Below are 288,358 nucleotides of genomic sequence, written 5' to 3'. Positions count from 1 at the left end.
CATTCCAAATTCATGGGCATTAATATGGAGTTGGTCCCCCGTTTGCTGCTATAACAGCCTTTACTCTTCTGGGAAGGCTTTCCACTAGATGTTGGAAAATTGCTGCAGGGACTTCAGGCACGTGCAGAATCTTCTGGAATGTCATTGTACGCTGTGCATTAAGATATTCCTTCACTGGAACTAAGGGACCTAGCCCGAACCATGAAAAACTGCCCCAAACCATTACTCCTCCTCCACCAAACTTTACAATTGTCATTATGCATTGGGGCAGGTAGCGTTCTCCTGGAATCTGCCAAAACCAGATTCGTCCGTCGGACTGCCAGATGGTGAAGCATGATTCAATACTCCAGAGAATGCGTTTCCACTGGCGGCGAGCCCAATGGCGGCGAGCTATACACCACTCCAGCCGACGCTTGGCATTACCCATGGTGGTCTTAGGCTTGTGTGCGGCTGCTTGTCCATGGAAACCTATTTCATGAAGCTCCCGACGAACAGTTCTTGTGCTGACGTTGCTTCCAGAGGCAGTTTGGTTATCGGTAGTGAGCGTTGCAACAGAGGACAGACGATTTTTACGCGCTTCAGCACTCGGCAGTCCCGTTCTGTGAGCTTGTGTGGCCTACCACTTCGCGGCTTAGCCGTTGTTGCTCCTAGATGTTTCCACTTCACAATAACATCACTTACATTTGACCGGGGCAGCTCTAACAGAACAGAAGTTTGACGAACTGACTTGTTGGAAAGGTTGCATCCTATTAAAGGTGCCATGTTGAAAGTAACTGATCTCTGTTCAGAAAAAAAAATACCTTATTTACAACACCACAAACTACAGCGCTTGTAAAACTGCTTGTGTTTTGCCAACAACCGCCCTACTCCCATTGAAGTCTGAGACCTTCGCCGCTTACCATCTGTAATAGACTTCAAGTAGCAAACGGAGTAAACTATAACAACAGACATTACACGTGCCAGAGCTGCGTATCACAATTGACAAACTCAACATTGGAATACCGTTATAGAAGGTAAAGCAGGAACCCAAACCAGTATGTGCATCAATACAGGTATATTGTAAAATACGGTATAATGCCCGGCCCTAACTTCATTTAATATAACAGGCTTTTAAAATTAAATATTGGTCCACAGTTTCTACTTAAAATATCACTTGATTCCGTGTATCATGCAGCTCTTAGATTTATTACCAACAAAAAGTGTCTGACACACCACTATCATCTCTATATTGCTGTTGGCTGGTCTTTGTCGACTCTACGTAGGCTTAAACATTGGTATACTATGATCTTTAAGGCCACTTTGGGAAAACTGCCACTTCATCTCTGTTCATCTTTGATAAGGTCCGCAAATAAATCAAAGTTACGGCCTCACTCCTATTTAGATCATTTTGGCACCCAGAACCAAATCCTGTGTGCTTGCTGGCTAGCGCCTGTCACAAGAAACTACAAACAGCACAGTATACTTGGGCCTACAATATGCTTTGCTTGCACCAACCTTGAAAGGGGTTTGCATTCTGGTGGAAGTCTAGTCATTTCAAATGGCTGAATCCGAGAGGTTGGGCTGCGTTACTTTGCACTGGTTCTCACATGTATGCATCCTTTCGAATTATTGAACTTTGCCATGCAGGAAGTTGATTTCAATGCTACTTTTGTGACTTAACAGTCACTGCCAACTTGACATTGCCAATAACACTGGAAGTCTCACAATAATCTTTGCTCTCATTCAAACTGTGCTTGGGGCTTTCAGATATGACTAAGTGTTTGTTTAAATAAGGAAGTGCTGTAAACCGGCATGGGTCCACAAAGCATTAGAGCGAAACACTGCAATATAAATAAGGATATCACAGTATTATGGATAATCCAATATGGCACTTGCACTGTTTTTTTTGTCTTTACATTTTTGGCCTTTCAGTTACTGTGTCACAGGAGAAGGGACTCTAAAGGCGGAAGATAGCCTGGCGGGTAGGAGCGTTAGGCCAGTAACCGGATCGAATCCCCGAGCTGACAAGGTAAACATCTGTCGTTCTGCCCTGAGCAAGGCATTTAACCCACTGTTCCCCGGGGCGCCGATGACGTGGATGTCGATTAAGGCAGCCCCCCGTACCCCTCTGATTTAGAGGATTTCAGTTGAATCCTTTGTTGTACAACTGACTGAGTATCCCCCCCTTTCTAGTTCCAGTGCATTTCCAGTCCTGCTTTAAAAGTGAGTGGGCTAAGATACAGTACTCAGTATTCACCAAGGTTCCAGCATTATAATTAGTAACTCTAACTGATTCGGATGACACCCACTCAATGAATCTCTAACATATTCAGGTTCCTTCATATTAAAAGAGTGAAGCTAGCCTAGCTACCACCCACTACCATCACTGTGTTGCCCACTACAACTTCAGATCCTAACGTGATCAGAGGGAGGTTTTGTTCTTCAGCATAACTTTAATGAGCGAGGGCTGTACAGAGAGTTGGAGGGGTGGAATTTAAAAAGCATCATGCAGGAGCAAGACAGCCATTTTTCAGCAGACACACTTACTGACCTCTGGTCTAAGGGGAGGAGGGATGTATGGGGGATGGGTAGTTGTGTGTTTGTGTGCGTGCGCATGTACAGTATGCATGCTCGCAAACGTGCACACCCGTTCGTGAATGTGGATGCAGGAAGTTGATTTGTACCTCACAACTCCCTAGGGAAAGAAAACCCTCCCACTTGATTCCCCTTTACTCCTCCCCCTCTTCCCTCTTATCACCCAAGGATCTGGCGGCCTGGGTATCTGGGAATGACCCAGGGGATTATGGGAAAATGTGCTCGCCCTGGCCAGCTGAGCCCCGATGCCACAGGCAGTGGCAAAGATGACGATGGCAACAGCCAGGGGATGGAGAGGGGCTGTTTTGAGCCTCTGTGGGGCCTGTCCTAATGTAAGCAGAATGTCAGTAATTACCCAGTATGCCGTTGTGTAATAGCCTCTCCGCCTCTATACGGCTCTCACCCCCGCCAACCCCCCCACTGTGTAGATGGAGAGTGAAAGGTACGTGGGCCGCGACTGGATCATTACCGGGTTCGTTTTAGCCTCTAGTCACCCCGGGCGGAATGCACTCAGAATGACAAGTGTCAGATGGGGGTTTGGATATAGCCACCTCTCCAGATAAGAATGTGCTTTGGAAAGCATTAAGGAGTCCAAATGCCTAAGGTCTAATTTTGCCAGTATGGCTTGCGTACACTATCCTCCTCACTTCACTATTGTGGGCTTATAGGGTTTGTGTAGATATAGGAGATATACTTGTCGGTGTCTGTGTACAACTCCATTTTTGACCCCCCCTCAGCCTAACCCATATCAAATGCCAAACCCGGGAATAGACATCATTTACTCATCTGGAAAGAGGGGTTTTCAATGGCTATAGTTTTTTTTCAGGAAAGGGACACTGAACTGCTTCGCACGCTTAAAAAAAATTATTGCAGTCAGAGTGTAGTATAAATGCAGTACACTGCAGTATGTTGCAAATACTGCCTCCAAAATAACACCTTTTATTTTCGACAGTAATTTTGCGGTGTAACTGCAGTCACAGTGCAGTTGTTCTGCAATTACTGCGTCCAATGCAATTACTGCGTCCAATGCACAGTCAACTGCAGTTAATGCACTTTTACTGCAGTTTCGAAACTGCAATCTTTTTTGTCAGGGCAGAAGCGTTCACTAATCCATGGAGTAACAGAACAAAAGTGAGGAGCTTCTTGATGCCACATCACACGGTGCAATTAGTGGGCTTGAGTCTACACCAAAATTGGACTCGCTTTCCTCGAGAAACAGGGATATGATTTGCTTGCCCCTTTTTGTCATATTTCCATTTTCCACATTCTTTTGATCTATATTAGCTGTTCTCTCTATGTTTAGTTCCCTTTTTTCATATTTTGAAGAAAAAAAAATCCCCAGGGAGTGGCAGCAATTTTCTTTTGTATAATGTATTAGTACAACGAGGCAAGCTTGTCTCATTACTTATGCTGTGGCATTAAACTTTGATACGACCCACAGCTTTTAGCGTTTTAACGGCCGCCGTGCGACGCTGTTCATTTCAAGCAAATTTCCTCTGCCTTCATTCCAACAAGCGCACGTGGCTTTTAACAAGATACACGGCCTGGTTCGCTCCGCTTTTTCCTTGTTTATAAAATCATAAATTCAGGATACTGTTTGGTTGTAAGGTCTTGTCTAGACTTCCTCACACTCCCATCAACACCCACCGGTGTAGCCTAGTCCCTCTCTCTGTACTCTCAACAATAATTCCTCACTCGAGACAAAGACTTTGTGATACATCTATGTATAGTACATTAATTTCATAGTTTTTCATCACAGCATCTTGCACATTTACCTATAATTATATGGTATATTACAAGGTGTACCCTTAGGCTCAGTTTTTTTTTAAATTACAGGTATGTCTCATTGCCTCCCTTAACTGTAGATATATGCAATCTGACTATATCTAAATATTTGAAAACATGTCAATTGTGATAGCTCCCCCACCCCACCACGTGTTACCAATGTAACCATCTGTAGGGTAATGAAATGCAGGACAACGTTGCCCTCCAGTGGTTTAGAGTGTATCCGACACTGGCTGGAAGTTATGGCTGTGATCTGATCTCTCACTCATTCTTGTTCTCTCCTGTCTCTCTTTACTCCTCTCTCTCTCTCTATGTACCATCCTCTCCCTCTCTCTCCATGTACCATCTCTTCTCACGTCTGCCATACACAAATACAGACTCGCCCACCCACCCACACACACACACTCCCTCTCCAAATGTCCTACCTCCGTCTGTGTTGATGAGTGGTAGCTCTTTAATATATAAAACATTTATCCAGTGGCTTTATGCAACGAGCCACGTGTGGCACACAACGTTTCACATCAATTTTTTTTATCCTGCATGAGTCAGTATCGAAATGTGATCATTTTCAAACGGAATGTTATTCATTTCCTGACTGAATCAACAAATTGGTGTCATAATGACATCATGGAGAGGAAAACATCTGATAGAAGTTAGACACCTGTTATTTTATTTAAGACAGCCACTTTCCCGCATACAATGAGAAAAAGCGACTGCTCATATCTGTGATTTTCAAAGCTTTTTGTGTCACATTCAATATTTCAAAAAGAGAGAGCAAATGGCTTTTCCCCCCTATGTCACAATGGTAAGGAGGCAATGTTATGTCTACATGGATGGAATCAATTCCTGAACCACTCAACATCCTCAGCCTTCAGCTGTATTCGGAGCATGCAAATGGAACATGATATCACGCAGTTGCACATGGCGTTTTGGAACCGTGGGAGTAAACAATCTCAGCTTGACATGTCCTTGATGGATGTATGTTCCTTACCTCGAATCCTGGGGCTAAGCTATGCTGACTGTCACGTTCAATACATGAACCACAGAACACCACATTGTTGTGACAAGTTTTTTTTCTCCTCTATCGGAGAGCCGGATGTTATTATTCTCTGCTTTCCCCGAGGTGGGAGAAGGCTTCACACCTGCCTTTGTCCTGTCCAAATGTTATTTCAGCTCATTCATCAGACTCTGGCCACTTGCCTCAAAGGAAGGTACCAAGGGAAACAGGTTGACTGGGTTCAGAGGGGAGAGGGTAGGGGGGCTTTGACAGACAAGGTAATACATTTCTAAAAGATGTCTGGAACATTGTGTTCAAGTTTGGCCCTCAATAGGTGATTTTCCTGTTCATTTCTCCAGACACTTGAGGTAACTGACACATACATTTGTCCATCAAGATTCTGACTTGTTACGAGGCGATAAGTTCCTAACAAGCACCGATATTAGCCGAGATGACGCTAAGCTACCCACAGTGTAGAGTAGTACTTTAGAAAACCCAACTTGGGAAATTGTTTTATCACTTCCGCATCATCAATCAATACAATTCCAAAGGCATGACCCGTATCAGTGGCAAACACATGATGAAACATGTAGTAAGACACAGACCCCTGCACGTTAACAGCCATAAAAATATAAGAAATGAAGTTGTCTATCCTCCTGGGAAACAGCAGCATCAACTCATTAAAAAGGCATAATAAATATTAATTTACACTCATTCAAAAGCCTCATGGCTGTGGGTAAAAATTACCTTCCTAACCTCTCTGTGGAGGTTTTGGGCAGGACGAACCTGCTACTGAAGCTGCTTCTGTATTGCATTAAAGCCCTGTGGAGTGGGTGTGTGGCATTGCCCGGGATTACGTGTGTTTTACCCGGCAGCCTTTTTATGAACATGTCCTGCATTGATTCCAGACTGCATCTGATTGTAGCACTTGCTTTCTTTATGATTTAGTCCAGTTTATTTATTTTCTACTTTGCTTTTCTAAGTCTCCTTTCCAGCACACAATAGCATAATACAACACACAAGCCACTACACTGCTGTCAAACATGCACCACATTTTGTCACACACATTAAAAGATCCTTAAAAAGTAGAGTCTGGATTGTGATTGATTTATGTTGATATTCTGGGAATTCTCCTTCCAGTTCAGCTTATTGTCCACTTTAACTCCAAATTATTTATTGGAGCCAATCTCCTCCCAAGCAATTCATACAATTCTCACCTGGCATTGTAATACTCTAATACATGAAAATGACCAAATATGGCTGAAATCTGACAGTAACGATTGAGCTGGCTTGAATGTCCAATCTCATTATTTCAGTTCTTGTCACAATACGGACGCACTGTCCAAGGCAGCCGACTGAAACTATAAGGTCATTCACTCAAAGCCAAGTTTTGCATAAATTTTACTGAGTAAAACAGTAACTACATAACATTTCAACCACTATGTGTCACGCCATGTTACCATCAAAGACTATGGTATTTTGTCATTTCTACTGAGAAAAGATTAAGGAATATGAAGCTACGCTATCAAATATTGCCTTTAATTTAAAAAAATCATGACAGAAGTGCTATGTTGGAGTCTGAAACAAACACTTGAAAACCTATTGAGAAAAAAATATGCGGCTCTGATACACACACTATCGTAATGTACCTGTAGTGAACTGAACACAGCATCTTAAACTGCTAGACCATCCCAGGCCACTTGAACTAAACACTGATGGAAAAGTTGAGGAATAACCTTTTTAGATTTGATATTTCTTTATGGTCTAATTTTCACAGATATTTGCTATACATACAAGAAAACACACTGCGATAGGACATGGCATAGGCCAGACATAACAGCTTAAGGACTCTTACCCTTCTTCTCCATAACATAACTGTGCCCCCCCCCCCCCCTCATAATTCTCAATGTTACACATCCCCTTAATGTCCAATGTCCCTGAGCATTAAACAATGCTATTGCACAACCTTATAATTTCAATATCCATGATTCCTTATTGCACAACACTTTTTTCTTTACACGGTTAGTTACATTTTACTTTTCGCTGTTGCACATTCCTGAATGAGTGAGTCCATCCACATGGGTATTTAAGCAAAGGAGATGAAGAAGCACCGGCTGGAAACATTTTTCTCCCCCCGTTCTACAGAGAGAGAAGGAATAGCTCAGAGATTGAGGTCTAGAAACGTGAATCGGAGCATTATGTTTTGTCAGTTTGTCACTGTCAGCTTATGGCACCAAAGGAGTCAGTCCTGGAAAATGGGAGAGTCTGGCATGTGGAGGTCACCCTCAGTCCCTCACCTCCCGATAAGGAAAGAGGATATCTAGTCAGTTGCACAACTGAACGCATTTAACCAATATTTGTCCCTCAATCAGAGCAGTGCATTAATCGACGTCCACTGTCATCGACACCTAGAGAGCAGTTGTTATGGGGTTTAACTGCTTTGCTCAAGGGCAGAACAGAATATTTTTCCATCTTGCCAGCTCCGGGATTCAAACAAGCAACCCTCCAGTTACTGTCACAACGCTCTAACTGCTAGGCTACCTGCCACTCAACAGGCTAGCAACCATGAGGTGCCACAAAATTGCATACAGTATAGGGGTAGGCAACTCCTGTAGGTTTTTGTCAGAGCGAATGGTCGGAGGGGCCGGAAAAAAATCATAAAAATTTGTACAGTGCAAATTGACCACAACTAAGGCCAAAAATAGATTGTGTCTCAATGTAATTACGGTATGAAATGTGTGTCCCTTTCAAATACAATCATGTCTATTTTCTTTGTTGGAATACTTGGGAAGAGTATTTAAAAAAAAAAAAAAATAAATACTGGTGATTTTAGTCTTTTTTTAAACTAAAATGACCCCAAAATACTTTGGGGTGCCTGTTGCCGACCCCTGCAGTATAGGATGGAAATGTATTGATTTCAGCCATTCATTGAATGCGTGTCCGTTGTTTTGTGCTTTACATAGATTAGTCATATTTAAATATCACACATATTCAGTTGGGATGGAGATTTTTTAAATATATATTTTAAAAAATCAGTACGGTACTGTGAGGTCCCTGGCAATACCCAGCCCTAATATTCAGTAGGTCTCTGTTTCTCATATTTCTAACTACAAATTAGCCTAGTTTTTCTTAGAGGGTGAATTCAACTCAATATTAGGAAGGTGTTCTTAATGTTTTGTACACTGTATTTTCTTGTATGCTTAGTTTCAACATATTCTATCTGGATTTATGGTGAGTGTTAATCTCTATGCTGGAAAAGTGTTGACTGTGTGAGTGTTCGGATCGAGGCACAATTTCCCACATCAAGGAGGTTGCCATGGAAACAATCCCACAAGTGCAAAATTCTCCATCACTAAGAAGATTTAGACTTGATAGTAGTTGCTAGATGAAAAATAAGCCCCCTCCAGTTTATTCAATGTGAAATCCACTGTCTCTTTTCATACAGCTGTCCTTGGATTATTCTCTGGGCATAATATTCTGTTGTTGGGTAATGCTGACAATGTTAAATTATTTCCTACATGATTTTGTATCAGAATATTTGTGTGTGCTTTCCTGTCTTGGGGTAATATTTATTGCCAAGAGCCCACCAAGAACACATCAAATTAATAATATCTTTCAATCCAAGTAAGTAAAGAGTGTATCAATGTTTCTGCAGTGGTAGGTAACCAAGATGGCGGACTGAACAAAGCAATGTAAATCACCTCAAGATAAAAAAGTAACATTCAATATCGGTAAGTTAGACTAAATATTAGCACTTTACAAGCTGGTGGGTAATAACCTTCAATCTGGATAACACCACGACACAAATCATAAGACAAGAGAAATGTATCAAAGAGAGTAAGACAGGGGAACCTATTTCAAAACAAAGATGTGACTCTTCTACAGACAGATGATTTAATCTTTTCACTACCGGGAATGGTAAAGGTCGAAACCGATCTGTTAAAATCAATAAATAACAAACTGGGCATACTTGAACTAGTCAGTAAGGATATAAAAGAGTTGAAGGCAAGCCTCGAGATGAGTGACGAAAAGGCTGCGACATGCTGGCACCTAAATAGGCATGAATGATCAGTTCCCAAAGGAAATTGCAGAACGGCGTAAAGTTTTGTAACCAATTTTCAAGGAAAATAGAAGGCCAGCATCCCGGAGTCGCCTCTTCACTGTTGACTTGAGACTGGTGTTTTGCAGGTACTATTTGATGAAGCTGCCAGTTGAGGACTTGAGGCGTCTGTTTCTCAAACTAGACACTCTAATGTACTTGTCCTCTTGCTCATTTGCGCCCTCTTTCTTTTCTGGTTAGAGCCAGTTTGCACTGTTCTGTGAAGGAAGTAGTACACAGCGTTTTACCAGAGAGAATGACATAAGAAAGACGACTAGCTTGATTAAGCCTCTGCCATGTATATCTCACTAGGTTAGGGTATTTAAGCCACCATATATCCACTAATTCCAATATATCCATGACATTCATGATTTCCTTTAGTGCCCGAGGGTGAAAGTTTGTAGTGTGATTTCCTTTACAGTCAATAGAGGTATTTAAAACTGTATTAAAATCTCCCACCATAATAATAGAGTCTAGTGCTATCGTTAAAAAGTTTTGGTCACTTAGAAATGTCCTTGTTTTTGAAAGAAAAGCAAATTTTTTGTCCATTAAAATACCATCAAATTGATCATAAATACAGTGTAGACATTGTTAATGTCGTAAATGACTATTGTAGTTGGAAACAGCTGATTGTTAATGGAATATCTACTTGGGCCCATTATCAGCAACCATCACTCCTATCTTGCAATGGCACATTGTGTTAGCTAAGCCAAGTAAAAGGCTAATTGATCATTAGAAAACCCTTTCGCAATTATGTTAGCACAGCTGAAAACTGTTGTTCTGATTAAAGAAGCAATACAACGGGCCTTCTTTAGACTAGTTGAGTATCTGGAGCATCAGCATTTGTGGGTTCGATTACAGGCTCCAAATGGCCAGAAACAAATAACTTTCTTCTGAAAGTCCATTCTTGTTCTGAGAAATGAAGGCTATTCCATGCGAGAAGTTGCCAAGAAACAGAAGATCTCATACAGCGCTGTGTGGTACTCCCTTCACAGAACAGCGCAAACTGTCTCTAACCAGAATAGAAAGATGAGTGGGAGGCCCTGGTGCACAACTGAGCAAAAGGACAAGTACATTAGAGTGTCTAGTTTGAGAAACAGACATCTCACTGGTCCTCAACTGGCAACTTCATTAAATAGTACCCACAAAACACCAGTCTCAACACCGGGATGCTGGCCTTCTCAAGGATGAACCAGACTTGTGGAGGTCTACAATTCTTTTTCTGAGGTCTTGGCTGATTTCTTTTGATTTTCCCATGATATCAAGTAAAGAGGCACTGAGTTTGAAGGTAGACCTAGAAATACATCCACAGTTACACCTCCAATTGACTCAAAGTATGTCAATTAGCCTATCAGAAGCTTCTAAAGCCATGACATCGTTTTCTGGAATTTTCCAAGCTGTTTAAAGGCACAGTCAACTTATTGTATGTAAACTTCTGACCCACTGGAATTGTGATACAGTGAATGATAAGTGAATTAATCTGTCTGTAAACAATTGTTGGAAAAATTACTTGTCATGCACAAAGTAGATGTCCTAACCGACTGGCCAAAACTATAGTTTGTTAACAAGAAATTTGTTGAGTGGTTGAAAAACGAGTTTTAATGACTCCAACCTAAGTGTATGTAAACTTCACGACTTCTACTGTATATATATTTACCCCAAAAATATATGGCGGATTGGAAATAATGCCGACAAGTACATAGATGGAAGGAACAATCTACGATATTAAAGGTGAACCACCCCGAAAATGTTTTTTTTAAATAATAAAATAAAAATAAATGAAAAAATACTTCTTCTTCTCTCCATCTGAATTCATGTGAAGACACAGGATAGTTTAAAGCAATGTAGTAGACATCTACTGGGCATTTGACAATTCTTTTTGCATCAGTGCAGGAAAGAGGAGGAGAGACAGACACTTTTGAGATGCAGCCGAAGTCTTGCCGAGGACATAGTCAAGACTAAATGTGACATGACATGTCCTCCAGCGGAACACTAGAGGGCAGCAGAGTTCTCCCTTACCATCATGTCATCTCTCTCTCTGTCTCTCTCGCTCGCTGGGGTGAAACAGGAACTAATACGTGGCTAAACTGTTCAAAATCAAACCAATACCAATGGATATATGGTAGCCTTCTGCTTACTGCTAAGAATAATACAGTTTGACAAAATGTCTAATGGTGTATAGTAAGTGTTCGCTCAACTTTTTTCAATAAATTTTTCACCCCAAACGCTTTACCTGCATATTGTTCTGCAGGACCCACACCAGCCGAAAAAGCAAAGTAGGAACATTAACACTATGCCATCTAATTACAGTCGCTGTACTCATAATATACAGGAGAACTGTCGCCTTATGGTGAGGATAGCCGTGTTGCAAGCCCAGCTTCAGATGCAATCGTTAGGCAAGGGCGATTTAAGTGTAGGAAATGATGAAACAGCGTCTCTGCCACCAGTAATTACAGATAGCAGTATAAATCCCCCCCCCCCACACCTTCCCTGCAGCCTGACAATTTTCTCAAGGCTTCTGGAAATATATGCTGTTGGAATGCTCAACTGGTGTCGCTCATTCAGCCGACAGAAACTTTCAACCGGTTCTCCCCATTAAGCAATGAGTCTGAGTCAGAGGCTGAGTCTTCTCAGGTCTCTTCTCCCGCCCATTACGGGGTCTGAGCCGCTGAAGCCTCCCACCATTAGCTCTGACAAATTTAAAACCTTAGTCATTGGCGACTCCATTATTGAAAAATTGTGATATCTCACATCTCAAAATAGGGCTGCTTAATGTTAGATCCCTCACTTCCAAGGCAGTCATAGTCAATGAACTAATCACTGTTCATAATATTGATGTGAATGGCCTGACTGAAACATGGCTCAAGCCTGATGAATTTACTGTAATTTACTTACAATGTTCACATGGAAAAGTCCACAGACCCACTCCAAAAGGCTTTCAGGAGCCATCATCGACTCAGTGAGTTTTGTCCAACATGTCTCCGGACCTACTCAATACCACAGTCATACCCTGGATCTAGTTTTGTCCCGTGCAATAAATATTGTGGATCTAAATGTTTTTCCTCATAATCTTGGACTATCAGACCACTATCTTATTACTTTTGCAATCACAATAAATAATCTGCTCAGACCCCGACTAAGGATCATCAAAAGCCATGCTATAAATTCTCTGACAATATTCCTAGATGCCCTTCCAGACTCCCTCCACCTACCCAAGGACGTCGGAGTACAAACATCGGTTAACCACCTAACTGAGGATCTAAATGTAACCTAGCGTAACACCCTAGATGCAGTTGCATCCCAAAAACATTTGTCGCAAGAAAGTAGCTCCCTGGTATACAGAAAATACCCGAGCCCTGAAACAAGATTCCCGAATATTGGAATGGAAATGGCGCTCCCCCTAAACTAGAAATCTTCAGACTAGCTTGGAAAGACAGTTCCATGCAATATTGAAGAACCCTCACTGCTGCTCGATCATCCAATTTTTCCAACCTAATTGAGGAGAACAATCCAAAATAAATGGTTGATACTGTCACAAAGCAAACTAAAAAGCAGCATTCCCCAAGAGAGGATGATGTTTACTTCAGCAGTGATGAATTCGTGAATTTTGACAAAAATATTTTTTAACCCTGTATCGCATTCATGAAAATAGTCATGGCCTCTAAACCTTCAAGCTGCAAACTGGAACCTATTCCAACTAAACTACTGAAAGAGCTACTTCCTGTGCTTGACCGTCCTATGTTGAACATAATACATGTCTCCCTATCCTCTGGATGTATAACAAACTCACTAAAAGTGGCAGTAATAAAGCCTCTCTTGAAAAAGCCAAACCTTGACCCAGAAAATGTAAACAAAACTATCGGCCATTCCTCTCAAAATGTTTTGAAAAAGCTGTTGTGCAGCAGCTCACTGCCTTCCTGAAGACAAATAATGTATACAAAACACTTCAGTCTGATTTTAGACCCCATCATTGCACTGAGACTGCACACGTGAAGATGGTAAATTGCCTTTTAATGGTGTCAGTCCAAGGCTCTGCATCTGTCCTCGTGCTCCTAGACCTTAGTGCTGCATTTGACACCATATTATTTTGGAGAGATTTGAAACCCTAAATGGTCTACATAGACAAGTGCTTGCCTGGTTTAGATCTTGATCTGTCGGAAAGATATCAGTTTGTCTCTGTGGATGGTTTGTCCTCTGACGAATCAATTGTACGTTTCGGTGTTCCTCAAGGTGAATTTAAGTATGCCTCAGGACTACCTGGCCTGATGACTCCTGGCTGTCCCCAATCCACCTGGTCATGCTGCTGCTCCAGTTTTAACTGTTCTGGAACCCTGACCTGTTCACCAGACGTGCTAACTTGTGTGTTGTGCTCTCTCACTCTGGGCCTAAAACGCCCCATAATTCAATTTGCGATGATTGTACATCCACTAAGAAAAGTCAGCCAAAACTTAAAACTAACATCAATATGGAGAAGTCAACATACAAGTGTAAGTAGAAACGAATGTAAATCACTTAGAAATTGTGCAACTAATGCAAAATGGTACAAACACGTATCGTAAAAGTAATGATGTTTTTGTTTGGTTAGCTTTTTGAAACGTTATGTGGAAAATTATGTGGATATATTGAAGCAACATCTCAAGACATCAGTTAGGAAGTTAAAGCTTGTTCGCAAATAGGCCTTCCAAATGGACAATGACCCCAAGCATACTTCCAAAGTTGTGGCAAAATGGCTTAAGGACAACAAAGTCAAGGTATTGGAGTGGCCATCACAAAGCCCTGACCTCAATCCTATAGAAAATGTGTGGGCAGAACTGAAAAAGCGTGTGCGAGCAAGGAGGCCTACAAACCTGACTCAGTTACACCAGCATTGTCAGGAAGAATGGGACAAAATTCACCGAACTTATTGTGCGAAGCTTGTGGAAGGCTACCCAAAACATTTGACACTAGTTAAACAATTTAAAGTCAATGCTACCAAATACTAATTGAGTGTATGTAAACTTCTGACCCACTGGGAATGTGATGAAAGAAATAAAAGCTGAAATAAATCATTCTCTCTACTATTATTCGAACATTTCACATTCTTAAAAAAAAGTAGTGATCCTAACTGACCTAAGATAGGGAATTTTTACTCTGATTAAATGTCAGGGATTGTGAAAAAGTTTAAATGTATTTAGCTAAGGTGCATGTAAACCTCCGACTTCAACTGTATAAGAAAGATCAGGAAACATATGTTTTTTTTTACATGTATTTAACCTCTCATTTTTGGCACTAAACTGTGTCTATTTAAACAGTACTTCCATTAATTATTTCAACTGGTACCGGGGGATCTTCAGACGAGTCTTGTGAGGCCCGTGGGCATCCTAGAGAAAAACAACTGACATGTGAGTGGGTCATATTACTGTATAGCCCAAACTGTAGCCCAACAGTATTTTTGTATTATGATAATTAGATTTCCAAGGGGGCACGGACATCGACTTTAGGGGATTAAATCCATTTTAATCCCAAGTTTGAAACAATTAAATGTGGAAAAAGTCAAGGGGTGTGAAAGCACTGTATAAAATTGCCTACAAGCAGTGAGAAAGGTGAGCTATACCAATCCCCTAAAAAGTGAATATGTGTAGCTACGGCAGTAAACACTGTTTAGATATTATCAAATAGACCAGCTAAAGTAATCCTACCATTACAAAACTGTACACTGTGTGAGTAGCAACCATGTGTTACATTAGCTGTGCAATGTACAGTACCAGTCAAAAGTTTGGACACACCTACTCATTCAAGGGTTTTTCTTTATTTCCTACATTGTAGAATAATGGTGAAGACATCAAAACTATTAAATAACACATATGGAATCATGTAGTAACCAAACAAGTGTTAAACAAATCAAAATATATTTTATATTTGAGATTCTTCAAAGTTGCCACCCTTTGCCTTCATGACAGCATTGCACACTCTTGGCATTCTCTCAACCAGCTTCATGAGGTAGTCACCTGTAAGGCATTTCAATTAACAGGTGTGCCTTGTTAATTTGTGGAATTGCTTTCCTTCTTAATGCGTTTGAGCCAATCAGTTCTGTTGTGACATGGTCCTAATTTTTTTGGTTCCAATCACAAAGTGTCTTGTGAGATGCTGAGTAGGTGAACACATGATCTCTACATGTGTGGTTCCCACTGTGAAGCATAGAAGAGGTGTGATGGTGTGGGGGTGCTTTCCTGGTGACACTGTCAGTGATTTAGTGGGACTATCATTTGTGTTTCAGCAGGACAATGACCCAACACACCTCCAGGCTGTTTAAGGGCTATTTGAACAAGACGGATAGTGGTGGAGTGCTGCATCAGATGACCTGGCCTCCACAATCACCCGAGCTCAACCCAATTGAGATGGTTTGGGATGAGTTGGACCGCAGAGTGAAGGAAAAACAGCCAACAAGTGCTCAGCATATGTGGGAACTCCTTCAAGACTAAAGCTTTCCAGGTGAAGCTAGTTCAGAGAATGCCCGAGAGTGTACAAAGCTGTCATCAAGGCAAAGGGTAGCTACTTTGAAATATATATATTTTTTTATTTGTTTAACACTTTTTTGGGTTACTGCATAATTCCATATGTGTTATTTCATAGTTTTGATGTCTTCAATATTATTCCACAATATAGAAAATAGCAAAAATAAAGAAACCCTTGAATGAGTAGTTGTGTCCAAACTTTTGTCTGGTACTGTATGTCTTATGTTTCTCATATGACGCACCTCCAGGCACCCTTGCTTGAGGCAAGATGAGCTGTCATCTCGGATATGGGAATGTTCTACTGAACTAGCAACCGTGAACAGTAAGAACCCATCAGCCCTGGAGACGCACCGCTGGGAGCTCTCACTGAAACTAAATGAGTAATCATCTGATGGATCTACATAAAATATCTCCTTATCTAACAAGCAACCTTAAGCAATATGACCGAGCCAACCACCAGCTTTATGCAATATACTTTATATCAATTTGCCAGCAAAGATGGCAACATATAGGCTATTGGCAATGGTTGACGCCATCATAGCAAACTTAATGAGGCATGGGACTGGCAGAGCTCTCAATAGACCAGCGAATGTCATTCTACCATTAAATGACTGTCTACTAAGGCTGTGTGTGAATACTAACTATGTATACCATGAGCTAGTAAAGTTTGTCTATTTTTGTCATATGATGCACTACTGGGTACCCTCGATGAGGCAAGATGAGCTGTCATTTTGGTACATGGGAAATACTATACCCATCTAACTAGTCAACTGTAAGTAGTATGAACTCACTTGCCATGAACCTAGCCAACTGACTGAAATATAGATGCACCGCCGGGTGGCTTCACTGAGGCAGGATGAGATATCTTTGTTGTGTGTGTATATGGGTGAGAGAACTAAAGTTGAATCAATTTTGAATTCAGGCTGTAACACAACACAATCTGGAATAGTCAAGTGGTATTAATAATTTCCGAAGGCACTGTACATGGTTATATAAACGGAAGACATTAAATGGGGAGAATAGCAGAGAGTACACTGTTGCAGAGCAGCACAGCTCAGCCATGAAATACACAGCATAACACAACATACAGTAAACTAACAACCCCCCCAATACCACAACTAAACGTTTGTACAGGTGGTTACGTAGCTACCTATATTGCCGTATAGTCCTACTGATACTTCTCAGCAGTAGCTGATGCATCTGCAGCATGCACAGCATGCACATTGAGAATGACATGATCATCTAAAACCTAGACATACGATATAGTCTGCCTGGGTGGAAGGCTTACGTCTAACGGTATATGCGAGTGAGACATGGGAAGAATGGGAAGAATAGATGACCTGATAACGAGAGAAATAGACCACATAGATTTCTAGAATAAGCCTGCATATAAGAGTGTTTGAAATAACGCTCTTAGCAGACGTTTCCATTGAATGCTTGATCGCCAACAGCTGATCGCAATGTGGTGTTTTGCAAGCCCACCGCATGCAAGGTAACGCTAGTATCAACAGCCCATCCAGCACAGCTGAAAGCTATAGCGGGCCTTGATTGGTCATCCTACAACTATACAGTGTCAGCTTTCCCACTAAGGTCCAAGGTGAAGAAAGGCTAGGGTTAGGGAAAGTATCAGTTTAAAATGAGGCTGTACTTCTATAAATATATGCTTAGTGATGGAAAGATCAAGTAATGTTTAGCAAACACTAGACTAATGCCATCTGAGTAGCACAAGATATCACGCTGCTCGACTGCTGAACAGCACCTGTAGCGGGCCACAGCATTTGGGCCAGCACAATGGGGGTAGATATGAGGCACACTCAGCTAAAATGACAGTAGAAGAGTGAGCTGCATCAGGGTATAAGGTGCCTTGCAGACCCATTATGCACAAGCATGCATGATAACATGCGTAAACTTGCTGCTACTACCCTAAAATATAGTATACTCCAAAGATATTGCCTAACCTTATGATATGACCACAGCAAGCATGAAAGATGACAGAACTAAGTAATAATGCATGTTTTATCCTATAAGGGCCAATAACACCACTATTAGATAAGTAGCTGGGAAGAGAAAGTGGCAATTTAATGTAAAAGACAGCTATGGATGAAAGTAAAACCTGGTAATGCATTAGTTGGCCAAATGTGACTAGTTTCAGGAAACTAGGCATATGTCACATGTCACTACTTCACAGGAGTGCCATTTGAACATAAATTGTATATTTTTATCAAAATGCGTTTTTTGGTTGAAAATGAGTGGGCTGGACATGCCGAGGGATGATTTCGGGTTGGTCTGCCATGTAGCGAACTTCTGTCTATAACTAAGGGCAACCATGGCATCCGTGACAGAGAGGGAGAGGTGTCCATTCATGTATACGGGTAAGAGTCTAGCTAGCTACATTTTCAGATATTAAACATTTCTAATTTTGTCAGAAGGTAATTTCAAGTTAAAGTATACTGTTAGCTAGCTAACATTAGCTGGCTGGCTAGCTAGCTAACATTACGTGTATGTTTAGTAATATTATTCGTATCTCAGAGCCATTTGCATTGCCATATTTAGCCTAATGTTAGCTAGCTAACATTGTACCTGGTTGGTTAGCTACCTAATTCATGCAGGGTAATAATGTTATGAGTTGGGATTATGGTTCATTGTTTAGCTAGCTAGCTGCATGTCTCCACTATGCAAGTAACTATTTCAATAGAATGTTTATGATGTCACTGCAACAACTGTCAACAGACGTAGCTACTAAATTCGCTCTGACTATCTACTCTGATTTCAGAGCACTAGCGTCTGAGTGTGCAAGAGCACAGAATAACTGATGCATTTATGAACGCTCAACACCAGTTGAATATGGCCAGTGTCTGAAAACGTTGGCAATAAAAATCGTAATTAAATTGTTCCCAGCAGCACAGATGCAGTCACCAATGCTCTGGATAACATAAAAACAGCCTAATCATCTCTGCTAAAGTGAGTATAATGGTCAGAGTGAGCTATTCTCTCATTTGTGTCTGGAACGTTAGCCAGTTAGCTTGGGTGCTTGACTGCTGTTGCTTGGTCAGAACGCTCAGATCAACCTTACTTTCGGCCAGACCGTCCAGTCTGCTCTCCAAGAGCGAAACGCTCTGAATTTACGAACGGCCAATCTGACAACGCTCTGAGTTTACAAACGTCCAGAGCACACTCTGGCACTCCAGATTAAATTTACGAACACACCCGTAGTATAAACCAGCCTTTAGTCTTGAAATCTTTAGTTGTTTAGTACATAGCCTCACATGTGAATCCTTAAAGACATGGGTGGGGCTAAAGCTTAAGAAGGTGTGAACGATTCTGAATGGGTGTAGACAGACAAAGAAGAGCTCTCCAGTAGGTATCAAAAATATTCAAGGGCCATTTCCTCAAAAGTGAGTTTACAAGTTTATCAACTTTCAAAGCAGAATTACTTTCCCATTGTTCCTCAACTGTGTATTATATACAATTGTCTAGCTCTGAGTTTCTACTTTCATCTAATGTAAAAGAAAACTATTTCAAATCGAAAAGAGCTAGTCGGTCACAAATAATATAAGATAGTACTAATTAACCCCCAAAAAGGAAATGATTGCACCAGACAATACATGCATCACAATAAATGCACAATACAAACACACAAGGACACAAATATATTAAAAGTAGCACATCGTCAGTTAATGTAAAATCAAAGTGTTCGTGTTAAATACCTCATAGTATGTGGGTAAGGATCTACGAAAACATTAGTTTTGCACCTGGGCAAAATTGTGTTTGCCATCGTACTGCGATGCTTCAAGCAGATGCTGTGGAAGGGGTGGCTAGTGTTGGCCTCTGTCACCACAATCTCCGTGTGTGCTCTTGGCAATAGCAGTAATAGCAGCCATGCCATAACTACTATTTGCAGATGATACAGGACATAACAGCCAATGCATGAATTAGAAGAAACAGTCGCCTCGGCAGCGTGATGGATACGGAGCCTAACCATGCACGTGCTCCGCACGAATGCAATATCGGCAGCCATGCCATTATGCAATACTGCGTGTAGATAATGAAGCAAATAATATCAGCTAATACCTGAATGTGTGAGCATTCACCACAGCATTAAGAGTTGCAGCCTAAAAGATATGATAGAACTAGTATGCAGGACATGAAGATAACAAAATGAAAGCAGCAGATTCATTAATAACAGTGGCTAATATATGATGACTAGAATTTACCGATGACTAAAATTAGCATACAATATAATAGCATATGTGACTGACCACCTCGATTTGATCTTCTGTAGCAACATTTGAAATAGTGTTTTTTACATTGGAATAAAAGTAGAGACTCAGAGCTACGACATGGTATATCATAAACTGCAGTTGAGGAACAATGGGAAAGTAATTCTGCTTTTAGTTGATAATCTTGTATCCCCACTTTTGAGAAAATGTATGTTTTGGTACACCTACTGGACAGCTCTGTCTACACCCATTCAGCATCGTTCACACCCTCTTAAGCCTTAGCCCCAACCATATCTTTAAGGATTCACATGTGAGGACATGTGCTAAATAGAGTGAGAATTGTCGTAAACAACCAAAGATTAAGACTAAAAGTAGTACTCTCCAACAAGGAAAAACTCCAGGTAAAAATACACTTGATCTTTAAGGATCACCGCTGGTAGAGGCGAAAAGCGGGTACAGGAAAGTGAACGTTTAATTGCATCGGACATGGAACAGGACAGCGTCTGGACATGAACACTTAATGACAATAATGAAGACACAGGGAACAAACGGGGAGCAGACAGTTATAGATGGAGCAATCAACAAAGGGATGGAGTCCAGGTGAGTCCATTGAGCGCTGATGCGTGTAATGATGGGGACAGGTGTGCGTAATGGGAGAGTAGGAGCAGGCGTGACAGATCTAGGGCTTGGCCTATATCCTAATAGGACTTTAGTGCAGGTGTTCTTTACATTACCGTTTCTGGTAAACACACACTACATCAAATAAAATCAACGTTTATTTGTCACATGCACAGGATACAGAAGGTGTAAACAGTACAGTTGAATGGTTACTTGCATAGTAACAATATCAAAAACAGAGTGTCCAGATAAAAATATTAGATGACACTTACCCAGACACACTTGTGTAAATTGATGGGTCAAGTGAAAGAAATGCTAAAACTGCCAGCCACATCTTGCTAAGTGAATGGGTCTCTACAGAAGGTGTAAATGTTACATTAAAATAGAAAGTGTCAATATATATATATATTTTTATGTTAATGCCAGTAGAGAAAGAACAAAATAATACACAGTATGTACAATAACAATATCAATAACAGTATCAGTGATACTGGTGATGGACAAGGTAGTTATATGCATAAAATAAGGGGTAAAGTGGCTGAGCAGCAGGATTTAAAAAATACATCGTAACAGCAACGTATGACGTTTGTGTATGTGTTTGGAGAGAGTCATGTGAATGTTCATAGAGGCACTGCATATAGTCCGGATGACTGGAAACTCGCCCCCAGGTATGAACTGGTCTGTCTGCACAACGCTGGAACAAGGGAATCTATATTCAGAGAGCCTGTTACTGTCCTGCAGGGCATGTGATATCCATGGACTCCTTGTCGCAAAACTCCCTGATCTTCTCAAAAAGAGTCTGTTTCTGACCGTTTGAGCAGACACATGCACATTTGTGGCCTGCTGGAGGTCATTTTGCAGGGCTCTGGCAGTGCTCCTCCTTGCACAAAGGCGGAGGTAGCGGTCCTGCTGCTGGGTTGTTGCCCTCCTACGGCCTCCTCCACGTCTCCTGATGTACTGGCCTGTCTCCTGGTAGCGCCTCCATGCTCTGGATACTACGCTGACAGACACAGCAAACCTTCTTGCCACAGCTCGCATTGATGTGCCATCCTGGATGAGCTGCACTACCTGAGCCACTTGTGTGGGATGTAGACTCCGTCTCATGCTACCACTAGAGTGAAAGCACCGCCAGCATTCAAAAGTGACCAAAACATCAGCCAGGAAGCATAGGAACTGAGAAGTGGACTGTGGTCACCACCTGCAGAACCACTCCTTTGTTGGGGGTGTCTTGCTAATTGCCTATAATTTCCACCTGTTGTCTATTCCATTTGCACAACAGCATGTGAAATTTATTGTCAATCAGTGTTGCTTCCTAAGTGGACAGTTTGATTTCACAGAAGTGTGATTGACTTGGAGTTACATTGTGTTGTTTAAGTGTTCCCTTTATTCTTTTGAGCAGTGTATAAAGGTTCAATTTAAAAAATGAAATAACCTTTTCACACACCTGTATGTCATTATCACACACTATTTAGTTCAATTCTTTGCACCCCATCACTGTGAGGTATTGTTTGTTTTGTGCCACACGTCTTTCAGAGCTCAGTTTTTACTTATTTTGCCTATTCCCTGCCTGTACTTTAGCCTATCGGATTTCCTGTTATCTACCTATTGCCTGATCTCCCGGATTATGTTACTAGCCTTTTCCCTGCCTGTACTGTTGCCCTTTTGGACCCCCTGTGTATGACATTCTGCTTGCCCCTGCAATAAACACCTGCGCGCTGCGCTTGAAACCAGCTCTCTGTTTCCCCTCGTGTTCATTACACTGGCACTGACACACTCCAGGCATTCCCATGATTGGAGACAGCAGTGGGACTGGCATGCTAGACCCCACAAAACCCAAAGCAAACAACAGAACATCAGAACACAGGCACATAACTTTACAAGCGGGTTGCCACTATATCCTAATAGTTGCGACAGTATGCACTAATGAGCTAGTGTAGCTTTACAAGTGCACTAATTCTGACCAGCCTGCAAGTTAAATGTAATGTGTTTCAAGCTTTAACTGTGTAAGGGAATAGGGTTCCAAAGAATAATAAGCATAGTCAGAAATAATTTGTACAACATTTAAAGTGTGACTGCAGCGCAATAGAGAGAGATGGGCAAATGATTTGTGACCCGATTCAGGAAACTGGACGTATGTCGCAAGTCACGACTTCACAGGAGAACCGGTTGAACGTAAAAAATGAATTTGGATTGGTCTGCCATATTGAAGGCTTCTGTCTATTTGTGCTCGTCAGTCTGTGTTGGTAATCCTGTCGAACGCGTCTTTTTTTAAATTGTATTGTATTGTGTAGTGGAGCTGCATAAGTGTTTCTCTCCACTTTCTGGAGGATCAAGTTTAGAAATCAGTGGAATTAGAGTATGATAGCTAACGAGATGGAGAAAACACCTGTCTCAGGATTACATCTTCAAACTAAACAACCATGGTATAGCATTCCTGACAGGGAGACACGTCCATCATGCATGATGATGTATACGGGTAAGATAGTCGAGCGTTAGCTAGCTACATTTTCAGATATTACACATTTTGACAAAGTTGTTTCATTTCAAGCTAAAGTGAACTGTTAGCTAGCTAGCTAACGTTAGCTGGCTGGCTCCCTAGCTGACGTTATTATTTGTTTCCCAGGGTTGTTTGCTTTTCTAGTTAGAGCCTAATGTTAGCTAGCTAACATTGACCTGGTTGGTTTGCTCCCAGCACTGTGGCATTGTTGGCACTGTGTTCATTGTTGTTTAACTAGCTAACGTTAGCTGGCTGGCTCATTAGCTAACGTTACGTGACGTGTGTACAACAACCGTTGAATATGGTCGGTGTTAGTAAACATCTGCAAAAAAGCATAATGAAATTGTTACCAGCAGCGCTGGTTAAGCTGTTTTCATGTAATCCATAGGTAAACCTTTCGTTAAAGCTGACCACGACTCCATTTTGTTGCTTCCAGCCTACAAACAGAAACTAAAACAACAAGCTCCCGCGCTCAGGTCTGTTCAACGCTGGTCCGACCAATCTGATTCCACGCTTCAAGACTGCTTCGATCACGCGGATTGGAATATGTTCCGCATTGCGTCCAACAACAACATTGACGAATATGCTGATTCGGTGAGCGAGTTCATTAGAAAGTGCATTGACGATGTCGTACCCACAGCAACGATTAAAACATTCCCAAACCAGAAACCGTGGATTGACGGCAGCATTCGCGTGAAACTGAAAGCGCGAACCACTGCTTTTAACCAGGGCAAGGTGACCGGAAACATGACCGAATACAAACAGTGTAGCTATTCTCTCCGCAAGGCAATCAAACAAGCTAAGTCCCAGTACAGAGACAAAATAGAGTCGCAATTCAACAGCTCAGACACAAGAGGTATGTGGCAGGGTCTACAGTCAATCACGGATTACAAAACGAAAAGCAGCCCCGTCGCGGACCAGGATGTCTTGCTCCCAGACAGGCTAAATAACTTTTTTGCTCGCTTTGAGGACAATACAGTGCCACTGACACGGCCCGCTACCAAAACCTGCGGGCTCTCCTTCACTGCAGCCGAGGTGAGTAAAACATTTAAACGTGTTAACCCTCGCAAGGCTGCAGGCCCAGACGGCATTCCCAGCCGGGTCCTCAGAGCATGTGCAGACCAGCTGGCTGGTGTGTTTACGGACATATTCAATCAATCCTTATCCCAGTCTGCTGTTCCCACATGCTTCTAGAGGGCCACCATTGTTCCTGTTCCCAAGAAAGCTAAGGTAACTGAGCTAAACGACTACCGCCCCGTAGCACTCACTTCCGTCATCATGAAGTGCTTTGAGAGACTAGTCAAGGACCATATCACCTCCACCCTACCGGACACCCTAGACCCACTCCAATTTGCTTACCGACCCAATAGGTCCACAGACGACGCAATTGCAACCACACTGCACACTGCCCTGACCCATCTGGACAAGAGGAATACCTATGTGAGAATGCTGTTCATCGACTACAGCTCAGCATTTAACACCATAGTACCCTCCAAACTCGTCATCAAGCTCGAGACCCTGGGTCTCGACCCCGCCCTGTGCAACTGGGTCCTGGACTTCCTGACGGGCCGCCCCCAGGTGGTGAGGGTAGGTAACAACATCTCCACCCCGCTGATCCTCAACACTGGGGCCCCACAAGGGTGCGTTCTGAGCCCTCTCCTGTACTCCCTGTTCACCCACGACTGCATGGCCATGCACGCCTCCAACTCAATCATCAAGTTTGCGGATGACACTACAGTGGTAGGCTTGATTACCAACAACGACGAGACGGCCTACAGGGAGGAGGTGAGGGCCCTCGGAGTGTGGTGTCAGGGAAATAACCTCACACTCAACGTCAACAAAACAAAGGAGATGATTGTGGACTTCAGGAAACAGCTGAGGGAGCACCCCCCTATCCACATCGACGGGTCAGTAGTGGAGAAGGTGGAAAGTTTTAAGTTCCTCAGTGTACACATCACGGACAAACTGAATTGGTCCACCCACACAGACAGCGTTGTGAAGAAGGCGCAGCAGCGCCTCTTCAACCTCAGGAGGCTGAAGAAATTCGGCTTGTCACCAAAAGCACTCACAAACTTCTACAGATGCACAATCGAGAGCATCCTGTCGGGCTGTATCACCGCCTGGTACGGCAACTGTAAGGCTCTTCAGAGGGTAGTGAGGTCTGCACAACGCATCACCGGGGGCAAACTACCTGCCCTCCAGGACACCTACACCACCCGATGTCACAGGAAGGCCATAAAGATCATCAAGGACAACAACCACCCAAGCCACTGCCTGGTCACCCCGCTATCATCCAGAAGGCGAGGTCAGTACAGGTGCATCAAAGCAGGGACCGAGAGACTGAAAAACAGCTTCTATCTCAAGGCCATCAGACTGTTAAACAGCCACCACTAACATTTAGCGGCCGCTGCCAACATACTGACTCAACTCCAGCCACTTTAATAATGGGAATTGATGGAATTATGTAAAAATGTACCACTAGCCACTTTAAACAATGCCACTTAATATAATGTTTACATACCCTACATTACTCATCTCATATGTATATACTGTACTCTATACCATCTACTGCATCTTGCCTATGCCGTTCTGTACCATCACTCATTCATATATCTTTATGTACATATTCTTTATCCCTTTACACTTGTGTGTATAAGGTAGTAGTTGTGGAATTGTTAGGTTAGATTACTTGTTGGTTATTACTGCATTGCCGGAACTAGAAGCACAAGCATTTCGCTACACTCGCATTAACATCTGCTAACCATGTGTATGTGACAAATAAAATTTGATTTGATTTGATTAACCAAATCATCGGCCAGAGCGTCAAGTGTGCCCTCCGAGAGCGAAACGAAATGGGTGGTGCTAAAGCTTAAGAGGGTGTGAACGATGCTGAATGGGTGTAGACAAAGAAGAGCTCTTCACTAGATACCAAAACATTCAAAGGCAATTTTTCTCAAAAGTGAGTTTACAAGTTAATCAACTTTCAAAGCAGAATTACTTTCCCATTGTTCCTCAAATGCAGTGTATGGTACACCATTTTGTAGCTCTGAGTCTATACTCTTATCCAATGTAAAAAACATAATTTCTACATTGCTACATAAGACCGAATCCAGGCGGTGAGTCACATTTGGCAAGCATATTCAGTATATCTGAGTGTGAACTTGAGGCAAGGAGGATAGAGAGATTCAGAAAGACAGACCGGCAGGCAGGCCATTAGTTACTTACTTGAAGGGTCATGTTGCAGAGTATAAACATATGGCAGTGACAAAATGAGGAATAAATATATTAATCAGATTTTACATTTAGTCACATTACCCTCCATATGTATTTGGACAGTGAAACTATATGTTTTAATTTCGCTCTATACTCCAGCATTTTAGATTTGAGATGTTTCATATTAGGCGACAGTACAGAATGGGAGCTTTTAGTTTAGGGTATTTTCATACATATCTGTTTTACCGTTTTAGAAATAAAAGCACTTCATGTACCTGGTCCCCCATTTTTAAAGAAGTCATCAGTAATTAGACAAATTCACTTATAATGTATTAAACTTGTCAAAAGTGTAGTATAAAATCCTATATTCCTTGCATGCAATGACTACATCAAGCTTGTGACTACAAACTTGTTTCATGCATTTGCAGTTTGTTTTGGATTATGTTTTGACCAATAGGAACTGAATGGTGAATAATGTATTATGCATGCCATTTTGGAGTAACTTTTATGATAAGTAAGAATAGAAGATTGGGCCTAGATACATAAAGTGCTTTCATTTGTTAAAGGAAAAATAAAGGTGACATTCTGTTTTGTCGCCTCTAAAATGCTGGAGAATAGAGACAAAATTTAAAATGTAGCTTCACTGTCCAAATGCATATGTTCAGGAGCGTATTTCCTCCTCCCTGTACTGACTTGAATCGATGGCTCCTGTGGAAAGTTGTACAGTACCTCTAAAGTGAACCGCACATACGATCCATTCACTAGACCACTTGCGCTTAAAATGGGTCCGTTGTTGGCATGGGAAACCCATCAATAGTGGTATAGATACAGTGCATTCGGAAAATATTCAGACCCCTTTAATTTTCCACATTTTGTTACATTACAGCCTTAGTCTTTTTCATCAATCTACTCACAATACTCCATAATGACAAAGCGAAAACAGGTTTTTAAAAATGTTAGCAAATTTATTCCAAATAAAAAACATATACCTTAAGTATTCAGACCCTTTGCTATGAGACTCGAAATTGAGATCACGTGCATCCTGTTTCCATTGATCATCCTTGAGATGTTTCTGCAAAAACCAAGCCACGAGGTCGAAGGAATTGTCAGTAGAGCTCCGAGACAGGATTGTGTCGAGGCACAGATCTTGGAAAGGGTACAAAAACATTTCTGCAGCATTGAAGGTCCCTCTCCATCATTCTTAAATGGAATAATATTTTAACCACCAAGACTCCATTTTTACTATTTTCTACATTGTATAATAATGGTGAAGACATCAAAACTATGAAATAACACATATTGAATCATGTAGCAACCAAACAAGTTTTAAACAAATAAAAATATATTTGAGATTTGAGATTCTTCAAAGTAGCCACCATTTGCCTTGATGACAGCTTTGCACACTATTGGCATTCTCTCAACCAGCTTCATGAGGTAGTCACCTGGAATGCATTTCAATTGACAGGTGTTCCTTGTTAATTTGTGGAATCTCTTTCCTTAATGCTTTTGAGCCAATCAGTTGTGTACGGGTGGTATACAGATAGATTTGACATAGCCTACATGCTATAAAAAATGTCACCTTAACATTGAAGTGTAAATCAATCTAGTAGTAGCACAGAGTATTGCTTTGTTCAAAAAGTTAAGTAATACCGCAAGATATATGAAATGACTGAAAATATATTCATGAATTGCAATGCTTTATTAATTGATGCCTTATAAGACTATAAAAGGCTCCCATAAGTATTCTGCAAAGGTGAGGGCCAACTTCTACAAGGAAAGTTGGAACCCAAGCAAAATGTTATGACCTGACTCTTTGCCAGTATAATATAACAATGGTTTATTATCTTCCAATTTTTCATGTCAAGTGCCTATTATGCCTAATAGCCTACATAGTAATTATTCCAAAGGTTACCCAATGATTGCATTTTGACAAAGGCTAGAGGCCAATATGTTGTGATACGAATGCAGGACACTCAGTCAGTGGAAAATGGGCCTACAGTACCTACAAACGAAAACTTCCTGCTGACAGAGGTTCAGTCCCAGGATCATATCTAAATGGAAAGCGAAAACCTCGCTTGTGTCTACGGGACTTTTGATAACTCCACAACTTGCTCGACACAATTGATGGTCATTCACATCATTATGTTTGTTAGAATGAATCAAGAATTTGATGTGGTTTCAAACAGCAAGAGGGGGATAGATTCCTTATGGGACACCTCATGAATGAGTGTAACTATACCATCAGCAAGAAAGCATATTTTTACATTTACATTTAAGTCATTTAGCAGACGCTCTTATCCAGAGCGACTTACAAATTGGTGCATTCACCTTATGATATCCAGTGGAACAACCACTTTACAATAGTGCATCTAACTCTTTTAAGGGGGGGGGGGGGGGGTTAGAAGGATTACTTTATCCTATCCTAGGTATTCCTTAAAGAGGTGGGGTTTCAGGTGTCTCCGGAAGGTGGTGATTGACTCCGCTGACCTGGCGTCGTGAGGGAGTTTGTTCCACCATTGGGGTGCCAGAGCAGCGAACAGTTTTGACTGGGCTGAGCGGGAACTGTACTTCCTCAGAGGTAGGGAGGCGAGCAGGCCAGAGGTGGATGAACGCAGTGCCCTTGTTTGGGTGTAGGGCCTGATCAGAGCCTGAAGGTACGGAGGTGCCGTTCCCCTCACAGCTCCGTAGGCAAGCACCATGGTCTTGTAGCGGATGCGAGCTTCAACTGGAAGCCAGTGGAGAGAGCGGAGGAGCGGGGTGACGTGAGAGAACTTGGGAAAGTTGAACACCAGACGGGCTGCGGCGTTCTGGATGAGTTGTAGGGGTTTAATGGCACAGGCAGGGAGCCCAGCCAACAGCGAGTTGCAGTAATCCAGACGGGAGATGACAAGTGCCTGGATTAGGACCTGCGCCGCTTCCTGCGTGAGGCAGGGTCGTACTCTGCGAATGTTGTAGAGCATGAACCTACAGGAACGGGTCACCGCCTTGATGTTAGTTGAGAACGACAGGGTGTTGTCCAGGATCACGCCAAGGTTCTTAGCACTCTGGGAGGAGGACACAATGGAGTTGTCAACCGTGATGGTGAGATCATGGAACGGGCAGTCCTTCCCCGGGAGGAAGAGCAGCTCCGTCTTGCCGAGGTTCAGCTTGAGGTGGTGATCCGTCATCCACACTGATATGTCTGCCAGACATGCAGAGATGCGATTCACCACCTGGTTATCAGAGGGGGGAAAGGAGAAGATTAATTGTGTGTCGTCTGCATAGCAATGATAGGAGAGACCATGTGAGGATATGACAGAGCCAAGTGACTTGGTGTATAGCGAGAATAGGAGAGGGCCTAGAACAGAGCCCTGGGGGACACCAGTGGTGAGAGCACGTGGTGCGGAGACAGATTCTCGCCACGCCACCTGGTAGGAGCGACCTGTCAGGTAGGACGCAATCCAAGCGTGGGCCGCGCCGGAGATGCCCAGCTCGGAGAGGGTGGAGAGGAGGATCTGATGGTTCACAGTATCAAAGGCAGCCGATAGGTCTAGAAGGATGAGAGCAGAGGAGAGATAGTTAGCTTTAGCAGTGCGGAGCGCCTCCGTGACACAGAGAAGAGCAGTCTCAGTTGAATGACTAGTCTTGAAACCTGACTGATTTGGATCAAGAAGGTCATTCTGAGAGAGATAGCAGGAGAGCTGGCCAAGGACGGCACGTTCAAGAGTTTTGGAGAGAAAAGAAAGAAGGGATACTGGTCTGTAGTTGTTGACATCGGAGGGATCGAGTGTAGGTTTTTTCAGAAGGGGTGCAACTCTCGCTCTCTTGAAGACGGAAGGGACGTAGCCAGCGGTCAAGGATGAGTTGATGAGCGAGGTGAGGTAAGGGAGAAGGTCTCCGGAAATGGTCTGGAGAAGAGAGGAGGGGATAGGGTCAAGCGGGCAGGTTGTTGGGCGGCCGGCCGTCACAAGACGCGAGATTTCATCTGGAGAGAGAGGGGAGAAAGAGGTCAAAGCACAGGGTAGGGCAGTGTGAGCAGAACCAGCGGTGTCGTTTGACTTAGCAAACGAGGATCGGATGTCGTCGACCTTCTTTTCAAAATGGTTGACGAAGTCATCAGCAGAGAGGGAGGAGGGGGGAGGAGGGGGAGGAGGATTCAGGAGGGAGGAGAAGGTGGCAAAGAGCTTCCTAGGGTTAGAGGCAGATGCTTGGAATTTAGAGTGGTAGAAATTGGCTTTAGCAGCAGAGACAGAAGAGGAGAATGTAGAGAGGAGGGAGTGAAAGGATGCCAGGTCCGCAGGGAGGCGAGTTTTCCTCCATTTCCGCTCGGCTGCCCGGAGCCCTGTTCTGTGAGCTCGCAATGAGTCGTCGAGCCACGGAGCAGGAGGGGAGGACCGAGCCGGCCTGGAGGATAGGGGACATAGAGAGTCAAAGGATGCAGAAAGGGAGGAGAGGAGGGTTGAGGAGGCAGAATCAGGAGATAGGTTGGAGAAGGTTTGAGCAGAGGGAAGAGATGATAGGATGGAAGAGGAGAGAGTAGCGGGGGAGAGAGAGCGAAGGTTGGGACGGCGCGATACCATCCGAGTAGGGGCAGTGTGGGAAGTGTTGGATGAGAGCGAGAGGGAAAAGGATACAAGGTAGTGGTCGGAGACTTGGAGGGGATTTGCAATGAGATTAGTGGAAGAACAGCATCTAGTGAAGATGAGGTCAAGCGTATTGCCTGCCTTGTGAGTAGGGGGGGAAGGTGAGAGGGTGAGGTCAAAAGAGGAGAGGAGTGGAAAGAAGGAGGCAGAGAGGAATGAGTCAAAGGTAGACGTGGGGAGGTTAAAGTCACCCAGAACTGTGAGAGGTGAGCCATCCTCAGGAAAGGAACTTATCAGGGCGTCAAGCTCATTGATGAACTCTCCAAGGGAACCTGGAGGGCGATAAATGATAAGGATGTTAAGCTTGAAAGGGCTGGTAACTGTGACAGCATGGAATTCAAAGGAGGCGATAGACAGATGGGTCAGGGGAGAAAGAGAGAATGTCCACTTGGGAGAGATGAGGATCCCAGTGCCACCACCCCGCTGACCAGAAGCTCTCGGGGTGTGTGAGAACACGTGGGCAGACGAGGAGAGAGCAGTAGGAGTAGCAGTGTTATCAGTGGTAATCCATGTTTCCGTCAGTGCCAAGAAGTCGAGGCAATAATGTCTTATTTGCTGAACCGCGGCGGTGCCCTCTCACTGTATATTTGGATAGAATTGACGTGAGGATCTGAATACATCTTTACATTCAAGGTCACATCCCGTGTTGCATTACTTGTGGTGTTAATTTGTTACCAAGATATTTCAATTCCTTTAGTGCCCTTTTGTCTCCATTTCTCCCTTTCCAAAGTGGGATACTTCCGAACGTAGTTGGGTATCCTCAGAAAATAATAGCATGACCACAGAATGAGAGACTTTTGAATGTTTCCAGGACGTATACATTTCTCCATTAGAACGTATGATCCGCCATGGTTATCTGTTTGTCTTTGCATTGAGCTCAGGTAACGATAAGGACAGTGGTGACGCATAGGCTAAATTTCCAAAACTCATTTTCAACAGGAAGAAAGTGTGGTCCAAAATCAGAACGCAATATAGAGAGGCTGTGGTTATACCTTATGTCAGTGTGTCATCGCAAGAGAGGAAGGGGTGTCTTTGTTGCCATAGAGCATGAACAGGGACACCTGGCAAAACAGATGAATCAGATAAGATAACAGACTTATAACCCGACATGCAAGAATTGATACATGTATACATTTGTGCATGTAATATACACTGTCATACATGTAGGCCCAAAGATACATCATTTTTTTGTCACAATAATAGCCTAAACAAACATATGTTTATATTTAGCAGATGTTATTGCAGGTGTAGCGAAATGCTTGTGTTCCTAGCTCCAACAGTGCAGTAGTATCTAACAGTTCACAACAATACACACACATTTAAAAGTAAAATAATGGAATTAAGAAATATTTAAATATTAAGACAAATAATGTCGGAGTGGCATTGACTAGAATACGGTAAAATACAGTATATACATATGAAATTAGAAAAACAGTATGTAAACATTATTAAAGTGACCAGTGTTCTATTATTAAAGTGACCAGTGATTCCATGTCTATTTACATAGGGCAGCAGCCTCTAAGGTGCAGGGTTGAGTAACTGGGTGGTAGCCGGCTAGTGACAATGACTAAGTTCAGGCAGGGTACTGGGTGGAGGCCGGCTAGTGATGGCTATTGAACAGACAGCTTCCCTCCTATTCTGGAGTGAAGTGAGTTTTGTAAAAACTGAAAGTATGCATCTTAGAAATAGTTTTCACATACAAACTTTATATGCAAAAATAACATGGTCACTGTCGTAGAACGTTTATTTTGATTGCCGATATCCTGCATATTTTTTAAGTCGTATTACTAGGGAAGTCGTTGTTCTTGCAAAGCATGTAATCGTTTGAAAAAAAACAATGATATTAATCTGACTATCCACAATAATCGTATTACTGTGTGCAAGTAACCGTGCTCATTGATTATTTGTAGTCACAGATGGTTTGTTTATGTTTATATTAGTGCTAGAAGCGTCACTACAGACACCCTGGTCCGAATCTAGGCTGTATCACAAACGGCCGTGATTGGGAGTCCCATAGGGCTGCGCACAATTGGCCCAGCGTCGTCCGGGTTTGGCCGGTGTAGGCCGTCAATGTAAATAAGGATTTGTTCTTAACTGACTTGCCTAGTTAAATAAATGATAAATAAAAATTTATAAATACCATTTTGGCTAGATTTAATTTAAAAAATTACAACGTTTTTAAATGTAACCTTAATTTAAGTAGGCAAGTTAGTTAAGATCAAATTATTATTTAGATGGAGTAGGCCAACTAGTGTTGGGGACAATTGTAGCATTGTCGCTGAGCCTACATTAACTCTTTTCCTGACCTTAACCTCATTCACCTAACCTGCTGCGTTAGTTCTTCTAACCTGCCACGTTAATTATCCTAACCTGCCACGTTATTTTCCTAACCTGCCACGTTAATTATCCTAACCTGCCACGTTAATTGTCCAAACCTGCAATGTAAACAAGCCACCTGTGCCGAAAAATCATCAGTACTTGGGAACACACTCAAAGTTAAGCCCAGCAGCCTAATTGATTGCCTATCTTAATTAGTGTCAGCTGTTGCAGCATTATTCCTTGTTGTGTTACGGCAAGTATTGTCCGTAACACATGGCCGATCATCTGTGCAAGTTTTGAAACCGGTTATCGTTGATGGTGGCAGAAATGCTAGATGTATACATGTTTAAACTATTCCTCCTAATTGCTGTCATGGCGTGGTCTCTGGGGAATTTCTCAGAAGCAGAGAAAGTTGAACAAGGTATGTAGCCTACTCACCATACACCTATGTGCTAGCAAACAGACGCTTGAGTTGGTAAAAATAAACAATGCATGCTGCCTTGAAATGGTCATTATCTGCAGTGCATGTTGAAGACACTGTAGGGCTGGCTGCTTGAACGCTCTTCCAGACAACACTAGTTTAATCCTGTTATTTCATATTGCTGTATGTAGCTAAAGGTTCACATTAATTTCAAAATGTTATATTTATTATAGCAGTATATGAACTGACTTAAAGTAACGTTTTCAAAACCAGCCTACAATGGTGAAACTTAATTTATCTGAAGTAGTTCGTTTCTCTAACTTTTGTCAATGGGTATTATTGGAGTACTTGATGCTGATAAAATGGCCCTTGACTAAATTCAGTAACGTTCTTCAGGTGTGCATGTTGATGAAAAAGCTACAATGAACATTGAAGTAAGAAGATTACCTTTACTCTGTTCATCAAACACGACTGAAATGGCTTATGGCTTTGTTGCAAACACTATTGCTGTGATCTTGTATGGCAGCAACTTTGTTCCTGTCAAAAGGATAGAAACTGGTGATGGTAAGAGATCCATAAAAAATCATAATGCATGTTTTTAAACTTCTCGTTTGACCATCTTGTAATATTTTAACATAAATAAAAAATATCTTCAGGGATGTTTTTCCAGTGGGTGAGCTGTGCATCCATATTGGTAGTTTCGATGATTGGGGACTTGATACTCGAGTCTCCCAAATTCTATCCGTTGGCAATGCTGGGAGGAGCAGTCTGGGCCACAGGTATGACTCCAACTTTCAAGCTGTACTGTAACCTTCACACATACATAAATTGGGCCTACACTCTGAACTACTGAAATGTTTTCCTCAATGTTTACAGGCAGTTTAACAGTTGTCCCCATAGTAAAAGCCATTGGCCTTGGACTTGGAGTTTGTATTTGGGGATCCAGCAGTTTGCTGATGGGCTGGATAAGTTCAAGGTAAGTTCTTTTGTTGTGTGTGTGTATATATATATTTTTTTTTTTGCACAGTAAGTCCTCATATTACATTTTGAAAGGGCAATTCATATTTAGTCTCAAAAGAAATACAATTTCCATAGGGAATATGTTCTTAGACCAGCAATTGAGTCAGAGGTAATTTAAATATTTTTTTCAACAGGTTTGGATGGTTTGGTATTGAAGCACAGGATGTTGCCAGACCAGTATTGAACTACTGTGGTGTTGGTTTGTGCTTGTTGAGGTAATGAGTCATGAAAGCACCTAATCCAATACCTCAGAATAATACTCTTGTCACTGGTCAATGTGTTAATAATTTTATATAGTCCATTTGAAACTCCCATGACAATCGTATGGTATTTACAATTTATTTTCGTTTCCAGTGGACTCATCCTTTTCTTTGTGAAGACTAATGTTAGAGAACTTCCACGTTCAGACTCCACCCCCTTACTGATTAACAGGGTAATTATGCTTGATGTTTGGAAGTCTAAACGCTTTTGCTCAATAGCCATGCAGTATCAATTCAGTTCAATTAAAAAAATTATCTGAGGGGGAATCATTTTTGGATACATGTGAGACAGCAGCAACGATGACATGAAAGCGTACCACAACACATACCACACAGCAACTTCACAGCAAGACAAGACCTAACACCCAAGACATTACCACACATCAGCTAATGACTGGTTTGTCTAAAAAAAAAAAAGTATTGTCATTCATGACACTTATTGTAACAGCTCTCTAGAAAAATCAGTGGTGAAAAGTTGATTGATCAATTCTTCTGCCACCACAGGACAGACTAGTCACAACTGCAGAAATGTCTTTTTGAGTTTGCATCGAGATGCCCATGGGAAACTGCTGTGCTGACTTATCGTGTACGCTACTGACTTGACTATTTTGTCTACTTAAGACTGTGAATTCTGGTGTCTATGCGCCTTCGGAGTCCTGGGTGGATGTAATGGGAGCAAAGAGGAAACGCTGTGTGTGAGTACACCCCTTAATCAATCATGCTCTTTGCTTTCACAATTGAGTAGTTGGAGCTGGGCTGAAGTCAATTGATTTTTGTTCTAGTTACATGTTGGGACATGACTTACTCAACTGAACATTTATTTTCTTTTGACTTTTGGTCATGGGGCTACCTCAACATGGAAAATTACAGCTCATTTAGTTAGTTGTCTTGTAATTTTCGATGCAGTCATGAACTCTCTCACCACCCTTTTGACTTTAGAGGCTGCTTGTTGGCTGTTGTAGCAGGCCTGTTGTATGGGGCCTCCTTTGTTCCAATCCTCTACATAAAAAGCCATGCGGCGGTCCACGACAGCATCTTCTATGGAGCCAGTCTATACGGTGAGGTGGAAGGATCCTAGAGACTGTAGCCAATCACACATTAAACTCAGTAGTCTATATGTAATGCTGAAGAGGGTTGAGTCTCAACAACGTGCTTAGTTTACATATTCTCTGTCAACCTAACATTCCCCCCATTTCCTAGATCTTGACTATGTGTTTGCCTTTTGCTGTGGCATCTACCTCACCAGCACGGTGTATTTCTCCATCTACTGTGCAGCCATGAGGAACAGACCCAGGGTGTTCTCCAGAGCCATCCTGCCAGGTGCTCACTCTCCATTCAAATTCTCTCCACTTCCTCAACTGTGCCCTAAATTTCTACCCCGCCCCCCCTTAAAGTATGTGCTTGATGCAATCATGGGGGTTTCTATCCTCATCCATGAGGGCAGATTGAGTCCAGGGCTGGCTTAGAGAAGTGTTTCCCAACTCCAGTCCTTGACAACCCCCAACAGCACATTTTTGTTGTAGCCCCAGACAAAAACTCCTAATTCAACTTGTCAACTAATCATCAAGCCCTTGACACATTGAATCAAGAGTTTTTGTCCAGTGTCACAACAAATATGTACTATTGGGGGTACTTGAGAAACACTTGGTTAAAGAATTGGGCCAGGATTGATAATGCCATGTACAATATGATATTATTTTGTAAAGAATGTTAAGTAGGGTGTCACTAAATCTCATTCTCTTATGTTCAGGCTTTTTGTCAGGTCTGATGTGGACATTGGCCACTTATTGCTGGTTTCTGGCTAACAACTACCTTTGTGCCGTGGTCACCTTTCCCATAGTCTGTGCAGTAAGTACACCTCTGGGATGCCCTCTGACATACTTTTGTGTGGACACCCCTTCAAATTATTGGATTTGGCTGTTTCAGTGATACCAATTGCTGACAGGTGTATAAAATTGAGTGCACAGCCATGCAATCTCCATAGACAAACATTGGCAGTAGACTGGCCTAAAGGGCTTTGACTTTCAGTGTGGCACCGTCATAGGATGCCACCTTTGCAAAAAGTCGGTCAAATTTCAGCCCTGCTTGAGCTGCCCCGGTCAACTGTAAATGCTGTTATTGTGAAGTGGAAACATCTAGTAGCAGTAACAGCTCAGCCGCGAAGTGGTAGGCCACACAGAATGGGACCGCTGATGCACGTTGGGTAAAAAGTCTCTTCAGTTGCAACACACTACCGAGTTCCAAACGGCCTCTGGAAGCAATGTCGGCGCACTACTTGTTTGTCGGGGGTTTCAAGAAATGGGTTTCCATGGCCGAGCAGCCACACACAAGCCTAAGATCACCATGCGCAATGCCAAGTGTCGGCTAGAGTGGTGTAAAGCTTTCCGCCATTGAACTCTGGAGCAGTGGAAGCGCTTTCTCTGGAGTGAAGAATCACGCTTCAACATCTGGCAGCCTGACGTGCGAATGACAGGAAACGCCGACTGAGCCAGGCCTAATCGCCCAACATTAGTGACTGACCTTGTGCTCTTGTGGCTGAATAGAAGCAAGTCCCCATAGCAATGTTCCAACATCTAGTGGAAACCCTTCCCAGAAGAGGGGAGGCTGTTATAGCAGCAAAGAGGGGATTATCTCCATATTAATGCCCATGATTTTGGAGTGAGATGTTTGACGAGCAGGTATACATACTTTAGGTAATGTAGTGTGTTATTGCTAGATGACTCATACTTTGTATAACTTGTGCTTATGTCTGTGTATAGGTTATGACATTGAGATATGGTGATGTCGTCTTACAGAATATAGTTGGCGCCATTGTCAGTTTGAGAATGTGCCACCGTTCCTGTTATTGCTAAATGGAGAGAACCTGACAATGGTGCTTTGTAAACATGAAGGTGTAAGTGATCCAATAATTTCAATTAACAGAATTCCTCTTTCTAGGGTAATTGTCTAGTTGCAGGTCTGTGGGGAAGTCTGGTTTTCAAAGAAGTCAAAGTAAGTAACCCGGAGTAAGCGAATGTAGTGGATTTATTAGGGGAAGGAACTGCCTCAGCTTCTGGGAACAAGGCACACTTGACAATTGCGGAAATTGAAGTATAAACTCTCAGCCATTTATGTAATTTTGCGCAGAGTTAAAATCAAGTTCCACGTTAATTTTCTAAATTATTTATTTTCCCCTAGAATTTCCAAATGTACAACAAACCTTGCTGTGCTGATTTTGAAATAGCTGGTCATCATCCCTTTTTGACCCCAGCTGATTCAGAGTATCATTTAGTTCTGACTAGCTTGCCCAATGTCGGATATTTTACATTCTGTTGCTCTTATGCATGCCCCCTTTCTCAACACCATTCCGCTCACATTTTGGTTAGCCTCTGCCAATCCAATTTGACAGTGTGACATGCCATCAGATATTTGTTGTATTAACTAATGCTTGTCTTTTTTTCAGGGCTTGGTAAACTGTTCAATCTTCCTAGTAGCCTCCTGTGTTGTCCTGACTGGATCAATATTGACGGCCTTCTCCAATGTGTAAAAGAGAATCAATATACCCCCTAGGTGGCAGTGTTTATACATCCTAAAGTAGTCCTGAGGTGTATTCAGTGAGGTGATATGTTCTGAATGTTGCTGATGGAAAGGTAATGGACAGAGCTGATTCACGATCCCCTATTCTGTCTCAGACAATCATATCTGTTCTGGACAATACATTCCGATCTGAATGTTCTGTAATGTTACACCCTATCTCTGATCGTCCTTCAGATTTGTCTGTACATCTAATGGAGCACTTTATCACCTGGTTAATGAGGGTTCAGCTGTTGCTGTTACTTCTGTTGTCACGTATTCAATAGTTTGAATTCAAGGGCATTCCGAATGTTAAGAGTGACGATGTATTAGTAATTTCAAATGTTCATACTCTACTGAAAATATTTATGCTGTGTTGTCTGTGGCATTTTGCTATGAATGTGAGTTAGTCAAATCTTTGTACGATCTTAATGTTAATCTTTATATATGGGACATGTTTGAATAAAATAGCTGACAATCACACGTTTTTGAGCATTGAACTTTGAAGGGAAACTAGTGGGGAAAGCAGGAACCCTAAATAGTGTGCTAATCTACTCCATAAATTGACGGAAAAACCATGCAGACTGAAAGGCAGCAGTTATCTGAAAATCAAATGGAGAATCTCTCTTCCCAGATTACCTATACTGAACAAAAATACAGTAACTTCGGGAAGTGTTCATACCGCTTGACTTTTTCCACATTTTTGTTACGTTACAGCCTTATTCTAAAATGGATTAAAATAAAATCCTCAGCAATCTACACACAGCCCCATAATGAAAGCTAAAACATTTTTCCAATTTTAGCAAAAGTATTAACAGATACCTTATTTACATAAGTATTCAGACTCTTGGCTATGAGACTTGAAATTGAGCTCAGGTGCATCCTGTTTCCATTGCTCATCCTTGAGATGTTTCTACAACTTGATTGGAGACCACCTGGGGTTAATTTATTGGACATGATTTGGAAAGGCATATATATACACCTGTCTATAAGGTCCTACAATTGACAGTGCATATCAGAGCAAAATCCAAGCCCTGAAGTCAAAGGAATTGTCCGTTGAGCTCAGAGACATGATTGTGTCGCGGTACAGATCTGGGAAAGGATACTAAAAAATGTCTGCAGCATTGAATGTCCCCAAGAACTGGGTCGGGGGAGAATGGCCTTGGTCAGAGAGCTGACCAATAATCTGATGGTCACTCTGACAGTGCTCTGAAGTTCCTCTGTGGAGATGGGAGAAACTTCCAGAAAGACAACCGTCTCTGCAGTACCAATCAGGCCTTTATGGTAGATTGGCCAGATGGAAGCGTCTCCTCAGTAAAAGGCACATGACACCCCGCTTGGAGTTTTACCAAAATGCACCTAAACACTCTGACCATGAGAAACAAGATTCTCTGGTCTGATGAAACCAAGATTGAACTCTGACCTGAATGCCAAGCGTCACATCTGGAGGAAACCTGGCACTATCCCTACGGTGAAGCGTGGTGGCAGGATCAAGCTGTGGGGATGTTTTTCAGCAGCAGGGCCTGGGAGACTGATCAGGTTTGAGGCAAAGATGAATGAGGCGAAATACAGAGATCCTTGATGAAAACCTGCTCTAGAGCGCTCAGGACCTCAGACTGGGACGAAGGTTTACCTTCCAACAGGACAACGACCCTAAGTACACAGCCAAGACAATGCAGGAGTGGCTCAGCCCAGGTCTCTGTCCTTGAGTGGCCCAGCCAGAGCCCAGACTTAAACCCAATCAAACATGTATAGAGAGACATAAAAATCGCTGTGCACCAACGCTCCACATACAAACTGGCAGAGCTTGAGAGGATCTGCAGAGAAGAATTGGAGAAACTCCCCAAATACAGGTGTTCAAAGCTTGTAGCGTCATACCAAAGAATAGTTGTTGCTGTGATCGCTGCCAAAATGTGCTTTAAAGTACTGAGTAAATAGTTTGAATACTTAAGTAATTGTGATATTTCTGTTTGTTTTTTTAGAAAGTTTCTAAAAACCTATTTTTGCGTTGTCATTATGGGGTATTGTGTGTAAATTGAATGGGGGGAAAAATAAGCTTTTTTCTTTCAAATTTGGGGCACACATTTGCCAAGATAATCCATCCACCTGACAGGTGTGACAAATCAAGAAGCTGATTAAATGCATTATCATAACACAGGTGCACCTTGTGTGGGGACAATAAACGGCCACTAAAATCTGACTGCAGGAATGCCCACCAGAGCTTTTGCCAGATAACTGAATGTTAATTTCTCTACCATAAGCCACCTTTCACCACATTTTAGAGAATTTAGCAGTATGTCCAACTGGCCTCACAAATGCAGGCCACATGTAACCACACCAGTCCAAAACCTCCACATCCGGCTTCTTCACCTGCGGGATCGTCTGAGACCAGCCACACGGACAGCTGATGAAACAGGAGTATTTCTGTCTGTAATAAAGCACTTTTGTGGGGGGGGGAAACAAATTCTGATTCGGTGGGCCTGGGCCTGGCTCCCATGTGGCTGGGCCTATGCACTATTAGGCATGATTAGGGCCTAATTCATTTATTTAAATTGACTGATTTGCTTATATGAATTGTAACTCAAATCATTAAATGTTGTGTGTAGGGTTGCACATTTTGGGGAATATTCAGAGGTGGAAACTTTCCGTGGGAATTAACAACAACAACAATATATGGGAATTAATGGAAATATATGCAAATTAATATTAATGCAATTTAAATAGATGTTTTTTGCATTGGATATATTAACCATATATGGAGACAGAAACATAAACCATTTACCTTATAAGAAGTAGACATAATTGCAAATAGAATTCCAATCGAAAAAATAAATAATAATTTAGTTACGAATTGAACTTTAATTAAATTAGTTGACTCTTCACATGGGATTATTTCACTGACTCTTCACATGGGATTATTTCACTGAACAACAAAAGAAAGGGAATTTTGAATAATCCCCAATGATCCATCGCATCTCCAAAAAACGTTTTCAACATCTGTAAAATGATAGTTTCTAGACTAAAGCTTTGGTTGCCTTCCTCTCAGGCTTCCATGTCTTCTCCCTGGACCTCCTCAATGTCCACCTCTTGAACATCAGACTCTGAGGCCTCATCTTCACTGTCACTTTCCAACCTTGTTAAGGATAGCTCGTTGTCAGGCTCAAAAAGCCTCAAATTTGCACAGATGGCCACCAATTTTTCAAGCCTTTTATTGGTCAGCCTGTTGCGTGCTTTGGTGTGTGTATTCCAAAACAAGGACCAGTTGCGCTCTGAGGCAGTTGATGTTGGTGCGATTTGGAGAGTGATGGAGGCAACAGGGGAAAGAGTCTCAGATCCACAAAGTCCCTTCCACCAAGTGGCTGATGAGATATGTTGGCACGACTGCCATATTGCATCTCCATCCCAAAGTCCTTGCTTGGAAGTGTACTTCGCCAGACTGCCTAGAACCTTGCCCTCATCCAGGCCAAGGTGGCGAGACACAGTAGTGATGACACCATAGGCCTTATTGATCTCTGCACCAGACAGGATGCTCTTGCCAGAATACTTGGGGTCCAACATGTACGCTGCGGTGTGTATGGGCTTCAGGCAGAAGTCTTCATGCTTTTTGATGTATTTCAGAACTGCAGTTTCTTCTGCTTGGAGCAACAGGTAAGTGGGCAGGGCAGTATGGATTTCTTCTCTTACATCTGCAAGCAGAGTCTGAACATCAGTCAGGATTGCATTGTCTCCCTCAATCCGTGTAATGGCTACTGCTATAGGTTTCAGGAGTTTCAGGCTGCTTACCACTCTCTCCCAAAATACATAATCCAGGAGGATCCTCTTGATGGGGCTGTTCATATCGGCAGACTGCGGTATGGCCATTTCTTGTAGAGAATCCTTCCCGTCCAGGAGACTGACAAACATGACACTACCACCCCAATGTGTGTTGCTAGGCAGCTTCAATGTGGTGCTCTTATTCTTCTCACTTTGCTTGGTGAGGTAGATTGCTGCTATAACTTGATAAACATTCACATACCTAACCATTTCCTTGGCTTTCTTGTAGAGTGTATCCATTGTTTTCAGTGCCATGATGTCCTTGAGGAGCAGATTCAATGCATGAGCAGCACAGCCAATGGGTGTGATGTGAGGGTAGGACTCCTCCACTTTAGACCAAGCAGCCTTCATGTTTGCAGCATAGGCTGTCAACAGTGCAAATACTTTCTGTGGTCCAAGGTCATTGATGACTGCCTTCAGCTCATCTGCAATGTTGAAACCAGTGTGTATGTTGTCCCTTGTGTCTGTGCTCTTGTAGAATACTGGTTGAGGGGTGGAGATGATGTAGTTAATTATTCCCTGCACACGGACATTCGACCACCCATGGGAGATGATTGCAATACAGTCTGTTTTCTCTATGATTTGCTTGACCTTCACTTGAACTCTGTTGAACTCTGCATCCAGCAATTGAGTAGATAAAGCATGTCTGGTTGGAGGGGTGTATGTTGGGCAAAGAACATTCAGAAATCTCTTCCAATACACAGCCTGTGAGCATCAGAGGTGAGCCAGTTGCATACACAGCTCGAGCAAAAGATTCATCAGCATTTCTCTACGTTCCTCCATTGAGTCAAAAAAACTTCTGATTCCAGGAGGACTGTGAGCTGTTGCTATCGATAAGGTGTCTGATTCATAATTTTCACCTAGAATAGAAGTAGAGGGACTTTTGTCAAAGGTTACTTGTTGTGAGCGCTGAGGGAACTTTATGCACTTGGCCAGATGATTCTGCATCTTTGTTGCATTCTTCACATATGATTAGCTGCAGCGAAATGTTAGCTGCAGTGAAATGTCCCCACACATGATATTTTCTTGTAAATTTTTTTTTTTTTTTTTTAACAATTCCAATTCCATGTACAGATAAATAGTTAAGCAGTTAGATTAAACACCTCCTTTGTAAGATAAATGTTTTAGAATGAAACATGTATGGAAACAGGTGATTTAACACTCCTGAGTTAGCAGCCTCAAGCAAGCTAAAACCCACATGGTAGCAAAAACTAACTAGCAGACATGGTTAATAACAAGTTATAAATGATTTAAACACACTTTGCTGTAGGCTACTATTTACTAGTTAACAAAAATCATGTATGTCATATAAAATATATTCACCCCACCCAGAATTGTCATTAAAACTTACCAGAAAAACATATATTCCTTGGCTCAGACAGTGTAGTAGTGTGGGCTCAATAGCTTTTCATTCGTGTGCAAGATCTTGAGAAACAGCTGTACGTGTGATGGAAGAGTGCAACTCGGGAGAGTGAACCTGATTATTTCTCCCATGGCAATATGCAATAGTTGTTAATGCTTAATGAAAGGTGAATTGTGCAATTTTTGCTCTTTGCTTCTGAATCCACACAATTGGATTTTTATTAACATGCCAACTCGGGAGAGTGCACCTGATTATTTCTCCCATGGCAATATGCAATAGTTGTTAATGCTTAATGAAAGGTGAATTGTGCAATTTTCGCTCTTTGCTTCTGAATCCACACAATTGGATTTTTATTAACATGTAAAAGAATAGGAAATTAGTACTAATATGAGAACTTCAGTCATTTGTTTGATGGGATATGGCAATGGGTATTTTTTTGCGCTTCTTTAGGCTGACAAATCGGGGGATAACTCACTTCAGAATCTGTGTAGCTATAGCAGCTATCTCGTCTAGGCTACTTTTGAATAGGAGGACCACAGAGACAAACTATTGTTCCTCGGGTTCAATCCTAGGATTTAAGTCCCTTCCTTTTCTATTAATTATGTATAGTTTGAGAAGTACTTGCATGACCCTGCACTTTCAAAACCTCCCGGCTAATCATGATAGGTTGTGTATGTCAGGACAGCAGACATTGTTGATGCTTTACCTCTGGAAGTAAGGTGTACTTTCAGTTGTCATAAGTTTCCTAGATGGGGAACCGTAATTGTTCTACTGTTCTGTGTTGTCCTGAAAAGGGGTGGATGTTATTACTGGTGTCCTAAAATAACCTGTGGCTATAGTGGAGTGGAAACGGAAGTGTCCAGATATACAATAGAATTAGCGCACATAGTGGCCATGTACTTAGTGGAGTCCAAACGGAAGTGTTAAAACGCAGAATTAATTAACCTATTTACAGATATTCTCACACTCTGCATAGAGGGCTTTTGCTATTGACTATCATAAAAATAATGTGAAAGGGAAGGACACAATGTTGGCTCAAGTTCTTTGGGACATTCTAATTGCTCCGAATTTGCAGAAGGTGTCCCTGCACATTTGGTCCCAACTGATTGTCTAACTTTATATCCGTTTGAAATTCATGTCCGTGATCTGTAATGCTGTAAATCAACAAATCCATATGCTGATTAAAACAGAGCCTGCACACTTGTTATAGCGTAGCGTGCAATGAGATCTCCCAATAACTGATTGGATAAAAACCCAACTTGAATAATTGTTAAATGCATTACTGTTTTTAATTTCAATCTGAATAACAATGCTATTAGCTCAGGTCTCTTGTGCTTTTTGGGATGTGATGATACTACTGTAGGATTGGACAATGCAAGCAAAATCCTGTTGAGTTGTACCAATAAATCCATCTAAAGTTTCTAAAGTTTTAATTTTGGTCAACTGGCATGTTGACCACAATTAATGGACATTACATAATGCTGATGAAATGCTTCGGCGGAACGCTTTTCTTGTCGAACTTGTAAAGGCAATGTTTCTATATTTCATATGCGCATTCAGCTTTTAATTTCTTACTGTCTGTTGAGCATGAGACATGAAATTGGAAAGAAGACTGTACTTAAATAGAATAACCGCACTCGCTATGCTCCCCCGCACCTTAACCAAGAAGTTTACGTTTAAAAATGAATTCCTGTCAAAATAGAGTTATGCCTTTAAAAAAGGATTAACTCAAACTATGGGACAATGAAGTTAAAATGGAGCTACACTTCATTTAATGTTTAATGTTTGTTTTAAAGCAGCAATTTTAGGGCAGGTCAGCGTGTTTGCTAAATGAGTGCTTCGGCAGTATGCAAGCAGCATGACCACTCATAAGTAAAGTGCACTCGACGATGCCGGCCCACATTCACAAAGCCTCAGAGTAGGAGTGCTGATCTAGGAGTGCTGATCTACACCCAATTTGTAATGTTTATTACGATCCCCATTAGCTAACGCCGTAACACTAGCTAATCTTCCTGGGGTCCAAAACCAATTACCAAGACATTACAAACAACCACAAATCAAGACTTCACAAACATTCATCAAGGATACTTTTTTTAGTTTAGTTTAGTTTATTAATTCGACCATTAAAAAAAAAAACAAGCACACATAAAACTTAAAAGCCATACATGCACATGAATAAAATCATCGAGGATAACACACAATAAAGTCTGGGACTTATTTCCATTGTGGTCCTCTTGAGACAAGATGGCAAGACAAGATCAAAAACAGTATGGCAGTGAAATAATAAAACAAAAACATAGAAGAGGAACATCTATCTCATCATTCCAGTTACATCATAAGGGTTATTCATATGGGTAGAGAAGACAAACATATTTTTACTTTATTTTAAAGCTGTCCAGAGAGGACGTTGTTTTTATAGGCAGAGGCAACTCATTCCATTCTGAGGCTCCAGTATACAAGAAAGTACCTTACCCAGCATTACTCCTGAACCTGTATAAGCACACATCAGCAACACCTGATCTGGTGCTGTGATTGTGTGCATCCCTAACACGAGGAAAGTAATCACTTAGATATCTGGGCGCAGGACCATAAATACTCCTGTAAACCAAACCTAGTCTAATCTGGGACACCCTAGCCTCAACAGGCAGCCAGTTTAGTTCCTGAAATCAGCTCCTGCCTATGTGAGCACGTGGACTCACCTTCAATACTACCCTGATCAGCTTATTCTGGGCTATCTGGAGCTTCCCCTTCATACGTTTAGATAAACCCCCAAACCAGGAAGTACTAGCATAGTCAAAATGGCATTGAATGAGGGCAGTGGCGAGCACTTTCATGGAGTCCTTATCAAGCAGCTTGGACTTTCTTGCCAAAAACTTAGTCCTGGCATTAACCTTCCCTAGCAGTTTATTGGCCATGCTCACACCTCCCAAGCTTCCATCAAGGATACATCCCAAGTAGCTAACAGAGGTTTTAGTAGTCAGCACCTCACCCCCTAACTCCACTCTGATTTCAGACGACCTACACAATTTAGGTCTGGATCCAAAAATAGTTGCTTCAGTTTTCCCTAAGTGCAGAGATAGCTTATTATATCCAAGCCATTTGCTAATGTTAGTAAACTCTCTGCTAAGTATGCTCCCCAACATAGTTTTACTTTTGTGTGACACCAGAAGTGTAGAGTCATCCGCATAAAGAAAAAGACGGCAAGAACAAGCATCTTTCATATCGTTAATATACAATAAAAACAGCAGAGGCCCAAGCACGCTCCCCTGTGGAACGTGACAACTCATTGGTTTTGCCTGAGACAGTGAACCATTAACCTCTACTACTTGCTCCCTTCCTGATAAATTGGACTTTACCCAGCCTAGAGGGATACTGCTTAACCCCAGTGCCTCCAGTTTGGAGATTAGGAGACAGTGGTTAACTGTATCTAAGGCCTTCTGTAGCTCAAGCAGTACCATTCCACACAGATTTCCCTCATCAATCTCTTTCCCGATGAAGTCAGTCAAGTAAAGTAGACATGAATCAGTGGAGTATGTTTTTCTAAAACCCGACTGAAAATCATACATTAGACCCTGTTTGTTAACATTCATACATTTGCTCATGTACAACTCTCTCCAGGATCTTTGATATTACAGAGGATAGATACAGGCCTATAATTCCCAGGGTCAGACTTAATCCCCTTCTTATACAGAGGTATAACCTTAGCTTGTTTCATGTCCCTGGGAAAGGTGCCTTGTTCAAGAGAGAGATTAACGATATGCGTAATACAAGGGCCAATTTGCTCAGCAGAATCTATTAGAAACCTTGCAGGAATATTATCCAGGCCTGTGGCTTTGGAGCATTTAAGCTCTGCCAGCATACTGACTAGTTTGGCTGTTGCTACCTATGCAAAAGAAAAAGAGTTTGGCTGAACCCCTATCTCTACATGATACTTTGACTTGGTTGCTACATTGACTTGGTTGCTTCCATACAAACCAGAACTGGTGGGCAGCTTGCTAACCAGCTTGCTGGCAACAGAAGTTTAAAAAAGTTGAATTCATTGGCAACCTCTGCTTTTTCATATACCATCTCCCCTTTGATGTTCATTCCAATACTGTTTAGTTTGTTTTTGGTAGGACTACTACAGCCTAGTTCCTTAAATGATTTCCAAAGCTTTTTACGGTCATTTTTGTTTTCAATTATTTTCTCAACAAAGTAACCCCTCTTAGCTTCATCTATCCTGCTCTGTGCTTCATTTCTGTGACGTTTATATAGTACAAAATCATGCTGCTCTTGAGAGTTCTTACATTTTTTAAAGGCCTTATTCCTTGCTTGGATAGATTCTAGAATCTCATGATTAAACCAAGGGCTAGACCTCTGCTTTACCCTGACCTGTCTAATGGTAGCCATCACATTCACCACATCAAGGAATCTACATTTAAAGACTTCCCAGGCACTGTCTACCCCTACACTATCTAGCACAGGTGACCAGTCAATTTTACCCACTTCCTCCCTAAACTTTTCTACACAGTATTTTTTGAGTCCTCTGATTCTAACGGTTTTGTGACACTTAACTATATCTTTAAAATCCTCCTTGTGCAAAATGTATTAAAATGATCACTGATTCCATAGACTATTACTCCACTCTGCAATATTTTAGATTTATCAGACACCAATATTAAGTCAATTGTACTTTGCACTGCTTCACATATCCTGGTTGGATCTTTAATCATTTGGGTCAGAACAAGTGATCTACAAAAGTGCATAAATACATTGTGGGTTGGGCTATTCTTTTTGCAGACATCAGTATTGAAATCCCCGAACCAAATTATTTCCTTCAACAGCGAATCATTACAGTTTGACAACACAATTTCAAGACCTTCATAGAATGCATTCTGCTTGGGCGGCCTATAACAGACCCCCAACAAAATTGTCTTGGTTTGGGGAAGGCAGATATCCAGCCAGACAATCTCCAGATCAGCGCTTAAATCCGATCTGACGTTAAAAGCAATGTCTGATCTTACAAACGCACATATCCCCCCACCGTTCCGATTACGATCCTTTTTTTTAAATAAAAAATAAAAAATAAAAAGAATTTATCCCCTTTTCTCCCCAATTTTCGTGGTATCCAATCGCTAGTAATTACTATCTTGTCTCATCGCTACAACTCCCGTACGGGCTCGGGAGAGACGAAGGTCGAAAGCCACGCGTCCTCCGAAGCACAACCCAACCAAGCCGCACTGCTTCTTAACACAGCGCGCCTCCAACCCGGAAGCCAGCTGCACCAATGTGTCAGAGGAAACACCGTGCACCTGGCCCCCTTGGTTAGCGCGCACTGCGCCCGGCCCGCCACAGGAGTCGCTGGAGCGCGATGAGACAAGGATATCCCTACCGGCCAAACCCTCCCTAACCCGGACGACGCTAGCCCAATTGTGCGTCGCCCCACGGACCTCCCGGTCGCGGCCGGCTGCGACAGAGCCTGGGCGCGAACCCAGAGACTCTGGTGGCGCAGCTAGCACTGCGATGCAGTGCCCTAGACCACTGCGCCACCCGGGAGGCCCCCTGATTCCGATCCTTTCTGACAACAGAGTAATTACCTATCTCAATTTCTGAGTCACAAACAGATGAATCCAACCATGTCTCAGTAAAACATAAGACACCCACCTCTGATTTGCAAACCAACAGGCGTATCTCATCGATCTTCGGTAGTAGGCTTCGGACGTTTAAGTGCACAAAATGTAAGCCCTTCTTCCCAAAGGCCTCATTGAATTCCCGATCCATTTGTAACTCACCTCCCACTGCGCTGCCATGTTCCCACTGCCCTGCCTCCGGTGGCCTCTCTGTCGCCATGGAGCATCCCTCCCCAGGTGCTACTCCATCGTCCTCACCACCGTGTCCCCCGTCACTCACCTCTGGTTGCCTCCGCTCCGCTGTGGACCCCCCCTCCTCCAGTGCACTCTCCACCCTCGGTAAGTCCTCTGGTCCCACTCCCCCTTCAATGCTCACACACCCCGCGGGTACAGCACACTGACAGCAACGGTAAGCTTCATTGACCCTTGCCCAAAGCTAGAATTGCTGCATTTGAAATGAATCCACTGCGCGCATTCCAAACATACGAAAGCTTTGCTGTTACTCTTTGTCCACCGTTCGCAAGAGGAGCATGGGTGCATAGGCCGTTTGATGGGGTTGGTGATAAAGTGAGGTACAGGGCATTGATGGATATCACCCGATAAGAGAAGGCATAGAGTTATTATAAGATCTCCACCATTAATTTGCGATTTCAGACTGGATTTCGATGATCGTTTTGGTTTGTGCCAAGGTGCTATGAAAGTTTGGTATATAACATTCCTTCCAGATCCGAAGTGCTGGATAACATCAAAAGTGTTTGCATGACTGAGAAGTTGCTGAGAATTTACTATTCTTTCATCAAAATAGCAGATGCAATTATTTCCAGTAACATTTAAAACAAACACATAAAGTAAAAGTGCTGCCACCATGCCGAACTTGCCGGTCACCATCTTGTCTACAATGCTGTGTCTGTGGGAGCAGCTCAGGATTAGTTCCCCTGGTGTGTCCCAATACAGACAATTAAAATACCTGACTCCATTTGGTCAGTGCGTTATTCTGTGAGGCTGTTGGTGAATGGAAAAATGCAGAGTCAGGCGCAGGACACAGATATGAGCAATAGTCCAAAAGTTTACTCAAAAATAAAGATAATGTTCCATCAAGGAAAACCCAAAATAATCCAGAGCACAAGAACACGAACCCACATGACAAACAATAACGCACAAAACAGAGAGGGAGGCCAGAGGGTTAAATAAGGAACATAATAAATGGAATGGAAATCAGGTGTGTATGATGAAGACAAAACAAAACGAAAATGAAACATGGATCGGTGGCGACTAGAAAGCCGGTGACGTCGACCGCTGAATGCCGCCCGGACAAGAAGAGGGACCAACTTCGGCAGAAGTCGTGACAACTGGATAGTAATTTGTTTTCAACTTGAAGCCATGAGAGATTCTGATGCATTTGGATAATATTCATTCATGTGTTCCGACCATGATGAAGCTGCTTCCAACATAACGCCTAGTAGTTGCATTTTTTTCCACTTTTCTCTTGCTCTACATGCGTTCTATTCATCAGCAAGCATACAGTTGAAGTCGGAAGTTTACATACACCTTAGCCAAATACATTAAAACTCAGTTTTCACAGTTCCTGACATTTAATTGTAGTAAAAATTTCCTGTCTTAGCTCAGTTAGGATCACCACTTTATTTTAAGAATGTAAAATGTCAGAATAATAGTAGAGAATGATTTATTTCAGCTTTTATTTCTTTCATCACATTCCCAGTGGGTCAGAAGTTTACATACACTCAATTAATATATGGTAGCATTGCCTTTAAATTGTTTAACTTGGGTCAAACGTTTCGGGTAGCCTTCCACAAGCTTCCCACATAAGGTGGGTGAATTTTGGCCCATTCCTCCTGACAGAGCTGGTGTAACTGAGTCAGGTTTGCAGACTTCCTTGCTCGCACATGCTTTTTCAGTTCTGCCCACAAATTTTCTATAGGATTGAGGTCAGGGCTTTGTGATGGCCAATTCAATACCATTTTGCCACAACATTGGAAGTATGCTTGGGGTCATTGTCCATTTGGAAGACCCATTTGTGACCAAGCTATAACTTCCTGACTGATGTCTTGAGATGTTGCTTCAATATATCCACATAATTTTCCTCCCTCGTGATACCATCTATTTTGTGAAGTGCACCAGACCCTCCTGCAGCAAAGCACCCCCACAACATGATGCTGCCACCCCATGCTTCACGGTTGGAATGGTGTTCTTCGGCTTGCAAGCCTCCCCCTTTTTCCTCCAAACATAACGATGGTCATTATAGCCAAACAGTTCTATTTTTGATTCATCAGACCAGAGGACATTTCTCCAAAAAGTACGATCTTTGTCCCCATGTGCAGTTGCAAACTGTAGTCTGGTTTTTTTTTATGGCGGTTTTGGAGCAGTGGCTTCCTCCTTGCTGAGCGGCCTTTCAGGTTATGTCAATTATAAGACATGTAGATATAGATATGTTTGTACCTTTCCTTCAGCATCTTCACAAGGTCCTTTGCTGTTGTTCTGGGATTGATTTGCACTTTTCGCACCAAAGTACGTTCATCTCTAGGAGACAGAACGCGTCTCCTTCCTGAGCGGTATGACGGCTGCGTGGTTCCATGGTGATTATCCTGTTACGGCTAGACGTTCCGCTAGCGGAACACCTCGACAACATCCGGTGAAATTGCAGAGCGCGAAATTCAAATTAAATTACTAGAAATATTTAACTTTCATAGAATTACAAGTGCAATACATCAAAATAAAGCTTAACTTCTTGTTAATCCAGCCACCATGTCAGATTTCAAAAAGGCTTTACGGCGAAAGCAAACCATGCGATTATCTGAAGACAGCGCCCCATCATACAAATGCATGACAAACATATTTCAACCAGGGAGGTGCGACACGAAAGTCAGAAATAGCGATATAAAAAATGCCTTACCTTTGATGATCTTCTTCTGTTGGCACTCCAAAAGGTCCCAGTTACATCACAAATGGTCCTTTTGTTCGATAATGTTCTTCTTTATATCCATAAAAACTCAGTTTAGCTGGTGCGCTTCAGTCAATAATCCACCCAGTTTCCCTCCGTCAAAATGCATACAAAATGAATCCCAAACGTTAGTAATAAACTTTTCCAAACAAGTCAAACAACGTTTATAATCAAACCTTAGGTATCCTAATACGCAAATAAACGATCAAATTTAAGACGGAGAATCGTTATTGTCTTTACCGGAGATAAACAAGAAAGAATGCGCTTTCCTCCACGCGCTTGGAAACAGTACAGCCAAAATGGGATCCACCTAGATAAACTACAATTTCTGGGTCATTTTTTCCAAAAACTAGCCTGAAACTCTTTCTAAAGACTGTTGACATCTAGTGGAAGCCCTAGGAACTGCAATTTGGGAGGACTTTGGCTTATAATTATAGTACTAGCCATTGAAAATAGTGGTAAGCTGAATTTGTTTAGGGGGGGGATGGTTTGTCCTCGGGGTTTCGCCTGCCATATCAGTTCTGTTATACTCACAGACAGAATTCTAACAGTTTTAGAAACTTTAGAGTGTTTTCTATCCAAATCTACAAATATACTATTATGTGCATATCCTAGCATCAGGGCCTGAGTAACAGGCAGTTTACTTTGGGCACACTTTTCATCCAGACGTGAAAATACTGCCCCCTAGCCCAAAGAGGATATTATACTTGCGTACTATTGTCTGTAGAGATGAATGTGGTACCTTCAGCCGTTTGGAAATTTCTCCCAAGGATGAACCAGACTTGTGGAGGTCTACAATTTTTTTCTGAGGTCTTGGCTGATTTCTTTTGATTTTTCCATGATGTCAAGCAAAGAGGCACTGAGTTTGAAGGTAGGCCTTGAAATACATCCACAGGTACACCTCCAATTGACTCAATTGATGTCAATTAGCCTATCAGAAGCTTCTAAAGCCATGACATAATTTTCTGGAATTTTCCAAGCTGTTTAAAGACACAGTCAACTTAGTGGATGTAAACTTATGACCCACTGGAATTGTGATACAGTGAATTATAAGTGAAATAATATGTCTGTTAACAATGGTTGGGAAAATTACTTGTGTCATGCACAAAGTACAGTCGTAGCCAAAAGTTTTGAGAATGACACAAATATTAATTTCCACAAAGTTTCAGTGTCTTCAGTGTCTTTAGATATTTTTGTCAGATGTTACTATGGAATACTGAAGTATAATTACAAGCATTTCATAAGTGTCAAAGGCTTTTATTGACAATTACATGAAGTTGATGCAAAGAGTCAATATTTGCAGTGTTGACCCTTCTTTTTCTAGACCGCTGCAATCCACCCTGGCATGCTGTCAATTAACTTCTGGGCCACATTCTGACTGATGGCAGCCCATTCTTGCATAATCAATGCTTGGAGTTTGTCAGAATTTGTGGGTTTTTGTTTGTCCACCCACCTCTTGATGATTGACCACAAGTTCTCAATTGGATTAAGGTCTGGGGAGTTTCCTGGCCATGGACCCAAAATATTGATGTTTTGTTCCCCGAGCCACTTAGTTATCACTTTTGCCTTATGGCAAGGTGCTCCATCATGCTGGAAAAGACATTGTTCATCACCAAACTGTTCCTGGATGGTTGGGAGAAGTTGCTCTTGGAGGATGTGTTTGTACCATTCTTTATTCATGGCTGTGTTCTTAGGCAAAATTGTGAGCGAGCCTACTCCCTTGGCTGAGAAGCAACCCCACACATGAATGGTCTCAGGATGCTTTACTGTTGGCATGACACAGGACTGATGGTAGCTCTCACCTTGTCTTCTCTGGACAAGCTTTTTCCCGGATGCCCCAAACAATCGGAAAGGGGATTCATCAGAGAAAATGACTTTACCCCAGTCCTCAGCAGTCCAATGCCTGTACCTTTTGCAGAATATCAGTCTGGCCCTGAAGTTTTTCCTGGAGAGAAGTGGCTTCTTTGCTGCCCTTCTTGACACCAGGCTATCCTCCAAAACTCTTCGACCTCACTGTGCGTGCAGATGCACTCACATCTGCCTGCTGCCATTCCTGAGCAAGCTCTGTACTGGTGGTTCCCCGGTTCCGCAGCTGAATCAACTTTAGGAGATGGTCCTGGCGCTTGCTGGACTTTCTTGGGCGCCCTGAATCCTTCTTCACAACAATTGAACTGCTCTCCGTGAAGTTCTTGATGATCCGATAAATGGTTGATTTAGCAACCTTACTGGCAGCAATATCCTTGCCTGTGAAACCCTTTTTGTGCAAAGCAATGATGACGGCACGTGTTTCCTTGCAGGTAACCATGATTGACAGAGGAAGAACAAGGATTCCAAGCACCACCCTCCTTTTGAAGCTTCCAGTCTGTTATTCGAACTCAATCAGCATGACAGAGTGATCTCCAGCCTTGTCCTCGTCAACACTCACACCTGTGTTAACGAGAGAATCACTGACATGATGTCAGCTGGTCCTTTTGTGGCAGGGCTGAAATGCCGTGGAAATGTTTTGGGGGGATTCAGTTTATTTGCATGGCAAAGAGGGACTTTGCAATTAATTGCAATTCATCTGATCACTCTTCATAACATTCTGGAGAATATGCAAATTGCCATCATACAAACTGAGGCAGCAGATGTAATATTTGTGTCATTCTCAAAACTTGTGGCCACTAATGTAGATGTCTGAACCGACTTTCCAAAACTATAGTTTGTTAACAAGACATTTGTGGAGTGGTTGAAAAAACGTGTTTTAATGACTCCAACCTAAGTGTATGTAAGCTTTTAACTTCAACTGTATGTCTTGAACCAAATTCAATACATTTCGTTTTAGAAATGTTCAACTCAAATTTATTCAAATCAACCCACTCAGACACCATTCTTAGTTCACTGCTCAGTACATCTGTTAGCTCATTACATTCTGATGTTGTGCTATACATTGTAGAATCATACATGACCACTCTTGATTTGTTCATTACTGAAGTTAAATCATTAGTAAAGATAGAGTAGAGAAGTGGGCATAGGCAACTTCCTTGAGGAACACCACAGTGTATATCTTTACTGTTTGAAAAGCTACCATTAAAGAACCCTTTTTGCCTTCTCCTGGATAGATAGCTTTCCATCCAGGATAGAGCTACAGAAACCATAACATTTGAGTTTACCTAGTAACAGTTCATGATCAATTACATCAAAAGCAGCACTGAAATCTAGCAACACTGCACCAACTAACATCCTGTCATCCATACTTTTTAACCAATCATCTGTCATTTGTGCTAAGGGCTTACTCGTCGAATGCTCTTCTTTGTATGCATGCTGGAAACCCGTTATCAGATCATTACATGAGAAATAATCCTTGATTTGTACAGATCCAATTTTTTCCAATAATTCACTTAACACAGGCAGCAAGTATATAGGATGACTATTAGGACCAGTGAATGCATATATTTTTATCCTTAGGTAGTGGAATAACCTTTGACTCTTTCCAGACTTCTGGGTACAGCGCATACATCAAGCACTTATTAAAAATATGAGAGATTGGGGTAGATATTTGGTTAGCTGCAACTCTAGGCAATTTGACTTCAAGATTATCTGTACCAGGTGACTTGTCATCCGAATGAGACAACAGCATCCTTTCTACATCTTCCCTTTCTACTTGATGAAATTGGAACCTGCATTGCCTCTCCTTCATGATACAATCTTTTATAAGGGTATATGGTCTATCAGGAGCCATCAGTTGGAATCATAGCATTCCTCAACATGTCCACTTTGCCTGTAAAATATTCAATAAAGTAGTTTGCGATGTCATGCGGTTTTGTAATAAATATACCCTCTGATAGAACAATAGAGGCAGACGTTCGAATTGCTACCCATAATAGCGTTCAACCTTCTCCACAGTTTTTTCCCGGCATTCTTTACTTCACTTTTGTGCTGATAGAATCCCTTCTTCTTTACTTTGTTTAGCTTGGTCACAAGATTTCTTAATTTTCTAGAACTTTGCTTATCAAACACAGTGCCAGATTTATCTGCTACTTTTGTGGCATCATAACGTTGAATCATTACATTTCTCAGCCCAATCCATGGGGCACCGTTTGACCTCACAGTTCATTTTTTTTAAGGGGCATGCTTATCAGCTATACTCCGGATTAATTTCATAAACAAACTTAGTGACATTTCAGGATCATCCTTACTACACACTTCTAACTATTGCACATTCTTAATCTCATCCACAAATGAGTCCTGATTGAACCCTCTGTAGGACCTTCGGTAGAGTGCAACGAAGTTGTGATCACTGCAACCTAGTGCCATTGATACAGCTTTAGAATAATGTTCAGTCATGTTGGTAAAAATGTGATCAATAGAAGTTGATGATGTGATACCAGACCTATTAGTGAACGTTCTGGTTGGTTATGTCATAACTGTAACGGCTTTCTTCCATAGGTGAAGGAGAGGACCAAAGTGCAGCGCGGCTAGTGTTCAACATGTTTAATAAAAGAACAAGTGAAACACTACAAACAACATACAAAGTAACAAAATGTGCAAAAACCGAGACAGACCTATCTGGTGCAGACAACCACAGAGACAGGAAACAAACACCCACAAAATCCCAACACAAAACAAGCCTCCTATATATATGATTCTCAATCAGGGACAACGATTACCATCTGCCTCTGATTGAGAACCATATTAGGCTGGACATAGAAACAGACAAACTAGACACACAACATAGAATTCCCACCCAGCTCACGTCCTGACCAACACTAAACAAGCAAAACACATAATAACTCTGGTCAGGACATTACAATAACTCGGGTCAGGTTACATACATTGGCAACAGAAATACGTTTCTTTCTCATTGGAAAGTTGGTGTTAAAAAATCAGTATTCATATCTCCCCAAAAATATATTTCCCTATTTTCATCAGATACCTTATCCAACATTTCACATATTACATCAAGATATGTAACATAAGCACTAGGTGGCCTATAGCAGCAACCAACTAGTATAGGTTTCAAATTTGGTAAATGCACCTGTACCCATAGTGCCTCTAATCCATTCAACATTAAGTCCTTACGTTGTTTTGCTGGAATATGATTTTGGATGTAAACTGCAACTACACCCCCATATCTATTTCTGTCCCTCCTGAACAAGTTGTATCCATGTATAGAGATCTCAGCATCCTCAAAAGAAGAGTCCAAGTGAGTCTCTGATATTGCCAATGCATGAATATTTTTGACAGCATATTTCATGAATTTTGTTCCTTAAGGATAGGGGGCAGTACTCGGAAGTTCGGATGACTGACGTGCCCAAAGTAAACTGCCTGTTACTCAGGCCCAGAAGCTAGGATATGCATATAATTGGTAGTATTGGATAGAAAACGCTCTTGTTAAATGGGCCATTGTTATTGCTTATTTACAAACTCATTCACTCATTTACAAACTCATTGTTTTAACATAGGATTTTTTTTTTTTATCTCAATGGGATCACTTGGATAAATTATAAATAAATGCCTTTATATGTAATTCAAAGGACTTCGTAAGCTTTTTGACAGTGACAGAGATTAAACGAAACAGACTAGACCTGGTGAGCGTCATCTCCAATGAGTCGAGCTAGAAGCATTATTTTCTTGGGACGACAGCGCAACCAATTTGTTTTATTGGAAATTGACAAAACTGATGTGTTTTGGGGGTGGTCAGTGCTGAAACAGGAAATTGAAGTGCCATGTATTTATTTAATGAGGCGATGGCCTGATAAGTGTCGATCAGATAAGATGTCCTTTATTTTCCCCTAAGGGGAAGTTGCCTTCAGGCGTCCGCATGCTTCCCATACGAAACAGTTCGGAACAGTTCATGCATATATTATGATGACATTTTGTGACGTTTTGGTCATTTGGCAAGGGTTTTTTCAGCTCTTCGTGCACACCTTTTTTCTCGAGGCCAGCCGAAGTTGGTAGCTGAATTCTACGCCCCTTCGTCTGTGATTGGTCAACAGTAGGGATTCTTCAATTAATTGTTTGTTGTCATTCACTGAGAGATGCAAATTTCTTCATTTGAGAAATACTGCACAAAACATCTTAGTTGTAAAATTGCACGACTAAACAAAAATGTAAAAATGAATGACAGATTTCTTGAGTTATCTAGTTATATATTTTGCTACGGCGTCTCAAGATGGACAAACAGTACTATAGCCCCCTTTTCTTCTTGTTTTTCAAGTGAAGGTCTTTTAAGGGAGTATGTGACCACACTCGATCAGTTCGCCTAGCCGAGTTCTGCTTGGCGCCAGCTAACCAAAGCATGCTGACGCCTTTAGAGACACACGATTGCCTTTGTTTATCTAAGCTAAGACTTTCATGCAATAGTAAGACAATAACAGACTGTACACCTCCAGTGAGTGGTGTGACATCAATAGTAAGTGTTTCCTCCTCACCATAGGTAATGGCTTACAAAGTGGAGAATAATGCTTTTCCCCATGAAATCGTAGTAGGAATGTGTTTTGCCTCAGTCCCCTGTAGCTTCCACCGATTAATCTTCACAGCGGGAAAATCACGATTTTTTTGAAGGTCGTTTGTGGAGAATCTTCCCATTATACAGAGCTTAACATATAAGATGAGACTGGGCGAAGATTTACATGTACAGATAAATCGATCCTATAGTCTATATGTACAGTATTTCTATTAAACATATTCAACAGCATGCTTTGCTTTAAGATACACATTAAATGCAACAAATTGCATATCAAACTACATCATTTCTCTTGAACTCATTAATCTTGAAAAGAATACCCCTCTCCTGCCCTTCCGACACCATGAGCACGGCAGTGTGTTGCTGCGCTGGTCATTGTGGCATGCATGAGCTTGTAATGAATACTGCCAGTAGGTTACTTTTGAATTTCTAGAATGTGTTTTATAATGGTCAGGGACAGGTAAGGGGCAACTGCAGTTTGCCTCTGTCAGTAGCAGAACAAATTCAAATCAAGTGAAGACTAGTTAGCTTGTTTTGATAGCACAGCCTAGCTACAGTGCTTTAAGAAGGTATTTACACCCCTTGACTTTTTCCACATGTTGTTGTGTTACAAATGGATTCAATTGGGATGTTTGGTCACTGGCCTACACACAATAATCCATAATGTCATAGTGGAATTATGTTGTTTTTTTATGTTATGACTATTGTACATCATCTCTGTACCCCACACATACAATTATCAGTAAGTTCCTTCAGTCAAGCAGTGAAACACAGATTCAACCAAAGACCAGGGAGGTTTTCCATTGTCTCGCAAAGAAGGGCACCCATTGGTAGGTGGTAAAAAAAGAAGAAGTTGACATTGAATATCCCTTTGAGCATGGTGAAGTTATTATTTACACTCTGATGGTGTATCAATACACCCAGTCACTACAAAGATACAGGCGTCCTTCCTAACTCAGTTACTGGAGAGGAATGAACCCGCTCAGGGTCAATGGTGACTTTGAAACAGTTCGAGTTTAATGGCTGTGATAGGAGAAAATTGAGGATGGATCAAAAACATTGTAGTTACCCCACAATACTAACCTAATTGACAGAGTGAAAAGAATGAAGCCTGTACTGAATAAAACTATTCCAAATCATACATCCTGGGAGTTCTTCAGGAACAAAATAAATGGAATGGAGCTAAGCTCAGGCAAAATCCTAGAGGAAAACCTGGTTCATTTTGCTTTCCACCAGACACTGGGAGATGAATTCACATTTCAGCTGGATAATAAACTAAAGCACAAGGCCAAATCTACACTGGAGTTGCTTACCAAGAAGACAGTGAATGTTCCTGAGTGGCTGAGTTACACTTTTGACTTAAATCTGCTTGCAAATCTATAGCAAGACCTTGAAAATGTTTGTCTAGCGAAGATCAACAACCAATTTGACAGATCTTCAATCATTTTCTTTACAATAATGGTCAAATGTTCCACAATCCAGGTGTGGAAAGCTTTTAAAGACTTACCCAGAAAGACAGCTGTAATACTGCCAGACTTACCCAGAAAGACAGCTGTAATACTGCCAAAGGTGATTCTAACATGTATTGACTCATGGGGTTGAATACTTATCTAATCAAGATATATTAGTGTTTTGTTTTTCATAGATGTTTTACAAAATGTTAAAACTTTAATTGCACTTTGACATGACAGTATTTTGTGTAGATCGTTGACAAAAAAAAAGACAATTTAATCAATTTTAATCCTACTTTGTAACACAACAAAATGTGGAAAAAGTCAAGGGGTGTGAATACTTTCTGAAGGCACTGTAACTAGCTGATTCTATCTAGCCTACGTTAGTGACGGTCAGCTGATTTAGCCTACCCACCCCAGGAATGGTTCAAGCAAATAAGTAGTGGTTATTTCTAACTAAGGAGTTTTTTTGCTGAAAGAAAGGACTATGTTAAATAATGTATGAATGTGTGTGTGTGTGTGTGTGTGTGTGTGTGTGTGTGGGGGGGGGGGGGGGGCTTTTCTTCTTTGAACACTTGCCCCAACAAAGGTATGTGCATGGCCCTGCCAACTACTATACAGTAATCTCTCTCTTTGTATGAGAAGTCATGTATTCTGTGTAAGGGTCTGAACCATTCCATTGGCAACTCATTAGAATGCTGTCTGGTGAGCCAGCCTCACTGGAGCCATGCTCATCTAGGATTGCATCAAGGCTGGTCTGCTTTGTTGTCAGATCTCTCTCTCTCTCTCTCTTCATATTCCATCTCAAAACCTCATCCAATGCCAGCTGGGCTGCAGTTGATCGTTTGGCTGATAACTTTGAAATACATTCACAAATCATGCATTAAAGTCACGAGGGGATATTTGCGTGAATTAGGAGTTCGGGATACTGAACAAAAATACAAAGTGTAAAGTGTTGGTCCCATGTTTCATGAGCTGAAATAAAAGATACGAGAAATTATCCATGTGCACAAAAAGCTTATGTTTCTAAAATGTTGTGTACAAATGTGTTTACATCCCTGTTAGTAAGCATTTCTCCTTTGCCAAGATAATCCATCCAAAGTGTGACAAGTGTGGCATATCAAGAAGCTGTTTAAACAACCTTGTGTCTGGGGACAATAAAAGGTCACTCTAAAATGTGCAGTTTTGTCACACAGCACAATGCCACAGATGTGCAAATGGAATGCTGACTGCAGGAATGTCCACCAAAGCTGTTGCCAGAGAATTTAATGTTAATTTCTCTACCATAAGTCACCTCCATTTGACAGTATGTCCAACCGGCCTCACAACCACAGAACACGTGTAACCAGCCCAGGACCTACACATCCGGCTTATTCACCTGCGGGATCATCTGGGTTTGCGCAACTGAAGAAAATCTGTAACAACTCAGAAACCATCTCAAGGAAGCTCATCTGTGTTCTTTGTCTTCCTCACCAGGGTCTGAACCTGACTACAGTTCGGAATTGTAACCGACTTCAGTGGGCAAATGCTCACCTTCAATGGCCACTGGCATACTGGAGAAGTATGCTCTTCACAGATGAATCCCGGTTTCAAATGTACCAGGCAGATGGCAGACAGCATGTACGATATTGTGTGGGTGAGCGGTTTGCTGATGGCAACGTTGTGAACAGAGTGCCCCATGGTGACGGTTGGGTTATGTTATGGGCAGGTATAAGCTACGGACAAAAAATACAACTGCATTTAATCGATGGCAATTTGAATGCACAGAGATACTGTGACAAGATCCATTGTCATGTCATTCATCCACCGCCTTCACCTCATGTGTCAGCATGATAATGCACGGCCTCATATCGCAAGGATATGTACACAATTCCTGGAAGCTGAAAATGACCCAGTTCTTCCATGGCCTGCATACTCACCAGACATGTCACCCATTGAGCAAGTTTGGGATGCTCTGGATCAATGTGTATGACAGCGTAATCCAGTTCACGGCAATATCCAGCAACTTCGGACTGCCGTTGAAGAGGAGTGGGACAACATTCCACAGGCAACAATCAACAGCCTGATCAACTCTACTATATTTTTTAAAGGCGTCTGTGACCAACAAATGCATATCTGTATTCCCAGTCATGTGAAATCCATAGATCAATTGACTGATTTCCTTATGAACTGTAAATCAGTAAAATCTTGGAAATTGTTGCATGTATCGTTTATATTTTTGTTCAGTGTATTTCAGTGGTGGTCGCTGCCGTTTAAGATGAGGGAGGATGCTTCCAGACAAACTAAACACCTTCTTTGCCCGCATTTGTAAAACCAAAAGCTTACCTTGACTTGGAAGAGTTCCAGTGTTGGATTGTCATAGCCAGCTAGATAACATAGCATCCATCTGTTTGAGCCTGGGTGTTTGAGTTGTTGAAACTAGCTAGCTGCATTTGCTAGCTACTGTATTTAAGTGAAAGTGAAGAAAATTACAAACTATAGCAATCTCTCTCTCTATCTTGCTCCTCCTTCATTTTTGACGAAATTACTTTGTTCAAAACGGTTAAACTATTGTCTTTCTCTCTCTTTGAGTCAACTACTCACCACATTGTATCCACTGCAGTGCTAGTGTAACAGTTTTACTTTATGTCCGTCCCCCCGACCCGGGCGCGAACCAGGGACCCTCTGCACACATCAACAACTGACACCTACGAAGCATCGTTACCCATCGCTCCACAAAAGCCACAGCCCTTGAAGAATAAGGGGAACCACTACTTCAAGGTCTCAGAGCAAGTGACGTCACCGATTGAAAGGCTATTAGCGCGCACCACCGCTAACTAGCTAGCCATTTCACATCCGTTACACTAGCTAGCTGTAGCTTCTGCTTTTAGTACTAGATTAATTCTCTAATCCTTTGATTGGGTGGCCAACATGTCAGTTCATGCTGCAAGTTCTCTGATAGGTTGGAGGATGTCCTCCGGAGATTGTCATAATTACAGTGGAAGTCTGTGGAAAGGGGTGAGACCCATGAGCCTCCTAGGTATTGTATTGAAGTCAATGTACCGAGGAGGATGGAATCTAGCTGTCCTCCTACTTTTTTGTTACTACATGATTCCGTATGTGTTATTTCATAGTTTTGATGTCTTCACTATTATTCTAGTAAAAATAAAGAAAAACCCTGGAATGAGTAGGTGTTTCCAAACGTTTGAATGGTACTGTATTCTATTTAAATGCGTGACCAAGACACTACCTACTTTAAATTTGTAAATATGCTCGACATGGCACATTCGTAATCTATACTGTATACCCTATTGTGTACATATCAGGGTGTTACTAAGCATACTACCGCTTCTATTAATTTAAATTTAAAATATTATTGATGTTGATTATTGTACTGCAATTGTTCTGGGAGCTAGCACACAAGCATTTTGCTGCACCTTTTATACCTGAATAAAGTGACAAATAAAATGTGATTTGATTTATAAGTGAATTTGTCCAAATACTTATGGGTAAAAAAAAAAGTACTTCAAATGGGGGGGACTATATACTGTACATGAAGTGCTTTCATTTCTAAACGGTAAAACGGATATAAAATACCCTCAAATCAAAGGTGACATTCTGTACTGTCGCTTCAAATGAAACATTTGATCTCAAATCCCAAAATGCTGTAATACTTTGATTCACGAGTGCTATTGTTTCTTTTCAATTGGTGATCATTTTCATAAAATTACTGAAATGAAATAATTCACATGAAATTATAAAAATATATTGGCTTTTGAGTCAATTCCAACTTGAGGCAAATTTCTAAACTCTCCTTAGAGCAGATGAGTCTTTTTCTAATCTATCGTGGACGGACTAGTCGAGCATCTGACAAAATTCCATACGATTTTAGGTCTGGTTTAACCAAGATTAGGCTTCTCCCTATACTGATGGTTTCATGGAAAAGCCGATCCCCTTGGGGCTGCAAAGCTTTCAGCTCGATGCCAGACAACAGTTGGTCCTGTACTGCATCACAGTCAAGGGCATACAAAAAACTAGATTAGTTTACGTACCGCCACAACGATGCATCTATCAAAGTAGACATTGTGGGAAATTGAATATGATGATTTATACAATCTACTGTAAAAACAAGGTGAAAAGTTGAAGGTATAACCTGGGTCATTTGCGGAGGATGTTTTGGGAGAACTGAGCAGCCAACAAATTCACAGCTTCCCCTCTTTGTGGGTATAGAGAGAGGTTATATACTCGTCGTTGCGTTGTGGTGCGGTAGAGAGAAAAGAAATCCATCATCCCCAACGATCTTGGAAGGGCTTTGGAGGCTATGAGCCCTAAAAGTGGAATAGACGGTCAACCTTCACACATTTTAGATCTGCTTAGCCAGGGAGAAATAAGGAAGGAAGCTGAACCTGAACGCAAAGGATAGCACTGAAGCACTGGACACTTGAGTGTACAGCTGCATCGTCAGCGTCCCAAGAGGACACGTTATGCAAACGCTAAAGGAAGTGGCACCAGCTTGGAGAGGATACTCTAGAAGGGGACCAGGGGGCCAGTACCTTTGTTAATGGGGAGAGGCACTGCAGAGAGAAGAGGTGACAGATTGTACACAAATTAATGACAGGGCCGGAGATTAGCTACTGCGCTGGGACTATCTGTATTCCATAATAGCCCACACGTCACTTTTCCGACACAGGTGTCCACCTCCGCCGTGAGAGCTAGGACAGGGAGAAACACCTGTTACCATGGATCTGTTTATAATCTGTCAAAATGACCATACTTGGGGGTCCATAGCGGCTGGGTGATAAGATGAAGAGGTGAGTCAATGTACTCCAATCTACATATTAGACAGCGTCAGTAAAAATCAAATGTTATTTGTCACATACACATGTTTAGCAGATGTTATTGTGGGTGAAGCGAAATGCTTTTGTTTCTCGCTCCAACAGTGCAGTAGTATCTAACAATTCACAACAATACACACAACCTAAAATTAAAAGAATGGAATTAAGGAATATATAAATATTAGGATCAGCAATGTCGGAGTGGCATAGACTAAATACAGTAGAATAGAATACAGTATATACATATGAAATGAGTAAAGAAAAAATATGTAAAAATTATTAGAGTGACTAGTGTTCCATTATTAAAGTGGCCATTGATTTCAAGTCTATGTGTATGGGGCAGGTGCAGGGTTACGTAACCGGGTGGAAGCTGCCTAGTGATGGTGGTCTGATGGCCTTGAGATATAACCTGCTTTTCAGTCTCTCGGTCCCAGCTTTGATGCACCTGTACTGACCTCGTCTTCTGCATGATAGCGGGGTGAACAGGCAGTGGCTCGGGTGGTTGTTGTCCGTGATGATCTTTTTGACCTTCCTGTGACATCGGGTGCTGTAGGTATCCTGGAGGGCAGGTAGTTTGCCCCCGGTGATGCATTGTGCAGACCACACTACCCTCTGGAGAGCCCAGCGGTTTCGGGCGGTGCAGTTGCTGAACCAGGCGGTGAAACAGCCCGACAGGATGCTCTCAATTGTGCATCTGTAAAGGTTTGTGTGGGTTTTAGGTGCCAAGCCAAATTTCTTCAGCCTCCTGTTGCGCTTTCTTCACCACACTGTCTCTGTGGGTGAAACATTTCAGATCGTCAGTGATGTGTACGCTGAGGAACATGAAGCTTTCCACCTGCTCCAATGCAGTCCCATCGATGTGGATAGGGGTGTGCTCCCTCTGCTGTTTCCTGAAGTCCACTATCAGCTCCTTTGTTTTGTCAACATTGATTGAGAGGTTATTTTCCTGGCACCACACTCCCAAGGCCCTCACCTCCTCTCTGTAGGCTGTCTCGTCATTGTTGGTAATCAGGCATACTAATGTTGTATCGTCTGCAAACTTGATGATTGTGTTGGAGGCGTGCGTGGCCATGCAGTCATGGGTGAACAGGGAGTACAGGAGGGGGCTGAGCAGGCACCCTTGTGCCTGAATCAGCGAAGTGGAGGTGTTGTTTTCTACCATCACCACCTGGGGGCGGCCCATCAGGAAGTCCAGGACTCAGTTGCCCAGGGCAGGGTTGAGACCCAGGGCCCCGAGCTTAATGATGAGCTTGGAGGGTACTACTGTATGGTGTTGAATGCTAAGCTATAGTCAATAAACAACATTCTTACATAGGTATTCCTCTTGTCCAGATGGGTTAGGGCAGTGTGCAGTGCGATGGCAATTGTATCATCTGTGGATCTATTGGGGCAGTTTGCAAATTGAAGTGGGTCTAGGGGATCAGGTAAGGTAGAGGTGATATGATCCTTTACTAGCCTCTAGAAGCACTTCATGATGACAGCAGTGAGTGTTACAGGGCGATAGTCATTTAGTTCAGTTACATTTGCTTTCTTGGGGACAGGAACAATGGTGGACATCTTGAAGCAAGTGGGGACAGCAGACTGGGAAAGGGAGTGATTGAATATGTCCATAAACACTATTAGCTACTGTAGTTATAGAAGGCAAGAATACCATGGCAACATAATGATCCCTAACCTAGTTATCAAACTTCTACATCAACAACACATGTAGTGATTCATTTTGGAGGGCATCAGGGGGAAGATATACATAACAAAGACGTCCCTTTACACAATAGCTGTTGAGAAGACACGGTGTTGGTAGGGCCTACAACTGTGTTCGATCAATTCCCTGAACAAGGTATACTGGAGGGTGTTACCTGTAAGTGTCGAGAAGTACATGTCCTGGCAGCACTTACAAAGCTATTGTTGGAACTAAATATAGGGGTAAGAACAACCAATGTTTAGCGACCTTGTATCAGGTATGTTTGTAGATGTATGGATAGGTATTGACATAAGTTACATAACACTGTAGGCTACTGTCAATTCGGTTTTCAAAGGCAATATAAAAAAAGTGTACTCAAAATTGCTAGGTGGGCATGTGTTACATTTCTACTGTTTAGCGCTAAAATGACGAATGAATTTAGTCCAACTGTTAGTTACTATTACTAAGCACTAATCCCTTTCTTATTGGTGAATCATGATATGTTCTAAGTTCTTTCACAATGTGTCAAATTAGTTATGAAGACACCTTCCCCATTATAGCATGAACTGGAATAGTACAATAGATGCTTGAACAGGTGACAAAATAAGATAGCCGAGAAAATACTTAAAATGACTATTCTCATACCTTGGGTTTTCTATATCAGCGAGGAATATAAATCAAATATTTTATCTCAGTGGAAGGCACTGATTTATGCATGCACATGGCCAGGTTGTTCAAATACCTGTGTGTGTGCCTGTGTGTGCCTGTGTGTGCCTGTGTGTGCCTGTGTGTGCCTGTGTGTGTGTGTGTGTGTGTGTGTGTGTGTGTGTGTGTGTGTGTGTGTGTGTGTGTGTGTGTGTGTGTGTGTGTGTGTGTGTGTGTGTGTGTGTGTGTGTGTGTGTGTGTGTGTGTGTGTGTGTGTGTGTGTGTGTGTGTGTGTGTATGGGTGTGTGTCCGCGAGTGTGTATACATGCATTTTTAAAACTCATTTATCTAGCAATATATATCCCCATTACAGTTTTACTGTTTGTATTGGATGTCTGGGTCCGGTCTCAGTGAGGCCATGTAGTGTAGGAGATATGGAGGAATGAAATGTGTGGCAATAAGTGTCATTCAAAGCAATATCTTTTATGCCTTTGTGGTGCTCCAGCTGCAAGTGGAGATAAAACCCGAATGTGTTTGAAGACTCCATGTTTAAATGACATGTTCATTCTTCTTTCTGGTAATATGGAGTGATTGGATTTCAGAAGGTCAACAGAGGTTTAAAATAGCGACATATTATAAATAGAGACATAACCTTTGAGCACAATGTTCCAAGTTTGCTTTATACACATCTTAATATTCACATCACTGCTGGTATTTCAAACTTTTACATTTTAGTTTGAATAATAGGTTCAAAAATGCACTTTGTATACAGGCCACAGTGCAAATCCATTATTTGCCAAATAGTTTAAAAAAAAGTTAATGTATCATGATTATGTAACTGAACAGTTGAACAGTTATTATGTGTGTGAGAAAAACAATTCCCCAGCTTTGCATGGATCATCAAAGTGACCTAAAGTGCATTTATTGATTTGTTTGTTTTGTTATTTAACTATTCCTAGTCGATTTCTGTCAAAATAAGGTTTTTGTTTTCAGGTAGAAATGAAATAAAAGCAGCCCGGAGCTATTTAATACTCATTCAAAAAGAGCAAACTGAGCTCAAAGTACAATGTAATTAAATACATCCAAGTAATTCAGTGCACTCCAAGTCATGAAGTAACCGATTGTATTGAGATTTCCCGTCAGAGAGCATGATTCTAGCCATTCTGGTTAGCTGTAGACTAATTTTTACATCTCCCTAAACTAATTTTCTTCCCTTGAGAAAAAGTGTCTGCTCTGCTTTCTCTGTTCTCTCTGCTAGACATTTGATTTTGTTCCCGACGCTAAAGAGACAAGGTAGCTTAAGAAAATATTAAACGTGACTGCCATACAATGTATGCTGCTGCTAACTAAAGAACCAAACTTAACTTGTCTTAAGTCCTCTTGGCCATCTTAAGATCCCATGCCTCTCTGTCTGACTCATGTTTCACGTGTCATCTTACAATACATGGGCAAGATCTTTTGCATTTCAATTATGAGCTAATGCATGTCTCCTATACACCTCCATTATCTGTCCATGAGGAAGCTACTGGAGTCCTGCTTCACTTTTTTCCCACTAATCTTTTTTGTCAGGTCACCATATCCACATGGTGTATCAAAATCAGTTTATACGGAAAATGAACGCCTTCCGTTTATGAATGAGGGGTTTTAAAACAGTACACTGAGTCACCAAGTTCAATGACGATTCAAATTATTCTATGTGGTGTGAGTCAACTGATTGCATTGGGATTTTCTGGCATTGAGAGAGCATGATGATATTGAGTTCTTGGAGAGTGGGGGACATGCATACTTACTACAGAGTCTGTCATCCTTACTACAGAGTCTGTCATCCTTACTACAGAGCCTGTCATTTTCTCCTTCACAACTTTCATGGCAGTAGTTTGGAACATCCAGTTGTAATTCATTCATGTGAGTCATTCATTTTACATTGACAACAATGAATTGCTTTTAACTCTGATCACATGGTGATGAATACAAACGATGCTTCAAATAGATAGGTGTGTGCAGAAAACAACACGGGAGCAATTATTTTCTCTCTAAATACAGTATGTGATCTATATGCATTCTAACGCAGACCGACAGTGAGAATTACCTTGATGACTCTCATCACACCAGCTAAATGTTCCATCAGAATTACTCTTGCATTGGATTACAAGATTAATGCATTTACAATGAATGGCAGTCTCGGTTGAATTCTAACTTCAGATACGTACTATGCACTTCAGATACGCATTCATCAACTCAAGATTAAGAAGAATGTTTGAGTTATACTCATTAAAATTTGAGTTGTATTAAATATTCACACACAAGCATGTAGTCTTCTGAATCCCAGTTGTTTTTGCCTGGTCCCAGATCATGACCATAGAGGTTTGCAAGACAACACAAACAGACCTGAGACCAGGCTACCTGCTTTGACCTAGCAACTTTTGTTGTGACATACATGGTATTGTACCTCCCTACCATCCTGAAATGTGTTCCATGTTCTGTGAACATTGTCCTAAAATGATTTCAGGAAGTAATGTCATGACCAACATAATTGCTAGTACACCAAACAGCACTTAATTTCTATTACGAGCAACTGAGCTCACACAGTACCTACAGTACATTGTTAGTCTTGACAGGGCACATCAATGGCTGTGAGCTAGGACATATTTCAGAGTGTACTTCAGTTGCCATAAGGGTATTTGACAGCAATACACACTTCCTGGTTTTGTCAATCAAAAATGAAGGACCATACTGTCACACAACGCTGATTTTGCCGATTTCTAAATTATTACCTGACACACTGCGTGTTATTAATCCCAGAAACAGGTGATTTTCATCTCACCTTCACTGTCGAAATGGCTTCCAATCAGAATAGGTATCAGTTGAAGTTTTCTGAATTGAATCAATTGAATAAAACAGTGGTTGTTAATTAATTAAAAAAATAGTAGGTAAAACTTTATTTGGATAGTCCATCTGTAGACGCTCAGTAACATTTCAACTAAATATCTACCTACACTAGCTCTATCCCTAACCTTAACACTTATCCTAACCCTAAACTTAACCGTTACCCTAACCCTAACTCTAACATCAACTCTTACCCTAACCCTTATTCTAAACCTTACCCTAACTGTAACCTTGGCAAGCAGTGGCTTAACAACATATATTTTGTTGATAGTATGACCATATGTAGAGCATCTACAGATGGACTATCCAAATAAAGTGTGACTGTATATAGAACATATACCCGTTTTACTGTATTGAACAGAGTCCATACATATACAGTTGAAGTCGGAAGTTTACATACACCTTAGCCAAATACATTTAAACAAATTTTTTCACAATCCCTGACATTTAATCAGAGTAAACATTCCCTGTCTTAGGTCAGTTAGGATCACCACTTTATTTTAAGAATGTGAAATGTCAGAATAATAGTAGAGAGAATGATTTATTTCAGATTTTATTTCTTTCATCACATTCCCAGTGGGTCAGAAGTTTACATACACTCAATTAGTATTTGGTAGCATTGCCTTTAAATTGTTTAACTTGGTCAAACGTTTCGGGTAGCCTTCCACAAGCTTCCCACAATAAGTTGGGTGAATTTTGTCCCATTCCTCCTGACAGAGCTGGTGTAACTGAGTCAGGTTTGTAGGCCCCCTTGCTCGCACACGATTTTTCGGTTCTGCCCACAAATGTTCTATAGGATTGAGGTCAGGGCTTTGTGATGGCCACTCCAATACCTTGACTTTGTTGTCCTTAAGCCATTTTGCCACAACTTTGGAAGTATGCTTGGGATCATTGTCCATTTGGAAGACCCATTTGTGACCAAGCTTTAACTTCCTGACTGAAGTCTTGAGATGTTGCTTCAATATATCCACATAATTTCCCTCCCTCATGATGCCATCTATTTTGTGAAGTGCACCAGTCCCTCCTGCAGCAAAGCACCCCCACAACATGATGCTGCCACCCCCGTGCTTCACGGTTGGAATGGTGTTCTTTGGCTTGCAAGCCTCCCCCTTTTTCCTCCAAACATAACGATGGTCATTATGGCCAAACATTTTTATTTTTGTTTCATCAGACCAGAGGACATTTCTCTAAAAAGTATGATCTTTGACCCCATGTGCAGTTGCAAACCGTAGTCTGTCTTTTTAATGGCGGTTTTGGAGCAGTGGCTTCTTCCTTGCTGAGCGGCCTTTCAGGTTATGTCGACATAGGACTCGTTTTACTGTGGATATAGATACTGTTGTACCGGTTTCCTCCAGCATCTTCACAAGGTCCTTTGCTGTTGTTCTGGGATTGATTTACCATTTTCGCACCAAAGTACGTTCATCTCTAGGAGACAGAACGCGTCTCCTTCCTGAGCGGTATGACGGCTGCGTGGTCCCATGGTGTTTATACTTGCGTGCTATTATTTGTACAGATGAACGTGGTACCTTCAGGCATTTGGAAATTGTTCCCGAGGATGAACCAGACTTGTGAAGGTCTACAATTTTTTCTGAGGTCTTGGCTGATTTCTATTGATTTTCCCATGATGTCATGGAAAGACGCACTGAGTTTGAAGGTAGGCCTTGAAATACATCCACAGGTACACCTCCAATTGACTCAAATGATGTCCATCAGAAGCTTCTGGCCCACTGGAATAGTGATACAGTGAATTATAAGTGAAATAATATGTCTGTAAACAATGGTTTGAAAAATTACTTGTGTCACGCACAAAGTAGATGTCCTAACCGACTTGCCAAAACTATAGTTTGTTAAAAAGAAATTTGTGGAGTGGTTGAAAAACAAGTTTTAATGACTCCAACCTAAGTGTATGTAAACTTCCGACTTCAACTGTATATAATATTGCCATGTATCCTTTTTATTTGTGGCAAAGATTTGAGAGGACGACATACTGTATAGGCTAAGCCTATAACAGAGCTGAGCCAATAGATTCCTATAGGATGTGCTCTCCCAAAACAAAGACTCCCATCAGAGGTAAAGGTCTTCACGGGTCCAAAAAGTTGGACCCATTCCGAAACGGAACTGGGGCTTTCCCACCCAGACCCGATATGCATACATTTTTGTTTGTTTATTTAGATAGCCGTTCCGAACAGACAAGTGGACCCAAGCTGAATGAGGAAAGCAGCATTTTTTAAGGTACCGGAGCCAATAAAGCGCAAGAGGATGAAGAGAGAGGTGCCTTTCTAGAAGGCGGGGGAGTGGCCGTACTGTGAGCGAGTGACACAGGGAGCAGGGAGGAGAGAAAGAGAGACATTGGGGAGCAGGGAGGAGAGAGGGTGAGACGAGAGACAGAAACACAGCAAGCCAGCAACCAACCAAGCCGAGTTGTGCTATAGTAGACTAATAGCTGCCATAGTCTGGGGCGGACTGGGACAAGAATTCGGCCCTGGCAATTTATCCACACCAGCCCACATCACTGTGCATGCCGCCAGCTCAAAAAATATGTTTTTTCACGTCCAAGCAGAAATGCATGATTCAAGATATTTTGATGTGCAACCTAATCCAGTGATTGTCATTAATTTTAGGTTGACATTTAGGCTACTGTTGCTATTTTACTGTCAAAATAGGACTGGAGGATTTCCAGATTTTTAAGGGGTTCCAGATTTTTAAGAGGTTCTATACTGAGATTAATTACATACATCTTTATGTGCACTAACTAATATCATAGGTTAATTAATTTGGGGTTCAATACCGTAGGAAGTGGAAACTTTACAGTTGTATGCTACTACCAATGAGACCTATATGCCTATGCCTTTGTAATGGCCGGTAGGCATTTCGAATGCGATCTGCTCCATAATACATAGCCATATGTGACTAATTTCAGGAAACTAGGCGTATGTCCCCCCATACTGCTTTTATTTATTTACTTTTCTGCTCTTTTGCACACCAGTATCTCTACTTGCACATGATCATCTGATGATTTATCACTCCAGTGTTAATCTGCTAAATTGTAATTATTCGATTTATTGCCTACCTCCTCATGCCTTTTGCACACATTGTATATAGATTCTCTTTTTTTCTACCATGTTATTGACTTGTTTATTGTTTACTCCATGTGTAACTCTGTGTTGTTGTCTGTTCACACTGCTATGCTTTATCTTGGCCAGGTCGCAGTTGCAAATGAGAACTTGTTCTCAACTAGCCTACCTGGTTAAATAAAGGTTAAATAAATAAAAATAAAAAATAAAAATGTCGCAGGTCACTAATTCACATGAGAGCTATTTCTTGGCAGAAATGCCTTCTGAAACATGTGAACTTTCATGTGCCTTAATAACAAACTTGTATGCCATCTGTAATTACGAGTAAAATTGTTAAATTACGAGCATAGTTGGTTTATCCACAGAAAAGCAAGCAAGCAACCAGAAGCAACCTTCTGGCTAGCTATGAGTGGCTGAGATAATGAGTGGGCTGGACATGTCGAGAGATGAGTTCGGATCGGTCTGCCATGCAGCACCCTTCTGTCTATAATATGAGCTGGTCAGTATGTGTAAGTAATCCTTTCTAACACTTCTTTGTTGAAAGACACAACGTAGTAGAACTGCATAAGTGTTGCTCTCCACTTTCTGGAGGACTGAGTTTTGAAATCAGTGGAATTACAGTATGATAGCTAAGGAGATGTAGAATATTCTTGCATTTGATTGCAAATATGCAGACGGAGTCAAAAACACAACACACATAAGGCTGTGGTATAAAACACCTGTCTCCGGATTACATCTTCAAACTAAGGGCAACCATGATATCCGTGACAGAGAGGAGAATTGTCGATCCATTTATACGGGTAAGAGAGTCTAGCTAGCTACATTTTCAGATAATACACGTTTCTAAATTTGTCAGAAAATCATTTTAATTTCAAGTTAAAGTGTACTGTTAGGTAGCGAGCTAACGTTAGCTGGCTGGCTAGCTCGCTAACGTTATGTGTATGATCTGTGTAGTAATATATCTGCAGGTTCATGCAGGGTAGTAATGTTATAAATTGGGATTATGGCTCATTGTTTAGCTAGCTAGCTACAAACAACAGACTCCACTATGCCAGTAACTATTTCAATAGAATGTTTATGATGTCACTGCAATGACTGTCGATAGACGTAACTGGTAAATTCGCTATGGCTATCTAATCTGATTTCAAAGCACTCTCGTCTGAGTGTGCCAGACAACAGAATAACTGATGAATTTATGAATGCTCAACACCCATTGAATATGGCCGGTGTCAGTAAACGTTGGCATAAAAGCGTAATTAAATTGTTGCCAACTGCACAGTTGCCGTCACCAATGCTCTGGATAACATAAAAACATCATAACCAGCTCTGTTAGGGCAAGTAAAATGGTCAGAGTGAGCTGTTGTCTCATTTGTGTCTGAAAGTAGCTAGAAAGCTAGCCAACGTTAGCCAGTTATCATGGGTGTTTGACTGCTGTTGTTAGGACAGAACGCTCAGATCAACCCAACTATTCTGCCGGAGCGTCCAGTGTGCGCTCTGAACGCTCCAAAAGCAAAACGTTCTGAATTTACGAACGGCCAATCTGACAACGCTCTGAGTGTACGAACGACCAGAGCACACTCCAGATTAAATTTACGAACACACCCGTAGTATAAGCCGGCCTTTAGTCTTGAAATATTTGGTTGTTTAATAGCCTCACATGTGAATCCTTAAAGAGATGGGTGGGGCTAAAGCTTAAGAGGGTGTGAACAATGCTGAATGTGTTGTATATCTGACAAAAGTCAGTGTGTGGGGGGGTTTACTGAATGTTACGAGCTAGGGCATATGTACCAGCCGATGCAGGCATTCTGAGAATAATACTAGTTGGGCCCAACGTAGTGTTATTTCTGTCTATCGCTTTCAGGAGCGATCAGACTTGGTCATAAGCTATTTATAGAGCAGAGGAGATAGGAGCCGGCCATTACGGAAATTTGAGTAGACATATTCGTTTGAGCGAAGTCAGTATCTCTCTACCTCTCGCATATGGTAACGTGAAGACTTCTTATGGCTGCAGGAGCAGTATTGAGTAGCTTGGATGAAAAGGTGCCCAGAGGTGCCCAGAGTAAACTGCCTGCTCCTCAGTCCCAGTTGCTAATATATGCATATTATTAGTAGTATTGGATAGAAAACACTCTGAAGTTTCTAAAACTGTTTGAATGATGTCAGTGAGTATTACATAACTCATATGGCAGGCAAAAACCTGAGAAAAAATCCAACCAGGAAGTGGGAAATCTGAGGTTTGTAGGTTTTCAACTCATCGCCTATCAAATACACAGTGGGATATGGGTCATTTTGCACTTCCTACGGCCTCCACCAGATGTCAACAGTCTTTAGAACCTTGTCTGCTTCTACTGTGAGGTGGGGCCAAAGGAGAGGGGATTGAGTAAGGTCTATCATGAGCTGAACATGCAATGACCATGCGCAATGAGCGAGCTCTGTTCTATCGCATTTCTGAAGACAAAGGAATTCTCCGGTTGGAACATTATTCAAGATTTATGTTATTAAAAACATTCTAACAATTGATTCAATACATCGTTTGACATGTTTCTACTGACTGTTACGGAACTTTTGGACATTTCGTCTGCTTTTAGTGAACGTGCTTCGTGACTTTGGATTTGTTTACCAAACGCGCTAACAAAAGTAGCTATTTGGACATAAATGACGGACATTACCGAACAAATCAAACATTTATTGTGGAACTGGGATTCCTGGGAGTGCATTCTGATGAAAATCATCAAAGGTAATTGAATATTTATAATGTTATTTCTGACTTCTGTTGACTGCACAATATGGCGGGTACCTGTATGGCTTGATTGGGCTCTGAGCGCCAACCTCAGATTATTGCATGTTTTTTGCTTTTTCCTTAAAGCTTTTTTGAAATCTGACACAGCGGTTGCATTAAGGAGAAGTGTATCTAAAATTCCATGTATAACACTTGATCTTTGATCAACGTTTATTATGAGTATTTCTGGAAATTGATGTGGCTCTCTGCAAAATCACCGGATGTTTTTGGAACTACTGAACATAACGCGCCAATGTATACTGAGATCTTTTTATATGAATATGAACTTTACCGAACAAAACATATATGTATTGTGTAACATGAAGTCCTACGAGTGTCATCTGATGAAGATCATCAAAGGTTAGTGATTAATTTTATCTCTATTTCTGCGTTTTGTGACTCCTTTCTTTGGCTGGAAAAATGTTTTTCTGTGATTTGGCGGTGACCTAACATAATCATTTGTGGTGCATTCGCTGTAAAGCCTATTTGAAATCGGACACTGTGGTGGGATTAACAACAAGATTACCTTTAAAATGGTATAAGATAGTTGTATGTTTGAGGAATTTTAATTATGAGATTTCGGTTGTTTGAATTTGGCGCCCTGCACTTTCACTGGCTGTTGTCATATCGATCCCGTTAACGGGATTGCAGCCCTAATAGGTTTTAAGGGTTGAACGTGAGACATCACCTAGTAAACTTGTTCCCTTGTTGGAGGGAACTTTCCTTGTGGGCGAAGTGGAAATCTCGCGCAAGGGAAGCTAAACATTGCGCCAGATGCTAAGCTAACAAAGGGGAGCAGACATTTTTTTCCCCCTTTGTTCAAAGTGAATTCACTTGGCCAGGAATAGAATCACCTCATATCTAGTGCCCCTCTCAATCGTGCACAACATATTGACCTCAGCTACTACAACCACGATAAGGCCGCTACAGTCACATTTGGTCTATAGTCTGGGGTTGGCAATCCCAATACATGTTGATGTTGATCGTAAAAAAGTGGGATTTTTACTGATACTGCCGGTTGTTGAACTGGAGAATATCTATAGATTGAAAATGGTTCTAAATGTAGGATTTTGGCGCAACAGTACCCACGTAAAAATTGTCACACCCCCAGTTGTAGCTTATCAGGAAAACAATCCAGATTTCTATCTCACCCCTAACCTGTTAATGTGTACTCTAACCAAAGATGTCCACTACCTCTGTCCTAGCAAACCGTTAGTCAGGGATAACACTGAGCGTCTTTGTGGTCTTAAGCCTATCACCAGCGAAGAGTGCTGTAGAGCCAAACTAACAGCAAGGGATGGTGCCACCACCACACAAGTGGAGGTGGTAGGGAATCGATGGTTGGTCAACACACCGGTTGCGTCCGCCACTATGACTTATGAACATAGACGACCTCGCTCTAGACCAACTTCCCGACGACAGGATAGACACAGAGATTGAAATGCCTGACGCTTTTGCTAAGCGTTCCCTTGATTTACCACAAGCCATTCAAAACCAAATCCAGTACGAGGGACCAATGACTGTTAATCTAAGCATACTGGATGAGGCACTTTTAGTTGACCCAACTGACTTCAGGCCAAAAGATTGGTCTGTCACCTGCTCTTGGACGGTGCCGGACAGTATCCTGACTATTACCATGATCCTTGGTCTTATTTCCCTTGGTGTGTGCACCTACTACGTACACAGGCGCACACGTGCAATGGAAGACCTAATGAGGTCTTATACTAGGATTACCCGTGGGACAGAACGATTCCGATTTTTGGAAAGTTGGCAATAGCGCCTGAAACCCCATCAGGGGGTCCATCCACAGCATCCCCAGCCTCAACCAATATAATGTCCCCAATGTAAGCTTTGTCCCTCAGGGGCCATTTCCCCAAGTTCCTTAACTACCCACCTTCAAGTAGGATCACCCTAGATATGACATTAGAGACAATGCCATGATAGTCATTTAGCCGAGACCTTGGACATATATAGAACATAGGCCAAATTAGATGATTAAGGTGTGGTAGATATACACAATATATCTTTTGTTTATGTTTTTCAATTTTTGTTTAATTTCCTTCGACACGTAGGAAGTGATAGAGCTATAAACAAGTTCCCCATAACGCCACTCATTTGGGGAAGACCTGAGTGTTGTGCGTTATTAACGTCTGCCCAAGTTACTGCCTAGATCCACTAGCCGGGACAACTGGACAAGGGGCCGGAACACAGAGCCACTGCCAGACCTCCCAGGTCCATTCTGGTGGTGATCTGTAGCTTGCAGAAATCCTACCAGGATAAATCACCAAGGGGGGGGGGGGGCTGCTACGATGATCCACAAACCAGAACATCCGATGGTCATTCTTATGGTGGGTTGCAACATGCAGAATCCTTCCAAGTTGAACCTACCAGAGGGGGACTGTCATGACTGGCCTGCTTGGGTCAGGTTACCGTGGACAACAATCCTACAGAGAGATCTCTCACACCCACCAGAGGGGAATAGATCGAGAGGTATGGAGATGGGGGGATTTTATGACACCTCACGCCCATTGTAAATCTAAGGCAGCAGACAAAATTCCTTTGTCCTCTCACTATGGAGAACCGGCCTCAGAACATTAACGTGCAATAACTGGACTTTGGGACAATAGGTTTCGTCAGCTACAATGGTGGTAATGACGATAGATGGAATTTGAAAATGAATGTTGTTTTTGTTAAGTTATTAAAGGTTAAAGTATGACGTTATAACAAAAACATTGTAACTTTAAGAGTTTTCCTAGTATATGCTTGATGTTTGCATATTGTACATTGTGTGGAAAATGTCCAGATCAAAGAGAATGTTTTGTAAAGATGAAATGTGAAGTTAGTTGTCTAAATTGGATCTGAGTAAAATCCAGACCTTACCTCGTAAACTTGGTGCGCCCAGAGAATTGCCCTAAAGGCGGAAACGCCCATTTCTGACCACCTGGTCACCACTCTCCATCGAATCGTGTGTCTACCATGCTTTCATTCCTATGCTGTGAGCCCTGAGCTACAGGGCTGGCTGTTCTCAAAAGACCCCTTTCAAAACAAGGGCGAGGAAACAGACCACTAAGACAAAGGACACTGACAATGCGAGGACAACCAGAGAGTTACACCCTGTAACCAGAGAAGTGCGTCATCAGAGAAGCCGAAACTCGTCCACGAAGAGACACCCCGTCAGAGACCTTCAACACATAATTACATCATTATATTCTGACCCATAAGAGCAGCAGTCCGGGGCAAGGTTAGGGATAAACTAGGCCTAGTTTACAAATGTACCCAAGTGTGCTTTTCTCTCTTTCTCTGTCTTTTAAATCCCCATTTTGTGTAACACGTGTCATATTGTGTTGGCCCGCTAGGGAGCTGTTTCGTTGTACTAAGTTCTAATCAATAGCCTAGACTGTGTGTTTGTGTATGTGTATCTTATATTATAATTTTAGCTTGTTAGTAAATAAATTATCAACTCAATTGGTGTGGTACGGACTCATTGGTGGGACTCGGGATTCTCGGATTATGCGACGTTCAGAATTGATTAATTAGCGACGGTTGTAAAATCGATATGCTGATATTCTTTGAGTTAATTTGGGCAATAGAAACTCAATAAACACAAACTTTCCCATGGTGCCCCAGGTTAATGAGTTAATAATTCCTGGTTCATTTAATTAATCACGTAATTATAAACCGTTACTCAGTCGTTGAGCAGCAGTCGTCACATTAATCAATGCAACATCACGACACCCCTGAGTGGTCTCCCAGATATGGGAAATCTTCTGCAGGGCCGATGTAGATCTTTACGCGTCGTGAGGAAGCGCACTTTGTCTGTTTCGCTTAATGAGGGACCCAAGCGCTTCATTGGGAACAGACACCTTGGCCTCCAACCCTCCTTTACACATTTCCCCCTGTGGAGCTGGTTCAGCCCAAGTGGAGAGGGTACAACTGGAGCGTTTGTTGTTGATTCTTGAGGCTTCCCGTTGGCTAGAGGGTTACCTCCAAACATTATTGCTATTATTATGTCAGTATATTTATGCAGAGGGGAGTTGAGCATCATCCCACACTTTGAGGTTTTATAGCTTGGATGTCACTGTACTTGTGGCTTAGTCTTGACAAAAGTAGTGACTAGGGTCTGGAAGATGTCTTTGCAATAACTTTCTGGGTGGATCCTCTTCAGACAGACATCTCTCCCAATAAATCAGAAGATTGGGTACGCGGGGCTTAAAATGCAAGCAGGAGTTGTGCTCGTGCAAATCCATACCCCAAGTAACATAATGGTGCCAGACCTTTAATGCAAACGCAGATAGCTACTCTTTGTGCTAACGTTCGCCAGTGCCAGCTGTCATGGCTGTTGTCATAGCTTGGTGCATAGCCCGAAAAGGTCCAACCAACAGCAACACCCATGTCACCATCTCCAGTACGGTTACAGGCTGACTACACCGCTCGCGTCGCAAAATACATTTTGAAATCTATGTTATTCAATTATTGCACCCACACTGCTCGCGCGAACCAACGAGTGTCTGCGTTGCAAAGGGCTAAAATACAGTTCTATTTCTGACACAGATCGCGCTGCAAGTCCTGCCTCTCCCATCTCCTCATTGGTTTATAGAAGCAGGTACCCACGTGCTATCTCCTCATTGGTTATAACCACGTGGGTGACTGAAAAACGAACGAGGTCAGTGGCGGTAATGCACCTAATTTATGAAAGTTGCCAATCGCATTATAAAGTCAAGAGAAGAAAATGCCTGGAAAGAGGAGAGATGACTAGAAACGATTCGGTTGCCCATTTTATGTGTGGATTAATTGTCGGAGTAGAGGACCTTGTGCATTTCAGGTAAAATAACAACTCAATGTTTATATCCCAGGACAAATTAGCTAGCAACAGCAAGCTAGCTAAATTGCACAAATTAACATTAGCTAGTAAGTGCAAGCTAACTAGCTAAATTGCCATACATGTTTAATGCTTTTCGACCTGTCCCTGTCACGCCCTGGCTATAGAGAGGCTTTTTATTCTCTATTTTGGTTAGGCCAGGGTGTGACTCGGGTGGGCAGTCTATGTTCTTTTTTCTATGTTGTTGTGTTTCTATGTGTTTGGCCTGGTGTGGTTCCCAATCAGAGGCAGCTGTCTATCGCTGTCTCTGATTGGGAGCCATACTTAGGTAGCCTGTTCCAACCAGTGTTTGTGGGTAGTTGTTTTTTGTTTCGTATCTGTACCAGACAGAACTGTTTCGGTTATTATTTTGTCATTTTCGTGTTTAGTGTTCCGTTGTTATTAAATTAAATATGAACACGCAACACGCTGCACCTTGGTCCTCATCTTCTTCTCTTGAATGCCGTGACAGTCCCCAAATGAATGTCATTGGTTCAGAGTTTGTTTTGATATTTTAACCTGCGTGTCGTGATTGCGTTTGGTGTGGGGGGGCAAAATAAATGTATGCACGATAGCGCACGCGCGCAGCCGGTTTGGGTTCCGTGTAAGTATACCAAACATTAGGAACACCTTCTTAATAATTAGTTGCAACCTCCTTTTGCCCTCAGAACAGCCTCGATTAGCCAGTGCATGGGTTCTACAAAGTGTTGAAAGTGTTCCACAGGGATGCTGGCCAATGTTGACTCCAATGCTTCCCACAGTTGTCAAATTGGCTGGATGTCCTTTGGGTGGTTAACCATTCTTGATACACATGGGAAACTGTTGACCATGAAACGCAGCAGCCTTGAAGTTCTTGACACAAACCGGTGCACCTTTCTCCTACTACCATACCCTGTTCAAAGGCACATAAATCTTTTGTCTTGCCCATTTACTCTCTGAATGGTACACATACACAATCCATGTCTCAATTCTCTCAAGGCTTAAAAATCCATCTTTAACCGGTCTCCTCCCCTTTACCTACAGTGATTGAAATGGATTTTACAAGTGACATGAATAAAGGATCATACAGTAGAATTCACATGGTCAGTCTATCTGTCATGGAAAAGCAGGTATTCTTAATGTTTTGTATGGCGATAGTATAGTGCCTAAAATAAGGGCATAAATACATGTTAATAGTAATACAGTAATAATAGTTTCCTGATCTTTCAGATATAGAACAGACACTTTAGAACAAACTTCCTTTTGATTTATTTTGTAATGGTTTATCCATATGACGGTGTTATTCAATCCGTTTCTATGGGCTAATAGCAGTAAGCCCAAATTCAATGTTTCATCAAATAATTCTGGGATACCTTAAGGGGTCCTAAAACTTAAATATCTAAATGATCTTGGATCTTAAAATAATTCCATATGTTAGAGTAATGCAGGTGTTTTATAATTTTTTATAAATCTTGTTTTTTTTCTCCACAATTTTGTGGTATCCAATTGATAGTTAGTCTTGTCTCATTGCTGCAACTCCCGTACGGACTCAGGAGAGGCGAAGGTCGAGAGCTGTGCGTCCTCCAAATCACAACCCAGCCAAGCCGCACTGCTTCTTGACACATTGCCCGCTTAACCCAGAAGCCAGCCACACCAATGTGTCAGACGAAACACCATACACCTGGCGACCGTGTCAGTGTTTATTGCACCCAGGAGTCGCTAGAGCTGCTAGAGCACAATAACATCCATGCCGGCCAAACCCTCCCCTAAACCAGACAATGTTGGGCCAATTGTACGCCGCCCCATGGGTCCCCCGGTCATGGCCGGCTGCAACAGAGCCTGGACTCGAACCAGGATCTCTAGTGGCATGGCTAGCACTGCGGTGCAGTGCCTTAGACCACTGCGCCACTCAGGAGGTCAGAGTAATGCAAAGTGTACAGACATATTCTTCAACCAGAAGCTGGCTGAATAACCAGGGTAAAGCTGCTTACTTCAAAGACAATGTTGATCAAATAAATGTTTTGTTTCCTACTGTTGTCTCCTCCTCCCTCTTATCTGACCCATTTCCTCTCTCCGATTATGATGCGCACTTATTCTTTGACTACTGCAACAATTCCATCAAGCTGACTGTAACCTCTTCGCAAACAAATGTTTGCCCCATCCACCCCACTGTGTTCAGAACATAAACTACTGTCAAATTAAAGTGTATTAATCACATACACAATGTACAGCATGTGTAAATGATAGTGATGCTTAATTGCAGCACTTCCTCAACATTGCACAATACGGTAAAGTAACAAAACGAATCAATAGACAATAAGTATTTGAATGAAAATGAAGAGCACAACAATCGGTACATAAGACCAGGCAATAATCTACCTTTTATATACTAAAAATATTACAACAAAAACGCTAAACATTGTGCAGTACTAGTGAGGTTGGCATGTTACTGAGCAACAGGAGGATAAAATAAAAAGTAGCCTCTGTGTGTGTGTGTGTGTGTGTGTGTGTGTATGTGTATGAGTCAGTGCAGTCTGTATGTGGAAGGTACGATGGCGGAAAGATTAGTCCATAGCTGGCTTGCCTGGAGTCCTTGGTGGTTGTATGGGCCTTCTGCAGCCACCGCCTGGCCAGATAGGATGCTGTCTATGTACAGTGGTGGAAAGTACTTAAGTAAAAATACTTTAAAGTACTACTTAAGTCGTTTTTTGGGGTGTCTGTACTTTACTTTACTATTTATATTTTTGACTACTTTTACTTTACTAGATTCCTTAAGAAAATAGTGTACTTTTTACTCCATATATTTTCTTTGACACCCAAAAGTTCTCATTACATTTTTGAATGCTTAGCAGGACAGGAAAATAGTCCAATGCACGCACTTATCAACCGAACATCCCTGGTCATCCCTACTGCCTCTGATCTGGCGGACTCACTAAACCGACATGCTTTGTATGTAAATAATGTCTGAGTGTTGGAGTGTGCCCCTGGCTTTCCGTAAATAAAATTTAAAAAAACAAGAATGGTGCCATCTGGTTTGCTTAATATAATGGATTTTAAATCATTTATGCTTTTGGTACTTAAGTATATTTTAAACCAAATACTTTCAAACTTTTACTCAAGTAGAATTTTACTGGATCTGAGGAGAAGAGTTAATAAAAGTGAATAATAGCATATGTTTAATACCATACAACAGTTATACAGGCCGGCTTGTCATCGAGAAATATAAAATATACACCTTTGTTAACGATCTACATACTTCAGAAATAGAAAAAACATTGGTTTGCTGAGGTAGCTAAATTACCAGAGAGAAAAAGAGAAGATAAGGCTGACAGAAGTAAGAGTATTAGGTTAGGAGAGATGGTTTGAAAAGTGAGTTCAGGCTGTACCGGTGAGCCAGGTCTAGCTTTGTGATTGCGCTGAGCACAGCCTTCCAATTGCTTTTCTCGTCATTCAATTACAGTACAGTGAGTAACTTCACAGTCACTTAAGGGTTACGCTCCCTTTAGTTAACAAGCTCAGCCAAAGGCTACCCATGAGGTTCTTTAAAGGAATACAAAATATGTTTAATTTCACACCAACATCACCTTCAACAGTTTGTTTGCACTCCTACATTTTCCCTCATTTGAACAATGCCCGAATTAGGTCAAGTAGCCTTCTGTGTTCTGCTTGTACAATTTTCTCAAGACCGTTATCGTACTATCCACGGGGATGTTTAACTAGGGAACGGATGTATGTAGGGACGTAGGTGGGGAAAGCCAGGCATCCCAACTCCTCTTCCTCTATTCCAAGTTGACGTTGTTAACTTGCAGACTCGTACGCCGTAACATTGAAACATTGTTGGATGTTTGTCTAAGGAGACTACTTACGGCTGGAACAGGGGAAAGTCACTAGGCAGCACACCGTGTGCGCACTACCCAGACTGCTGCCCCCAGGTCCGGGTGGTCTGCCATGGGCCGTTTTCATTTAGTATCCAATGGGGTCGGCTTGGGGACTGACTGAAAGGGAACGTAGCTTTATGACTATATAATGAGAACAGCTTTATGACTATATAATGAGAACAGCGTGGCGGATGAGAGCTCTGTGAATGGAGAGTGAAGGCTCTTGACTGACTTTCAGGAGAGTGTTGTAGGCTTGGCCTACGTGCAGCCCACCGAAGCTGGATGTAACCTGGATGTGCCAGTCTCTGTTGAAGACCGTTGTACTACATTTACTTTAGTTTGTTTTTTAAATAAGGAAAGTGCTACATAAAATACGTATTATTACTACTACTACTACTACTACTACTGTTCCCTGAAGGAGGGAAACGAGGTACAACAACTGTTTAGACTCGCACCGCCCATTCCTGGGTGAAGAGCATTATTAAACCTAAGTAATGAATCCGACCCTCACCCGTATCACCTGTGGGAGTCGGGTCTTCCAGTGCGGCTCAGATTTCATTGGCCTTGTCAGGCGTGATTTTAGTTCCATCAATTGAAGTTGCGAGAGTGTGACTCCCCCATAGTATGTTGTACATCATATCCCTCCTTCAGGGAACAGTAGTTATACTCATAACATTACATTCTTTATTCTACACAACAGTGATCTATCCTGTATGACTGCATGATAAGTGATCCGGCAATAAAAACAGATTAATACATCCACTACAGTAGAACTACTGTACTGTATGTCCTCTATTAACCAATTAAAGGGAAACTCTAACATTCAAACAACAAAGCTGTTACCCCGCCACTTTTTTTGGTAAACCGCTGAGGGATGTGTACTGGAGACATGTACAGTATCTACTCTTAAATGGATACACCAATCCCAGATTACCCTTTTTTCAGGTTATGGACCAAAACATAAGAGGGTAATCCATAGATACCAGGGACCAGAGTTGCCGACCCCATATATAGGCCTCACAAGTTGACTCTTGCTCCACTCTACCACCAGCTAGGAGTCAGCCTGCTCAAGAACTTAATGTGTTTTTCATACATTTTTTATTTGAACATGTTGAGCTCCAGTCCCCAATAAGTATAGGCAGCCAATTCCACTTCAGGCATCTGTCAGCTCTCAAGGGAAAACTGTGCTAAGGGTTTCCAGTCAAATGGAGAGGCGAGGCAAGGAAAAGAGGGATTGGAGGAATGAGAGGAGGAGAGGATATGAAGAGGGCCTCTTCTATATATCTAATCAAAGAGAGCTAGTGGATATCAAGAGGGTTCTCTGGTTGGAGTTGGAGTGGGATCTGTGATCTGTCTAAAAACATGGATACTCTCAAGACTTAAAAATAATCAGCAACCCTCTTGCATGCAGAGACATATTTCTATATTCATAACCCTCATGCGTAAACACTTAATTAAACAGCAGGGGATGCTATGCAATGTACAGTATGGGCTGTAGGTTTCAAAACTCTGAGAACATTTTCAATTGACTGAGTACAACAAACACATTCACAATCACTTTTTCAATTTGGATATGTATTCAATCTAAGTATGTGCTTTTGCAAAAATGCAATTTTTGACATGATTTTCTTGTCATTTGATAACAATACAATTAACTCACACTTAATCAAACTGCTCAAAACTGATAACTACTGAACCAAAATTACCCTCTATGTAGTGCCTAGTTAACTTATACAGTGCATTCGGAAAGTATTCAGACACCTTCCCCTTTTCCACATTTTGTTACGTTACAGCCTTATTCTAAAATGGATCAAATTTAATTTTGTTCCTCGATCTATACACAATACCCCATAACGAGAAAGCGAAAAGTTTAGTTTCTTTGCTAATTTATAAAAATAAACGTACCTTATTTACATAAGTATTCAGACCCTTTGCTGTGAGACTCAATTGAGCTCAGGTGCATCCTGTTTCCATTGATCATCCTTGAGATGTTTCTACAAAGTGATTGGAGTCCACCTGTGGTAAATTCAATTGATTGGACATGATTTGGAAAGGCGCACACCTGTCTACATAAGGTCCTACAGTTGACAGTGCATGTCAGAGCAAAAACCAAGCCGTGAGGTCGAAGGAATTGTCCGTAGAGTTCCGACAGAATTGTGTCAAGGTACCGATCTGGGGAAGGGTACCAAAAAATTTCTGCAGCATTAAAGGTTCCCAAGAACACAGTTGCCTCCATCATTCTTAAGTGGAAGACTTTTGGAACCACCAAGACTTCCCGAGAGCTGGCCGCCCAGCCAAACTAATCAATTGGGGGAGAAGGGCCTTGAGATGGAAGAACCTTCCAGAAGGACAACCATCTCTGCAGCACTCCACCAATCAGGTATTTATGGTAGAGTGGCCTGAAGGAAGCCACTCCTCAGTAAAAGGCACTCGACTGCCCGCTTGGAGTTTGCCAAAAGGCAACTGAAAGGACTCTCTGACCATGAGAAACAAGATCCTCTGGTCTGATGAAACCAAGATTGAACTCTTTGGCCTGAATGCCGAGCGTCACGTCTGGAGGAAACCTGGCACCATCCCTCTGGTGAAGCATGGTGGTTGCAGCATCATGTTTTTCAGCGGCAGGGACTGGAATCCTTGATGATAACCCGACTGGGGAGAAGGTTCACCTTCCAACAGGACAACGACCCTAAGCACACAGCCAAGGCAACGCAGGAGTGGCTTTGGGACAAGTCTCTGAATGTCCTTGAGTGGCCCAGCCAGAGCCCGGACGTGAACCCAATCGAACATCTCTGGAGAGACATGAAAATAGCTGTGCAGCGACACTCCCCATCCAACCTGACAGAGCTTGAGAGGATCTGCAGAGAAGAATGGAAGAAACTCTCCAAATACAAGTGTGCCAAGATTATAGCGTCATACCCAAGACGACTCGAGGCTGTAATCACTGCCAAAGGTGCTTCAACAAAGTACTGAGTAAATGGTCTGAATACTTATGTAAATGTGATATTTCCATTTTTTTTTTTATAATAATTGGCCAACATTTCTTAACCTGTTTTTGTGGGGTATTGTATGTAGATTGATTGAGGGGGAAATACTGTTTAATCCATTTTAGAACAAGGCTGTAACTTAACAATGTGGACAAATTCAAGGGGTCTGAATGCTTTCCAAATGCGCAATATAGTTTGATAACTGCTGGACAATTCAATATGTTTACATCAAATGTATCAATTGGACATCAATTTATGTTGGTACAGTAGGTAAAGACAAATCGTATGTGGCTATAAATACTGCAATAAAAATCATGAGCTGGTACACACCCAGAGAAAAGTATTTAGTGTAGAGGTGCAGTGAATAAACAGTAGACTACAAAAATAAATAGTCACTCACTCTCTATATAAACTCCCAGTCGTTTATTGGGTAAACCACCAAAGTTTCGGCATCACTGTGCCTTCTTCGGGGTAATGTAATGAATGCTTGAACAAGATAATGTACGGTATGTCTTATACTATAATGCAAAGTAAGCATCATCAATGGAGGATACATATTGGGTGTACACTGATAAGCTGTAGAAAGAATATATTTATTTTATATATATATTTATTTAATTTATTAGACTGGTTCATAAAAAACTATTGTTCATAAGGGCCTGAGATCAAAGTCAATATTCAGACCACTAGAGGTCAATGTTTTTAGGTAGGATTTCCAGTAGGCCTGCCTCTGATGTAGTAGTAGGATCTCTATGTTACCTCCTCTCCTTGGAAGAGCAACATGCTCAATGCCTGTGTATTTGAGGGAGGAGATAGGACGGTTAGCTTCAACAAAGTGAGGTGCTACTGGATAGTCAGTGTTCTTACACCTGATTTAGCTGAGGTGTTCTGACCATGGCTCCTGTCGTGAATGAGCCTAGTCAATATGACCTGATGACTTCTCAAGTCTCCAAGACAGGACTCTGGTAAACCTGAGACAAGAAAGAGCAAGAAGAAGCGGAAGAAGGACAGGAAGCAAAATGTTGGTAGTCTATGGAGATGTTCCTCTGCCAGAGGGTGGAGGTTCATCTTATATGGCGACACCCCCATCAAACTCAAGCCCTAGATGTGAGCTGGTGGAGTTGGCTGATGGCACGTGGGCCGTGAAGCAGATGACCCCACAGATTGTCGTCCCCTACAAAGGAACCAATGTGTTACTGGACTCTGTGTAGACATCACGTGCAAAGGTGAAAATGTGTTATGTAACTTTGCTTAAGATGTCACGTGTAAGGGGCAGGATGAGTTGTGTGGCTGTAGTCAAATGAGGCATGGGCTTGGGCAAAAAAGTGTATAAAAAACAATGTAAAAGATACGGAAAGAGGGATTTGTTGGTGGATACAGATCAGGAACTGATTGTATTTGAAGTTAGTAGACTTTGGGGCAAGGTAAGAACAGAATATAGCTGTTATCATTAGAATCATCTGCATTATAATTACTATATAAAATCTATCAAATCCATCAGTTGTGAAGCTGTGGAACCAAACAAAAGTGTTGTTGGTTATCATTAACTAGTTAATTTATTTGTTGATTAAAGTGCTGAAGAAGAAGAGCAGCATTGTAACAACTACAGGCCCAGGGGATTCACCTTAGGTGGCCCGCGCCAGACCATATTGTGGGCTCAGCAGGAAACCAAGGGGAGCTGGAGAGGCTCACTAAAGGAGCACTGGATGTCTATAGTTTGTCCTCTACCTAGAAGAAGAACCCCTGCTATCAGTTAGTAATTAATTTGAAGTAATTAGTCTTAGCCGAAGCCCTATACACGGGACTTAATGAAGGAGGACCAGCCGCTAGCAGGAGTGTATGAGATCATGCTGCGCTTCTAAAAAATAGTTGATGTAATAAAACAGTACAGAGCGGACAAAACAAAAATCGAATTACTTGTTGTTTTTGTACAAAAATAACCCCCGTTGATGCGTAGTATACTGTGTCACAAACGAACTGTGAAGTGTAATCAGTAGGAAGGAGGGACAGACCAAGAGGGGTGACCCGATTGATACTGTGGAGCTCAGGGCTGCTAACTCAGCTCAGGGTAGGAAGACAGAGGCCTCCTCACCAGGAAAGAGGCTTGTCCCGCCAATGCTCAGTGGGAGTTGACCCGCCCTGTGAGGTCAAGATCCAAAGGGCAAAGACTACCTGCGAGTGAGTGAAGCTAGTAGGTCCATCAGAGGAGGCGGCCCGTACTAGTCACCTGGACTCTCCCCAGGGTCAGGAGCGGCGGCTGCTGTGGCCAGTGCTTGCTGGTCTAGCAATTCATCTTCTTGCTGTCTCAACTCCTCTTCAGTATATTCCGGCTCAAATTAATATGGCTGTATGATCCTATATTAACCCTTTACACTCGTACCCGTATATGGGTTGAAAATGCTGTACAGTAACATGCTATATATAACATCAGAACCCAGGCTCTGTGCTTCACAGCGCTGTGGAGACACCAGTACGGAGACACCAGTACGCTGTGGAGACACGCAGCCACTTGGAGACACCAGTACGTCCTACCACTCAAATCCTTTTGTGTCTTATGTTGCACATACCTCACATTTACCAAGAATATTCGTATAATGTTACTGAATACAATCAGAGTATTTTCACATTTCGTTATCAACAAATGTTTCAGAAAGTACAATAAATGTAAATGCACATAAAAAAATCATCAGTTTATTGTTTGGATTCAGTGTTTCTCCCGTCAACCTGTAGAAACTAGCACTGGCCCCGTTTTGAAAAACACGCCTTCGAAGTTGGAAAGACATTTGGACAAGGAAGTAGGGCTCCCGTCAGGCTGTAGTCTTTACAAAGCCAGGGGAAATGAGTCAACCTAGATATCCTGCACTGTCCTGGCAGGTAGGAACAATTACAATGGCTTTGCTGGACAAGGACAACCATATATATTTGCTGCTAACGTGATCGTGCAATCGGCGAATCACAAAGGCCACAATAATTGCTACAAAACATGACTCCAATCATTGCTTGATCAGACAGCAGGCTCAATCAACCCGATGACGTTATTGGTTGAACTCTCCCTGCAGAAGCATTCTAAAATACTGCTATAGTGCATAATTATGTCTGAAACACCTCTTATCAATCAGAATATTGTAGGGAGACAGGAAAAACACCCCAAATAATGTCTAGCGGTGAATTAAGACTTACTCTTGATAATTTTCATATTTCCAACTCAGGAACACAATGTTTTTTATTCCTGTATTGCTAGTTTGATTGAATTTGAACCTTAACATGTCCGTAGACTACATATTACTTTTTGGTAGGAGTGGAGTCACTTACGTAACTTCTTATTCTTTCTCATCACTTATGAAACTTATGTTGCGAGGAGGACACCCTCCATATGAAAATATGAAGAGTTAAATCTGGTGAAAATGATATATGAAGAATCTGACTTCAAATTCTGCCATTCAATTAGAAAGACTCCTACCTTGCCTCAGAGAACCCGATCCCTGGTAGATTGATTCCCCTCTCTCTCACTTTCCATTTCTCCTTCTCTGTGTAATTTTTCTCTTTCTTGTTAAGTAGAGATCCTTTCTTCCAAGACCCAGTGTATATCAAGAGAATGTTGGTTGAATCAGAATTGATTCATTAAGGGCACAGTCCTTACTTAAAATATGCCCACTTAAATCATGCATTATGTCAAGGGGACCTCAAGTAAGGATTAGGCCCTGGATTCAGAAGAAAATGTTCCATCTTTTATTAAAACACCTCATACTCCCTACTGAAGTTATTTTGACCCAAGAGGCATATTTTTTTAACATAGCCCAAAGGGTTTATTTGTTTAAATCAATGTTTAATGTTTATGTATCAATATGAAGAAAATAAATTGTCCTTTTGGGGTTATTTTGACCCCAGCTAATTCTGCCTGTAGTAATTTGATAGATAGGACCTTTATTTGAATCTAGGTTTCTCTGGAGACATGATAACAAGTTATCCATACCACCAGAATGTGAAGGGGGACCTGTTTCAGTGATTTTGACCAGATAGTCTGATCATATGCATAAATATAGCACCCCATGTACCCTAAGATGTTTAAACCATGTATTGTATGACTGTGTACAAAACCAAAATTACAATATTTTTGTAGATATAAAAATATTCCAACGGTATACAAAGTTTGCCAATGGTATACATACTTGATAGAACTGCAATACAGAACTTAGATCAGCTCTGAATCTACGTGGAGGGCTGCAATCAAATCAAATCAAATGTTATTGGTCACATAGACATGGTGAGCAGATGTGAATGCGAGTGTAGTGAAATGATTGTGCTTTTAGTTCCGACAGTAAAGTAATATTTAACAAGTATGAACAATTTCACAACAACTCCCTTATTCCCACAAATCTAAAGGGATAGAATAAGAATATGTACATATAAATATATGGACGAGCAATGGCCGAGCGGCATAGGCAAAATGCAATATATGGTATAAGATACAGTATATATACATATGAGATGAGTAATGTAAGATATGTATAGAACAAGAAGGCCCACTGTTAAAGCTCCCAATTCACCCATTTATTGACAACGTTTCGATCCGAAACAGATCGAGAGCATCCTGTCGGGCTGTATCACCGCCTGGTACAGCAACTGCTCCGCCCACAACCGTAAGGCTCTCCAGAGGGTAGTGAGGTCTGCACAACGCATCACCGGGGGCAAACTACCTGCCCTCCAGGACACCTACACCACCCGATGTCACAGGAAGGCCATAAAGATCATCAAGGACAACAACCACCCAAGCCACTGCCTGTTCACCCCGCTATCATCCAGAAGGCGAGGTCAGTACAGGTGCATCAAAGCAGGGACCGAGAGACTGAAAAACAGCTTCTATCTCAAGGCCATCAGACTGTTAAACAGCCACCACTAACATTTAGTGGCCGCTGCCAACATACTGACTCAACTCCAGCCACTTTAATAATGGGAATTGATGGAAATTATGTAAAAATGTACCACTAGCCACTTTAAACAATGCCACTTAATATAATGTTTACATACCCTACATTACTCATCTCATATGTATATGTATATACTGTACTCTATATCATCTACTGCATCTTGCCATCTTTATGTAATACATGTATCACTAGCCACATTAAACTATGCCACTTTATGTTTACATACCCTACATTACTCATCTCATATGTATATACTGTACTCTATACCATCTACTGCATCTTGCCTATGCCGTTCTGTACCATCACTCATTCATATATCTTTATCCCTTTACACTTGTGTGTATAAGGTAGTAGTTGTGGAATTGTTAGGTTAGATTACTTGTTGGTTATTACTGCATTGTCGGAACTAGAAGCACAAGCATTTCACTACACTCGCATTAACATCTGCTAACCATGTGTATGTGACAAATAAAATTTGATTTGATTTGATTTGAGATCTTCGTCAGGTCAAACACAAATCAAAAGTAACATATTCAGGTAAGAAATGGTCTGATATCAAACTCTTGTTTCAGACATCTAGGAGACCCTTTCTTACCTGAATATGTTACTTTACTTTGATTTGTCTTGCCTTCCAGGTTATCCACTTGGTCATTTTGTAAATATATATTCTTTTCTGGAACCATTACATGCACCCATCTCATTGTTATTTAATTATTAGAGATATACAAATGTTTTATGCACCCACCATGCTTAAGGTCCGCAATGGTTTGCCCCCCTGGTGATGCGTTGTGCCGACCGCACCACCCTCTGGAGATCCTTGTGGTTGAGGTCGGTGAGGTTGCCGTACCAGGCGGTGATACAGCCCGACAGGATGCTCTCAATTGTGCTTCTGTAGAGGTTTGTCAGGGTTTAAGGTGAATAGACAAGAGACGCTGTTGCTCTTTCTTCACCACACTGCCTGTGTGGGTGGACCATTTCAGTTTGTCTGTGATATGTACCCCGAGGAACTTAAAACTTTCCACCTTCTCCACTTCTGTCCCATCGATGTGGACAGGGGGGTGCTCCCTCTGCTGTTTGCTGAAGTCCACGATCATCTCCTTTGTTTAGTTGACATTGAGTGAGAGGTTGTTTTCCTGACACCACACTCCGAGTGCCTTCACCTCCTCCCTGTAGGCTGTGTCGTCGTTGTTGGCAATCAAGCCCACTACTGTTGTGTCATCTGCCAACTTGATAATTGAGTTGGAGGCGTGCATGGCCACGCAGTCATGGGTGAACAGGGAGTACGGGGGGAGGGGGCCTTGTGGGGCCCCAGTGTTGAGGATCAGCGAAGTGGAGATGTTGTTTCCTACCTTCACCACCTGGGGGTGGCCTGTCAGAAAGTCCAGAACCAAATTGCACAGGGCGGGGTTGAGACCCAGGGCCTCAAGCTTAATGATGAGCTTGGAGGGTTCTGTGGTGTTGAATGCTGAGCTGTAGTCAAAGAACAGCATTCTGACATAGGTATTTCTCTTGTCCACATGGGATAGGGCAGTACGCAGTGTGATGGCGATTGCATCGTCTGTGGATCTGTTGGGGCGGTATGCAAATTGAAGTGTGTCTAGGGTGGCAGGTAAGGTGGAGGTGATATGATCCTTGACTAGTCTCTCAAAGCACTTCATCATGACTGAAGTGAGTGCTACAGGGCAGTAGTCATTTAGTTCAGTTATCTTTGCCATCTTGGGTACAGGAACAATGGTTAGCCATCTTGAAGCATGTGGGGAAGGCAGACTGGGATAGGGAGCGATTGAATATGTCCGTAAACACACCAGCCAGCCACACTGGTCTGCGCATGCTCTGAGGCCACAGCTAGGGATGCAGTCTGGGCCAGCAGCCTTGCGAGGGTTAACACGTTTAAATGTCTTGACCACGTCGGCCACAGAGAAGGAGAGGGGGGGACCCGCAGTCCTTGGTAGCAGGCCGCGTCGATGGCACTGTATTATCCTCAAAGTGTGTATTCTCTGAAAAATTGTTATTCTAGGGCAGACCTAAAAAACAATTTATTTGAATCATGGTTACTCTGGAAAAATAATATTAAGTTACTCATATCATCACCTGTATCAGAGATTTCGACCAGATAGACAGATCACCTGAAGTTAGAGAGCACATTATGTACTCTCCTATGGTTATAACTGCTTGTATCTAGGTATGACCGTGTATAACATTGCTATAACATTTGGTTTGAAGTGACTTTGAGGATTTAAAAAAAACTGTACTGAACAAAAATATAAACGCAACATACAACATTTTCAATGAGTTACAGTTCATATAAGGAAATCAGTCAATTGATATAAATTCAGTAGGCCCTAATCTATGGATTTCACATGACTGGGCATTAATGACAGAAATACTCCTCAGTTTCATTAGCTGCCCAGGTGGCTGGTCTCAGACAATCCCACAGGTGAAGAAGCCAGATGTGGAGGTCCTGGGCTGGCTTGGTTACATATGGTCTGCGGATGTGAGGCCGGTTGAACATACTGGCAAATTCTCTAAAATGACGTTGGTAGAGAAATGAGCATTCAATTCTCTGGCAACAGCTCTGGTGGACATTCCTGCAGTCAGCATGTCAATTGCACGCTCCTTCAAAACTGTGGCATTGTGTTGTGTGACAAAACTGCACATTTTAGAGTGGCCTTTTATTGTCCCAGCAAAAGTGTAATGATCATGATGTTTAATCAGCTTCTTAATATGACACACCTGTCAAGTGGATGGATGTTCTTGGTAAAGGAGAAATGCTCACTAACAAGAATGTAAACAAATGTGTTTACAACATTTTAGATACATTTGTTTTTTGTGCGTATGAAACATTTCTGGGAACTTTTATTTCAGCTCATGAAACAAGGGACCAACACTTTACATGTTGCGTTTATATTTTTGATCAGTATAGAATCTAAAAGGTTTCTTCGGCTGTCCCCATAGGAGAAACCTTTGAGGAACCCTTTTTGGTTCCAGGTAGAACTCTTTTGAGTTCCATGTAGAACCTATTACACGGAGGTTCTACACTATTACACATACCTGGAACCAAAAAAGTCCCATGGGGACAGCCAAAGAACCTTTTTGGAACCTTCTTTTCTAAGAGTGTACCACTCCCATTGTTTCACTAGCAATGCTAAGTAAATAAAGAAAACTAAGCCATATTTTTGGTCATGGATGAATAACTTTTTCACAATAAAATGTGTATATTTAAAATGTTGGTGTACTGTCCATGGCAGTCGTTTTTACCACATTTCTAAAAACTAAATGATACACAATCAAATGATGGTAAATTCAATTTTTTTGTAGTAATGTGGATTGTAGTTTGGAAAAAAGTTGCACATTATCAACGTATTGTTGTTAGAGAAAGTATGCATATTAGCTGTAATTTTTCTAAAATCTGTTGGTTTTGGTTAAAAAAAAATCTAATAACATTATTTACATGTCTAATTGTCACGCCCTGACCATAGATTGCTTTGTATGTTTCTATGTTTTGTTTGGTCAGGGTGTGATATGGGTGGGCATTCTATGTTGTATGTCTAGGTTGTCTTTTTCTATGTGTTTGGCCTAGTTGGTTCTCAATCAGAGGCAGGTGTACGTCGTTGTCTCTGATTGGGAGCCATATTTAGGTAGCCTGTTTTCCTTTGGGTTTTGTGGGTGGTTGTTTCCTGTGTCTGTGTTATCACCATACGGGACTGTTTCGTTTTCATTTTGTATTTCACGTTGTTATTTTGGTATTTCTTAGTATTCATCAATAAACCGAAAATGCACATTTACCACGCTGCGTATTTGTCCGACATCTCTTCTCATTCCAACGACGAGCGTTACACTAATGATGTTTTGCTAAGCATTTATTTGATATTTTGGAATGATTGTTGCTTTTTACAATAGTTTCTTCTTGGGGTCAAAATTGGTAATCCATGTATCTAAAATATGTTGGTAGTGTGGGTTAACTACAGCAATGCAATAACATAACACTGTACTGCATCAGGGGCAACTTTCAAATACTCGAGATAAAAAAAAAATCCTCCACTCCTTGAATCTTGCGCATGTAATGTATGATTTTGTAACTAGTGTGAGCAAGGACTGTGGTAACAATCAGAATTAAATTGTGGTATAAACATCATTTAGTGTACATATAACTGCCTGACATCCTTGGAAACAAATGTCCTTCTGAGGCTGTTCTAACATAGACTGTACTTCAATGACCATTTGTCATTGAAGTACTTCTCTGGAGAAAGGAATGGAATGAATCAATTGAACAAATGCAAATTGCATGAGGATACGACTCCCCACCTATTGTAGCCCCATCAGTAAGAACGACAGCGGCCATTCTTAGCGCTTTCGTCTAATTTTCTAGTTTTGACCGATCTTAGCTATATGAATATGAAAAAAATATGAATATTTACATCTCAGACTATACAGTTGAAGTTGGAAGTTTACGTACACTTAGGTTTGAGTCATTAAAACTTGTTTTTCATCCACTCCACACATTTCTTGTTAACGAACTATAGTTTTGGTAAGTCGGTTAGGACATCTACTTTGTGTATGACACAAGTAATTTTTCCAACAATTGTTTACAGACAGATTATTTCACTTATAATTCACTGTATCACAATTCCAGGGGGTCAGAAGTTTACATACACTAAGTTGACTGTGCCTTTAAACAGCTTGGGAAATTCCAGAAAATGATGTCATGGCTTTAGAAGCTTCTGATAGGTTAAGTGACATAATTTGAGTCAATTGGAGGTGTACCTGTGGATGTATTTCAAGACCTACCTTCAAAATCATTGCCTCTTTGATTGACATTATGGGAAAATCAGAAGAAATCAGCCAAGACCTCAGAAAAAAGATTGTAGACCTCCACAAGTCTGGTTCATCCTTGGGAGCAATTTCCAAACACCTGAAGGTACCACGTTCATCTGTACAAACAACAGTACGCAAGTATAAACACCATGGGACTACGCAGCCGTCATACCGTTCAGGAAGGAGACGCGTTCTGTCTCCTAGAGATGAACGTACTTTGGTGCGAAAAGTGCAAATCAATCCCAGAAGGACCTTGTGAAGATGCTAGAGGAAACAGGTAAAAAAGTATCTATATCCACAGTAAAAATTAGTCCTACATCGACATAATCAGAAAGGCCACTCAGCAAGGAAGAAGCCACTGCTCCAAAACCGCCATGAAAAAAGCCACACTATGGTTTGCAACTGCACATGGGGACAAAGATCGTACTTTTTGGAGAAATGTCCTCTGGTCTGATGAAAAAAAAATAGAACTGTTTGGCCATATTGACCATCATTATGTTTGGAGGAAAAAGAGGGAGGCTTGCAAGCCGAAGAACACCATCCCAACCGTGAAGCACAGGGGTGGCAGCATCATGTTGTGGGTTGGCTTTGCTGCAGGAGGGACTGGTGCTCTTCACAAAATAGATGGCATCATGAGGTAGGAAAATTATGTGGACATATTGAAGCAACATCTCAAGACATCAGTCAGGAAGTTAAAGCTTGTTCGCAAATGGGTCTTCCAAATCGGCAATGACCCCAAGCATACTTCCAAAGTTGTGGCAAAATGGCTCAAGGACAACAAAGTCAAGGTATTGGAGTGTCCATCACAAAGCCCTGACCTCAATCCTATTGAAAATGTGTGGGCAGAACTGAAAAAGCGTGTGTGAGCAAGAAGGCCTACAAACCTGTCTCAGGTTTAAAGGCAATGCTACCAAATACTAACTGACTGTATGTAAACGTCTGACCCACTGGGAATGTGATGAAAGAAATAAAAGATGAATAAATGATTCTCTCTACTATTATTCTGACATTTCACATTCTTAAAATAAAGTGGTGATCCTAATTGACCTAAGACAGGGACTTTTACTAGGATTAAATGTCAGGAATTGCGAAAAACTGAGTTCAAATGTATTTGACTTCAACTGTAGCCTTTTATCTCAGAGTAGTCTAATGTCCCCTGACATGCAATCTCCATGTTACACCAAAGCTATAAAAATATGTTAATATCAAGGCCTAAGCATGTCCGAGCCTCAGAATACCCTCAAGGTTAATATGTTTTGCAAAGGATCTACTCCATGTTGATATCTGTTTGAATTACATGTTGTGTCCTATTTTTATTTTATTTTTTATTTTTTTTCACCTTTATTTAACCAGGTAGGCTAGTTGAGAACAAGTTCTCATTTGCAACTGCGACCTGGCCAAGATAAAGCATAGCAGTGTGAACAGACAACACAGAGTTACACATGGAGTAAACAATAAACAAGTCAATAACATGGTAGAAAAAAAAGAGAATCTATATACAATGTGTGCAAAAGGCATGAGGTAGGCAATAAATCGAATAATTACAATTTAGCAGATTAACACTGGAGTGATAAATCATCAGATGATCATGTGCAAGAAGAGATACTGGTGTGCAAAAGAGCAGAAAAGTAAATAAATAAAAGCAGTATGGGGGGTGAGGTAGGTAAATTGGGTGGGTAGTTTACAGATGGACTATGTACAGCTGCAGCGATCGGTTAGCTGCTCGGATAGCAGATTTTTAAAGTTGTTGAGGGAGATAAAAGTCTCCAACTTCAGAGATTTTTGCAATTCGTTCCAGTCGCAGGCAGCAGAGAACTGGAAGGAAAGGCGTCCAAATGAGGTTTTGGCTTTAGGGATGATCAGTGAGATACACCTGCTGGAGCGCGTGCTGCGGGTGGGTGTAGCCATCGTGACCAGTGAACTGATTACCATGGACTATGCAAGCACTGTATTTTTCATTATGTTGCAGGATACTGTATGTATTCTGTATGATGACGTTAGATACACGTGAATGAATGAAAGTAGGAGGACATTTGATGAAAATACATTTCTGTCAGTGGAATATTAGCAGCCATATTAGAGAGCCATGTCACATGCAATATGTGATGTAATATGTCATCACACATGTAATACATGGATGTGGGGGGAATCAAAAATGTAAGTGCCATTAAAACACATTTGGGTCTATCAGCTAAAACAAGGGCCCATTTCTGTGAAAATTGTTTCTGGTGTTGCCTTTTAAATGAAGAGATGGACTATTTCATGAGTTTGTAATCCCCTAATGTTCAAGTTGATTGGAAATTAAACAGCCATTTTCTTTAGCGTTACAGTACATTAACTACTGTCTGCATTGTTAAATGAGTTTGTAATCTTCCCGATATCATTTTAGTTGACTGAATGTTATACAATCCTTTTCTTTGGCTTGACAGTACCAGCTGTTTTTTTCCATATTATTATAATGATATTATCTTACGTCACCTACAACCTCTCAAAATGACTTTCTGCCATACCGGGGCAGACGAAAGTAATGTAATAATTAAACTAATCTTATTAAATCAGTTTTTTAATTTAAGGTTTTTATTAATTTACTGCAACGTGTTACATGAAAATCGTTCTGATTGTGATAACTCAACAGTTAGTTAAGTACGTTCTTAATGAATGCATTGGACACATCAGACATGCCGAAGTATTTTTATTTATTTTTTATCACTTCAACGCATTTTTCCCCCAAATGTAAGTACAAAACTCTAAACTGATAACACTTGTAATGCCCCCCCCCATCTTATGTTCAGAACATTTGATTGTGCATTCATTCAAACATCTTCCATCTTGAGTCATTCATGCAAAATCTACGTTTTTCATGAAATACAATGACAACGTTTAGTTTAGTCACCAATACATCAGATAATGATAGCCTGACCATTGTCATTTTAACTACCAACCCAACAGAAATAAACGATACATATTTCAGTGCTGAATAGAGATATATTTTTTAAATAATTTTACACAATGGCAGGTTGAGAAATGTCATTCTTACAGTTCCATTATCCTTATACAGTACATACAGTGGGGAGAACAAGTATTTGATACACTGCCGATTTTGCAGGTTTTCCTACTTACAAAGCATGTAGAGGTCTGTAATTTTTATCATAGGTACACTTCAACTATGAGAGACGGAATCTAAAACAAAAATCCAGAAAATCACATTGTATGATTTTTAAGTAATTAATTTGCATTTTATTGCATGACATAAGTATTTGATACATCAGAAAAGCAGAACTTAATATTTGGTACAGAAACCTTTGTTTGCAATTACAGAGATCATACGTTTCCTGTAGTTCTTGACCAGGTTTGCACACACTGCAGCAGGGATTTTGGCCCACTCCTCCATACAGACCTTCTCCAGATCCTTCAGGTTTCGGGACTGTCGCTGGGCAATACGGACTTTCAGCTCCCTCCAAAGATTTTCTATTGGGTTCAGGTCTGGAGACTGGCTAGGCCACTCCAGGACCTTGAGATGCTTCTTACGGAGCCACTCCTTAGTTGCCATGGCTGTGTGCTTCGTGTCGTTGTCATGCTGGAAGACCCAGCCACGACCCATCTTCAATGCTCTTACTGAGGGAAGGAGGTTGTTGGCCAAGATCTCGCGATACATGGCCCCATCCATCCTCCCCTCAATACGGTGCAGTCGTCCTGTCCCCTTTGCAGAAAAGCATCCCCAAAGAATGATGTTTCCACCTCCATGCTTCACGGTTGGGATGGTGTTCTTGGGGTTGTACTCATACTTCTTCTTCCTCCAAACACGGCGAGTGGAGTTAGACCAAAAAGCTCTATTTTTGTCTCATCAGACCACATGACCTTCTCCCATTCCTCCTCTGGATCATCCAGATGGTCATTGGCAAACTTCAGACAGGCCTGGACATGCACTGGCTTAAGCAGGGGGACCTTGCGTGCGCTGCAGTATTTTAATCCATGACGGCGTAGTGTGTTACTAATGGTTTTCTTTGAGACTGTGGTCCCAGCTCTCTTCAGGTCATTGACCAGGTCCTGCCGTGTAGTTCTGGGCTGATCCCTCACCTTCCTCATGATCATTGATGCCCCACGAGGTGAAATCTTGCATGGAGCCCCAGACCGAGGGTGATTGACCGTCATCTTGAACTTCTTCCATTTTCTAATAATTGCGCCAACAGTTGTTTCCTTCTCACCAAGCTGCTTGCCTATTGTCCTGTAGCCCATCCCAGCCTTGTGCAGGTCTACAATTTTATCCCTGATGTCCTTACACAGCTCTCTGGTCTTGGCCATTGTGGAGAGGTTGGAATCTGTTTGATTGAGTGTGTGGACAGGTGTCTTTTATACAGGTAACGAGTTCAAACAGGTGCAGTTAATACAGGTAATGAGTGGAGAACAGGAGGGCTTCTTAAAGAAAAACTAACAGGTCTGTGAGAGCCGGAATTCTTACTGGTTGGTAGGTGATCAAATACTTATGTCATGCAATAAAATGCAAATTAATTATTTAAAAATCATACAATGTGATTTTCTGGATTTTTGTTTTAGATTCCGTCTCTCACAGTTGAAGTGTACCTATGATAAAAATTACAGACCTCTACATGCTTTGTAAGTAGGAAAACCTGCAAAATCGGCAGTGTATCAAATACTTGTTCTCCCCACTGTATGTAGGACAAATAATCAGAAATAGTTGTATTGTAAAACAGTTGGCAACTGTTGTATGCCATTTCTGCCCTATGCAACATTGTACAGTATCACCTTTCTCCCTGCTTGAAATTCATCAGCTTCCAGTGTATCAATGAAATTCAGATAATGAGTGAAATATTGTTAAATACAACCCAAGTATTTCAGCAGTGCATTGTACACAAAACTCTAATTCCAAATGTTATCCCTTAGGGTGATTATTTCTACTTTGTCCTATTGAAGCACACTGGCTGATGGAGAATGATAAAAAAAATTGTCACACACTCTATATATAAACTCCCAGTAATTTATTGGGTAAACTACAAACGTGTTGGCATCACTGTGCCTTCTTCAGGGTAATATCATGAATGCTTGAACCAGGTTATGTATACAAACAGTGGAATTAGTGCAACCAATGACAATAGTGAGGGGTGTGTCACAATTATTAGGTTAATTAGAATGAATTGAGTAAAAGCTGTAACTCTTAAGGATCCGCCCCTTTTTCAAATTTTTGCCTAAAATGACATACCCAACTGCCTGTAGCTCAGGCCCTGAAGCAATGATATGCATATTTAAGGCAAAGGTGGCTACTTTGAAGAATCTCAAATATAACATATATTTTGATTTATTTGACACTTGTGGTTACTACATGATTCCATATGAGTTATTTCATAGTTTTGATGTCTTCACTATTATTCTACAATGTAGAAAATAGTCAAAATAAAGAAAAAATCCCTGGAATGAGTAGGTGTCCAAACTTTTGACTGGTACGGTATGTTGATTCTAATATTATGTAAAATATCTAATGATGTTGCCATATGATACCAATAGCCTAATACATGTATATTCAACATGCTGTAAACTATTGTCTTTTAACTTCTTCAGGATTGGTGGGTCCCCTTCAGGACGGTTGAGCAGGACATAGACATATCAGATATTTGGCAGAAAGCTTAAATTCTTGTTAATCTAACTGCACTGTCCAATTTACAGTAGCTATTACAGTGAACGAATACTGTGCTATTGTTTGAGGAGAGTGCACAGTTTTGAACATGAAAAGTTATTAATAAACAAATTAGGCACATTTGGGCAGTCTTGATAGAACATTTTGAACAGAAATGCAATGGTTCATTGGATCAGTCTAAAACGTTATACATACACTGCTGCCATTTAGTGGCTAACATCTAAATTGCACCTGGACTGGACTAATACATTATGGCCTTTCTCTTGCATTTCAAAGATGGTTAAAAAAAATTACAAAAAAACTGTTGGCTTTTTCTTTGTATTATATTTTACCAGATCTATTGTGTTATATTCTCCTACATTCCTTTCACATTTCTACAAACCTCAAAGTGTTTCCTTTCAAATGGTACCAATAATATGCATATCCTTTCTTCAGGACCTGAGCTACAGGCAGTGAGATTTGGGTATGTCATTAAGGCAAAAACTGAAAAAAGGTCAGATACTTAAGAGGTTTTAAAACCTCTTGAAGCTAGGGGGCAGAATTTTTATGTTTGGAAAACATAACGTTCCCAATGTAAGCTGCCTATTTCTCAGGCCCAGATGCTAGAATATGCATATAATTGATTAGGATAGAAAACACTCTAAAGTTTCCAAAACTGTCAAAATATTGTCTGTGAGTAGAACTGAACAGAACTGATTTTGTAGGCGAAAACCTGAGGAAATCCAACCCGGAAGTGTCTCTTATTTTGAAAAATCCCTGTTCCATTGCCTGCCTTTCCTCCATTTAAAGGGATATCAACCAGATTCCTTTTCCAATGGCTTCCACAGGGTGTGAACAGTCTTTAGACATAGTTTCAAGCTTTTATTCTGAAAAATGAGCGAGATTTATCAAAACGCGTCAGTGGATAGACGTATGTCCTTCCATTAGTTCATGCGCGCGAAAGTTGTAGCTCGACATTTTCTTCATCTCTGTTATTGAATAGTTTACCGTCCGGTTGAAATATTATCGATTATTTATGTTAAAAACAACCTGAGGATTGATTATAAAAAATGTTTTACATGTTTCTACGAACTTTACGGATACTATTTGGAATTTTCGTCTGCCCTTCATGACTGCTCGAGCCTGTTGATTTCTGAACATAACGCACCAACCAAATGGAGGTTTGTGGATATAAAAATAATATTTATCGAACAAAAGGAACATTTATTGTGTAACTGGGAGTCTCGTGAGTGCAAACATCCGAAGATCATCAAAGGTAAGCGATTAATTTTATTGCTTTTCTGGCTTTCGTGACCAATCTACATTTCTGCTAGCTGTTCGTAATGTTTTGTCTAGTGATCGATAAACTCACAAACGCTTGGATTGCTTTCGCTGTAAAGCATATTTTCAAAATCTGACACGATAGGTGGATTAACAACAAGCTAAGCTGTGTTTTGGTATATTTCACTTGTGATTTCATGAAGAATTTTTTTTTTTTAATTTTGGGGAAATTGGCGCTCTGCAATTCAGCGGTTGTTTATGAAAAGGATACCGTTAAAGGGATCCGTGCTCCAAGAGGTTTTAACTCAATGTTGTTCTTTTTTTCATTGTTCGCAAACTGACACATATTAATGCCAATATAACATGCAAAACAGGCAACAACAAAAAATATATATATACAGTACCAGTCAAAGGTTTGGACACACCTACTCATTCAAGGCTTTTTCTTTATTTTACTATTTTCTACATTGTAGAATAATAGTGAAGACATCAAAACTATGAAATAACACATATGGAATCATGTAGTAACCAAAAAAGTGTTAAACAAATCTAAATCTATTTTCTATTTGAGATTCTTCAAAGTAGCCACCTTTTGCCTTGATGACAGCTTTGCACTCTTGGCATTCTCTCCAGAGGAGTTGGACATCTCAGGGAGATCTGGCACCCAGATCTGGCACTCATTTCTGATCATGGCTGTTTGTTTTGTGTTGTGATTTCAGATTTTGGCTGACCGAGGTTTTACCCTAAAAGATGTCTTTGCTCTTAATGGAGTACAGTTCCTCACCCTAGCATTCACATGAGGCAGAAGCCAACTTCCAGGAAAAGAGGTGGAAGAATCAAGAATCAAATCTAATATTCGGATTCATATTGGTATGCTTTTAATTCAATATTAGCATGAAATTTCACTGTGACATCTACTAATTCATATTAAGCAGTACCACACACACAGTAAATAATGCTGCAACATATGTACATTTGCATGACACACTCTTCATCTCTGCATTATCCCTATACATATACCTTTGGCAATCTGAAATGATGGTAATGGTGTGGGAATGCTTTGCTGGTGACACTGTCAGTGATTTGTTTAGAATTCAAGGCACACTTAACCAGCATGGCTACCACAGTATTATGCAGCGACACACCATCCCATCTGGTTTGCGCTTAGTGGGACTATCATTGGTTTTTCAACAGGACAATGACCCAACACACCTCCAGTCTGTGTATGGGCTATTTGACCAAGAAGAAGAGGGATGGAGTACTGCATCAGATGACCTGGCCTCCACAATCACCCAACCTCAACCCAAATTAGATGGTTTGGGATGAGTTGGACTGCAGAGTGAAGGAAAAGCAGCCAACAGGTACTCAGCATATGAGGGAACTCCTTCAAGACTGTTGGAAAAGCATTCCAGGTGATGCTGGTTGGGAGAATGCCAAGAGTGTGCAAAGCTGTCATCAGGCTACTTTGAAGAATCTAATCTCTTCTTCTTATTGGTGTCCTTTAGTTGTGGTTTATTTGCAGCAATTCGGCCATAAAGGCCTGATTCGCGTGGTCTCCTCTGAACAGTTGATGTTGAGATGTGTCTGTTACTTGAACTCTGTGAAGCATTTATTTTGGCTGCAATTTCTAAGGCTGGTAACTCTAATTAACTTATTCTCTGCAGCAGAGGTAACTCTGGAGAGACAGTTTCATCATAGCGCCTGATGGTTTTTGCGACTTCTCTTGAATGTTGTTTCTCTTTGCTTATTTGAGCTGTTCTCTCTATAATATGGACTTGGTCTTTTACCAAAAAGGGCTATCTTCTGTATACAACCCGAAAAACGTCATAACACAACTGATTGTCTCAAATGCATTAAGAAGGAAAGAAATTCCACAAATTAACTTTTAACAAGGCACACCTGATAATTAAAATGCATTCCAGGTGACTACCTCATGAAGCTGGCATAGAGAATGCCAAGAGTGGGCAAAGCTAACATCAAGGCAAAGGGTGGCTACTTTGAAGAATCTCAAATATTCAATATTTAGTTTTGCTTAACACTTTTTTGGTAACTACATGATTCCATATGTGTTATTTCATAGTTTTAACGTTTTCACCATTATTCTACAATGTAGATAATAGTAAAAATAAAGAAAAACCTTGAAATGAGTAGGTGTGTCCAAACTTTTGACTGGTACTGTATACATACATACAGCACATACAGTTGAAGTCGGAAGTTTACATACACCTTATACATTTAAACTCAGTTTTTCACAATTCCTGACATTTAATCCAAGTAAAAATGCCCTGTCTTAGGTCAGTTAGGATCATCACGTTAAGAATGTGAAATGTCAGAATAATAGCAGAGAGAATGATTTATTTCAGCTTTTATTTCTTTCATCACATTCCCAGTGGGTCAGAGGTTTACATACAGTCAATTAGTATTTGGTAGCATTGCCTTTAAATTGTTTAACTTGGGTCAAACATTTCAGGTAGCCTTCCACAAGCTTCCCACAATAAGTTGGATGAATTTTGGCCCATTCCTCCTGACACAGCTGGTGTAACTGAGTCAGGTTTGTAGGCCTCCTTGCTCCCCCTTTTTCCTCCAAACATAACCATGTTATGTCAGTCCAGAGGACATTTCTCCAAAAAGTACCATCTTTGTCCCCATGTGCAGTTGCAAACCATAGTCTGGCTTTTTAATGGCGGTTTTGGAGCAGTGGCCTCTTCCTTGCTTTTGTACCTGTTTCGACCAGCATCTACACCATCTTTGCTGTTGTTCTGGGATTGATTTGTACATTTCGCACTAAAGTACGTTCAACTCTAGTAGACAGAACGCGTCTCCTTCCTGAGCAGTATGACGGCTACGTGGTCCCGTGGTGTTTATACTTGCATACTATTGTTTGTACAGATGAACATGGTAACTTCAGGTGTTTGGAAATTGCTCCCAAGGATGAACCAGATTTGTGGAGGTTTAAATTTCTGAGGTCTTGGCTGTTTTATTTTGATTTTCCCATGATGTCAGGCAAAGAGTCACTGAGTTTGAAGGTAGGCCTTGAAATACATACACCTCCAATTGACTCAAATTATGTAAATTAGCCTATCAGAAGCTTCTAAAGCCATGGCATACTTTTCTGGAATTTTCCAAGCTGTTTAAAGGCACAGTCAACTTAGTGTATGTACACGTTTGACCCAGTTGAATTGTGATACTGTGAATTATAAGTGAAATAATCTGTCTGTAAAAGATAGTTGGAAAAATTACTTGTGTCAAGCACAAAGTAGATGTCCTAACCGACTTGCCAAAACTGTATTTTTTTTGCAAGAAATTTGTGGAGTGGTTGAAAAACGAGTTTTAATGGCTCCAACCTAAGTGTACGTAAACTTCTGACTTCAACTGTATGACAGCCAACTTTCTAACGCTGTCCATAACTTTTGGTCTTTAATAGCATTCCCAGAAAGCATGGATTATTGAGTCATTGTTAGATTTACACGTAAGAAATGACTCTGCTGTTGTGCTGTAGAATTTGTGAATTTTGTCTCTTGTATAATACATTCTATACATGAGTTAATTCTGGATTAAGTGTACATTTTTATGAACTGTACTTTCGTTAATTATGTTCCAACATTCCCTCCATATTTTGCCATGATCAGTTCTTTTAAATTCTTGCATCCAATAGTTTTAATTTTTTCCTCTCTGCAAGGCTTTTTATGTCTTACCTATCATATGAATATCCTTTTCTGACTCAAATAGGATTCCCTTAAGACTGCTCTGATGTCCGAAAGATTTCAAATCAACTTTTTGTCATATGATACTTTTAAGTTGCATGCATTAGAAAATATCTACATTGGTCAGTCCAAAATTGCTTTTTAATTCTGTCATGGAAATACATGTATTTCTTATTACCAAGTCATTTACAGTTTCTATGCCTTTAGTTTTCCATGTGGAACAATTTATCAGTGAAAGCTATCCAAGGATTGCTCCATAGGGTTATGTTTTAGGGAGTGATATTGGTTCTTGTAGAATTTTTCATTTTCTTCCATAGTGTTATAGTGTTCTAAACTATGACGTTGTAAATGTTCTTAGCTTTATCCTTTGAAAGTAGAAATGTGAAAATATTCTGGGAATGACATTCACATCTTCAATATGTACCCATTTGTTCCTCTTTAATGCATTTAACTGTGTGTAGCAAGTAAACGCCTTGGGTGGTGAGTTGATACAAATCCAGGTCTGGGAGGTTAAAACCCCCCTCACACTTGGGAAGATGTAAAACGTTCCTTTTTATTCGATGAGTTTTATTTGCCCATATAAAGTCTTATGACTGAGTATACTATAATTGAAGCGTGTCTCCCATTCACTATTCAAGTGCAGGCGACAGGCTATCAGCAGGGTTTTTTTCACAAGTGTAGCAGGTTGTGGACTCTGCAAACAACGTTTCCACTCTGAGAATCAGAATGGTAAATGACTGTAATTAATGAATTCAATTGCATTGGAATACAAAAGAAGCCATCCACCCACGATGGACTATTAGCAGGACAATAGACTCTTGCCAAGTTGATTTCCATTTTTAGGGACATGAAATGTATTAATGGGTGTTTAATGGATGTTTGCCTCCTAATGATAATGACATAAAGAAGGAGACCAAGGAGGGTAGGATGAGCAAGCTCTGCCTGCTTATTACAGTATGTGTGATTCATATTTTTTCTGACCATTTCGAACAGTGTAAATAACACAACAAATACAATAATAATTTACGAACAAATTATAATCAATCCCATATAGGCTGTTCTAGCAAATAAAGGTTGGAAATTCTTTAGTACAGCCAAGATTAAAAACAATTTAATTAACTCCTGAATTCAATTGCTTTAGCCGTTTATTTATTGTTTAATTATTCAAGGCTCAATTTATTATTTTGTTGTATAACTAAAATGCGTGATTGTATTTAAAGACATGGATGACTTGTATGCTGTGTGATGACATGCACAAATGAATGAATGATTGATATATACTGAAGTAACAAGTAAGTTATGTTAAGACAGCTACAGCAAACAGGACTCTTAGTCCTACAGCTCCATGTCATTTCAATAAAAACGTTGAACCCAACTGTCCCTGAAGTATGTGTATTCCACAGTCTAGCAGTAGGCCTACATTAAGATAAATATCACAAAAGACAAAAACTTTCAGAGCATTTCATGCTCAAAGCGCCATGAAGGTCTGCTGTGCCGTATGCATATTAACAGTAGAATAACCGGGACTCAACGAGTAGCCGGGGTGTGGGTGTGATGCGGTGTGATGCCAGTCTAATAAATCAATTTAATATACACAATCACAAAGAAATATATTCATATTTTGTATAGGAAGGTCATAAAAAACGTGATATTAAGACAATGTATTTCAAAAGACAGAATAGCATATTTTAAGATGAATTTCTCTGTGCTATAGTAGCTGAGGCAATGGTTGCTTCATGTCAACTAAATGTATTAACTTGTTATGCTCGTTCAGATAGGGTATAGCAATCAAAATGTCTGGCCTGCATGGATTATTTGGAAGAGTAAGCAAGCACCAACTGTCACGCCCTGACCGTAGATTGCTTTGTATGTTTCTATTTTTAGTTTGGTCAGGGTGTGATGTGGGTGGGTATTCTATGTTGTAGGTCTAGGTTTTCTATTTCTATGTGTTTGGCCTGGTATGGTTCTCAATCAGAGGCAGCTGTCTATCGTTGTCTCTGATTGAGAGACATACTTAGGTAGCCTGTTTTCCCATTTTGAGTTCTGGGTGATTATTTTCTGTTCAGTGTGTGTTGCACCTGATGGAGCTGTTTCGGTTGTCTCTTTGTTGTTTTTGCATATTAGTGTTCAGTTTCGAATAAACATGACGAACATGTACCACGCTGCACTTTGGTCTACACCTTCTTCCACCAACGACCGTGACAGAATCACCCACCAAGAAAGGACCAAGCAGCGTGGTATAGAGAGGCAGCGATATCTGGAGAAATGGACATGCGAGGAGATATCGGACGGCAAGGGACCCTGGGCACAGGCTGGAGAATATCGCCGCTCCAAAGAAGAACTGGAGGCAGCTAAAGCTGAGCGGCGGCGATATGAGGTAAGGCAGCGCAACAGGCACGAGAGGCAGCCCCCCAAACATTTTTTTTGGGGGGGCACACGGGGAGATTGGTAGAGTCAGGCGATAGACGTGAGCAAACTCCCCGTGCTTATCGTAAGCAGCGCGTTACTGGTCAGGCACCGTGTTATGCGGTGAAGCACACGGTGTCGCCAGTACGCGCTCATAAACCGGAGCGCTTTAGGCCAGCTCCCTGCAAGTGCCATGCGAGAGTGGGCATCCAGCCAGGGCGTATTGTGCCGGCTCAGCGTGTTTGGTCTCCGGCACGCCGTTTCGGCTGAGGGTATCCTGCGCCGGCTCTGCGTGCTGTGTCTCCGGGGAGCTGGGAGGGTGCAGTGCGCCCTATGCCTGCACTCCGCCCGTGCCGGGCGAATATGGGCATTGAGCCTAAGGGAGAGGTGCGAGTGGTATGCTCCAGTGCTCCCCCACAGCCCGGTTCAACCTATGCCTGCACTCTGGAGGGTCCGGGCTAAAGTGGTCATCCAGCCTGGAGGAGTGGTGCCAAGGCTGCGCACCAGAGCTCCAGTGCTCCCCCACAGCCCGGTCCATCCGGTGCCTCCTCCACGCACCAGGCCTCCTGTAGGTCTCCCCAGCCTGGTGGGCCCTGTGGCAGCGCCACGCACCAGGTTGTCTCTCCGTCTCCTCCCTCCAGGTTCTCTCTCCAGTCCGGAGCTGCCAGAGCGTCCCGCCTGTCCAACGCTGCCAGAGTGTCCCGCCTGTTCGGGGCCCGCGGTAAGGGTTCCCAGTCCGGGGTCGGCGGCGAGGGTCGCTACTCCAGAGGTGCCACCTAAGTGGGCCAGGACTAAGGTGGAGTGGGGTCTACGTCCCTCACCAGAGCCGCCACCACGGTGAAATGCCCACCCAGACCCTCCCCTATTGGTTCAGGTTTTGCGGCCGGAGTCCGCACCTTTGGGGGGGGGGGGGGGGTACTGTCACGCCCTGACCGTAGATTGCTTTGTATGTTTCTATTTTTAGTTTGGTCAGGGTGTGATGTGGGTGGGTATTCTATGTTGTAGGTCTAGGTTTTCTATTTCTATGTGTTTGGCCTGGTATGGTTCTCAATCAGAGGCAGCTGTCTATCGTTGTCTCTGAGAGCCACACTTAGGTAGCCTGTTTTCCCATTTTGAGTTGTGGGTGATTATTTTCTGTTAAGTGTTTTTTTTGTCACCTTACACCTTTTTTTTGTCACCTTACAGGACTGTTGTTTTTGTTGTTTTGTTCAGTGTTAAGTTGTTTTATTAAAAATATGAACACTTACCACGCTGCACCTTGGTCCTCCTCTCCTTATCCCGACGACATTCGTGACACCAACATTCTTCATAAAGACGCCCTCAAAGATGCCCTGTGCTGGTTTCAACAAGCATTAATGGCATTAACGGCAACAATGGCTGACAGTAAAATACTATGACGTCATGCACTGTAACATGCTGTACCATACGGCAGCATCCTGCAAGCTGTGCTGCAGTATGATGAAACTTTTAATTGAGGACACACTGTGAAGGGAAAAGTGAGTATTCTTATTGATCAGGATGCCTACACCTCTGCTGTTACAACAGTAGGTGGCAGCATAGGCCTCTCAAACCCAGCTCCTCTTAAAATATGACATTTATCCTTTTTTGAAATGTAACTCTTGCAGGATAGCCACATCTGCTGACAATCTCTTTAAGTGTTCAAGAACCATATGCTTTTTTTTAAATCACGGAGCCCGTGCACATTCCATGTAATAAGTTGTACGTGAGAGTGAGAGGGGTCATACAGTGGTTCTTCCTGTAAAAGGTGTGTTGTACTGCAGCACACCTTTTTTGTAGACCATTTTTGTAGACCTCCACAAGTCTGGTTCATCCTTGGGAGCAATTTCCAAATGCCTGAAGGTACCACGTTCATCTGTACAAACAATAGTATGCCAGTATAACCACCATGGGACCAAGCAGCAGTCATACCGCTCAGGAAAGAGACGTGTTCTGTCTCCTAGAGTTGAACGTACTTTGGTGTGAAAAGTGCAAATCAATTCGAGAACAACAGCAAAGGACCTTGTGAAGATGCTGGAGGAAACAGGTACAAATATATCTATATCCACAGTCAAACGAGTCCTATATCGACGTAACCTGAAAGGCCGCTCAGCAAGGAAGAAGCCACTGCTCCAAAACCGCCATAAAAAAGCCAGACTATGGTTTGCAACTGTACATGGGGACAAACTTTTTGGAGAAATGTCCTCTGGTCTGATGAAACAAAATTAGAACTGTTTGGTCATAATGACCATGGTTATGTTTGGAGGAAAAAGGGGGAGGTTTGCAAGCCGAAGAACACCATCCCAACCGTGAAGCACGGGGGTGGCAGCATCATGTTGTGGGGGTGCTTTGCTGCAGGAGGGACTGGTGCACTTCACAAAATAGATGGCATCATGAGGGAGGAAAATCATGTGGATATATTGAAGCAACATCTCAAGACAACAGTCAGGAAGTTAAAGCTTGGTTCGCAAATGGGTCTTCCAAATGGACAATGACCCCAAGTATACTGGCTTAAGGACAACAAAGTAAAAATATTGGAGTGGCCATCACAAAGCCCTGACCTCAATCCTATAGAAAATATGTAGGCAGAACTGAAAAAGCATGTGCGAACAAGGAGGCTTTACAAACCTGACTCAGTTACCCCAGCTCTGTCAGGAGAAATGGGCCAAAATTCACCCAACTTATTGTGGGAAGCTTGACCCAAGAAACGTGACCCAAGTTAAACAATTTAAAGGCAATGATACCAAATACTAATTGAGTGTATGTAAAATTCTGACCCAGTGGGAATGTGATGAAAGAAATTAAGCTGAAATAAATCATTCTCTCTACTATTATTGTGACATTTCGCATACTTAAAATAAAGTGGCGATCCTAAATGACCTAGGACAGGGAATTTTTAGTAGGATTAAATGTCAGGAATTGTGAAAAACTGAGTTTAAATGTATTTGGCTAACGTGTATGAAAACTTCCGACTTCAACTGTATATGACTGCGCCATCAACTTGATTATTTAGCAAACATCACTTGCTGCTTATATTCAGTCAACACATATATATCTAAAAACCTTAGTGTAACAACAATTTTAGTAAGTAATACGCTACAGTCCAATTACAGCTTCTTCTGACCAAGTAAGAAAAAAAGTGTATTTTTTGGGGTGTGCGTGCAGGACAGAGGAATAGCAATTCTTACAGTATTGTTCTAAATTCACCTTTTTCATCCTCATCATTCACTTAATTGAAATTGAATTTTGAAGTCGTGCACAATTATCAGTTTCTATTTGGTTATATCGCCCATTCATTGTCAGGTAGAGACATATTTAGCGCCTTGGGACCCAAAAGCATAATCAGTGCTCTAACTCCCCCTTGCGCTGGTCTGGAGCAATGAAGCAGTGACGCAGGGTAACGTACTAAACCACAAATTACCTCTCAGTCCCGCAGCATAATCTCAAAACTTTTAATTGAGAAACCACTGTAGTAGTTTGTAGGCCAAATCATCCGGAAGCTACAGACGATTTTGTGAGAAGACACATTTTCGGGATGTCTCATGGTTTGACAAACACCACTCTTGCCCTGCCACCTTTCACCACAAATACAGCAGTGTGACAGGTGGATGCGGTGGATTGAGACGCATCCAATGCACAGTAACTGATACTTCTAGCTTAAACTGGCAGATTTTTATGGGGATTGTTGTATTATGCTGATTCGATTTCCGTGGGGGTGCAGACATCGACCTTAGGGGGTTTAACAAGTGACATTATTAAGGGATCATAGCTTTCACCTGGATTCACCTGGTCATTCTATGTTATGGAAAGAGCAGGTGTTCAAAATGTTTTGTACACTAAGTGAATATAAAGTGTGTGGGCTAAGCAGACATTTAACAGAGAACAGACAAAAAAACATAAAGCAATGTGCATTGAGGTGCTATGTCATTTTACGTTTTTTGAGCTCCAACTCCTCTCCTAATGTACCAAAAGTCTGTGGATTATGTAAGTACTGTGTCAGTTTGTATTTATTACCTTGTAAATTATTATTCATATTATTATATTTTTGTTTTATGAGCGATAAGCCAACGAAAGCCCAAGGCCAAATCCTCCACTAACCCAGAAGGGGGAGGGGTGGGGACAATTGTGCACCGCCCTATGGGGCTCCCGGTCGTGGCTGGCTCCCGGTCACTTCTCTAAAGTATGTGTGGGGCCTCAACTCATCTCACTTCAGTCTCTCGGTGGACCCACTCTCCCCAAGTAGACCTCCACCAGCCACTATACTTTCATTTAATTTATTGTACAAGGGGGCCCCCTGAGTAGTGCAGCGTGAGGCAGGCCCCCTTGTAAATTTAATTAAAGTATAGTTGCTGGTGGGGGTTACTTGGGGAGAGTGGGTCCACCAAGAGACTGAAGTGAGATGAGTGGAGGCCCCACAAAGGCGTGTTTGATGTCACCCCTGCCCAATCCCTCGGATAGAGCCCCTTTCCACTCTCAGCAATAGCCACCGTTGAATCTTAGCTATAATTACAATTATAATAAGGAATAATAATGACTTGACATCCTCTCCTAATCTGTCCAGACTTTTGTTAATTTTACAGCAGGTTTGGAAGTCACAAAAATAAATACAATTATAGTGTAGAATAGTTTAATCCTCCCTTCTCTCTCTCCCAAGCCAAACACATCCCTCTCCATCTCCCCCTCCCAGTTTTCTTCCCCCTTTACTCCACCTAAGCCAAGCTTGTCCAAACCTCCCATCCTTACCCACCCAAGCCAAGTTTGTCTCAGCCTCCCATCTTTTCCTGTCTTCCCTACCTCTCAGACACCCTAACCCGGACGACGCTGGGCCAATTGTGCGAAGCCCTATAGGACTCCCAATCACGGCCGGTTGTGATACAGCCTGGAATAGATCCAGGGTCAGTAGTGATGCCTCTAGCACTGAGATGTAGTGCCTTAAACCGCTGCACCACTCGGGAGCCCCCATACAGTGCATTCGGAAAGTATTCAGACACCTTCACTTTTCCCACATGTTGTTACGTTACAGGCTTATTCTGTAATGGAATAAATAGTTGTTTACCCGCATCAATCTACACACAATGCCCCATAATGACAATGCAAAAACAGGTTTTTGGAAATGTTTGCAAGTTTATTTAAAAAATTAAACTTGAAAATAACATTTACATAAGTATTCAGACACTTTACTGAGTACACCTTTGGCAGCGGTTACAGCCTCGAGTCTTCTTGGTTATGACGCTACAAGCTTGGCACACCTGTATTTGGGGAGTTTCTCCAATTCTTCTCTGCAGATCCTCTCAACCTCTGTTAGGTTGGATGGGGAGTATCGCTGCACAGCTATTTTCAGGTCTCTCCAGAGATGTTCGATCGCGTTCAAGTCCGGGCTCTGGCTGGGCCACTCAAGGACATTCAGAGACTTGTCCCAAAGCCACTCCTACGCAGGAGTGGCTTTGGGACAAGTCTCTGAATCGTTGTCCTGTTGGAAGGTGAACCTTCTCCCCAGTCTGAGGTCCTGAGTGCTCTGGAGCAGGTTTTCATCAAGGATCTCTCTGTACTTTGCTTCGTTCATCATTCCCTCGATCCAGACTAGTCTCCCAGTCCCTGCCGCTGAAAAACATCTCCACAGCATGATGCTGCCACCACCATGCTTCACCGTAGGGATGGTGCCAGGTTTCCTACAGACGTGGCGCTTGGCATTCAGGCCATAGAGTTCAATCTTGGTTTCATCAGACTAGAGAATCTTGTTTCTCATGGTCTGAGAGTCCTTTAGGTGCACCCTAACCCTAACCCTAACCCTAACCCACTCAACCATAAAGGCTTGATTGGTGTGGCGCTGTAGAGATGGTTGTCCTTTTGGAAGGTTCTCCCATCCCCACAGAGGAACTCTGGACCTCTGTCAGAGTGACCATTGGGTTCTTGGTCACCTCCCTGACCAAGGCCCTTCTTCCCCGATTGCTTAGTTTGGCCGGGCAGTCAGCTGTAGGAAGAGTCTTGGTGGTACCAAACTTCTTCCATTTAAGAATGATGGAGGCCACTGTGTTCTTGGGGACCTTCAATGCTGCAGAATTTTTTTGGTACCCTTCCCCAGATCTGTGCCTCGACACAATCCTGTCTCTGAGCTTTATGGACAATTCCTTCGACCTCATGGCTTGGTTTTCGTGCTGACATGCACTGTCAACTGTAGGACCTTACATAGACAGGTGTTTGCTTTTCCAAATCATGTCTAATCAATTGAATTTACCACAGGTGGATTCCAAGTTGTGGTAATATCTCAAGGTCTGAAAACTTATGTAAATAAGGTATAAATAAAATGTGGGAAAAGTGAAGCGGCCTGAATACATTCCGAATGCATGCTATATTTCACTTTGAATTATCTGTTCAGTGTCCATGTAGCCCATTGGCATCGCTTTCTTCTAGCGTTACTTCATAGAGAATAACAGTGACTTGGGGAAGTAGAGTGTAGATTGTATTGGGGAGGGGAAAGGATAGTGTCTCAACGATAAGCTGGTCTTAGGCATCAATGTATGTAGCCTAGTGAGCTCATTGTTTTTTCTTACTTCGTCCTCTTCTCAGAGCAGGGGACTCTCTTGCTTCAACTGGTAAGGTTTCTTGTAGCTTGATTAGGGCTTCATCGGCACTTATGAACTCCATCCTCTACGCTCCCTCCAAACCAATGTGTTCTTCTGTTTCATGCTGGTCCTATGCCATCGTTCCAGATCTTCTGGTGATATCCATGTCAAGTTCCTCTGATATCAGTTTGACCACGTAGCTGGAAAGGTCTCCTTCTTCCGGTCATTCTCAGGTTGTGTTGTCTCTTTCTGTTTTCTTCCTGGTCCAATTCATCTTCTAAAGTTTGAAACTTTGTTTTCAAAAGGTACATTTTGTTGTCTTGTTTGTTCATGTGCATGCCTTGTTTGTGCGTGTTTGGCAAGATAGCCTCTACTTTCTTTTCAAGCAAATCTACTTTTGTAATAAAAGATAGTAGCAGTTTTTTTTGGTGTGCATTGAGAACATTTTAGCTACAGTATGTTTTCCTTGATAGCCATTAACTGTTCTTTACCCTTATTTGCATCTCCAAGTTTTTCCTTGTGTCATGTGTGATTTGGGTGGGCATTCTATGTCCTTTACTTCTATGATTTTGTGTTTCTATGTTTTGGCCGGGTATGGTTCTCAATCAGGGACAGCTGTCTATCGTTGTCTCTGATTGGGAACCATACTTAGGTAGCCCTTTTTCCCTCCTTTCGTTGTGGGTAGTTAACTTTGTTAGAGGCTTCATAGCCCTGTTAAGCTTCACGGTTGTTTTATATTGTTTATTGTTTTGTTGGCGACATTCAAATAAAAAGGAATATGTACGCTCACAACTCTGCACCTTGGTCCACTTCTTTTGATGGCTGTGACACCTTTACTTTTCTTCTGGGGGAAGCCATGGCTTTTTGGGCTTGTGTTGCTGTGCCACTGTACCAAATGATTGGTTTGCTGTTGTACGTAACTGATCGCTCACACTCTCCCAGTTGCTTGGGGATATGTTGATTTATCAAGACTAGAGGCTTGATTTAAACTTTGTTGTCTGGTTTCTACATTTAACCACATTTTCTTTGGTCAAAACAGAGCTTTATACTCCCCATGCGTCCTATCGGTATGCATATTTGCCTCCTGTAACAGGTTGTAATAACAGCAATTGGCCTAGTTATGGTATAGCTAAGAAAATAATGTTCTTCTAAAATCAATGGCTGTAACGTTATTTTGTAACGAATATGCTAGGTCTAATAATTACACAGTAGGCTTTCACTAATTTAGACCCAAGCCAAGGTGGGGGAGCTCAGCTTCGGCCCAATTAATGGGCAGCTCTTAATCCTGTGTACACAACAGGCCAATACAACACATGTCCTTGTTTCTTAGCCTGTTATGGCTGCAGGGGGCGTATTGGAAAAACTGGAAAATATGTGCCAATTTTCAAACGGCCTCTTAATCAATTTTTGCTCTTACAATATGCATATTAATATTAATATTGGATAGAAAACAATCTCTAGTTTCTAAAACCGTTCTAATTTTTTCTCTGAGTGGTACAGAAGTCATTTGGCAGCACTTTCCCTGACCAAGAAGTAGAATGTCAGAAATCTATGCTCGCTTCAACGTTATGCCTATACATGGTCATTATACGTAAGACCCTACGTACACTCCGTACGCCTTGATCTGGGTGTCAAGAGGGTATGAGAGAAGAAATTTAGTGAATATCTTGTTCAGAGGTTGAATAAGAGCTATTTCTTTGACGTGACCGACCACTTCCGGAAGTCTGAAGCGCGCGTCTTGGGAGTGATATTGTGTTCTGTTTTGCTGCTGTTTTGGACGGGAACAATCTCCGGCTGGGTTTTTATTTGATAAATGAGACCATATCATCGTAATGTATGTTTTTTCAATATAGTTTAATCAGATTATTTGAATTTTTTTCGGGAGTTTTGCGTGTTCCGTTCTCTGACTTTTTTAACGTTGGACAAATCCGTGCCAGTCGACCAGTGCCAATGCTAAGTGAGAAGGGAAAGTTGCCATCCTGACTCCAAACAACGACTCATCTGGACAAAGGACACCCTGATCAACATTCTGATGAAAGATCAGCCAAAGTAAGACCCAATTTATAATGTTATTTCATATATCTGTCGTGCATGTCAACTGGTCGTGCGCGCCCAAGTGTGTCTGGCTATTGTGGCTATGCTAACATAGCGCTACATTTTGTTTTCGCTGTAAAACATTTAATAAATCGGAAATATTGTCTGGAATCACAAGAATCCTGTCTTTCAATTGCTGCACAGTATGTATTTCTCAGATATGTTTTATGATGAGTAATTAGTTATTTGACGTTGGTGTCTGTAAATGTTATGGCTGCTTTCGGTGCAATTTCTGATTGTAGCTGAAATGTAATTTATGATTTATACCATAAATATGCACATTTTTCAAAAAAAACATATGCTATACAATAAATATGTTATCAGACTGTCATCTTATGAAGTTGTTTCTTGGTTAGTGGCTATATATATCTTTATTTGGTCGAATTAGTGATAGCTAGTGACGGAGTAAAAAACTGATGGAGTTAGAAAAGTGCTCTCTTTTGCTGACGTGGTTAGCTAATAGATTTACATATTTTGTCTTCCCTGTAAAACATTTTAAAAATCAGACATGTTGGCTTGATTCACAAGATGTCTACCTTTCATATGCTGTATTGGACTTGTTAATGTGTGAAAGTTAAATATTTTAACAAACTAGATTTTGAATTTCGCGCATTGCACTTGAGCTGGATGTTGTCATAAGTGTACCTTTGTCGGGATTGCAGCCCAAACAAGTTAGACAGGTAACGTAAGTTAGCTCAATAATGTACTTTCAGGATTTCTTTAACTGCAACCTTTTAGTTTATAAGGTGGTTACAATGTCGGACTTGAGATTGCTAACATTAGCAAATAGGTAAACTGTGATATGACTAAAGAGCTCATCAGGGTGATTTTTCCACAAATAGACAGGTTTTTTCCTTTCCATGGAAGCAAGATCTTATCTATTTTTGCTAACTATCTATAAATATGTATTGGAGTGAGATCCTTTCTTTCTTTCAGGATTTGTATACCGAGTATGTCCACATCCCCGTCAGATCATTTTATTGGTGATGTAACGGTTTTCTTCCAGGGGTGAAGGAGAGGACCAAAGTGCAGCGCGGCTAGTGTTAAACATTTCACGAGTATCAATCCCGGATCCGGGAGCACCCCCCACCCCCCACACACTGATTAGCATAGCTAGCATAGCGTCACAAGTAACTTGTAGCATCTAAATATCATTAAATCACAAGTCCAAGACACCAGATGAAAGATACAGGTCTTGTGAATAAAGCCACCATTTCAGATTTTTTAAATGTTTTACAGGGAAGACACAATATGTAAATCTATTAGCTAACCACGTTAGCAAAGGAGAGGATTTTTTCACTCCCAACAGTTTTTCCCTGCGTCAGTAGCTATCACTAATTCGACTAAATAAAAATATATATAGCCACTAACCAAGAAACAAATTCATAAGATGACAGTCTGATAACATATTTATGGTATTGCATAGTTTTTTTTTGAAAATGTGCATTTTTCAGGTATAAATCACAGTTCTACATTGCAGCTGCATTCTGAAAAGGTGCCGACCCAGCCAGAATAATTACAGAGACCAACGTCATATAACTAATTACTCATTTTAAAACATTTCAGAAAAATACACAGCGTACAGATATTGAAAGCCCAACATCTGGTGAATCCAAACAATATTTCAGATTTATAAAATGTTTTATAACGAAAACAAAATGTAGCGCTAAATTAGCATAGCTATACCAGGCAGATTCGGCTGGGCGCCCACGGCAAGATCACATGCACAACAGATATGATATAACATCGTAAATTGGGTCTTACTATGGCTGCTCTTTCATCAGAATGTTGATCAAAGTGTCCATTGTCAAGATGAGTTGTTGGTTGCGTTCAGAGTCGTTCTTTTCCCACTCCATTTAGCACAGGTACCGGTGGAGTGGCACGTATTTCTCAAACGATACTAAAATCTAACAACTGAACACCGCAAAACTCCCTAAAAAATTCAAATAATCTGATTAAACTATATTGAAAAAACATACATTACGATGATCTGGTCACATGTATCAAACAAACTTCGACACGGAGATAATAATGGCCGCACAACACAAGAAAAACGTAGCTCTAATTCCATCCAATCGAGAACCGGAAGTTGTCGGTCATGCCAAAGATTTTGCTCTCATTTCACGTCAGTCCCAGATAGACAAGAAATTTTTCCTCTGACGTCCTCTAGACACCCAGAGGAAGGCCAGTGAGTTGTGTTTCGGGTCATAGGAGGCATGACCATATATAGGCAGAGCTTTGAAGCCAGCACAAAACATCTTGATTTTATGTTCTTGGTCATGGAAAGTGCTGTGAAATGACTTCTGAATCACTCAGAGAGAAAATTGAAACGGTTTTAGAAACTGGAGATTGTTTTCTTTCCAACGGTATTATTTATATGCATATAGTAAGAGCAATAATTAAAGAAGAGGCAGTTTAATCTGTTGAGCCATTTATGCTAATGCGAAAACAGCACCCCCTGTATTCTCAAGAAGTTAATAAAGAACAAGTGAAACACTACAAACAACAATACAAAATAACAAATGTGCAAAAACCGAGACAGACCTATCTGGTGCAGACAATCACAGAGACAGGAAACAAACACCCACAAAATCCCAACACAAAACAAGCCTCTTATATATGATTCTCAATCAGGGACAACGATTACCATCTGCCTCTGATTGAGAACCATATTAGGCTGGACATAGAAACAGACAAACTAGACACACAACATAGAATTCCCACCCAGCTCACGTCCTGACCAACACTAAACAAGCAAAACACATAATAACTCTGGTCAGGACGTTACAGGTGAACTACAAGGTAATGTAAAAGTTGAATTTTTTGTGATCCAATACATAATATAGTACACTTATCATAATTTGGTTTTAATCCAGAAAGGTTAGCAAAATAATCTAGATCCTCTATGAGGCTGTGGAGGGATTCTAATTGTGGTTTAAAAAGAAAACATGAATCATCAGCGTACAATGACACCTTTGTTTTTAAGCCACGGATTTTTAATCCCTTAATATTATTGTTGTATCTAATTTTAACAGCTAACATTTCGATGGCAATAATAAATAAATCTGCCGATAGCGGACAACCTTGTTTTACTCCTAATGTAGCCATTATTTACTATTTTACACCTAGGGTTACTATACATAACTTTAACCCATTTTATAAGAGATTCTCCAAAATTGAAATATTCTAGGAATTTATGTCTAAACTCCAGTCGTACCTTTTCAAAATTATCTATAAAAACATTTTTACCCGATATTTCATAGTATTCTATTGATTCCAGTACTTGTCTTATATTATCTCCAATGTATCGTCCATTTAAAAAAAAACTGTCTGATTAGGATGAATAATATCTGACAATACCTTTTTAATTCTATGCACCAAACATTTAGATAGCATTTTTGCATCACAACACTGAAGTGTAAGAGGCCTCCATTTTTTTAAATGGAATGAATCTTTATATATACCACTTGGATCCTGTTTCAGTAATAATGAAATCAGACCACCTTGTTGCGTGTCCGATAATCTATTGTTTATATAGTGGTTAAAACATGCTAATAATGGTCCTCTGAGTATATCAAAAAAAGTTTGGTATACTTCCACTGGTATGCCATCCAGCCCTGGAGTTTAATTGCATCAAGAAGCTCCTCCTCTGGAAATGGGCCTTCACATTAGTTTTTCTGTACAGATGTTAATTTGACATTATTAATAGGAAAAGAATCCATACAATTAGCTTCGGTTAGTGGAGATGGAGGAGACTGAAACGAAAACATATTCTTAAAGTACTTTACTTCCTCTTTCAAAATATAATTTGGTGAATCATGAGGGACTCCATCATTTGTAACAAGTTTCAATTTATAAAAAATGGTAGCATTTGTATGTTGAAGATTGAAAAATAATTTGGTGCATTTTCCGCCATATTCCGTCCAGTTCACCTTATTTTTACAATATATTACACTGGATCATTCTTGAACAAGTGCCTCCATTTCTTTTTGTTTTTCCTCTAACTTATTCTGTGCCTCTATGGTACAGTGTTTATTGCTATCTAACTGTTCTGTTAGGCCTTCAATTTCCTTTGCTAATATGGACTCTTTAAATCTAAATAGCTTTTGTTTTATTGATGAGTACTGAATTGCATGGTCTCTAAAGGCACATTAAAAGTGTCCGATACAATAAGAGGATCTGCTGTACCTATTATGTCGGAAAAAGTCAGTTTTAAATTCTTCTGTCTTAGTTATAAACAAGTTATCATCAAGTAGGATTTGATTACATTTCCAATATCCTCGCCCACGTGTAAATTATGTAAGAGTAATATAGAGTTCAAGTCAGAAGTTTACATACACTTAGGTTGGAGTCATTAAAACTTGTTTTTCAACCACTCCACAAATTTCTTGTTAGCAAACTATAGTTTTGACAAGTTGGTAAGGACATCTACTTTGTGCATGACACAAGTAATTTTTCCAAGAATTGTTTACAGGCAGATAATTTCACTTACAATTCACTGTATCACAATTCCAGTGGGTCAGATGTTTACATACAGTAAGTTGACTGTGCCTTTAAACAGCTTGGAAAATTTCAGAAAACTTCTGATAGGCTATTTTACATTATTTGAGTCAATTGGAGGTGTACCTGTGGATGTATTTCAAGGCCTACCTTCAAACTCAGTGACCTCTTTGCTTGACATCATGGGAAAATCAAAAGAAATCAGCCAAGAATTGTAGACCTCGGCACAAGTCTGGTTCATCCTTGGGAACAATTTCCAAACGTCTGAAAGTACCACGTTCATCTGTACAAACAATAGTATGCAAGTATAAACACGTACTGTGTCCTAGAGATGAACGTACTTTGGTACGAAAAGTGCAAATCAATCCCAGAACAACAGCAAAGGACCTTGTGAAGATGCTGGAGGAAACAGGTACAAAAGTATCTATATTCACAGTCAAACGAGTCCTATATCGACATAACCTGTAAGGCCGCTCAGCAAGGAAAAAGCCACTGCTCCAAAACCGCCATAAAAAAAGCCAGACTACGGTTTGCAACTGCACATGGGGACAAAGATCGTACTTTTTGGAGAGATGTCCTCTGGTCTGATGAAACAAAAATACAACTGTTTGGCCATGATGACCATCATTATGTTTAGAGGAAAAAGGGGGAGGCTTGCAAGCCGAAGAACACCATCCCAAACGTGAAGCATGGGGGTGGCAGCATTATGTTGTGGGGGTGCTTTGCTGCAGGAGGGACTGGTGCACTTCACAAAATAGATGGTATCATGAAGGAGGAAAATTATGTGGATATATTGAAGCAACATCTCAAGACAACTGTCAGGAAGTTAAAGCTTGGTTCGCAAATGGGTCTTCCAAATGGACAATGACCCCAAGTATACTGGCTTAAGGACAACACAGTCAAGGTATTGGAGTGGCCATCACAAAGCCCTGACCTCAATCCTATAGAAAATGTGTGGGCAGAACTGAAAAAGCATGTGCGAACAAGGAGGCCTACAAACCTGACTCAGTTACCCCAGCTCTGTCAGGAGAAATGGGTCAAAATTCACCCAACTTATTGTGGGAAGCTTGACCCAAGAAATGTGACCCAAGTTAAACAATTTAAAGACAATGATACCAAATGCTAATTGAGTGTATGTAAACTTCTGACCCACTGGGAATGTGATGAAAGAAATTAAGCTGAAATAAATAATTCTCTCTACTATTATTCTGACATTTCGTATTCTTAAAATATAGTGGTGATCCTAACTGACCTAAGACAGGGAATTTTTACTTGGATTAAATGTCAGGAATTGTGAAAAACTGAGTTTAAATGTATTTGGCTAACGTGTATATAAACTTCCAACTTCAACTGTATATGCCAATTATGTGATGATCCGACCACATTCTGTCCCCTATCAACACTTTCTTTTTACTTTTGGTGCCAGAGAGAATGACATAAGAAAGTAATCAAGACGACTAGCTTGATTAAGCCTCTGCCATGTATATCTCACTAGGTCAGGGTATTTAATTAAGCCTCCATATATCCACTAATACATCCAATACATCCATGACATTCATGATTTCCTTTACGGTCCATAGAAGTATTTAAAACCGTAGTAAAATCCCCCACCATAATAATAGTCTAGCGTTGCTTGTTGAGTTGATAAATATTTTCAAAGAGGCGTGGATCATCATTATTTGGTCCGTAAAGTTTAATGAGCCATATCTGTTTATGGTCCAATAACATATTTAACATATTTTAATCTACCTTGATGATCTTTTTGGACAATTTGCACATCTGGATCAAAATTACTGTTAATTAATATCATCACCCCTTTTGAGTGTCTTTGCCCATGGGAGAAATATATTTCTCCCCCAAGTCCTTTTTCCACAAAACTTCATCTAAAATTGTTGAATGAGTTTCCTGAAAACAATATATATTATATTCATTCTCTTTTAGCCAGGTAAATACTGATCGTCTTTTCTTATTATCTGCTAAACCAATACAATTATAACTGGCTATACTTATTTCACCACTTACCATAATGAGACACAGGTTTCAATTCTATTCATCAAAATATATGTTTGTTAACGTACCATTAAAAAGTAACGTGATGATAGAGTGTCTATATAGCTGTACCATGATATTTGCATTTCTACTAAGTAAACCTCCAATTGGTCCCCCCTATTCCAACCGCTAAAAGCCTTCATCATCCCGAGTTGGGTTGTCATCCCAATGCCCGGCAGACCACCCCCGACCCCCCGGATCCCATAGCCCCGGAGAGACCGGGACACATCCTTCGAAAAGAGCACACAGTCCCACCCACAGAACAGAAGCAGATCAACCGCCAAATGCATTTCCATCGCCCTCACCTCGATTTGTATTATATATAATTAGCTATTAATATTTGTAGTAATGTAGGCAATTAATGCAAAGGATTTTTACCTCTCACCAGTCTCGCCATTACCAAAATTACATTATGGCAAGCAATTATTATATTAGCAAATAATTATTGTCAATCATCCTATATTGTCCCTAACATATTTTACTCCCTCGCAACAGTTGTGGGATACACACACACACACTCATACACACTCATACACACTCAACCCCTTTCGCCCACAATAACCATAGACTCAGATTCTCAACAGTTGCACCATCCCAGAGCCCAACTCAAGAAAGGTCATGATTTACGAATTCATATACAGTTGCAGCTGTATGAGAAGGCCTGCAAAACTGCGCATAAAAATGGGCAGAAATGGAGAGATTTCATGAAACCATTGTCACGTCCTAGATGATGGATGTCAGATATACCCCCTTTCCCTGAAACATCCACAACATGGTCCCCCGTGGTGACCATATTACCAAGCATCTCTGTGCAGTCAGACCTTTGATTTTGTGCCACCAGGTCCACAATAATATGCCCCCTCTCAGACTGTCCGAGTGTGACCCCCTCCCCATGGGTCACTGCAGCTAGTTTGGCCACATTTTGACCGCATTTTGGCTGCATACAGGCTGCTGACAGCAGGCCCATAAAACAGATAGGGACTTCTCCTTAGTATCTGGATCGTTCAGGTGGGTGTCTAGGGTATAGGGCTGTGGACTGTTCCATCAATATAGGACCATAAATAAATAAATTAGATGTATAATTTATTTTTAAAATGTAGTTCCCCATGATAGGACAATAAATAAATTAGATGTGTAATTTATTTTAAAACGCTGTTCCACCATGATAGGACAATAAATAAATAAATAAGATGTAGAATTCATTATAAAATGTATATCCCTGATCAGCACAACATTGAAAGCTCTCTCACAACCCCTGCACACAGAATTACATTGGTTCTGGGATATGCAACCATATCCTTTGAACGGCGGTCTATGGGACAAACCGGGACACGTCCCCCAAAAAAGGGGCATGGCTTTACGTGTTCTAATTTATGACGTGACTCCGATACTGAGTAAAACTACATCCTCCTAATTGCTGCTTACAAGCAAAAACTCAAACAAGAAGTACCAGTGACGCGCTCAATACGGAAGTGTGTTCCGGGATTCATCCAATGGCATTGAGGAGTATACCACATCAGTCATCGACTTCAGTATTTATTTCCTGCAGTCAAATGACCTAGTGGCCTCATGGGTGGAATGTTAATCATATTTTTCATAATTAATAAAAACATTTAGCCAAAATCCGGTGTTTCTATGTCAAACAATTAGGCTATATTTCAGTCTTCTGTGATGTACAGCACCAGTCGAAAGTTTGGACACACCTAATCGTTCAAGGGTTTTTCTTTATTTTGACTATTTTCTACATACTAGCTTTGCACACTCATGGCATTCTCTCGACCAGCTTCATGAGGTAGTCAACTGGAATGCATTTCAATTAACAGGTGTGCCTTGATAAAAGTTAATTTGTGGAATTTCTTTCCTTCTTAATGCGTTTGAGCCAATCAGTTGTGTCATTTAGAGTTTAATAAGTTAAATCTACAATGGCACTATAGCTAGACATCTTTATTTAGCCTTTTACTTACTTTGTGTAAAGGCTGAAAGGTATCATCATAAAAGCATTTTGTTAAAATGGGTTACCTGTTTCTCTGCTGAACATAAGTCATTCCTATGGTATTTTACCCAAGGTGACATGTACAGGGAAGGTTTCCTGTAACATTGACTAAATTGACACAAATAGAACATCTTATTGTATATCAGTAGAGTTCAGGGAACACCCATATAACGTTTTAGTGTTTACATTTAAACTATTGGAACTAGTCCTGTTGACCAGAGACAACAAAGTGTGTTCCACCGTGAGCTGTCTTGTGTTGTGGATATGTTGTCTATGTCTGCAATGCACACACACTTGCTCGGCATAGGAGTGAAAATGGGCTTCCGTGAAGTTGGTACAAAGTTCTAATGCATACATACAACAAAAGGCACGACATGACGTGTGGTGAGTAGCTAGCTAGCTATGATACTGTTATACTTTGTATCTAGCTAAATACATAGCTTCTCCCTAATGTGTAATGTGATGTCATGGAGAGGAAGATTTGTATAGCTAACATTGAACCTGACGATAAGGTTTGATAGGATGTAACGTTAGCCAACTTGCTATCAATAATGTTTCAACTCGAACTGGCTAGCTAAGAATATCCCTATGCTAGCTAACGTTAGAAAGCTAGCCTATTCATTAACTCGGACAAAGATATTGATAACTAACCAGATTTGGAAGTTACAGTGCATTCAGAAAGAATTCACACTCCTTGACTTTTTCCACATTTTGTTGTGTTACAGCCCGAATTTAAACTGTGTCACTGGCCTACACACAATACCCCAGGTCCATCAGTCGAGCAGTGAATTTCACTGATTCAACCAAAAAGACCAGGGAGGTTTTCCAATGCCTCGCAAAGAGGGGCACGTATTGGTAGATGGGTACATTTTTTAAAAAGTAGACAGAAAATCCTTTTGAGCATGGTGAAGTTATTAATTATACTTTGGATGTCGTATCAATACACCCAGTCACTACAAAGATACAGGCGTCCTTCCTAACTCAGTTGCCGGAGAGGAAGGAAATCGCTTAGGGATTTCACCATGAGGCCAATGGTGACTTTAAAACAATTACAGAGTTAAATGGCTGCAATAGAAGAAAGCTGAGGATGGATCAACAACATTGTAGTTACTCCACAATACTAACCTAATTGACAGTGTGAAAAGAAGGAAGTCTGTACAGAAATAATATATTCCAAAACATGAATCCTGTTTGCAACAAGGCACTAAAGTAATCCTGCAAAAAATGTGGCAAAGCATTTAACTTTTTGTACTGAATACAAAAGTGTTATGTTTGGGGCAAATCCAACACAACACATTACCAGGTACCACTTTCCATATTTTCAAGCATAGTGGTGGCTGCATCATGTTATAGGTATAATTGTAATAGTTAACGACTGGGGACCTTTTCAAGATAAAAAAAAAAACACATAAAGAATGGAGATAACTAGAGGCAAAATCCAAGAGGAAAACCTGGTTCAGTTTGCCTTCCAACAGACTGGGATATGAATTCACCTTTCATAAAGTGAATGTTGCTGTGTGGCTGAGTTACAGTTTTGACTTAAATCTACATGAACATCTATGGCAAGACCTGAAAATGGTTGTCTAGCAATGATCAACAACCAATGACAGAGCTTGAAGAATATTTAAAATATTAATGGGCAAATGTTGCGCAATCCAGGTTTGGAAAGGTCTTAGAGACTTACCCAGAAAGACTCACAGCTGTAATCGCTGCCAAAGGTGTTTCTACAAAGTATTGACTCAGGGTTGTGAATACTTATGTAAATGAGATATTTATGTACTTCATTTTATAATAAATTTGCAAACATAAAAAAAACATGTTTTCATTCTGTCATTATGGGGTATTGGGTGCAAAACACTTTATATATAATCCATTTTTAATTCAGTCTGTAACACAACAGAATATGGAATAAGTCTAGCGGTATGAATACTTTCTGAAGACACTGTATATGTTTGGCTGGCTGACAATAATTAATTCGATATATTCAAGATAACAGGTCCTGAAAAAAGTATAGATTTTTTTTGCTACTGCCTAATACAATTCCAGTGTATCTGATACACTATGTACTGTATGTATATTAAAGATCACAGTTTGTCTCAACTATCCAGCATTTTAATTTGTGTCTAAACCATTCAGAAAATAGTTCTACAGCCGCACTTACAAATTTGATCTACTTTTCCTATCTTGCTAATAAATCTTAATCAGCATCAGACTTATTCATGCTAGAGAAATGTGACGATTATTGTCATAGATAACATAGATAGATAGCAGGTGCATGGAAGCTACGGTATCTCCACTATCCATCACAATTATCTGGTTCCTTGCACCTGCAGCACCTTTCCATTGACTGAACACAACGTATTGTCACATAAATCATTTGGAATTACTTTTCTCCCCATTTCCTATATGGAAATAATGAGTCTTTCTACAAAAAAATGTAATGACTTTCGAAGGAACGTTAGCACAAGAGCCTTGTTTCATATAAAGTGATTGATAGCATAGCACAAACAAGTCATATCACTTCCAATACAGTTTGTTCCAGCTTTCCATGAAATAACAGAAGCCAAAGTCAAAAGCTACCACTCCTTGATGACCCTCCCACCCATGTACAGTGTCCATATTAGGACAGAAAAAGTTGGTGTCAGTGTCAGACTCAAATATTGCAGTCTACAGCTTTAGACTCCTTCCAAGGCTTCCAAGTCGGACACTGACACCAACTCCTTGTGATTCTGAGGCTTTCCTAGTATGGAGACCGTGTTGATCGACCAAAGGGTATACTGTTTATTGTTGCCCTTGCTCCCATCCTCTCCACTGCTTTGAAGTAATTGAGACAGGTTAAGTGCATGCTACTCTATAATTACATTAAAGATTTGCTGATCACAGGTGTATTTTATCCAGTTTTACTAAGCCATTGCCATATGTTCATCTCTACCGAACTGCATCTCTCGACCGAACTGCATCTGTTACAAAATAAGTGTCTCTTCAATTAGAAAAAAGTCCAACTACTCTGGAAACCTACTGAGACTATAGAAGTTTGTTTTGTTTTTATAGAGAAGAGAGAAGCGGTGGAGCTAAGCTTTAATTTCCCTATAGACAAGAGTTTATGAATGACAATCTTCTTTCAGAAACTTGGCATAGATAATTAGTCGAGAGCCAATCAGGAATTTCACTCCGAGTTTTATCCCCATATTGCAACAAAGGCTCCAAATGAATTAAAGAAACAGGCATGGTCTGTCTTCTTAATCTCATGCGATAAATCGCCTGGCTAACATGTGTTAGTAAAAACAGGCCAGTCTGATCGCCCATTCCGAGCGTTGGACACCAAATCTCATTCGTGGAAAGTGGGAAAAGTGAAAGTGGTAGACAGAACAACTGAAAGTGTACGGAGTGCTGAGCCACAGTTAATTAAGCAGTGTTCTCTGGTGTTTGAGTTCATGCATTGGCGATGCGTCGTTACTGGCCTACCACCTAAACAATGCTCCAAGCACACACCCAGGCATGTTCCGGTATTGGGCAGTTAATTAATTGGCTCATTTGCATTCTAACATTTACACCCCTTGGAAATCATGGTAGAGATGATTGACAAGCTGATCTAATTGGTGTGTTCACTTGCTCTGTACAGGTAGGCCCCATGTGAGTAATGTAGACAAGACACCATTCGAAGGGGGTTAGAGTAGAGGTGTCTCCTCGGACGATCTTTCATTGTCAATTTATCACTCAAGTCAATTATTGATGGTGTCATTAATAATCCATGATAACCTTATGGCCCATATGTACAGATTCATTTTTTATAGCAAGTAAGAATGAGTATTTCAAGCTATTGGAAAATGGATGGCTCACCAACCTTGGTATATTCAACAACTCCAACCTTGGCGTCTTCTCTCTTTGCTATAACTATTTTTGTCATGCCACCATCAATGATGTCCAGGTGATCAAATATTCAAGACACATTGATACACCTGTTTTCCCTACAAAACTGTTGTTGCTGTCGTGACAGTACGTTTCTGCCTGCACACTAAAGACGGCTCTTACACCTGATACAAATGACGCACTGTTCAGCTCACTGACTAACTGATATTGTGAGAATCTTCCAGGTTGTTTAAAGAACATTGGTGGAGTGACATTAAGATATCAAGGCCTGCATCAGTGGAGCAAAGTATTATTGATCTATGGAATGTAAAGCTTAATTGCATAACGTGTGTATTCTGACACATAACAGAAATATAAATGCAGCATGTGAAGTGTTGGTCCCATGTTTCATGAGCTAAAATAGAAGATCCTAGAAATTTTCCAAACACACAAAAAGCTTATTTCTCTCAGATTTTGTGCACAAATTTGTTTACATCCCTGTAAGTGAGCATGTCTCCTTTGCCAAGATAATCCATCCACCTGCCAGGTGTGGCATATCAAGAATCGGATTAAACAGCACGATCATTACACAGGTGAACCTTGTGCTAAGGAGAATAAAAGGCCACTAAAATGTGCAGTTTTGTCACACAACAGAATGCCACAGCTGTATCAATGTTTTGAGGGAGTGTGCAATTGGCATGCTGACTGTAGAAATGTCCACCAGTATCACGTTTTAGGGAAGACCCAGATGCAGACAGTGTCGAAGTAACAAAAGTGTATTATTAGAACAGGGGCAGGCAAAACGACAAGTTAAGGGCAGGCAGGGGTCGGTAATCCAGATCAGAGTCCAAAAGGTATAGAACGGCTGGCAGTCTCAGGGTCAGGGCAGGCAGAGGTCAATAATCCAGTGTGATGTGACAAGGTACAGAACGGCAGGCAGGCTCAGGGTCAGGGCAGGCAGAATGGTCAAAACCGGGAAAACTAGAAAACAGGAACTAGAAACAGACAGAAGCAAAGGGGAAAACGCTGGTAGGCTTGACAAACAAAACGAACCGGCAAAGACAAGCAGAGAACACAAGTATAAATACACTGGGGATAATGGGGGAGATGGGCGACACCTGGAGGGGGTGGAGACAAGCACAAAGACAGGTGAAACAGATCAGGGTCTGACAACCAGAGCTGTTGCCAGAAAACGTAATGTTCATTTCTCTACCATAAGCCGCCTTCAACATAATTTTAGAGAATTTGGCTTAAGGCACTTCTTTAAAACTAACCAGAGGTACTAGCTACGACACTTTCCCTATTTCTCTGACAGGCTCGCAAACGTTTTAGAACTATTTAGTTGTTATAATTACCTTGTGACCGTGTTGCACAAACGACAATACGCTGCACAATTGATTCTGACTTTCTTGGAAGATAACATGATGGCGTGGAACAAGTAATTCCCCTACCACACTTGATCGTATATTGGGTGCACAGAAAGACTTCAATGCCTGTTTTTGCTTGCCTCAATGAGTCAAGGGTGTTCATGCAGATTTCAATGAGAGCATGCTAGGGTCATGATTGAACTTTGTTGTCTTGGATGCATGTTTCTTAGCTTTGAAAATGTGTTGCCTTTGTTGATTATATAATCGACTTGCTCGGCTTCTCACCCTGGAATGCTAGTTGAAAATGAAAATCATAGAGTGTAAAATTGTTGAAAGAGGGAAATCAATTGTGTATTACTGGTCGCAGGGCCGTACACAGATCTTTCAAGGGCATAGGCCTATTTCTGCAACAATACACTCATCACAAATAGTAAGCAAGTTAAGTGCAGTGCCTCCTAAAGACATGATTAACATTGGGAAAAGAGAGTGGGCTATTTCACTGTTCGTCTACACCTGTTGTTTACGAAGCATGTGACAAAGGCAATTTGATTTGATTTGATTTGACTGGCTAGTGTCTTGTGTGGATATTTTAGTATATGGTGGTTAGCTAGAGTGTAGACTACCTGTGTTGCTGCTGCCCTGGCACACAACTCCCGACTGAAGAAGGGATGGAGTTGAATCGGAAAGAAGGAAATCAATTGTGTATTACTGGCCGCAGAGCCATGCACAGACCTTTCAGGGGGGAAGGTGTTCAAAATCTGAGCATAAGCCTATTTCTGCAACAACACACATTGCTGCTGCCCTGACACAGGTACAACTCCCGACTGAAGACTGGATGGAGTTGAGTCAGAGAGTCATTGATGCAGCCGCTCATCTCTACTGTCTTTCTGCCTCTCTCTGCTGCTCGTATCAGCCAAGCAGACCGAATATTGATGATGATGTAAATCAAGTGTTAATCAAACGTTATGCTGCTAATGAGGCACATTCTATTCTTTATTTCAACGCAAAATATCAAATCAAATCAAATGTATTTACTGTATATAGCCCTTCTTACATCAGCTGATATCTTAATTAAAGTGCTGTACAGAAACCCAGCCTAAAACCCCAAACAGCAAGCAATGCAGGTGTAGAAGCACGTGTACATTTTAAACGACTGATACCAGTATATATAATACTTTTATTCACACTGAATGAAAGATAAAATGCAAAGGCATTGTACATTTTTCCCCTTTTTGTCCCACTTCAACCTCCTGGCCAAATCCAAGATGGTGGCCAAACATTTCTATCAGAAATGGGAACAGTGGCAAGGTCCAAGCAAGGCATTTTTTGGGGAGGGATACAGCTAACTTCCTACAGTTTCATAGCAAATCTTTAATTGTGCACATTTTGCCATGAGGCCGAGAGAAAATGTTGCAGTTTTAAAGCTATTGTCCTGCAATTCAAATTTTTTTGCCATGAGGCAGAGAGAAAAACATTCAGTTTTATAGCTAATATCACGCTACTTTACCCATTTTACCATGTAGACAGAAACATGTGCAGTTTTAAAGCTATTTCACTGGGGAGCAGAGCTCATGCACACTCATGCAGGGGTGTGTGGTAAATGGGAAACGTTCTGCTTACATGTAACGGCATTCAGAGGAAGAAGGTGAGGACCAAGGTGCAGCGTGATACGTGTTCATATTATTTATTCGAAACTGATCACTAAATACAAAATGAATAACCGAAACAGTTCTGACAGGTGATACAAACACTAAACAGAAAATAACTACCCACAAACACAAGTGGGAACAGGCTACCTAAATATGGTTCTCAATCAGAGACAACGATAGACAGCTGCCTCTGATTGGGAACCATACCAGGCCAAAGACATAGAAATACAAAACATAGAACAACATAGAACACCAGACATAGAATGCCCACCCAAACTCACTCACAAACTCACATCAACTGATGTGTGACAGACACTCAGTGCCAAGGCTGCATAGAGGTGTAATGTCACACCCTGACCTTAGAGATCCTTTTTATGTCTCTATTTTGGTTGGTCAGGGCGTGACATTACACCTCTATGCAGCCTTGGCACTGAGTGTCTGTCACACATCAGTTGATTCTTCAACATATTTTAGAAAATTAAGATGATAGATGCCAAAGCCCAAATCCTAAAACCTTGAGAAGCAAACCAACATTGTCACCAATACAAATATAAACCCTCTCACATGAATCCTTATCATAGCAAACAAACTGCATATCACATAAGGTTTTATAAAGACAAAGAAAACAGATGAGTAGTGAATACCACAGAACTTAATTTTAACCTTATACACTACAGATAAAGTTGACACTTTTGCAAAAATACTGCAAACCCAGGTGAGAAATGGATAGAATTATTCAGTAGTAAATATGCACAGTGGTAAACATTTTACAGTCAGTGGTAAAATGTGTCTTTCTATGCATGTCCAACACTCATACCATCTTTTACATAGTGTGTGTCATTTCCAATACAGATTGCTCAACGATCCAGTACACAACAAACAAAGGACACTCTTCTTTTTTTGTTGTGGTCATGCTCCAAGAACCATCCATGCTCCTCAAAAGTGTCTGTGTTCCAAGAACAGCACAACAGCACTGGACATGTGCCAACCTTTATTTGTGAGGACTGTGTGGTCACAAAGGTCTTGCAGAACCCAGCACTTTGAGTGCCAGCCCCCCAATCCGAACTGTGTTATTACTTCCTTTGTTATAAATGTTTTGACAAGACAAACGCCACTCCCCGCCCTCTGCTTTCAGATGCTTTTTGATGTATGTCAGACAGACGTGTCCTCTGTCTCCATACATTCTGTTTGATTGCCATGCAGCTCCAGCTGAAAAGGCGGTTTCAAAGAGCAGAGAGAGAGAGAGAGAGAGAGAGAGGTCAAAGAACAGCTAGAGTGAGAGACAGAGAGAGCATTCTGTGTTTTCATCCATCATTGTTGCTTACATGTGTCAACAGTGACATGTCAGCTGTCATGGCCTGTTGGAAAAAGTCAGAAAGAGAACTTCAAAAAGTAATCCAGTTGACAAATCCCAATGAGATTTCTCCATAAAACTCCACAACAAACTTAAAGCAACTTTTCATATTGTCTTAATGGAGTAGTTCACTATTTTACAACTTGATGTTAGATTTTTTTCTCAGCCTGAAAGTTGTCTATTGGCCAAGAGAAACTGTAACCCATGGTTCAGTTCTCTTTAATAAACAGCCTTTTGGCCATTTATAAAAAAAACAAGCTCACGTAACCCTGGCCCATCACAGCACAGCTCAACCAGACCCGCCCATCACAGCACAGCTCAACCAGACCCGCCCACCTCAGCACAGCTCCACTAGACCCGGCACATCACAGCACAGCTCAACCAGACCCGCCCATCACAGAACATCTCCACCTGACCCGGCCCATCACAGCACAGCTCCACTAGACCCGGCCCATCACAGAACATCTCCACCTGACCCGGCCCATCACAGCACAGCTCTGCCAGACCTGGCCCTTCACAGCACAGCTCTACCAGACCAGGCCCACCTCAACTCAGCCCAGCTCTACACAGCACCGACCACTACCCTAGGGTCTGGCAAAACACATTTGAGGGTAGTGCGTGCACCAAATGATGCAGTCCACACCATGTATCATTCACATCATCAGCCCTGAGAGTTTGGAGCTTCGCCAGCCACACTGCCCTCCGCACCACCCTCCTATATTCCCCCCACAACCTCCCTCCCAGGCTAGTTTTGGTTACCCTCGTTACTTCCATCCCCAAGACAGAACTGACATTCTGGTTCTCTCGGAAACATGGTTAAATGGTTCTGTATCTGATAAAGACTTTGAAGTAAATTATTTTTTATGTATTTAGATGTAACAGATTAGAGAAAGGGGGAGGAGTGGCCATATATGTAAGATCTAATTTTATGGTGTCCCAATCTTTAAATATTTCTGATTGCAATAAACTTGAGCTCCTAGTTGTAAATGTGTCCATGAATCAGAATACACATTTATTTGTAACTATTGGTGCAATATCCGAGTGTTAAACATCTTTTTTGTCCCCGAAGTTGGTCATTTTAGGGGATTTGAATCTGGATTGGCTGTCCCGGCCTCAGATCAATTTTAATCGGACTCAATTGATCTCAAAACCCACACGGATAAATGTGAAAAACCCTAGCAACTTCGCATTGATTGATAAAATTCTTACTAATAATCCACTGGGGCTGATCCATTTTTGCTGCAGCTCTCTGCCCCACTGATTTCTGGCCCATGTAATCCCCCTTCACAAAGGTGGTGACCCTTGTGACCTAAATCATTATTGCCCTATTTCTAAACTTTCTTGCCTAGCTAAAATATTTTAATCCTTGATTCATTCTCAGCTAAGATCTTTCTTATCTTTGAAATGTATTCTAAATGTACATCAGTCGGGATTTAGACCAGGTTATAGCACTATCTCTGCTGCACCCTAGTTATAAATTATATGGTTAACTAAATGAATAAAGGGCAACATTGTGCTGCCCTCTTCCTTGACCTGTCAATGGCTTTCGATACTGTTGATCACTCACTGCTAATTCAGAAGCTTTCCTCAATTGGCCTAGACCAGGCTGCATGTAACTGGTTTAAAAATTACTTGACAGATAGAACTCAATGTGTATCTACTGATGGTGTTGAATCAGGTTTCCTGGATATAACGAAAGGTGTCCCACAGGGGTCGATTCTGGGTCCTGTACTTTTTACTGTTTACATTAACAATATCGACTTGTCTGTAAAAAACTGTAACCTGCACTTGTATGCTGATACTGTTGTGTATACTATTGCTCCCATGGTTGACCAAGCTCTATCTGAACTACAGTCTGCTTTCATTGTATTACAGAAAAACTTTATTGACCTGAAATTAGTATTGAATGCAAGTAAAACTAAGTATATGTTGTTCTCTGCAGCGCATAAAAATAACTCTGAGGATTTAAGCATATGTATTTTATCTGTGCTTACAAATATCTGGGTATTTGGATAGATGAAAAGCTGTATTTTAAAAAGCATATTGATGAGTTAGTAAAGAAGCTGGGAATAAAAATGGGTTTCTTCTATAGAAATTGGTCCTGCAGATTATTCAGTCGACTTTCCTATCAGTGACTATGACGACATCATAAATATGAATGCAGCTGCCACTTCATTAAAGCCGTTAGATGCACTTTATTATGGGCGAAAATGTTTGTACTCATGACTGCATTCTCTTCCAGAAAGTTGGTTGGCCCAATTTGATGTCACGTAGGTTGATACATTGCTATTGTTTCAATGATAAAGCCCTTTCACAAAAAATCCCACCGTAATTAAAATCTTTACTAAACTTTAGACGTACGAGTTACCACACCTGGTCTCAGGGATGGTTAACTATGGAAATTCCTTTGGCCTCTACGGAGTTAGGTAAATCAGCTTTTACTTTGTGGAACAATCTTCAAAATGTTCTTACATTTGATGTGTTGGTGCGTCTAGGGCAATTCAGAAGGCTGATTGAGGACCTTATTACTGATGAATATGTTTTTGTTTTTATGACCATGTTTTTCTTTCTACTTGCATTTTGTATTTATATTGATGTGTGTATTTTCTGTAATTTATGTAATTCAGGGCTCATCTGTAAAAGAGACCTTGGTCCCAGTATGACTCCCTGATAAAGTAAAGGTTAAATAAAAAAATTAAGAATGAAAACACCTTCACATCCATTGACTGTGAGCTTGTGGTTGGGACCACCTGCCCACTCCTCCCTTCTTCAGACCGTCTCTGGAGACCATTTTACATTCCTGACTTCCCTCATCAACTCATCCCTGACCACTGGCTGCTTCCCCACTGACATCAAAATGGCCCGAGTCACTCCCCTCCTCAGGAAACCAACACTCAACCCTACTGGCGACAAAAACTACAGACCGGTATCCCTTCTTTCATTTCTTTCCAAAAAACTTGAGCAGACTGTCTCTGACCAACTCTCTCGCTATCTCTCTCAGAACGATTTTCTTGACCCTAACCAGTCAGGCTTCAAGATGGGTCACTCAACCGAGCCTGCTCTTCTCTGTGTCATGGAGGCTCTCCGCACTGCCAATACAGAGTCTCTTTCCTCTGTTCTCATCCTCCGAGATCTATCCGCTGCCTTCGACACAGTGAACCATCAGATCCTCTTCTCCACCCTCTCAGGGCTGGGCATCTTAGGCTCTGCACACTATTGGATTACATCCTACCTTGCACGCCGCTCCTACCAGGTGACGTGGAGAGGCTGTGTTTCTGCACTACGCGCTCTCACTACTGGTGTCCCCCAGCGCTCAGTTTTAGGCCCTCTCCTCTTCTCTCTATACACTAAGTGTCAGGACCCGGTGCGAGAAACAGTCACTTAATAATTGGCAGAACCCAGAAGATGAGGCAGACACAGCAGTACTAGAGATGGTGGTTTAATGAAAAATGGATATCCTCCAAAATACAACGAAAAATCCACAAAGTGGTAAAAAACAGCAGGGAAAAACAAACCTCAAAAGACTACTCAAATAATAAACAAGAACAAAACCAGAGAACCTCTGGAAAATCCAACAAGAGAAAAGTCTATATAAAACAAGGCTTGGGCTGGGGCTGGGTGCTAACTTACAAACACTGAGCAAGGAACTAAGGAACACACAGGGTTTAAATACTAACAAGGGAATGACTTACAGGTGCAAACAATAATTGGAGCAAGAAAAACAAAAGGTACAAAAAAGGTGCAAAGGGGGACATCTAGTGAACAAAACCTAAACAGTCCTGGCCAAAACCTGACACTAAGTCATTCCGCTGTGTCATATCCTCACGTGGTCTCTCCTATCATTGCTATGCAGATGACACGTAACTACTTTTCTCCTTCTCCCGCTAGGTGGTGACATGCATCTCTGCGTGCCTGGCAAATATCTCAACTTGGATGTCGGTCCACCAGATCAAACTCAACCTCGACAAGACGGAGCTGCTCTTCTCCCGGGGAAGGCCTACCCACTCCAAGACCTCTCCATCACAGTTGACAACTCCACGGTGTCCCCCTCCCAGAGGGCGAAGAACCTTGGCGTGACGCTGGACAACACCCTGTCATTCTCTCTAAATGTCAAAGCAGTGACACGCTCCTGCAGATTCATGCTCTGCAACATCCGTAGAAGAGGACCCTACCTCACACAGGAAGCGGCGCAGGTACTAATCCAGGAACTTGTCATCTCCCGTCTGGACTGCGGAAATTCACTGTTGGCTGGGCTCCCCGCTTGTGCCATAAAACCCCTGCAACTTATCCAGAACCCAATGGTAGAATGAGCTTCCCCCTCTTCAGGGGGACAGCAGAGTCTATGCCCATCTTCCGAAAACATCTGAAACTGTACCTCTTCAAAGAGTATCTTAAATAATGTCACAGCACTCCCCCTCTCACCCCTCTCCCGCCCCCACCAAAAACATGAAATAAAAATGCCTTTCGTCAACTAACACTCGCACTTTACTTTTTACCACACTTACTGACTTTGACATTGCTGATAGCTACATTATTTAGGAAAAAAATGTAATATGTGGTTGTCCCACCTAGTTATCTTAAGATGAATGCACTGTAAGTCACTCTGGATAAGAGTGTCTGCTAAATTACTAAAATGTCAAATGTAAATGGTTGCTAAAGTTAGCTGAAGTTTTTAATGGCTGTTTAAAGAAAACTGAACCATGGATAAAAGTTTATCCTGGCCAATAGACAACTTTCAGAGTGAGGTATAATCTAACATTAAGTTGTAAAATAGTGAACAACTCCTTTAAGTTTATAATGGTGAGAATTCAGCAAAGCTTGTTTCCTGTTCAACATGATCATTTTTGCAGGATGCCACAACCATAATCCCCCTTGTTGAGATGGAGATGTCAATCTTCCTCCGCTAGAGGACAGTCGACTCCTGATAAATACTATGTTTTTTGACTGTCAATGCGCACACTGAACCAAAGTACTGTTGGGAGATAACGTCAAAATATGTCAAAAAATAATGTATCGGAATTGGGACTAGTGAACAGCACTGCACCGTTTGCACTTATCCTATGGACAGTAGTTTGGTGTTGTCTGTGCACTGCAAAACAGTCTTTCCAAAATTGGGACTTAGTTGCAACCAATTCCTTCTGGGTCAAGGCTTAGCCTGTCTGGGCTGGGGGTATACAGTACGTATTGTTTGGTTAATTTGGGGGGGGACAGGAATTTTCAAAAGGCTTTATGTGTCAAAAAACTTGGCAACCACTCCTGTAGAATACAAAGAGTAGCTAGCATCCTAAGAAACTCCACACTATAGCTGGGAAAAACAAGTGAGTATAAGCTTTATTGATGATAATAAACATTGCCCTGACCCTTAACTTCACTCCTACTCTTTTATTAACTGAAAATTCCAATGGAATTTGTCATTTCAGTTCTTATTATGCAGTCTGTGTCTTATTCACATTCAGACGAAGAATGGAGCGTGCTCCCTTTCCTATGATTAATAATGTGTCAATATTAGAGGGCAACGGCTGATCTTTACGCACAGAAAGAACGTCTCTGTTGCACACCATTCTTCAATGTACTTACTGCCCTTGAGAGTTCATTACAAAGTAAACTTGGGAAATCATCCTATAGGTCAAAATACTGCTGCGTTCACTTGTTATTTAGTTTTAAGGTAGATTAGTATTCTGCAACATTTAAGTCCCGGAGGCTTACAGAGCTTTTATTGATAAGATCAATGACTAATAATTGAGTCATGTGCCAATCATACTTATCCCCTTAGGCATGTGTGCGTTTGTTTTGTGTTGTATTGTAGACATAGACGAGGAAGATGTTTGGGGGTGGGGGTGCCCGTGCTACAGACGGCTATATCGTTCCACTAATACAGGACTAGTAAAGGCCCAGTACACTACTTTTGTGAAAATATACATTTTTCAACAGCAACCAAAAAATTGCCTGTGCTACAGAAGGCTATACAGGTCTGCTAATACAGGACTAATAAAAGGTACTACTTTTGTGATATTTTTTTTTATATATTTTTTTATAAACAATGTATTATTATTCAGATGTTTCTACTTCCTGTGGCTATGATTGTAGAACTTGTATTTAAGCCTTATGAGTCTTTCCACTAACTTACAAAATAACACTATTAAGCAATTACTTAAAAACCTAATAATCAGGTTTTCTACATACTAAAGTAGAATATAATACAACTCAGCGTTTACTCAAATGAAATAATCAGGTGTTCTACCATCAGCCACTCCATACTAAAGTAGAAAATAATATAATTCAGCAATTAATTCAGTTCAATTGAATTAGGTCTCCTTTTCCTACCATCAACCCTTTCCTCTAGGGGTTACATATCCCAGGCCCATCTTACAAATATGAATATGCCGATATTGAGAGGTGTGTGTGTGTGAGTGGCATGACCTGATCATTCATTCTTGATTAGCTCTGGTTGCCACTGGATAAGTGTCAAAGAAGAGATACACCTGTGTTTGACAAAGATTGTTAAAAATAGAATTCCAAAATCGGACCCCCCACTCCCAAACTCTCCCTGCTGAATGAACGTGCTATCCAGCACAAAGCCTGCCAAATGATCTCCAGGTCAGACCATCCACCCAATCACTGCTTTGATCTTCTCATCAGGCCAGAGGTATTAAATGCCGCACTGCACGCTTTCAGGAGGGGTTTCGTCCAAGGGGCTATCACCATTAAGAACAATGATGCTTCCTCCTAAATGTGCAGGTGTGGGGTGTGGGGGGGGGGGGGGGGGTGCAAAATATATGTAGATATATGTAGTAGAAATTGTGCACCAGTTTTGAATTTAATTAAAAGCCTGTTATATTAAATTAAGTTCCCTTTAATATAGACCATATGAATAATTCAATAAAACTGATTTTGTATATGAACAAAGACTATTTTTGACAGTTTTGTGGTGGAAAACGGAGCAGGTCGAGCATAACACATCAATCCTGTTACCCATAGATACACATGCTAGAAATGCTTTAACAACTCAAATATTTTTGTTAAGCATGCATTCAATTGGCACTCGCTGTTGCAAAACCAGGAGGTAGCTGACTAGTGATGTTTATTCAGCAGCCTGATGGTCTGAGGGTAAAAACTACATTTACATTTACATTTAAGTCATTTAGCAGACGCTCTTATCCAGAGCGACTTACAAACTATCTGCCAGTCTTCCCGTTTTTGCCATGATGCTCCAGTACTCCCGCGTCTGAGTGATTGAGGAGGGGGAGAACAGGGCATGGCTTGGGGGGCTGGGGTCCCTAATGCTCTTCTTGGCCTTGCTGGTGTTGTAGGTGTCCTGTAGGGCAGGCACTGTGAACCCAATGGTGCGTAGGGGCTGCACGTATCACTCTCTGAAGCGCCTTGCAGTCCGCGGCGGTGGAGTTGCCATACCAGACTGTGATGCAGCCCGACAGTATGCTCTCGATGGTGGTGCTTCTGTAGATCCCTGTGAAGGCCCTCAGGGAGAGGCCAAATTTTTTCAGCATCCTGAGGTTGAAGAGTCACTGTCGTGCCTTCTTCAGTACAGTGTCTGTGTGGTTAGACCATTTCAACTTCTCTGAGATGTGTACTCTGAGGAATTTGAAGTTGTTGACCGTCTTCACGGCATTCCTCCTGGTTCCTGCTGAAGTCCACAGTCAGCTCCTTTGTTTTGTTGACGTTGAGGGAGAGGTTGTTTACCTGGATCCACGTCGTCAGAGTGCGTACCTTCTCCCTTTAGGCTGTCTCATTGTTGTTGGTAATCAGGCCTACTACTGTTGAGTCATCAGAAAACTTGATTATGGAATTGGTGTGAGGCCACGCAGTCATGGGTATACAGTACAGGCGGGGAATGATGACGCACCCTTGTGGGGCACCCATGTTGAGAATCAGTGTCAAGGAGGTAATGTTGCTTACTTTGCCACCTGGGTGCAGCCCGTCAGGAAGTCCAGGACCCAGTTTGGGCTAGACGTCCCGCTAGCGGGACAACTTCCGGTGAACCTGGAGGGCACGCAATTCAAATAAATAATCATAAAAATTATGGATATTAAACATTTATGTACATACAAGTGTCTTATATTGGTTGAAAGCTTAAATTCTTGTTAATCTAACTGCACTGTCCGATTTACTGTAGCCATTACAGCGAAAGCATGCCATGCAATTGTTTGAGGACGGCGCCCCACATGTAACATGTAGTGTCGTTTTGTTAGATTAAATCCTTCTTTATATCCCAAAAAGTCTGTTTAGTTGGCACCATCGATTTGAGTTATCCACTTGTTCAACATGCAGAGAAAGGAATCCAAAAATCTACATATAAACTTTGTTAAAACTAGTCAAAATATGTTTCTATTGAGTCCTCAGATACCCTAAAATGTAATCAAACTAAAATATTTCACACGGAAAGAAGTATGTTCAATAGGAAAACGATATTAGCATGTGCATCTCCTCTTCTTCGCGGCGCATGCACACATTTCCAAGACTGTGTCCCTGTAGTAAAACTCATTATTCTTACTCGTTTTGGAAGGAACAAGCCTGAAACCTTGAACATTGAGTGCTGACACCCAGTTGAAGCTTTACGAATTGCATACTGGGAGCTAGATTGAATTATTTCCCTATACTTTGCGTTGCAAGAGCATGGGCTCTCAACAACAACAAAAAATCTGGTTGGTTTTTCTTTGGATTTTCTCCTACCATATCTATTGTGTTATAGTCTCATACATAATTTTTCACATTTCTACATACTTCAAAGGGTCTTCTTTCCAATGGTACCAATTATATGCATATCCTGGCTTCAGGGCCTGAGCAACAGGCAGTTTATTTTGGGCACGTCAGTCAGGCGGAAATTGAGAAAAAAGATCCCTTGCCTGAAGCAGGAAGTCCAAGACCCAGTTGCATAGGTAGGAGTTCAGACCCAGGGCCGTGAGCTTGGTAATGAGTTTATAGGGCACTATGGTATTAAAGGCCACGCTGAAGTCGATGAACAGCATCCTCACATATGCATTCCTTTTATCCAGGTGGGTAAGGGCAGTGTGCAGTGCAATGGCGATTGTGTCGTCTGTGGATCTGTCAGGGCTGTAGGCGAATTGGCTAGGTCCGAGTGTGTTGGGGAGGGACGAGGTGATATGGTCTTTGACTAGCTTCTATAAGCACTCCATGATGACGGAAGTGAGTGCTATTGGTCGGTAGTCATTCACTTCAGTTACTTTCACTTTCTTGGGCACGGGGATGATAGTGGACATCTTGAAGCAGGTGGGTATAGTAGCAAGGCAGAGAAAAATGTCCAAGAACACAACAGCCAGCTGGTCTGCGTGCATTGCTAGGGATGCCATCTGGGCCGGCATCCTTGCGACGGTTAAAATATTCTAATGACTTGTATACGTCCTCAGTGGAGTCTGTGAGTATGTAGCCCACGTTGTCATCAGGGGCTCTCCTCGGGAGCTCAGAGTCATTGTATGGAAATCTGAAGTGCGCATTTGTGCTCACGGGTGTTTGGCTTGCTTATATGACATCAAAGCGGTTGGCCTATTTATTATAATCTTCAACACCTGATCTTTCAAAATACATAGAGTCCTTTTAATTTACAGCATTTCCCGGTCACACTTTATTTTGTGGAAACCCGTTGCCTAGAACCATTCGAGTAATTGTACATCAATTAGCCACAAAATCCCTAGCTCGAAAGCGACTTTTTCCGGAAGCTGTGCTGCTCCAAGCCCCCTAGCTTTTTGAGTTCTAGCCAATGACCTTCAGCCCCTTGCCATTTGAGTGACAGCTAGCAAGATCAACACATAGCAGAGTGAAAGAGAGAGAGCAATGAGGTGCTGCACATATCTGCACATATGTGACGTAGTACGCAATTTTCGGTGACCACTTTTGGCTCATGAGTGCTACTTTTAGAACTACCGGCTCAAAAGTATACAAAAGTACCGGAGGATCTCATTAATGGGCACTTGCTTTCATAAATGTTTTTAAAGTTGAACATGTGCTTTTATTGTCAGGCAAGAAGGTAATCATTAAAATGCTGGTTGTGTCAAAATACAACTCTATAAGCAACCTTATTTTAAGAAATATACGGCTACACTGCATTCATTTTGAGTACGACCTAAGGAACTTTTCCAGTTTAATAAAACCATGTATTTTCTTTTTTTTAAATCCCAGTCCAATTTCATGCAGGTCGGGGAGCCACTTCGTAAAAGGAAAGGAATATTGAAAGTGCAGTCAAAATTTTCCTGTGTTTTATATCATGTAGTACAACAGCACTGTAAAAGTGTAAAATAAATGTGATCAGTGTTTTTTCCTGATCGTTTCTGGTTGAAAATACAATCTACACAGGACCTTTTAATCAGCAGTTTGGAAAGGGCGAAAGTTTTGACATCACCATGCGGTAAATTGGTTAATAGACCAAGCTGCGTTGGAACTTTAAGATGAAAATACTGCCAATTTAATCTATGTCAAGACTTCAGCTTTGAATCCCTGACAGAAACGTATATTAGAAAGTCAGTGGTTGGCTATACGTATACAAAGAGCCGAAGGACACGGACTCAGCGGTGGAAAAAGTATCCAGTAGTCATACTTAAGTAAAAGTAAAGATGGATACCTTAATAGAAAATGACTCAAGCAAAAGTAAAAGTCACCCAGTAAATTACTACTTGAGTAAATGTTTTAAATATACTTCAGTATCAAAAGTAAAAGTAAAATTTCTTATATGAAGCAAACAAGACGAAACAATTGTCTTGTTTTTTAAATTTACGGATAACGAAGGATTTGTGTTTAGTGAGTCCGCCAGATTAGAGGCAGTAGGGATGACCAGGGATGTTATCTTGATAAGTGTATGAATTGGACCATTTTATGTCCTGCTAAGCATTAAAAATGTAATGATTACTTTTGGGTGTCAGGGAAAATGGATGGAGTAAAAAGAACATTATTTCCTTTCGGAATGTTGTGAGGTAAAAGTAAATGTTGTCAAAAATATAAATAGTAAAGTAAAGTACAAATACCCCAAAAAGTATTTTTACTTAAGTACTTTACTCCACTGACTGTGTGGATAAAATTCTAGAATTCAATCAACATAGGTTTATCAGAAAGAAAATAAACCTTTTCAGTGTATTCTTAACATACTCTCAATGCAGTGCAGCCATATGGAGTCCAAATGGCAATGGAAATCAATTTATTGTATTGCAGCTAGGCTATATCCTAGAAGTAGAGAATTCAAGCGACCTCAGACGTACAGTACTCAATGTTTTGTGAGACGAGAGATACCGCACAAAAGTTCACGACCCCAATCAGTAATGAGGCGAGCTAAAAAGAAAATGATTGTGTTGGCAAGTTTGGCAGCGCCCATGCCGTGGCATGTGACACTGCCCTCATGGCCCATATAAGAGAGGTAGAGAATTCAAGTGACCTCAGATGAGATACGGCACAAAAGTTCACGACCTCAATCAGTAATGAGGCGAGCTAAAAAGAAGACAATTGTGTTGGCAAGGTTGGCAGCGCCCACGCCGTGGCATGTGACACTGCCTTCATGGCCCAGCGCCATTGTCATAGCACAAAGACCCAATCGGTATTTACTGTAATACTCTAAGCCTCCCCTATATCAACTGTTATCAAAACACTTCAATTCAAATATGTTCCTATGAATTAATATGTATTTCATATTACAATCTGTAATCACACTTTTATTTATTGAGAGAGCGTGAGAGGCAACTTTTCTCATTCGATTTCCTATGTTTGATGTTTGACGCTGAGCGAGACAATACCCACACTTTTAAGGTGAGCTGATGCTGAATTTGGAATTGACAAAATAGGAGTTATGGAATCCTTGCAATTAAAAAAACTATGTGGACATTTTTATCTCACAGGATTTACAGTAAGTTGCACCGTGAATACACTCCAAATTCCTATTTCCTTGGGTCAAAAAATCCCACTTGCCTGGTTACACTGCCTGAGAGAGACACCTGAAAAATATTGCGTTCACACCATTCACATTGTAGCCTATTGTTTGTTTCTGTCGATGATATAACAAGCATGTTGACAGTGTATGTCTGATGGACCATATCAACATTCGACTTCAAGCAATCATAGCTCTGGTTACCACACGCAATCTTGATGACACTTTCTGGTGTTACTTTACTTCCTGGTACCCCAAATGTTCCAAATGTTCCTAACAAGTTAAACCTAGCAAAAGGTTGACACAAGGACACACATGATGGTCACTTGAAATGACATGTAAATTCATAGCAACGAGACTCATTTCACAGGTACCTTTGAAGCTGCTGGAGAGAGGATGATAAGATGGACACACAAGCTGCATGGCAGATAGCAGGCATGGATCCCTCTGTCCTGCCAAAACCCCTAGGCCAGGAGTAGGCAACTAGATTTAGTTGAGGGCTGATTTTTGTCGGAGCGGATGGTCGTCAGGCCGGAACGTAAATGTAATACATTTGGACACTGCAAATTGACCACAACTAAGCCTAAAAAGAGATTGTATTTGAACATAACAATAATTGTATATCGTGATTACATTGAGCCACGATTACATTACATTGAGACACATGCACTGAGTGTACAAAACATTAAGAACATCTGCTCTTTCCGTGACATAGACTGACCAGGTGAATCCAGGTGAAAGCTATGATCCCTTTTTGATGTCCCTGGTTAAATCCACTTCAATCAGTGTAGATGAAGGGGAGGAGACAGGTTAAAGTAGGATTTTTAAGCCTTCAGACAATTGAGACATGGATTGTTTATGTATGTCATTCAGAAGGTGGATGGGCAAGACAAAATATTTAAGTGCATTTTAAAGGGGCACGGTAGTATGTGCCAGGCGCAACGGTTTTGGTGAAGAACTGCAACGCTGCTGTTTTTTTTTCACGCTCAACAGTTTCCCATGTGTGTCAAGAATGGTTCACCACCCAAAGGACATCCAGCCAACTTGATACAACTGTGGGAAGCATTGGAGTCAAAATGGGCTAGCATCCCTGTGGAACGCTTCGACAGCTTGTAGAGTCCATGCCCTGACAAAGTGAGGCTGTTCTGAGGGCAAAAGGGGGTGTGCAACTCAATATTAGGAAGTTGTTCCTCATTTTTGATATACTCAGTGTATGTCTCTTTTTTATTGGGGAAGGTGTCACCCATCTTCCCCACTTATCCCCTGGGTATTTATACCTGTGTTTTCTGTCTGTCTGTGCCAGTTCGTCTTGTTTGCCAAGGCAACCATCGGTTTTCTCTCAGCTCCTGTTTTTCACTGTCTCTCTTTTTCTCATCCTCCTGGTTTTGACCCTTGCCTGTCCTGACTCTGAGCCTGCTTGCCTGACCACTCTGCCTGCCCCTGACCTTATTGCGTTTTAGAGTTTAGACAAACCCCGGCTGTTGTAAACCAAATGTTAGCTTAGTAGCATGGGGAAATTTTGTCTAGACGCTTTTTTTCCGGGGAAGATTAAGTTTATAAATTGACTGACTTGGCTGTGGGACAGTGGATGCTCATTGATAAATCTAATAGCGCTGTTAACAGGCATTACCCGTATAATGTGGGGATTGTGGGGCTATAGCTCCCTGCTATCAACCAATCAGCATCCAGATTCCAAACAACACATTTTACAATTCAGCATTAGAATGTTATTGTGCCACTCTAGATGTCTAACCAACTCTGCTCTCATGACTTGGTAACACGCAGTCCTTTGGTTGTAAATACAGTACAGGTTTGATGTATTAGAGTGATGGACTGAAGCTTTGTTGAGAATACTAATAAGGAGGAAGGGGACTAAGTAGCCTTCATTCACTCGCACGTCAGCCTCCCACGCCCTGGGCTAGCACTGTCAGTAAAGACGAAAACAAGTATATCTAGTTTTGCTCCAATGTTCAGCAGCTTCTGTTTTTAAGATTGAAGGTGCTGTCCACATATATCTCCAACTCTTGTTCTACATAAACACAGCAAAAAAAGAAACGTACTCTCACTGTCAACTGCGTTTATTTTCAGCAAACTTAACATGTGTAAATACTTGTATGATCAACTGAACAAGTTCCACAGACATGTGACTAACAGAAATGGAATAATGTGTCCCTGAACAAAGGTGGGGTCAAAATCAAAAGTAACAGTCAGTATCTGGTGTGGTCACCAGCTGCATTAAGCACTGCAGTGCATCTCCTCCTCATGGACTGCACCAGATTTGGCAGTTCTTGCTGTGACATGTTACCCCACTCTTCCACCAAGGCACATGCAAGTTCCCAGACATTTCTGGTGGGAATGGCCCTAGCCCTCCGATCCAACAGGTCCCAGACGTGCTCAATGGGATTGAGATCCGGGCTCTTCGCTGGTCATTCCTGTCTTACAGGAAATCACGCACAGAATGAGCAGTATGGCTGGTATCACTGTCCTGCTGGAGGGTAATGTCAGGATGAGCCTGCAGGAAGGGTACCACATGAGGGAGGGGGGTGTCTTCCCTGTTAACGCACAGCGTTGAGATTGCCTGCAATGACAACAAGCTCAGTCCGATGATGCTGTGACACCGCCCCAGACCATGACGGACCCTCCACCTCCAAATCGATCCCGCTCCAGAGTACAGGCCTCATTGTAACGCTCATTCCTTCGACGATAAACACGAATCTGACCATCACCCCTGGTGAGACAAAACTGTAACTCATCAGTGAATATCACTTTTTGCCAGTCCTGTCTGGTCCACCAATGGTGGGTTTGTGCCCATAGGCGACATTGTTGCCGGTGTTGTCTGGTAAGGACCTTCCTTACAACAGGCCTACAAGCCCTCAGTCCAGCCTCTCTCAGCCTATTGTGAACAGTCTGAGCACTGATGGAGGGATTGTGCGTTCCTGGTGTAACTCAGGCAGTTGTTGTTGCCATCCTGTACCTGTCCCGCAGATGTGATGTTCGGATGTACCGATCCTGTGCAGGTGTTGTTACACGTGGTCTGCCATTGCGAGGATGATCAGCTGTCCGTCCTGTCTCCCTGTAGCGCTGTCTTAGGCGTCTCACAGTACGGGCATTGCAATTTATTGCCCTGGCCACATCTGCAGTCCTCATGCCTCCTTGCAGCATGCCTAAGGCACATTCACGCAGATGAGCAAGGGACCATGGACATCTTTCTTTTGGTATTTTTCAGAGTCAGTAGAAAGGTCTCTTTAGTGTTCAAGGTTTTCACAACTGTGTCCTTAATTGTCTACCGTCTGTAAGCTGTTAGTGTCTTAACGACCGTTCCACAGGTGCATGTTCATTAATTGTTTATGGTTCATTGAACAAGCATGGGAAACAGTGTTTAAACCCTTTACAATGAAGATCTGTGAAGTTATTTGGATATTTACGAATTATCTTTGAAAGACAGGTCCCTGAAAAAGGGACGTTTCTTTTTTTGCTGAGTTTATTTTCTGAGTTAATCTGAGTTAATCAATGGTGTAATGTATATCCTTGTTCAGATGTAGGCCTACTGTACTGTATCTACCTTTAACACCACCTAGCAACCTTATCAAGAGGTTCGGACCTTCTGGTGTAATTTCTAAGGTGTTGGACCGGATGGTCTACCCCCCCAAATTTGCTACAGGACATTAGTTTGCTGCGTCAGTTTTCCATGCACCACCAATGCCACTCAACAAGTATGTAACTGAACAAAAAATGTTACAGAAATGAACTGGAGCAAGCTTATCAATGTCAGAGCGTGAAGTGTAAGAAATGGCATAATTGAAAACCATAGCTCAGCACTGTTTCTGATGTTAATCAAATAATTGTTTGGTTCTAAATGAATTGTGCCCGACCACAAGCTATTTCAGTATTATTGTCTTATCAGCATTTTGTACACAATGGGTTGAAATATTAAACTTATGGCCCAGGGAAAAAGTTTGCACCTGTTGAATACTGTTTTTCTCTCTGCAATATAACACAGGGGGAAGAACAAATAGGGAAAATAAGAAGGCATTGTAGACAAGTGTAAATTAAAACAGATTGTGGGTTTTAACCCCTGCTATAAAAACCAGGCGCCAGCTTTGTACCTGGTGCAAATATTTTGTAAATCTGCGATTATGTTTTCATCTGTCAGCAAACAGCTTTCCAGCTAAAACAAAATTAGCCACGTTTTTGGTTAGAGCATGGAAGGTAAACGACCAAAACAGCTAAGAAGTTCATCCTCATGCTTCAACGCTCTTAGTTATTGTGGAAATTGACCCACTATGCTGTTTCCTTTTTGCACCTACATCATATCGCTGAGTCTACCCTTAACAAGGAACTTTTTACATCAAACATGCTTCACTGCTGTGGTAAAAATGTATTTTTTGGAAACTGTTTTCATCGTTTTACCTGCGGACACAAACAGTATGGCCACAGCCTGTAATCTTCCTCTCTCTCTCTCGCTCGCTCTCTCTCTCTCTCTCTCTGTATATATACACTGCTCAAAAAAATAAAGGGAACACTTAAACAACACAATGTAACTCCAAGTCAATCACACTTCTGTGAAATCAAACTGTCCACTTAGGAAGCAACACTGATTGACAATACATTTCACATGCTGTTGTGCAAATGGAATAGACAAAAGGTGGAAATTATAGGCAATTAGCAAGACACCCCCAAAAAAGGAGTGATTCTGCAGGTGGTGACCACAGACTACTTCTCAGTTCCTATGCTTCCTGGCTGATGTTTTGGTCACTTTTGAATGCTGGCGGTGCTCTCACTCTAGTGGTAGCATGAGACGGAGTCTACAACCCACACAAGTGGCTCAGGTAGTACAGTTCATCCAGGATGGCACATCAATGCGAGCTGTGGCAAAAAGGTTTGCTGTGTCTGTCAGCGTAGTGTCCAGATTATGGAGGCGCTACCAGGAGACAGGCCAGTACATCAGGAGACGTGGAGGAGGCCGTAGGAGGGCAACAACCCAGCAGCAGGACCGCTACCTCCGCCTTTGTGCAAGGAGGAGCACTGCCAGAGCCCTGCAAAATGACCTCCAGCAGGCCACAAATGTGCATGTGTCTGCTCAAACGGTCAGAAACAGACTCCATGAGGGTGGTATGAGGGCCCGACGTCCACAGGTGGGGGTTGTGCTTACAGCCCAACACCGTGCAGGACGTTTGGCATTTGCCAGAGAACACCAATATTGGCAAATTCGCCACTGGCGCCCTGTGCTCTTCACAGATGAAAGCAGGTTCACACTGAGCACATGAGCACATGTGACAGACGTGACAGAGTCTGGAGACGCCGTGGAGAACGTTCTGCTGCCTGCAACATCCTCCAGCATGACTGGTTTGGCGGTGGGTCAGTCATGGTGTGGGGTGGCATTTCTTTGTGGGGCCGCACAGCCCTCCATGTGCTCGCCAGAGGTAGCCTGACTGCCATTAGGTACCGAGATGAGATCCTCAGAGCCCTTGTGAGACCATATGCTGACACATGCACATTTGTGGCCTGCTGGAGGTCATTTTGCAGGGCTCTGGCAGTGCTCCTCCTGCTCAAAGGCGGAGGTAGCGGTCCTGCTGCTGGGTTGTTGCCCTCCTACGGCCTCCTCCACGTCTCCTGATGTACTGGCCTGTCTCCTGGTAGCGCCTCCATGCTCTGGACACTACGCTGACAGACACAGCAAACCTTCTTGCCACAGCTCGCATTGATGTGCCATCCTGGATGAACTGCACTACCTGAGCCACTTGTGTGGGTTGTAGACTCCGTCTCATGCTACCACTAGAGTGAGAGCACCGCCAGCATTCAAAAGTGACCAAAACATCAGCCAGGAAGCATAGGAACTGAGAAGTGGTCTGTGGTCACCACCTGCAGAATCACTCCTTTTTTGGGGGTGTCTTGCTAATTGCCTATAATTTCCACCTTTTGTCTATTCCATTTGCACAACAGCATGTGCAATTTATTGTCAATCAGTGTTGCTTCCTAAGTGGACAGTTTGATTTCATAGAAGTGTGATTGACTTGGAGTTACATTGTGTTGTTTAAGTGTTCCCTTTATTTTTTTGAGCAGTGTATATATATCTATGCATGTCTCTCTCTCGCTCTCTCCTGTCTCCCTCTTCCTCTGTCGATGACAAACGGTTCGCACTCGCCCTAGAGTAGCAGTGGAGATTTCAGCGCTCCAGTTGATGGCAATTGATTCTCTGGAGCAGTTGCGAATCGTTTTCTCTCCTGCTGGCACAAGACACGCCACTTACCTTGCTTACCAACCTCATCTTGATTGACATTATTTCTCAACTACCAAGTAGCCTATCATGGTAACTGCAGTTCTTGGTCTACAGTTTTTACGCATTGGGGGGCTTGCAAGAAAACTAAAACTTCTGTTTTCTCGTGTTTGCTGTTACAGTTAAATATCATGCAAGCTTATGTCGCTTGGATCCTCATGTATGGAATGACAGGTATGTTTATTCTAATTATATGTTGCACACAGGTTTGTTAAATGTGAAATGTATCAATATTGATTGATACTATGGTTTAGGACAGTATAGTCTCTGTTTTCCCCTCCAATTCTGACATTGTTTGCATTTATTTTTGATAGGCTTTCTGGAAGTTTGCTTAGATCCAATGTCTTAGACTTGTAATAAGTGCAGCCTATATTGCAATAGATGCAGCTAAATGCATCATTTACTGTAGCCTTGCTATCGGAAATACTGTGGGACACTTGACAGATGAAATTACTTGTAAATGCCCTATTATGACATTGAAAGACGAAATAAGAAAACTCAGGAAAATTCATATGATTGCCTTGCTGTGCATATGGTCCAATCCAGACTACAGACCATTGGCTTAGCACACACCCCCACGAGTTTTGTGAAACCCCAAACCCCAGATAGCATATGAACATGTCATAAACCATTAATGTTTTTTTGTTTTTTTTAGAATGACAGGAAATTAGCTTTAAAACTACAACACTTTCTCAGTCTCATAACAACAATATTTATAATAATATATTCAGCTTTTATAGCGCTTTTCAGTACAGAAAGAATCTCAAAGCACTTGAAAATAATAATAAATAAGCCTCAAATTTAAAAAAAATACATGTAGCTTCATAACAGAGAGTAGATCTGGACTACAAACATTTTCAGCTAGAGAGCGGGATGATTTTCAGAAGGAAACAAATATAGGTGATCAATATTTATTTCTAGGCAGTGTAATGAGTGTGTGTAAATAATGTGACAAAGATGTGCTTTTAATACAATAGGTAGGCTAGCATACAAATAATCTGAAGGATCACAAAAAATATTTTCAGCCCAAAGTTGTCTGTCTGACCCCCACTCCCCACCGTAGCATGAAAAGTGCTCTTTGATGTGGGTTCGGTTTCGGTTTAGATTATTTAAAAAATAATCACGGTTTTCGGTTTCGATGATTTAAAAAAAAACATTAAACCCATTACGAAATAATGACATTAAAATGATTAGAGCTTTTTAAATGCAATGCCAAAACATTGAAAATACGAAATTTTCTCTCTAAGGTTCACATAGAAAAATAGGAAAGTACTATTAAATAATAAAATATATTTCAGTATTTAGTTTTATATGACGACTTTATCATTTTTTATTCCTTAAAGTCATCATCTCATCTCTGCTCAGGCAGTAACAGCCAGCCAGACAACCATATAATGTTGTTTTGGTTCTCCTCATACTGTACTTAAACATCATATTTAACTAGGCTAGCCTGCCTAAGTATACTGCAGCGCTGCCTGACAAAATCATTTTTCTAGTTCTTCAAAGTAGAGAAGGCATACTTTCATAAACTCTCTATCCCTCTCTCATCATTGTGTTGTGTACCTTCCTCTCTTATGTGGTATCGTATGCAGTCTGTGTGTATCTAACCTAACATAGCAGGCTAAAAGTCTATCCATCTGTGTCCCAGCCGGAAAAGAACAGGCGCAATAGAATATGGTCACTGTAGTTAATTACCACGTTTCTGCACTGAACTAGGTTGAATATTTGCTTAATGAAAATTACAACTCCCTTCAGCCCAGCGTCCCAATATAAATCTTGACTTCATTTATCGGGTGAATGATTTGATTTCTCTCTAGAGAAATGGCATGTTTGGCTTACAAAAAACCCAGAACTAAATAAATAGAATTCAAGTAAATGTTGGTCAATTAGTTATTATATAACCGAAAAAATGCATTTAATCTCTCAGTACTACAGGAATGCAGCCCTCTAGACCAAACTCTTTGGTCCTTTAAAAACCTACTGTATGTTGTGTGCTTTAACTTGGAAAATAAGTAACTGTGACTCTGGATGACAACATAATGATGTTTGTTTCCAACATTATGACTGTTTTCCTAAAGAAGTTAAATACGCTTCGTGTTTCGTTTCCTTGACACGATACTAGCGAGTCCCATCCCTAATAATTGTCATGTTCTTTTATATGTTGACTTATAAAAAACAATGTAAAACCTATAAGGAAACCATTTCTTTTGTAGAGGTTACATTCTCAAAACATAAATGTTTCTCATAATATTATATACTGTATTTTTTTTTTCTCCTTAAATATTTCATACCATATCTTTGTAGTAAATGCGCCACAAGCATGTATTCAATTGTGTATGTCATATAAGGCATATAAATTAACACATACTGTATACCACAGGCATACTATAGGCATATAAGGAAAAACAGACAAAATCTCACCAGATCCTTATTAGATTACTTATTAGATTACTTATTAGATGTTTGAACAAATAATCTTCTTCTGCCATACAAGATGGGCTTCTATATTGCATTTTTACCACCAGCCAACATGATCACATCACAACAAGAAAGCTCTCGCCATTCAAATGTCCCTGCCAGTTCACTGTGTGAACACTGTAGCCTATTTTATATCCAGCAAGCAAGAGCAAGGTGCTTCTTTCCTCAATTGTATATATTTTTTATTGATAAAAATGGCAATTTCTGGAACACGTATTGGGCTAGGCAACTGTTCAAGAGCTATAAGATGAATAGAGAGAGGATGGAGAGAGAGAGAGGCCAGTTGTGATGCCAGAGGAGATGCATGAATTGCGCAAGAGGGGAACAGTGAAGACAGAAAAGCGTAAATAAGGAGTTAATTCTTAGGCTGGGCTATTAATCCACCATTCGCATGCTAGTGTATATATGCGTCAGTTTAATTAAATGTGCAATACAAAAAATATAGTGCCTACGCCTATTTAATGAAACCAATTTAGGCAACCAATTTGAAAGCAGGGAATCCCATAGGGCGACGCACAATTGGCCAAGCGTCGTCCGGGTTAGGGTTTGGCCTGGGTAGCCGTCATTGTAAAGAAGAATTTGTTCATAACTGACTTGCTTAGTTAAATAAAGTTGAAATTAAATAAATAAATAAATCCCTGTCTCATCCATAAACACATATTAATGCAAGTGTGCTGTAAAGCATCTCACATCAACTGGATGGGGGGGGCCTTTAAATTAGGAGGGACGTCTACCGTGCATCGCTAAAATAATGATTATATTCACATTTCCTCTATTTAAGTATTAGGCCTATGGGGACACCTATACATTTTGTAGCCAAGCACAAGTGATCAGTGTAGCCCTAACATACAGCTGCTGGTTTTACGCTTTTTTGGCAGGATAGAACAGCTGTCTCCGGTAAGACGGTCTGTGTATATTTGTAAACAACAGCTGCTGCACGAAATCTAAAGAAGTCTCAAGGTTTTGCTCACCTGTGGTAGAGTATCTCATGATAAGCTGTAGACCACACTATTTACCAAGAAAGATTTCATCTACATTCTTCGTAGCTGTCTATTTACCACCACAAAGCGATGCTGGCACTAGGACCGCACTCAATGAGCTGTATAAGGCCATAAGCAAACAGGAAATCGCTCATCCAGAGGCGGGGCTCCTGGTGGCCGGGGAAAATTAAATCAGTTTTACCTACTTTCTACCAGGTTGTTAAATGTGCAACCAGAGAGAAAAAACCTCTACTCCAAAAAACTTTACTCCACACACAGAGACAAGTACAACACTCTCCCTTGTCCTCCATTTGGCAAATCTGACCATAATTCTATCCTCCTGCTTACAAGCAAAAACCAAAGCAGGAAGCACCAGTGACTCGGTCAATAAAAAAGTGGTCAGATGAAGCAGATGCTAAGCTACAGGACTATTTTGCTAGCACAGACTGGAATATGTTCTGGGATTCTTCTGATGGCATTGAGAAGTACACCACGTCAGTCACTGGCTTCATCAATAAGTGCATCAATGACATCATCCCCACAGTGACTGTATGTACATACCCCAACCAGAAGCCATGGATTACAGGCAACATCCGTATTGAGCTAAAGGGTAGAGCTGCCGCTTTCAAAGAGCAGAACTCTAACTCGGAAGCTTATAAGAAAATCCGATATGCCCTCAGACGAACCATCAAACAGGCAAAGTGTCAACACAGGACTAAGATTTAATCATACTACACCGGCTCCGACGCTCGTCGGATGTGGAAGGGCTTGCAAACTATTACAGACTACAAAGGGAAGAACAGCCGCGAGCTTCCCAGTGACACGAGCCTACCAGACAAGCTAATTTACTTATATGTTCGCTTCGAGGCAAGTAACACTGAAACATGCATGAGAGCATCAGCTGTTCCGGATGACTGTGTGGTCACGCTCTCCGTAGCCGGAACCGCCTGGTGCTGCCACACGGCAAGCGATACCGGAGCGCCAAGTCTAGGTTCAAAAGGCTTCTTAACAGATAACAGCTTCTACCCCCAAGCCATAAGACTTCTGAACAGCTAATCAAATGGCTACCCAGACTATTTGCATTGCCCCCACCCCCTCTTGTACGCTGCTGCTACTCTCTGTTTAATATCTATGCATAGTCACTTTAACTCTACCTACATGTACATATTACCTCAATTACCTCGACTAACCGGTGTCCCCGCACATTGACTCTGTATCAGCACCCCCTGTATATAGCCTCGCTATTGTTATTTTATTGCTGCTCTTTAATTATATGTTACTTTTATTTTTTTTTAATTGACTTATCTATTTTTGACTTTAAACACTTTTTAAAACCACATTGTTGGTTAAGGGCTTGTGAGTAAGCATTTCAGTCTGTAAGGTCTACACCTGTTGTATTTGGCACATGTGACAAAATTTGCTACCATGAAATTGAAACATCTGGTGGGAGTTGTGGTGCTCTATTATCCAACTATTATGGACAGGCATACTGAGCAGTGAGCACGTAAAGTGAAAGAGAACATTGCTTCAGTATAACCCTTTGAAAATACATATCATAACCTAGTTAAATCAAGTAACCTTTTAAAATACGTATCACCTATTTAAATCAAGTAAGGTTAAACAACACACACTGTGCAGATGTTGATTTGCTATCCCCCCTGCATATAGATATGGGGGCAAAGGGAATTTGTATTGCCTTAATGACTGCTGGCTGCTGATGTTTCGCATTCAGATATTGCAGTTGCTGTGGTTCTGTTTATGAACTTTGGAGATATTCCCACGGGTCTCAGTCATATAAATAACGTACTGTATTTTCCCACAATTTGTTTGAAAGGGAGTATTGAGGTCATGTGACCTTTTTAAATAACTGTTCACCTCATTATAGTGATGTGGAATGACCGTCAGTAGAGAGTCAATGATATAGAAATCATCTCCTTCATGATGCTCCTACCATAGAGATACATATTGTTGCTCATGCATCACATCTAAAACGTTTTAGTCTTGCACTGTGCTTCACTCAAATTGGCGAGGCAAAGATGTTGGCCCCCGAGAGTCATGCTTAAATAACAAAGTCCCCCACTTTCAGATATCAAACAAATATGGATTAGTAAAATCAATAATTCGACATGCTGTATTAGCATTATACATATTGTAAGACACATCCAAGAAAATGTTTGGGCCAGAGCACAAGGTTGCTCTGCGGCTCAGTGCTGGAAAGGGTCCACATTGACAGATGGACTGAGAAACTGATCAACATCAGTGTTAGTCAACATCAGTAGACCGAAATAACTTTGATGTGCATGGATTTTGTACACAGATCAAGAGCTGTTTTTTTTGTATTGATTCAGATTTATTTGCCATTGTTAGGTTCTGAACAAACAGAGTAGAACCTCAAACGGACGACTAGGAAAAGCTCAAACTAAGTTTATTCACCCACTGGGTCATACAGCTGCAAAGACAAAAAATATCTCTTGATCTGTGTACAAAATCCATGTAAATGAAAGTTATTTTGGTCTACTGATGTTGACTAACACTGACGTTGATCAGTTTCTCAGTCCATCTGTCAATGTGGACCCTTTCCAGCACTGAGCCGCAGAGGAACCTTGTGCTCTGGCCCTTCACACAAGCACATGTATTTATAACCTCCTACGAGGCAGGGTCAACTCCTTACACATCTAGACAGCCAATAGATCTCTGTTGCTAGGCAGGAACGTAATTGGTTCCTCTCACTGGTGTAGTCATGGCCCTGCCTGATGCTAGAACCTCCGTGGGCCTGGAAGTGTATCCATGTGAGATAGGACTGGGTCATTGGGTTGGGCCCCTCCGGCCCCCCTTCCAGAGGTTTCTTCTCACTTCAACTGTTGACTTGAATTCCTCGCTTCTCCCTAGTTCCGCAGCTGGCCTGCGTTATCAGAAACTGAAACCAGACGGTTGCCCTTTGCCTCCCTCCTGCCTCCTTCGGAACAAAATAACATGTTCAAACAGAATATTAACGTTCTTCACTTCCCCTACATCAAGCTTCTATCCACCCTTCACTGTCCCCAATATATACATTCCTCATACATGTAAAGTAATCAATAAGTTCTAGTATTGTAACATGAATAAGTATATTTCAAGCTAGAATCCAACGGCATGAAAAAGTAATTGAGCACACAGGCTACATGAAAGGCAAATGTCTTTTAAAGTGTCCCATGCAAACTAATTTAAAGTGCTACTTCCTTCCAAAATCAGTCTGTCAGATGTTTCTTCTTTCTTCAAACGTTATCAAATGTCACCATGCGTCAGCTTTCCCATTCATTTGGGGTTGATCTGGAACTTCATTGCAACAGATGGCAAGGAAGGTGGACTCATCTCATCATCAGACCACTTTACATATTGGAAAATGCCTGACAAACTTTTGGAGTGGACTAGGACTTTAGTTAGTTGGGAAGTTGTCCTAATTTGGACACCATAGGGGGTAGAAGGGGCAAGTGAAGGTAGACTTCCTGATTATGTGGTATTTATGTGATTAATATCGAATGCTGATTGCAGATGTCAGAGAGGATTAAATGCCAAATGCTATCAAATAGTCAGCCACCAACTAAAAAGGGAACATTGTAGCAAATGCATCCTATGACATGTACAAATAGAACTTGGCTTCTATGATATACTGTATCTGGAATCTACTGCATCTGTAATGACATGGCTCTGTAAATGCGGTGTATATTTTATGTCAATAACACCGTACTTGAAATGGAAACAATATGTGGATCTCCCTTTTGACCCTAGTAGAGACACAGATTGATTGCTCTTTCCCTTCAACTTTTCAGAGCAACTACTGTATATGAGGGAAAATGTTGGAAAAAGGTTGTCAATGTTAACAATTCTATCTTGACTGGCATTTACCTTTATCCCTGGTGAAGAGGACTTTTAATGCGCTGAGGTCAAATGCAATTATCCGGGATGGTCAGCCAGTATGAATAGACTGGAGTGAGTCTTTTGAGGTTGCAGTTGATGACATGGCCCACGTGCAACCATGCAATTTAACTGACATGATTGTGTGGCTTTACAACATTGGCGTAGGCCGTTCACTGCATCACCTGCTACGGTGGGAACAGATGTTAGATAAATAGCTTTGCAAATCTCTTTTGAAAGATGTTACACAAGAGAGATGGTTTCAAGATGTGTTAAGGAAACACACAAACAGCTCTTATTAGGATGAGCAATGACTTCTGAAAGATAATTGATGTATCTCTTCTCTACATCTGGTCATCTTTGGTGGTAAAATAGGAAAGTTCAGCACCAGCGAGACATGCAGATCATTTTTTAAGGTCTTCAGGAAAGGTGTTCTGTCTTCGAGAAGATGAGAGATGAGTTTCGAAAGATAATCCATACATTTTATACCAGTGACAATCTAAGAAGGTTAAAGTGCTCCTTTGGTCTGAGGAATAAAACTGAACTGAATGATGTAACACCACTGTGAAAGGACAAAATGAGAAAGTGTTTCACTGATGTCTTATCAGGCATAAGTGTTACATTGACAACCACTTGGTATAATATAATACAGTATATCAGGAAAAATAAGAACCTTTATTCATACCCTTTGGTTATCATGTGTAACGGCAGCCTTCCTCCTCTTCGTCTGAAGAGGAGGTGTAGCAGGGATCGGACCAAGACGCAGCGTAGTTAGTGCTCAACATGATTTAATGACAGACGAAAACGTGAACACTTACAAAATACAAAAATGGCAAACCGAAACAGTCCTCTCTGGTGAAATGAACACAAAGACAGGAAACAACCACCCACAAAATCCCAACACAAAACAAGCCACCTAAATATGATTCCCAATCAGAGACAACACAAAACACCTGCCTCTGATTGAGAACCATATTAGGCCAAACATAGAAACAGACAAACTAGACACACAACATAGAATGCTCACCCAGCTCACGTTCTGACCAACACTAAAACAAGTAAAACACACAAGAACTATGGTCAGAACGTGACATCATGAGAGATGTACAGTAGCTAGATTTCACAAGCTGTGCTCATTAGCTTAAAGGTTAACTATGTCAACACTAAAGGAGAAGTAAAAAAAAAAAAGTACAACCAAATCTCAATTATTTTCTAAACGGCAAAGCACTCTGTATAATGATGCACGTCAATCAATGTTGTACACATATAACATTGCGTATAAAGTTTGGAATGACACAATTTCGTGTGTACAACATCTAAAGACCTGCAACGCTATATTGAGAGCTTTGCCATTTCTAAAAGGACGTACTTGGGTGTTTTTGGAGCTTTTGTTTATGTTTTTCCAGTGCCACCATACCGCTGAACAAGTATGAGAAAGTGATTTGCTGTTTTGGGGTAAACGATATCACAAAAAGGTGTCTGGATCCTTCTAGAACATGCCATTTTCATCAAAAGTAGAGATTTAGATGTAAGAAAAACGTATCCTTTAGGCTATTTATAAACTAAAGCAATATGACATCATCCTTTATAGCTGGGCAATTTCCTGCTTACAGCATTTGACCACAGCAGAATAGAAATTTGCCAAGACTGCCATTGGCTCTTCCCAATGTACCCACGCCTCTAGGGAAGGCACACATTGGGAAGTGGTGTCTCTAAACACAACGTTACCCCACTGTGTACCTTCAATGTAAAGTATGGGATAGTGGATAGTGGGTTTGCCAGTGAGATGATTCCATCTTATCTAAAGCTTCTATCCAGCTGTAAGGATGGGGAATACCTATTTGTCGAAGAACACACAAATACAGTAGATTAGCCTCTCCATTGGATACCAAGCAGTTAGCCTTGCTAATGCTACCCAGCATTAATGCTCCATTAATCCCTGGAAACATTGGGATGTGGAACAAGCATTCATCAGAACAGCCATTGGCAAGGGGTTGACCAAGTACCACGGAACTGCTACCAGTAATTGCGGTTTTTCACTTTGGCCGCTGATGCTAATTGATCCTGTCAATAACTGCCTGAGACAACCATTTTACCAAATTAGCATTGTCTGGGAATCCCTGTTCTAGAGCATCAAGTAATGACAGAAGAGAAGCTGCTTGTATCTAATTATATGACAAGTTGACTAACAAATAGCCTATCAAATGTTGGAATGTATAAGCAGAAAAATATCTAATTGAGGCTTAAAAACGTTCAGTTTTCCGGTGCTAAATTTCCTAATCAGTTTTGTTGATCGGTTTTAAGGAAATGAAAAACTGTGAAAACGATCCACCACGTTTCTGATAGTATTTCAATTAATTTTGGATGCATATTTTATGTGGTTAAAAGTCAAAAACTGTCAGACTTTATGTTGCTTGAATTTTTGTCTATTTTAGGCTACACAGAACTTTTTATTGCAAGTGCACATTCGCATTTTCTTAAGATTAAATTAATTTATATTTTTTTCACTCCTGCTTCCGAGACAAAAAGTATATTTGGTTTAATATTTTACTGCAAGAAACAGTTAGTTCTGCAGGAGTTCTGATAATAGCTACATGTGAGTCCTACAGTCAGTTACTATTCCAACCATTACTGTTCCCATCTGAACTTCAAAGGTGATACTATGCGAAACTGAGCCTGCACAGACTGCGAAAAACAACAGTAAATAGGATAAGATGTTTACATTCCACAGTATCTCGTCTAAGATCAGCAGATCCAAGGATCTGCAGTTCTTCTCGGTACCTTGGTGGCTATAGTTTACAGTCGGTAGACTGGTTTTCCTTAGTGAGCTTGTGTATAAGCTCAGATGGATGGTTGGAATCCATCTCCTGATACTGTGTTACACAACATCAGACCCTGCGTGATTGAGCGGGGAATTCTTTAGAGCGATTGTGATTCTAGGTCCCTCACTCATGTCACTTTTGTGATTAAGTGTATGGCTGAGGTTTGTTAAAGCGCTTAGGTCCTTAGGTTTGCAAATGACTTACCGTGGCCCTTAACCATGTTCATCTTTACAATAAGTACGGCGTTGTCACTATCAGCTGTTATACACCCGGGTTTAGGGTTCATGTAGTTTTCAGGCTCATGATCTCAGTGAGAAAATGTGTCATTTTAATTTTCTGATTGGAGAGGCATTGGATAACCAGGTAAAGATGTCTTTTCATGATGACATCAAGACAACTGGGAAAGATGTGCTATTATTTATTGTTATCTGGTCAGTACTTAGGTGCCGATACAATATGTATTGCAATTCTCTCGATTCTATATGTATTGTGACTCGATACTGCCATTTTTTTGCGATTCGATGTTCAAAACAAATTGCTAACCAGGGTCAAGAGAGAGACATGAGAAAACGAGTTTTGATCAGTCATGGGAATAAAAGTGATTTTAATTTTGGAAATCTGTACCAAAGAGTGATATGTGATCGTATACATATTTAAGCAAGATAAGAAATTATTGTTTCAGTCAATATTTTATCTGTTTGGGATTAATTCTTGTAGTCACTTAGTAGTCTAAAAAATATTTGTAATTATCTTCCAGCCCCATGACCATCCCCTCAAGAAACAAATGGTCCCAGGCCAGAATCTAGTTGATGACCACAGGCCTAGAGGTTAGAGACAGACCAGCAGCCCTGGCCCGGGCCACACAAAACATGGTAATGGAACTGAACTGGCAGCTGCTGGTCTCTGTCCCATGTCCCCTTGACCAAGGCACTTAACCCCCCACAATTGCTCTCCATCCGGGGGTGCTTTACCACGGCTGACTGTGTGTGTGTGTGTGTGTGTGTGTGTGTGTGTGTGTGTGTGTGTGTGTGTGTGTGTGTGTGTGTGTGTGTGTGTGTGTGTGTGTGTGTGTGTGTGTGTGTGTGTGTGTGTGTGTGTGTGTGTGTGTTGGGAAAGGTAGAAGACACATTTCTGTTCTAACCAATGGACAATAAAGTATTTTAATATGGATTAATATTCCATAATCAAGGCACTCAACCAGTCAGCAGCTTTGCATTGGTTTTTGATTATTTTGTGGAAATTGGGATGGACACTGAGGTTCAAGCCCGTAAGCAGTCAGACCTGTGTGCTTCAGAAACAGATAACCGACTACAGTATGATATGTAGGTATATTTCAGGAACATGTAGGCAGTGGGTGGCCTTTGTATGTGAAAGTGCACCCGTTTAGTTTGATTATCATGAAAGCAGATGCAACTAGCCTATCCTCCAGAGAGCACATACACTCTGTGAACGGAACACAATGGGAGTCTCGTTAATACTTCATGTTTCACAAATTTTCATAATTGACTGCTAATTGAAACATTGATAGAAAAACGATGAAGTGTTTTGGGAAAACACATCCAGAGCTCACTGACTGATTATGTACAGCTAGCTCCCCGTGAGTGGCCGATACTGTGAGATGTTTACGTGTATCATTTTTAGAGGGCTCCTTTAATATTTAAATGTATTCCCACTCAGGAAATACACCCATTTAAAAATGGTCAACCGCTCTTTAATTTTCTGTGGTGTTATGTGTTCCTACTCCCCACTTACAGTGGGGAGAACAAGTATTTGATACACTGACAATTTTGCAGGTTTTCCTACTTACAAAGCATGTAGAGGTCTGTAATTTTTATCATAGGTACACTTCAACTGTGAGAGAAGGAATCTAAAACAAAAATCCAGAAAATCACATTGTATGATTTTTAAGTAATTAATTTGCATTTTATTGCATGACATAAGTATTTGATACATCAGAAAAGCAGAACTGAATATTTGGTACAGAAACCTTAGTTTGCAATTACAGAGATCATACGTTTCCTGTAGTTCTTGACCAGGTTTGCACACACTGCAGCAGGGATTTTGGCCCACTCCTCCATACAGACCTTCTCCAGATCCTTCAGGTTTCGGGGCTGTCGCTGGGAAATACGGACTTTCGGCTCCCTCCAAAGATTTTCTATTGGGTTCAGGTCTGGAGACTGGCTAGGCCACTCCAGGACCTTGAGATGCTTCTTACGGAGCCACTCCTTAGTTGCCCTGGCTGTGTGTTTCGGGTCGTTGTCATGCTGGAAGACCCAGCCACGACCCATCTTCAATGCTCTTACTGAGGGAAGGAGGTTGTTGGTCAAGATCTCGCGATACATGGCCCCATCCATCCTCCCCTCAATACGGTGCAGTCGTCCTGTCCCCTTTGCAGAAAAGCATCCCCAAAGAATGATGTTTCCACCTCCATGCTTCACGGTTGGGATGGTGTTCTTGGGGTTGTACTCATCCTTCTATTCCTCCAAACACGGCGAGTGGAGTTTAGAGCAAAAAGCTCTATTTTTGTCTCATCAGACCACATGACCTTCTCCCATTCCTCCTCTGGATCATCCAGATGGTCATTGGCAAACTTCAGACGGGCCTGGACATGCGCTGGCTTGAGCAGGGGGACCTTGCGTGCGCTGCAGGATTTTAATCCATGACGGCGTAGTGTGTTACTAATGGTTTTCTTTGAGACTGTGGTCCCAGCTCTCTTCAGGTCATTGACCAGGTCCTGCCGTGTAGTTCTGGGCTGATCCCTCACATTCCTCATGATCATTGATGCCCCAGGAGGTGAGATCTTGCATGGAGCCCCAGACCGAGGGTGATTGACCGTCATCTTGAACTTCTTCCATTTTCTAATAATTGTGCCAACAGTTGTTGCCTTCTCACCAAGCTGCTTGGCTATTGTCCTGTAGCCCATCCCAGCCTTGTACAGGTCTACAATTTATCCCTGATGTCCTTACACAGCTCTCTGGTCTTGGCCATTGTGGAGAGGTTGGAGTCTGTTTGATTGAGTGTGTGGACAGGTGTCTTTTATACAGGTAACGAGTTCAAACAGGTGCAGTTAATACAGGTAATGAGTGGAGAACAGGAGGGCTTCTTAAAGAAAAACTAACAGGTCTGTGAGAGCCGGAATTCTTACTGGTTGGTAGGTGATCAAATACTTATGTCATGCAATAAAATGCAAATTAATTACTTAAAAATCATACAATGTGATTTTCTGGATTTTTGTTTTAGATTCCGTCTCTCACAGTTGAAGTGTACCTATGATAAAAATGACAGACCTCTACATGCTTTGTAAGTAGGAAAACCTGCAAAATCGGCAGTGTATCAAATACTTGTTCTCCCCACTGTATATACTGAACAAAAATATGAACGCAATATGCAACAATTTAAACGTTTGTACTGAATTACAGTTCATATAAGGAAATAAGTCAAATGAAATAAATAAATTAGGCCCTAATCGATGGATTTCACATCTGGGCAGGGGTGCAGCCATAGGTGGGCCTTGGGGGCATAGGCCCACCCACTTGGCACCCGAGCCCACCCACTGGGGAGCCAGACCCAGCCAATCAGAATGATTTTTTCCCCACAAAGGGGCTTTATTACAGACAGAAATACTCTTCAGCACTCCCCCCCACACCCACACCCACCCAACCACACATCTCCCCCTCAGACGATCCCGCAGGTGAAGAAGCCGGATGTGAAGGTCCTGAGCTGGTGTGGTTAAACGTGGTCTGCGGTTGTGAGGCTGGTTGGACGTACTGCCAATTTCTCTAAAATGACTTCGGAGGCAGCTTATTATAGAGAAATTAACATTAAATTATCTGGCAACAGCTCTGTTGGACATTCATGCAGTCAGCGTGCCAATTGCAGGCTCCCTCAAAACTTTAGACATCTGTGGCATTGTCCCCAGCACAAGGTGCACCTGTGTAATGATCATGCTGTGCAATAAGCTTCTTGATATTCCATACCTGTCATGTGGATGGATTATCTTGGCAAAGGAGAAATGCTTACTAACAGGGATGTAAACAAATTTGTTCACAAAGTTTGAAAGAAATAAGTATGGAAAATCCCTGAGATTGATATTTCAGCTCATAAAACATGGGACCAATACTTAACATGTTGTGTTTATATTTTTGTTCAGTGTAGTATGTGTTTACCCTCATCGAGAGACACCAACTTTGATATTGAAACACGGCTCTTGAATTTTCAGCAGGAACTTCGTTCAACGTCTCAGAGGAGAAGACGAACTGCCCCCTAGGATATTTTCCTTGTGGCAACCTGAGCATGTGCCTGCCCCAGCTCATGCACTGCAACGGTGTCGATGACTGTGGAAATGAAGCAGACGAGGAGAACTGTGGTGAGTTGTCAGTTTATTCATTTATATATTTAGTTATTGCACGTGTCAAACTCCAGTCCTGGAGGGACGAGTGTATGGGGTTCTTACTCCTCCTTTATAGTTGATTAATTGATTCGTTAGGAACTACCCTAACCTGGTTGTCTAGGTCTTAATTGGCCACAAATTAAAGGGAAATAGCAAAAACCAGTAGACACACAGCCCTCCAGGAATTGAGTTTGACACCCCTGATTTACTTGCTAATTTATTTTGTTCGCAAGTATTCTGACTATGCCCCACTAGGATACATTTTTTGTAGCACTGTGAAAAAGTCAGTTCTTTTTTTTAATCAACAGTTTTATTATACAGTATGTTCAAATAGTAGGCAGAATAAATCATTGGACAGCTAATAATTAGATTGTCAGTGCACAGAAGGTCAGTTCTGTTGATTTTTTAAAAGGACATTCTACTCTAAAATGCAGACAGTAACGGAGTGAATAGTCCGTGGCCGGGGTGATCGGGGTCCTTGATGATGTCTCCAGCGATGCACTGGGCAGTCTTCACCACTCTCTGAAGGGCCTTGTGGTTATGAACGGAGCAGTTTCCATACCAGGCCATGATGCAGACGGTCAGGACACTCTTGACCAGGGCAGTGGTGTTGTCAGTCCATGTGTGGTGATGTCCAAGGAACCTGAGGCTGTTGACTCTTTCCACCGCAGTCCCGTCGATGTAAATCGGGGCATGTCCTCCTCCCTGCTTCCTGAAGTCAACAATCAACTCCTTCATTTTGCTGACATTGAGATTGGCTGTTGTTTTGGCACCACATTGCCAGGTCTCTGACTTCCTCCCTTTAGGCTGACTTGTTGTTGTCAGTGATCAGGCCTACCACCGTGGTGTCATCTGCAAACTCTATGATGGGGTTTGTGTCATGCTTCACACACAGTCATGAACAGGGAGTACAGCAGTGGGCTGAGGACACATCCCTGGGGGGCCCCTGTGTTGAGAGTCAGAGTAGGGGAGGTGCTGTTGCCAATCATCACAGCATGTGTCCTGCCTGTCAGGAAGTCCAAGATCCAGTTGCAGAGGGTGAGGGTGGTTTGGAGACCCAGGGCCCTGAGCTTGGTGACAAGCTTGGAGGGAACAATGGTGTTGAATGTTGACCTTTAGTCAATGAACAACATTCTTACATAGGTGTTACTCTTGTCCAGGTGTGATAAAGCCATGTGGATAGCAATGGAAATGGCATCTTCCATGGATCTGCTGGAATGGTAGGTGAATTGGAGTGGGTCCAGTGGGTCTGGCATGCTGGCCTTGAAGTGGGTCTTGACTAACGTTGGCCATAACCAGCCTCTCGAAGCACTTCATGTTGAAAAAACGGCCCAAACATTTTTATTTTTTTTACATCCACCCGAGACATGAACTGTTCTGCATGTTCCCGTCCGGCAGGTGGTACTGGTGCATCATGGCTCAGACCAATAGACTCTTAAACAGCTTCTATCACCTGGCTGCTGCCATACTGTTTACTATTATTATTATTATTATTTTGTATCCTTCAACCAGTCACTTTCTCCTAATCCCTGCCTATATGTACATATCTACCTCAATACTCCAGTATCCCTGCACATTGTCATTTTGGTACTGCACTGACCCAGTATAAAGCTTCCTCTCTTATTTCTTATTTCTCGTGATTTAAAACGAATATATATATTTTTCTTATTAGTTATACTTTTTCGATATCAGATACTGCACTTTTGCGAAGGTAAACTTATTTAAGCATTTCACTGTACATGTGCATGTGATAAAACAAAACTTAACTTGAATTTGAACTTGACGGTGAGTACAATGGGGCGATAGTCATTTAAGCATGTCACCTTGGTGTTCTTCGGCACTGGACCGATGGTGGTTGTAGCATGTGGGGACTACAGCCTGGGATAGGGACATGTTGACGCCTGCCAGCTTATTGGCACATGCCCTGAGGACATGGCCAGGGATGCCATCTAGGCCGGCAGCATTGTGATTATTCACTCTCTTGAGAATATTCGTCAGAGTCAGCCTTGGAGAGCAGTGGGAACCCTACCGGATGGCTCGGTGTTGGTCGCCTCAAAGCGAGCATAGAATGTGTTGAGCCCATCTGGGAGGGAGGAGGGTATCACACAGCTGGATATGCCTTTGTAGTTCATAATGGCCTGTAGTCCTTGCCACATGTGTCATGTTTCTGAGCTGTTGTATTATGATTCCAGTTTGAGTCTATATTGTCTTTTTGTATCCCTAATGGAATCCGGAGCGCGCAACCCTGTAATCAGGGTTTGCTCTGCTGATGTTGAATTCTGCAGTTTGGGCTCTCGACATGGCACGGATTCCTCAGTTCATCCAGGGTTTTTGGTTGGGGTATGTCCGTTTTTTTTCTGTGGGTACAATATCATCAACAAATGTTTTGATGAAAGTTGTGACTGATGATGTCTATGCCTCAATGTTAGTGGATGAATCATGGGTAGATGAGTCCTTGAACATAATTCAAACCGTATTCTCAAAATAGTCCTGGAGTATTGAATCAGCTCGCTGCGTCCAGCATTTCACTATTCTCTCCGTTGGTGGCTCCCCCTTGAGTTTCTGCTTGTAGGCGGGAAGTAGTAACAGGGAGACGTGATCTGATTGGCTGAAATGGGGGTTGGGGGTGGCTCTGTACACGTCCCGGATGTTTGTGTAAACATGGCTGACTATGTTCCGTTCTCTCATAGGAGACATTTTGGTGATATTTTGGCAGATTTTGTTTTGCCTGGTTAAAAGAGTGTGCAATGTTGTCATCAAGGCAAAGGGTGGCTACTTTGAAGAAACTCAAATATGAAATATATTTGGATTTATTTAACACATTGTTGGTTGCTATGATTCCATATGTGCTATTTCATAGTTTTGATGTCTTCATTATTTATCTACAATGTAGAAAATAGTACAAATGAATGAGTAGGTGTGTGCAAACTTTTGACTGGTACTGTAGGTTTCCGATTGAATCCGGTCCAGCCTTGATTTGACCTGGTCTGGGCCAGCCTTCATTTTAACCTCCACAGATGTCCGGTCCCAACCAGCCTATATATTGCCCAAATCTAGACGTCTATAATTGGTTCAGATTTGGTCTGGTCCGGGCTGGCCTTGATGTGGCTGAAACATAGGTGTCTATGAATGGTTCCGATTGATGAAGTACAGACTGGACAAAATCTGAACCAATCATAGACAGCTATGTTTCATAACTTTGGACAGTACAGTATGGTACAGTACATTATAGTACAGTAGAGCACCGGAGATTACAGTACAGCACAGTAGAGCACAGCAGAGTACAGTACGGTAATGTACAGTAAAGAAAAGTAGAGAACAACATAGTTCAGTACAGTACATTAGAGTACAGTAACCCTAACCCTACTCTACTAAACTAATGTACTGAACTAAGCTGTACTGTACGGTACTGTGATATACTGTGCTGTTCAAACTTGGGAAACATAGAGGTCTATGATTGGTTCAGATTTAGTCCAGTCCGTACCGCCCTTAATTTGGCCCAAAAAAATACATATATGATTGGTTCAGATTTGACCCCAAAAAATACATCTTAGATTGGTTCAGATTTGAGCCAGTTCGTACCGGCCTTGATTTGACCCCAAAAATGACGTCTATGATTGGATCAGATTTGAACAGGTCCAAACTGGACTAAATCTGAATCAATCATAGACAGTTATGTTTTATAAGTTTGGACAGTGCGGTATAGTATAGTAAAACTTTGCAGATTACAGTACAGTAGAGCACAGTAGACTACAATATATCCTGTATTGTACTGTATTGTACTCCACTGTAATCTACTCTACTAAACTGTACTGTACGGTGCTGTGCTATACTGTGCTATTCAAACTTGTGAAACTTATGTGTCTATGATTGGTTCAGATTTCGTCTGGACCGGCCTTGATTTGATCCAAAAAAGACATCTATGATTGGTTCAGATTTGATCCAGTCTGGACCGGCCTTGATTTATCTCAAAGAGGCTGGAGAGGAGGCTGAGGCGAGAGGCTGAAGCTGGAGCGAGAGGGGTTGGGACATGGTAAGCGGGTCCGGAGGGGAATCCAAGGGAGCAGTAGAGTGGGGAATCCAGGGCAGAGTAGCAGGATGAGGAGACGTGGGACTGGAGACAGGGACCAGTCAGAGCGGGCAGAACTGTAGCGGAGAGGAAAACCATGTCAGGCAAGGAAAACAGGCACAACAGGATCTAAATTATAACAAGCGACTAGACACTTAGACTGACTGAGCAGAGATTACGGTCTTGCAGTGTGGAAGTGGCAGGACTGAGTATTTGTAGAGGTCTTGATTATGGAACAGGTTGCAGCTGGTGGGGATCTGCTCTGACTCCAGCACACCTGTCTCCGCCCACACAGTCACACACAGAGAGAGAGAGAGGGAGAGAGCACTGGGGGAGTGGCAGCAGGTCAAGGAGAGCAGATGTAACAGATTTGACCCAAACATGATTGGTCCACTAGGGTAGTGAATTTCACTCCATGACCCAGGTTTCCATTAGCTACATTCTTGTCAGCAATGGGATGGCAGCCATGACCGGGAAACATAATGATTGGTAGCCTAAGCAATATGGTGGAAACTCCTTCAACTAACCTATAATTCCATTGAGCCTGCTTTTAGATTTGTCCGAAGTACTGTAGTGAACGAGTGTTGGCCTACACTTAGGCCTAAGTAGAAAGGAGATGTTATTTTTAAAAACGTCCGCCCCTAAAAAGCAACTAATCCCTTTGAAAACGGCCTTTGTGGTAGCGATATGAGTCAGAAACATTTAGTCTAGTGTGAAAATTTACTACAAAGTGTAAATAGGATAAATTTGGTCATGAAGTCAGTCTTGTCTAAAACTGAGTTTTTGTAAATGAAGGTCAGGTTTGGATTACAATTATGTCAACAAATCATGCCTCCTTCTGCAAATCCTCCCACTTCGCATCCCTTCAATGAATGGGGCTCCGTTGTTTCATCGCCCCCAAATATGTTCAAAGGATCATGGGCCCTATACGGATTGACCATGCCTCCACAGCCAAAGTTCTATGGTTTGCATAGCCTGCCGAAGGATCCTAGTATGCGGTCGGAATAGGTGCTTGGAGTTTGTTGGCCCCCAAGTCTGCACCAGTAACACTAGCTTGGTGTGCAACGACCGGTGGTGGTGAGTATAACCAGAGATACTGGAATATAATTGACTCTCTGGTTAACTTAGCTAACAACTTTAGATAACTTAATTGCTGGTTATGTAGGTAGCCATCTCTTGATAAAGCGAGGCCGTAGCTAATGTTAGCTAGCGAGTCAGGCTAGCTAATGTTTTAGTTTATTGTGTATTGTCTATATACTTCTGGTTATGTAACGTTATCATTTGAAAATGTTAGTGAGGCAGGCTAGCCTCATTAGCTAGCTAGCTAGCTAGCATTAGCTATACCACAAAAATTGGAAGCGCTCATTTAAAACCAAGATATGGTCACTATGCTAGGGTTCTCCCAAAATAAGACTGTTGCTGCACCGCTTTGACGTCTTTGCTGCGCCACTATGTAAAGATTTCACAGCAAGTGAAACTGATATTTAGTAATGGTAGAGTAACTTTGATCGCCAATGACGTTGTGAACTGAGAAACAGGCGAATCATGAATTCAGAGTGCTATCATTTTCCTCAATTAATTCAGTGCATTTCAGCAGTTGGCGTGCCTAGGCTATGTGGACAGCGTAGGCCATAGTGTTGTCGAATAACGCACACTTTGTAACGGCAGTCAAACCAAAGTCGAATGGTCAAAGTTGCTAAACTTGCTAGATAACCTCCAACAAATGACAGAATTTCTCCCATTTGGCAAAATTGAGTTGATAATTATACATATAGCAGATCACTTCATGAATAACGGGGGGGGGGGGGGGGGGGTGAAGAGAGGAAATTGTTTAAATATCAAGGTATCTTATTGGGGACCAACTCGGTTAAAAAAATATCCATATCTACTCTCCTACCGTTTGTTGATCACAGATTCTCTGCCGAAGCTCTCATATGAGCAGCAACACAAAACAGCACAGAGACGCAGGTGAAATGTTATCGCGGTACTTTACATTTACATTTACATTTAAGTCATTTAGCAGACGCTCTTATCCAGAGCGACTTACAAATTGGTGCATTCACCTTATGATATCCAGTGGAACAACCACTTTACAATAGTGCATCTAACTCTTTTAAGGGGGGGGGGTTAGAAGGATTACTTTATCCTATCCTAGGTATTCCTTAAAGAGGTGGGGTTTCAGGTGTCTCCGGAAGGTGGTGATTGACTCCGCTGACCTGGCGTCGTGAGGGAGTTTGTTCCACCATTGGGGTGCCAGAGCAGCGAACAGTTTTGACTGGGCTGAGCAGGAACTGTACTTCCTCAGAGGTAGGGAGGCGAGCAGGCCAGAGGTGGATGAACGCAGTGCCCTTGTTTGGGTGTAGGGCCTGATCAGAGCCTGAAGGTACGGAGGTGCCGTTCCCCTCACAGCTCCGTAGGCAAGCACCATGGTCTTGTAGCGGATGCGAGCTTCAACTGGAAGCCAGTGGAGAGAGCGGAGGAGCGGGGTGACGTGAGAGAACTTGGGAAAGTTGAACACCACTTTGACATGCATAGGCGAGACGTGCTTTTATAATGCAACCTATTCGATTACAGAATAAAGTTAGGAATTTTCATGCAAGACATGAGTAAGGATTTTGGGTATCAGTGGGATTGGGATGATGGGAAAATAGCCTTAGCTTTATATAAGGCTATAGAAGGCTACTACGTAAGTCATTAGAAAAATAATACTGTTTATTTAGGCTACATTATTGCATGCTAAATGTTTCTGATCAGTGATAGACAAGCCAACAAATAAAGGAGCAACCACTTCCACGTGTCCAGCCAGAGATCAATTACCAAACACAGACAGGTTCAGTTAAACAAAACCACATTAATTGATTATCAGACAAGTCACAGGCTTTTTGTTGGGAGTAGGATCGGCTACAAAGCGAGTGATGAGCAACATCCACTTGTATAACATGCTAGCAAAATGGTCTGATCAGCTAATATATGAGCAAACTAGAGTAAAGATGACAATTCGCACTCACCTCAACTTAGCTAACATTTCCCCAGCCTAATTGGTACCAAACATCCAAACAGAGATTTTGTGAAATCAAAGATCTGACATTGATTGATTTGATTTATCCCAAAGGAACGTGATGGCACTGTCCCAACCGAAACGGTGATGTAAATATAATCTAGATGCCCACACACAACTGTTGCTTTAACAGTTGTATATGACTTTGGGAGTTTCAATATAAGCAACAATTTGATACATGCCTTCAATTGCATTAGCCTACTTTATTCCAATATTTTCTTCATTCAGTTGATCATAACTAAGATGAGTTTTCCTCTCTTCGCGTTTTTTCTTTATTCATATTTTTTTTCTCACTCTGCTGCCGCCACATTGTTCTCAACAACAGTTTAAATCAATACTTTTCTGTGATGTCGGACTAGGCCTTGGCTCAGGCTTCAGCTCACCGGGCTTGGGTCAGACCGGGATCGAATTTTCAGCTCTGATGAAAACAATAAAATGCATTTTGGTCTCGTGTGCAATCTGGCAGTGTCAATTGTGCATGTGCTTTGAATTTATGCCGACTTTGTGGCAGCCTGCTGCGATGCTGTGGCACATGTTTTCTCAGGAAAACGTTCAAGGAACTAGAGTAAAATGTTCTCAACCTCAGTGAAACCTAAAGGTAAACATTCCAAGAACAGACAATTTTCACTTCTGTTCTCAGAACAAAACTTTACCAGTCACGAAGCGTATGACTCGTTTTCCCAACCATTGTGAAACCAAAAACAAACATTCCCACAACTTCCAAAGAACGAAATGTGCTAGCTGGGTCATGAATGAGGGGCATGGGAGTTTTAACCTTAATGTCGAGCTTGTAGTAAACATATTTACAGACGTACAGGCAAACTCCACTCGTATACAGAGCCCTTTATTGCAACCTGATATTATAGTAGGCTATGTGGCATTGTTTAGACTCCGCACTAAGAGGTTGTAGGGGCCATGCTGAACAGACCTCCCATCATGGTATGAATGGGTGGCTGGTAGCCTAGTGGTTAGAGTGTTGGTCCAGTAACTGAAAGGTTGCTAGATCAAATCCCTGAACTGACAAGGTAAAAATCTCTCATTCTGCCCCCTTCCTAGGCTGTCATTGTAAATAAGAATTTTTCTTAACTGACTTGCCTAGTAAAGTAAAGGTAAAAAACAGTCCCACCCTTCTATCTTAATTCCCCATTAAGTTCATATCAGTAATGAAACCATATTTGTATGTGTATTGTCCAATAGAAAGGGCTGTCCAGTTGCAGTGACATGTGGCCGGCTTCTTCGCTCACCTGGGCTAGCTAGTTAATATGCTAATAGCTATTAGGCTATTACTAACATTTTATATAATAAAGCAGGCAGCAGGCTACAATGCAAAGAAGCATTTTAGAAATGCTGAAGCGAGGAGGCGGTGATGGCCCATCGTCATCCTCAAACAAGAGATCCAGAGTGCAGCATGAAGAGGCAACCACCGGTGGAGGGACAGAGGGACTGTTATTGGCCACGGTGGGGATGGAGCAGGAGGAGCGGGCTGCTTTGTGGTGGGAAACACATCTAGGGCAACTAGCAGTGCGGATGCTGTAAATAGTAGACACAGAGGGAACCAATGAAAATAGCAAGGGGATGAACAGTACCCAGGTATTCCCGTCTGTTCATGTACCCAATATGAGCAGTTCAAGAAGAAAAACACATGGCTCTCTGCGTCGGAGGGGAAAATGGGCTGCGCGACCTGCCTTGAGCTGCAGGCTCCAAAATGTTTTCTGCCAGGGGTGTCAACATTGCAGTGCTGACTGCAAAATAGCACCCTGTGGTAAAACGAAAGAGACTCACATAGAATCGACGAGCAGAAAAACAGCATTGAACACTAGGAGGCCACTAGGGTTCTAGGTACAGCCAAAAAAGTACTTAAAACACCAACAGTGAGGAGGAAGCATTTCAGTCAACTTCTAATGTTTTTCGCACGGCACATTACGTTGCAAAACAGAATAAGCCGTACACAGGTTTTGAAAGTCTTCTAGACATTCAGGCTGCAAATGGGGTAGATATAGGGCGACTGCTACACAGCAAAACTGTGTGTGGGGAAATAATTGATAATCTCCGCTGACATGCGGAAAAAACTTGTGCAGAAGATGTTTAACAACAAATCAAAAATGACTGTGCTTGTTGATGAGTCCACCGTCTTGTTTAAAAAAATCAACCCTTATCATTTTCCTGAGAGCAAGTGTTGATGGCATCGTGGAGCTCATTACTTTCCCCCTGAACCTCGTAGAGCTCCAAAGCATGAGTGGAGCCCACATAAAATAACAGATACTAACCTGTCTCATGCGTAATGACTTCACTGATGAGTTCTTGAGGGAGATGCTCATTGACTTGGTGGCTACAGGGGGAACTAATGACTAAGTCATTCCTCGACTCGCTTTACACGCAACAAAAACAACAGGGAGATAGGTGCAATAGCAGAGGAACTAGACACCTTGCTTAATTTAATAGGGAGGGTATTTAGTGTGAGGTGTGTTGTCTTTTTAGGGAGCTGTTTGCGCAGTATGGAAATTCTTCCCCGCTCTCACTAAGCACTTCGAAGAGGCTTCCTAGGATCAACAGCAGGACAGCAAAGACAGAGCCAAGTTCCAAGGTATGCTCTGCAAACTGTGCTCTGTGAACTTCGTGAACAAACTTTGGTCAGTGGTGGAAAAAGTACCCAACTGTCATACTTGAGTAAAAGTAAAGATGCTTGAATAGGAAATTACTAAAGTAAAAGTTAAGTATCAAAAGTAAAAGTATACATCATTTCAAATTCCTTATATTAAGCAAACCAGATGGCACAATGTTCTTGTTTTTTTTAATTTACAGGGGCACACTCCAACACTCAGACATCATTTATAAACAAAGCATTTTGGTTTAGTGAGTCTGCCAGATCAGAGGCAGTATGGATGATCCTGGATGTTCGGTTGATAAGAGTGTGAATTTGACTATTTTCCTGTCCTGCTAAGCATTCAAAATGTAATGAGTACTTTTGGGTGTCAATGAAAATGTATGGAGTAAAAAGTACAATATTTTCTTAAGGAATGTAGTAAAGTAAAAGTAGTCACATATATAAATAGTAAAGTACAGATACCACAAAAACCGACTTAAGTAAAAATACTTTGAAGTACTACTTAAGTACTTTACACCACTGCCTTTGGTTGATGCTATATGTGCTGACGAACTTAAGAACCTGCCTGAACTTCTACAGCAGAGGCAGATGACCATCCCCAGGGTAGACTGCCTGATGAACACGTACATACAGAGAATACATAGTGTAGACAGATATCCTGGGTCAAACAAAGAGGAGGCCCAACAAACCACAGCAAAAACACAGAGTTGCAAGGAAAAGGACGGAGTCCCATCATCGATCCGGCCCAGTTCATCCAGGCATTGGTGGGAAACATAAACTGCAAACTGTTTACCACCACATCCAACAAAGCTGACCGTAGGATGACTGAAAGCAGGGTAGAAGAGTACCGCACTCGGATACACCAGCTGACTGTGCTGGACCCTGAGAGCTGGCATGAACAAACCAAAAACCCATGGTTTGGAGAGGGGGAGACTAGTGCGATTTGCGAGAGGCTATTGGTAGATCACCCGCATGCACAACTGGGGTTCGTGGAGTTCAAGTCCTGCGCAGGGCGAACTGTGCCTGAAAAGTTGGAAAAAACTCCTCGCAGTGGGCACACTTTCTGCAAGCAACGCCGGCTGTGAGCTTGGGTTCAGTACAATGAACATTATTGTCACTGACCTACGAAGCCAACTGACCGTCCCACACGTCTCTGACCTTTTGTTGATCTCAACAGTTGGTACTCCCTGCCAACAATGGAACCCATCACCCCACGTTAGGTCCCGGTTGGGTAAGCTCATTAAATTGCTGGCATGGAGAAGAAGAAGAAACAAAATATAAAAAGTCTGCCTAACATAATATTTGGAATGGAGGAGGTGATATCTGTTTGATAGGCTATGTTTTGATGCCATTAATGGCTACATGAAGTGGATCGAACTAATGAGAAGTTATACGATTAACTAATTTAGGATTTTTTTCTTTGAGTTTTAAAGGTTATATACACTGCTCAAAAAAATAAAGGGAACACTAAAATAACACATCCTAGATCTGAATGAATGAAATATTGTTATTAAATACTTTTTTCTTTACATAGTTGAATGTGCTGACAACAAAATCACACAAAAATTATCAATGGAAATCAAATTGATCAACCCATGGAGGTCTGGATTTGGAGTCACACTCAAAATTAAAGTGGAAAACCACACTACAGGCTGATCCAACTTTGATGTAATGTCCTTAGAACAAGTCAAAATGAGGCTCAGTAGTGTGTGTGGCCTCCACGTGCCTGTATGACCTCCCTACAATGCCTGGGCATGCTCCTGATGAGGTGGCGGATGGTCTCCTGAGGGATCTCCTCCCAGACCTGGACTAAAGCATCCGCCAACTCCTGGACAGTCTGTGGTGCAACGTGGCGTTGGTGGATGGAGCGAGACATGATGTCCCAGATGTGCTCAATTGGATTCAGGTCTGGGGAACGGGCGGGCCAGTCCATAGCATCAATGCCTTCCTCTTGCAGGAACTGCTGACAAACTCCAGCCACATGAGGTCTAGCATTGTCTTGCATTAGGAGGAACCCAGGGCCAACCGCACCAGCATATGGTCTGACAAGGGGTCTGAGGATCTCATCTCGGTACCTAATGGCAGTCAGGCTACCTCTGGCGAGCACATGGAGGGCTGTGCGGCCCCCCAAAGAAATGCCACCCCACACCATGACTGACCCACCGCCAAGAGCAGTGTATATATATATATATATATAAAATATATTTTAATATATTAACATTCTTTTGGTTACTACATGATTCAATATGTGTTATTTATTAGTTTTGATGTCTTCACTATTATTCTACAATTTAGAAAATAGTTTTTTGACTGGTACTGTATGTATATATATACAGTACCAGTCAAAAGTTTGGACACACGTACTCAGTCAAGGGTTGTTCTTTAATTTTACTATTTTCTAAATTGTAGAATAATAGTGAAGACATCAAAACGAATAAATAACACATATTAAATCATGTAGTAACCAAAACAATGTTATTATATTAAAATATATTTTAGATTTTAGATTCTTCAAAGTAGCCACCCTTTGCCTTGATGACAGCTTTGCGTACTCTTGGCATTCTCTCAACAAGCTTCACCTGGAATGGTTTTCCGACAGACTTGAAGGAGTTCCCACATACTGTATGCTGAGCACCTGTTGGCTGCTTTTCCTTCACTCTGCGGTCCAACTCGTCTGAAACCATCTCAATTTGGTTGAGGTCGGGTGATTATGGAGGCTAGGTCATCTGATGCAACATTGCATCCTTCTTGGTCAAATAGCCCTAACACAGCCTGGAGATGTGTTGGGTCATTGTCCTGTTTAAAAACAAATGATAGTCCCACTAAGCGCAAATCAGATGGGATGGCGTATCGCTGCAGAATGCTGTGGTAGCCATGCTGGTTAAGTGCGCCTTGATTTCTAAATAAATCACAGACAGTGTCACCAGCAAAGCACCCCCACACCATCACACCACCTCTTCCATGCTTCACAGTGGGAACCACAAATAAGGAGATCCGTTAACCTATTCTGCGTCTCACAAAGACGGTTGGAACCAAAAATCTGAAATTTGGACTCCACCGGTTTAATGTCCATTGCTAATGTTTCTTGGCCCAAGCAAGTCTCTTATTAGCCTGATTCACGCAGTCTCTACTGAACAGTTGATGTTGAGATGTGTCTGTTACTTGAACTCTGTGTGTCACGACTTCCGCCGAAGTTGGTCCCTCTCCTTGTTCGGGCGGCGTTCGGCGGTCGACGTCACCGGCTTTCTAGCCACCGCCGATCCACTTTTCATTTTCCATTTGTTCTGTCTTTGTCTTATCACACATGGCTTCACTTAACCAATTACTTGTTTATTATTTAACCCTCTGTTCCCCATGTTGTGTTCGTGAGTGATTGTGTTTTGTAATTTGGTCCGTGTTTGTGGGCTATCATTGTTGCCTTGTATATTTGTATTTTTGAGTTAAGTACTTTGATTACTCATATCTGCTGTCCTGCGCCTGACTCCCTACACCAGCTACACATAGGACCCTTACAGAATCACTCACCCGAAGAATGGAGTCAGCAGCAGCAGACGCCCTCCCTGTTGCAGTGGAGGAGCGAGTTCAGCAGCACGCGACCATGTTGCAACGTCTGGGCACAGCCATGGATCGCGTGCTGCAGACGATGGATCATTGGGAGAGAGGAGGAGGATTTCCAGCGCCTCCACCAGCCCCACAACAGCAGGTCCCACTGTCTACCCCTCTTTCATCTGGTCCCAGCGGGATTCGACTCGCGCTCCCGAGGGAGTATGATGGGACGGCTGCCGGATGCCAGGGGTTTCTACTCCAGCTGGAGCTCTACCTGGCAACAGTCCACCCGGCTCCTTCGGGGCGTGAGAGCTCTCGTCTCCTGCCTCTCAGGCAAAGCCCTGGAGTGGGCCAACGGCGTATGGAGTGAGGGAGACGCGGCGTTGAACCATTACGCAGAGTTGAACGTCTGTTCCACCTGAGGCAGGGGACGAGGAGCGCGCAGGATTTCGCCTTGGACTTCCAGACCCTGGCCGCCAGCGCGGGATGGAACGACAGGGCCCTGATCGATCACTACAGGTGCAGTCTGCGCGAGGATGTCCGTCGGGAGTTGGCCTGCAGAGACACCACCCTCACATTGGACCAACTGGTGGACCTGTCCATCCGGCTGGACAACCTGCTGACTGCCCGTGGACGTCCGGATCGGGACCTGTCAGTTCCATCCCCCAGCACCTCCGCTCCGACGCCCATGGAGCTGGGAGGTGCTGCACTTAGGGCCGACCGGAGGAGGGGCCATTCCCTGCCCATCTGTGGCCGCAAAGGGCACACTGCTGGTTGGTGCTGGGGGGTTCCTCAGGGAGTCGAGGCAGCAGGCAGGGCACTATCGTGTTACCCCAGGTCAGTCGGCACCAGGCTCACCCAGAGCCCCCGGTTGCTCACATGTATGTGTTTATTTCATTTCCTGAGTTTTCCCCGCATTCCCAGCATAGTAGATTCAGGCGCAGCTGGGAATTTTATTGACCGTTCATTTGCCCATAGTTTAGGGATTCCCCTTGTTCCTGTGGATATGCCCTTCCCTGTGCACGCCCTAGATAGTCGACCATTAAGGTCAGGGCTGATTAGGGAGGCCACCGCTCCACTTGACATGGTTACGCGGGAGGGTCATAAGGAGAGAATCAGTCTCTTCCTTATTGATTCTCCTGCGTTTCCCGTGGTGCTGGGCTTACCCTGGTTAGCCTGTCATGACCCCACTATTTCGTGGCAACAGAGGGCTCTCAAGGGGTCGTCACGAGAGTGCTCAGGGAGGTGTGGGGGTTTCCATCAGTGCGACTACGGTGGAAAGTCCAGACCAGGTCTCCACCGTGTGCATCCCCTCAGAATATGCTGATTTGGCTCTTGCCTTCTGTAAGAAGAGGGCGACTAAATTACCAGCTCATCGATGGGGGGATTGTGCGATAAATCTCATGGTAGACGCAGCACTTCCCAGGAGTCACGTGTATCCTCTGTCACAGGAGGAGACTGTGGCTATGGAAACATATGTCTCCGAATCCCTGGGGCAGCGATACATTCGGCCCTCCACTTCACCTGCCTCCTCAAGTTTCTTTTTTGTGAAGAAGAAGGATGGGGGTCTGTGCCCGTGTATTGACTATCGAGGGATCAATCAGATCACTGTGAGGTACAGCTACCCGCTGCCTCTCATCGCCAGTGCGATCGAGTCAATGCACGGGGCGCGCTTCTTCACAAAATTGGATCTCAAAAGCGCTTACAACCTGGTGCGTATCCGGGAGGACGAGTGGAAGACGGCATTTAGTACCCCCTCAGGGCACTATGAGTACCGCGTCATGCCGTACGGGTTGATGAATGCTCCATCAGTCTTCCAGGCCTTTGTTGACAAGATTTTCCGGGACCTGCACGGGCAGGGTGTAGTGGTGTATATCGACGACATTCTGATATACTCCGCTACAGGCGCCGAGCATTTGTCACTGATGCGCAGGGTGCTTGGTCGACTGTTGGAGCATGACCTGTACGTCAAGGCTGAGAAATGTCTGTTCTTCCATCAGTCCGTCTCCTTCCTAGGGTACCGCATTTCTACGTCAGGGGTGGAGATGGAGAGTGACCACATTTCAGCCGTGCGTAATTGGCCGACGCCCACCACGGTAAAGGAAGTGCAGCGGTTTCTGGGGTTTGCCAACTACTACCGGAGGTTTATCCGGGGTTTTGGTCAGGTAGCAGCTCCCATTACCTCACTGCTGAAGGGGGTACCGGTGCGGCTGCAGTGGTCGGCTGAGGCGACCAGGGCTTTTGGTCACCTGAAGGCTCTGTTTACCTCGGCTCCTGTGCTGGCTCATCCGGATCCCTCTTTGGCGTTCATAGTGGAGGTCGACGCGTCCGATGCCCGGGATAGGAGCCGTGCTCTCTCAGAGCTCGGGCACGCCACCAAAGCTCCGCCCCTGTGCTTTCTTTTCGAAGAAGCTCAGCCCGGCGGAGCGAAACGATGTGGGGGACCGGGAGCTGTTGGCTGTTGTCAAGGCTCTGAAGGCGTGGAGACATTGGCTTGAGGGAGCTAAACACCCTTTTCTCATCTGGACTGACCACCGCAATCTGGAGAACATCCGGGCGGCGCGGAGAATAAACCCTCGCCAGGCAAGGTGGGCTATGTTCTTTACCCGTTTTGTTTTCACTCTATCCTACAGATCAGGTTCCCAGTACGCTAAGGCAGACGCACTGTCCCGGATGTATGACACAGAGGAGCGGTCCATGGATCACACTCCTATACTTCCAGCCTCTTGCCTGGTGGCACCGGTGGTGTGGGAGCTGGACGCGGACAATGAGCGGGCGTTACGCACAGAGCCCAGTCCCCCCCAGTGTCCAGCTGGGCACCTGTACGTTCCGTCTGCTGTCCGCGACCGTTTGATCTATTGGGCCCATACGTCACCCTCCTCTGGTCATCCTGGCATCGGTCGGACAGGGCGTTGCCTTAGTGGGAAGTAATGGTGGTCCACCTTGGCCAAGGACGTGAGGGTTTATGTTTCCTCCTGCTCGGTGTGCGCCCAGTGCAAGGCTCCCAGGCACCTGCCCAGAGGGAAATTACAACCCCTACCTCTTCCACAACGGCCGTGGTCGCACCTGTCGGTGGACTTTCTGACGGATCTTCCTCCGGGGGAGTGGGCGGCGTTCATCCCCTGGGCAGAGATGGCCCAAAACTCACTCCGCCACTCCTCCATTAACCTCTCTCCTTTCCAGTGCGTACTGGGGTATCAGCCGGTTCTGGCACCGTGGCATCAGAGCCAGATCGAAGCCCCTGCGGTGGACGAATGGTTCAAGCGCTCGGAGGAGACCTGGGCAGCCGTACATGTGCACCGACCGCCACCGCAGCAAGGCACACCGGGGGACCGGGTCTGGCTCTCAACCCGAAACCTGCCCCTCCGCCTGCCCTGCCGGAAGCTTGGTCCGCGGTTTGTGGGGCCATTTAAAGTCCTGAGGAGACTGAATGAAGTATGCTACAGGTTACAGGTTACAGCTTCCCCCAGATTATAGTATTAATCCTTCGTTCCATGTGTCTCTCAGGCCGGTGGTGGCTGGTCCACTCCAGGAAGCTGAGGTGCGGGAGGTTCCTCCGCCCCCTCTGGACATCGAGGGGGCCCCGGCGAATGCTGTTCGAGCCATCCTGGACTCGATGCGTTGGGCGAGGGACTTCAGTACTTTGTGGAGTGTGAGGGGTAACGTCCGGAGGAGACATGCTGGGTACCGGTGGAGGACGTCCTGGACCCTTCGTTGCTGTGGGATTTCCACCGTCTCCATCCGGATCGCCGGATGGAGACGGGGGAGGTACTGTCACGAGGGGGGGTACTGGCGAGCACATGGAGGGCTGTGCGGCCCCACAAAGAAATACCACCCCACACCATGACTGACCCACCGCCAAACCGGTCATGCTGGAGGATGTTGCAGGCAGCAGAACGTTCTCCACGGTGTCTCCAGACTCTGTCACGTCTGTCACATGTGCTCATGTGCTCAGTGTGAACCTGCTTTCATCTGTGAAGAGCACAGGGCGCCAGTGGCGAATTTGCCAATCTTGGTGTTCTCTGGCAAATGCCAAACGTCCTGCACGGTGTTGGGCTGTAAGCACAACCCCCACCTGTGGACGTCGGGCCCTCATACCACCCTCATGGAGTCTGTTTCTGACCGTTTGAGCAGACACATGCACATTTGTGGCCTGCTGGAGGTCATTTTGCAGGGCTCTGGCAGTGCTCCACCTGCTCCTCCTTGCACAAAGGCGGAGGTAGCGGTCCTGCTGCTGGGTTGTTGCCCTCCTACGGCCTCCTCCACGTCTCCTGATGTACTGGCCTGTCTCCTGGTAGCGCCTCCATGCTCTGGACACTACGCTGACAGACACAGCAAACCTTCTTGGCACAGCTCACATTGATGTGCCATCCTGGATGAGCTGCACTACCTGAGCCACTTGTGTGGGTTGTAGACTCCGTCTCATGCTACCACTAGAGTGAAAGCACTGCCAGCATTCAAAAGTAACCAAAACATCAGCCAGGAAGCATAGGAACTGAGAAGTGGTCTGTGGTCACCACCTGCAGAACCACTCCTTTATTGGGGGTGTCTTGCTAATTGCCTATAATTTCCACCTTTTGTCTATTCCATTTGCACAACAGCATGTGAAATTTAATGTCAATCAGTGTTGCTTCCTAAGTGGACAGTTTGATTTCACAGAAGTGTGATTGACTTGGAGTTACATTGTGTTGTTTAAGTGTTCCCTTTATTTTTTTGAGCAGTGTATTTTCAAATGGTTAAATCCAAATACATTATTTCCCTTCCACCCCAGTAGTAAATTGAGGAGCTTGCTGTCTATCATATGTGAGATTTAGCACTAGGTTCCGATATTCGTTTTTGAAACAATTTTACGAGAAGTCAGTACCTCCTCTCTATCACACTGGATCTGATCACCAAACATTTCGCTCCCTGCTTTTACATGACCATCCATTCTGGTCTGGATTTTAGCAATTTTTATTACAGTTCTGGTTAGCAATTATATCACCTTCATGGTTTTGTTTTCATCTACAGTGGTTCCTCATTTAAAAGTTTTGAAAATATGCCGCAGGATTTAGAGGTAATTTGTGGTTTAGTACGTTACCCTGCGTCATTGCTCCAGACCACCACAAGGGGGAGTTACGCTTCGAACACACCGACAGTGTCATTGCATATTGGTACCAATGAAACGCTGCATTTGCCTTGCAGCATTGCGTTGCAGAGGAAGTTGCAGTATGTCCGGTGTGGTGCATATGTTGGATTTATCGAACGTATGCGTCAAACTGTATGCGTAGACGGTTTGACAGAAATGGTAGCAGAAGGTGAATGTTGAACTTTTGTTGCATACATACCCAGATGATGCTGCATACTATTTTGCGCTATGCCGCTGTCAGTGTGTTCGAAGCGATCGAGCACTGATGATGCTTTTGGGTCCTAAGGCGCTAATGTGTCTCTATCTGAATGAATGCTGTCAGTGAATGGACAATATTAACCAAATAGAAAAGGATAATTCTGCCAGACTTCAAAATTGAATTTCAATTGACTGAATGATGAGGATGAAGAAGGTGATTGAATTTAGAACAATAGTGTAAGAATTACTATTCCTCTGTCCTGCACGCACACCCCAAAAAATACACTTATTTTTTTGTTTCTACTTGGTCAGAAGAAGCTGTAACTGGACTGTAGCATATTACTTACTAAAACTGTTGTTACACTAAGGTCTTTATTCTAAGAGAAACGAAAATGTTCAATTATATTCCATGATATTCTTAAGATATACAGTTGAAGTCGGAAGTTTACATACACCTTAACCAAATACACTAAAACTCAGTTTTTCACAATTCCTGACATTTAATCCTAGTAAAAATTCCCTGTCTTAGGTCAGTTAGGATCACCACTTTATTTTAAGAAAGTGAAATGTCAGAATAATAGAGAATGATTTACTTCAGCTTTCATTTCTTTCATCACATTCCCAGTGGGTCAGAAGTTTACATAAACTCAATTAGTATTTGGTAGCATTGCCTTTACATTTTTTAACTTGGGTCAAACGTTTCGGGTAGCCTTCCACAAGCTTCCCACAATAAGTTGGGTGAATTTTGGTCCATTCCTTCTGACAGAGCTGGTGTAACTGAGTCAGGTTTGTAGGCCTCCTTGCACGCACGCGCATTTTCAGTTCTGCCGACAATTGTTCTATAGGATTGAGGTCAGGGCTTTGTGATGGCCACTTCAATACCTTGACTTTGTTGTCCTTAAGCCATTTTGCCACGACTTTGGACGTATGCTTGCGGTCATTGTCCATTTGGAAGACCCATTTGCGACCAAGCTTTAACTTCCTGACTGATGTCTTAAAATGTTGCTTCAATATATCCATAATTTTCCTACCTCGTGATACCATCTATTTTGTGAAGTGCACCAGACCCTCCTGCAGCAAAGCACCCACACAACATGATGCTGCCATCCCCGTGCTTCATGATTGGGATGGTGTTCTTCAGCTTGCAAACACCCCATTTTTCCTCCAAACATAACGATGGTCATTATGGCCAAACAGTTCTATTTTTATTTCATCAGACCAGAGGACATTTCGCCAAAAAGTACGATCTGTGTCCCCATGTGCACAGATCGTACTTTTTGGAGAAATTATTAACCGCTTTTTTTTTATTAACTCGCTTTTTTATGGCGGTTTTGGAGCAGTGGCTTCTTCCTTGCTGAGCGACCTTTCAGGTTATGTTGATATAGGACTTGTTGACTGTGGATTTTGACTGTGGATATAGATACTTTTTTACCCGTTTCCTCCAGCATCTTCACAAGGTCCTTTGCTGCTGTTCTGGGATTGATTTGCACTTTTCACACCAAAGTACGTTCATCTCTAGGAGACAGAACTCTTTCCTGAGCTGTATGACGGCTGCGTGGTCCCATGGTGTTTATACTTGCGTACTGTTGTTTGTACAGATGAACGTGGTACCTTCAGGCGTTTGGAAACTGCTCCCAAGGATGAACCAGACTTGTGGAGGTCTAAAAAAAAGTATTGACTGATTTCTTTTGATTTTCCCATGATGTAAAGCAAAGAGGCACTGAGTTGGAAGGTAGACCTTGAAATACATCTACAGGTACACCTCCAATTGACTCAAATTAGGTCAATTAGCTTATCAGAAACTTCTAAAGCCATGACATCATTTTCTGGAATTTTCCGAGCTGTTTAAAGGCCCAGTCAACTTAGTGCATATAAACTTCTGACCCACTGGAATTGTGATACAGTGAATTATAAGTGATATAATCTGTCTGTTAACAATTGTTGGAAAAATTACTTGTGTCATGCATAAAGTAGATGTCCTAACCGACTTGCCAAAGCTATAGTTTGTTAACAAGAAATTTGTGGGATGGTTTAAAAACGATTTTTAATGACTCCAACCTAAGTGTATGTAAACTTCCGACTTCAACTGTGTTGACTGAATATAAGCAGCAAGTGATTTCTGCTAAATAATCAAGTTGACGGCGCAGTGATATAGCCTCGGCACCTACACAACATCACACCTGCCCAGACCCACCTGCTAACAACCCCATCTCCAGCGCCCACATCACTCTCTGCCTCATGGCCTCAAACTGCACCATTTTGTTTCTCTCCGTCGCCCACACACACTTTAAACATTTGGATAATAAAGCATTTAAAGACTGACAGTGGTTGATTTTAATAGTTCTGACAGCCAAAATTCTAACGCCACCCATAACTTTTTGACTTTTTAACATTCCCAGAAGGCATGGATTATTATAACCTACTACAACCTTCTGAATTAATGATTATATTGAAGATAGAAGGCGCCTCATAATGAGCTCCGAGAGATCCAAAGATTGTTAATATTATTAACCCTGTGTTATAATTATATAAAAGCCCCTTAGATATTATCTGTAAGTTTTTACATTTCTATCATAGACCAGATTTGCCCTACCTAAAAATGCATCAACCCCTACTGTACAAATATATTAATTTATTATTAACCCTGCATTATAATTGTATAAAATCCCCTTTGATATTAATTTAGAATCCTCCAATCCTCTAAATTTAATTAGATCTACAGGGACATTTTATTGATCTGCTGAGATCCCAGAGCCGTGTCATACCAATTATTATTGGCTTATTCACCATGGCAACCACTTGTTAGTAAAAAAATAGAAAATAATGTGCGTTTACATTTTTTTATAGAATTCAATAATATATTTAACACTTAGATGCTGTGTTTTTATTTACAGTAGTGATGTACAGCTGGAGGCATTTTGTTTTTCACAAGCGTAGCAGGCTGGGAATTCTGCTAATGTTTCCATGATGGGCTATTAGCTGGACAATTGACTCTTCATACCTCCATTTATTTACAAAAGAATAGTCTAGCTCGGCTAGGTGTGAAGAAAAAAAATTCCCCCATCTTGAATATATTAAGTCCTTTAAAGTTGTACATTTCTAACTCCAAACCTCATATGCAACCGCAAAATGTTGGATAAAGCATATACTGTACATCTTTATGCTTTTGTTAATAAAATTATAAAATTATAAAAATACTAAAAATGCAGATGTTTCTTTCAACTACTGTACATCTCAGCTACATTTTAGTTTCACTTCCCCCCCCCAGCTCCACGACCACGGGAAAAACCTTGCAGAGATGATCAATGTTTTGTTGCATTGTTTTATCGTCAGTTTTTCAAGCCAAAACATCTTGATGGTCTTCACCAGTTCCTCTTTGCTTGTAGCCATGGCAGAGTTACGGCTGAATGTTTTCAGTTGATGCCAAACAAATTTGATCGGGTTTAGTCAGGAGACCTACATGTAGAGATGAAAAAAATATTTGCCGATATACTCCAGGCTTACCGTAGGCGACATGAGTCTCACTAGTGACTTATGCAACCCGAAAAAGCATTAAAGACAGAATTAATGAGTACTTGAGGTCACCGAGAAAGTCTGGACATGGCCGGATCTCCCTTATGTAAGGAATTAGGCACTTTACCATGTTTACCATGCACTATGTTTACTTTTCAGACTGCACAGTAGGTTAATAAACATATAGATTTTTAAAGTTTATCGAATTCAATAATATATGTGTACCACTGTAGATGCTGTGTTTTTATTTACAGCAGTTATGTACAGTCGTGGCCAAAAGTTTTGAGAATGACACAAATCTTAATTTTCACAAAGTTTGCTGCTTCAGTGTCTTTAGATATTTTTGTCAGATGTTACTATGGAATACTGAAGTATAATTACAAGCATTTCATACGTGTCAAAGGCTTTTATTGACAATTACATGAAGTTGATGTAAAAAGAGTAAATATTTGCAGTGTTGACCCTTCTTTATCAAGACCTCTAGAATCCGCCCTGGCATGCTGTCAATTAACTTCTGGGCCACATCCTGACTGATGGCAGCCCATTCTTGCATAATCAATGCTTGGAGTTTGTCAGAATTTGTAGGTTTTTGTTTGTCCACCCGCCTCTTGAGGATTGACCACAAGTTCTCAATGGGATTAAGGTCTGGGGAGTTTCCTGGCCATGGACCCAAAATATCGATGTTTTGTTCCCCGAGCCACTTAGTTATCACTTTTGCCTTATGGCAAGGTGCTCCATCATGCTGGAAAAGGCATTGTTCATCACCAAACTGTTCCTGGATGGTTGGGAGAAGTTGCTCTCGGTGGATGTGTTGGTACCATTCTTTATTCATGGCTGTGTTCTTAGGCAAAATTGTGAGTTAGTCCACTCCCTTGGCTGAGAAGCAACCCCAAACATGAATGGTCTCAGGATGCTTTACTGTTGGCATGACACAGGACTGATGGTAGCGCTCACCTTGTCTTCTCTGGACAAGCTTTTTTCCAAATTCCCCAAACAATCGGAAAGGGGATTCATCAGAGAAAATTACTTTGGCAGTCCAATCCCTGTACCTTTTGCAGAATATCAGTCTGTCCCTGATGTAATCCTGCAGAGAAGTGGCTTCTTTGTTGCCCTTTTTGACACCAGGCCATCCTATAAAAATCTTTGCTTCACTGTGCGTGCAGATGCACTCACACCTGCCTGCTGCCATTCCTGAGCAAGCTCTGTACTGGTGGTGCCCCGATCCCGCAGCTGAATCAACTTTAGGAGACGGTCCTGGCGCTTGCTGGACTTTCTTTTTTTTTTACCCCCTTTTCTCCCCAATTTTCGTGGTATCCAATCGCTAGTAATTACTATCTTGTCTCATCGCTACAACTCCCGTACGGGCTCGGGAGAGACGAAGGTCGAAAGCCATGCGTCCTCCGAAGCACAACCCAACCAAGCCGCACTGCTTCTTAACACAGCGCGCCTCCAACCCGGAAGCCAGCCGCACCAATGTGTCGGAGGAAACACCGTGCACCTGGCCCCCTCGGTTAGCGCGCACTGCGCCCGGCCACAGGAGTTGCTGGAGCGCGATGAGACAAGGATATCCCTACCAGCCAAACCCTCCCTAACCCGGACGACGCTAGGCCAATTGTGCGTCGCCCCACGGACCTCCCGGTCGCGGCCGGCTGCGACAGAGCCTGGGTGCGAACCCAGAGACTGGTGGCGCAGCTAGCGCTGCGATGCAGTGCCCTAGACCACTGCGCCACCCGGGAGGCCCCCTTGCTGGACTTTCTTGGGCGCCCTGAAGCGTTCTTCACAACAATTGAACCGCTCTCCTTGAAGTTCTTGATGATCCGATAAATGGTTGATTTAGGTGCAATCTTACTGGCAGCAATATCCTTGCCTGTGAAGCCCTTTTTGTGCAAAGCAATGATGATGGCACGTGTTTCCTTGCAGGTAACCATGATTGTCAGAGGAAGAACAATAATTCCAAGCACCACCCTCCTTTTGAAGCTTCCAGTCTGTTATTCGAACTCAATCAGCATGACAGAGTGATCTCCAGCATTGTCCTCATCAACACTCACACGTGTTAACGAGAGAATCACTGACATGATGTCAGCTGGTCCTTTGTGGCAGGGCTGAAATGCAGTGGAAATGTTTTTGGGGGATTCAGTTCATTTGCATGGCAAAGAGGGACTTTGCAATTCATCTGATCACTCTTCATAACATTCTGGAGTATATGCAAATTGACATCATTCAAACTGAGGCAGCAGACTTTGTGAAAATTTATATTTGTGTCATTCTCAAAACGTTTGGCCACGACTGTACAGCTGGAGACATTTTGTTTTCAAACACTTGTTTTTCACAAGTGTTTGAACTCTGCAAACAACTCCTTGATGGGCTATCAGCAGTACAATAGACTCTTGCCTGAGTTTAGGGACCTTAAATGTACAGTATTAATGGATGTTTGTGAGGCATGTCACTTCTCCCATCTCTTTTGCATAGCCCACCAAATGTTTTCTAACCACATCTGGATGAATCCATAACGAAATACTATGGGAATAAATGTAACTGAATGATAGAGCATGGGGACTGGTCTTTATAAATCAGATTTGTATGTGGAAATGTAAGGATTATTTTGCTCTTCACTTGCATTTTCGTTTTTCTTGGAATAAGTTTCTAAAAATCTATCCCATATAATCTGTTCTAACAAAAAAAGGTTTTAAAGTCTCTAGTACAGCCAATATTAAAAACGGTTAAATGCATTCATGAATTAAATCACTTTAGCCGTGACTGTAAAATGAATCGTGTTATAACTAAAAAGCTTGACTGTATTTAAAGACATGGATGACTTGTATGCTGTGTGATGACATGCACAGATTCATGAGTGATTGATTGATGTACTGTATATTTAAGTAGGCCTTTATACCAATAAGTAAGTTACGCTAAAACAGCAACAGTAAGAAATGCAGTTTCTTTTTTCTTGGAATAAAAAAAACATAATATTCATCAAATTAATGAAGCTACATTTCTAAAAATCAATCCCATATAGTCTGTTCTATTCAAGGCTCCCTTTGACTCTTAGGTCTACATCTCCATGTCATTTCAATAACTTATCTTCTCAAACATGCCCCCTGGTGGGCTTACTAGCACTAACTACCATTAATGGCAACAATGGCTGACACTTAAATAACGCGCAATAGAATTTTGCGGCAGCCCGCAAGCTGTGCTGCAGTACAACGCAACTTTTAAAGGAAGAACCACTGTCTGCCTAGTTCGGCCTCATCCTGTTACTTGCTTTCACTGCTCCCCATCTGCCCTGGTCTGTCTCTCCCAGTCTGGTACAGGTGCCCCTGCCACTCTCTCTCTTTCCCCGGAGCTTTGCTCACCTACTTTTTTACTGATCTGCTGTTGGACTATTTGATTAGTGATTCTTGCTGTGTTTGTATTATTATATAGGAACGTTTTTTATTTGAAGTAGCTCATTTAAATGAGGGTTTAGCGCTGCGTTGGCTACATATCTTAGAATGTTCAGTTAACTTTGTATGTGCTTAGTGCTGTGTTAATTGATAGGGCAATAAACAAACATGCTGCTGTTGCTCATTTTGCTGTTGTCTACCCTTGGCTTTTACAATGTTGTGAATATATGGATAAAAACCGCCGACCCTGACGTATTTATGCATTCTGAAAATTGGCTCAAAAACTCTATTATAGATAAAACAAATATTGGCATAAATGGCTACAATGTTTTTCGCGCATATCATAAATGTAAGGGTGGTGTTGTTGCTGACATACGTAAAAGACAAGTTCTCGGCGGTCGTTCTGACTTTTGTTACTAAACAATTTGAATATCTGTCTTTGAAACTCAACCTCGGCTCATCTTTAAATATTGTTGTATCTTGTTGTTGTGCTCTGAATCAGGATTGGTTAACATCTAGCTCTGATCAACTCAAAATTCTATGCAATACCTATAATCTCACTCAGATTGTCAACAGTGTAACGAGGTTGAATATAAAATATTGTCTGAAATCCTCTTTGATTGATTTGATCTTAACCAATACTCCTCATCGTTTTAATGCATCTGGTATTTTTGCAAATTACATTAGTGATTACTGTGCTATTGCCTGTGTGACAGATGAAAAAAATTCCTAAGCAATCTCCACATGTCATTACGAAAAGAAACTGGAAGCAGTTTGATATTCAAGGTTTTTTGCATGATGTATCAAAGCATTGAATGGAATAGAATTCATTAATCCCTGATGTTGAACTAGCCTTTTCTTACTTCCACAACGCATTAAAAAAATTCAGGGCAGGGAGAACCCTTGGTTTACTGATGAAATTATGAAAATCGTAATGGAACTTAATGCTATGTGGGCTAAAGCATGAGGGCTGATTCGGCGGATGATTGGATAGCTTTTAAACGTCTTCGAAATATGGGTACGGCTATGACCCGAAAACAGACCACTACAATACCTTAAATCTACTCCAGATCATTTAAATAATCCCTCCAAATTTTGACAAGTAGTGAAAGGTTTGGAGTGCAAAAGAGATATACAGCTTCCCAAACAATTGTTGGTAGACACAGCTTGAAAACCGAGAGAACCTCTATTCTGAAAGACTTAAATCAGCATTTTCTAGATGCAGTCAGTTTATTTGAAAAGGTTAAAGGTATAAATGAGCCCCCTGTGAATTTACTTGACACCCCTGTGCACTCCTTCCCCAGGTTCTCCTTCTCATCCTTCTCTGTTTCAGAAGTGCTTAAAGCCCTGAAAGAAATTGATAGAAAGAAATCCCCTGCCTCCTACACCTAGCTGCTGACATCATTGCTCCCCCTTAAACTTTTCACACATACCAACAAACGGGTGTGATCATTCTACAGTGGTCCCTGCAGCATATGCTCAAACCGGTGTGATTAGAACGCATATTTAGAACGTCCAGTTTCGATTGACGCAACAATCAGCGTTTGAGCTGGCCACACTCTTTTTTCACAGAAACATTTTACACAAACACAGTCCTTACCAAGTTATGTCCAGAATGTGACCAGTTTATTTTTGGATGTAATGTTTAGACATTCACAGAAGTAGGTACAGCATAACACAATCATCCAAACCGAAAAATGTAGGCTACGTTTGTCCTAGCGCTATCTGAGGAGAGATTGATGTAACACAAGCAGTCATATTTGTATAACTCTCGGCTGACAGAAACTACAATATGAATTAGCTAATAGCAATTACAATTTATAATTAATTACATCACGGGTGAGCTTACCATTGATCGAAATAATTGAGTAAAACACTTTCTAGACATTGAAAGTAATCCGACGATGGGTAGTTTGAGCGCGCCGCCATGTTTGTTTTTTCGCATCAACCAAAGATAACAAGAGGAGACAAGATGAGTTTAGTATATAGTATGCATGTTGAAGAGTGTTTGTTGTCTACCATCGTTCACATCACATCATTCACTTCCGGAAGTTTAATCGAAAAATTTGTGAACCATTCCTTCACCTCATTATAACATCTTTGGTCTGACAGATGTTTACGTGACACCCAGAATGCATTGTATAATGTCAAAAAAACATGGTCCAACACATACACATGAGCATGAGCATTAGCATGAGCATTAGCTCATTATAATCATTACAAAAAACGAAAGTATTTTACACACATCATCGGTGTCCATTACAATTTATTAAATAATCAGAATGCATTATTTGTTACCAGTGCTTGAAAACATGTGAATAAAACTGTAAACACATTATGCTCCATACATACATACATACATACATACATACATACATACATACATACATACATACATACATACATACATACATACATACTGTATGTGCCTACAGTGGAAACGACAACACGATATACAGAAAATAAGGAACTTACTTTGATAGGAACGTCCAAAGTTATTATTTTTAAGGAAAGCAAGGCATTTCGAGCGCCAGCCAGAAAATGTTCCAATTCGTGCAAGACAGCACAAATATCTGCATACTTGATCTGCGCAAACAAGTGCGTGGGCTCTCCTCAAAGAGAGATGTTTGTCCGGCTCAGTAAAGCCTCAAACATAAATTGTCTGCAATGCTGAAATGGGCTACTTCTATGTGAATTAATGAGGAGGCGGAACACACCTCAATTCAAAATGTGTTTCGAAAATACAACTTGTTAGAAAATAACTTGAAATTTACAAGTTGAAACATAGCCTATAGATAATTAGCAAGCAGTGCATGTTAACTGTGCTGTTGTGTAATAATCACATTTTGGAACAGTGAGTGCATTCTGACATTATGTGCATAAAACAACTCACGCTGGGGCGACCGTTAGAGATACTTGGAATAAGTTGGAAATCTGCTGGAAATCTGCCTCTCCTGAAAGGTGGAGATCCTTCGCTACTTGACAACTATCGACCCATATAAAATTGTCCGTACTGTCAAAGGTACTGGAGTCCTTAGTTAGTAGGCAGCTGAAGGCCTACCACCTAGAAAACAACATCTTAAATGGAACGCAATCAGGTTTTAGGTCTGGCCACAGCACTGTTTCAGCAACATTGAAGGTTTTAAATGACATCCACTATACTCTTGACAAGAAGTTACATTGTGTGTGTGTCTGTCTTTATTGATTTGTCGAGAGCATTTGACACTGTGCACCATGCTGTGTTGGTGCAAAGGTTAAAATGTTGTGGAATTACTGGTAATGCTCAAGATTGGTTTATAAATTACCTATCAAATCGTACACAATGTGTAATGGCGGATGTTTGAGTCCATAGAGTTGTGCTCAGGTGTTCCGCAAGGTTCTGTTTTGGGTCCACTGTTGTTCATTTTGTATATCAACAACATTGGGGATCATATTGAAACAGCGGATGTTCATTTTTATGCAGATGACACTGTTCTTTTTTCAAGTGATAGTTATCTTCAGCTTTTGAAAATGCCCAAAGAGCATATAACACCATACTACTGTCACGCCCTGGCCTAACCAAAATAGAGAATAAAAGCCTCTCTATGGCCAGGGCGTGACAGTAGTATGGTGTTATATGCTCTTTGTGACTAGGGTGGGCATTCTAGTTTCTTTATTTCTATGTTTTGTATTTCTATGTTTTGGCCGGGTATGGTTCTCAATCAGGGACAGCTGTCTATCGTTGTCTCTGATTGGGAATCATACTTAGGCAGCCTTTTTTCCTTTGGTGTTTGTGGGTAGTTGACTTTGTTAGTGGAACTAATGCCCTGTTAAGCTTCACGATCGTTTCTTTGTTTTGTTGGCGACATTTAATATAATAAAAGAACATTTACGCTCACCACGCTGCACCTTGGTCTCCTTCCAACGACGGCCGTGACAACTAGAGAATCTGTATGATCTGAAGCTGGTTCTGAATTCAGGTCAAACAAAATGCATGGTATTTTCAAATGCCAGGCATGTTACATATCATGTCATTGCTACATTGGATGGACATACTATAGAGCAAGTCAAAGTGTACAAATATTTGGGAGTGTGGGTTGATAACGAGCTTCACTGTTCATGTGGAGAACTTGACAAGGAAGCTGAAGCTGAGAATAGGTTTTTATTACCGGCATAAGGCTTGTTTTTCTCTGGAGGTCAGGAAGGAGCTGGTACGATGTACATTATTGCCGGTTTTAGATTTTAGTGATGTTATATACATGTGGCTCACCACCTGGATTCGGTCTTATGTAGCGACATTTAAAATTTTGGATAAAAGTAGAGACTCAGAGTTACAAAATGGTATATCATACACTGCATTTGAAGAAACAATGGGAAAATAATTCTGCTTTGAAAATTGATCAAATTGTAAACTCACTTTGGAGAAAACCTTCTTTCAATGTTTTGGTACCACTATTGGAGAGCCCTTCTTTGTCTACACCCATTCAGCGTTGGTGATTGCAACTGCGCTGTAAGATTGTCCGTTCATAAATTCAGAGCGTTTTGCGTTCAGAGCGCACAATGGATGCTCTGGCCAATAAGTAGGGTTGTTCCGAAAGCTCTGACCTCACAACATTTACATTTAAGTCATTTAGCAGACGCTCTTATCCAGAGCGACTTACAAGTTGGTGCATTCACCTTATGATATCCAGTGGAACAACCACTTTACAATAGTGCATCTAACTCTTTTAAGGGGGGGGGGGTTAGAAGGATTACTTTATCCTATCCTAGGTATTCCTTAAAGAGGTGGGGTTTCAGGTGTTTCCGGAAGGTGGTGATTGACTCCGCTGACCTGGCGTCGTGGGGGAGTTTGTTCCACCATTGGGGTGCCAGAGCAGCGAACAGTTTTGACTGGGCTGAGCGGGAGCTGTACTTCCTCAGAGGTAGGGAGGCGAGCAGGCCAGAGGTGGATGAACGCAGTGCCCTTGTTTGACAGACAAGCACCCAAGCTAACTGGCTAACATTGCCTAGCTACTTCCAGACACATAATGAGAGAACACTCCACTCTGACAATTTTACTCTCATGTTATCCAGAGCGTTGGTGACTAACTGTGCTGCTGGCAACAATTGAATTACGGGGGGGGGGGGGGGGGCGGGGCGCTAGAGAGCATGCTATGGAGTACATGTGCTTTGCTAGAGCTTTGCTAGAGCTTTGCTCTATTTTGAAACAAATTAGTATGTATCTTAACCTCTCACAACTTATAACTTCAAACAAATATGACAAAGGGAAAAGGAACCAAAAAAGGGGGCGCTAAACAAGATAATTTGAATGAGATAGACAACGAACCAATTTCAACGTCGCCGACCCACGAGGAGTTAGCTGAAGAGGCTAGCTTCCAAGAGTTCCCCACAGATCCTACTCAAAGTGACATACTGGCTGCCATAAACTCACTAAGCAAGAAGGTGGACACAAGGTTGGCTGATATCTCAAAGAGTATTGGGACTTTGGCCGAAACTGTGAAGGCAACTAAGGGAAGGGTGCATGAGGTTGAGCAGATGACAGTCGATCACGAGGCCAGGCTACAGGACATAGAGAAACAGTGCGCAACGTTCAAAAATGACAACAAAACCCTGAAGGCCCGACTGGAAATGCTCGAGTCGCATTCAAGACGCCAGAACATCCGAATATGTGGGATCCAGGAGGACACTGAGAAAGGGAAACCCACTGAATTTGTCTCGGAGCTGATACTGGCATTGCTGGGGAGTGAACACTTCAAAACGGCCATCCTGATCAACCGCGCGCACAGGGCCATTCAGGGCCATTCAACCCTCAAAAAACCTCAAGCTGAACCTCGGCAAGACGGAGCTGCTCTTCCTCCCGGGGAAGGACTGCCCGTTCCATGATCTCGCCATCACGGTTGACAACTCCATTGTGTCCTCCTCCCAGAGTGCTAAGAACCTTGGCGTGATCCTGGACAACACCCTGTCGTTCTTAACTAACATCAAGGCGGTGACCCGTTCCTGTAGGTTCATGCTCTACAACATTCGCAGAGTACGACCCTGCCTCACGCAGGAAGCGGCGCAGGTCCTAATCCAGGCACTTGTCATCTCCCGTCTGGATTACTGCAACTCGCTGTTGGCTGGGCTCCCTGCCTGTGCCATTAAACCCCTACAACTCATCCAGAACGCCGCAGCCCGTCTGGTGTTCAACTTTCCCAAGTTCTCTCACGTCACCCCGCTCCTCCGCTCTCTCCACTGGCTTCCAGTTGAAGCTCGCATCCGCTACAAGACCATGGTGCTTGCCTACGGAGCTGTGAGGGGAACGGCACCTCCGTACCTTCAGGCTCTGATCAGGCCCTACACCCAAACAAGGGCACTGCGTTCATCCACCTCTGGCCTGCTCGCCTCCCTACCTCTGAGGAAGTACAGTTCCCGCTCAGCCCAGTCAAAACTGTTCGCTGCTCTGGCACCCCAATGGTGGAACAAACTCCCTCACGACGCCAGGTCAGCGGAGTCAATCACCACCTTCCGGAGACACCTGAAACCCCACCTCTTTAAGGAATACCTAGGATAGGATAAAGTAATCCTTCTAACCCCCCCCCCCTTAAAAGAGTTAGATGCACTATTGTAAAGTGGTTGTTCCACTGGATATCATAAGGTGAATGCACCAATTTGTAAGTCGCTCTGGATAAGAGCGTCTGCTAAATGACTTAAATGTAAATGTAAATGTAAACCCACCAAGGCCATTCATTGTACGGCTGCACTATCCCCAGACCAGGGATCTCATCCTCAAGCTGGCTAGTCAAAAGTTCCCCCTTAACTACAACGGAGCCAGGGTGTATTTCTACCCAGATCTTACCTTGGAGGTGAGGAACCAACGGAAAGAGTATGATGAGGTACGCAACAAATGCAGGGCGGCCAACATCCGATATGGATTCCTCTTCCCAGCCCGGTTTAAGGTGACAGTCGAGGGATCAACACGTACGTTTGACAACCCAAAAGAGGCCGATCTGTTCTTGACAAGCAAGCTCCCTGGCTGAGGCTACAGAACGGCTGTGTCAGCCGGCTAAATGGCCAAACACAGGCCAGGAATGTGTTTGAATTTCCGGCCTATGTCTTTTCGATCAGAAGATCAGAAATTGGGACTTATATGATAGGTGAGATGTTGTGGCTAATATAGCATTGTTTAGCATATCATGTTTTAGCGACACTCACCCCCTAATGTGAGAGTTAAGTGTTATTTAATATTAGTTTATATGCGGAGCATCTATAGACGACGAGTTAGTTCAAGCTGTATGTCTAGACACCCTAAGGTTTGTGTGTTAGCCAAGGAGTGCTTCGTTTGGGGAAGTCACTCAGTAAAGGGACGGGAGGGGGGATGGGGTCTGTGTTTTATGTTCACGTTTATTAATACAGGTGGCATGACAAGCTCCCGCACGGCGGGACGTTTTTCTTCTAGGTTTTGTATGACAGCAACAAATTGCTCTAAAATAAGAAATACCACATAGTGACAGAGCACAGAGTAGACCAGGTAGAATAAAGATAGTCAGCTGGAACTGTAATGGCTTAGGGCATGTCGTGAAACGAGCTAAGGTTTTTTCTCATCTTAAATCACTGGGTGCTGACATAGTGCTTCTTCAAGAAACCCATATTAAACGCTCCGCTCAGGACAAGCTACGAGTCGGCTGGATCGGTCAGATATACCAGTCTAACTTTGATGCAAAAGCGAGAGGGGTAGCAATCCTGATAAGGAAAAACATTCCTTTTGTTTACTCATTCTCGATTTCAGATCCTAATGGTCGGTATATTATTGTGGCTGGTACACTGAATTCGAAACCAATAACCTTGGTCAATTTATATGGACCCAACTTCGATGATCCATTATTTTTTCAAAGGGTATTTAAGGCCATACCAAATATCTCGGATACAAGTGTTATTGTTGGAGGTGACTTTAACTGTACGTTAGATCCTCTTTTAGATAAACAGCTATCAAGGTCACTTCAACAATCAAATGCCAGTGTCTGTCTAAATACATTGATGACAAACCTTATCATTGTCGATATTTGGAGACTGACGCACCCAACAGACAGGGATTATTCTTTCTTTTCATCAGTTCATAAATCATATTCCAGAATTGACTATTTTTTGTTGGACTCCAAACTAATATCAGAAGCTGCGTCGGTTACCTATCACCCCATTCTAATTACGGACCACTCTCCTCTGTCCATGGTGCTGAAACTCGACAATATGTCGACAGGTCGGCGACAGTGGCGCTTAGACGCATACCTGTTGAAAGATGAGGCTTTTTGTCAGTATTTGAAGGGGCAGATTGCCTTTTTCCTCGGAACTAACGACACAGGGGATGTTGACGACTGTGATGTGAAGGCTGTGATTAGAGGTTACATTATTTCTTATACATCAGAGAGGAAGAAACGTGCCAATACTAGGCTGAGAGAAATTGAAAGAGAGTTAGGGGAACAGGAGAACGTTTTTAGGACGAATTCCTCGTATACAGTCCTTGAGAAGATCACAAAGTTAAAATATGAATACAATACCATCCTTTCGAAATGGGTGGGCTCTTTCAAAGTTATTTTGAACTGGGTGACAAACCACATAAATTATTAGCAAGACAGCCAAGGCATGTACAGGCATCTAGAGCTATTCACAAAATAAAAGACAAGAAGGGTAAATAGTAACAGATCCGCAGGATATTAATAAATGCTTTGCGCAGTTTTACTCAATCAAAATGCGATGCTACTGATCCACAAACTATGGAACGCTTTCTCGCTGATTGTGAACTTCCTAAACTAGACAGGGGGGGCAGCTGCTGCACTCGATGCAGGGATAACTTTAGAGGAAATTAACACAGCGATAGCACCATTTCCAAACAGCAAGGCCCCTGGGCCCGATGTATATGTAATAGAATTCAATAAGAAGTACTGCGCCAGTCTATCTCCACTTATGCTGCGAATGTGTAAACAATCCAAAGAAAATGCCAAACTCCCGCAAACACTGTATGAGGCTACAATAGCACTGATCTTGAAAAAAGATAGAGATTCCATGGATATGTCGTCGTATCGCCCCGTGTCGTTACTCCCCATAGAAAACAAGGTGTTGACAAAGATATTGGCAAACCGATTGAAAAAATATATTTCCGACATCATACAACCTGACCAGACAGGTTTTATCCCGGACCGACATACAGTGGGGAGAACAAGTATTTGATACACCGCCGATTTTGCAGGTTTTCCTACTTACAAAGCATGTAGAGGTCTGTAATTTTTATCATAGGTACACTTCAACTGTGAGAGACAGAATCTAAAACAAAAATCCAGAAAATCACATTGTATAATTTTTAAGTATTTAATTTGCATTTTATTGCATGACATACAGTGGGGAGAACAAGTATTTGATACATCAGAAAAGCAGAACTTAATATTTGGTACAGAAACCTTTGTTTGCAATTACAGCGTTCATACGTTTCCTGTAGTTCTTGACCAGGTTTGCACACACTGCAGCAGGGATTTTGGCCCACTCCTCCATACAGACCTTCTCCAGATCCTTCAGGTTTCGGGGCTGTCGCTGGGCAATACGGACTTTCAGCTCCCTCCAAAGATTTTCTATTGGGTTCAGGTCTGGAGACTGTCTAGGCCACTCCAGGACCTTGAAATGCTTCTTACGGAGCCACTCCTTAGTTGCCCTGGCTGTGTGTTTCGGGTCGTTGTCATGCTGGAAGACCCAGCCACGACCCATCTTCAATGCTCTTACTGAGGGAAGGAGGTTGTTGGCCAAGATCTCGCGATACTTGGCCCCATCCATCCTCCCCTCAATACAGTGCAGTCGTCCTGTCCCCTTTGCAGAAAAGCATCCCCAAAGAATGATGTTTCCACCTCCATGCTTCACGGTTGGGATGGTGTTCTTGGGGTTGTACTCATCCTTCTTCTTCCTCCAAACACGGCGAGTGGAGTTTAGACCAAAAAGCTCTATTTTTGTCTCATCAGACCACATGACCTTCTCCCATTCCTCCTCTGGATCATCCAGATGGTCATTGGCAAACTTCAGACGGGCCTGGACATGCACTGGCTTGAGCAGGGGGACCTTGCGTGCACTGCAGGATTTTAATCCATGACGGCGTAGTGTGTTACTAATGGTTTTCTTTGAGACTGTGGTCCCAGCTCTCTTCAGGTCATTGACCAGGTCCTGCCGTGTAGTTCTGGGCTGATCCCTCACCTTCTTCATGATCATTGATGCCCCACGAGGTGAGATCTTGCATGGAGCCCCAGACCGAGGGTGATTGACCGTCATCTTGAACTTCTTCCATTTTCTAATAATTGCGCCAACAGTTGTTGCCTTCTCACCAAGCTGTTTTTCTATTGTCCTGTAGCCCATCCCAGCCTTGTGCAGGTCTACAATTTTATCCCTGATGTCCTTACACAGCTCTCTGGTCTTGGCCATTGTGGAGAGGTTGGAGTCTGTTTGATTGAGTGTGTGGACAGGTGTCTTTTATACAGGTAACGAGTTCAAACAGGTGGAGTTAATACAGGTAATGAGTGGAGAACAGGAGGGCTTCTCAAAGAAAAACTAACAGGTCTGTGAGAGCCGGAATTCTTACTGGTTGGTAGGTGATCAAATACTTATGTCATGCAATAAAATGCAAATTAATTACTTAAAAATCATACAATGTGATTTTCTGGATTTTTGTTTTAGATTCCATCTCTCACAGTCGAAGTGTACCTATGATAAAAATTACAGACCTCTACATGCTTTGTAAGTAGGAAAACCTACAAAATTGACAGTGTATCAAATACTTGTTCTCCCCACTGTATATACTACATTTTGAGACGCCTTTTCAACGTAATGTATCATGATCATAAGGTTGAGGCAGTGGTAATAGCTATTGATGCAGAGAAGGCGTTTGATCAGATTGAGTGGAAGTATATGATGTCGGTTCATTTCGGGTTTGGAAAGGAATTTATTAATTGGATAAGAATTATTTATGCACACCCAATAGCGTCCGTGGTAACCAATCAGGAAATGTCGCAGTCATTCCGCCTGTTCAAGGGGTGCCGACAGGGGTGCCCTATTTCGCCTGCTCTCTTCGCTATAGCCATGGAACCCCTTGCTACTCGCATTCGGGCATGTGCCGATATAGCTTCTGTTAAAATAAAAGACACACAGCACAACATTTCCCTATATGCAGACGATGTTCTTTTGTTTTTGTCCAAGCCTAAAACTTCTATTCCACCCTTACTTAATAACTTGATAAACACATTCGGCTCCTTCTCTGGCTACAAGATAAACTGTTGTTGATGCCAATATCACGGCCTGTGGATATGCAATTTCTGCAATCTACCCCGTTTAGAACAGTGAGGGACAAGTTCACAAGCCTTGGCATTGTAGTGACAAGAGACCTTGATCAGCTATTGAAAGCGAATTGGGACATGAAAATATATCAGCTTAAACAAAATATAGATTTTTGGAAAACTCTGCCTATTTCCTTGGTTGGTCGTATAAACACTATTAAAATGGTTGTCCTACCCAGGTTTCTTTACCTCTTCCAATGTCTACCCAGTTTCATACCACAAAGCTATTTTAAGAAACTGGATTCAATAGTAACTCCATTTTATGGGATAACAAGGCAGCCAGAATTTCAAAGAAGCATTTATGCAAGTACAAGATAGAGGGAGGCTTTGGCCTTCCTCACTTCAAACTGTATTATTGAGCTGCTAATCTGAACATTGTGTCTTTCTGGAGGGAAAGTTTACCTGCGATGAGACAGAAGGATATTTTTGATTGAGCAGGCCTCCTGTCAACGTGCCTCACTCCCTGCACTTGTTAATAGCCCATCATATGTGAAAAAAGACACTTATGACTCTAATCCAGTCATTTGTCATACGCTTAGGATCTGGAAACAGATTAGGTATTTTCTTAACATACCCACTGTTTACATAGACAGCCCAATTTGCCTGAATCATGCTTTCCACCCTGCATTGGATGATGTGGTGTTTTCACAGTGGAGGGAGAAGGGGCTCACAACAATTGGTCATCTATACATAGATGGTCAGATAGCTTCATTTCAACAATTACAGGGAAAGTTCGGCATGCCAACAACACATTTTTTTCAGATACCTCCAAATCAGGAATTTGTTAAGGACACATATCCCACAGAATGGCATGAAGCCAAATAGTCCTACATTAGATAGCTTGATCCTTGTCAAACCCCATTCAAAGGGGTCGGTCTCTAGACTGTATGATGTGCTACAGGCCCACATAGAGGTATCCACAGACACCATTAAAAGGGCTTGGGAACAAGAACTTGGCTCAGAAATCTCAGATGAGGACTGGGTAGAAGCTCTCAGGAATATTAACCACAGTTCAGTGAATGCTAGACACAACCATGTACAGTTTAAGGTGATACACAGGTTACATTACTCAAAAGTAAAACTGCATAAAATATTCCCGGACACCTCACCACTGTGTGAGAGGTGCAAGCAGGATGAGGGGACGTTGACCCACTTATTCTGGACATGCCCTAAGTTACATGCTTACTGGGCTCTCATTTTTGATGACTTATCTAAAGCCTTTGATAGAGTTCTAGCCCCAGACCCATTGATCGCTCTGTTTGGTACAGTTGATGGGAATAACCAGGAAGGGAAAGCGGTCTCTCTTTGTACTCTATTAGCCAAAAGGCTCATATTGCAATTTTGGAAATTGGAGACAGTACCTACCTTTGAAATGTGGTTACGGGATTTAGGGAATGTAATACATATGGAAAAGATTCGATACAACACCTCCAATAGAAGTCCAGTGTTTTACAAAATATGGCAGCCGATACTGGATAAATGGTCTAGTCCCCCTTCATAACTGGGTTGACGATCTGCTGCTACTCTGTGCTGTACTCCACTCAATATTTTTATTTTTATTTACTACACTGCTTGTAATGACTATATGCTGTCTTCTTATACATGTACCACCTAATAGGATTTTGTTTTATTTTGTGTATGTGTGAGTTAACTTTTGTTTTGTCCTCTAAATTGGCCATCCCATTCAACAGTACAATGAATGTCATTGTTTGTATTGCTGTCTTTTTAATTTAATTTTTATTGGAAAATAATAAACATATTATTAGAAAGGCAAAAACATTTTTTTTATAAATATTTAAAAAAAAAAGAGTGGTGAAGGCTGGTAAGGAGGAGACTGCCGTCATTCTCTCTGAATGCTATGGGTTTGATATCATTGGAACAGTTATATAATTATAGCTGAAGCCAAGGCCAAGGATTTCTAACCCCCAAAATCCTGCGTGCCTTTCATTGACATCACTGCTTCACACAAATGTTTGATCAATGCAGGTATATCTACAATTATTATTCAGCCCATAAAGAATAACAGTTTGGCCTATTACATAATGACAGTTAACCTATTCTACTTCCCTCCCGCACAGGAAAGCTCCAAAGTACACCACGCTCCAAAACAACACTGTCTCATTCAATACAACTGAACTTCTGATTCACCTGTATGTGTCATCTCTACTCATAATCAAAACGTTAAATGAAAGAGCAGGCTATGACATCTCTCATACCCTCCAGGCATCTCACACTGACCATGACCCTGTCTCTGGTTGGAATAAAGATATCATCTCCTCATTCAGGGAATAAACACAAACATTTACCTCTCAAAAAAATAAAATAATAATAATAATAAATAACTAACAAAAAAAACAATTGATTTACGCTTTGTTGCGTAATTTACTGACACCGGACATATTCAATAGGTGTTGAGCGTTCAAAAATGTATCAGTTATTTTGCACTCTGACACACTAAGAGGAGAGTCTTTTGTTAAGAAATGTAGCTAGATAGCTAGCTAGGTAAACATTGAATCCCAAAGCATTACGTAACGTTAGTTAGCGAGCCAGCCAGCTAATGTTAGCTAGCTAGCTAACAGTACACTTTAACTTGAAGTGAAAATATTTTGTCAAAATTAGAGAGGAGTCTATTGTTAAGACATGTAACTAGCTAGCTAAACAATGAACCATAATCACAACTCATGACATTACTACCCTGCATGAATCTGCAGGTAGCTAACCAACCAGGTATATATCTATAACTAGTCAAGCAAATATGTCTGAGATATGAAGAATAAGATCATACACATAACGTTAGCTAGCGACCCAGCCAGCTAATGTTAGCTAGCTAACAGTACACTTCAAATGAAACCACTTTCTGTCAAAAATGTGTAATATATGAAAATGTAGCTAGCTAGACTATCTTACCAGTATACATCATGGTTGGACGCGTCTCCTGTCTGATGCCATGCATGGATGCCCTTAGTTTGATGATGTAATCCAGACTGGTGTTTTCTCCATCTCCTTAGCTATCATACTCGAATTCTACTGATTTCAAAATTCGGTCCTCCAGAAAGTGGAGAGCATACACATAACGTTATCTAGCGAGCCAGCCAGCTAACGTTAGCTAGCTAACAGCACACTTTAACTTGACATTAGGTTTATGCAGTTTTACTACGCAATACATTTTTTAAAAGCCGCGTTCAACACGATTACCTAGACATACTGACCAGCTCCAATAGACAGAGGTGTGCTATATGACAGACCAATCCAAACTCATCTCTCGGCATGTCCAGCCCACTCATTATCTCAGCCAATCACGGCTAGCGAGAAGGTAGTCGCTTTCTGTGGCTAAACCAACTAGGCTCATAATTTAACAATGTTATTTGTATTTACTGATGTCATACAAGTTTGATATTAAGGTACATGAAGATTCACATATTCGTGAAGGCATTTCTGCCAAAAAACACATTTTGATTTAAAAAAATGTTTTACGTTGAAACGGCTCTCCTGTGAAGTCTTGACTTGCGACATATGCCTAGTTTCCTGATTCAGTATATCATGCGGCCCTCAGGTTCATTACCAATCAAAAAGATCTAACACATGTTAGGAGTTTATGTTATTATTCAATAACACAAACCCCAAAACAAATCAGGGGGGGAAAAATAGGTTTATTCAGAGAGGACAAATCATACATGTTATGCTGGGAGGTAGATATTCAGTCTCCCCTGTCCTCAGCTTTTCTCCACAGAAATTTCGGAACAAGATGCCATTTATAACCCCCCCACGTAAGTAACAAGTATCCTGCTCCAGACTCAATGTACAGACCATAGCACACGTAGCTCTGAGTTCAGGAGTGACATTCCACAGATTCTAAACAGCTGTTCTACTGAAACCCAACTCTTATTTACATTGACAATTCCCTATGGATCGTTAATTCTAGTACTCTCGTCCTCTCATCCTCCGCATTGTCTATTTATGTTCAAAATATTCTTACATTGTGATCTCTACAGCGCCGTTGGCTGGTCATCATTGACCTGGCGTAGACTTAAACACTGGTATACACTGCCATACTGGGTAAACACTGGTATATGGCCATACTGGGTAAAATGACACTTTATCTCTGTTCTTTTTTAATCTGGTCAGTAAATAAATATAATTTACAGTCCCATTCTCATTTTCTTTTAACAGTAACAAGAATTAGAACAGGCCATGGTAGAAATAGTTTTAGTTACTCAGCTCTGTGGTCCTGGAATTCTCTCCTGAACGTTTAAAGATTTGATGATCAAGTCACATTGGTGGAGTTTAAACACTTGATCGATTTAAATATCATAAACTCAGCAAAGGAAAGAAAAGTCCTCTCAATGTCAACTGTGTTGACTTTCAGCAAACTTAACATGTGTAAATATGTGTATGAACATAAGATTCAACAACTGAGACATAAATTGAACAAGTTCTACAGACATGTGACTAACAGAATTGGAATAATGTGTCCCTGAACAAAATAAAAAGTAACAGTCAGTATCTGGTGTGGCTACCAGCTGCATTAAGTACTGCAGTGTGTCTCCTCCTCATGGACTGCACCAGATTTGCCAGTTCTTGCTGTGAGATGTTACCCCACTCTTCCACCAAGGCACCTGCAAGTTCCCGGACATTTCTGGGGGGAATGGCCCTAGCCCTCACCCTCCGATCCAACAGGTCCCAGACGTGCTCAATGGGATTGAGATCCGGGCTCTTCCCTGGCCATGGCAGAACACTGACATTCCTGTCTTGCAGGAAATCACACACAGAACGAGCAGTATGGCTGGTGACATTGTCATGCTGGAGGGTCATGTCAGGATGAGCCTGCAGGAAGGGTACTGTATGAGGATGTCTTCCCTGTAACGCACAGCGTTGAGATTGCCTGCAATGACAACAAGCTCAGTCCGATGATGCTGTGACACACCGCCCCAGACCATGACGGACCCTCCACCTCCAAATCGATCCCGCTCCAGAGGTACAGGCCTCGTAACACTCATTTCTTCGACGATAAACACGAATCCGACCATCACCCCTGGTGAGACAGCACTTTTTGCCAGTCCTGTCTGGTCCAGCGACGGTGGGTTTGTGCCCATAGGTGACGTTGTTGCCGGTGATGTCTGGTGAGGACCTGCCTTACAACAGGCCTACAAGCCCTCAGTCCAGCCTCTCTCAGCCTACAGTCTGAGCACTGATGGAGGGATTGTGCGTTCCTGGTGTAACTCGGGCAGTTGTTGTTGCCATCCTGTACCTGTCCCGCAGGTGTAATGTTCGGATGTACTGATCCTGTGCAGGTGTTGTTACACGTGGTCTGCCACTGCGAGAACGATCAGCTGTCCGTCCGGTCTCCCTGTAGCGCTGTCTTAGGCGTCTCACAGTACGGACATTGCAATTCATTGCCCTGGCCACATCTGCAGTCCTCATTCCTCCTTGCAGCATGCCTAAGGCACGTTCATGCAGAGACCCTGGGCATCTTTCTTTTAGTGTTTTTCAGAGTCCATAGATAGAGGACACTAAAGAGGCCTAAGTTTTCACAACTGTGACCTTAATTGCCGTCTGTAAGCTGTTAGTGTCTTAACCACCGTTCCACAGGTGCATGTTCATTAATTGTTTATGGTTCATTGAACAAGCATGGGAAACAGTGTTTAAACCCTTTACAATGAAGATCTGTGAAGTTATTTGGATTTTTACGAATTATCTTTGAAAGACATATACCTATTGTTTTTGCTGAATTTAGAAGAGTGTAATTGTCTTTAGGACAGCTGTTTTTTAGTTTTGTTCTAGCAATTGTTGTACTGTATGTGTGTCTATAGTTTTGTTCAATGTTGTCTATAGTTTTCTTCAATGTAAGTTGTGTTGTCTGAAACTTTGTTCCCCCTGCTGCTGTAGGACCAGGTCTGTCTTGAAAAGTACATTTTATCTCAATGAGATAAACATATATATATATAAAGGTTACAATATTTTTACAAAATAAACGCCAACGGACCTGGGTAATTTTTTACATTTAAATACGTCTTATACGGCCGTCTTTTGCCGTCTTTTTGATGTCTGTATAAGACGTCTTTTCTCTTTTCATTAACCCGGGTCAGCTGGTATTGGAAATAATATAGGCGTAATAATAAAGATGCCTTTTCACCTTCCATTCAGCACCTAAAGTGCACCTGATGTCAATGTCTGGAAAATAGGTATTTGCAAAGTCATTATGCTTACTGGGTTCAGTATGTAATATGTCATCACAATACTTTGACCTGTACATCAAGCCAGGTTTTCGCAAACTCGACTTAGTTACATTTCTATGGCAATAAATCCTTCAGAACTAACCTGATATTTACCAAATAAACTAAAGTAAAAAATTATAAAAAGTAACACAATAAAATAACAATAAAAAGGCTATATACAGGGGGTACCGGTAACGAGTAAATTTGCGTGGGTACAGGTTAGTCGGGGTAATTTGTACATGTAGGTAGGGGTAAAGTGACTATGCATAGATAATAAACAGCGAGTACCAGCAGTGTAAAAACAAATGGGGCGTGGGGTGTCAATGTAAATAGTCCGGTTGGCCATTTGATTAATTGTTCAGCAGTCTTATGGCTTGGGGGTAGAAGCTGTTAAGGAGTCTTTTGGTCCAGACTTGGGGCTCCGGTACCGCTTGCCGTGCGGTAGCAGAGAGAACAGTCTATGACTTGGGTGACTGAAGTCTTTGACAATTTTTTGGGGCTTTCCTCTGACGCCGCCTAGTATATACAGTTGAAGTTGGAAGTTTACATACACTTAGGTTGGGGTCATTAAAACTCGTTTTTCAACCACTCCACACATTTCTGGTTAAAAAATTATAGTTTTGACAAGTCAGTTAGGACCTACTTTGTGCATAACACAAGTAATTTTTCCAACAATTGTTTACAGACAAATGATTTCACTTATAATTCACTGTATAACAATTCCAGTGGGTCAGAAGTTTACATACACTAAATTGACTGTGTCTTTAAACAGCTTGGAAAATTTCAGAAAATGATGTCATGGCTTTAGAAGCTTCTGATAGGCTAATTGACCTAATTTGAGTCAATTGGAGGTGTACCTGTGGATGTATTTTAAGGCCTACCTTCAAACTCAGTGCCTCTTTGCTTGACATCATGGGAAAATTAAAATAAATCAGCCAAGACCTAAGAAAAAAAGTTGTAGACCTCCACAAGTCTGGTTCATCCTTGGGAGCCATTTGCAAACGCCTGAAGGTACCACGTTCATCTGTACAAACAATAGTACGCAAGTATAAACACCGTGGGATTACACAGCCGTCATACCGCTCAGGAAGGAGACGCGTTCTGTCTCCTAGAGATGAACGTACTTTGGTGCGAAATATGATAAATATGATGAATATTTATTTCCTCTTTTCACATCATGGAACCATAATATTAATTGGACTTCATCATTACATAAACACAGAGAGGCTACCTGTAAATAACACTATGTAAATACAATAACATCTGGCCATTACTGCCATCTTACATTACAGAATTCAATACACCATAACTTGTAAGATCATAGACATACAGTACCAGTCAAAAGTTTGGACAAACCTACTCATTCAAGGGTTTTTCTTTCTTTTTACCTTTTACCATCTTTTAACTTTTTTACGGTTGTGAGGCCGGTTGGACATACTGCCAAATCTTCTAAAACAACGTTGGAGGTGGCTTATGGTAGAGAAATGAACATTACATTATCTGGCAACAGCTCTGGTGGACATTCCTGTAGTCAGCATGCCAATTGCACGCTCCCTCAAAACTTCAGACATCTGTGGCATTGTGTTGTGTGACAAAACTGCACATTTTAGAGTGGCCTTTTATTGTCCCCAGCACAAGGTGCACCTGTGAAATGATCATGCTGTTTAATCAACTTCATGATATGCCACACCTGTCAGGTGGATGGATTATCTTGGCAAAGCTGAAATGCTCACTAACATGGATCTAAACAAATTTGTAAATCTTTCTTGGCCTTACAGCATCTATCTAAGTGGTTTTGGGTCAGTTTGTGAATTTTAGCACCTTCCCCTGTTTGTCAATTTCTTGCATTACCAGCTCCGCGGGATAGCTGGCCTCTATCTTTTCAGATGCTTTATTAAAGACTATCAGATCAGTTTCCAGCTGTGTCACCTGCTGTTTTAGGTAAAATAATGTAAAACCTCTTGCCAGAGTTGAAGTGTTGTCAAGATCCTCAACGTGGCCTAGTCATTGTACTGATTCATGACACCTCTCCCAACAACTGTGAGTTATGTCCCTGACTCTCTAAACCCCCATTGTCATTTGACAATGCCTCTCAGTCAAAGCCCTTATTCTTTCCTCCGTGATTAATTTGAGTGATGTTCAAAGGCGGCACTTACACAGTTCAACATCTAGGACACAGTTCAACATCTAGGACACAGTTCAACATCTAGTTTTGATTTACATTTGGTTGAGTTGTCAACTATTATGAATTCAATGTGAAATAAAAAAAATCCCCACATCATTGGATTCACTTTCCAGCCTAGGTTTAATCTGTACTATGACGGTGGATATTGCTCGTCCGCCTGCCGCTAACTACAGCAGGATTGTAACTGAGCGTGCATGTCGCAGATGGCTAATGGAACACCGAACTCTTCGTTGAGACAATGCTGGAAAATCAATTCATGGGCTGGTCTGTGCTACATTTTCATTTGTGCCGAAATCAAAACAAAAAAAAGGTTATCTTGCAAATTCAGCAGGCTCTGGTGTGAAATAGGCTTTTAGAAGTGCAACTCTCATTTGATTACTTCTCCTTAATGCCGCCTTTGGTGTGTTTATCAATGCACAAGCACCTTTTCCCCACACTCCTATCGCTCCTTCTTCTGTGGAACAGCTTGCGTTGTGACCATAGAGATAATCCATAGAAGGGTTTTGGAACCTCTAACCCTGGCAATTTTGGGGAAGTGCATTTTCCTCTTTCAGCATGACAATGCACCCGTGCACAAAGTGAGGTCCCTACAGAAAGATGGGTGTGGAAGAACTTGACTGGCCTGCACAGAACCCTGACCTCAACCCCATCGAACACCTTTGGGATGAATTGGAACACCAACTGCGAGCCAGTCAGTCACGTAGTGCAGTGGCGGTTCTATCTTGTATGGCTCCTTGGGCGAACCCCCTCTTCAGCCCCCCCCCCCCCTCACAAAAAAAACATTCTGCACTAACTGTCATTTTTATTTAGACATTTGGAACAACACATAAATAATCATAACATTTAAAACTATATAAACAAAAATATATACAAAAATAAGACTCATATATATCAAAAGGATGTAACAAAGACAAATAGAAACAAATTTGTGTTGATTTGGCACTTGAGCATCAATACATTACCCATCCCCCGACACTGTCAACCAAGAGTCAAGACTAAACCAATTCACCTTGTTGGTGTGCAGACTGGTTTTATATTATTCTTAACGATTTCGCACAAACCAGAAAAAAATGCAACAATATGTCTGTGAAACTATATATTCACAGTATTATGAATGAATTGTGGTTTATTTGGTAGCATTGCGTAGTGTGACTGATTTTATTAATTGCATTAGTACTGTAAAAAGTTAGATGTGCTGTGCGCTATTTGATAGATTCCCCTGCTCCCCCTACCTCGGGCTTCCAGTGGGGAGACCTGAGGTCAACCTTCCCCCGCCCCCCTCCCCATCTTGTACTTCTGAGTGGGAGACCTTCGCAGGCAGTAGCCTGCCTAGCTCACAAACTAGAATCAGGGTGCCCACTCCGACAAGGTTACATGACCCACAGTCCCACAAGGTGACATGTGATGTGACGTGCAAATGAGCGATAGAAAACCGATTGCGCAAATGTCACCATTACGATTTTTTTGTTGTGCGGGTGCCCCGTGCCACCCCCGGCAAGATGCCGCCCTGGGCGGCTGCCCATGTCGCCAATAGCTAAATCCGCCACTGATGTAGTGTTAATTTTACGGACACTGTATATTTAACATTAGTTATATTTTTTCATTGTTTTTAGTCCCATCCTTCAGCTACCCTTAACTCTTCCCATCTATCCTTGAAAACCATCCAGTTTGGATTTATAATTGCCATATATTTTTCAACTATGCTGTTTAACAAAAGTTCTGCACCTTTCTATTCTCAGTTTCTACAGATTGTAAATTTAAGATAAATATTTACTAAGAGTATTATTATAATATATGATCAATTGACTACGGCTTTTCAAGTCACCCAGCAGTGCTATTTGCAGAGTTAGCTTCAGGTAAATGTTGCAATTCTTAAGCCATTCCTGAATCTGCGACCAAAAATACTCCCTGTTAACCCACGACTGCGTTGCTAAACACGACTCCAACACCATCATTAAGTTTGCTGACGACACAACAGTGGTGGGCCTGATTACCGACAACGATGAGATATCCTATAGGGAGGAGGTCAGAGACACTGCCAGGACAACAACCTCTCCCTCAATGTGAGCAAGACAAAGGAGCTGATCGTGGACTACAGGAAAAGGCGGGCCGAACAGGCCCCCATTAACATCGACGGGGCTGTAGTGGAGCGGGTCAAGAGTTTCAATTTCCTTGGTGTCCACAACACCAACAAACTATCATGGTCCAAATACACCAAGACAGTCGTGAAGAGGGTACGACAACACCGTTTCCCCTTCATGAGACTGAAAAGATTTGGCATGGGTCCCCAGATCCTCAAACAGTTCTACAGCTGCACCATCGAGAGCATCCTGACTTGTTGCATCACCGCCTCTTATGGAAACTGCTCGGAATTTGACCGTAAGGCGCTACAGAGGGTAGTACGTACGTCCCAGTACATCACTGGGGCCAAGCTTCCTGCCATCCAGGACCTACAGTTGAAGTTGGAAGTTTACATACACCTTAGCCAAATACATTTAAACTCAGTTTTCACAATTCCTGACATTTAATCCTTGTAAAAATTCCCTGTCTTAGGTCAGTTAGGATCACCACTTTTTTAAAGAATGTGAAATGTCAGAATAATTGTAGAGAGAATGATTTATTTCAGCTTTTATTTCTTTCATCACATTCCCAGTGGGGCAGAAGTTTACATACACTCAATTAGTTTTTGGTAGCATTGCCTTTAAATTGTTTAACTTGGGTCAAACGTTTCGGGTAGCCTTCCACAAGCTTCCCACAATAAGTTGGGTGAATTTTGGCCCATTCCTCCTGACAGAGCTGGTGTAATGGAGTCAGGTTTGTAGGCCTCCTTGCTCGCACACACTTTTTCAGTTCTGCCCACAAATGTTCTATAGGATTGAGGTCAGGGCTTTGTGATGGCCACTCCAATACCTTTACTTTGTTGTCCTTAAGCCATTTTGCTACAACTTTGGAAGTATGCTTGGGGTCATTGTCCATTTGGAAGACCCATTTGCGACCAAGCTTTAACTTCCTGACTGATGTCTTGAGATATTGCCTCAATATATCCACATAATTTTCCTCATGATGCCATCTATTTTGTGAAGTGCACCAGTCCCTCCTGCAGCAAAGCCCCCCCACAACATGATGCTGCCACATCCGTGCTTCATGTTCTGGATGGTGTTCTTCGGCTTGCAAGCCTCTCCCTTTTTCCTCCAAACATAGCGATGGTCATTATGGCCAAACAGTTCTATTTTTGTTTCATCAGACCAGAGGACATTTCTCCAAAAAGTACGATCTTTGACCCCATGTGCAGTTGCAAACCGTATTCTGGCTTTTTTATGGCGGTTTTGGAGCAGTGGCTTCTTCCTTGCTGAGCAGCCTTTCAGGTTATGTCGATATAGGACTCGTTTTACTGTGGATATGGATACTCTTGTACCTGTTTCCTCCAGCATCTTCACAAGGTCCTTTGCTGTTGTTCTGGGATTGATTTGCACTTTTCGCACCAAAGTACGTTCATCTCTAGGAGACAGAACGCGTCTCCTTCCTGAGCGGTGGGACGGCTGCGTGGTCCCATGGTGTTTATACTTGTGTACTATTGTTTGTACAGATGAACGTGGCACCTTAAGGCGTTTGGAACCAGACTGGAACCAGGATGAACCAGACTTGTGGAGGTCTACAATTCTTTTTCTGAGGTCTTGGCTGATTTCTTTTGATTCTTTGAGATTTTCCAAGCTGTTTAAATGCACAGTCAACTTAGTGTATGTAAACTTCTGACCCACTGGAATTGTGATACAGCGAAATACAAGTGAAATAATCTGTCTGTAAACAATTGTTAGAAAAAGTACTTGTGCCTTGCACAAAGTAGATGTCCTAACCGACTTGCCAAAACTATAGTTTGTTAACAAGAAATTTGTGGAGTGGTTGAAAAACGAGTTTTAATGACTCCAACCTAAGTGTATGTAAACTTCCGACTTCAACTGTATCTGGCCAGACTCAAGCAGGTTTTCCTTTAGGATTTTGCCCGTGCTTAGCTCCATACCGTTTCTTTTCATCCTGAAAATCTCCCCGGTCTTTGCCGTTATCAAGCATACCGGTACCATGATGCAGCTACCACCATGCTTGAAAATCAGGAGTGATGTGTTGTTGGATTTGCCCCAAACACAAGGCTTTGCATTTAGGCCAAAAAGTGTATTCCTTTGCCATTTTGTTTTTTTGCAGTATTACTTGTTGCATACAGGATGCATGTTTAGAAATATTTTGTATTCGGTATAATTGTATTCTTTTCACTGTCAGTTACAGTAGATTATTATTGTGGAGTCACTACAATGTTATTGATCCATCCTCAGTTTCCTTCCTGTCCTGCAGCTCAGTTCTAAAGGACGACTATCTTTGATGTGTCTGGGTGGTTTAATACATCATCCACAGCATAATTATTAACTTGACCAAGCTTAATGTGATATTCAATGTCTAATTTGTTATTGTTACTCATCTACCAATCATTGCCCTTCTTTATGAGGCTTTTGAAATGCTCCCTGGTCTTTGTAGTAATCATTCAAAATTCAGGTCAACCCCAAATGATTTAACATAGCGAGTCCATGTAATTTATGTAATTTGTTATGCCAAACCTTACTCCTAAACTAATTTTGGCTTGCCTAAGCATAAGGGGTGAATACTTATACTTATGAAACTACTATCTTAGGACACATTTGTATAATGTTCTTTTCACTTTGGCATTATGGAGTATTTTGTGTAGATCAATGACAAAAAAAATCACAATTAAATCTATTTCAATCCCATTTTGTAATGCAACAAAATCCAAGGGGGGTGAATATTTATGATACCAACTGTAAGCGGCTATTTTCGGGCTTCTAGGGAGATTCAGTTTGGTAAATGAGAGGGAAGGCTGCTGAGCCTGGTACACCCCTAACCTGGTCTCTTCGGAATAGACAGGTTTGCCTGCTACTAAGGATTGTGAGAAATGTGTAAATATACATTTTTTGACCATTGTGTCAATATTGCTCATTGGACCACCTGATTCATCTCTAAATAAAAGCACTATGACTTCTACAAGGTCCCTATTTTACGGACCGACAAACGACTATCTAGATCCGCTGTCACTGCACCGTTCCCACCTGCTCTCAAATCCACTTCTCTAACTCCCCTCCTCCATATTCTAAGCCCCCTCACTCCCCACTTTCAGAGAAGTAGTGTTCCTCCAGCTCTACAGAATCCCAATGGGCTGTGGAAGGGGTGGCCCAATTGTTTGCAACACCTGGAGAAACTGTATATAATAAGTAAACACAAGAAGCCATGTCTGTTTTAGAAGATGACCATCTGGGGCTACCTTTCAGCTAAGCCTCCTGGGCTGATCCAGCTTCTATTGCCAGTCTGCCAGACTTATCACCATCTGGTCCAGGTAGACTACAAAGCAGGATCATTGGCAGACCTAGACCCTAGACCCTGTCATACTGAATGAGCCAAGACGTCCGACAATCGTTTCGATCTAAGAATTTGCACACACTGTGGAAATGTTGTCTGGGAATGCAAAATCGTGGCATAAGATGACTAAAATCATACAGTCTGCGCGAACCTTCATCTCCCAAACAAGGTGGGATTGATTTGAGATCGGCACACGATTGTCGAAATTCCTCCCCTTTGCTCGTTGATTAGTCCAACCAAATTGGAAGAAGGCAGGCAGGGGAGCCTTCTTTCTATATTTTGCTAAAATACTCCTGCATAATTTCAAAGCTGAATCACCCTTTTCCCTTGAACTTCATCCTCTTCTTTCAAGTTGTTTTCATCTCCCCTTTCTTCTGAGTGCTGTACTCTCTCATCCTAGCCGCCAGAGAGCCTCTCAAGGAGGTAGAGTGCATATAATCATAATTTGTCAAATGGTGGCTCGCATCGGCTGATAGATACTAGATAATTATGATTCATGTCTGGTGGCTGTTTGCGTCAGTTTCTGCAAGTATCATAAAAACTATTTTGTTTTACTTTATGAATGGTAGTATTCTTTGACAAATGTGCTTGGGAAATGTCTCGTCAGTGCAGAGGACTACGAGGCTTAGCAGGCGGCCCTCTGCGCGACACAGATAGATGGTCTTGTTCCTAACAGTTGGGGAAAGTAGATAAGTCATCCCCATTGCGGTTGGGTGTGTAAGTGTACGTGTTCATGAAAGTGTGTGTGTGTGATTGAGTGTGTGTATCCTGTGTTTGTTTGCAAGAGGCAGACACCTTGAGGGTAACAACATTGTTTGAGCTTTTTCAGACCTCAACAGTTATTCATGTTGGGCTTCAGCCATCGAAATGTTAGGAGGCCATCTGCAATCTTTAACCCTCTAGAATCTAAGCCCTATCTAAGCGGCGGGGGGGTTCTACATAAATATCCTTCACTGGACTTAGCGCTCTCGCTCTCTCTGCAAACTTAATAGAACACAATAATACAGTCACTGTTTGTAGGGCCCTATAAAATCTGCTATACGGAGAGCATGGACGGAATCATGGAATCCATACATTCAAACGGAATTCAACAATGTAAAAAAAAAAAGTTTTGAACTTTGTAGGAAATCAACTACATGTATTGAACTTATTGGAACATTTATAAATGTGCCCAAGATAAACATGACATGAATGAAATGGATCAGTGATTTGTATTTTCCTTCAACTTTCTGAAGAAGCAATGGCACAGGAATGCCCCTGTCTGTGTTAGCGAATTTGCCTACCAATATGTGTAGCCCGTAGCGATGATGCTGATAACAAACATCTTCTCATAGATGGAAACTCTTTCCCCAAAAAATACTCAATTAAATGTCAAGGAAATGCTTTCCCAAAAACCTTGACAATTAAATGTTAAGGATAATGCTTTCCCAAAAACCTTGACAATTAAATGTTAAGGATAATGCTTTCCCAAAAACCTTGACAATTAAATGTTAAGGATAATGCTTTCCCAAAAACCTTGACAATTAAATGTTAAGGATAATGCTTTCCCAAAAACCTTCTTAATTAAATGTTAACTACAAAGTAGTCTATGCCTACCTGGCAGAATATCGTGAGTATCTGCATCAATCCATTGTTTAGCATACCAATTCCAGTGACTCGTCAATCAAGTGCAATCCTTTTGAGATATGAATTTCCATGACCTCTGTTACTAATGACTCGGTCTGAATGCTTAAGCGTTAACAACTGCAGTATGCAATGTGAAAAATAAGTAAGTAAACAACATCAGTCAAATGATTCATAACCTGTGGGTAGCAACTACAAATATTTACTTGATAATAGATACTTTGGTCACAAATTTGTGGAAAATTGGAAAGTCTTAAAATCAGTGGACTGCGTTTTTTTTGTAGTGGATTTTATTATATGCAAATGAACACAACTTGACACTCCTCTAGACAACATCAAAGCAACCCGGGATAATCTCACTTTTCAAAAGAGAAGAGCATAAAAAAGTGGATTTTTACAGGAATAAATGAAACAGTACTATATATCAGTTATTGAATGGTGGCCTTTGCCTGCCATTAAGCATACAGCAAAAGTTAATATCATTACCTTGCCAATTGATTATTTCAAGAAACACATGCTCTGCATGCTAATATGTTCAATAGTTTTGCCTGGCACCATACAGGAGAATGTCAGGAGAACAAAATGTGCTCATCTTTTACTATTGTCAGACTTATAGCTGGTGAAAATTCACAGTGTTTAAAAAAAATCTGTTAATTACTAATCCTGAATGTACCATTCTGTCATTGGAATGTACATTTGAGATGACACTCTCCTGTCACCATTCATACTGGAAAAACGTTGGGAAGTTTGTGGCCTATTTTATGTGGGCCAGATGTAGCCAACTACTGTTTTGACGAAATGAAAGAGGACCCGAACCAACTCATTTTGGGTCGGGTTGGGTTCCTCAGTGTCTGCCTGTAGTTAATGTACTCTATTTTACTCATAAACAGCTCATAGGAGCATTGTAATAGCCTAGTCTGAGCAAAGGTAGTGTGTGTGTGTGTGTGTGTGTGTTTGTGTGTGTGTAATTGTTTTCCTACCTTATCAGGACCCAAATGTCCTGACAAGTAAGGAAAAAAACAACTTGTGTGTATCTGTGCATCCAAGATATGAGTCACATTCATATTTCACCCAAAATAGAATGCAGATAAAAGTTAGAAATGCGAAGAGAATTACCCGCAAACTCTTCTTGGGGCCATTTGTTATGCTCTTAATATATAAACTACCGTTCAAAAGTTTGGGGTCACTTAGAAATGTCCTTGTTTTTGAAAGAAAAGCACATTTTCAGTTTCTTGGCAATTTCTCGCATGGAATAGCCTTCATTTCTTAGAACAAGAATAGACTGACGAGTTTCAGAAGAAAGTTCTTTGTTTCTGGCCATATTGAGCCTGTAATCGAACCCACAAATGATGATGCTCAAGATACTCAACTAGTCTAAAGAAGGCCAGTTGTATTGCTTCTTTAAATCAGAACAACAGTTTTCAGCTGTGCTAACATAATTGCAGAAGTGTTATCTAATGATCAATTAGCCTTTTAAAACGATAAACTTGGATTAGCTAACACAACGTGCCATTGGAAGACAGGAGTGATGGTTGCTGATAACGGGCCTCTGTACATCTATGTAGATATTCCATACATTTTTTAAAAATTAAAATAACAAAAAACAGCCTTTGACAGCTACAAAAGTCATTTACAACATTAACAATATCTACACTGTATTTCTGATCAATTTGATGTTATTTTAATGGACTAAAAAATGTGCTTTTCTTTCAAAAACAAGGATATTTCTAAGAAACCCCAAACCTTTGAACGGTAGGGTGTGTCTTTTATTTTCGGGTTTGTGAATAAAAGATTTGATCATGTAATTAGAAATGATATGTCTATGCAGCTTATATTGGAAGGATACAGCAGCAGTTTCAACTACTGGAGCAGTTGATGAGGTAGATACAGTCGAAGTCGGAAGTTTACATACACTTAGGTTGGAGTCATTAAAACTCGTTTTGCAACCACTCCACTAATTTCTTGTTAACAAACTATAGTTTTGGCAAGTCGGTTAGGACACCTACTTTGTGCATGACACAAGTAATTTTTCCAACAATTGTTAGACAGATTATTTCACTTATAATTCACTGTATAACAATTCCAGTTGTTCAGAAGTTTACATACACTAAGTTGACTGTATTTAAACAGCTTGGAATGTTCCAGAAAATTATGTCATGGCTTTAGAAGCTTCTGATCGGCTATTTGACATCATTTCAGCCAATTGGAGATGTACCTGTGGATGTATTTCAAGGCCTACCTTCAAACTCAGTGCCTCTTTGCATGGCATCATGGGGAAAAAAAGAAAAAAAAATCAGCCAAGACCTCAGAAAAGAAATGTAGACCTCCACAAGTCTGGTTCATCCTTGGAAGCCATTTCCAAATGCCTGAAGGTACCACGATCATCTGTACAAACATAGTTCGCAAGTATAAACACCATGGGACCACGCAGCCGTCATACCGCTCAGGAAGGAGACGCATTCTGTCTCCTAGAGATGAACGTACTTTGGTGCGAAAAGTGCAAATCAATTCAAGAACAACAGCAAAGGACCTTGTGAAGATGCTGGAGGAAACGGGTACAAAAGTATCTATATCCACAGTAAAAACGAGTTCTATATTGACATAACCTGAAAGGCCGCTCAGCAAGGAAGAAGCCACTGCTCCAAAACCGACATAAAAAAGCCAGAATACGGTTTGCAACTGCACATGGGGACAAAGATTGTACTTTTTGGAGAAATGTCTTCTGGTCTGATGAAACAAAAATAGAACTGTTTGGCCATAATGAAGCACAGGGGTGGCATCATGTTGTGGGGGTGCTTTGCTGCAGGAGGGACTGGTGCACTTCATAATATAGATGGCATCATGAAGAGGAAAGGTATGTGGATGTATTGAAGCAACATCTCAAGACATTAGGAAGTTAAAGCTTGGGTCGTCCAAATGGACAACGACACCAAGCATACTTCCAAAGTTATGGAAAAATGGCTTAAGGACAACAAAGTCGAGGTATTGGAGTGGCCATCACATAGCCCTAACCTCAATCTCATAGACAATTTGTGGGCAGAACTGAAAAAACATGTGCTAGCAAGGAGGCCTACAAACCTGACTCCGTTACACCAGCTCTGTCAGGAGGAATGGGCCAAAATTCACCCAACTTATTGTGCGAAGCTTGATGAAGGCCACTCAAAACATTTGACCCAAGTTAAACAATTTAAAGGCAATGCTACCAAATACTAATTGAGTGTATGTAAATTCTGCCCCACTGGGAATGTGATGAAATAAATTTAAGCTGAAATAAATAATTATCTCTATTATTCTGACATTTCACATTCTTAAAATAAAGTAGTGACCCTAACTGACCTAAGACAGGGAATTTTTACTAGGATTAAATTTCCGGAATTGTGAAAAACTGAGTTTAAATGTATTTGGCTAAGGTGTATGTAAACTTCCGACATCAACTGTATTTACATGTAGGCAGGGATAAGGAGAAAGTGACTGGTAGCAGGATTAATAATAAAGCAACTGGTAGCAGGATTCCTGCTGCAGGAATGTATACATACTCATGGTAATATACTACTGATAAAATATGCATGTAAACAGGAATAATAGTGACAAATAGATGGATACTCATGGTAATGGAAATCAATAATAATTTAACAGCATAGTAGTGGTAGTAATACATCTAAACAATAATAATTTTAGCAATAGCGTAGGTGTGTTTGGATGGGCATAGTCAGTGGGAGAGGTAGAGCAGTAGTTCTTAGCCATTTAACAGGCTTATGGCCAGGGGATAGTCTTCTGCAAATGCTTTGGCCTTTCTCAGACACTGCCTGGCATGCATCTTGGATGGCTGGAAGCTCACCCCCAGTGATGTGCTGGGCCGTCCTCACCACCCTTTGTAGTGTCTTCTGAGCGAGTGCGGTGCAGTTGCCATACCAGACGGTGATACATCCAGTCAGGATGCTCTCAATGGTGCAGCTGTAAAATTTCCTGAGGATCTGAGTGGCCATGTCAAATGGTTTCCGCTTCCTGAGGGAGACTAGGCGCTGCCAAGCTTTCTTCACGACACAGAGGAACTTGAAGCTTTTGAACATCTCCATTGTGGCCATAATTTCTTCCCGTGGGCATATAATATTAAAACAATGCAGATTATGGAGAGTCTTACACACATCCAAACTTTTCACAGTAGCTGGACAAAGATCCAATATAAATAGAAAGGGAGAATGTCCACTCAATGGCCTCCCGAGTGGCGAACTAAGGCATTGCATTGCTAGAGGCGTCACTACAGTCCCGGGTTCGATCCCAGGCTGTCGCAGCCGGTCGGGATCGGGAGACCCATGAGGCAGAGCACAATTGGCCCAGCATTGTCCGGGTTAGGGGAGGGTTTGGCCGGCCGAGATGTCCTTGTCCCATCACGCTCCAGCGACTCCTTGTGGCGGGCCGGGCGCATGCACGCTGACTTCGGTTGCCAGGTGTATGGTGTTTCCCCTGACAGATTGGTGCGGCTGACTTCCGGGTTAAGTGAGCAGTGTGGCTTGGCAGGGTCGTGTTTTAGAGGACGTGTGGCTCTCGACCTTCGCCTCTCCCGAGTCCATATGGGAGTTTCAGTGATGGGACAAGACTAACTACCGATTGGATATCACGAAATAGGGGAAAACCTTCTTACAGATAACATTCACACTTCTCCATGGATGTTCTCACCACAAAACCAGGACAGTGATTAATTCTAGTAAATTTGGTTTTATAGGAGGCGCTGTTTTCACTTTGGGGAAAAATCGTGCCCAAATTAAGCGGCCTCGTACTCTGTTCTAGATCATACAATATGCATATTATTATTACTATTGGATAGAAAACACTCTGAAGTTTCTAAAACTGTTTGAATTATATCTGTGAGTAAAACAGAACTCATTTGGCAGCAAACCTCCAGACAGGAAGTGAAAATTCTGAAAATGGGGCTCTGTCAGGGCCTGCCTATTCAACTGGTTTATATTTATGGATCTGTATGCACTTCATACGCCTTCCACTAGATGTCAACAGGCAGTAGAAGGTTGAATGGGGTGTCTAGTTTGATGTGAGGCCGAATGAGAGCTTTTGGAGTGACAGGTCCGCTCTTTTGTCAGTTTTCAACTGCGCACAGGGGAACTCCACATTGTCTTCTGAAATGCGTTACGTATACACGACGAAATGCTCCGGCTCTGATTTTATTGGATACATATGAGAAAAACATCAAAGTAGGATTTTCAACCGAGTTTGACCAGTTTATTCAACGTTTATTGGGACTTTTGGAAGTTTTCGTTCCAGGCGCAACGATTTCTTGGACATGTGCCCTCCACATGGCTAGCCAAAGTTGCTAATTCGACAGAAGAAATGGACATTCTAAAACCAAACAACGATTTATTCTGGAACTAGGACTCCTTGCACAACATTCTGATGGAAGATCATCAAAAGTAAGAGAATATTTATGATGTTATTTCGTATTTTTGTGTTTTATGTTGGCTCCAACAAGGCGGAGAATTGTAGGGCGCTGTCTCACAATATTGCATGCTGTATGTTGTACTAAAGTTATTTAAAAAAATCTAACACAGCGGTTGCATTAAGAACCAGTGTATCTTTCATTTGCTGTACAACATGTATTTTTTAGTAAAGTTTATGTTGAGTTCTTTGGTTAGATTAGGTGACTGTCCAAAATATCTCCTGATAATTTGGTGCATTGTGGCTACGTATTCACAATGTAAAACCACGATTTGTAGCTCTAAATATTCACATTTTCGAACAAAACATAAATGTATTGTATAACATGATGTTATAAGACTGTCATCTGATGAAGTTGTCCAAAGGTTAGTGATTCATTTTCTCTATTTCTGGGTTTTGTGAAAGCTATGTGAATGGCGGTGAATAAATGGCGTTGTGTGTTTGGCTATTGTGGTGAGCTAATATAAATATATATATTGTGTTTTCGCTGTAAAACACTTAAAAAAATCGGAAATATTGGCTGGATTCACAAGATGTTTATCTTTCATTTGCTGTACACCATGTATTTTTCATAAATGTTTTATGATGAGTATTTATGTATTTCACGTTGCTCTCTGTAATTATTCTGGCTGTTTTGGTGCTATTTGTGATGGTGGCTGCAATGTAAAACTATGATTTATACCTCAGATATGCACATTTGCGAACAAAACATAAATGTATTGTATAACATGATGTTATAAGACTGTCATCTGATGAAGTTGTTCAAGGTTAGTGATTAATTTTATCTCTATTTGTGGGTTTTGTGAAAGCTACCTATGCGGTGGAAACATGGTGAAAACATGGCGTTGTGTGTTTGGCTATTGTGGTGAGCTAATATAAATATATATTGTGTTTTCGCTGTAAAACATTTTAAAAATCGGAAATGATGGCTGGATTCACAAGATGTTTATCTTTCATTTGCTGTATTGGACTTGGGATTTCATGAAATTATATTATATGATATCCCTGTCGCATTAGCTGACTAGCATAGCCTAGCCTTTTTTGATGAGGAGGATCCCGGATCCGGGAGGGAGACTCGTTAGAGGTTAATAAAATTATACGAAAAACAAGCAATCTGTTTTTTTAACAATAAATACATGTCAAATGTAATGATATCATAAAATCGCCAGCATAAAAAAAGACAATGCATTGCCTTCATTATAGTAGGCCTAGCGTAAGGGTAGCCTACAGAGGGTTTGGGTTTTAAAAATATGAAACGGAAAACAAACAATTGTTACAGGAGAATATGAGGTTCACCGGTATTCACCGAGGTTCTCATCTCTCGTTTCATGATGGGAATGGAAACATTTAGCCTACATCATGGAGGGGTTTTACGCATGTCCAAGGCATGGCTAAAATAATGTAGGCCTGCCTACAATACGTTGATAAAAAGGGAATGTCAGCTCACTGTTTTGCTCCTCTCAAACTTTATATTTTAATATAGTTTGGGTGATTTAAGATTTATTTCCGTCCGGTCTCATGACCAAAACACTTTATCAACGGTCTTGACTAGCCTACTTGATTACTTTGGGCAGGACAAAAAGGAAGACTTCATTGAGAGAAGGGAGCCTATGCTTGGTTTTAAATCAAATAAAATGAAAATGGGGGAAAAAACATTAATGTTTTATGTTTCTTAATACTAAGTATACAGGCACCAAATCCCATCTTGTTCCATGTGAATATGGGCAGTGTGTGACACGGCTGGATAGGCTGCGTTTCCGCTGTCTAAATTCATGCCGTAAACAGCTTCTTTATCGCTAAAACCAGCTATTGATTGGTCTTAAATATCCCTACCAGCGCTGCCTAACATTAACACTTTGGACCATGTTTTTAAGTACACGCCTCAAATATTTCCACCCCTCCCATCTGAGCGCAAGCTTGCTGATTTTAGATAAGTAAATTGCCGAACATGGCATTTGTCACACCCTGACCTTAGAGATCCTTTTTATGTCTCTATTTTGGTTTGGTCAGGGCGTGAGTTGGGGTGGGCATTCTATGTTTTGTGTTTCTATGATTTTCTATTTCTATGTTTTGGCCAGGTATGGTTCTCAATCAGGGACAGCTGTCTATCGTTGTCTCTGATTGGGAACCATACTTAGGTAGCTTTTTTCCCCACCGTTCTTTGTGGGAAGTTGTCTTTGTTTGTTGGCACTATTGCCTTTAGCTTCGCGGTTTATTGTTTTTTTGTCGGCGTCATTCTTAAATAAAGTAAAATGTACGCTCACCACGCTGCACCTTGGTCCTCATCTTTCAACAGCCGTGACAGCATTAGGGCTGGAAATTGCCAGCGCGACAGATTTTACGTGATAAAATTGCAAACTAACGTGCGTTTGACACTAGCGTCGCCTTAACGCCAGATGAAAATAGAGTCCCCAAAGTCATATCAAACTATTATAACAATTTAAACCAATAGTGGTGTGTGGTCACCTAGATGATAATTTCAGCACCATTAGATTGGGACAGCGCCATCGCACAGCTTTGAGACAATCGATGTCCGATTTTAGTTTTCACTGAATTGCTGTTTGGATATTTGAAAACAATTAGGCTAAGTTAAAGTGAGTGCTCATGATCATCTTTATTCCCTAGTGGCGCAGCAGTCTAAGGGGCTGCATCTCAGTGCAAGAGGTGTCACTGTAGTCCCTGGTTCGAATCCAGGCTGCATCACATCCAGCCTTGATTGGGAGTCCCATAGGGCGGCGCACAATTGGCCCAGCGTTGTCCGGGTTTGGCCGTGGTAGGCTGTCATTGTAAATAAGAATTTGTTCTTAACTGAATTGCCGAGTTAAATCTAGTTTACTCATATATTAGCCGAACATTTTGCAAGCATGTTATGTAGCTAAACAACTGAATGTTGCTCTTCACTCACATAGTAGCCTGTCCTACTACTGACAAAAAGCCTGTCACATGTCTGAATCAAAGTGATTTTGTTTCACTGAATCGGTCTGTATATTTGGTTAATTGATCTCTGGCTGTGCAAATGGAGGTGGTAGCTCAATTTGTGTGCTCATCTATCACTGACCAGAAACATGTAGCATGCAATAATGTAGCCTAAATCAACTGTATTATTTTGCTCTGGACTCTAGTTGCCTCATAGAATCTATCCATCATCAAGCTGTGAGTGTGTCCTGTTTTATCTTTCTTAACGTAACTTTGCCTACTTTAATATAATCAAACACTCATTCATTCATGTCATTACACAACATGAGTCATTCATGCCTTTAAATAAAATCAAGCAGAGAGAGAGCCGTAGTAGGCAAAAAGGTGCGCATACACATAGTTAATTTTTTATTCACAGCACGGCAAGCCCGAGTCCCGCCCTGCGCAAATCAATTCACAGAATTGTGTTGGGCTGAAAATGAGAACTCTAGTGGGGATTAGACTGGGACAAGTACAAATTGAAAGTGACTGTGAAGATGATTGTCCATGCGTGTGTGTCTTTGGTCTTACTTTCCTTGTGGGGACCAGAAGTCTTCACAAGGATGATAAAACAAGGAACATTTGGACAAGCGGGTACATTTAGCCGGTCCGCACAAGGCTATTTTAAGGCTTAGAGGTTAGGTTAAGGGTTACAATTAGAGTTAGGGATTAAGGTTAGGGGTTAGGGAGAATAGGACTTTGAATAGGAATAAATCAGGTCCTCACAGGGACTAGTAAAACAAACGTGTGTGTGTGTATACTGTATGTTTTGGTGCATGTATGTTTGGGTATGTGCCTGAGTGTGTGTGTTTGCTGTATATGGTGTTAAAGGCCCAAACTTGTACAGAAGTAGGATCTTTGATCACCCTGTTGGAAATGTTTTACTTGTAATGTATTTGAGGTTTAAAAAGGCTTCTGAAGTTTATAATTTCCACTTTGAAATGTCAGACTTAAATTTACTGAAAATGTATCAACCCCTACAAAAATGTCCATGAATTATAATGCACATAATAATTCACATTTCCTGTTCTTGAACAATTATTTGCCTGCTGTAGCAAACTGGCTCAAATTACGATCCCACGTCCATGCTGTACTTTTGAAATATGTGACAGTCGTGATTGATGATGCTGCATTAGGTTGAAGGGCAGCAAAAACAGCATAACCATTTGCACTGGTAATGGGGGAGCTGTTAGAAAAGACAAATTATTCCTTGTTAACATCATGACTTTTTTCTGTGTCTAAGGAAGTAAAAAAATAAATCTATTGAGATGGTTTGTCCTAAAAGCTTGTAGTATTTATACTGAACAAAGATATAAATGCAACAATTTCAAAGATTTTAAAGAGTTACAGTTCATATAAGGAAATCAGTCAATGGAAATAAATAAATTAGGCCCTAGTGTATGGCTTTCACATGACTGGGAATACAGATATGCATCTATTGGTCACGGATACCATAAAAAGAAAAGATAGGGGCGTGGATCAGAAAACCAGTCAGTATTTGATGTGACCCCTATTTGCCTAATGCAGCTTCGACACATCTCCATCACATAGAGTTGATCACTCTGTTGATTGTGGCCTGTGGAATTTTGTCCCACTCCTCTTCAATGGCTGTGCAAAGTTGCTGGATATTGGGCGGGAACTGGAACACGCTGTCGTACACGTTGATCCAGAGCATCCCAAACATGCTCAATGGATGACTTGTCTGGTGAGTATGCAGGCCATGGGAGAACTGGGACATTTTCAGCTTCCAGGAATTGTGTACATATCCTTGCGACATGGGGTCGTGCATTATCATGCTGAAACCTGAGGTGATGGCGGCGGATGAATGGCACGACAATGTGCCTTAGGTTCTCGTCATGGATTCTCTGTGGATTCAAATTGCCACCGATAAAATGCAATTGTGCTCGTTGTGTGTAGTTCATGCCTGCCCATACCATAACCCCACCGCCACCATGGCGCACTCTGTTTACAATGTTGACATCAGCAAACTGCTCGCCCACACAACGCCATACATGTGGTCTGTGCTTGTGAGGCCAGCTGGACATACTGCCAAATTGTCTAAAATGACATTGGAAGCGGCTTATGGTAGAGAAATGAACATTCAGTTCTCTGGCAACAGCTCTGGAGGACATTCCTACAGTCTGCATGCCAATTCCACACTCCCTCAACTTGAGACATCTGTGGCATTGTGTGACAAAACTGCTCATTTTAGAGGGGCTTTTTGTCCCCAGCACAAGGTGCACCTGTGTAATGATCATGCTGTTTAATCATCTTCTTGATATGCCACACCTGTCAGGTGGATGGATTATCTTGGCAAAGGAGAAATGCTCATTAACAGGAATGAAAGTACATTTGTGCACAACATTTTTGAGAAATAAGCTTTTCGTGCCTATGGAAAATGTCTAGGATTTTTTATTTCAGCTCATGAAACATGGGACCTACACTTTACATGTTGCGTTTCTATTTTTGTTCAGTGTACATTGGCAAACCCAAACTTAATTCCAGATTGATCTACCGAAATAGGCAATCTATTTATCTTTTCATGGTTCAATGAATGAGCCCTAGAAAGCCTGGTCCAATATCTCATAGTGCTCCTGCCAACTCCATTGCTGTTGAAGCCAAACATGATAATTCCATAAGGAGTTGGCGAGAGCAGAAACCGATTGGCACCTAGTCTAAACCCTAGACTTCTTGAGTAAAAATCTGCAGTGTCAAAACGTGAGGCCTACTGTCTGGTTAATGGATGTCAAGCTGATGTCAGGCAAAAAAATAGACTGTTCCTGCTGTGTTGTAGAAGGTAGTAATTGACACCTTGGCATGTATCTAAATTATTAATAAAGTATGATACAATGTTGATGTTTGCTCTGTGGAAGATGGACATAAGGATGTACTATTTCTGACCAGTAAAACAATGTGTTTATACTTTGTTTCCTAGGAGATAACAATGGATGGCCCCATCTTTTTGACAAGTATTTTGGGATGCCCAACATCGACATCGGGACCAAGTCCGAAAAATGTTGTAAGTACTGTATATGAAATGTCATAAATGTACCGTCTTCCCTTTCTCCAATAACTATTATGCTTATGACAGGTAAGTTGAGTCAAATGTTTTCAAGGAACCAATAAGCAAGTGCATTAGTGCAGAACGACAACCTATCTGCCTACTGGATCAGTGCTTTGAATGGTTTTTATTTCATCCATCCTTTTTGGCAGTTCTATAACTTCACAACTCACAAGCAGTATAGGGGAACATTTCTTCAAGTCTTCTTGCGAGAAATACTACCAAGCAAATACAGTGCCTTCAGAAACTATTCATACCCCTTGACTTATTCAACATTTTGATTTGTTACAACCTGAATTCAAAATTGATGAAATCGATTGCTTTTCGCACCCATCTACACACAATACCTCATAATGAGAAAGTGTTTGTAGAATTGTTTTCTAATTTATTGAAAATGAAATACGTAAATGTCTAATTTACATAAGTATTCACACCGCTGAGACAATACAGTGCATTTGGAAAGTATTCAGATCCCCTAACTTTTTCCACATTTTGTTACGTTACAGTTGTCACGTTGGTATGAAGAGATTCGGGAGACAGGCGCAGGAATGCGTAATAGGGTTTTTATTTCTTACCCAAATTACGGCGTGCCGTGTAAAGGCATGGGGACGAAGACCATTCAAACACTACACAAAAAACACAAAGTTGAAACCCAAGCAAAAGAGGGAGGAGTACCTCAAATAAATAACACATGCGTACAATGATTAACACACGGGACGAGACCCGTAATCATCTGCGCAATCCACAATGGCACAAAAGCCAAAACACAGAGCACAAGTACTCACACGCACCAACAGACATAGCAACAATAATGGACAGCCCAATGGAAAATAAAGGGCACATATATACAAATACTAATCAGTGGGAACAGGGGACAGGTATGCGTGAGGAAAGTTCTGTAGGGATCGTGACAAGAGCCTTATTCTAAAATGTATTAAATCATATTTTTCCCTCGTCAATCTACACACAATACCACATAATGAAATTGTAGCAAATGTATACAAAAAAAAATCCTATGACATTTACATAAGTATTCAGACCTTTTACTCAGAACTTTGTTGAAGCACCTTCGGCAGCGGTTACAGCCTTGAGTCTTCTTGGGTATGACGCTACAAGCTTGGCACACCTGTATTTGGGAATTTCCCCCATTCTTCTCTGCCGTTCCACTTAAGCTCTGTGAGGTTGGATGGGGAGCGTTGCTGCACAACTATTTTTAGGTCTCTCCAGAAATGTTAAATCGGTTTCAAGTCCGGGCTCTGGCTGGGCCACTCAAGGACATTCAGAGACTTGTCCCGAAGCCAGTCCTGCGTTATCTTGGCTGTGTGCTTGGGGTCGTTGTCCTGTTAGAAGGTGAATATTCGCCCCCAGTCGGAGGTCCTGAGCACTACGGAGCAGGTTTTCATCAAGGATCTCGCTGTACTTTGCTCCGTTCATCTTTCACGCGATCTTGACTAGTCTCCAGTCCCTGCTTCTGAAAAACATCCCCACAACATGATGCTGCCACCACCATGCATAACCGTAGGGACGGTGACACGTTTCCTCCCGACATCACGCATCGCATTCAGGTCAAAGAGTTCAATCATGGTTTCATCAGACCAGAGAATCTTGTTTCTCATGGTCTGAGAGTCCTTTAGGTGTCTATTGGCAAACACCAAGCGTGCTTTGATGTGCATTTTACTGAGGAGTAACTTCCGTCTGGCCACTCTACCGTAAAGGCCTGATTGGTGGATAGCTGCAGAGATGGTTGTCCTTTTGGACGGTTCTCCAATCTCTACGGAGGAACTCTGGAGTTCTGTCAGAATAACCATCGGGTTCTTGGTCACCTCCCTGACCAAGACCCTTCTCCCCTGATTGCTCAATTTGGCCAGGTGGCCAGCTCTAGGAAGAATGTTGGTGGTTCCAAACTTATTCAATTTAAGAATGATGGAGACCACTGTGTTCTTGGGGACCTTCAATGCTGCAGAAATGGTACCCGTTCACAGATCTGTGCCCTGACACAATCCTCTCATAGCTTGGTTATTGCTCTGACAGGCACAATCAACTGTTGGACCTTTATATAGGTGTGTGCCTTTCCAAATCATGTCCAATTAATTGAACTTGCCACAGATGGACTCCAATCAAGTTGCAGAATCATCTCAAGGATGATCAATGGAAACATACAAACCTCCAAACTAGCTTCAATGCCATACAACACTCTTTCCGTGGCCTCCAACTGCTCTTAAATGCTAGTAAAACTGAATGCATGCTCTTCAACCGATCGCTGCCCGCACCCGCCGGCCCGACTAGCATTACTACTCTGGACAGTTCTGACTTAGAATATGTGGACAACTACAAATACCTAGGTGTCTGGTTAGACTGTAAACTCTCCTTCCAGACTCACATTAAGCATCTCCAATCCAAAATTATGTCTAGAATCGGCTTCCTATTTCGCAACAAAGCCTCATTCACTCATGCTGCCAAACATACCCTCATAAAACTGACCATCCTACCGATCCTGACTTCAGCGATGTCATGTACAAAATAGCCTCCAACACTCTACTCAGCAAATTGGATGTAGTCTATCACAGTGCCATCCGTTTTGTCACTAAAGCCAGCCCCATATACTACCCACCACTGCGACCTGTATGCTCTCGTTGGCTGGCCCTCGCTACATATCCGTCGCCAAACTCACTGGCTCCAGGTTATCTATAAGTCTTTGCTAGGTAAAGCCCCACCTTATCTCAGCTCACCGGTCACCATAGCAACACCCACCCGTAGCACGCGCTCCAGCAGGTATATTTCACTGGTCATCCCCAAAGCCTTTCCTTCCAGTTCTCTGCTGCCAATGACTGGAACGAATTGCAAAAGTCACTGAAGCTGGAGACTTATATCTCCCTCACTAAGTATAAGCATCAGCAGTCAGAGCAGATTACCTTTCACTGCACCTGTACACAGCCCAACTGTGCACATCATCATCTGCACATCTATGACTCTAGTTAACGCTAAATTGTTATTATTTCGCCACTATGGCCTATTTATCGCCTTACCTCCTTAATCTTACTACATTTTCACACACTGTATATAGATTTTTCTATTGCCTTAGGTAGGTCTGTTTATCCCATGTGTAACTCTGTGTTTTTTGTCGCTTTGCTTTATCTTGGCCAGGTCGCAGTTGTATAAAGAGAACGTGTTCTCAACTGGCCTACCTGGTTAAATAAAAAAAAATGGAAAGAAACAGGATGCACCTGAGCTCAATTTCAAGTCTCATAGTAAAGAGTCTGAATACTTACGTAAATAAGTTATATCTATTTTTAAACATTTTGCAAACATTTCTAAAAACCTGTTTCACTTTGTCGTTATGTGGTGTAGATTAATTAGGGAAAAAATTATTAACTGAATCCATTTTAGAATAAGGCTAACAAAATGTAACAAAATGTGGAAAAAGTAAAGGGAAGGGATCTGAATACTTTCCGAATGTTAGAATCAACTTTGACAGCGATTACAGCTTTAAGTCTTTCTGGGTAAGTCTAAAAGCTTCTTGCAACTATAGGGGGTGCTGTTCCGCATTAGCATATTTGTGTCTCCAAATTAAACTGCCTCGTGCTAAATTCTTGATCGTACAATATGCATATTATTGTTATTATTGGATAGAAAACACCTTCTAGTTTCTATAGAAGTTGGAATTTTGTCTCTGAGTGGTACAGAACAATTTCTACAGCACTTTTCATGACAGGGTTCAGATTTCAGAAATTTTTACCTCTGATCTGGGGTCTGTTTATAAGGCCACAGTGAATGCTATGAAGAAACCGACACTGCCTACGTCTTCCTCTGGGTGTCTGTACGTCATCACGTTTTCAATGAAATCGATGGGACGTTCACAGCCATTATAAATGACAAAAATGTACAGAGACCCCCCTTTCTCAACGTGCGCCTCAAGCGTGAAGGCCATCGGACCTGCCTCGTTCCAAATCGTTTGTCTAACCAGCAATATTTCTCCGGTCATGTTTTCAGTCGTTATAGTTGTTAAAAACATCATAATGTAGTGAATTTGAAACGTTTTATAGCAATTTATATCCGTTTAGTGCGATTCTGAGGAATTTATTTGTCGTGCACTCTGAAAGTTTGGACACGTTTTAGGGTGTCGGTCGTTGGTGGTGGACATTTCGAAGGACAGAGGACATCTATCGACCAAAAGACGTTTATAACATAGAAAGGATACATTGCCCAAGAATCTGATGAAAGAACAGCTCAAAGTAAGCAATATTTAATATGATAAATCGTGTTTCTGTCGAAATATTTTAAACGCATATTTCGCCATTTTGTTTGGTATAGCTTCACTTGGCCAACCCTGTATTGAAAAGTAAGGATAATTTTAAAAATGTAAATCAGCGGTTGCATTAAGAACTAATTTGTCTTTCGATTGCTGTCAACCCTGTATTTTTTAGTCAAGTATATGATTAGCTTTCAATTAAACTAGATCACTCTGATAGATGACGTCAGACATATTGAGGCTTGATTTCCTAGTATTTTTATTGTGTAACCACGGTTTTGTATGGCTAAATATGCACCTTTTCGAACAAACTGTATATGTATATTGTAAAATGATGTTACAGGAGTGTCATCGGAAGAATTCTGAGAAGGTTAGTGAAAAAATTAATATATTTTGGCGGTGATTACGTTATAGCGCTCTTTGGCTGGAATCGATGCTCTTGTAACGTTTTCACATGTGGTATGCTAACTTATCGATTTATTGTGTTTTCGCTGTAAAACGCTTAGAAAATCTGAAATATGGTCTGAAATCACAAGAACTGGGTCTTTCCATTGCTATGCTTTGTCTATTCTTATGAAATGTTTTATGATGAGTAAATTGGTCATACACGTTGCTCTATCTAGTAATTCTGGTCAATTTGTGATGGTCGGTGCAATTGTAAACTGTGATTTCTACCTGAAATATGCACTTTTTTCTAACAAAAACTATCCTATACCATGAATATGTTATCAGACTGTCATCTGAAGAGGTTTTTTCTTGGTTAGTGGATATCAATATCTTAGTTGAGCCGAATTGGTGATAGCACCTGAAGGAGTAAGAAACTGATGGAGTTAGAATAGTGGTGTATTTTGCTAACGTGTTTAGCTAATAGATTTACATATTTTGTCTTCCCTGTAAAACATTTTAAAAATCTGAAATGGTGGCTTTATTCACAAGATCTGTATCTTTCATCTGGTGTCTTGGACTTGTGATTTAATGATATTTAGATGCTACTATCTACTTCTGAAGCTATGCTAGCTATGCTAATCAGTGTGTGGGGGGTGGGGGGTGCTCCCGGATCCGGGGTTGATACTCGTGAAAGGCTAAGAGCTTTGCAGATCTGGATTGTACAATATTATTTATTTATTTTACCTTTATTTAACTAGGCAAGTCAGTTAAGAACAAATTCTTATTTATAATAACAGCCTAGGAACAGTGGGTTAACGGTTTTGTTCAGGGGCAGAACGACAGATAGTTTTTTACCTTGTCAGGTCGGGGATTCGATCTAGCAACCTTTCGGTTACTGGCCCAACGCTCTAACCATTAGGCTACCTGCAGCCCCAATATTTGCACCTTATTATTTTTTTAATTCTTCGAGCTCTGTCAAGTTGGTTGTTGATCATTGGTAGATAGCTATTTTCAGGTTTTTCCATAGATTTAAAGCCGATTTAAGACACAACTAACTCGGCCACTCGGGAACATTCAATGTCGTCTTGGTAGTCTAGGAGGAAGGCCATAAAAGGTAAGCCAGCCGATAGAGATTTGTCTTAAGGTCAGTTTTAATAGCAACCTGAATAGCCCTGAATTTATCAGGAAATGAGTTCCATGGGCGTGGGAGGAAAAGGCACGGTCCCCCATTATTCGGAGCCTGGTCCTGGGGCCATGGAGCAGTTTTGCGTGGCTTGAACGTAGGGTGCGTGGAGGTTCATAGGGGGAGAGTAGGTCTGACAGGTAGGCAGGGCTGACGCCATTTAGGGCTTTGTAGACAAGGAGGATAATTTTATAGTCGATTCTTTGAGGAACAGGTAGCCAATGGAGAACAGCAAGGATGGGGGTGATGTGAGCATACTTTTTTGTTTGTGTCAGAATCCAAGAGGCACTGTTTTGGATGAGCTGTAGTTTATGAATTGAATTTGCAGGCAGGCCCCTCAAGTACTGTGTTCCCATAATTCTGGAGAAAATGAATGCATGGATTAGCCTTTCTGCGTCAGATGTGGTGAGAGATTTAGGCGGGAGATGTTCTTCAAGTGAAAGAATGACGTTTTACAGACGTGACTACTGTGGGCATTTAAATAGTGTGGGGTCAAATTTCATACCCAAATTAGTGATGGCTGAGGAGAGGGGGATGATGTGTCCATGTAGTGCGGTAATAATTATCATATATGCATATTATATACACCTCACATGCGACTCGTAATAAGACTATGCAATTAATGTTAACAAAGTCTATTAAATGAGGTATGATTTAGCAATATGCAAGAGACTATAGTTGTTACAGTAATAGGCAAAGAAATGTCTGAGAATGGAATTCTAAATACAAGTGCATTTAATTACTTTGTAAAATGTATGGATTCACATACAAAGCATGAAGCTTAAGTTACAAAGCATTAACAAGCCTTACAAGGCATTTTTATAAGCTTGATCAGAGCGAGGAAGAGAAAGAAACCATGGCTTGTGCCATGGCCCATAGCTCATGGGAGAGGGAGAGAGAAAGAGTGTAGGTATCTCATTAGCGCAGGTCAGGAACAGAAGAGAAAGAAACCATGGCTTGTGCCATGGCCCATAGCTCATGGGAGAGAGAAAGTGTAGGTATCTCATCAGCGCAGGTCAGGAACAGAAGAGAAGGAGACAATGAATCTAAGACCCTTTATAACATCTGAGTTGTTTGGATACAAAGTCTGATTTGTTGACCAATAGTATTACTGTAAAGTTAAACTCCAATCAAATATCAGACCTACAGACCTCTAAAGACAACATAGCCTCTGCTTCTCAGGGGTGCGACAGATTGGGGGTTGGAGAGACAATACAGAGAAGGCTGAATTCCTGAGAAGAAAACAACACCTTGATAAGAAGAGTCACTTTGGGGGCTGCCCTACAGCCATCCATGACAGGGCGGATGCTGCAGGAGTTGGTGATCTGCTGGGGGGTGCCTATCAGCCTCTGTCTTGCTGCTGTTGAGCTGGAGGAAGTTGTTCTGTTCTGCATCCAATATTTGACCTCTTCCAGACAGTTGGACGATGTTGATAGAGCAGATGTTGTGTCAGGCTTTGTTTTAAAGTACACCTGTGTGTCGTCTGCATAGCAGTGGAATTGGACACTGTGCTGTCTGAAGATCTGGATAAGTGGGAGCAAGTAAAGCAGGAAGAGGACAGGTCCCAACACCGACCCCTTGTGGGACACTGCAGGTTAAGGTGGACTCCTCTGATTTTGCCTCACCGAGGGTGATGTACTGCTTGCGGTTAGAGAGGTAGGAGGTGAACCAGTTAAGTGCAGTCCCACAAATGGCAGTGTGCTCTCTGGTGCGCTGCAGTAGAATGGTGTGATCTACTGTGTCAAAAGCACTGAGGTCCAGAATAATCAAGATGGTGGAGGATCCTGTATCTGCAGCATTGAGCATTTCATTTACAACCTTCACCAGGTCTGTCTCAGTACTGAACATGGGTGTAAAACCAGATGGGAGAGCCTCATAAAGCTTGTAAGCACTGAGGTGCAAGTGAAGCCGTGGGTTATGAGCCAGCATGGGGTTGGAGGATACAATGTTCTGTTGGATTTCGTTGATTTTAGCCTTGAAGAATCGTTTGCATTATTCGGTAGTTGTTCTGGGAGGGCAAGAGTCTGTAGGGTGGAGGAGGCGACTGATGGTAGAAAACAAGGTCCTGGGATTTCCTCAGTCATAGTCTCTAATGGCAGCGTGGTCTTCTTTTAGTGATTTGAAATACATTACATGTTTTCTCATTTCGCAGACACCCTTATCCAGAGCAACTTACAGTAGTGAGTGCATACATATTCGTACTGATCCCCTGTGGGAATCAAACCCACAATCCTGTCGTTGCAAGCGCAATGCTCAACCGACTGAGCCACACAGGAAATAGCATGCTTGGTGGTCATTATAGGCCGGTAGGTGGATAGTTAGGCCAGTACTTCTCAACAGACGCTCTAAATTGAGGCCGTGGGTCTTCATGCTGCGCAGCTCCTCTGGGAACCATGGGGAGGACCGTTGGAAGGATACTTGACATGTTCTTTTCAGGGGCAAGGCTGTTGCTTTGAGTGCTATTTATATAGGTAGACCATTTCATCAGGGGTGGAGTCAAGGCAGTCAGTGCAGAGTAACAGGCACCTGGAAGAGGGATGTGTCAAGGGACTTGATGTTTCTGAATTTAATATTGTGCTTTGGGCAGAGCTGAAGTGAAGGAGTACTCACAGACATCGTCACGGCCCTTTGGTCAGATACACCTAGCTCATGTACATCCAGGACTTCTCCAGTGATGAGGTTTAGTTGTATAACTGTTGGGTTCACCTTGGGGTCATGATAGGGGCTGTACCAAATGTTTATGTATTATAATAATTGATTATGCTTATGTTGTATTAATAGAAGGGGGAGAGTTATAAGACCCCTCCCTCTTTAAATGTATAGGGTCCTAGACTTCAGATTAACAATATATATATATATTCATTGTAAGGTTTAATATTGTTCCACAATTATTTTCTAGTCTCTTCTTATAAAGAAATGGTCTGAGGGATGTGTGAATTATGGCAGTCAATACAGGGTGTCTGTGAAGAAAGAACCCTGCAGGGGAGTGAAAGAGAAAAGAGACTAGTCAGACATTCCATTATAAATCCACTTGGGGAGAGGACATTTACTGCTGAGCCTTTAGATAACACTGAAACTATTGTTTGTATAGCTGTGTATGCATGGGCTTGGTCTCATGAGTAGAAGGTAATGACGTAGGCAGTGACATCACTAATGCTGGACTTCGGGCTTAATAAAAATTTTGTTGAATCAATGTGAACGTTGAAATCACCTAGGATTACAACATTGGAGAGGGAAGGACACAGAGGTGATCAGCTCAGAAAACTCTGTTACAGGAGACTTTTTTGGAGAGGCGAAAGATAAGTATCACAGTGAGAGGACTGGGAGTCTTCATTCTAAAAGCCATGTACTCAAATAATAAGACAGCAGGAGCAAGCAACATTTTCAGGTCAAAACAGTCTGTGGAAAACAGCAAGACCACCACCCCTGCCATGGGCACGAGCCTTTTCCAGATATTTAGTTTCATTGAGTAGGTATAAATGACCATTTCTGTGCCATGTTTCCGTCAAACATATTAGTCCCAGGTCATTGTCAGTGATAAACTACTGTACTAGTAGAGAGTTATTTGTTAGAGACTACACATTCAACAGTGCCTAGTCTTAACTAGGGGCCTAAGATAGAGGTGGTACATGGACTTTTTTAACAGGCCGCAGAGTCAGAATCTGCGCTGTATAGAGGGGGAAGAAAGGGAGACATACAGTTATGTGTGGACTGTTTTGTTTTATGAGTGGAATTTGTACCGCCTGTGAGCTTTTCTGTACTATATAAATTGAAAAAAAATTTTTTTTTGCTACTTACTCAGGGTTTGTTTAATCCTCTTGAGGAAAATATGCGAGTGTCGCCCATATCTGTACATTGTAGTCCTCAGGAGATAGTAGGTGAGACACTTCAATGCAGGTATTAAAAATAAAACAAAAAATATATACTTTGTTGGTGGCAGGAAAGTCCAATTGCTTAACTGATTTTAACATTGAGGTTCATAATTACTACATTAAAATGATCAGTACTTGATTAGCTACTCAAAAACAAAAGGTTATTCAAGAAAAATTCACATTTGAAAAACAACACTAAATTGTAACTAAAATAGCAGAGCAATACTGCCCTACAAAGGCAAAACGCAGTAACTACTAATTTGGTTAAAAGTATTTCATCTGTTCTAATGGCCAGGTATATTATCTGATTAATGTGGTATTCCTGACACTAGAACAAGCCAGGTGATAAGAATATATTCTTCGAGTATCAGAAATTGCTGTCTGTCTAGACAGAAAAAGACTTTGAAGTCAGATTTTGCTTTAAAGAAAATTACGTAGTGCTGCGTTTTCCCTTTGTTGGGCAGAATAAGCCTAGGCTGCCATAAAGTCACCATGGCAACCATGGACAATAAGTATCACATTTAATGGACAATGGACAATGAGTATCACATTAATATAGTCCCAGTCGGTATTAGATACAGTGCCTTCAGAAAGTATTCATACCCCTTGACTTATTCCACATTTTGTTGTGACAGCCTGAATTTAAAATGGATTAAATAATTTTTTTCTCTCACCCATCTACACATAATACTCTATAATGATAAACTGAAAATATGTTTTTAGAAATGTTTGCAAATCTATTGAAAATGAAATGGATAAATATCTAATTTACATAAGTATTCACACCACTGAGTCAATACATGTTAGAATCACCTTTGGCAGTGAATCTTCCTGGGTAAGGCTCTAAGAGGTTAGCACACCTGGATTATACAATACTTGCACATCATTCTTAAAACAAATTACTCAAGCTCTGTCAAGTTGTTTGTTGATCATTGCAAGACAACCATTTAAGTCTTGCTATAGATTTTCAAGCAAATTTAAGACAAAACTAACTCGGCCAATGGGGAACATTCAATATCGTCTTGGTAAGCATCTGTATAGTTTGCCTTGTGTTTTAAGTTATTGTTCTACTGAAAGGTGAATTTGTCTTCCACTGCAGACTGAACCAGGTTTTTGCCTGTGCTTAGCTCTAGTCCTTTTAATTTTGATCCTAAAATAGTCCCTAGTCCTTGCCGATGACAAGCATACCCATAACATGATGCAGCCACCACCAGGCTTGAAAATATGACGTAGAACTTGGCGTGTGTTGGATTTGCCCCAGACATAATGCTTTGTATTCAGCTTTTTTCCCCAGTTTTACTTAATGCAAACAGGATGTATGTTTTGGAATATTTTTATTCTGTACAGGCTTCCTTCTTTTCACTAAATCGTTTAGGTTAATATTGTGGAGCAACTAAAATGTTGTTGATCCATCCTCTCCTATCACATACATTAAACTCAAACTGTTTTAAAGTCACCAGTGGCCTCATGGTGAAATCATGGTTAAATGTCTTACCTGTGATTAAATGTTTTCCACACACACATAGCTACGTGTAGCCTACTTGGACACACATTTCACACTCTCTCATGGCGAATAGCCTGAAGCCACAGGGCTTCTTGCATGCTCTATTTCCTTTCGTGGGAGCATTGAGAAACTGTGGGTCGGGATTTTTTACCTGGTAACATGTAAAGTCGTGGAATGACACATATTAATTTCCACAAAGTTTGCTGCTTCAGTGTCTTTAGACATTTTTGTCAGATGTTACTATGGAATACTGAAGTATAATTACAAGCATTTCATAAGTGTCAAAGGATTTTATTGACAATTACATGAAGTTGATGCAAAGAGTCAATATTTGCAGTGTTGACCCTTCTTTTTCAAGACCTCTGTAATCCGCCCTGGCATGCTGTCAATTAACTTCTGGGCCACATCCTGACTGATGGCAGCCCATTCTTGCATAATCAATGCTTGGAGTTTGTCAGAATTTGAGGATTGACCAAAAGTTCTCAATGGGATTAAGGTCTGGGGAGTTTCCTGGCCATGGACCCAAAATATTGATGTTTTGTTCCCCGAGCCACTTAGTTATCACTTTTGCCTTATGGCAAGGTGCTCCATCATGCTGGAAAAGGCATTGTTCGTCACCAAACTGTTCCTGGATGGTTGGAAGAAGTTGCTCTCGGAGGATGTGTTGGTACCATTCTTTATTCATGGCTGTGTTCTTAGGCAAAATTGTGAGTGAGCCCACTCCCTTGGCTGAGAAGCAACCCCACACATGAATGGTCTCAGGATGCTTTACTGTTGGCATGACACAGGACTGATGGTAGCACTCACCTTGTCTTCTCCGGACAAGTTTTTTCCCGAATGCCCCAAACAATTGGAAAGGGGATTCATCAGAAAAAATGACTTTACCCCAGTCCTCAGCAGTCCAATCCCTGTACCTTTTGCAGAATATCAGTCTGTCCCTGATGTTTTTCCTGGAGAGAAGTTACTTCTTTCTGCCCTTCTTGACACCAGGCCATCCTCCAAAAGTATTCGCCTCACTGTGCGTGCAGATACACTCACACCTGCCTGCTGCCATTCCTGAGCAAGCTCTGTACTGGTGGTGCCCCGGTTCCACAGCTGAATCAACTTTAGGAGACGGTCCTGGCACTTGCTGGACTTTCTTGGGCGCCCTGAAGCCTTTTTCACAACAATTGAACCTCTCTCCTTGAAGTTCTTGATGATCCGATAAATGGTTGATTTAGGTGCAATCTTACTGGCAGCAATATCCTTGCCTCTGAAGCCCTTTTTGTGTAAAGCAATGACGGCACGCGTTTCCTTGCAGGTAACCATGGTTGACAGAGGAAGAACAATGATTCCAAGCACCACCCTCATTTTGAAGCTTCCAGTCTGTTATTCAAACTCAATCAGCATGACAGAGTGATCTCCAGCCTTGTCCTCGTCAACACTCACACCTGTGTTAACGAGAGAATCACTGACATGATGTCAGCTGGTCCTTTTGTGGCAGTGCTGTTTTTGGGGGATTCAGTTAATTTGCATGGCAAAGAGGGACTTTGCAATTAATTGCAACTCATCTGATCACTCTTCATAACATTCTGGAGTATATGCAAATTGCCATCATACAAACTGAGGCAGCAGACTTTGTAAAAATTGATATTTGTGTCATTCTCAACTTTTGGCCACGACTGTACATTGAACAACATCAGCTTTTCTGGAAAGTTTGCTCTTTAACAATGGGGTTCAATAGGAAAGAATGTTTGTTTTCCCTAATTTGTGGGTGTGGTCGAGGAGAATTCCTTGTTATTACGTGAATATCGACTTGGGAGTATTAGGCCTTTCATCGGATGTGCATATAGCACTCTGTGTAGGATGTGGGTCGTGCTATATGCACAATTGGTACTCTTCAAAAGTATTGGACCCAAAAACACAATCCCAGTCCATTTGCTATCTCCACATTAACGTTTAGATTTATTAAGCAGTGCGTCACAGATTTATGAAGCAATTGTTGTTGTCCAAATATCCAAGGTGTGGGGCTAAATATCTTCAGAACCACTGCATTACAGCTGACCCTTCAGAGACAACAGACAAGCTGACCCTTCCTTCCAAATGTGTAAGTTAGTCGCTTGAACCCCTATTGTGTTTTGTAATGTGAAAGAACAACTATACTAACTTATTTTTTCATATTTATTTCGTGATATCCAAATTGGTAGTTACGGTCTTGTCACATCGCTGCAACTCCCGTACGGACTCGGGACAGGCGAAGGTCGAGAGCCATGCGTCCTTCGAAACACGACCCTGCCAAGCCACACTGCTCGCTTAACCCGGAAGCCAGCCGCACCAATGTGTCGGAGGAAACACCGTAAAGCTGGCGACAGAAGTCAGTGTGCATGCGCCCGGCCGCCACAAGGAGTCACTAGAGCGTGATGGGACAAGGACATCGCAGCTGGCCAAACCCTCCCCTAACCCGGACGACACTGGGTCAATTGTGCGCCGCCTCATGGGTCTCCCAGTTGCAGTCGGCTACGACACAACTCGGGATTGAACCTGGATCTGTAGTGATGCCTCAGACCACTCCGCCACTCTGGAGGCAACTCTAATCTCCAAATCAAACATTGAGATGCTTTTGTTTCTTAGGGGGTTCACATCAAAGCTGTGAAACCTATTGTTATTCTTAGATTTTTTTTTCTTGACATGGTCAAATAACTCAAGCATAGATTGGTCACTTTTTTTCTAATTCGGAATACAGAAATTAGAGGCCATGAGTAACTTTGTCAAAAATAGTACTGATTGGCCTAAAGGGGCGCTGTTATAAGCAGTTTCACTTAAACCCTCATATCAGTTCCCCATTTGACCTACATTTACATTTACATTTAAGTCATTTAGCTGACGCTCTTATCCAGAGCGACTTACAATTTGGAAAGTTCATACATATTCATCCTGGTCCCCCCGTGGGGAATGAACCCACAACCCTGGCGTTGCAAGCGCCATGCTCTACCAACTGAGCCACACGGGACACGGGACCTAGAGACTTGAAACGTTGTATGTCTGTGTCTTTCGTAATGCTGAACAAAATTTGCCTCAGGGACCCATCAGATCTGTCAGGGTAAATTTTCCTCCGTCTTGGAAATTTGGGAATACCTTTTGGGAAAAACGTATTCTCACAAGACAATTCGGTATGTAGGCCCATTGTATATATCTTAAATTCGTTTGAGAAAAGCTACAGGATTGGTTAAGAGATGGTTGAGCTATTAATAAATCAAGAAATCAGATTTTACGTCTCCGCTTAAAACCTTTGTAAATCCACTCATCAATGGCCTATGACTTAACTCTTTGGGGCCACCATGATGAACCATGTTGAGTTTGGCATTGATATCTTAAAAAATAAGGAATTTATGAACAATTCACATTTTTCACTATGTAACACTAATGCTTAAAATAATCATTTAAAAAAATCTTCTCATGGACTAAAAGTCAGATTCACTACAAATGTGGTCTTTGGACTCATCACAATAGTCCCTAAAAAGTTTGAGAAAATAATGTTGATGCATTCTAAGATGGCCACACTATACCAGTGAATCAGGGGTCTTCAACATTTCCTTGCCCAGGGACCCCCTTCCAGGCAAACTAGTGACCCAGGGTCCTCCATCATAAATTAGCAAAACAAAAGTACGTCTTGTCTTATCAGGTGAATGATAATGGCAAGGAGAAGTAATCAACATTTAAAAATGAATAGATTTGGTGGATAGTTATTTTGACCTCCCCACATTAGAATTGGAAGAGGAAGTGTAAACTCTAACATAGCCTATTAGATAGAAAGGTAACTCCATTTTCACTAAGAGCAGCTGATTAGCTGGTTAAACAAAGGTTAGCCATGTGTTAGCAAAAATGTATGTCCAAGCCAGTGCTTGTCTATTCATGGGTTCTTTTTCAAAGCCTACAGTGCAGTCGGGAAGTATTCAGACCTCTTTACTTTTTTGTTACGTTACAGCCTTATTCTAAAATGGATTTTTTTTTATTTTATTCCCCTCTATCTACTGTTTACATTTTTTTGCTAATTTATTTAAATTACAAAACAGAAATATCTTACTTACATACAGTACCAGTCAAACGTTTGGAGACACCTACTCATTCCAGGGTTTATTTATTTTTTACTATTTTCTACATTGTATAATAATAGTGAAGACATCAACACTAGGAAATAACACATATGAAATAATGTAGTAACCAAAAAAGTGTTAAACAAATCTAAATATATTTTATATTTGAGATTCTTCAAAGTTGCCACCCTTTGCCTTAATGACAGCTTTGCACACTCTTGGCATTCTCTCAACCAGCTTCATGAGGTAGTCACCTGGAATGCATTTTAATTAACAGGTGTGCCTTGTTAAAAGTTAATTTGTGGAATTTATTTTTCTTAATGCATTTGAGCCAATCAGTTGTGTTGTGACAAGTTAAGGGTGGTATACAGAAGATAGCCCTATTTGGTAAAGACCAAGTCCATATTATGGCAAGAACAGCTCAAATAAGCAAAGAGAAACAACATTCTATCATTACTTTAAGACATGAAGGTCAGTAAATCCGGAACATTTCAAGAACTTTGAAAGTTTATTCAAGTGCAGTCGCAAAAACCATCAAGCGCTATGATGAAACTGGCTCTCATGAGGACCGCCACAGGAAAGAAAGACCCAAAGTTACCTCTGCTGCAGAGGATAAATTAATTAGAGTTAGCAGCCCAAATAAATTCTTCACAGAGTTCAAGTAACAGACAGATCTCAACATCAACTGTTCTGGGTAGACTGCGTGAAACCAGGCCTTCATGGTTGAATTGCAGCAAAGAAACCACCACTAAAGAACACCAATAAGAAGAAGAGACTTGTCAAACTATGAAATAAGCAATGGACATTAGACCGGTGGAAATCTGTCCTTTAGTCCGATGAGTCCAAATTTGAGATTTATGGTTCCAACGGCTGTCTTTGTGAGACGCAGAGTAGGTGAACGGATGATCTCCGCATGTGTGGGTCCTTATTTCATAGTTTGACTTCACTATTATTCTACAATGTAGAAAATAGTAAAAATAAAGAAAACCCCTTGAATGAGTAGGTGTGTCCAAACTTTTAACTGAAAATGTAAGTATTCAGCTATGAGACTTGAAATTGAGCTCAGGTGCATCCTGTTTCCATTGCTCATCCTTGAGATGTTTCTACAACTTGATTGGAGTCCACCTGTGGGAAATTAAATTGATTGGACATGATTTGGAAAGGCACACACCTGTTTATACGTATAAGGTCCCACAGTTGACGGTGTATGGCAGAGCAAAAACCAAGCCATGAGATTGAAGGAATTGTCCAGGGAAATTCTGCAGCATTGAAGGTCCACAAGAACACAGTGGACTCCATCATTCTTAAATGGAAGAAGCTTGGAACCACTAAGACTCTTCCTAGAGCTGGCCACCCGGCCAAACTGAGCAATCAGGGAACAAGGGTCTTGGTCAGGGAGATGACCAAGAACCCGATGGCCACTGACAGAGCTCCAGAGTTCCTCTGTGGAAATGGGAGAACCTTCCAGAAGGACAACCATCTCTGCAGCACTCCACCAATCAGGCCTTTATGGTAGAGTGGCCAGACGGAAGCCACTCATCAGTAAAAAGGCACATGATAGCCCGCTTGGAGTTTGCCAAACGGCACCTACAGTAAAGGACTCTCAGACCATGAGAAACAAGATTCTCTGGTGTGATGAAACCAAGATTGAACTCTTTGGTCTGAATGCCAAGCATCACATCTACAGGAAAACTGGCACCATCCCCACGGTGAAGCATGGTGGTGGGAGCAGCATCATGCTGTGGGGATGTTTTTCAGCGGCAGGGACTGGGAGACTAATCCGGATTGAGGGAAAGATGAACGGAGCAAAGTACAGAGAGATTCTTGATGTAAACCTGCTCCAGAGCGCTCAGACTGGGGCGAAGGTTCACCTTCAGGTCTCCCAAGTGGCGCAGTGGTCTAAGGCCCTGCATCGCAGTGCTAGCTGTGCCACTAGAGATTCTGGGTTCGAGTCCAGGCTCTGTCGCAGCCAGCCGTGACCGGGAGACCCATGGGGTGGCGCACAATTGGCCCAGCGTCGTCCAGGTGAGAGGAGGGTTTGGCCGGCAGGGATATCCTTGTCCTATCGCGCACTAGCGACTCCTGTGCCGGGCGCAGTGCACGCTGACGCGGTTGCCAGGTGTACGGTGTTTCATCAAACACATTGGTGCGGCTGGCTTCCGGATTAAGTGGGCATTGTGTCAAGAAGCAGTGCGGCTTGGTTGGGTTTCGGAGGACGCACGGCTCTCGACCTTCGCCTCTCCTGAGTCCGTACGGGAGTTGCAGCAATGAGACAAGACTAACTACCAATTGGATACAACTGGCCCTAAGCACACAGCCATGACAATGCAGGAGTGGCTTCGGGACAAGTCTCTGAATGTCCTTGATTTGCCCAGACTTGAACCCGATCGAACATCTCTGGAGAGACCTGAAAATAGCTGTGCAGCAACGCTCCCCATCCAACCTGACAGAGCTTGAGAGGATCTGCAGAGAAGACTCCCCAAAAACAGTTGTGCCAAGCTTGTAGCGTCATACCCAAGAAGACTCAAGTATGTGATCGCTGCCAAAGGTGCTTCAACAAAGTACAGAGTAAAGGGTCTTATGTAAATGTTATTTGTTTTACATTTGCAAACATTTGTGTGTAGATTTGTGAGTGGGGGAAAAACACAATCAATTTTAGAATAAGGCTGTAACATTAAAATGTGGAGGGGTCTGAATGCTTTCCGAATGCACTGTATGTCAGCTACTACAGTGAGTGTAATTGGCTCAATATTAGGAGTTGATCATTAAAATTGACATTATTAGAAAGAAGATACCCACAGTCGAAGAGAGGAGAGTATGTAATTTAGCAATATTCATAAAAACATTGGGGGAAAAATCTGCGGACCCCCGGTTGAATACCCCTGCAGTAGATGCATGTTAGCACATATGCGCTAATTTGCTCAATTATATCCACTCAACACTGATTGCACATAAAGGAAGAGTATTATATAGGAACAGAGTGTTTGCTTTGTTATCCAACTGATCTTGTGTCCTTCGGTCAGCTCGCAGCTATGTTTTAAGTTTGTGGTTCTGGATCTGAATTAAACAGACCAGATGGTTTTGAACAGTCCATTTGTGCTGCCTCCCCCGAGGCATTAAAAGAAAACTCTGCCCCAAAACGATCTTTTGGTATTTGTTTCATTAGTCCATTGTTGATATACACTGAGTATACCACACATTGGGAACACCTTCCTAATATTGAGTTGCAACTTTCCTTATTTGGAGTTTCTAAATAACGCAACTTTATATTAAAAACCACGACTGACATGGTATCAAATAACAAGCAATAAGAAATTCCTTATCGAATAAACAGGTTTGTTTTCTTCCAAGTTTGTGCATATAATCCTTTGATTATATCCAATGTTTTCTCAATTTTCCTTGGCAGAATCAGAGGTTTTCAATTCATTGGTAACTGTATTCTTAGTACAACAGAGATCACTGATAAGGATATTCAAATCGCAAATTACCCATCTTTCCAAAACACTTTTGAAATGAGTGACGAGTATAGGATTTCACACTTTAGGTCAAATACAAATCTTGGATTCAATTTAGTCATTACACGTGCATTGCATTAGATGTCAGATGTACATAAGATTATTCTTTCTTCATATATTTAATTATTTGAATATCAGCACAATTCAAATGTGTCCTCAAATATGTCCCATCAATATTCAAAACCAGATTGCTGATTTCCATTCTTCCCCTTTAGTCCAGACCCAATGAGTGTACTCGATGATGAATTAACTTGCAAGGAAAACGGAAATCAACATTACAGAACTTTGAATACCATTGATATTTTAGAATTTCCATGGAGTCTAATCATTTCCTTTATGCCTGATTATAAATCCCCTCAGATACAGCATAAAGGAATTATTTCTGATACCCACTTTACTGAATGCTATTATCCTTTTACACATTTCCTGTCGGAACCTGGACTTATTGAATTTCAAAAGATAATTGTCTTTTCCTCTGGCATGAGGCCCCAATTCAATAGATTGCTGCTTCAATTAAATTCTCTGTGGCCGTGTGTAACAGTGTTGAGATTGTGCCGTAACCTCATTCCACATCTTGAAATGTCTCCACTCGTGCTAACGAAATGGTAACTTTCGGTGTCGTAATGGGCAAAGACGTTGTCAAGCGGGCGGTAACGTGTTTGCGAAGCAGAGGGTACCTGGAGCCTTTGCAAGGACATTGTGCCGAGACAGGGAAGAAAGCAAAACTGCAAAGCAAGCAGTCACATCCGTCACGTGTGGCTCTACTGTACATATGCAGTGATTGAGGTTGGTCCCTGACACTCTCCTATGTCTCCGTGTAATCTTAAGTAAAGCTAGTTCTACAACAACAGTGTTGTCCAAAGACCTTGTTGACATTTATTTTCATTGCTATTTTCTTTGTCCAGCTCCTATGTGGATCCGCGTCAGTCATTAAAATCTTCCTTCCCTCTGTCTCTTCCTCATCCAGTGCTGGTGGCTGTTCCAGAGCTGTGTCAGTGCAGAGATCTGGAGCTGGACTGTGACGGTGCCCAGTTTCACCATGTCCCAGCCGTGTCCGTTAACGTCACCATGATGTGAGTTGCCACACACATTTCAAATACATACATTTGCATCTGACTGGAAGTGTGCAGATACTTTTTCCTGTTTCTACTATGAATTGGAAGAGAAAAACGATTTAAACAAAGAGTCTCTCGCACTTAGCTAATGAGTGTCTCGATGGAAGTTTGCTTTTTGAAGGTTGGTTTAAGTCTTAGGGCTGTTCTCTCCTGTACTGGAACATTATTTTTCTCAATTGGAAGAGTAAAAAGAGGCATGAACCTCTTTACTGAAGCCTACTGTAATGTGAGAAAAACTTTAACAAATCATTATGACAAAAGTAATTTCTAAACAGTAGGATATATAATATACATTATCATTTCAATCCATACATTATGCAAAATAATGGCAATGACTATAAATTATCACATAGCGCTCGCCCTTTCTTGGTCTCACAATATTTTGTCTCACTGTCATATTGTCCACACATTGTTTAGATAATGGAACATTTGGGCCCTATATTTATCATCTGTGCCCATTGCGGACATCCAGTTCCACTTGACTATTAATTGTCTCGATGGGTAAACCTCGAGAGCCCAATTTGCAGACGGGGTTATTTAATTGTGTCAATTGCATACCATTGCCGCCTCCTCTTTCTCCAATTGTCTCGTCTTTCATTAAGGCCCTGTAGACTGCTGCGGCACGCTCCGCATTGTTAACTTTCAATTAAAATACTTTCTTCACTAATTAAAAGCTTATCTCCATAACCTCGGGTAACATGGCCACCGTGGTAATTGAGGTGGAATGAGCTTAGATAATGACTAAAATGGCAAAATTATGCATTCTCTGTCACACTATAAATAAAGATGCTCCTTCTGTTTGGAATAATGATATGTTCTATCACCAATTCTGTTTCAAATGTAATTGGAAGATTTTCCCGAATACACACAATGTGGTCACATAGAAATGTGATTAGTTCCAACCTCAAACAGACAATGAGCCGAGAACCTAGTAATTCAAATGAAAAGGTTTTGACCTTTTTTAATTCACGCAGTATTGTTTGGTGGCACAATGTTGTGTTTGTTGTTTTTTATTTATCTGGTCGACCTTATGAACTAATCACATCCCATAGGTCCCTGCAAAGGAACCGACTTCGGATATTGAACGGTGACATATTCTATAAGTACCAGAGTCTTCAGAAACTGTAAGTTTGTCGTTGAATTATTGATTGCATTTTAAAAATGTCTTCAGGCGAGAGAAGTCACTTGATTAAGTTGTAGTCGGCAAGTAAATATTTTGATAGCATTTCAAAAACCCTCTCTGATAGACTAACCTCTCAAGGCCTCTGTGACAGCCACAGACAATATCAAAGCATTTCCCGTCCCCTTTTGATGCGTGTGATGGCCAAACAAGCTTACATTAGCTGTGTTTAACATTCATTCAGCAAGACTTACCTTCAGATGATGGTTGTAAGGAAAAACAAACTTTCAAGATTGTTCAGCACATCATTCAGTCTTGTTGTGCTACCACATTTGAGGCCAGATTACCGGATTATTCTTTTTTTTGGTAGGGGGCCACACCGATAACATATGAACACGTCATAAGCAACGGCAAAAAGTGTAGAATTGCAGGGAATTTGATTTAAAACAGCTACATTTTTTTGACAAAATGTATTAAGTCATTGAAAAGTGGTACTAAGGACATAATTGTTATGTTGTCTAATTAGGCCTCATTTGTTATGCAGCTTGTCAGACCGTGTAATGGTTGCTGCAGGCATTCATTCACTGATTCCATCATCAATATGATTATTCATTGAAAGATCTTTGATACAGGAGTTTCCTGAGTGGATGAGCGGTCTATGGCACTGCGTCGCAGTGCTAGAGGCATCACTACAGACCAGAGTTCGATCCCAGGCTGTATCACAACAGGTCGCGATCGGGAGTCCCATAGGGCGGATTACAATTGGCCCACCATCATCCGGTTTAGGCATGGAGGCTTTACTAAGCTCATCGCGCTCTAGCAGCTCCTTGTGGTGGGCCGGGCGCCTGCAGCCTGACCTCAGTCATCAGGTCAATGGTGTTTCCTCCGACAGATTGGTGCGGCTGGCTTTTGGGTTAAGAGGGCGGGTGTTAAGAAGCGCGGTTTGGCAGGTAATGTTTTCGGAGGACGCATTTATTTTTATTTTACCGTTATTTTACCAGGTAAGTTGACTGAGAACACATTCTCATTTGCAGCAACGACCTGGGGAATAGTTACAGGGGAGAGGAGGGGGATGAATGAGCCAATTATAAACTGGGGATTATTAGGTGACCATGATGGTTTGAGGGCCAGATTGGGAATTTAGCCAGGACACCGGGGTTAACACCCCTACTCTTACAATAAGTGCCGTGGGATCTTTAATGACCTCAGAGAGTCAGGACACCCGTTTAACGTCCCATCCGAAAGACGGCACCCTACACAGGGCAGTCTCCCCAATCACTGCCCTGGGGCATTGGGATATTTTTCAGACCAGAGGAAAGAGTGCCTCCTACTGGCCCTCCAACACCACTTCCAGCAGCATCTGGTCTCCCATCCAGGGACTGACCAGGACCGACCCTGCTTAGCTTCAGAAGCAAGCCAACAGTGGTATGCAGGGTGGTATGCTGACTCGACCTTCACCTCCTGAGCCCGTTGGGGAGTTGCAGCGATGTAACAAGATCAAAATTGGGGAGGAAAAAGGCGGTAAAAATAATATATGAAGCAGGGCTGCTTTTGAATGTCATAGAATGTAAGTTGGCGAGTGTGGAGCAAGGAGCAGAGTTTAATACGAGCAGATTTAAAGAATTGTGTTTGCCTTCTCTCCCACTCTGGTACTGCTCAGCCACGCTCTGACTAGCATTTTTTATTTCCTGTATCACAATTTTTTTTAATTAGGCCTATTCTGTAGTAATTATTTAGCCTACCCCACCCACAATAGCCTATACAGTGCATTCGGAAAGTATTCAGACTCCTTTACTTTTTCCACATGTTGTTATGTTGCATCCTTATTCTAAAATGGATTAAATTGTTTTTTCCCCCTCATCAATCTACACACACTACCCCATAATTACAAAGCGGAAAACAGGTCTTTAGAAATGTTTGTAAATGTTTTAAAATTCAAAAACAGAAATACCTTATTTACATAAGTATTCAGACCCTTTGCTATTGAGACTCGAAATTGAGCTCAGGTGCATCCTGTTTCCATTGATCATCCTTGTGATGTTTCTACAACTTGATTGGAGTCCATCTGTGGTAAATTCAATTGATTGCACATGATTTGGAAAGGCACACACCTATCTATATAAAAGCTCCCAAAGTTGACAGTGAGTGTCAGAGCAAAAACCAAGCCATGAGATTGAAGGAATTGTCCGTAGAGCTCCGAGACAGGATTGTGTAAAGGCACAGATCTGGGGAAGGGTACTAAAACATTTCTTCAGCATTCAAGGTCCCCAAGAACACAGTGGCCTCCATTTTTCTTAAATGGAAGAAGCTTGGAACCATCAAGACTATTCCTAGAGCTGGCTACCCGGCCAAACTGAGCAATTGGTGGAGAAGGGCCTTGGTCAGGGAGGTGACCAAGAACCCGATGGTCACTCTGAAAGAGCTCCAGAGTTCCTCTGTGGAGATGGTAGAAACTTCCAGAATGACAACCATCTCTGCAGCACTCCACCAATCAGGCCTTTATGGTAGTGGCAACTCCTCAGTAAAATGCATATGACAGCCCGTTTGGAGTCTACCAAAAGGTATCTAAAGACTCTCGGACCATGAGAAACAAGATTCCCTGGTCTGATGAAACCAAGATTGAACTCTTTGGCCTGAATGCCAAGTCTCACATCTGGAGGAAACCTGGCACCATCCCTATGGTGAAGCATGGTGGTGGCAGCATCATGCTGTGGGGAGGCAGGGACTGGGACTAGTCAGGACTAGTCAGGACCGAGGGAAAGATGAACTGAGTAAAGTACAGAGAGATCCTTGATGAAAAAAACAACGCAGTTGTGGCTTCGGGACAAGTCTCTGAATGTCCTTGAGTAGCCCAGCCAGAGCCCGGACTTGAACCCGATCAAACATCTCTGGAGAGATCTCCAGCTGTGCAGCGACGCTCCCCATCTGACAGATCTTGTGAGGATCTGCAGAGAGGAATGGGAGAAACTCCCCAAATACAGGTGAGCCAAGCTTGTAGCGCCATACCCAAGAATACTCAAGGCTGTAGTACCTGCCAAAGGTGCTTCAACAAATTACTGAGTGAAGGGTCTGAATAATTATGTAAATTTGATATTTCAGTTTTGTATTTTTTATCAATTTGCAAACATTTCTAAACACCTGTTTTTGCTTTGTCATTATGGGTTATTGTTTGTAGATTTATGAGGGGGAAAACTATGTAATCCATTTTATAATAAGGCTGTAACGTAACAAAATACTTTCCGAATGCACTGTATCTAATGTATTTTTTACTTTCTAACATTAGGATATGTTTGTTTTGAAGGTCTTGAAATGTATTAACGGATGTTTTAGGTAGGCAAGACATATGTATTTTCGTTTTTCTTGGAATAAAAACCCTATAATGTAAATATCTTTCATAAAGCTAAAATATCAGGAACAAATCGTAAATAATAAAAGGTGAGTATCAGCTTCATTTCATAAATATAAATAAATAAATCTCAAACTGCAGGAGTCCAGTGATTTGTGCACAGATGCAAGCACCAACAAGCTTCACATTTGCATTGAGCGTGGGAAAAGCGCTCTACAAATTAAATATTATTATAAAAACAGAAAAGTACACATGTAAAAGCTAAATTACATAAAGGAATATTAGTGGCATTATACCCATAATATAAACAAGAGAAAGGAGAATGGAATGTGTTTAAAAAGCCAAAAATAAATAAAAAATCATTGAAATAAAGCCTCCCCATGTGTGGATGCTATTTCTCAAAAATCTATTACGTTTAAGTAGGGACCGGCACAGAATCCTGGCGTCAATCTTTCCCTCAATCCCTTCACAGCACGTTCGTATTGATAAGTGAGTGTTAATATCCAGTTCTCTCTTTTTAGTTCAGTTTTATACAACTCCTCAACAATTTGAAACAGTTTTTCTTCTATGGAATGGCGGTAGCTCTTCATGTCCCGTTCTAGTTTTTTTCCCCAGCATGTTGGCGCCAACTGGTGTATAACGTGAGATTAGGAGAGGGACTAAGAGAATATTGAGTTTTGATTGGCTCAAAATAAACTGCTCGTCATGCAGCTTCTGACAGCTGATTTGTAATAGCTGTCAATTTAAACATATCACTAGCAATATGATGATTGGTTACTGGAATCTCACTAGTAACGATAAGTATTCAACATTAGTCGACCTGCGTTACATGTTTAATCAATGTAGGGAGTTAACATGATATCATAAAGGGATTGCTTAGACCACACTTACCGATAAGACTAAGACTAGTTATCTCACGCAATCTGGCAGAGAAGTAGCCTATGTGAGCGCTTTAACAGTAACCTAAACGAACAGTTGAAGTATCCATCACTAATAAATGAATGAACTTCAGAAATAATAGGCTGGTTTATGCTGCGTACAACATGCTTTTATTAGCCTACCAGAATCACCTACAAAAAGAGGATTGTGATAGGCCTTCACTTGAAAGGTAACAGGAAAAAATACATTTAATTACTGAAATAAAATGAAGAGATAGTAAACTTTCATGATGACACTGTTTAATCTTTAAAGTGTCGGCTAATGTTTTACGGAAACATAAGTAAGCTATACGATTTTCAATCGCACCGATGACAACGATCTTTGAATTTGATGGTAGGCAAAGAAAATGTATTGTTTTGAAAGCATCCTGAAATGGAGTACTTCAGAGGGAGAACCTTGCGTGATGGATAGATTTAGAGGACGGGTTGCAAAATAAATCTTTGCATTGCAGGGATCAACTTCCTGTTGCAGTTTTATAGCCTCATGCATTAATAGCAGTAATAATAATAATCATCAATTACTACCTTACTATTCTGCGCAGGCTGACATAGACCGATTAAGCCGTTTCAAACACTTCAAACTACCAGGAGTCAAAAGCCACCTACTGGGCAAAACATGTCTGATTATTTGGACAACAATGTTGTGGGAAGTCGTTTTTATTCGCAGGAAGAAGTTTAACTAATGCCTAATTGTGGGGTCTTTGGTAAACAAAAATATCACAATACATAGCTGTCACGCCCTGACCATAGAGAGCTGTTTATTCTCTATGTTGGTTAGGTCGGGGTGTGATTAAGGGTGAGTTATCTAGGGGAATTATATATCATGTTGGCCTGGTATGGTTCCCAATCAGAGGCAGCTGTTTATCATTGTATGTGATTGGGGATCATATTTAGGTAGCCATTTGCCCATTGTGCTTTGTTGGATCTTGTCTAGGTATAGTTGCCTGCGAGCACTATTTTGAGCTTCAGGTTTCGTTTTTTCGCTTTATTGTTTTTTCCCTTTGAGTTTTCTCTTCCTAATAAAAAGGATGGAAACATACCACGCTGCATCTTGGTCCAGTTATTATGACAATAGTGGCATTTTTAATCAATCAGGGCATTTGATGCCGAGCAGTGATCTTCATGCCTTCTGCCACCTCTGGTCTGAAATCACAAAGAAGATTTGTCCCTTTGGGGATTTAGATAATTAATTAGTATTTTAAGGGCTGAAGGTTACAGGTGTGGATTATTTTGGTGATATCACCATTGCGCATGCCCTCGGTGACTAAAACACCAGTCTCAACGTCAACAGTGAAGAGGCGAGTCCGGGATGCTGGCCTTCTAGGCAGAGTTCCTCTGTCCAGTGTCTGTGTTCTTTTGCCCATCTTAATCCTTTCTTTTTATTGGCCAGTCTGAGATATGGCTTTTTCCTTGCAACTCTGCTTAGAAGGCCAGCATCCCGGAGTCGCCTCTTCACTGTTGACGATGAGATTTAAAGCTGCCAGTTGAGTACTTGTGAGGCGTCTGTTTCTCAAACTAAACACTCTAATGTACTAGTCCTCTTGCTCAGTTGTACACCGGGGCCTCCCACTCCTCTTTCTATTCTGGTTAGAGCTGTTTGCGCTGTTCTGTGAAGGGAGTAGCACACAGCGTTGTACGAGATCTTCAGTTTCTTGGTAATTTATTTCATGGAATAACTTCACTTCTCAGACCAAGAATAGACTGACGAGTTTCAGAAGAAAGTTCTTTGTTTCTGGCCATTTTGAGCCTGTAATCGAACCCACAAATGCTGATGCTCCAAATACTCAACTAGTCTAAAGAAGGCCAGTTTTATGGCTTCTTTAATCAGAACCGTTTTCAGCTGTGCTAACATAATTGCAAAAGGGTTTTCTAATGATCAATTAGCCTTTTAAAATTATAAACTTAGGTTAGCTAACACAGCGTGTCATTGGAACACAGGAGTGATGGTTGCTGATAATGGGCCTCTGTACGCCTATGTAGATATTCCATAAAAAATCTGACATTTCCAGCTACAATAGTCATTTACAACATTAACATTGTCTGCACTGTATTTCTGATCAATTTGACGTTATTTCAATGTACAAAAACTGTGGTTTTCTTTCAAAAACAAGGAAATGTCTAAGTGACCCCAAACTTTTGAACGGTAGTGTATATATATATATATTTTTTTTTAAATAGCATAAGGGGCAGCTTCATCTCAATGTATTTTAAAATGTTAGGGTTTTCAAATATATTCCATTCTCTTTTCCCTTGTTTATTATGGCTATATTCCCACTAATATTCCTAAATGTACAGTTGAAGTCGGAAGTTTACATACACCTTAGCCAAATACATTTAAACTCAGTTTTTCACAATTCTTGACATTTAATCCTAGCAAAAAATCCCTGTCTTAGGTCAGTTAGGAACACCACTTTATTTTAAGAATGTGAAATGTCCAAATAAAAGTAGAGAATTATTTATTTCAGTTTTCATTTCTTTCATCACATTCCCAGTGGGTCAGAAGTTTACATACACTCATTGCCTTTAAATTGTTTAACTTTGGTCAAACGTTTCGGGTAGCCTTCCACAAGCTTCCCACAATAAGTTGGGTGAATTTTGGCCCATTCCTCCTGACAGAGCTGGTGTAACGGAGTCAGGTTTGAAGGCCTCCTTGCTCGCACACGCTTTTTCAGTTCTGCCCACAAATGTTCTATAGGATTGAGGTCAGGGCTTTGTGATGGCCACTCCAATACCTTGACTTTGTTGTCCTTAAGCCATTTTGACACAACTTTGGATGTATGCTTGGGGTCATTGTCCATTTGGAAGACCCATTTGCGACCAAGCTTTAACTTCCTGACTGATGTCTTGAGATGTTGCTTCAATATATGCACATCATTTTCCTACCTCATGATGCCATCTACTTTGTGAAGTGCACCAGTCCCTCCTGCAGAAAAGCACCCCAACAACATGATGTTGCCACCCCCGTGCTTCACGGTTGGGATGGTGTTCTTCAGCTTGCAAGCGTTCCCCTTTTTCCTCCAAACATAGCGATGGTCATTATAGCCAAACAGTTCTATTTTTGTTTCATCAGACCAGAGGACATTTTTCCAAAAAGTATGATCTTTGTCCTCATGTGCAGTTGCAAACCGTAGTCTGGATTTTTTATGTCTGTTTTGGAGCAGTGGCTGCTTCCTTGCTGAACGACCTTCCAGGTTATGTCGATATAGGACTCGTTTTACTGTGGATATAGATACTTTTGTACCTGTTTACTCCAGCATCTTCACAAGGTCCTTCACATTTATTTAACTACGCAAGTCAGTTAAGAACAAATTCTTATTTACAATGACGGCCTACCCCGGCCAAACCTGGACGATGGCAATACTGGTATCGTCCTGGCCCTAAAAACAGCCCTGCTTCAGGCTATCAAAGAACTGACAATGAATAATCATATCAATGGATGGAATCAGTGAATGAATGGCTGCAGCAACCATTATATGGTCTGACAAGCTGCTTGACAAATGAGGCATAATTAGACAAAATAACATTTAAGTCGTTCAAACAAGGTAATGAGGTAGGTGCCCCGGGGACCCAAATGCAGTAGTCTGGATCACATTGGCCTTGAAACATATTGGCAGCATGGAAGTAGTAGCAAGATGAGGAGACTAAAAACATGCCTCTGATTGCCAAGAACTATCTTTCGAATAAAGTCAGCTATGCAGTATTGTTTGAGTAATTTTCTTCTTCTAAAAAACTATCAAACCACATACTATAAAAGTATCTACCAATTGGTATTTTTATTTTGTTCTACAGCGACCCGTTTATATTTAGGTCTTTAATGTATAAATGTGAGGCTTCTATACTTGTTGTAACAAATGTTCACTTGTTAGTCATCGTGGCAATTGTTCTCTGAACACACAAATGAATGTAAGACTAAAATTAGTATTTTGAACACAATGTACTATTAGTACACAATGTGTAGTTCTAGTAAGTAGTACATATTTTGGACACAGCAAATGTTAAATTAAACAAGATATTTTTTAACATACTTCTAACATACTACTTTTCAGATATCTACAACATAACAGAATTCGAGCTGTGAGTCCTAACGCCTTCAGAGGACTATACAATCTAACAAGACTGTAAGTTCATAATATTCATACATCGATGCGTACACTTGACAGTGTTATGTTGGACTTTATAATGAAAAGGGTTAGGGTTAGGGTTTTAACCCTAACCCATTCAGTTGTAGAACTGAATGCCTTCAACTGAAATGTGTCTTTCGCATTTAACCCAACCCCTCTGAATCAGAGAGGTGAGGGGGGCTGCCTTAATCAACATCCACGTCTTCGGCACCCGGGGAACAGTGGGTTAACTGCCTTGCTCAGGGGCAGAATGACAGATTTTTACCTTGAATGTTGTTGATTTAAGTTTTCCTTATCAAGTTGCTTATGTTTGAAATAAATGGTAAATAATTCAATGTGCATATTTAAAATCTGAATTTTCTGCTTCAGATATTTAAGCTATAACAAGATATCCATCCTGATGCCCGGGGTGTTCCAAGATCTACACAAGCTGGAGTGGTTGTAGGTTATCCTTACTGACACATTCTGTATATCCTGTTTGCATATATAGATACTGCTAACACAATGGGTACAAAGACTACATTTTTAGACAGCCTTCAGAACTCTCGCACAAAGCTTGTATCGCTGCAGTTTCCTTAAAACCAACGTTCAACCAAATACTTAATTTAATAAGAGAGCTGAAAATAAACTCTACCCTTTGGTTGTAGGATCCTTGAAAACAACAGTATCCATCAGATATCCCCCATGACCTTTTCAGGCTTGCGTTCCTTGGTACTCCTGTGAGTTTCATTTCTACCTTTACCTTCTTGAGTTTGGCTTGTTTTGCTTTTTCCATCGAATAAGTTATTTCATACATAGCAGTGGGAAGTAGTGGTGCTGAGGGTGCTGCAGCACCCACTGAAAAATCTGAATAAAAATAACATTATTATTTGTATAATTAAAAAAAATTCAAGAAAAAGATTATTCACAAAAGTATTGCACTAGACCTTTACTACTGCTGTAGTACTGCAGCACCCCCACCCCCAAACTACTTACCACATCTATGCTTTCATATGCACTTTATTGAAGTGCTCCGGTATTATTAAAGTGCCAATGTGATATGCTAAAGTATTTTGGCAGTGAGTGTTGTTTTCTTTGAATGGCACAAAAATCAGACCGCTCTTGTTTTGTTTCTGTTCGCAGGGTTTTGTTGAACAACGCTCTGACAAAGCTGGATGACATCTGCCTGGAAATGCCAAGACTAAACTGGCTGTACGTTTGGAAGTCAACAAATCAAAGAGCTCTGTTATCAGCATGATATTACTTTTAAATATGTTTTTGTGCCCTTGTGTGTCTCCAGGGACATGGAAGGAAATCAAATTGAAAGTGTCGGAAACGTAACATTCTGGTCTTGCAACATGATGACTGTGCTGTAAGTGTGACTTAATTAGTTTAGTTTTTCTCATTTTTATTGTTGTGTCCTTGGCTTTCTCACTAGGCTATAACTATTACAATTCCAAATATCAACATCTATTTGTTTCCCTAAGGGATTCTAAATAGTGGACCCCAAAACAACAATCTTGTTCAATTGCTTTTAGAACCAACAGAGAAGATAATAAAGTGAGAAAATGTCTGTCTGTTTTATAATTCTTGTTTTGACAGTCTTTCCTTAACTCTTTCTAGTGTCCTACAGAAGAACAGAATCAGTCGCATACATGAACAGGCGTTCTCATTTCTAAAGAAACTTGGGGAATTGTAAGTTGTGTTTTGTATGCCTCAAGACATGAAATTGCATGACATTTTCCTCTGTTGTACCCAGAAACAGTACATTTTGAGTCCCAGACACAGTGATATCTTCACCTATTCCACTGACTTTTTTAAAGAATTCAGATAATACCATATAAATCAGTACAGACTGCACTATAAATATACAACATGTTCCCAGGCCAAGATGTTCATTAGGATTTATATTTTATGAGTTTTGGTGAATCCAAACAATTATTCTGACATGCATTTACACTTGTTTCTGGATTTGCAGAACAGGTGGTCATGTAAACCTTGTGTACGTTTCATACACTGTATATGTAATGGATAAATGCCTCCGTTCTGTACATTACCTTTGAAAAATGGACTCCATTATTTCAAAGGTAATGTACAGAACGGAGGTGTCTATCCTGCTTATACAACAGTTGCCAAAGAACACAATACTAAAGCACACATTTACTGGCAGAAATAACTTTTTTGTTTTGTTTATAATTTTAGAAGCAAATTCATTCTTTCTCATCTTTTGGTTGCTAGAGACGCGACCCAGTCGTTCGTTCGATTAGTTCTATATTTATGGACGCGACGAAGTTGTTTGTTCTATATGTTCTGTTGCCATGCTCGCTGGCAACGTTCTTATCCCTTGCTTGCTAGCTAGCCAACTAGCTATTGCTAACACAGCCACGACCCCGGCAGCCAGAATAACAGCAAAGTGGCTGTATATACGTTTGTTTAAGCTGTTTTCCATAACAATGATCTGATGATGCCCAATTTTGCCTGGCATAGCTAGAAAATATTGCCTTCTCGTCAGGACACTAGTCAACACTGTTCATTACGAGGAGATCGCTTTGCATATCAAACACTAGGCTAGAAAGCTAGCTAAATAGTTTGTTATTAGCTGCCAATATGACAACTGAATTAAAATTTTAAAAAACTGTTGTTGAAAACAGCTGGTCCACTAGAGGGAGGATTTGACAGCGTAGCGCTACTTGCATCATGACTGAAACAGCAGGGACCGGAGAAATTTATGTTCATCACTCACCATGTTAGGTCATCAGATGCTCCAAAAAACATGTCTAGCTAGCTACGTTTGTCGTTAGACCTGTGTTTACAATGTATCCAATTTTGGTTTGTGTAGTTGTTGGTTTAGCTTTCTGTAACTTTGTAGCAAGTATGGTCTGCATGTGTCGGTTTATATTGCGTCATGATTGCAAGGTGTCCCGATATATTTTCCAACTGTTCCGTTATCTGGTTTTAATGCTCATTCTAGAATGCCCTTCTGGCCAGTCATAAATGAGTATTCAACAATGCTGTGGTATATTGGTTCTTGTAGTTTTTCCAGTAAATAGCTTTGTCTCCACAGAGATCTGTCCAGCAACAGACTCGTGGCAATCCCTCCCAATCTCTTTGTTCATCTGGGAGATTTACTACAGCTGTGAGTTAGAGCCACACTCGGATCTATGCACAAACATTCTTTGAATATTTTATGTTTTTGTTGCTCTAACGTTGAAAAACATTGTTATACAGCTATGGTGCTATAGTTATCGTTGAATATTATGTCTTATAATTGATGCTGTTACTGGAGCTCTGATGTCAATACTTTTACATGTTTTTTAGGAACATCTCGTGTAACCCTATCGTGGATCTCCAAGTTGACCACTTTGATAATTTGCATAAATTGAAATCATTGTAAGTAGCCATGGTTTGTTTTACTGCTCACGTTGTGCATGAATGTTACGCTTGAAAGGGAAAAGCAACAGTAGGGTAGTTTGTTTAACATTTATGAATCATTACTCCCACGTGTTAATGTTAGTAAGCTAGTTATTCACACATTTATAAAACACTTTTAAAGTATGTAATAATAATTTGAGAGATCATTCATAGTGCCTGGACTGGATTTCTACTAAGCTAACATGTGAAAATGTTTTCGCACTTCGGTCCGCAGGTAGTATAACTTTTCATTACATTTCATTACATTTCATTATAGTACAACGCTTTGATTTGTCTAATCTTAGCAATTTCTTCTTAGCTAGCTACATAGCCGTCTTTGTATCAAAGATAATTGTGTAGTCTAGAGCGATTTTCTAGGTTAGCTAGCCAGCTATTGTCGTTCTTTTAACGCAACGTAACGTAATCAACACTGCTAGCTAGCCAGCTAGCCCCCGAATAGCAGCACTGTAGAAACTATTACACTCAACGGAACGACTTGATTAGTGTAGTGTCAACAACGCAGCCACTGCCAGCTAGCCTACAAAGTCAACAACGCAAAGTCAACAACGCAGCCACTGCCAGCTAGCCTACTTCAGCAGTACTGTATCATTTTAATCATTTTAGTCAATAAGATTCTTGCTACGTAAGCTTAACTTTCTGAACATTCGAGACGTGTAGTCCACTTATCATTCCAATCTCCTTTGCATTAGCGTAGCCTCTTCTGTAGCCTGTCAACTATGTGTCTGTCTATCCCTGTTCTCTCCTCTCTGCACAGACCATACAAACGCTCCACACCGCGTGGCCGCGGCCACCCTAATCTGGTGGTCCCAGCGCGCACGACCCACGTGGAGTTCCAGGTCTCCGGTAGCCTCTGGAACTGCCGATCTGCGGCCAACAAGGCAGAGTTCATCTCAGCCTATGCCTCCCTCCAGTCCCTCGACTTCTTGGCACTGACGGAAACATGGATCACCACAGATAACACTGCTACTCCTACTGCTCTCTCTTCGTCCGCCCACGTGTTCTCGCACACCCCGAGAGCTTCTGGTCAGCGGGGTGGTGGCACCGGGATCCTCATCTCTCCCAAGTGGTCATTCTCTCTTTCTCCCCTTACCCATCTGTCTATCGCCTCCTTTGAATTCCATGCTGTCACAGTTACCAGCCCTTTCAAGCTTAACATCCTTATCATTTATCGCCCTCCAGGTTCCCTCGGAGAGTTCATCAATGAGCTTGATGCCTTGATAAGCTCCTTTCCTGAGGACGGCTCACCTCTCACAGTTCTGGGCGACTTTAACCTCCCCACGTCTACCTTTGACTCATTCCTCTCTGCCTCCTTCTTTCCACTCCTCTCCTCTTTTGACCTCACCCTCTCACCTTCCCCCCCTACTCACAAGGCAGGCAATACGCTCGACCTCATCTTTACTAGATGCTGTTCTTCCACTAACCTCATTGCAACTCCCCTCCAAGTCTCCGACCACTACCTTGTATCCTTTTCCCTCTCGCTCTCATCCAACACTTCCCACACTGCCCCTACTCGGATGGTATCGCGCCGTCCCAACCTTCGCTCTCTCTCCCCCGCTACTCTCTCCTCTTCCATCCTATCATCTCTTCCCTCTGCTCAAACCTTCTCCAACCTATCTCCTGATTCTGCCTCCTCAACCCTCCTCTCCTCCCTTTCTGCATCCTTTGACTCTCTATGTCCCCTATCCTCCAGGCCGGCTCGGTCCTCCCCTCCCGCTCCGTGGCTCGACGACTCATTGCGAGCTCACAGAACAGGGCTCCGGGCAGCCGAGCGGAAATGGAGGAAAACTCGCCTCCCTGCGGACCTGGCATCCTTTCACTCCCTCCTCTCTACATTTTCCTCTTCTGTCTCTGCTGCTAAAGCCACTTTCTACCACTCTAAATTCCAAGCATCTGCCTCTAACCCTAGGAAGCTCTTTGCCACCTTCTCCTCCCTCCTGAATCCTCCTCCCCCTCCCCCCCCCTCCTCCCTCTCTGCAGATGACTTCGTCAACCATTTTGAAAAGAAGGTCGACGACATCCGATCCTCGTTTGCTAAGTCAAACGACACCGCTGGTTCTGCTCACACTGCCCTACCCTGTGCTCTGACCTCTTTCTCCCCTCTCTCTCCAGATGAAATCTCGCGTCTTGTGACGGCCGGCCGCCCAACAACCTGCCCGCTTGACCCTATCCCCTCCTCTCTTCTCCAGACCATTTCCGGAGACCTTCTCCCTTACCTCACCTCGCTCATCAACTCATCCCTGACCGCTGGCTACGTCCCTTCCGTCTTCAAGAGAGCGAGAGTTGCACCCCTTCTGAAAAAACCTACACTCGATCCCTCCGATGTCAACAACTACAGACCAGTATCCCTTCTTTCTTTTCTCTCCAAAACTCTTGAACGTGCCGTCCTTGGCCAGCTCTCCCGCTATCTCTCTCAGAATGACCTTCTTGATCCAAATCAGTCAGGTTTCAAGACTAGTCATTCAACTGAGACTGCTTTTCTCTGTATCACGGAGGCGCTCCGCACTGCTAAAGCTAACTCTCTCTCCTCTGCTCTCATCCTTCTAGACCTATCGGCTGCCTTCGATACTGTGAACCATCAGATCCTCCTCTCCACCCTCTCCGAGTTGGGCATCTCCGGCGCGGCCCACGCTTGGATTGCGTCCTACCTGACAGGTCGCTCCTACCAGGTGGCGTGGCGAGAATCTGTCTCCTCACCACGTGCTCTCACCACTGGTGTCCCCCAGGGCTCTGTTCTAGGCCCTCTCCTATTCTCGCTATACACCAAGTCACTTGGCTCTGTCATAACCTCACATGGTCTCTCCTATCATTGCTATGCAGACGACACACAATTAATCTTCTCCTTTCCCCCTTCTGATGACCAGGTGGCGAATCGCATCTCTGCATGTCTGGCAGACATATCAGTGTGGATGACGGATCACCACCTCAAGCTGAACCTCGGCAAGACGGAGCTGCTCTTCCTCCCGGGGAAGGACTGCCCGTTCCATGATCTCGCCATCACGGTTGACAACTCCATTGTGTCCTCCTCCCAGAGCGCTAAGAACCTTGGCGTGATCCTGGACAACACCCTGTCGTTCTCAACTAACATCAAGGCGGTGGCCCGTTCCTGTAGGTTCATGCTCTACAACATCCGCAGAGTACGACCCTGCCTTACACAGGAAGCGGCGCAGGTCCTAATCCAGGCACTTGTCATCTCCCGTCTGGATTACTGCAACTCGCTGTTGGCTGGGCTCCCTGCCTGTGCCATTAAACCCCTACAACTCATCCAGAACGCCGCAGCCCGTCTGGTGTTCAACCTCCCCAAGTTCTCTCACGTCACCCCACTCCTCCGCTCTCTCCACTGGCTTCCAGTTGAAGCTCGCATCCGCTACAAGACCATGGTGCTTGCCTACGGAGCTGTGAGGGGAACGGCACCTCAGTACCTCCAGGCTCTGATCAGGCCCTACACCCAAACAAGGGCACTGCGTTCATCCACCTCTGGCCTGCTCGCCTCCCTACCTCTGAGGAAGTACAGTTCCCGCTCAGCCCAGTCACAACTGTTCGCTGCTCTGGCCCCCCAATGGTGGAACAAACTCCCTCACGACGCCAGGACAGCGGAGTCAATCACCACCTTCCGGAGACACCTGAAACCCCACCTCTTTAAGGAATACCTAGGATAGGATAAAGTAATCCTTCTCACCCCCCCCCCCCCCCCTTAAAAGATTTAGATGCACTATTGTAAAGTGGCTGTTCCACTGGATGTCATAAGGTGAATGCACCAATTTGTAAGTCGCTCTGGATAAGAGCGTCTGCTAAATGACTTAAATGTAAATGTAAAATGTTTTAAGATTTTCTTACCAAGGATCATATTGTTAATTTTAGGAACACTGTAGGTATAAAAAATATATATATATACAAAAATATGTATTTGTGAAACATTGAATTTGGCCTTACTGCTATTAGCCCATGAACACGCATTGAATAATATACAGTTGAAGTCAGAAGTTTACATACACTTAGGTTGGAGTCATTACAACTAGTTTTTCAACCACTCCACACATTTCTTGTTAACAAACTATAGTTTTGGTAAGTCGGTTAGGACATCTACTTTGTGCATGACAAGTAATTTTTTCAACAATTGTTTACAGACAGATTATTTCACTTATAATTCACTGCATTACAATTCCAGTGGGTCAGAAGTTTACATACACTAAGTTGACTGCCTTTAAACAGCTTGGAAAATTCCAGAAAATGATGTCATGGCTTTAGAAGCTTCTGATAGGCTAATTGACATCATTTGAGTCAATTGGGGGTGTACCTGTGGATGTATTTCAAGGCCTACCTTCAAACTCAGTGCCTCTTTGCTTGACATCATGGGAAAATCAAAAGAAATCAGCCAAGGCCTCTGAAAAATAAATTGTAGACCTCCACAATTTCCAAATGCCTGAAGGTACCATGTTCATCTGTACAAACAATAGTACGCAAGTATAAACACCATGGGACCACGCAGCTTTCATACCGCTCAGGAAGGAGACGCGTTGTCTCCTAGAGATGAATGTACTTTGGTGCGAAAAGTGCAAATCAATCCCAGAACAACAGCAAAGGACCTTGTGAAGATGCTGGAGGAAACAGATACAAAAGTATCTATATCCACAGTAAAACGAGTCCTATATCGATTTAACCTGAAAGGCCACTCAGCAAGGAAGAAGCCACTGCTCCAAAACCGCCATAACTAAAGCCAGACTACGGTTTGCAACTGCACATGGGGACAAAGATCATACTTTTTGGAGAAATGTCCTCTGGTCTGATGAAACAAAAATAGAACTGTTTGGCCATAATGACCATCGTTATGTTTGGAGGAAAAAGGGGGAGGCTTGCAAGCCAAAGAACACCATCCCAACTGTGAAGCACGGGGGTGGCAGCATCATGTTGTGGGGGTGCTTTGCTGCAGGAGGGACTGGTGCACTTAACAAAATAGACGACATCAAGAGGTAGGAAAATTATGTGGATATATTGAAGCAACATCTCAAGACATCAGTCAGAAAGTTAAAGCTTGGTCACAAATGGGTCTTCCAAAAGGGCAATGACCCCAAGCATACTTCCAAAGTTGTGGCAAAATGGCTTAAGGACAACAAAGTCAAGGTATTGGAGTGGCACAAAGCCCTGACCTCAATCCCATAGAACATTTGTCGGCAGAACTGAAAAAGCGTGTGCGAGCAAGGAGGCCTACAAAACCTGGCTCAGTTACACCAGCTCTGTCAGAAGGATTGGGCCAAAATTCACCGAACTTATTGTGGGAAGCTTGTGAAAGGCTACCCGAAACGTTTGACCCAAGTTCAACTATTTAAAGGCAATGCTACCAAATACTAATTGACTGTATGTAAACTTCTGACCCACTGGGAATGTGATGAAAGAAATAATAGCTGAAATAAATAATTCTGACATTTCACATTCTTAAAATAAAGTGGTGATCCTAACTGACCTAAGACAGGGAATTTTTACAAGGATTAAATGTCAGGAATTGTGAAAAACTGAGTTTAAATGTATTTGGCTAAGGTGTTTGTAAACTTCCAACTTCAACTTTATATACAAAAGTATGTAGACTTCTGCCCTGCTAGAGCTGCCCCGATCAACTGTAAGTGCTGTTACTGTGAAGTGGGAAACGTCTACGTCAACAACGGCTTAGTCGTGAAGTGGTAGGCAACACAAGCTCACAGAACGGGACTACAGAGTGCCGAAGCTTGTAAGCTCGTAAAAAAACGTCTGTCCTCGGTTGCAACACTCACTATCGAGAGTTCCAAACTGCAACTGGAAGCAACGTCAGCACAATAACTGTTTATTGGGAGCTTCATGAAATGGGTTTCTATGGCCGAGCAGCCGCACACAAGCCTAAGATCACCATGCGCAATGCTAAGCGACGGCTGCAGTGGAGTAAAGCTCACTACTATTGGACTCTGGAGCAGTGGAAACGCATTCTCTGGAGTGATGAATCACGCTTCACCATCTGGCAGTCCGATGGACGAATCTGGGTTTGGTGGATGCCAGGAGAATGCTACCATACCGAAAGCATAGTGCTAACTGTAAAGTTTGGTGAAGGAGGAACAATGGTCTGGGGCTGTTTTTTATAATAATTCGGGCTAGGCCCCTTAGTTCCATTGAAGGGAACTTTGTGGGAACAGTTTGGGGAAGGCATGACACGGCCCCCGTGCACAGAGCTAGGTCCACACAGAATTGGTTGGTCGAGATCGGTGTGGAAGAACTTGACTGGCCTAATCGCCCAAATCCGTGCCCGACCTAACTAATGCTCGTGGCTGAATGGAAGCAAGTCCCCGCAGCAATGTTCCAACATCTAGTGGAAAGCCTTCCCAGAAGAGTGGAGGCAGTTATAGCAGCAAAAGGGGGACCAACTCCATATTAATGGCCATGATTTTGGAATGAGATGTTTGACGAGCAGGTGTCCACATACTTTTGGTGATGTAGTGTGTTTTTTTTTACTTACCTCTTAAGCAGTCTATGGACTGCTCTAAACCATGAAATGGCAATGCTCCTCAGTGTCCGACAACGATACTTAAAGCCAATCAGAGAGCATGAACCTCCAAGTGGGGGAGCTGACAGGAGTGACAACAAAAAGGAGAAAATATGTTGTGCAAGCAAATAATAAATATATAATTATATGGGATTATGAAGAGTGAATTAAATTGTTCCTTTGTCTGGCTAGTATCAACAAGGGTTTTCTACAACAATAGCAACATTATCACAGCTAGCTAGTTAGCTAACATTGGATACCTACAAATCAAAATACACAGGGACTAGCATTGTCAAACTAAACTTAAAAATGCAATTCTACTAATGTTAGCACTTCACTCAGCATAGTCACACATCATACTATTACAACAGTGTGGCTGTTTTTGGAATAAAATGCTCAATATATTTTCTTAACTTTTACTGCAGTGGGCTAAATCAGGATCACACAGTTTCTTGGTAGTTTTAAACAAAAGTATGGTTATGGACTTAAATAAAGACACCTGTACCGTGTCAGATATAGAGTTGAAATTGCATCCCAATATAAGTTGTGTAGAGTTAGTACTTCTTCTCTATACATTCATTTCTGTGGCCCTTTCAGACTTACGAGAAACCCATGATCTATTCCATGCAATTTCACATAGCTTGCATCATGTCCAGACCAAAAGGCACGTGACATTCCAATGTGCACCCTTTTATCATACAATACAATTATGTGGCTACATAACATGCAATGTGTTTTATGTGTTATCCTATTGGAACAGAGTGCACTCACTGGCCCATACATGAGGAATTCCCTAATTCACACATATCAGGAAAGAAAACAAATAGCATTTTAGGTCGTACATCAAAGCTTTCCCCCCCAAAAAACGTATAAAAGGCCAACAATTTTGGGGAAAGAGTGTTGCAAAGAGGGTCTCTGAAATTCAAATATTTTGTTTAGTTTGTTTTTCTATGTGAGCTCCTAAGGGGAACAATTCTTTTATTTTTTTTAGGAGCATAGAGGGAATCGAGATTGGGAACATACAACGAAGGATGTTTGAACCACTCAAACAATTGACCCACATGTGAGTAGTTTGTTCATTTTGTTTTATCAAATTAATTTGATGATCAAAACCGAAATTACACTTTGAATAAAATCCTTTGCACATTTTTATCTGGCAAAAAATGAAGCTTAGCCTATGTCTTAATTAAAGAGGCAGTGTTGTATTTTGAAACAGGCTTGAATATGTAACTAAGCCAATAGGAAAGGGGTAGCCTACATTGTCTAATTCTCTGTATGGCAATAATTTATTTTATAAAGTGGTTTCTTGCATCATACAATACAATTTACAGTGACCTATTTGACCCATGATTTTACAGAAAATCATAAATTCATGTCAACCCCTTCATAATGTAGAAACTTTAAAAGTCTCAAGCAATGTAGGCCTGCATTGAACACCACATATACAGTAGGCTACTGTAGGCCCTAGAAATCAAAAGCTATTCCCATGTGAAAATGTTATGGGATTTGCTTCATTGGTTTTGTTGGTAGGCCTACATTATGCTCAAATAGCTTCCCGAGTGGCGCAGCGGTCTAAGGCACTGCATCTCAGTGCTTGAGGCGTCATTACAGACACGCTGGTTTGAATCCAGGCTGTATCACAACCGGCCGTGATTGGGAGTCCCATAGGGCGGTGCACAATTGGCCCAGTGTCGTCCGGGTTTGGCCGGTGTAGGCCATCATTGTAAATAAGAATTTGTTCTTAACTGATTTTCCTAGTTAAATAAAAATAAAAAATATAATAATTGGCTACTGTCTAAAACTGTAAACGCACACCGGAAGTTGCACAAAATTCTCACAATGTTCAAGTTTCCACTCACAATACCTACAATTTGCTGACCAATAAGATAGTTCAGATCACAGTGTCTGCACAGTGTCCGCACAGTGTCCTTGCGCCAGTCTGTAAAAAGAAGCCTCAAATGCACAGCAGTTGATAATGTGAGATTTCCTTTTTTTTTTTTTTTACATGATTAGAGAGACTCAATGAATACAGCAAAGAGCTGCTGTTTATATGAGTAAGTTCATGTTTAAGTTGTTATTCAGAACTGTCAACAGTTTTATAAGCCATAAAATGTGTTACCAGCACTGCAGCGGTAATGAATGAGTAGCCTTTAGCAAACTATTTCGATAAACTTACATTATTATTTGAGGCTTGTGTCTTTTTTAATATCGAGGAATATTTCACTTTTTCTGGTCATAGGAATAACACCATGAATTGATGTATGAGGCAGAAATAAGGCACTGCGACTTAAGATTCACCGTCAGCTGGAAGACTGTGTCCCCTTTTCACAGTGCAGGGACGGTGAGTTGGGTGAGCAGGAGCCTCACTGCTGCTCCCTCCCCTCAGACTGACCATCAGATGCAGGCCATCAGTCCAGTAAAAATAAGCAAATAATTATTCTCACAGCTGTGCCTCACAAGTAATACAACAAATTATATATTACCAGTGTGATCAAATAGGCTACCTACAATTTTGAAATATAATTTCAAAATGGTCTGAGAACAACATTGGCAGGGCAATTCAAGTTTAGCCAATATGCAGTGCTAATGTATTGGGCCTATAACCTACTGGACAAACCTCATTGTTAGAGAACTGTTTTGAACTGGTTAATGTTGCATAGGCTTAAGTTTTTTTAACAGTAGATCTCGGCTTGCATTTTGACTCAAAGTGAACTTGACTCAGAAAAGGTTGGTGACCACTGGCCTAGAGGCTAGGGATGTTATCTGGAGTCTCCTGCTTTCATCCTGGTAATTGATTTCCCTCCTCTTTGTGTTTAGTTACTTTAAGAAGTTCCAGTACTGCGGCTACGCCCCTCACGTGCGCAGCTGCAAGCCCAACACGGACGGCATCTCATCCTTCGAGGACCTCCTGGCCAACATCGTCCTGAGGGTTTTCGTCTGGGTGGTGTCGGCCACTACGTGCTTCGGCAACATCTTCGTCATCTGCATGCGCTCCTACATCCGATCAGAGAACAAGCTCCATGCCATGTGTATCATCTCCCTATGTTGTAAGAGAGACACCTTTCATATCAATTCAACTCAGGTCCCAATTCAATTGATTTAGGGCTTGCCCCAATTATTCGACTGGTTGACTGTTTGGTCGACCAAATTTTTTTTGTCAAGCAGTAGCAAATAAATAAATAAACAAATATAGTACCAGTCAAAAGATTGGACACACCAACTCGTTCCAAGTTTTTTCTTTATTTTTGATTATTTTCTACATTGTAGAATTATAGTGAAGACCTCAAAACTAAGAAATAACACATATGAAATCATGTAGTAACCAAAAAGTGTTAACAAATCAAAATATATTTTATATTTGAGATTCTTCAAAGTAGCCACCCATTGCCTTAACGACAGCTTTGCACACTTTTGACATTCTCTCAACCAGCTTCATGAGGTAGTCACCTGGAATGCATTTCAATTAACAGGTGTGCATTGTTAAAAGTTAATTTGCTTCAAAGAAACCACTACTAAAGGACACAAATAAAAAGAGACTTTCTTGGGCCAAGAAACACGAGCAATGGACATTAGACTGGTGGAAATCCAAATTTGAGATTTTTGGGTTCCAACCGCCGTGTCTTTGTGAGACGCAGAGTAGGTGAACGGATGATCTCTACATGTGTGGTTCCCACCGTGAAGCATGGAGGAGGAGGTATGATGGTGCTCTGCTGGTGACACTGTCAGTGATTTATTTAGAATTCAAGGGACACTTAACCAGCATGGCGACCACAGCATTCTGCAGCGATATGCCATCCCATCTGGTTTAAGCTTAGTGGGAATATAATTTGTTTTTCAACAGGACAATGACCCAAAACATACCTCCAGGCTGTGTAAGGGCTATTTGACCAAGGAGAGTGATGGAGTGCTGCATCAGATGACCTGGCATCCACAATCACCTGACCTTAACCCAATTGAGATGGTTTGGGATGAGTTGGACCGCAGAGTGAAGACAAAACAGCCAGCAAGTGCTCAGCATGTGTGGGAACTCCTTCAAGACTGTTGGAAAAGCATTTCTCATGAAGCTGGTTGAGAGAATGCAAAGAGTGTGCAAAGCTGTCATCAAGGCAAAGGGTGGCTACTTTGAAGACTCTCAAATATAAAATATATTTTGATTTGTTTAACACTTTTTTGGTTACTACATGATTCCATAGTTTTGATGTCTTCACTATTATTCTACAATGTAGAAAAACCCTGAAATTAGTAGGTGTGTTCAAACTTTTGACTGGTACTGTATATACAAAAGTATGTGGACAGCCCTTCAAATTAGTGGATTCGGCTATTTCAGCCACATAACAGGTGTATAAAATCGAAAATATAAAATAATATTTCAAGTTTGTTGCACACAGGCCATGCGTAGCCAAAGTGATTTATAGGATTTTTTTCATATCAGGATATTTTCTACCTGCAGGCTACAATTTTTTTTAGTTGTTGGCTTTATGAGGCTATTTTTACATAGTTGGATATGGCAATAGAAGTGACCTTTTTAGGTTTGTATCATTTTCATTTAGATTTGGATCAAATTTTAATTAACCACATGACAATGATTTTGAGATAGGAAGACGTTATTAGAAATGAAATAGTTTCACGAAAATGTGCATATGAAAACCATAACTGGCACGCAGATCAGTAGAAATGGTAAGATAAATTGGCATTCCACATAAGAAAGTTAGCTGACTCCTCGTGTAGCCTATTACTGGCAACTTCAGGAGAGTAACTGCAGAATCTGTGAAAGCCAGTAGGAGCAGGTGGATGATGGTCGGGACAGGTTAATATTTTTGTTCTTCTGGTTATCTCGCTCTGGCTCCCTTTTGAGTCATGTGTGTCTTATTTCATTAAACAGTGAGCTTAAAGCATCAGACAAGCTTAATGCATATATAGTTGATTTTCTTAAAACACATACAGTGCATTCGGAAAGTACTCAGACCCCTTAACTTTTACCACTTTGTTACGTTACAGCCTTATTCTAAAATGTATAACGTTTATTTTTTCCCTCATCAATCTACAAACAATACCCCATAATGACAAAGCAAAAACAGGTTTTTAGAAATATTTGCTAAACTTATTAAAAATAAAAAAACAAATACCATATTTACATAAGTATTCAGACTCTCTGCCATGAGCCTTGAAATTGAGCTCAGATGCATCCTGTTTCAATTGATCATTCTTGAGATGTTTCTACAACTTGATTGGAGTTCACCTGTGGTAAATTCAATTGATTGGACATCATTTGGAAAGGCACACACACCTGTCTTGATAAGGTCCCACAATTGACAGTGCATGTCAGAGCAAAAACCAGGCAATGAGGTCGAAGGAATTGTCCGTAGAGCTCCGAGACAGGATTGTGTCGAGGCACAGATCTGGGGAATGGTACCAAAAAATGTCTGCAGCATTGAAGGTCCCCAAGAACACAGTGGCCTACAACATTCTTAAATGAAAGTGGTTTGGAACCACTAAGACTCTTCCTAGAGCTGAGCAATCAGGGGAGAAGGGCTTTGGTCAGGGAAGTGACCAAGAACCCAATGGTCTCTCTGACAAAGCTCCAGAGTTCCTCTGTGGAGATAGATGGGAGAACCTTCCAGAAGGACATCCATATCTGCAGCACTCCACCAATCAGGCCTTTATGGTAGAGTGGCCAGAAGGAAGCCACTTCTCAGTAAAAAAGCACATGACAGCCCACTTGGAGTTTTCCAAAAGGAACCGAAAGGACTCAGACCATGAGAAACAAGATTCTCTGGTCTGATGAAACCAGAGAAAAACCAAGTCTGATGAAACCTCTTTGGCCTGAATACCAAGTCTCACGTCTGGAGGAAACCTGGCACCATCCCTACGGTGAAGCATGGTGGTATCGGCATCATGCTGTGGGGATGTTTTTCAGCAACAGGGACTGGGAGACTAGTCAGGATCGAGGTAAAGATGAACGGAGCAAAGTACAGAGAGATCCTTGATGAAAACCTGCTCCAGTGTGCTCAGGACCCAACACTGGGGTGAAGGTTCACCTTCCAACATGACAACAACCCTAAGCACACAGCCAAGACAATGCAAGAGTGGCTTCAGGACAAGTCTCCAAATGTCTTTGAGTGGCCCAGCCAGAGCCCAGACTTGAACCTGATCGAACATCTCTGGAAAGACCTGAAAATAGCTGTGCAGCGACGCTCCCCATGCAACCTGACAGCTTGAGAGAATCTGCAGAGAAGAATCGGGAGAAACCCCCCAAATACAGGTTTACCAAGCTTGTAGCGTCATACACAAGAAGACTCAAAGCTGTAATCACTGCCAAAAGGTGCTTCAACAAAGTACTGAGTAAAGGGTCTGAATGCTTATGTAAATGTTATATTTCCAATTTTTTTTTTAAATACATTTGCAAACATTTCTAAAAACTTTGTCATTATGGGGTATTGTGTGTCGATTTGATGATAAAAAAAATATTTCATAAATTTTATAATAAGGCTGTAACGTAACAAAAGGGGAAAAGGTCAAGGGGTCTGAATACTTTCCGAATGCACTGTAGGTCGTGTCTGTATAGGGAAAAAATACAAGTTTAAAACCTTCGACCAATCGATTGGTCGAAAGAATAGACAACTTTCGGTCAACCAATCATTTTTTTAGTCGGGGACAGCCCTTATTGATTTCAAATAAAGAAAAACCACACTGAAGCTTCAACGCATTATTGTAAGCGAAGGTGAGGATTTGTGTCAATATCCAGTGATAATGTCTGTGAGAGGGACAATGTTCTGGGTGTGTTGATTAAGACGTGGTGAACACCTCTTAGTGAACCCTCACTGCAGGTTTCTTCTATCAGCAAACAAATGAATTGGGGTCTTTAGCTTTGATGTGCAGGCTTAGCTTTTGAACTGTCGACATTCACAGTGGCCACCACTAAACCATTGATACATAGTGTCACGTTCGTTGATGGAAGAATCAGACCAAGGTGCAGTGTGGTAAGCGTACATCATTTTATTTGATGAACACGAAAAAAAACTATAAACTACAACCGAACGTGACGCTACATGCAGTGCAGAACGCAACTACACACAAACAAGATCCCACAAACTAAAGATGGAAAAAAGGCTGCCTAAGTATGATCCCCAATCAGAGACAACGATAGACAGCTGCCTCTGATTGGGAACCATACCTGGCCAACAAAGAAATAGAAAAACTAGAATGCCCACCCAAATCACACCCTGACCTAAACAAATAGAGAAATAAAAAGGCTCTCTAAGGTCAGGGCGTGACACATAGTATATTTATTTCTTACTACCATGGGAGTCGGAGAGAGAGAGCTACATTATCTGGCTACATAACATGTCTGTGTGCCTTTGCTACAAGCCAGGCCCACCTTTCTGCTCTATTAAACTAGCTATGTCACAGATACGGTGATGCAGGGAATGAGATAGACATGTTAATGGCTTACTTCCTTGGAAGTCAGCAGGATAGCGATATTTCTCAAATTTTCCCTGTATCTGTACCCTGCAATGTAAGACACACCTTTCTGTTCAATTTAACTAAGCTTTGATACACAGTATGCAAGGCTTGAGGTAATATTAAAGCTGATCTACCCACCAAGCCCCCCCCCCCCACCCCAAAAAAAGCCTTGAGGCATACAGTATATTGAGAGCTTGGGACTATAAAGATCTATCTGCAAAAAGATGAATTGGCTTTAAAGTTCCGAACCCTCATTGGTTTGAATGATGTCAGCAATTTTTATCTTGTACTCTTTTGAACTTAACAACATTAATTGGAGTATTAATAGTACTATATAGGTAGAGAACATTGAACAGAACAAGGATGTCAATAATTAACCTTTGGGGAAAATGCAGATAGAACCCTATAGTCCCAAGCTCTTGATGTATTTAGGACTTATCCTTGTGAAGATCAGAATGTGTTTGGCATACCCCCCACCATCCTTTACACTTTAATGTTGGCATGTGTCAGATGAAAAATGCTTTTCTGATTTGCACATTTGGTACCTTTCTACATCAAAGGAAGTACAATGACACGGTCTAGAGCTATGTTATAGAATGAGATACTGAGTCATGTAAGAGACAGAGAGCCTAGTGCCATACAGAGGAAATGTGAGCGGTAAATATGTTGTCTGTTTTGGCATCACCATGACTGCAGTCAAACACCAGCCAGATTAATGTGTTCTACTAAAATGTCATATGTATTCAATTTAAGTGACATCTCTGTTTGATTTCCTTGTGCAAATATATCATCTCTAAGTTGATTGATGGCTTACTGAAAAAGGGGACATCTCAGCGGAGTCAAACAGACTTCAAAGTTTGGCTAAAGCTTACTTGCAAATATGGAGGTTTAAGATAAAGTTAATATATTACCAGAAAAGTGTCATTGCTGCTCATAACATCAGTTATATTCAGTGCATAATTTGTAACTCAGGGAACAAAAAGTGAGCATGAGAGGGAGGTGACAGGAACGCATGAGAAAAAAGTGGCATAGAGCAGTAGAAGAGTAGAGGCACTTACAGAAGTTGCACACAAGGAATATGTTTAGTATCCTAGGGTCCAGGAAAAATTGGGCCTTTTATAAACACCTTTCATGCAATTCCACATCATTTTACATAACTGGAGACTTTGGCAAAACCTTTTTTAATATCGCACAAATGATCGAAATTGGCAGGTTACTTTGACACTGACAAACTGAGAATATGAGATCAATAAAAACGACATTGTCTTGAATCCATCAATAGCCCAGGCCTAAGTGTGTGGAGACAAATATTGTAGGCTACAATATGAGGAGGAAATTATGGTCCTAAAAAACCCAATGGTGTGCAGCTCACTCGCTGGTGATGGCTGATGCGCTCGTGCCAAAAGCATATCTCTCTTGTTTTTAGTAGAACAATATTTTGGTAGCCTACAGCAGGAGCCATTTGCTATCCAACCTGTGTTTTCCAATTTAGTTTTTTCACTGACATATTTGCCACGCATTCTCGACTGTAGGCTGTTCATTGTTATTTGTCTACAATCCACAGCTAAGCTATTTTAAAAAAGAAGCTATTGATCCTCTGTGGCTAAATTATAGGCATTCTCATGGTGAAGTAGTCAATTCTGAATGATTGAATTTATTTCTGAACAGACAGCAGAACTTTGGCAAATGTATTTAAATCTATCAGTGGCGCTGCAGTTCCTTCAGAATCCTTTGCGCGATTCTATAAGGAAATAAATTATATAGTGCAACGCTGGAGAGATGAGTTGCAGGTTCATGTCTATCAGCACAGATAGATCATATGAAGTGAATCTCATTCTAGTTATGTAAGAGATACTGGTGCGCTTCTCACACAGCCATGGCCACGCGTTGGTCTCAAACATAGGTTACAATGTTGCGCAAACCCTAAACCCGGGCAGGCCCAACCCGAATCAACCCTTAGTATATTAGGCTTGGGCTGAAAATCTACTTTTTCACATTGTTTTTTTGTGGGGCAAGATAATTAATGAAGAGGCAACTCGAATGAACTTTGATAGTTTTGTTAGAATTTTTACATTGCAAAAGGTGGAAATTATTTTTCATGGCACGAGAGGTACCGGATCTGGTCAAATAGGTTCCGGAACAAAACAGTCCAAAATGGAGAGGTGCCAGATCCTGTTCTGGCAGGATGCGGCTCAAATTAAGCACTGGTTATATTACAAAGTTTGTACATGACAATGTTATTAACCCTGAATGGATTGTTCACTCTGAAATCAATTTGTCCTTCAAATTTACACCTCCGAAGTGTTGAAGTTGAGCTGTACTTATTCCACTTGTAGATGCTCTGAAGGCCTGCTACTGAGACTAAAAGCTTGGCCCATTACATTACTGAAGTTTGCATTGCTCCAAGTCTACAGTTTCTCTTTGCTGCACTTTATGACTCTCAAATGAATGTAGAATTAATTGACTATGGAGTAAGTCCATAGTAACCAAGGAGTTAGATTGAAAAGAAATTAGCGTTAACTGATGTATGACGTTTCACTGTAAAAAGTTGAGCAGATAGTATTAATGCACATACTGAGTTCAATTTGGTAATAGTAATTACTCTAGCAACTCACTTCCACCACCCAGGTGCCGACGGACTGATGGGCGTTTACCTCTTCATGATTGGTGCCTACGACCTCAAGTTCCGCGGTGAGTACAACCGCCACGCCCAGGCCTGGATGGACAGCGTCCAGTGTCAGGTGATCGGCTCCCTCGCCATGCTCTCCACCGAGGTCTCCGTCCTCCTTCTCACCTACCTTACCCTGGAGAAGTACATCTGTATTGTCTACCCCTTCCGGTATTTAACCCCTGGCTGCCGGCGCACTGTCTCGATCCTTCTGAGCATCTGGTTTATTGGCTTCATCATCGCCTTCCTCCCCCTGGTATTCAAAGGATTGTTCAGGAACTTCTATGGTACCAACGGCGTGTGTTTTCCGTTACACTCAGAGCAGCCTGAGACAACGGGGGCGCAGGTGTACTCCATCGTCATCTTCCTGGGTGGGTGTCTTATCTAATTCAAGGTCAAATGAGTCTATTTCCAATGTCATTCTGAAATGACAATTGTTCCAATGGCTCTCTGCTGCTTTTATTAGATGTAGCCTACATTTTATGCGAGTAGCCGGAGGGTTTCTGCGTTCAACTCCCAAGCCTGGCAACTGAACAGACAACAAGAAGGCTGCTGTTGTCAGAATCCGAACTACCGTATAAACTGAGTGTACAAAACATTAGGAACACCTTCCTTATATTGAGTTGCACTGCCTTTTGCCCCCAGAACAGCCTCAATTTGTCGGAGCATGGACTACAAGGTGTCAAAAGCATTTCACAGGGATGGTGGCCCATGTAGACTCCAATGCGTCCCACAGTTGTGTCAAGTTGGCTGGATGTCCTTTGGGTGGTAGACAATTCTTGAAACACACAGGAAACTGTTGAGCGTGAAAAACCCAGCAGCTTTGTAGTTCTTCACACACTCAAACCCATGCGCCTGGCACCTACTACCCCGAGGAAGCTGGTGTGAGGAGCTATAGAGGACTGGCTCATTCTAATGGCTGGAATGAAATCAATGGAACTGAGTCAAACGTGGTTTCCATACGTTTGATACCGTTCCATTAATTCCATTCCAGCCATTACAATGAGCCTGTCCTCCTATAGCTCCTCCCATCAGCCTTCTCTGCTACTACTATACCCCGTTCAAAGGCACTTCAATCTTTTGTCTTGCCCATTCAACCTCTGAATGGCACACATACACAATCCATGTCTCAATTGTCTCAAGGCTTAAAAATCTTTCTTTAACTGTCTCTTCCCCTTCTATATGGATTGAAGTGGATTTAACAGGTGACATAAATAAGGGAGCATAGCTTTCACCTGGATTCACCTGGTCTGTCTGTCATGAAGGAGCAGGTGTTCCTAATGTTTTGTACACTCAGTGTATACTTCCATTGTACCTTTGAGCAATTTGCTTCAGGGTTACTACACTGTAGGTGGTAGTGTTCCACTATCAGCCTTTCAATGAGGGGTTGGTGGAGAAAACAATTTTCCATGATCTATCTTGTTACAAAGGAAGTACCACATTAGGCCCCTAAAACAAATGCATTGCTTGTCTCATTAAATATGCCACACTGGCTTTTATCCCATGTGTGTAAAACTGCAGTAATTACTTGAATTGTGTTGTAAAAGCAATTTCATGTTTTACTTTGTATGATAATGGACCTACCATCATCTACAATTTAATAAATTCCAAGGAGCTGATTAATTTATTTTCCTCAACAGGCCTGAACCTGGTTGCGTTCCTTATAATCGTACTGTCCTACGGGAGTATGTTCTACAACATCCAGAGGACAGGGACACAGACAACAAAATATAGTAACCACATCAAAAAGGAGGTGACCATAGCCAAGAGGTTCTTTTCCATCGTCATCACCGACTCTCTTTGCTGGATACCCATATTTGTCCTCAAGATTCTATCACTGTTGCAGGTGGAAATTCCAGGTAGGAGTTTCAGTACTGTCATAATCTGACAATTTTTATAATTTCATACATTTTATTTGGAAACCCAGACAGGCTCAATTTGTAGCTACTATGTAGTGCCATCTTACATCAACATATAATCATTTCAATTAGTCTCTTTTACAGAGATTATATTTGCATCATTCAGATTAGTTCCATAATCAACCCTATTTTCTGGTTGTAAATTGAATAGCAAACTTCCAGGCGGATGGGTGTTTGCATGTTTACAAATGGACCAGCATCACAGAACATCCTCCATCCATCATCTTCTCTTTCAGCCCACCAACCCACCTCACCCCTACTTCCTATGTATGTACTGTATACAGGAATGGAACTTTTGAGCACTAGCCCACCGGGCCTGGGTAACATTAGGGTACACATTTGTTGCCATGCAATATTTGAAAAGACACCATTTCACTGGCCTGACAGGCTAGTTCTAGCTTAATTTCCATCCCTGCCTGTATGTTATGCATATTGTCTACAGGGAGAATGGGATTACAAAAAACACATTTGCGTTGCTCATGTAGTAAATGGACAATAATGTAATCTTCTTCCCGAATAGGAACCATCAGCTCCTGGGTGGTGATCTTCATTCTGCCCATCAACAGCGCCCTCAACCCCATCCTGTACACCCTGACCACACGGCCATTCAAAGAGACCATCCTCCAGGTGTGGGCCAACTACAGGCAGAGGAGACCTCTGATGAGCAACCACACAGCCCACCAACCCTCATTCACGTTGCAGGAGATGTGGCCTCTCCAAGAAAACAGCCAGACCCTGACTTCGCCTGGCGACTACCTGGCGAATCCCTCAAAAATATCCTGCACATCTCAGCTACTGCCCGTGGAAAGAACAAACGGTGTATAATGCCCTTCGGTTTCAACAATTCATGTGGGTTCATGTGAATGGTACGTTTACAGCATGTTGACGGTTGTAGAGTCGATTGACATTTTGCACTGTGATTTGTACAGACAAAGGATCTCATTGTACACGTTGGACTATGTGCAATTCTACTCTGCTGACGCTTAGACTTTGGCTTTGTGAATGCCTTCAGTTTGATGTGATTATTAACATACTTATTCCTAAAAACATAAATCACACCCGTGAGCATTCATTTCTGTATAGTAGATTGCTACTGATGTACTGGAGCCTACAGACTGTGTATTGAATATAATATAGGAATCACTGTCATTCTCTGTTCTGGACTGGGATTGGTCATGTACAGTCCAGTCAAAAGTTTGGACACCTACTCATTCAAGGGTTTTTTATTATTTTTAAAATGTTCTACATTGCGGAATAATAGTGAAGACATCAAAACTATGAAATAACACATATGGAATCATGTAGTATCAAAAAAAGTGTTAAATCAAAATATATTTTAGATTCTTCAAAGTAGCCACCCTTTGCCTTGATGACAGCTTTGCACACTCTGGCTTCCACACATAGCATACAAGCCATTTTAAAATTAGTAATAAATCCATGTAATATAGCCTACACCTAGTCCAAAAAACGATTTATGTATGTATTTTAGACTGGTCTAAAGAAACATGATATGAAGACAATCTTGTCTTTTTCAGAAGAAAATAATAGCATACTTTGAGTTGTCCTGATGTGGCTATGCCAAATGGCTGTGGGCTACACTAGTTAATTTAGCAAACTATAGTATGAAGAACACAACTGAATAAAATATAAATAGTGAGCACATGCGGCTATTCTGTGTTGAGCGGTTAACGAAGAAATAAGTACTCCTATATGTTTAATTTAGAGTTATTACTGTAACTTTAGTTGTTCGGCTATATGTTTGGATTTTTAATACATTGTAAGGCCGCATGATGAAAGTCACTTGAAAGGCATGAGCTCTGCTTTGTTTTTACGCAGGCTGTACACAAGCCAATGGTCTCTCATTCACAATTTGACAAGCACTTGATAATGCCTCGAATTTCACAGCGGCATCCCCTTTGTGGCCGTATGCACCCTAAAGAAAATCTATGCCTTTTGTGTCCCGGAGTGTTGTTATGCCCTTCTCCCCTGAGTGTACACGGCTCTCCGTCACGTGATAGGGTCTTTCTCACAGGCTACAAGTTAAGACACACACATCGGGGACGCAACAACTTATCCAATTCCAAGGTGCATATTGAAGATATTGGATGTCCACATTTACTTTGTCAGCCAACAAGATGAGTAGGCCTAACGAACAAAAGCACTAGCGTATGTCAATCTACTATCCCCCATAGTACAAAAGTTGACCTATTCCATTCTGTGCAAGAAATAAATATTCCAAACAGTCTGGGACAGTTGTGGGATGCGATAGATTTACATTTACATTACATTTAAGTCATTTAGCAGACGCTCTTATCCAGAGCGACTTACAAATTGGTGCATTCACCTTATGATATCCAGTGGAACAACCACTTTACAATAGTGCATCTAACTCTTTTAAGGGGGGGGGGGTTAGAAGGATTACTTTATCCTATCCTAGGTATTCCTTAAAGAGGTGGGGTTTCAGGTGTCTCCGGAAGGTGGTGATTGACTCCGCTGACCTGGCGTCGTGAGGGAGTTTGTTCCACCATTGGGGTGCCAGAGCAGCGAACAGTTTTGACTGGGCTGAGCGGGAACTGTACTTCCTCAGAGGTAGGGAGGCGAGCAGGCCAGAGGTGGATGAACGCAGTGCCCTTGTTTGGGTGTAGGGCCTGATCAGAGCCTGAAGGTACGGAGGTGCCGTTCCCCTCACAGCTCCGTAGGCAAGCACCATGGTCTTGTAGCGGATGCGAGCTTCAACTGGAAGCCAGTGGAGAGAGCGGAGGAGCGGGGTGACGTGAGAGAACTTGGGAAAGTTGAACACCAGACGGGCTGCGGCGTTCTGGATGAGTTGTAGGGGTTTAATGGCACAGGCAGGGAGCCCAGCCAACAGCGAGTTGCAGTAATCCAGACGGGAGATGACAAGTGCCTGGATTAGGACCTGCGCCGCTTCCTGCGTGAGGCAGGGTCGTACTCTGCGAATGTTGTAGAGCATGAACCTACAGGAACGGGTCACCGCCTTGATGTTAGTTGAGAACGACAGGGTGTTGTCCAGGATCACGCCAAGGTTCTTAGCACTCTGGGAGGAGGACACAATGGAGTTGTCAACCGTGATGGCGAGATCATGGAACGGGCAGTCCTTCCCCGGGAGGAAGAGCAGCTCCGTCTTGCCGAGGTTCAGCTTGAGGTGGTGATCCGTCATCCACACTGATATGTCTGCCAGACATGCAGAGATGCGATTCACCACCTGGTTATCAGAGGGGGGAAAGGAGAAGATTAATTGTGTCGTCTGCATAGCAATGATAGGAGAGACCATGTGAGGATATGACAGAGCCAAGTGACTTGGTGTATAGCGAGAATAGGAGAGGGCCTAGAACAGAGCCCTGGGGGACACCAGTGGTGAGAGCACGTGGTGCGGAGACAGATTCTCGCCACGCCACCTGGTAGGAGCGACCTGTCAGGTAGGACGCAATCCAAGCGTGGGCCGCGCCGGAGATGCCCAGCTCGGAGAGGGTGGAGAGGAGGATCTGATGGTTCACAGTATCAAAGGCAGCCGATAGGTCTAGAAGGATGAGAGCAGAGGAGAGAGAGTTAGCTTTAGCAGTGCGGAGCGCCTCCGTGACACAGAGAAGAGCAGTCTCAGTTGAATGACTAGTCTTGAAACCTGACTGATTTGGATCAAGAAGGTCATTCTGAGAGAGATAGCAGGAGAGCTGGCCAAGGACGGCACGTTCAAGAGTTTTGGAGAGAAAAGAAAGAAGGGATACTGGTCTGTAGTTGTTGACATCGGAGGGATCGAGTGTAGGTTTTTTCAGAAGGGGTGCAACTCTCGCTCTCTTGAAGACGGAAGGGACGTAGCCAGCGGTCAAGGATGAGTTGATGAGCGAGGTGAGGTAAGGGAGAAGGTCTCCGGAAATGGTCTGGAGAAGAGAGGAGGGGATAGGGTCAAGCGGGCAGGTTGTTGGGCGGCCGGCCGTCACAAGACGCGAGATTTCATCTGGAGAGAGAGGGGAGATCCCAAATTAATATAACCACTAGCATCAAAAAACATTTTTTATGCAATGTGGCTGACGCAACAGATTAGAACGTTTAGCTTAAAATGTTGATAAACTATTAGGCTATTTCTTCACATTATAAGCGCAGCAATGCACACATAAGCGTGAATGTTCCACTAGCGGAAAACACCGTTATCAAAAGTGACTGCAAATGCAATTATGCATGTAATGCTTTCATTATAAAAGGTGAATTTCTATGGTGAAAATGTTCTTCCCTAAACTTGAAAATCACCCACTGTTTATATAAACTAGTTAGGCTCTACACCCCTTGTAATCGGATTAATTTCTCTAGGATAGGTGGGACGATAGCGTCCCACTTGGCCAAAATCCAGAAAAAATGTAGCGCGCCAAATTCAAATATATTACTATAAAAATCAATCTTTCATGAAATCACACATGAAA

The 288,358-nt window shown here is 41.8% G+C and overlaps 2 protein-coding genes across 2 annotated transcripts; both read left to right on the top strand.

Moving 5' to 3' along the window:
• Nucleotides 1-33,618: 33,618 nt before the first annotated feature.
• Nucleotides 33,619-39,172, top strand: LOC139581118 (transmembrane protein 144-like). Its single transcript, XM_071410559.1, has 12 exons — nucleotides 33,619-33,859; nucleotides 34,256-34,423; nucleotides 34,516-34,638; nucleotides 34,736-34,835; nucleotides 35,014-35,094; nucleotides 35,234-35,312; nucleotides 35,761-35,834; nucleotides 36,079-36,197; nucleotides 36,340-36,459; nucleotides 36,890-36,987; nucleotides 38,077-38,130; nucleotides 38,582-39,172. The coding sequence occupies exons 1-12, from the start codon at nucleotides 33,754-33,756 to the stop codon at nucleotides 38,663-38,665; spliced, it is 1,206 nt and encodes a 401-aa protein (XP_071266660.1). The 5' UTR covers nucleotides 33,619-33,753; the 3' UTR covers nucleotides 38,666-39,172.
• Nucleotides 39,173-154,092: 114,920 nt separating this feature from the next.
• On the top strand, nucleotides 154,093-285,893 carry LOC139581117 (relaxin receptor 1-like). Its single transcript, XM_071410558.1, has 18 exons — nucleotides 154,093-154,422; nucleotides 168,642-168,788; nucleotides 232,413-232,496; nucleotides 252,289-252,394; nucleotides 253,489-253,560; nucleotides 261,887-261,958; nucleotides 262,331-262,402; nucleotides 262,609-262,680; nucleotides 263,084-263,152; nucleotides 263,241-263,312; nucleotides 263,564-263,635; nucleotides 265,005-265,076; nucleotides 265,259-265,330; nucleotides 272,866-272,937; nucleotides 274,692-274,921; nucleotides 281,967-282,377; nucleotides 283,647-283,865; nucleotides 284,446-285,893. Exons 1-18 carry the CDS (start codon nucleotides 154,380-154,382, stop codon nucleotides 284,748-284,750), a joined length of 2,262 nt encoding a protein of 753 aa, XP_071266659.1. The 5' UTR covers nucleotides 154,093-154,379; the 3' UTR covers nucleotides 284,751-285,893.
• The last annotated feature ends 2,465 nt before the right edge of the window (nucleotides 285,894-288,358 follow it).

This window comes from Salvelinus alpinus, chromosome 7 (assembly GCF_045679555.1).
Source record: "Salvelinus alpinus chromosome 7, SLU_Salpinus.1, whole genome shotgun sequence".
Classification (NCBI taxonomy): Eukaryota; Metazoa; Chordata; class Actinopteri; order Salmoniformes; family Salmonidae; genus Salvelinus; species Salvelinus alpinus.
Note: the sequence above shows the minus strand (reverse complement) of the source record. Positions and strands in the feature narration are given on the sequence as shown.

Coding starts and splice junctions, on each gene's coding strand:
- LOC139581118 (XM_071410559.1), top strand. CDS start 33,754: ATGGTGGCAGAAATGCTAGATGTATACATGTTTAAACTATTCCTCCTA. Junction 34,836..35,013: donor ATGGGCTGGATAAGTTCAAG/GTAAGTTCTTTT, acceptor TTTTTTCAACAG/GTTTGGATGGTTTGGTATTG. Junction 38,131..38,581: donor TGGTTTTCAAAGAAGTCAAA/GTAAGTAACCCG, acceptor TCTTTTTTTCAG/GGCTTGGTAAACTGTTCAAT.
- LOC139581117 (XM_071410558.1), top strand. CDS start 154,380: ATGCAAGCTTATGTCGCTTGGATCCTCATGTATGGAATGACAG. Junction 168,789..232,412: donor AGCAGACGAGGAGAACTGTG/GTGAGTTGTCAG, acceptor TTTGTTTCCTAG/GAGATAACAATGGATGGCCC. Junction 263,153..263,240: donor ATGCCAAGACTAAACTGGCT/GTACGTTTGGAA, acceptor GTGTGTCTCCAG/GGACATGGAAGGAAATCAAA.